The 252,212-nt window shown below is 42.2% G+C and overlaps 5 protein-coding genes across 13 annotated transcripts; 3 read left to right on the plus strand and 2 right to left on the minus strand.

Moving 5' to 3' along the window:
- Nucleotides 1-9,562: 9,562 nt before the first annotated feature.
- Nucleotides 9,563-132,373, plus strand: EVL (Enah/Vasp-like). 7 transcript variants are annotated; one of them, XM_075282518.1, is made up of 15 exons: nucleotides 9,563-9,894; nucleotides 80,423-80,591; nucleotides 85,491-85,668; nucleotides 106,280-106,352; nucleotides 109,887-109,945; nucleotides 116,109-116,996; nucleotides 121,465-121,709; nucleotides 121,837-121,958; nucleotides 122,941-123,001; nucleotides 123,154-123,214; nucleotides 123,770-123,836; nucleotides 123,922-123,984; nucleotides 130,114-130,180; nucleotides 130,835-130,892; nucleotides 131,760-132,373. In XM_075282518.1, exons 1-15 carry the CDS (start codon nucleotides 9,890-9,892, stop codon nucleotides 131,795-131,797), a joined length of 2,154 nt encoding a protein of 717 aa, XP_075138619.1. In that variant the 5' UTR covers nucleotides 9,563-9,889; the 3' UTR covers nucleotides 131,798-132,373. The 7 variants fall into 7 exon arrangements, with proteins under 7 accessions (XP_075138619.1, XP_075138617.1, XP_075138620.1 ...); XM_075282516.1 differs by lacking the exon at nucleotides 9,563-9,894 and adding an exon at nucleotides 9,922-10,487; XM_075282517.1 differs by lacking the exon at nucleotides 9,563-9,894 and adding an exon at nucleotides 27,182-27,397.
- A 3,972-nt stretch (nucleotides 132,374-136,345) lies between these two features.
- On the minus strand, nucleotides 136,346-141,536 carry DEGS2 (delta 4-desaturase, sphingolipid 2). Its single transcript, XM_075282544.1, has 3 exons — nucleotides 141,303-141,536; nucleotides 138,640-139,382; nucleotides 136,346-136,611 (listed from the first exon to the last, which is right to left on the minus strand). Exons 1-3 carry the CDS (start codon nucleotides 141,382-141,384, stop codon nucleotides 136,468-136,470), a joined length of 969 nt encoding a protein of 322 aa, XP_075138645.1. The 5' UTR covers nucleotides 141,385-141,536; the 3' UTR covers nucleotides 136,346-136,467.
- Nucleotides 141,537-156,577: 15,041 nt separating this feature from the next.
- Nucleotides 156,578-173,482, plus strand: YY1 (YY1 transcription factor). Its single transcript, XM_075282541.1, has 5 exons — nucleotides 156,578-157,591; nucleotides 169,880-170,042; nucleotides 170,366-170,426; nucleotides 171,635-171,793; nucleotides 172,528-173,482. The coding sequence occupies exons 1-5, from the start codon at nucleotides 157,021-157,023 to the stop codon at nucleotides 172,708-172,710; spliced, it is 1,137 nt and encodes a 378-aa protein (XP_075138642.1). The 5' UTR covers nucleotides 156,578-157,020; the 3' UTR covers nucleotides 172,711-173,482.
- Nucleotides 173,483-188,437: 14,955 nt separating this feature from the next.
- Nucleotides 188,438-209,719, minus strand: SLC25A29 (solute carrier family 25 member 29). 3 transcript variants are annotated; one of them, XM_075282547.1, is made up of 4 exons: nucleotides 209,332-209,719; nucleotides 199,223-199,266; nucleotides 190,833-190,916; nucleotides 188,438-189,689 (listed from the first exon to the last, which is right to left on the minus strand). In XM_075282547.1, the coding sequence occupies exons 1-4, from the start codon at nucleotides 209,363-209,365 to the stop codon at nucleotides 188,946-188,948; spliced, it is 906 nt and encodes a 301-aa protein (XP_075138648.1). In that variant the 5' UTR covers nucleotides 209,366-209,719; the 3' UTR covers nucleotides 188,438-188,945. The 3 variants fall into 3 exon arrangements, with proteins under 3 accessions (XP_075138648.1, XP_075138650.1, XP_075138649.1); XM_075282549.1 differs by lacking the exons at nucleotides 199,223-199,266; nucleotides 209,332-209,719 and adding an exon at nucleotides 196,771-196,789; XM_075282548.1 differs by lacking the exons at nucleotides 199,223-199,266; nucleotides 209,332-209,719 and adding an exon at nucleotides 196,756-196,774.
- A 2,054-nt stretch (nucleotides 209,720-211,773) lies between these two features.
- SLC25A47 (solute carrier family 25 member 47) lies at nucleotides 211,774-229,621 on the plus strand. The gene is made up of 7 exons (XM_075282550.1): nucleotides 211,774-211,914; nucleotides 219,183-219,333; nucleotides 221,594-221,637; nucleotides 223,432-223,503; nucleotides 223,586-223,768; nucleotides 224,513-224,783; nucleotides 228,497-229,621. Exons 2-7 carry the CDS (start codon nucleotides 219,303-219,305, stop codon nucleotides 228,775-228,777), a joined length of 882 nt encoding a protein of 293 aa, XP_075138651.1. The 5' UTR covers nucleotides 211,774-211,914; nucleotides 219,183-219,302; the 3' UTR covers nucleotides 228,778-229,621.
- Nucleotides 229,622-252,212: the final 22,591 nt, after the last annotated feature.

The raw sequence follows: 252,212 nt of genomic DNA on the forward strand, positions 1-252,212 counted from the left end.
GCCAGTAGCGGCAGCGGCGAAGCGAGGAGCTGACCTGTGTCAGCTCCTCGCTTCGCTGCTGCCGCTGCTACTGGCTTGTAGATGCGATGTGATCACATCGCGTCTACAAGCCAGTAGCAGCGGTGGCGGCAAAGCGAGAAGCTGACACAGGTCAGCTCCTCACTTCAGCCGCATATGTGTCAGCGAGAGAGGCGCGCAGCGGCGAAGCGAGGAGCTGACCTGTATCAGCTCCTTGCTTCAGCCGCGTATGTCTTCAACTCAGATCTGCGTCCTCTGGATGCAGATCTGAATTGAAATAGGACATACAATGACTTCTATGGGCGCCAGGGGGCCGGCACACGGTGGCGGGCCAAAACCGGGCTCCCCCCATTTTTCAATTTGGCCGGGCCCCTGACGCCAGTAGCAGTAGTACTGGCCTATCGGTGGCCCTGCGTTTTCCCTGTAGTGTTTTTCTACCCACAGTTTTATTATATTGAGCTTCTGCAATGAACAGATTCCCTCAGTCATTGTGAAGCAGATGACTGTGGGGAGCAGAAATGCCGGCCCAGTGCAGCCTGTTCCTCTGGCTCAGCAACAATGTGGTTTTCTTTTCCAATATAGAAGACTTGTAATGTATTGTGTAATAATAGAATTATGTTCATGAAATGCTGTGAGAACAAACATTGCAACCATATAATCACAAGTGTGCGCTGCAAATCCCACATTGAGGACTGGCTATGGCTGTCATATTCTTTATCAACCTTTTACAGGTATATACAGTATAACTACTTTACAACTTGATTAAATCTGTAATATTATGCTTCAATGGAGGAATTTAAGACCGCCATTATCTTTGAAAAAGTGGTGAGTGAGTGAGTGAGTGAGTGAGTGAGCGAGCGGCTTACTTCACATTTATGCCAGAATATGTATGACCAGTATGATCAACTGCCCCCATTGATTTATACCGTTTCTAGTTATGTTACATAAGGCTTGGTTCATATCTGTGGTCTCCATAGGGGCATTTTGTTCGCCAGCAAGCAGCGCTTTTCTCTCCGTATTTTTTGCCCTTTTTGTGCAGAAACCGAATGGAAACCACGCAAACCCATTACATTCGATGGGGTCTGTGGGTTTCCAAAGGTAACCACTTTTCTATGTAGATTAGGCTTCCGTTCAGGGGAAGGGGTGACCCCAAGCGAACCCCCTGAACGGAAACCTGTCTGCAGATGTGAACCTGGCCTAATACAGATTTCTCCATTTTTAATCAAATCCTACCCCACCCTTCTGTCAGGCATGTGATCTCTTTGTTTTGGGCGTCCAGAAGATCACACCCTGGGAAATCAGATTTCTGCCTAGGGCTAGGCTATGAAGGGGTGAAGCATAACACAAAGATTCACCTGTCTGGTCTTGCACTAGGCATAACACAGTACAAAACACATAAAAAGTGCTTAACAGACCGACCTTTGCCATAGCAAGCAATCCAAGCTCAGCTTTCTTATACTACTGTGGGAAACGAAAAGCAGCAATAGGTTGCTATGGGCAACAAGGCCGGGCTTTTAACTTGAAATTGTAAACACTTTAGACCATATTCTAGATTTACTAGTATTTGGTGCAACTGCACTTGCAACATACCCATTCTGCCCCCTCCCACCCTCCACTGGATTATTATAGGGGAACATATAGATTTCAAAGTCAGACTGTGACTGCATAGACATAAGCGTTTACTTTAGCAAATCAGAAACCTCCCAAACGTCTTGTTACCTGAAAGAACAACACCATACACCTGTTGTGTGGTTTATATGGGGTTGGCCACAGTATTAATTAACAAGTTTGTAACCAAAACAATAGAAATCTAACCAAACATATTCCATGCCTGTCTTCATCATGTTGCTGCTTCGCCCGACTGCCAAGCTGCTGAGGCTGCAGGCAGGTGAGGCCATCTTGTACCCAGCGTGGACTCTTCTGCCATGCGGTGACATCTGAAAAAGAAAGAAAACCAGGGCCAGCCAGGCTTACCGAAGAAGAACCAGGTAACAACTAGAGCTACCGTCCCATGGCAGGGTGGGCGGGATGTTCCTTTCACCATCCAAAGCTGAAGGAATGCTCGCCTACTTGTCCCAGAGTTTTTATCTTCTGCAGCTCCACCTACTCCAACTTACTTAGAAATGACAGTCCCCTCAAAGTTTAAAAGATTCTCCTTTATGCCGCCTTCCCTGCCATTCAGTCCCTAGTCCTTTCACTATATGTTTTAGGGCCAGTGGCGTAACTAAAGTCTTGTGGGCCCTGGTGTAATCTTATGTCTGGGGCCCCCTACCCCATCCCTGCAGCAAATTCTGGATAGTGATGGTTATAGGTACTAAGGAGCTTAATCAACCTTAAGGGTACATTCACACTGAGTAAACGCTAGCTTATTCTGAACGTAAAACACGTTCAGAATAAGCGGCGTCTAAAGCAGCTCCATTCATTTCTATGGGAGTGGGGATACGAGCGCTCCCCATAGAAATGAATGGTCTGCTTCTTTCACTCCGAACAGTCCCATTGAAGTGAATGGGGAGTGCCGGCGTATACGGCAAGCTCTGCTCATGCCGGAGCGTACACGCCGGCACTCCCCATTCACTTCAATGGGACTGCTCGGAGTGAAAGAAGCAGCCCATTCATTTCTATGGGGAGCGCTCGTATGCCGGCTCCCATAGAGATGAATGGAGCTGCTTTAGACGCCGCTTATTCTGAACGTGTTTTACGTTCAGAATAAGCTAGCTTTTACTCAGTGTGAATGCACCCTTAGAGTGGTTATAGTAATCTGTGGGTCTCCTTGGTTTATGGGCCAGATGGAAGCTGCAACCTTAATACTGATGCCAGTGCTTATGGGCCTCCTAAGGTTCTGGGTCTTGGTGCAACTGCACCCTCTGCACCCCCTCAAGTTATGCCCGTGTTTAGGGCTACCAATATGATAAAGTACTCTGCAGACTGCTGTTATAGAGGACACTTCAGCTGGCACAACCAGACTGCTTTTACAAGGGGCACTGTTAGAGGTAGCTGTCAAAACTACACAGCGAGGTTGCTGTTACAGAGGAACTCCAGACAATACAACTAGGTTGCCGTTAAACAAGCTTGCAACCTGCTTCTTCTATGAGCTGCTGTTCAGGCTTATTCACACTAACAATTTTTCTGTCCAAGTATGGTCTGAAAAAAATGTATAATACACAGACCCATTACAGTGAATGGAACCATTCACTAGCGTGTTTTTTTTCTTCACAAACTGAGAGACATTGAGAAAAAAAATTGTATCATTCTCTATTTTTTTTTCTATTTACTCTGATGCTGAAAAAAAACAAACCCACAGCATGACACACTGAAGTGTAGAGTAGGTTGTACAATGTCTGGTTTTTTTTAGTTATTTTTTTATAGCCTGCAAAATGGATTGTTCGTGTGAAAGAACCACATTAAAACGATAGCACTTACAGCAGGCTGAGGCCGAATAACCTGCTCACAAACTGAGTTAAGGCAAAAGAGGCAATAACAGGTTTCTGCCACTTTCGTGTTTGCATATGTAAGACAACATTTCAGGTCAGTATTTGTTAAACCAAAGCCAGGAGTAGGTCCAAAATACAGAAGTGCAAATCCAAAGCTCGAGCTAGACTTTCTTGCACCCTGGCAAAGGTTAAAGGGGTATTCCCACGTCGCATACTTACCCGTCTTCGTTCCTCTAAAATCTTCTGTCTTCCGGCTTTGTCTCGTCATTGGTGGGCGGGGTCACATATGCAAAGCCAAACGGCGAGATGCCGCCGGCCCTGCGTGCGCGCTCATACACCAGTCTACCCTTCACAATGCGAATACAGACCCGACACCCTGCGGGTCTGTATTAGCATTGTGAAGGCTAGACTGGTGTATGAGCTTGCACGCAGGGCCGGCAGCATCTCTCCGCTTGGCTTTACATATGTGACCCCGAAGCGGAACAGCATCGCTTCTGCCGCTGCTTGCTTCATGCAGGGCAGAAGCATAGCGATGTGCCTGTGCCGGCGTCTAACAGTCCCCAGCATCCGCGTATTACAGCGGATGCCGGGGAGTTAGATGCCGGCACAGGTGCCTGCAACATCGCTATGTGCCTGCCCTGCATGAAGCAAGTAGCGGCAGAAGCGATGCTGTTATTCCGCTCCTCCGCCCCCGCCCCGGAATAGCAGCATCGCTTGCAGGGCAGAAGCATAGCGATGTTGCTGGCTTCACCTGTCCCCCAAAGGGTAAACTACCCCCCCCCTCCAGGCTCACTCCCGTGTACTTAGCCCCTCCTCCCTCCCCCCTGAGAGCAGGCAGACACATCACTTGACTCAGGTCAGGGCTGTGGCCACAAAAAAATGAATAAAGTGAGATAGTGGCCAAACAAAGCAGTTTTCTGAAGCAATGTATTTAGGAAAAGTCTTACATTCACATTTACAAGCATTATAGATAGGATCCTTGTGACGGGACAACCCCTTTAAGCTTGCTGCCCTAGCCCTGTATTTCAGTGCTTGAACCAAGGCAAACTGGCTTGTTAGCACTTTGGGCACATGCGCCCAGCTACACCCCTGGCAAATATGTGTTCTCTCAGAAAATATTGACCAAAATTCTGCTGTGTAAAAATGGCCTTTGGGTAGATTCACACATGGCAGATTTGTTGCAGGAAATTCTCCCACTGTCCCATTCAGCTGAATAGGCCCTGCAGAAATGTGTTTGGTATTACATAACAGGTCAGTTACAGACGTACACCAATAAGAAATCCATAGATGAACAGTAAGGTATACATATTATTATTATTATTATTATTATTATTGTTTATATAGCACTATTATTTCCATGGTGCTTAACATTTGGGGTTTACATATGGTACACAAAATATACTAACAGATATAGATATACAGATATATATATGTACATATATATATATAGATACAGATATATATATATATATATATATATATATATATATATATATATATATATATATATATACTAACAATGACCTACTGGCATAGTGGGATAGAGGGAACTGCATACAATCTATGAGGGATAGAGACAGAAGCAGAGGGGGAGACTGTACAGATGGCAGTGCGGTGATAGTGTTATTGGAGGTTGTAGGCCTTCCTGAATAGGTGAGTCTTCAGGGCCTTCTTGAAGCCTGTGATTGTGGGGATCAGTCTTATGTGTCGTGGTAAGGAGTTCCAGAGTATGGGGGATGCATGGGAGAAATCTTGGAGGTGGTTGTGTGAGGAGCGGATGAGAGCAGAGCAGAGTAGAAGGTCATTGGAGGATCTGAGGTTACGTGTGGGCAGGTAGCGGGAGATTAGTTCAGAGATATATGGAGGGGACAGGTTGTGGATGGCTTTGTATGTTAACGTTAGTAACTTGAACTCAATTTGTTGGGCAATGAGTAGCCAGTGGAGGGACTGGCAGAGGGGAGCAGCCAATGAGGAACGGGGGTAAGGTGAATTAAGCGAGCAGCACAGTTTAAGGTGAACTGGAGCGGGGCGAGGGTGTTTGCTGGGAGTCCATGGAAAAGGGTGTAGCAGTAATCTAAACGACAGATTATGAGAGCCTGGACTAGCGTCTTAGCAGTTTCTGGGGTGAGGAAGGAGTGGATTTGATGGATGTTCTTGAGTTGGAGGTGGCAAGAAGTGTTAAGGGTTTGAATGTGCGACTTGAAGGATAGGTTGGGATCCAGGGTTATCCCAAGGCATCAGACCTGTGGGACAGGGGTAAGTGTGGTTCCATTAAAGGAGTATTCCCACGTCGCATACTCACCAGTCTTCACTGCTGTAAAATCTTTCTTCCTGGTTTCTTGCATCATTTGGTGGGCGGGGTTTCACATGCAACCTGCCGTTTAGCTCCGCCCCAAACAAGCATGTAGCTCCGCCCACCGCATAGTGTGAACCTATGGGGCGGCTGAAGGGCCTGTGATGTCATCAAAGGTCCTTAAACACTATATGCACAATATTGGATTATGAAGTACAAGCAGGAGCAACTCCATTCTGTGTTACATACAGAGACTGCCTGTCTGCCATAATGAACACAATTGAATTAGCTAGCCTGATAACTGGGAGAACAGAAGAAATGAAAGCAGCTCCTCTCCCCTATCTGAGAGCAGGAAGCTAGATCACGTGGTGTAGACACAGGAATAGCTAGAAACACAGGCTCGCTCCCTGCACTTAGCCCCTCCTCCCTCCCCCGTGAGAGCAGGCAGCTACATCACTTGACTTTTGAGCAGATAAGTCAAGGGCTGTGTCAGCAATGAATTGAATAAAGTAAGATAGTGGACAAACAAAGCAGTTTTGCTGAAGCAATGTATTTAGGAAAAGTCTTACATCCACATTAACAAGCAGTATAGATAGGATCCTTGTGATGGGACAACCCCTTTAACTTTGATAGATGGGTCAGGTAGAAGGGCCATACGGGGTGGGGTGAAGATGATGAACTCCATTTTCTCCATGTTGAGTTTGAGAAAGCGGGAGGAGAGAAAGGGGGCTACGGCCGTTAAACAATCTTGAACTCTGGCCAGCAGGGAGGTAATGTCAGGTCCAGAGAGATATATTCGAGTGTCATCAGCATAGCAATGGTATTGAAAACCATGAGATTCTATTAGTTGGCCCAGGCCAAGGGTGTAGATGGAGAACAGGAGGGGTCCTAGGATGGAGCCTTGGGGGACACCTACAGAGAGAGGGCGAGGTGAGGAGGTGAGATACCAAGATATTAGAGTATTTCTAACAAGAGGGAGTGGTCAACTGTGTCAAAGGCAGAGGAGAGGTCAAGTAGGAGGAGGACAGAGTAGTGCCGCTTGGCTTTGGCAGTTAGAAGGTCATTAGTGACTTTGGTTAGGGCAGTTTCTGCGGAGTGACGGGGTCTGAAGCCTGACTGAAGTCTGTCAAAGAGCAGGTTGGACGAGAGATAGGAGGAGAGTTCTGAGTGGACGTGTTGCTCAAGCAGTTTTGAGGCAGTGAGATCGGTCGATAGTTGGCCGGAGAGGACAAGTCGAGGGAAGGTTTCTTTAGTTATTGGTGTGACTGTGGCGTGTTTGAAGGTGGAAGCGAAGGATCCATTGGTTAGGGATAGGTTGAAGAGATGGGTTGGGACTGGGGTGAAAACTTTAGTGAGTTTGGGGATGAGATGTGACTGGTTCGGGTCAAGTGCACAGGAGGTGAGGTAGGATTTAGAGATTAAGGAGGAGAGCTTTTCATACATACAGACTAGTCAGTAAGACATTAACCCTGTCATATAACATCAATAAGGGTTGCATGCACACTACGTAACGCCGGGCGTGTATGAGAGCCGTACACGCCGGCGTTACAGCAGGGCTGCCGAACACTTCCCATTCACTTCAATGGGAGCGCTCGTAAACGCCGCTATTACGAGCGCTCCCATTGAAGTGAATGGGAAGTGTTCGGCAGTCTGCCGTAATGCCGGCGTGTACGGCTCTCATACACGCCCGGCGTTACGTAGTGTGCATGCACCCTAAGTCTGTTTTTTTTTTTTTTGAAAAATATGTCCTATATTAGGGGGCCAGTAACAGGGCATTATATTGTGTGGGGCTATCCTGCGTAAAATATGGAGAGGAGCAGCAAAGGGAGCTTGGCATTTTACTGGACATGACAGGGCTTCAAGCTGTACCATATTGTCCACATTTTTGACCCGTAAATATGAGGTGTTATATGTAAATAGAGGGCATGGCTAGTAACAGTGGTGTAACTAGGAATGGCTGGGCCCCATTTGACCTGACCCCCCCCCCCCCTCCCCCGACCGCAACTGATAATTTCCCTCCCCAATACAAACCGCATTCCTGGATACACTGTTGTGCGCCATAGTAGCCCCTGCACACACTATTATGCACCATAGTAGCCCCTGCACACACTATTATGCACCATAGTGGGCCCTGCACACACTATTATGCACCATAGTGGCCCCTGCACACACTATTATGCCCCATAGTGGCCCCTGCACATACTATTATGCTCCATAGTGGCCCCTGCATACACTATTATGCGCCATACTGGCCCATGCATACACTATTATGCTCCATAGTGGCCCCTGCACATACTATTATGCACCATAGTGGGCCCTGCACACACTATTATGCACCATAGTGGCCCCTGCACACACTATTATGCCCCATAGTGGCCCCTGCACATACTATTATGCTCCATAGTGGCCCCTGCATACACTATTATGCGCCATACTGGCCCATGCATACACTATTATGCACCATAGTGGCCCCTGCACATACTATTATGCTCCATAGTGGCCCCTGCACATACTATTATGCACCATAGTGGCCCCTGCACACACTATTATGCCCCATAGTGGCCCCTGCACATACTATTATGCTCCACAGTGACCCCTGCACACACTATTATGCCCCATAGTTGCCCCTGCATACACTATTATTGCCCAATAGTGGCCCCTGCACACATTATTATGCCCCATAATGGGTCCCTGCATACACTATTATGCCCCATAGTGGCCCCTACACCCACTGTTATGCCCCATAGTGGCCCTTGCACACAGTATTATGCCCCATAGTGGTAGTTATGCCACTGGCTAGTAAATAGCAGTTATGGCCTACATCTTATTGTAGTGTATTATGTACGGCAATAGTTATTCCATTCCTGAAAACTGAATATTCTGAGAGCCCCCACCCAATGCAAGCCGCTCCACCTGACACCACACCCACTGTCGCTCAAACAATTTTCAATCCTTCTCAATTACGGTGTGAGAACCTCCCAACTCTTTACCGATGGGATGATAAGCCATTGCCAGGAGAATCCGGACACAGCTTTCTTCCCTCTCATACAATAAGCCACGCATACATGTTTATAGAGGAGCTGTGTATGATGCTAAACAACAATATTCGACCGTTATTTTTTAAACTAAACTTTCAATGAAAAATGATATTAAAACTCATGCTATTTTATTTTTTGCTGCAATATTTCCAAAATCACAGGAAAGCACTGCTGTTTTGCTGCTTTTTGGAAAAATCCTGACAAGTATAGCATTGCTGTAATATGTGAATAAGCCCCAAGTCTGAATATTTCTGGAGCTGGAAACCGTGGAAAATGCAAAAACTAGTGTGTGATGGCTAGGCAGTCTCTTTAATATGTACATAAATCATGAGAAGTAATTATTGTTATTACTATTTCTAATATCATACAGCGCCCACACCCCAATCCAGTCCTCACCCCTGAATTTCCTGTATTTTTGCTTCTTGTTAATTCCATATGTAATACAATCAGATATAAATGGATATTACATGGCAGTAAGGGTTTCTATATTCTCATAACGTCTCACAGGATTGGTACAATAATTGAGCAGTGAAAAGTGAAACTAATTTGATACTTCTGCAGAACCTTTTGGAATTCTTAAGAGGCTCTGCAGCAGCTGAAGTTGAATTACAAATGTTTGAGAATCCCAGTCCAGTACTCAGGCTAGTTACAGGTGCTTGGATCCCAGGAATGGGTAGTGACAGGAGAAGGGAGGGAGAAGGAACTGGAACCCCAGCTAGAAAGTGGATTCCAGTCCTTGCAGTTCCCAGGGCTGCCACTAGCGGGTAGTAGAGATCAGTTGCCTTTGTATCTTTACTGCTGCAGCAACCTCACCTCAAAAAAAAGATGGCAGGACTTCAGAAACAGCTGTCAGCCGGGAAGGAGCATCTCTGCAGCTAGCCTGGACCCAAACATGAGCTTCAAGGCAGCCTGGAGTGAGAGTATCAGCACATCCAGGCCACTAAGGACAGTCCATGAGCATTCAGCCTCCTGTAGCCAGCAGCAGATGCATGATCAGCAGTCCCCAGCCACACAGGAGATCAGCCACTAATCTCACAGCAAAGCTGTCAGCTCCACATCCACAATAAGAGCCCATCTTAAGGAGCCAGAGCAGACAGGAAGCCTGCAGAATGAGGTAGGAGACCTCCTCCTTTCTATGGGTGCATGTATGAAGGGGGGAGTGGGCTTTGCAACAATATGAATACAATGTAGCAATGTCAGGACAGTGTTGCAGTGCTGGGTTGTCTGACTGTGGATGACATATCCATTCATTGTGCCTGTGGACAGATCATGCACATGAAGGGGGGTTGGCAGAGGGACCCCTAACCACACTGCCCACCTCCTCATTCCCTGTCACTATGCATGGACCCAGCACATACACAATGACACTAACACAGACTGATGGCAAGAAGGGGGGTGGGCTATTGTGCTGCACAGTTTAACCCACTATGTCCATTTCTCTTGCATTAACCCCTGCACTGCCTCAAATTAGCCACATCTATGGACATTATAGTGTAGAGGGGGAGGGGTTGGCTGAGAAATGTAAAATGTAACCATTCACAACCCAGAGCAGAATGCAGGGGGACTGTCATGCCTGGATCTGCATGGCAGAGAAAGGGTTACAACCTTCATTCCAGCAAACCAATGTAAATGTGTCCTCTATAATGACATCATCATTGGATATAGCCTGTGTGTGATGCTGAGGACACCAGCAGATATGCATTTGCAGTAAGTAATAATTTGTGGTTGCCAATTAATGTGTAATCTGTATATATAGTTATTATTATAGTGATTATGATATAGAGTGGGGGTGGGGAGATTGGTGGGTGACACTTAGGTTATATAGATGTGTAATAAATGTATATATAGCCATACAAGTGAGCAACTGCACATATATATGGTGTGTATGTATATATATATATATATATATATATATATATATAGTATGAGCTCATGTATGTGTGTATCTGTATGTACATGGTGACCCTCTAGTAGAATTCTCCTGCCTCTGGATGACAGGCACATAACCACCATGGTCTTAAAGCAGCATCAGACCATTTTTTCTGCACTGGCATGTTCCTCGGCAGCCATACTGGTCCAGGGTCTCTGATATAAAACTGTCTTGTCCGTTTCTCATTATATATTGTGTATCCTATGGAGAATACTATAATATCATATATGTGTGTATACATATAGTATATATGTATGTGTGTGTGTGTGTATATATATATATATATATATATATATATATATATATAAAATTATATGTATGTATTCACAAATATACTTAATGTGACAATGTGACAGTCATTTTCATCGGGCGCCAACATATTATACCATATGTACAGCTGTTCAGTAGGACTGTAGATTGGGGGCCACTGTCACCTTAAATGCATCTTCCTGCTGTCTATTAGATTTCATGTCATGGACTGAGCTCATGACTTTCATGGCTTACAGCTATTGATGCATTATTGTAAAAATATATAGTTTGATGAACTATTGGAGGTTGTACTTGTATGGGCCCTTAGCCTTAGCCCAGGTTTGTCTCATTTCAATAGGAAATTATTGTTGTAAGCTCTCATAGCTAACCGAGTCTCAGTGACTCATTGGTCATGGTGATTAGTATTATAACACTGATGTCCGGTCATTAACCGGTCTTTTAATAATTTCTTGAATTACCGATATATATTGTCCTGGAATCCAGTTATATTGGTTGAAAACAATGTTTGGATATCTGTAACTGGTCATACACAAGTGAATTACACGTAGGTGCTACCATATTACCTCTTAACCTCTCTGCAATGTGGATGGGAAGTAGCGTCCATCCAATATGGTGCCCAGGGTCGGACTGGCCTGCCGGAGCACCGGGGGATCCCCCGGTGGGCCCCAGGCCCCGACTATATTTTTGATCTTTTTATTTTTAATAAAGTATAGGCAGGGGCCCGATCTGCATGATCAAGGGCCGATCGGGATGGTTAGGGGACCGATCGGGGCCCTGACATTGCAATTCGGGCCCCTGCTCAAGTGGAGGCTTAGGTGTCCTGTCACCTACCTACGCAGAGCTACGGCTGCCGGCGTAGCGCTGCGGGGGGCGGGAGAACGTCTGCAGTTGGGCCCGCCCCCATGTATCCTGGAAACGAATTGGCCAATCCAGCCGCAGCTCTTTTCCTGATGCGTCAGAGCAGAGCGCGGCGGCTGGATTGAAGAAGCGGAGGCCAGACCTGCAGACAGCGACAAGGTAAGTGGGAATTTTACAAATAAAAAAAAACTGCTTTTATTGTCCCCTATTTTGCCCCCCAAATCTTTCAATTACTACAACTCCCAGCAGCTCCAGATGTCCTGGAGCTGCTGGGAGTTGTAGTGCACCCACCCCATAGGTAATGTCTCACTGTATTGTTATGCTGGAGCCCTAGAAAAGGACACCAGCATAACAATAGAGTGGGACATTATCTATAGGGTGGGTGGACTACAACTCTCAACAGTTCCAGGGCATCTGGAGCTGCTGGGAGTTGTAGTCCACCCACCCTATAGATAATGTCCCACACTATTGTTATGCTGGTGTCCTTTTCTAGGGCTCCAGCATAACAATACCCAAGTTTCAGAAATCACTGAGGACTTGGGTATATGCCTTTCACTTTGAAAATGGCTGACACCTGGCAGACCTCATTATGTTAATGAGGTCTGCCACTGTCTGGGTGTAACTGCCATTTTGGCAGCCCACCTCTCCATCATTCTGGTCCCATTGTGGACCTGTATGACGGAGAGCTTGCCGCTGTTGTGAACCTAGCATTAGGCTATGGCTGCACTATAACTTTTGTCATACAACCAAAGATGTGTCGCCCTGTGATTCTTTCCCTTATGTTAGTGAATGGAGTCACATTGCAACCTGAGGGACCCAATGCGACTCCATTCACTAATGTGAAAGAGTCCCAAAGTGACACTGTGATCTTTGGTTGCATGACGGAAGTAGTAGTGTAGCCATAGCCTTATGTTACATTCACAACAGCGGCAATCTCTCCGTCATACAGGTTTTTTTATCTTTCAGGTTGTGATGGATCGATTGGATTACATCGGATTCGTTGGACTCCATCGATGATCATCTTTTTTTTTTTTTTTTTTTTTTAATAAAATGGTCAACGAGGGTTGTCTGAGGGAGTTTTTATTTCAGTAAAAAAAAATTCTCTCATGTCTCTTGATTTATTTTTTTTAAAAATATTTCTTACCCCCTTAGTAATGGCGACTGTCTGATAGACAGCATCCATTACTAAGGTGTGGCTTAGTGTTAGCTGGTGAATAGTCTAGCACTAACCCTCCAATTATTACCCCGGTACCCAACACCATCAGGGGTGCCGGGAAGAGCTGGGTATCGTCCAATACCCAGCTGTCTAAAGAGACTGCTGGGGATTGGGGTGGTCGCAGGCTGGTATTATAAGGCTGGGAAGGGCCAAAAACCATGGCTCTTGCCACCCTTGTAATGTCAGGCTGCTGCTGCTTGTTATATCTGGCTGGTTATTAAAAATTGGGGGGACCCTATGTCATTTTTTTTCTAATTATAAAGCAACATAGGGTCCCCCCAATATTTATGAGCCAGTCAGATACAACAAGCAGTATCCTGACATTACAAGGGTGGAAGTGGCATGGTTTTTGGCCCTTCTCAGCCATTATACCAGCCTGTTGTTTTCGGCCTTTTCCAGCCTAAGGGTCAGTGCACACTGAGTTTTTTGGTGCTTATTTTGAGTTCTATTGGGAGGCTTTTTTTGGAGGCTGATTTTGAGGCGGATTTAGCGTCACAGTAAGCACCAAAAAATTCAGTGTGCACTGACCCTAATAATTCCAGCCTGTGACTGCCCCAATCCTCAGCAGTCTCTATTAAACAGCCGGGTATTGGATGATAACCAATTCTCCTCAGCATTAGGTAGCGGGGTAATAATTAGAGGGTTAATGCTAGAATATTCACCACTAATGCTAAGCCACACCTTAGTAATGGATGCCGTCTATCAGTCACCATTACTAAGGGGTAAGAAAGTATTTATAAAAACTCAAGACGTGAAAGAAATGTGTTTTTATTGAAATAGACAAATCGTTGAACGTTTTATTAAAGAATTTTAAAAAAAATAAAACAAAAATGATGATCATCGATGGAATCCAACATAATCCAATGGATTATCGTAACCTGAAAGAGAAAAAAAACACAGCATAAGGGGCCATTCACATGGAGTAACGCCTCGCGTGTATCAGAGGCGTACACGCCGGCGTTACAGCAGGGCTGCTGAGCACTTCCCATTCACTTCAATGGGAGCACTCATAACGCCGCTGTAACGGCGGTGCTACGAGCGCTCCCATTGAAGTGAATGCCCTGCCGTAACGCCGGCGTGTACGCCTCTGATACACATGAGGCGTTACTCCATGTGAATGACCCCTTATAAAGAAAAATTATACTCATGTTACGTCCTCACCCGTTCGAACTCCTGCACCATTCTCTTGCCGCGTTGTACAGTGCAGGAGGCCTGTCTGCTTATGATTACCTGCTCCTGGTCTCTTGTCATTGTGTTGTTATTGTTAGAGTGCATTCACACAGAGGAAAATACCGGTGAATTTGGTGTGGAATCTGCATTAGATTCAGCGCTAAAAAAAGCCTCCCATTGACTTCAATGGGTTGCTTTGCAGAAAAAGGAACCCATTGAAGTCAATGGGAGGCTTTTTTTTCAGCGCTGAATCTGTCACGGATTCCACACCAAATTCAGCCATTTTCCACCGTGTGAATGCACCCTAAGGGGTGTTTGCGTTGTGTTTGAAAGCTTATCTGCCAATCAAGCCTGGGACGGGTTCTGGGCTTCCTGTATTGTGTGTGAAAATGCACTTTAAACGTGCATAATGGCAAAAACTGGACGGGCGATATTTAATATGGCAGGAGGGTGGGCCCCTGGAAATAATCCCACTGGTGGGCCCTAGGCACCCCAGTCCGACCCTGATGGTGCCCCTTCTTTTCATGGAAGACTATGGTGAAATTACAATATTTGATTGTTCCTGCTAACACAGCGGTCCTGTTAACTTACACCTGGCTTTATTAAGTAAGGCTGTGGCAAAAAAAAACAAAAACGCTGTGTTTTACATTAACTGCAAAGTGGATGGGATTCTGGCTAATCCCAACACCACTTCAGAAAAAAATCTGCAGTGGAAATGCTGCGATTTCAGATTTCAGCATTTTAATTTACAGACCATATAGCTATAATATAGGTATAATGGAGGCAGAAAGTCTGCAGAGGATAACTCTATGGACCTTCTGTGAAAAATGCTGCAGAAAAAAAAGCGACACAATTCTGCTGCAGTTTGGTACATGGGGCCTTATCCTAAAGGGGATTTCCTACAAGAAACTGAACTACTACTGATCACAAGGGGTCCTACAGTCTTAGGGTTAGTTCACACGGGGATACCACGTGTGCACATTCTGTCGCGACTGCTGCGACGGGATGCCAGTGCAGTGCACGGCATCCTGTCGTGGCTTTCCTCTCCGGATTAGGCCCAAATGAATGGACTAGTCCAGAGGGTGCTGTCGCGAGGCAGACGCCGCGGCTGAATCAGTGAATAGGTGACCATTGCTACCTCTGTAACCTATGACTACAAGATCAGACTACACAGTCTTTGATTGTAGTCTGTAGCCATGGAGACACATAACTGCATAGAAGCTGTATACATCACTTTTTTTTTTAATGAAGATTTTTTTTAAGGTGCTAGATTTGTTTATGCATTGAATAAACAATATAAAAAACAAAAATGGCTGCTGAGGGTCGTGTGGTGTTGCCACTCTATTCCACAAAAGTGAATGAGGGTGAGCTGCAGTACTAGACATGACCCATGGACTGGCACTGTTCTGGGGGAAAACAGCCACTTTCTTATCCTAATACAACCCTTTATAGCAAGAAGAGTATGTGGTTGTAGAAGTACACATACATTTTACCATGGGTATGTACATGCTTTGTATAGTTACAGTGTGGGCCTCCATTTCCTCTGCTAGCCCCCCAGTCTTACAATGAGACCTGTAGCAGCAGTTTAGCTGCTTCTGTGAGGTGTTCTGGTTGGTCTCATACTCCATGTGTGAAGCACCAGTAAAGGTTATTAATGTAGCAGGACTTGTGGATAAATAGGCCTGAGGTTTATAAAATAGCAGCGTCTTGTGATCTGAAGACCTTGTGTAAATGTTTAGTCTGTTCGGGCGCCTTGCTGTAATTCATTGCGAGTGACATTTCTGTAATAAGAATAGCTGCAAATAGGCAACGTAACAAAATGTCTCACATGACCATCATATTTATCAGGGGGACATGCTGTTCAATTCAGACAGAGAAAGAAGTACACAAGTATTTGGGAAAGTGAGGGGGGAGGGGGTTTGTTTTGTTTTTTTAGTTTTCCGCTAAGTCAAGGTCTAGTTTAGGACTTAGTCTTAAAAAATCCCCATCCCATGAAAATCCCCATCCTCTTTACACTTTCCAGTTTCATATCCCGATCTAGGCCTACGTTCACATCTGTGCTAGAGTTTCCATTGGAGACACTGTCGCAATGTCCGACTTTTCCTCCACTAGTTTCAGTTTTAAAATGATGGACACCATGTAACCGCTATTTTAGCAGACCGCCTCTCTGCTATTCTGGTCCTCGAACAAACCAGAACAACGGACATGCAAAGCTAGTGTGAACCTAGCGTAACCTGTCTAATTCAATAATTTATATGTATGTTTGGATATTGTCCCCATCTCACAAAACTTTGAGACATCTGGCTACTGCTAGAGCTCTGCCCTACGTCTCAGATGAGGTGAGGAGCAATGCTGAACCTTCAATTGTAAGGATGAGGATCCCTGTGCTCAAGTCCCTACCAAGTACAAGAATTTTGGAGTTTTCTTTCTCTTGGTAGCCGTCTACAATGTCTGGCCAGACATTGTATCACTGTGATGGCCATTGACACGTTCAGCATGAAATGCCAGGTCCCCTATGGTCACTCAAAGTCCAAATCCATACAACTGCATGCTTTGTTAATGTGCTAGCCATGTTTTTAATGGTTAGCACACTGACCCATTATTATATGGGGCCTGCGCGCTTGTGATTCCCAGAAAAAAGTCTGTGAGCCTTTGCAAGTTTATATGGAGATTTATAGCATGTTCACAGTAGTATGGTCCTGAAATTGGAGCATCCTTGCAGACATCCATTCTATGGACCAACAGTCTGTGGGAAAAGAATGGAGGCTTGCTTTATTTTGGTCTATTTTTATTAGATGTGAAAAACGGATTAACCATGGACAGCACACGGCCCAAAAAAGAAGGTGATTAAAACTGGTGTGTGTTGAAAAATGGGTTTGTGGGGTTGGAGTAGATTTAAGTGCTGGCACATGGGAAATCCCACCAGAGTCCCTTAATAATTCTGGCACATAGTCCACCAATACACAAATGGATTAAGACTGGCGGAAAGAGCCCTGATTCTAGCAAGTCCCATCCACATATTGAGGAAAACTACGTGCAGCAGACACGCTGCGATTTCCCAAATTTTTGGAAAATCTCAGCATGTTATTTATACCTACGGAAACACTAGCGGTTTTCCTATAGTTATAATGGAAGCAGAAAGACTTGTGAGGCTTTAGCCTAAAGTGGTTTTCCGTGATAAATGAAAACTCACTGGGGGCCAGGGACGATAAGCAAAAAAAAAAAAAAGTTTATTGAATTTTCTTAATCTCATTCATCAATTCTGCATAGCAAGTATCAGATTTCATTGCACTAAACAGGGAGTCTACCACCATAGATGACCATGTCCACACTTTCTTATGCAGTAACTTTTTTTTAGAGGTGGGCAGATTGTCTTGTAACAAGCTCATTCCAAGGATTCCAAATTGGTAATTCTTTTACAAAACTAAAACGGCTGCCACATGAAGCGACCCCAGAGTATAATAGGTGGAGGCCCAGAGAACGTGACAAAAAAACCAAACTCATACTCACCTTCTGTTACCTCTCTTAGGCCTCCTTATGGCATCCAGCAGTCTTCTATGACACCATTCACGCAGGTTCATTGCTGAGGCCTGTGATTGACATCATGACGCTCAGCGTGGCCATATGACCACTGGTGGCCCAATCATGGGCTGATGACGTCAGAGAGAGTGCCGGATGCCTGCCTATAATGTCACTTTTCACTTTGACATAGCTTCAGCTGTGTTTGCCTTAAAGAACTAGAAATTGGATAGATCACTTCCTAGGAGCACTAAGGCCCCGTTCCCACAGAATAACGCGCCGCTCATTTAGACACGTAAACATTTGTCAGAGTGAGGCGCTTGAAAACAGATCCCATTAGCTTCAATGGGTGCTGACTTATGTGTGCTACACATTGAAATCAATGGGAGGCTTTATAACCCATTGATTTCAATGTGCAGCACGAGTAAGCCGGCACCCATTGAAGTCAATGGGATCTGTTTTGAAGCGCCTCGCTCTGACACATGTTTACGTGTCTAAATGAGCGGCGCGTTAGTCCGTGGGAACGAGGCCTTAGTGCTCCTAGGAACTGATCTATCTAACTGATCCCATTGACTTCAATGGGTGCCAGCTTACGCACGCTGCACATTGAAATCAATGGGTTATAAAGCCTCCCATTGATTTCAATGTGTAGCACACATAAACCAGCACCCACTGAAGTCAATGGGATCTGTTTTGAAGCGCCTCGCTCTGACATGTGTTTACGTGTCTAAATGAGTAGCGCGTTACTCCGTGGGAACAGAGCCTAAGAGTATTCTACACGTTTTCTTAAAGAGGACCTTTCACCATATCTGGGCACAGGCAGTTCTATATACTGCCGGAAAGCTGACAGTGCGCTGAGTTCAGCGCACTGTCGGCTTTCCCGATCTGTGCCCGGTGTGAAGAGCTTACGGCCCGGTACCGTAGCTCTTCTATGGTCAGAAGGGCGTTTCTGACCATTAGCCAGGAACGTCCTTCTGCCTCGCGGCGCCTATCGCTCTGTGCTGTGGTGCGAGGAGGAACGCCCCCTCCCTCTGCTCACAGTACTCGTCCATAGACGAGCATTATCAGGAGAGGGAGGGGGCGTTCCTCCCGGCTCCACAGCACAGCGCGATAGGCGCCGTGAGGCAGAAGGACGTTCCTGGCTAATGGTCAGAAACGCCCTTCTGACCATAGAAGAGCTACGGTACCGGACCGTAAGCTCTTCACACCAGGCACAGATCGGGAAAGCCGACAGTTTGGACAGCTTTCCGGCAGTATATAACACTGCATGTGCCCAGATATGGTGAAAGGTCCTCTTTAAGCCAATTTAAGCTAAGTCCCCACAGGTCGTATCCACAGCACTAAAGAGCTGCGGGAAGAACCGCTGCATGAATGCATTGCGGTTCTTTCCGCAGCACTTTTAAGAGAAAGTTCACAGAGTTTTTCTCTGTGGACTTTCTCTTAACATTATATCTATGGGAAAGCCACCAGCTTTTCCTTTAGATATAAGTGACATGTTGCGATTTGGCTTTGCAAATCGCAGCGTGTCCACGCTGCAATCTTTTCCGCAAAGTAGGGATGGGATTCGCATGAATCCCATCCACTTTACCTGCACTGTACAATGTCGCAATTTTTCCCGCAGCGTCTCCGCTGCGAGCAAATCGTGGTGTTTCCGGTCCGTGGGGCCCCGGCCTTAAAGTGTTTTTCTCCCGAAAACAAACCAAGGACCTGAGCCACCTATGAATCTTGATAGGTTTGTCTATCTCTACTTTTGTTCTTTATGCAAATTAGCTATCCAACCAGGGGCATCCAGTGGTAGACTCCCATTAACATTCTGTTCATGAACCAGGAGAATCGACATGTACAAAAACAGAGGTGGGAAAGTTTTATAATACATGACCTTGGAGGGCTGAAGCCGCATGTGGCGGTAAAGTTATTTTTTATTGCATTTTTTGTTTATTCAGAGGTGGCTAATATTGTAGAAATTTCTTCTACCAAAAATCAGTTCTATCCTTCTAGAGCTGCGTTCACACAATTCAGTTTTTGAATAGTCTTTTGCCTTTGTATGCAATGGTAACCAATTAAGGCTAAGAGCACATTCACAAGACAACTCGGTCCACGTGTTGGCCAGATTTACTGGCTTGCACGTTATGCTGGGAGAGGGACTCCTAGCAGTATAGTTATCTATACTGCTAGGAGTCCATGACTAAACTGCTAGGAGTCCCTGCCATTCAGAGACATATTGTCCCATACTGTAATCGGTAGGGGACAGTATGTCGCTGGGAGGCAGGGACTCCTAGCAGCATATATAACTATCATGTGAATGCGCCCTAAAGCTAAATTGGCGAAATTCACCTAAAAAACACTGCAGAGGAAACACAATCTGAAACGTTCTTCATTTTCACTGCATTTTACATTTATGCCTCTCCCCATATAAGTCTATGAGGAAAACATGAAAACAAAGCATTCTCACAAGTAAAATTAACTTGCTGCTACATTTTTCAAAAACTCTTGCTTCTTTAAAAACACAGTTTTTTCTTTTCTGCAGCATTTTTTCCTATAATGTGTGAATGAGATTAAATGAATTCTTATCTCTTTTGCTGCTACATTTCCACAACAGCCAAAAATACTGTATCTCTGTAACATGTCTCCGGCCTAAAAATACAAAACTTGCCACTTTAAAAAAAACCCAAACATGCATTTTTCTTAGGCCCTATTCAAATCTGCGTTCGCGTTTCTGTTCAGGGAGTCCACTTGGGCAAGCAGCACTTTTTTTCTCCGCATGTTTCGTACGGAAACCACACGTACCCCACTATGGGGTCTGCGGTTTTCCTTAGGTAACCACTTTTTATGCGCATAGGTTTCCATTCAGGGGTCCCCAAGCGGTATCTCTGAACAGAAACCCGAACACAGATGTGAATAGGGCCTTATGTGTTTTTCAGTTCTATTGCAAAAAGGTGTTGTGTGATTGGGGTTATTTTGGAAGAAAGTGCTTGGATTTCTGCAAGCTAAATTCAGATGTACAGGACAGTCAAGTAAATCTACCATCTCCACCCTTAGGGTAAGTTCACACAGGGTTTTTTGGTCAGGATTTTGAGGCCATATTCGCCTCAAAATCCTGACCAAAAAGACGGCTGCCATTAAAATCAATGGGAAGCGGTCAGTTCTTTTTTTCCGGGAGCCATTTCTTCCAGCTACCGGAAAAATGAAGCGAGATGCTCAATCTTCAGACCGAGTGGCCTCGCGATTCGGCCTAAAGACACACCCTCCTCCGCACTAGGCCCATTCATTTGGCCTAATCTGGAGCAAAGTGCATGACTGGCTGCCGGTGCAGTGCACCAGCATTCAGTCGCGGCTACCCGTTCTTTGGTCTGGAACCTGAGGTGGAAAAAACCTCTGTGTGAGCTTACCCTTAGAGGTTCCTTTGTATAGTTAGGCAGATTAACAATTGGTTATCATTAAGTGATTTTGGCCTCCATTGCTGCATTTTACAGGAGCTGCTGGAGTAGCTCCACAATATGTTAGAGTTCTATATATCTTGCCTCTTTAAAGGGAATCTGTCAAATCTGTTCAGTCTGACAGAAGCTTGTTATACAGCAGTAGGAGCAGAGCAGATTGAAATATAGTTATGTGGGAAAAGATTCAGTATAACATGGCATTTATCTATTGAAATCTCTGCTCCTTGTTTTTAGAAGTCATGGAGTCTGTCCTATCAGTGATTGACCAAGTCCCCTCTATGACTGTGCATACAGAGAGAACTGTCAATCACTGATAGGACCGCCTACTTGACTTATATGTAGAGATATTAATGAATAAATGACAGGTTATACTGGATCTTTCCCCACAAACCTATATATCAATCTGCTCTGCTCCTCCTGCTCTATAACATGCTGTCTGCAGATTGTCCTATACTTTTCATGTGACAGGTTCCCTTCACCTGCCCACTTTACATAGTTTTTTGTCGCTCAGCACTACCCCCTGTTTTTTCCCTGAATTCATTGCTGTATAGATAGCACTTTCTCTGTTCTTTGTATCTTATATATTAGATATGAGAGCAGCTGCTGCTGACTACAAGCTGAAGATGAAAGCGACACAATGTAAACGGATGAACATCTCTGATATTGTGCTGACACTACACTAACCATTAGACATGGCGTGATCTTTCTAAAATGCTGTGGAACAGATTAATCAGAGATACAATGAAGTAGTCTCCCATCCGCAGCACTATGGAATATGTTTGTGATGTAAAAGCAAGAGGAAACAAATAAAATTCCATTATTATAGTTGCCACCAGCAGGTGGAGCTCCATTGTACTGGTGCAATAGCATTGCTGCCTTTTTGTACTGCTGCACAGCACTACTGCTATTTTCTCCCAGAATGGAAAGAGGGTAATAACAAAACCTTTATAAGTACCCCATATTCTACAAACATTGTAGAACTAATTATATAAAGTTTACACTTATGGCTAGCTTGGTCTGTGGTATAATATTCCATTTTAAGGTGTGCTACGTCTCATTTTAGCCATGTCCCTTCCAAGCAAGTAGTACAGGCTGCAAAACTGAACAAAAAATGTCACAAAGATGTTCATAAGGGTCCATTCACACTGAGTTCTTTGGCGAGAATTTTGGCGCTGAATCCGTGTCAGAATCCACGTGGAAAAAAAAAAGGCCTCACCATAGAGTACTATGGGGTCTGCTTACTTTTTTTTTCCGCTAGTGTAAAAATGCTTCTTTCGGGTGGATTCCGGCTGCAAAAACCAACACAGTCAATGGGAAGTGGAAAATCCACGAGGAATTGGCGTTTTTTTCAAGGTCCATACACTGTGCTGGAGGAAAAACCTTTCCTAATTCTTGAAGCGGATTTTTTCCTTGCCAAAATCCTCACCAAAAAGCTCCGTGTGAATGGACTCTAAGGTCAGGAAGCCTATGACAGTCAACACCAATATGTCCCCCACTGTTCTCTTCTGACTGCAGTCATCATGAATGATTCCGGCTTTCTGTTCCAATCCAGACAGCGCCTCGTTTTTTATCATGATTCATGATTTTTTTTGCTACGAATAAGAATTGGCTCTTGGGTCTTCAGCTCTTGATAAAGCGATACGTTACAGTCATGGGGCACACTTATGTGGTAAAATGTGCCACCCTTTTTAAAGTGTGACAAAGGGGGCTGTTGCTCACGAAGATTTATAGAATGCGTTTAATCCCTTGAGCCGCACGCTAGTGCCAAGAGCCTCCGGGCAACTTTCCAGGTGTTTTAAAATGTTTAAAACTGAAGACCTTGCACAGAGAAGATGCCATCCTGGCACGCTGCAGTATACAAATGAGGTACAGATATGCTGTTGTGAAAGAGATATTCTTTACTCAGCGAGGTCAAGGGGAAAAAGTGGCACATTTCAGCTTCGACAGATGGCTGATGGTTACAAGGGTGTGTATACTTCAGTTTTCATTGCGCCAATGTATCTCAAATGAAAAATAAAGATTTATAAAGTTTTAATAACATTTTTTTTACCATTTTGTGTATAAGCAGAACTATATGTCTCCATAGTTACACATTTTAAGCAAACCCTGTGTAATCTAATTTTGGGATTATATGTTGCACTTTTCCAGTTTTTCCCCCTTGTATGGCTGACTTCACACTACCGCCGCTGTTCGTCCCAGGGTTTCCGTCGTAAACCCCATGGAAAGTGGACAGGGGACGGCTTGCCGGCGGTCAGCTTTAAAACCAATTCATTTGAATGGGTTTTTAAAGGTGCCTGCTGGTGTCCGTATGCAGCCTCTCCTCTTGGAAACTGTTTTTTTGGGGTTTTTTTGCACAGGCACAAAGTCGTGGATGCAGGACTTTGTGTCCGTGCAAAAAAAAAAAAAAAAGGTTTTCAGATGGAGAGGCCGCATATGGACACCGGTGTTTTGCTTTAAAAACCCATTCAAATGAATGGTTTTTAAAGCTGACCACCGGCAAGCCGTCCCCTGTCCAGTTTCCCCGGGGTTTGCATCATAAACCCCGAGTTGGACAGTGGCGGTAGTGTGAACCCAGCCTTAATCTATAGATGTAGAAGAGGGGGCAGAAAGAAGAGAGTATCACATATCTGGAGGGTCAGACTACACCCAGTAGTCTGGCTAGTGCATGTTCCTGTGCGTGAATGAGGTGTTCCCAATTGAGCCAAAATCTCCCTGGATTTTGTTGGCATCTATGCTTTAAACTTGACAAAAGTTTTACACTATCTTTAGTTGTTCTTGGGGTCAGACCCTGCACACAGATTCATGCAGGAGGATCTTCTGGTGAATCCAAACCCAAGTATGACAAATTCCAAACACATTGGGTCACAAAAGCTTCTGAGAAATGTATGATACAATTGTAGGGGAATTGCACCTATTATACAGGGTGACAGGTTGTCAGACTCATCTACTCTAGACTCAGCCTGGATATCACTTCTGTTGTGCAACTGCGAATGGACTGCATGTCCTCTATTCACATTAGTTCAGGTGTGTGCCACTATAAGACCTCATACACGACTGTAGTTTTTATCCACAATAGTGTATAGAAGTACAATCTCCCTCATTTCTATGGGTCTAGGACAGGGGTAGGGAACCTTCGGCTCTCCAGCTGATGTTAAACTACAATTCCCAGCATGCTCCATTCACTTCCATGGGAGTTCCAAGAACAGCAGAGTAAGAATGCATGCTGGGAGTTGTAGTTTTACAACAGCTGGAGAGCCAACGTTCCCTACCCCTGGTCTAGGACATGCAATTTTTGCAGCTGCGTGTCCATGCCATGTTCAAGGACAGTAAATTATGAAGCGTGTCCTATTTTTGGCTGCATTTGCGGTTCAGACCAGTGCAGGGAATTATACAGGATGTGTGATTGTGAATGACATACTGATACAATGTGGACTTGTTTTGTGTGGATGAGTATTTTTGGGCTGTAAATCCAATATGGTCTTGATATAGAAACGTGTGCTTATTATAAGGGGTATACCTGGGTCCTAATGCCTGTGATCATAGCAATATTATAAATGGCTTGTGGTAGTTGAGGAGCCCTAATGTCAGATCTGCAAGGTCCGCACCTGCCCTACTATTTATCAATTTTAATATTGCTGTCCTCACTTGTGGAGACCCTAATATAATATATGCTATAAATTCTGGATATTTGGTCTGATCTTTATCACTGGCAGATGAAGTAGCAGATTTCTCCTGCACACTCATAGACATTTTGTACCCAGACTTTTGTTCTGGCTTCAGACATCTGTGCATCAGATGGACAAAGGACTCAGCACCCAGCAAGGTATTGTGGGTAGTGGTGTAGAATGCATTTGTACCGGGCATACAGGGCATCTAAATAAAACCTACTGTGTGATAACAATGTAATGACTCCTACCGTGCTAAGCGCACAAGCTGTCTGATCTTTATGAAAGTGGAGCACATGGTAACTTGGCACAGACCCTTACATGTGACTGGGATACGTCTATTGTGGCATTCCTTGGCACTTGCTTATGGAAAACTCTTCATGCACTAACCTACTATTTATTACTGCTATTACTATGGTTGGTCTTTTGTCAGGGACATCAGGTTTTTATGGGGTTAACACACATTTTGGGGGCAAACTGTCTTTAATGAAACCTATATTTATAGGAAAGCTAGGGCACAGGTTGTTATCCAGATCTCCTAGAGCTTACACCTATTGCAGAAGTTTTCAGTACTTTTTTCTTTTTGACAATTATTACCTCTGCATGGCCAAAGTAATGCCCAAATAACACTGCCCAATAAATAAACAGGAATTTGACTCCAATTTAGTTTCTGAGTTCACAAGCTTCCAGGGCCAGTGATGCTCCCCTGGGCATCATCCCACGGGTTGTTTACCCCTAAGACGAGCCCTGGTCATGTGTGCCCTCATAGAGTAATTCATTCTGCTCCCACTACAGTGTCACCCACAGTGTGCCCCATACAGTATAATGGGCCTCCATATAGTCACAGAGTGAACTTAAAAACATAGTCAAATACAATGTGTGCCCCAGTGACGTAGCTATAGGAAGTACAGCGGTAGCAACCACCACTGGGCCTTGGAACTTGATAGGGCCCAAAACCCTCTCTACAGTACAAGAAGATGCCATTATGATAGATAGCACATGGTAAATGACTTTGCATTGGGGCCCAGAAGCTTCAAGTCACACCACTGGTGTACCCCAACCAAAGACTGCAGCTCAGCTGTATTCAAGTGAATAGGACGGGACATAATCTTCAGACAAGAGTGGAAGAAAAGTGGACCCAAAACAAACATTTTATCTCATTCTGTTTTCTTTTTAACCTATAGAAGTAAATGACGTATATACTTTTATATTGTTATCCAATAAATCTCTATTTATCTCATTTACATTTACACTTATATACATTTATTTTCTGGATACCAGTGTATGGCATAGCATAGTTTACAATATTATCCCATACCGTTTTTTACCTGTATACCAGCCATCATATATCACAGGCTTGAGGTGAGCATAGCCTAAACCAGTGATGGCGAACCTATGGCACGGGTGCCAGAGGTGGCACTCGGAGCCTTCTCTGTGGGCACCCATCTGTGGAGCAAAATGTACTGTGTAGGGGTCACTGTGGAGCAGATTGTACTCTGTGTGGTCCACTTTGAAGCAGATTGGACCGTGTGGGGGTCACTGTGGGGCAGCTTGTACTGAGTGGGGACCCTTAACTATTTATATCAAACAGTATTGGTTTTATCGCAGACATGTGATATTATTACAGGTCATAATAACATTGCATGGTCACTATAAAGCAGATCTGTGCGATGTAAATAGTGAACATTGATTGTTCAAAATTATACCAAATGCAGTACAAAATTGTTTCTATAATTGAAAGCGATGTAAAGCCCCATTCACACGACTGTATTTTGCGGGTCCGTAATTGTCTGCACTTGTGGATCTGCACAGTATTAAGTGTAAAAATTGATGTGTTGGCACTTTGCAGTTATCTAGTTGGTTTTGGGTTGCAGTTTGGGCGCTCGGTCTCCAAAAGGTTCACCATCACTGGCCTAAACCATAACATAACCAGTTAATAAATACGGAGGTACCGTAGTATTCTCTCTCTCTCTTCAGGCCCATGCACATGCTGTATATTTTTGCTTTTTTATAACACAGAATATCTGTACCATTGTTTAATATAATTCATTGTAGGACTGAGATAGGGAACTAGACTGCTCATCTGGGGACAATGTCTGATGTGAGTGCATAATGTGTACAGTAGCGAAATACTTTATATAAATAATGGCAAATCAGATATGTGGATTTGGCGTGAAGAATTGTAATAGGGATATGCATTATTCCAGGCTGCCGGTTCTAGGACTATTTTTGCTTTTTAGACTCCAGTCTGCTGGCCGCATTATCCGGCAAGACGGCAGCTACTGCATTAATCAGACCTACAGGAATGGTCACGTGGCTCTGGCTCTCTTTTCGCTGCTCTTCTGCAGCTGGGTAGAGCAGAGGCTGCTGGAGTAGTCCGTGTGACTGAATTCTGCGCACCCTTCCTCCCATTTCATGTCACTCCCGAAATGCACAGCATCCTGACAGTGCAGCAGCCCTGGATGTGACCCTCAGATCTGCTGCAAACCTGCATCCTCCTATGTCTGTGGGGTAAGAGCTGCATAGGCCATGAATGCAGTGGACGATTTCAGGTAGGACATCATAGCAGGAGATTTTTTTTTTTTTTGCAGCTATGCCTGGTGTATTCTATTCTGTGTAGTGAGATATGCTTTTATTATATCTTTACGCTTTACCCTTATTGATGTCTATAACCAGATCATATAGATGGCTGCATACAGGGACATAGCTGCTGTGGTTTTTTTTTTTATAAAATAGGGGAGGAAATAGACCAGAAAGAGAAAAATTGACCGAAAAATAACACATTATAAGGTTTATTCTAATAGAATCAATGGATGCCACTCACGTGCGGGATTTATAGTGAATTGGCACGGTTATGGGATGTGGTATTTGCCCACTCAGCTTTTACAGGTGAAATAAAATCACATTGAAAACATTATACCTTTATAATGTGCACAGCAAAACCGGCGTTGTAAAGTTACTGTAATAATGTGCATGGTAAAAAATTTGATATTCGGTCCCGGGAATGCACCCTGAATCCTGTAACTAAAGATGGGCTTGTATTTATTAGAGCATTTGGACATCGTAGAGGAATGTTTCACTGCTAAGGATCCTGTCTATTAAGAAGAGCTGCTAACAAAACTTTTGGCTTTTGCTTTGATGGATTGGGCTCAACCACATATTACCTGGTTGGCCATAATACTAAAATGTTTGGCCTTCTGCAGCTTCTGCTGGCCCAGGCCCGCTTCCATCTAGAAAGTAGTTATCATTATGACAATACTAATAGAGTTAAGTGATACGATGATAACTAGCTATGGATATCATAGACAGAACAGCAGTGGTTTCAGTACAGCTGGAATCTGGGGAACTCAAACATCTAAGAATAGAGCATAACTGCTAACATGAAAGGATAAGTTCACATTTCTGTTATTTAGTCCATTGCTCTGATCCATCATGGGGTCAGAACAATGGACTGAAAAGTAATAGTGACAGATTCAGACATGACTTTAATGTTAAAAACAAAACAGAAGTGTTCTTTTTCTGACTTTATCTTTGGCTTGATTATATCAGCTTAGATGCATAAATCCCAACTTTCAGAGGTGGCGCATGGTGCTCCATGGTAAATTTGGGTATCATAAGAGTACAACCCCAACCCCTTCGGCCCACCAATTCCCACCTTTATAACTGTGCCGTTACACAATATAATGATCCTTTAGTGGCCCACACAGGGTATCATACACCCTTGTGGCCCCCACACAGTATAGTATCCCACTTATTATGGCCCCAACATTATATTGACCCCTTATTGCAGCCTCTACATTATAATGTCCCCCTCATTGTGGCCTCCATACAATAATGTCCTCTATTGTGGCCCTCGTGGTGTAATGTCCTTCTCAATGTGCCTACCACATTATAATGTCCCCCTCCATGTAGCCTCCACAGTATAATGCAGCTCTTTATATGGCCCCCACATTAAAACATCTTCTTCCTTGTGGCCCCCACAGAAAGGCACACAAACAAGAAAAATAAAATGCTCATCTTACCATATTCCCCTGCTTGGTGAAGCAAGTAGAAGATGACTCCTGGTTTCACCAGTGTACTCAACTTATAGCAGACCTGGGCATTGTGCGGCCCACGGGCCACATCCAGCCCTCTGATTGCTTCTGTCCGGCCCGCATAGCGTGTAGAAGTTATTCAAGGACCTGTGATGATGTCATCACAGCCTAGGATGTCATCACCAGGATAGGCTATGACTCGTTAGGCTATGACTCGTTAGTGGACAGAGCCACATGGTACTGTGTGCTTTCCGCAAGCTGCCGGCAAGGGAGGCTGATAAAGAAGAGAGAAGAGACAGCATGTATGAGCAAGAGAAGGGAACTAGGGGCAGATGTAGGGGGGCAGTTAAACTGAATGCACATGGAGGGGGGACATTAAACTAGGGGCAGATAGAGGGTGATATTAAACTGGGGCAGCTGGAGGAGGATATTAACTATCCCCACTGTTTAATGTCCCCCTCCAGCTGCCCCAGTTTAATGTCCCCTCTAGTTTCTGCTAGTTTATACTGGGGCACCAGGAGTGGGACTTAATACTTTGGGACATTTAGAGGGGAACATTATAATGTGGGGACATATAATGTACGGGTGACTGTAGGAGCATTATACTTTGTGGGGGCACATGGAAAGATGATTGAGAATGGGCAGAGTCAGCGTAGAAGTGGGTGGAGCTAAATTTGCCACGGTGCTCATGGTCCTCTAGAACCGTTACAATTTCTCATGTGGCCCCATGGGAAAATTAATTGTCCACCCCTGACTTATAGCCTTCTTCCAAATTCAGAGGAATTAAAGCTGGAAGATATCTGCCACCTCATGGAGCAGTGGGATGGCATCCGAAATCCAGAACAGTCTTGATGATTATAGAATGTTTGTAGGTACGGAATGTGCAGGAAAAGACCGAGCGACCCCTGGAGAGCTTCTAAACGGCCTTTTTGCAGCTAGGGCATAGTGTAATGTGCAGCAGCTATAAAAGGCAAATGAAGCAAGATGTTAATATAAAAAAACCTATTTCATAAGTGTTTTTATCCTAAAAATACATGTAAAAAAGGGCTGCAGAGGTGTACATAACTTTTAAAGTGGTCTTACCATCCCTAACGCTTATGGCTTATTCACAGCCAACCATACTGTCCCTCAGGTGAAACATCCTGCCTCACTAAAGTCAACTTCCATCCAATCCAGTGCCAGCCATACTGTTACTGTAAACTAGTCAGCACCATTGCTCCACAAGAGAGCCAAACACATTGTCCCTGTAATACAACCAACCACAATGTCACCATAACAGTGCTCGCCACAGTGTCAAATTCAATCTCCATGTCTCTACAATTGATCCAGTCACAGTAGTCCTCATATAATTCAGCAACCAAGCATCCATAGCAGAGCTAGTCAGAGTACCCTCTCAACAGCACCATCCACAATGCGGATTCATAAAAACACCCAGTTACTACTTCTCCGTGTAGTTTCCATGTCGCCATCGCAGTGCTAGCCATAATATTACCATAAAGCAGTGAGAACAATAGCTCTACAACAGAGCGCCCAGGTGCCCCCATTATAGTACCAACCATAATGTCACCATAAAAGATTTTCTGTATACAATGCCCCTCTCCAAAATCAGACTCAGCTACCATGCCTCTACAACAGAGCTAGCACCATTGGCCCTCTCATAAAAGCCAGCTACCATTCCCCATTAGAGATTTCAGGGCACATCATAGTGCCTCCATTATAGTAACCCAATAAGAAAGCCAGCCACAATAAGGTCCCCCACTCCAGGGCACACCATAGTGCCTCCATTATAGTAACCCAATAACAGCGCCATCCACAGTAAGTTAGTCAAACTGCCCCCATAACAGTATCAGTATACATAACAGTATCAGCCACTGTGCCCTTCCAGGGATAGTCAGCCATCCTGCACCACTAAAATCAGCTTCCATGTCTCCAATACAGTGCCAACCACAGTACTACCCTAAACTAGTCACCACCAAGACTCCTCTTAATAGTCAGCCACAGTGCTTTCATAGCAAGCCAGGCACAGTTCCTCCATAACAAAGTCAGTTTCCTACAGTTCTCTCGGTGGCTGAACCATATCCTGGGGTCTCTCCTTGCACCCCCTAGATTATAAGCACATATTGTTAGGCACTTGATTGCCTATGGGCATGTTGCAGGGATTCCAGGAGACATGACCCAATTCTGTTCCCACAGACCCACAGCTGATCCCAGAGTGTTAACTCTGATCATGTTACATTCATCCCTGGCGTTCCTAGGCTTTCATTTTCTGAGAAGGCACATACCCTAGTAACCTGATCTGTAACATCCAGGAGGCATTTGCCCGCTCCTAAATTTAGCATTTACTCTCTTCTCAACCTGGGCATAGTTAAAGGGGCTCTGCAAGGTTGGTTGCCGAAGTTATTGAGCTGTACATAAGGATGAGCAAGTTTCACGCCACCTTACTCCCATTTGCTATGATATACAGACACCACGAAAAGTAGGAAAACGCCAATAAATGGTAAATATCGTGTAATTTGACATTCGATAGTCTGGAAATTTTGATAATCCAGTTCTCAGAATTGCAGGGTATTCTGGATTTTCTGAGCACCCGAAGCAAATCATAAGACTCTTAAAGGTTTTCTGCCCTTAATGGTACTGTCTGTAATTCTGTCCAATAATCCAGAATATTTGGCCATTAATTTTAGATTTAAACGATTTTTTTCCATTCACATAAAAGTAAAGGATTTGATAATGAGAGTCACCTCCTATATCCAGTTACAGTTTAATAAGAGCTGAATCTGTTCCTAACCTATGCAGCACCCAGCTCGCTGCATCACTGAATGGATTGTGCTGGAAGGCGGCGGGTGTATGGGAATAATAGCTGATAAATCAGCTTTGTTACAGGATAGAGGCTGCTGACAGATACATGGGAAATTATAATGAGGGAGAGGGGGAGACAGGGACTTGTGATATTTTAGGATGCAGCTAGGAATTCCATAGTGAATGGAAGACAGTTAATTAAGGTAGATAACAGGCTGTATGGGGGAGGGGTGGCATATTATTTTACATTATTTGCATACAGATGCAACTCTGTTGATGACCTTATCCAATCGTATTCATAGAGGATTGTATAAGATAGCATATAACAGGTTGTGCAGAGAAACATTGCTACTTTGTTCCAAAACAGTGCCACACCCATCCTCAGGTTGTGCAAGGCATTACAGCTAAACCTCATTCAGTTCAATGAAGCTGAGCACCAATTCCTGAAACAACCCACTGACAGACAAAACAGTGTTTTGGAACCGTCATGTCTTCTTTCTTTTTGAGTAGAAAAGTCCTGTAAGGAGAACTTTTCTCTCCGCCGGTTTTAGTATAAAATTAGCGGAGATCTGCCAAATCCCTTCTATAGTCTATATGTAACTGCTTTTTAGGCGGATTGTGACCCGAAGTTCGGAAACCCAAACGTTAGTGTGAAGCTAGCATAAGGCTGTATTCACACAAATTACTGAACATGGCTATGTAAATGAAACGCACTGCGTTTGTTATGCGTGAGTTATGATGTGGTGAGTTCCTGACCAGTCAAATCGCTACTGTACTGAACTGACATAAAGCTGTGATTACAGGAGTGCGGCGGCCGGCCAGGAGCTCCCCACATCGTAACTCAATATGTGTCATTGATCTCCATTCACATAGACGTGTTCAGTGCAGAATATACGGCCTACACACGGGCTGTGTGTCCTGGATGGAGCTTGGCCGTGTGAGTATAGCCTGTTATGTGTTTATTTGGCTATGGCCACAAACCAATGAAACAATGCAGAAATGATCAACATTTTATGGATATGCAAATCAGTCTTCAAGTGCACTGGGGGCGGGACGGATTTGCCTACAGACAACAATAATTCCAAAAAGGGGGCACCCCCACTAAATAGGATAAAACGTTTTATCCTATTTAGTGGGGGTGCCCCCTTTTTGGAATTATTGTAAAATTGGCAACCCTTGATCCAGTGTGTTCTAATACAGACAACAATAATGCTGACAACTTTAAAGGGATGTCAATGGACAGTGATTCCTTCTGGAGTATTTGTCGCTATCTGTACGCAAATTTAGCAAATTGGGCTCCGACCCAGTGAACTTGCAAGTTGATTTTCATATAGCTAAAATGATGATTATTTCTGCATTGCTATATCAGTTTATGGCCACAAAGGTATGTTCCTGCTCCTATTAGAGTCCCTTACATTGTATTATTATTGGTTTCCAAAGCATTGTAGACCTCACAGTGTCTCTTAAATGGAATTTTTCTGTAGATATGAAACCGTGGAATCTTCCAGAAGTCTTTGCTGGGGATCTTCTCCCTCCACGGCCACAGAATTGTTATTGTATATTATTACTGACCTCAGAAATTCACAATGCGGTAGCTGAGCTACTTCGCTGTTGTCATGACTTAGAATAGCTGCAGCCATTTTTAATATTTAATCTGCAATTTCCTCTCCTGTACAATGGCTTCATCATGAAAGAGTAGCGAATTCATTTTATATTCTGCTCTTATCTCGACGTACTTGGAGGGAGTCTGTCAGTCGTAAATTGATTGTAAACCTAATCCCGTACCTTGTAGAGGGGATTCTACAGTATATCTTTGTTATTCAGCATTGAAGCCCCATATACATGTAAATCACAGTTTTATTCATATGCAAATGAGGTGTCAAGTGCTTTGGGGGCGTACCTTAGCTTGTCTGGGCTTTAATCTCCGTTTCAGATTCCTGGGCACTGCACTTTTCCCCTCATTTGCATATGAATAAAATAGCGATATATATAAAAATGGGTTTCCGAAGCTGAATAACAGAGACATATTAGGAAACTAGACAAAGAGCTTATTCACACAAAGGGGTAACACAGTGGCTCAGTAGTTAGCACTGTAGCCTTACAGTGCTGGAGTCCTGGGTTTGAATCCCGCAAGGAACAACATCTGCAAGGAGTTTGTATGTTCTTCCTGTGTTTGCGTGGATTTCCTCCCATTCTACAGGGGAAAAAAAATACATTGTGATCCCTATATGGGGCTCACAATCTACCCCCCCAAAAAAGGGCTTATTCACACAATGCCATTTCGCAGCCGTACGTTAGCTGTTCTTTGATACATTGCCACATTTTAAATATAGAATCTATTGACACAACCATTGACCGATCAGTGAAAAAGAAGAACATGCCATTTCCTGGGCCCTTTTCACAAATCACTCAATAGATAAAATTTATGAGGGGTCTGTGAAAACGAGTAATTCTGGGATGTATATTCTTGGCTGTGAATAAAGTGCTGGCACAGTCATATGAATAAGCTCGTACAGTAGTTAGGTATTTAAGTAATGTCCTGCTGACAGAATCCCTTTGACGCTAAGGCAACATGAAGTTTCCATAGGTATAAATCACATCCTGCAATGTACAAAAACACAACAGCCTTTCCTGTTGTGTTTTTGTAAATCGCGGATATGTTTTTACTGTATTCTCCCTGCTTTTTTTCTTCCCTTAGGAAATATATAGGGAAACCACCTGTAATTACGCAGCTAACATTACCATGCTGCGTTTTTCATAAACACACACGTTTTTGTAAATGCTGCTTTTCTGAAGATTTTTTTCCCACTTAGTATGGATTAAACAAAATCTCATTGACTTTGTTGGTACTGTAATATGCTGTATTATTATTAAGCCCTGTTCACACGGGGCAAGAGGGGTCGGATCTTGGTGCAGAATCCACGTCATAATCCGCCCCTCACAGTGGTAGTCTATGTAGAGAGACTAGCTGCCCTATCTTCAGGCGCAATCCGCGGCTGATTCAGCCGCAGCGTCCGCCTCGCGGCAGCACGCTCCGGACTAGGCCCATTCATTTGGGACTACGCCGGACCAGAGTGCCGCGACTGTCAGAAGTCGCGGCAGGCGGATTTTGGCCATATTTTGATGCAGCTGCCCACGTCAGAATCAGGACCAAAATCTGCCAGTACACCCCCCGTGTGAACTAGCCCTTATACTACTTTTCTGCAGCAGCCAGAAACACTGCACTTCCACAATGTGGGGCCTTTGCCATAAAAGATTTATGTATACTCTTCCCTGCTATTTAAAATCTAGGGAAAGATGTGATGGTAGCCATATTGGTTTTACACAACTTTCCTAGCTGTAACTATAGGCCATAAGATTTGTCTAATATTTGGCATAATGACTCATCACTATAATGGGAAAGAGGAACAATATTTTTTCTCTACTAGATACAGAAGGGGAAGACGGAAGACATCCCGTTTCCCATAGTCTTTATTTAGGCGGACTGGTGGCGTCATGTAATAATATCACTGAAAAGAAGTATCAGACTTTCTGGATTATCAGAATTTCACTGTCCCGGGTATTAAATACCTGGAGAGAAGGAGATTTATCATGAGGGGAATTTCTTAAATTAGTTTTGCATTGCTACAAGTTGTTCAAATTTATCAAATGTTGTACAATGCTTGATAAATTTAAGAATTTTTTTTAAAAAAGTGGCATTTAACAAATCTAATATGTATTAGCTTGTCTGCCTAGCCATCTGGACTTTCCCGACCACTCTTTAAAAAGGATGTGTGTGGCCCAAAAGTGTCCTGGGTGGCTGCGTGACTTATGAATGTTAAGTAGGAGAGGGGTGAGAGTATTTGCAGGGAGGCCATGGAGAAGGGTGTTACAGTAGTCTAAGCAGGAGATTATGAGGGCATGGACTAGCATCTTTGTGGGGATGAGGAAGGAGTGGATTCAATGGATGGTCTTGCGTTGGAGGCGGCAGGAGGTGTTGACGGTTTGGCTGTGCAATTTGAAGGCTAGGTATATATAAATAAATAATAATATTAATAATAATAGGTACAAGTTGCAGGATAAGGCTATGGCGCAGACAGTGTGAACTTAGGCAGTCTGAATAGACAGGATTTCTCACAGAAGCAGATGCTGGATGTTCATTGTAGCGTATCTGTAGACCGTCTAGTCTAGGGATACTCAACTGGTGGGCCTCTGACAGAATCGTGGCGGCCAGCTGTCCAAATCCCAGCCTCCTTGCCCTTTCATTATGACAGTAGCTTGGAGAAACATTCATCTCTCGACCGCTGTCCCCTAAGCTCTGGTACATTACAATAGCGGTAACAGGGAACAGCAATGGCCCTGCAGTCTGTACAGGAGTAACATGGCTTAGGAGATAGCAGTCAGGAGATGAGTGTTACGGGTTAGTGTTAATTCTTTGTCCTACTGTGTGGGGGGCACTAATAGTTAATTATACTGTATGGGGGGGGGGGGGGCACTAATAGCAGGGCAGCACCAAAAAAATAACCTGATTCAACTAGTGGGTGCAAAACCTAAAGATCCGGCATATGATCCAAGGTAATTAATGAAAAAAATGTACAGCACTCCAAAAATGTGAATCAAATGGGTGAAGTTATTCCATTGCAACGCTTCGATCCTAACACTACAGGAAGTTCCTCCTCTTTGAGAAAGGCCCTGTAGTCCTAGGACTGAAACGCTGCAATGGAATAAATCTTCACCCATTTGATTCACATTTTTGAAGTGCTGTCCATTTTTTGCATTAATTATAACTATATGTCCCATTATACTGTGTGGAGGCACCAATGGAACATTATACCATGTGGAGGACACCAATGGGGCTTTTTGTCTATCTGCGACTTAACTATTAGCTAATAATCCCCAATGCACATTTTCACCCTTTTATGTAGTTTTCAGATACATTTTCCCCAATGTCTTTAGGTGACAAAGATATCAAGATGTAGGTATTCTTCAGCCCTCCTACTATTTCTGAGTTTCATTAGTGCCTGGAAAAGCTGGGTGACAACCAATATGGCTCTGATGACAGCTCATAGGAAGCTTCTTGGAACTATTCATGCCTAACTCTTGGATGGACAGTTGCATTACTTGGCTGACCTACCATTTTTGCAACCTAGAAAAAACAAAACTACTTGTTATAAAGGCTATATATAGTCACTTGGCTTTCTCCGATTGGATATGCATAAGCAGCACCATAACTAGGTTTATCCACCATCCAGGGACCCTCGAAAGCTAGATTATGCGGGATTTGACCACCATGACAGCTCCCACAGGGCCTCTGACTATTCTTAGACATAGCTGAGTATGCGCCACTGCATAACTGAACTGAGTTACAATTCAGAGACCTGGGAAGGCTGGGTTGGAAGCAATAAGACTATGACATCGTCCACACAGTTGTCAGTTTTCTCAAACTAGTTAATTATTTTGCTTACTTATATACTGCCATCATATTCCGCAGTGCTTTGCACAGATATTGTCCCAAGTACAATGTAAATTCCCTATCACTATGTCTTTGGAGTGTGGGAGGAAACCAGAGTACCCGGAGGAAACCCACGCATACACTGGGAGAACATACACACAAGCAGATGTTGTCCTTGACTATTTATGCAGAGTAGGAGGGAAAGCGCTGTATAACTAGGCTCTGCTGCTAGTCGGGGACCTGGGAAAGCTTAATCAAGTAAGAAGAAAAGACTGAATACAATAGAATAACAAAAGTTTCCTTTTGTTTCTTTAAGGGGAAGTTCTGTATAACGAATTTCTTACATTTTCCGTTCCTATACCTCTGTCACACTCCCCATCCTCATCTGATATAACGCTGTCTTTCAATGATTCATTGAAGCTGCACGGAGAAAAACTGCAGAACAAGGACTTATTTGGGTATGAAGCTTCTCTAGGATCTCCGAAATCTGTAATGTGCTGTGACAAACACATGCTGCAAATTCTTTCCTTGTGAGAATCACAGCCAGCTGTTTACATGTTCAGGAGCCCTTATTAGATCTCTATACCCAAACACATCCAGCTCTGCTACATACTTCCAGTATTCACTATTTTAGGGCACATTCGTCAAGAAAATGTAGAAATGCTGTTAAGAAGGAGTGTGTTTTGGCACATGCCATAATTGTTTTTTGGGTTTTTTATTGTAGATAAGGTTGGATAAAGATACAAGTCCATGGAATCCAGCCTATAAACCTGCCAAGTTGATTCAGGGAGAGGCAATAAACTTTTATGGGGTGGGCACCAATTGCCCCTTTAATGGAAACATTCTTTTCCAAATTCAACTACGGCAATTGAACAGAAGTTCCTCGATCAACATCCTATCCCAAAAATTTCTAGCTCCCATAACCTATAATATTTTTAGGGGGCATTCACACTACCATTGGATGTCCATTAAAAAATAAAAAAAAAATAAAAAGTATTCTATCATAATGGATATTAACAAACACTAACTGATGTTAACATGTTAATGTCCATTTTGGGGGTTCGGGGGTTCTGCGTTTTTTTTTTGGGGGGGGGTATTCTGCTTTCTGAGGATTTGCAAAAAAAAAAATGGACATAAATAACGAATAGAATAACTGATGCCCATCTGTTACCATCCGTCATACGTCCATTAGCCATAAACATTAATGTTAAACAATAACTGACACTTCCCATCTGTCATAAGTCTGTTATGTTCAACAGACCTAAAAGTTCTGCATCCTGGGCTATCCCGTCCGCCAAAATAATGGACCTGTGATGGATTTGCTGAAAATGAACACTAACTGACAACTGATCAAATTTTTAACAGATTGTTGACGGCTCTGTTAGTGTTCCTTGTTAATATTTTATGACAGATGATAACAGACACTAATAACGGCAGTGTGAACGCTCCCCTGCTTTCAAGAAAGTCATCCAGGCCCATTATTTGGCAGTGAGTTCCATAGTCTCACTGCTCTTACTATAAGGAATCCCTGCCTATGACTAGGTGTAGTGGATGCCCCCTTTTCACGGTTACAGCCTTGGTAGTAAGAGATCATTGGAAAGATGTCTGTACTGCCATCTCTGTACTGGTTTTGCCACTCATGCCACTTCCTAAGCAACTAGGCAGGGTTTTAACTGCCCAACACATAAAAAATGATGACTATGTATGCCAGAAAACTGTTAATACCTTAAACTTAAATCTACTCCATAAAGCCGACTACTACTGTACCGATAATACTAGCAAGAGCCCTATGCTTCTGAATAATTGTGGAGCATATAATGCCAGCAAATGCCAACTGGTATATAAAACATGGTCTTAGTAAATGTGCTCCTTTGTGTTTAATCTCTCACCGCCTCTGCTTGCTAATGATAAATAGAAGATTATTATTTCGTGAAAAACCATGCTTGCACTTCTGAGGGTTTGTTCTAATGTAATCTTGTACTGATCCTGAGTTACATCCTGTATAATACTCCAGAGTTGCAATCACAATTCTGCTGATCATTACTGCCACTGATATTTTAGCACCCAGTGGTTTTCTTATGTATTTACTGCACTAGACTAATCTCAATCCGCCATGTCACAGTATTATGTTGGCACTGTATGATAATATTATTTTGGCAACTTATGTCACTATATGTAGGTTATATATAGCAGTATAGTGTTGAATGATGAATCACAGTGGCATTTAGACACTATACAAAAACTGTGTGGGGAAGGTAGCTTGGTAGAAGCAGTGGTGTGAACCCAACCAGTCAGAGACAGGGACACAAATCTTGCAGCAAACCTGTTTATATATATAAAAAAAAACCCAGCAAATTAAATAAACTTTTACATCAGGCACAAAAATGTGCAAAATAAAATACAGCCAAAAGGCAAAACAGTAAGAAACAAAATCCTGCTCGTCTGAGCGACTAACTAAACAGTAATAATAAGCTGACTATACATGTGGCTTACTAACAACCACATGAACAAACAAATATACACAATACAATCTCACCAGACTTAGAGTATCAGGACAGACCCAGATGCCTCATCTCACTCCCTGGATCTGCCCTGAAGTGCAAGTTCTTCAGTCTTTTATGTCCCAGTAATGAGCCTAGTGTCCACAGCTGGTGCTGAGGCCTATTCCAGACCCGCCCTGGACCACACGTAAGTCAGAAACCTGAGGCTGATATAGCGGGACTCCAGCACTCTGCCTGTCATCTTCTCACTTGACATTTAGACACTACATATGACACTGATATGTACAAGATGTTCGCTACATGGCACTATTATGTAGAATGTATGTGGCCTTATGATGTATTCACTGCATGATGCTATATAAATATGTTCCTTATGTGACATTGTATGTATTATGCGTTATTTGTCCCTTGGGGGTATTCTTGAAGGTACAGCATGGTACTATTATTAGGCTAGTATTATAGCAAGTTTACACCATGCATGTTTTGCCCCTGGGCCTCTGCAGACTGTGATCCAGCTCTGCATGTTTCTCTAACTAGTAGGATATATATATATATACCTTTAACAAATCAGGGTCCTACTACTTGTAATGACTTTCACGGCCTCACACGTACAGCCCGTTCACTCCGCTGTCATCAGTTTGCAGCTGCAACAGCTGTGAAACTCCGAACTATAATAAGGAGTCAGAGCCAAGAACGTCACCAGCAGCCGAAAGTTTCTAAGACCTTAATAAGTGAGATTGAAGCATTGGAGCAGTAGTCGGGAAGACCTAAGAGGCTCATTGGGGATGAATCAATGAGGAGTCACCTCTCAGTCCTAAAACTTGGTGGATCCTGACAGAACAGAAGCTCAGTGTAAATTTTTATACTGGAGCAGGGCCAGAGCCGCGGACAGCTCGTCTGTTATTACATTCAGCTGCTCCTGATTAGAATGAGTCTACAATTCTCTCCATAATTTCTGGTAACGCAGAAATCTTGGAGAATATTAAAGGGGAAACATGAGATTTTGGTTTCTAATGTTTAGGTCCACCAGAGCAGTGCATGTTAGAGCAGATGGCTGGAATCCCCATTATTTACCTCAATTTATGTGGGACATTTACTTAGTTTTTTACCTATTTTCTCTTGTTATGACTTAAAGGAGTTTTCCCATGAACATAACCGGAGCTTTGTAGACAATTGAAAATGACACAATGTAGGTAATTAAACTTTTTAAAGATCTTAACAGTCTTTTGTCTTGATTGTTGCCAGTACATATGACCGTGAATGGAGGAAATTTCAATGGTGCGGCATTTCTCCGAAACCTAGTTATGATTTCCTTATTGTTACTGCGTAACTTCTCCTTCATGTAGGGTATCTGCTTGATAACCTGTCCACAATAAGAAAATCATGAGTTTCTCAAAAGTGTCAGTGAATAGAAAATTGCTACATTCATGGCCATATTCATTGACAACCTATCAAAACAAAAGTGTAAAGCTCACTTAGAAAAAATCTTTAAAGAGGATCTTTCACCACCTTAACTAAGTCAAGTTCTTAGAATCTGTTAACAGGCGCCATGTCTCTGATTCCAGCGTAGTTGGGAATTTTTCTCGTAGCCCCTAGCGCAGGCAGTTTTGATACCTGATGTGCTGCATAAGCTCTGTAATGTCAGAAGGGCAGTGTCAGGCAGGGGTGTGATTCAGCACTCCAATCACAGGTAGCCAGTGTCAGAGCTCAGAATCACACCCCTTGTCTGCTCCTGTCTGATACCGCCCACCTGAAAGTACAAAGATTAAGATTGTTCAGAAATGGTGGGGGCTAGAGAAGAAATTCCAACTGTTCCAGAATCAGTGGAGTAGTGCCTATTTATTGCTTTAAATAACTGAAGGTGGTGAAAGTTTCTCTTTAAAATTTTACAAATTTGCTTATATTTGCTAAAATATTTACATGTTTAATTGCCTACCAATTTTAATATGGTTATGTTCTCTATGATAGTTGGAGTGGCTCCACAGTGATGGCCAGAGAGACCCTGTAGGACAACTGTGGCGCCCCCTCTGACAGCTGAAGAGACTCAATAGGAGTCATCAACCTGTTTTTAAAGTGCAGATCTTAAAAAAGTATTGATCCATATTAAAACAAGTTAGAAAAGCAGGACATCATAAGAAGACGTATTGTAATGTGCTTTCAGGATGTCCTCTATTTATAATTTGTTTAATATCGATCAATATTATAAATGTTTCCCTATATGAGTTCTGGATATACATTTGTCTTCTGTCAGCAGGGCATTAGTCTCCTTGCATTCAGCCAAGACTTGTAATTTGGGCTTGGATAATACCACTGGATGATGAGCAGACAGCTTTTTCCTTTTCAGTTTATGAGTGACAGCCACAGAGCCTCTGTATTCACAGCCAGGGTGCCCCCACGGTTCGTGACAGCCAGAGATAACCTTTAACGACAGGCAGAGTGACAGCCAGGGTGTAATCACAGCCAGGGTGCCCCCACATCAGAGAGCTTCTAACGTGACTTGTGGAATTTTCTCACAGGACCCCCATAATAGCAGTCTGCGCCCCCACAAGGATAGTTAAAAAACCCACAATTAGTGACAGTGGCAGTGACAATCAGTGACAAACAGCATATCCTGAATCCTTGTGTTGAGCTCTGTATATTATTTGTCCATCTGACCTGCCTGCTCTGCTAGAGGTACAGGTAGTCTCCCATAATTTTCTGGAATCTCTATAAATTCAAAGAGAGTCACGGTGAAAAAAAAGTACCTAAAAATATTATTTATATAAAGCATTGCATTGTTCTCTTGTATGTTTCTGGGAAAGCTGGGTGACAACCAATATAAAGGCAGACCTAGACAGCTGAGGACCCCTGTGCAATAACAGTCATGGGTCCCTTGTTTTTCAATATCTCAGCACAGAGTACCTGTCTTACGTGTCTCTATTAATCCACCAGTAATAGTTGGCTATGAAGATTATTAATTTAGGTATTTACCTGTAATCCAATAGACAGTAGAAAGATGTTGATAAAGAACTGGGACCCCCCGACCTATTGGGTTCCTGGTGCACCAAGGTTGCACCATTGTTATGTCTGCCTCTGAACCAATAAGTCTCCTATAAAGTGCTTCAACCCACAGACTGCTGAATGGTGAATCCCCTGAGCTGTACAGCTAAGAGAGTGATAGATGGATCTGTATGTAACTGGAGAGACATGATGTTTAGTAATCTAGGAAAGCTGGGTGACAAACTGTGAGAGCTGTATTAGAGTCATAAACACTTTCACATCTGGGGGGTTGCACTTTTAGGCATTGAGACAATAAGTAATCTTGTTTTTCTTCATACAGGAAGCAATCGCTGAGATTAAAGGAAATTACACATGAGATACAATCTGACATTACAATCCGCAGAGGGCAGAATGCATTTATGTCTTTCAATATAATAACTGGCAACTTTCCAGGAGAAAAAGTTTTCCAAGTACAGAAAAATTATGTTCACTATGTTCACGTCTAGTATCCCCCCCCCCATTGCAAATCCATGTACGGCTAAGGCCCAAGTAGCAGGCTGCGGGAAAAAACACAGCGGCAACGTATTGCAGTTTTTTCCCGCAGTGCTTTTCACAGAAAGTCCGCAGAGTTTTCCTCTATGGACTTTCTGCTTCCATTATACCTATAGAGTAACTGTCAGTGTTTCCCTATAATTGAAATGCTTCGATTTAAAAAGCCTCAACAGTTTTGGAGATCATAGCGTGTCCGCTGTGCGTATAATTCTTGGTCCGGTCCTCTGTCCACATGTCTTCAGAGCGTCCTGCTTCCGCCTCCCGACACTAGTATTATGGAGAAGGCGGGGCTTAGGAGAGTGTGGGCATGTACTGGGAGGGGAGACGTGAGTGATGCACTCATGTCTCCCTGCCCACACTCTCCAGCCGCACCAAGCCCCATCTACTCCCTGCATCTCTACAATACTAGTCTAGGGAGGCGGGGCGCAGGGCGCTCTGAAGAGGACAGAGGACCAGACCAAGAAGAGGAGTTGGGAGCTGCAGCTATGCAGGTAAGTGGACACTGGTGGGGGGTTAATCACTACACAGCGTGGGGTCCAAAAATTGAAACAATTTTTGGACTACATGCTGTGTAGTGAATAGGATCGTTTTTAAAATCCAATCTCCGAATAATCGGAAATCGGATTTTAAAAACGATACTGAAATGTCAAGATCGGCTCAACCCTAAGTGCTGGCCGATGTAGCAGTGTCCGATGCAGCAGAGTTGGACCTGCTACACACTCAGCTCTGCTGCATCGGACTGCTACATTGGACACAGCTACATCGGCCAGCACTGCTACATCGGGCCGTGCACTCAGCTAAACTACTCCGGAGATGCAGCCAAGCAGAGCGCACGCCCAGCTCTGCTTCATCTCCTATGTAGCAGTGCTGGGCGTGCGATCTGCTTGGCTGCATCTCCGGAGTAGTTGAGCTGAGCGCTCGGCCTGATGTAGCAGTGCTGGCCGATGTAGCAGTGTCTGATGTAGCAGTCCTATGCAGCAGAACTGAGTGTGTAGCAGGTTCAGCTCTGCATAGGAATGCATTGGCCAGCGTTGATTGGCCGAATGCCGTACTTCTGTATGGCATTCGGCCAATCAACACTGGTCAGTGCATTCCTATGGGAAAAAGTCAGCTTGAGCATATCGCAAGCTGACAGGGATCCCGACATAATAAAGTGACTTGGGCATATTAGATTCCCCCAGACATGTGTCCCCTGCTGTCCCAGTTCCAGGGTGTTAGCATCATTTCCTGGGGTGTCATAGTGGACTTGGCGACTCTCCTGAGTCGAATGGTGGGATCCCCTGAAACGAAGCATTTTTACCCATAGACTATAATAGGGTTCGATATTCATTCGAATAGTCAAATATTGAGTGGCTATTCGAAACAAATATCGAATATCGAACAATTTACTGTTCACTCATCTCTAGTGACAACACATTGGGATGGTCAATGAGTCCAAGAACATTTTGTGACCATCCCAGTGTGTTGTCACCCAGCCTTTTCAAAAGAGGTACCACCAAACAATGACTTAGTATAATTTTTGAGGAATACCCTTTTAATAAGGGTGAATTCACATGTTCAGGTTTTCAGATGCAGTACTTGAAGCCAAATCAGGAGTGGATTGAAAAAAAAGTAGTAGTAGTAATAGTAGTAGTAGTAGTAGTAGTAGTAGTAAAACGAGCAGTATCTATTTCTATACTTTTGCTCATTTATGATCAACACCTGATTTTGGCTTCAAAAACTGCATTTGAAAACCTGAATGTGTGAACTCACTCTACTTGTCACATTGGTTTTCCAGTCTGTGCTGCTAATTGCAGATTTCTTTGGGGCCCCATAATTATGGGTAGCTTATCTTCGTTCCTCTGAGGTAATCACGAAAATAGAGGCGAGAATATCAAGTAGATTGCATGCCGTATATCACATGTCCAGCACATTTATAGCCCTATTAATAGCCACTGCATTACAGCATAATGACTATAAGCAAGTTGTGAAATGAAAAGGAAATGGGTTGTGGTGCAGAGACAAGGAGACCACACTGGGTGTTCTTACTTCTTTCTTCTACAGTTTTACTTTCAGGTTGAATTCTGCTCTCCTGCAGTCTCATCTAGTCTACTCCTGCAGCTGTTGGAGTTTATAGTTTAATTTTAAGGGCCCATGGGCTTCAGTAAATCCAAGACCATAAGCATGGTATACCATCAATGTGTCTCAGATTCAACTTTCTTTTTGATATCGCACATTGCAAGATATCTGCAACAGTAAAACAGATTTACCGGTGTAAAAAAAATTACGTTTGTTGAACATATCATTTGTCTGCTATCGATGTGGGCTGTCATGTGGATGTTTGTGCTGTCATACAACAAGTGATTAGAAGTTACTATCATCTGTGTGTTGTTGGCATCGATGATCCACCTATATTCAGCAAATTGCTGCCGTCGATGGTTTGCCTGCTCCAGTGTTTTGGCAGCTCTTAAGCTGTCCTGCTGCTGAACTTGTTCCTTGCACCATGCTGGTGATTGTTCCTGCATCTCAGCAGCTCTCTGGGACGCCATATAATGAGCGTGTTTTTGGCGTTTATAATCTACTTGCTCCGGTGTTTCGGCAACTCTCAAGCTGGCCTGCCGCTGAACTCGTTCCTAGCGCTGCACCTGTGATTGTTGCGGTATTTCAGCAGCTCGCTGGGAAGCCAAATAATGAGCGTGTTGTTGGCGTTGATGATCCGCCTGCTCTGGTGTTTCGGCAGCTCTCAAGTTGGCCTGGCACTGAAGTTATTCTTCGCACCGTGCTTGTAATTGTTCCGGCATCTCAGCAGCTTGCTGGGATGCCATATAATGAGCTTGTTGTTGGCATGGATGATCTCCCTCAGCTGCACTTGAGGAGAAGTCTGTGACTTCTGACTACCTTCATAGCGCTGGTTGTTTGTGACAAATTAAATTTTCTTTTTCCAGGCATGTTTAAAATTGACAAACTGCCAATTTGGATTAAAAATGTTTGCCCATGGCAGTTTGTCTGCAGTGCCTGGAGCAGATCAGATAATATGCAAATTTGTGTAGACAATCCACTGAGGGTTAAGTGTGTTTACACAGAGAGATAACAGACCTGGGACCTGAGATAAGCTGTTGCAGGAGCAGTGTAATATAGTATGTGAATATAAATTCATAATAGTTGTGAAACCATGTCATTTACTGGGATAAATAGTAGCCTATGTTTTAATCGAGGTTACAAACTATCTAAGTGCCGAATTTCATTGAAATCCGTTCAGACGTTTTCCCGTGATTGAGGAACAAACACACAAACATCCAAACACACAAACATCCAAACTTTCACATTTATAATATTAGTAGTGTAAGCCGATGGCTGGTCAGGTAATGGAGGGGGTGTACATCTCACCCAGACTACTCAGGTGGATGAGATGAGAAAACTTTCGTCTGCTGAGCATTTTGATAAATGCTCAGTACTGGGCTGGATTTTTAGGAATGACAAGTAGGATTGGTAGTGGGACCTGTCATTCCACCCCCCTCCAGTCCACACATTGGGGATGTTCCGGCAGCGACTCAGCTGCAGAGAGTCTCCTCGTCAAGGAGGCATAAGAAGCCAGCTCCAGCAGCAACACTTTGGCAGAGTTTGGCTGGAGAGCTGACAGAGAGGTCATATTTTTTGAGCTGTGTCCTGAATGATTCTACTGGCTTTTTGGATTTCTGTTATTCTAGGTGAGGTAACCTATTATATGTTTAGTTAGAGCCTAGACGGGCAGGGATTTATTTTTGTATTGTTTCCTTTTGTTGCTGCACTACGTTTTTGAGTGAAAATAAACTCTACCTTTGTTTTTGGACTTAAGAATCTGGACTTTTGTGTCTATGCCACCCCACCTAGCAACCCCAGACTCTGACAGTAGGATAAATGTCTAAAGCTGCTATTGACGTAAAATTGTCACCAGATATCAGAAACAAACCATCCAATCCACTCAGGCAAAAAAAAAAAAAAAAAAAATCGAACCATAGATGTCCATAAATTTAAATTATGGAAAAATCCTGACACCAGCTACAATCTATCAGTAATTAGAAAAATAGTGAAAATAGTGAAAAAGAATAGTGATACATGATACTGAAGCATCAGCTGGTTCAACTGAATATTATAAAAAGGTGTCTTATTATTAAGATGCTACACAAGAAACATCTCATGAAGGGTAAAACCAGTGAGTTGTCTCAAGACCTTCGCATCCTTATTGTCGCAAAACATGCTGATGGCATTGGTTACAGAAGAATTTCAAAACTACAGAAGGTTCCAATGAGCACTGTTGGAGTCATAATCCGGAAGAACATCATTTCACCATAAACCATCCACAACCAGGCTCTCCCCATGAGATTTTAGACAGAGGAGTGAAAAGACTTATCAGAAGAGTAGTCCAAGAGCCAAAGATCACCTGTGGAGAGCTACAGAAAGACCTAGAAGCAACAGGTACAATTGTTTCATAAAAAATAAGAAGTTTGCATGTTCACCACGCAAGACTCATAGGCCATAGTTTCTGCAGGTATAATTGACATGCAATTTTCAGAAACACAGCTTTTCTGCGGCAGATATTTTTGCAATATGTGGATGGGATTAGCCAGAATTCTGTCCACTTGATTCGGCCTCAAGCACGTTTAAAGTTTACTCAACAACATTTAGACAATCCTGTGAAATACTGGGAGAATATAGTCTGGTTACATGAGACCAAAATTAAACTTTCTATGCCATAATATACACCATGTTCGGATGCCCAAAGGCACTGAATATCACCCCAAAAATGTCATACCAACAGTGAAGTATGGATATGATAACATCATGGTGTGGGGCTGTCTTCAGTATACAGCACTGACAAACTCCATAATTGAATTAAGAATGAACGAACAAATATACCAAGATATTCTTGATAAAAATCTGCTGACAACTACAAAGATGATGAAGATGAAAGTAGGGTGGACATTTCAGCAAGACAATGATCCCAAACATGCAACCAAGGAAATTCTCAATTGGTTTCAGAGAAAGAAGAGAAAGATGCTAGAATGAACCAGCCAATGTCCGGACCTGAATTCAATCAAAAGTCTATGGAAGGAGCTAAAGCTCAGAGTTCATATAAGGATCCCACCGAAACGTCAGGATGTGAAGAGTTTTTGTGTGTAAGAAAGGGCCAAAATCACACCTGAGTAATGCATGCCACTAGTTTCTTCATACAGGAGGCATCTTGAAGGTGTCATCACCAATAAAGGCTTTTGTACAAAGTATTATGTCATTACAGGTCTGTCCCATTTAGTTCTATTTGAAGAGGATGTAATAACATTCACTATGAATCAGTCATTGTGCAATGTAAAGAGAAGAGGTCACAGCACATGTACAGGCGTCATGGCCCCAACAAACAGTTGTCAGCAGGATACCATACCTACTGATCTCTTATTGATGACTTAAAGTGAGGAAAGGTCAAAATGAATCCAACATATCACTCCAGCACTGCAGATAGATAGGTTAGGGTCAACCGAATAAAAAAAGTTTTCTCCTTGTGAATCTGTGCCTAGTTGCCAAGGGGGCGTTTATGTTACTCCTGAGTATCTTGACAAAAAAACGGAGGTATTCCCGCAATGGAGACACAAAGTGTATATGTACCTTTGCAGCCATTTAGGTTACTGCTGTATATCTAAAATAACACTGGAGCAAATATTCAATTCTCTTGATTAAAAATGTTTTTGTATACAGCACCTACGCAGAGCTATGTGCCTATGTGGTTACATCCTACGAACAAACCAGTCATAGGACACCTTCTTCATACTGGTTTACAATGGACCAGCATACATAAAACAAAGGCTGAGACTGCACATTGCAGAAAAGTTATGTATTTTATTGCAAGTTTAAAAGGAATAGGAAATAAGCACATATACTTCTTCCTTATGCTAAATTCAATCTTGGTTTGGCTCAAAAAAATGCAACAAAATCTACAGCAAAAATGCAACTTTTCGCTAACATGTAGTCTCTGCCAAAAAGAGGTTCTTAATCCAGTGTGTTTGCGAAGCTGCTTTATTCAATTTTTATTTTGGATGCATTGGAGCAATATAGATGGTTGCAAAAGTATGCATAACCTTTAACCCCTTACTGCACTATACTATTATGTCAGACCGATCATATAATTAACGCTCAGCATTGTAATAGTACGGTACATCGCTTCCGAACTTGCTAATAGTTGCAGAACTTGGAAAATACTCTGCCACAACTCAGATGCCGTGATCAATAGAGGGTGGTTAGGGGTCAAGATCATCCTCCCTATCAACCTCTCAGTTCCCCCACAAGATTGTGGGGTCTCAGAGGCCAATCAAGGTTCTCCTGACTGCCTTTCCTTATACCTCAGAGAGAATCTATGGGCAATGTACTGCAATATAGAAGAATTGCAGTACATTGTGATCAAGAGATTTCAGGCTCAAGTTCCCTTGTGGGACAGTAAAATACTTGAAGCAAAAGTTTAAAATAAAAAAAAAGCTTTACAATTTAAAAAATAAAGAAAGGAAACAAATATGTTATGTATGTATATGTATGCACTTACCAAAAATAACATTACCTATCCTGTGTAGTGAACACAGTAAAATACTGCAATGCACAAATTCAGACTTTATGTTAAAAGCGCTGCGAGAAGGAACGCACTGCTTCCGTGGTTTTTCCCACATCACTTTTTTGCTGCGGCCTGCAAGTGGCGCCTTAAATGGTTAATCTATAAGGAAGCAGTCTTGTTGTTAGGTGTATTGGAGCTATAAAAATATTGCTAACAAAAGTATACATATCATTTAGTTACACAAAACTAAGAAAAGAATTCTCCTGTGTGTTCTGTACTGGCTTCTAGAAAATCGTGCTGTAAATTATGGCTCTGCCATCATCCATCAGGACATCTGCTTGTGAATGACACAGTAATCACAGACAGGACAGTCCTCCTCATACGGCCACCCCAAGATTGCTGCTTTATCAGAAACACATCCATTCACTTGCATGTAATTAGCTTTTAATTATAGCAGTGAGAAAGGCGAGAGGATGCCAGCTGCTCTTCTCCGAGATCGCCTCTGGCAGCACATCAGAACTTCAGAACTCCTCCATGGTGTTTTCATTGCACCTTCCCACCAGGCAGATATTATTTTTGTATTATTAATAATTAATATTCTTTATTAAAAAATATATATATATATATATATATATCCCCAGTAAATATAAGTTCTTAAAGGGGTTGTCCAGGAATTACAGCGGGGAAGTTAAAAAAACAAAACAAATAAAAAAAAAACCATACCTGTCCCCAGCTCTCTATCTGGTCCAGTGGTGCCTGGGGGCTTGTTCTGGTGGAAGTCCTCACCTTACGTGACCACTGACCTAAGTGACCGGGTGACACAGGTGACGTATGTGAGTGATGTCCCAGGTCAATTTCTTAGGCCACTGATTGGCCGCATCGGTTACGTATCCGCCGGAACAAGCACCCGGGTGCCACTGGGTGACACAGGTGACGTATGTGAGTGATGTCCCAGGTCAATTTCTTAGGCCACTGATTGGCCGCATCGGTCACGTATCCACCGGAACAAGCACCCGGGTGCCACTGGTTCACCAGCAGTGGATACAGGAGGACATATGTCACTTCTCAACTAAGTAATTTTGCTGTTAGGAAAACTTTGCTGACTTTGTGTGAAAAACACTGGATTTACTTAATGCATTTCCATCACAGGTCTTTTCCAGAGCACTTTTTGGCTGCGGCTCACTACAAGGGGCCTTAGCCTAAAGTATTCATTTTCTCTGAAAATAGACTTATATGAGTGATGGGAAAACGCAGCCGAATTTCCGCAGTGGCAATTGTCAATGTTTCAGTAGACTCAGAGAATAGCATAATAAAAGGCTACAAGAAGCTTTCTTCTCCCGACTCCCCTTTAAATTACACCTGTAGGGGGGCAGAAGCCAGGTACTCTGTATTTATCTTATTTTGGGCTTCCTTTTAATAATTTGGGATTTTCAAGCCATATCCCTTCAAACCATTTGTAATTTTTTTACATTTGATGTGAGTTAACGACAAGCTCAGATAAGATACAAACTCCATGTAGATGGACAGCAGTGGTCCCAGTCTGTTCACTGCCCTTGAAAGAGTTAATACATATTTATATTCCGATGTTTCACATGTGAATGATATACTCGAGCTGTTTCGGTTCTTTCACCATGAGTGAGTGTACTTCCTGCTTGGGCGACTTTTGGTAGAACATCCTTTTCCTGTGTGTTTTCTCATGTACTTCAGTCTATATACGAACAAGTGTTCCCAAAATCAAAGAGTTCAATAACTGCGTCTCTGACATGCAAGCTGAGCAGCAGGTGATCCGGCCATTTCCTAGATTCTGATCGCACCTTTCATTGTTGGCCATCATGGCATCTAGGTAAGCTCATAGTCCTAGAAAGTGCCCTTGTACTTCTGTAACATGTATCAGTTTCACATTGTGTTCTCCAACCTCTGGCAGGCTAACTGCAACCCATAATATGTCTTTACAGCCTCTCGCTTTCAGGATATATTGGATGCTAAAGATTTGCAGCAGCTGGAAAGCCACAGGTTAAGGTTTAGGTGGTGGAGATAAATGCCCACTAAAGGGGTTAGGAAGTTACTTCTAATACCCATATTACAGGTAAAAACTTACTGATAAGAGGGGGTCGGACTTTTAAGACCCCCACCAATCCCAAGAACAGGACCCGTTGTCTCAAATGAATGGAGTGATCCTGAGTTATATCCTGTATTATACTCCAGAGCTGCACTCTGTGTTCTGCTGGTGACTGTATACATTCCATTACTAATCCTGCACTGATCCTGAATTACAGCCTATAACATATGTCAGAGCTGCACAGTATATATTCTCTCATATATACTCTAATAAAATAATCTGCATACCTTTCCATGACTAAAAAGACTAAAATGCTGAAAATCCTAAAAAAATGTATTCTGATTTCTTATCAAATTGAAACCTGTGAAACCAAAACTAATAAAACTGTGTAGACGTGAGAACCTTTTTTTTTGCATTGCATCATTTTAGTATTTTATTTATTAGGAAATATGTTGAGATGAATGTATTATAATTAGGAAATGTCTATAGAATATTGTATATATTACAGGCAACGTGATATAGTAAACTGACGTACTATTAGGTTTTAGATTCCAATGAACCTAACTTATTTCATGGAGTGCCTAAACATGTTAGGTATCTTACAGAATGGCATTTTATACTTTGCTTGTAACATATGTACACAGGTATTATAAGCAGAATACAGAGTGCTTCTCTGAAGTTTTAGTACTCAGGATCAGTGCTGGTTAGCTATTTTAATGTATGTACATAATGACTTCACCAGCAGAATAGTGAGTACAGCTCTGAAGTATAGTACAGACTTCTATCTATGCCAGTTTTTGTCAGTTATATAAAGGGTCTGGCCTCTTGATAACTCATGCATGCTAGAACTGGAATCTATACCAGTTCAGTTATAACTCATGGCAATTTTCTGGCAAGAGTTATAGTAAATCCGAGGCGCCAAGGAGTCCCTGCCTCAACCTGCTTTGATCCCTGTTCTGCTTCAACCATTTTCTTAAAAAGTGCACCGAAAGAACAAAGTGGTGCATATTTGGCACAAATGTGGGCCTTGCAAGCAAGATGCACCATAGTTTGTTGGTGTAGATTATGCACAAGCAGAATAGCAGCTCTGGAGTATAGGATGTATCTCATGCTCCAATCTCAACCTTAATAATTTTGGAGGAATCTCAGGGGGTTCTGTGAGTCTGAACTGAAATCTGTGCCAGGTAGGGGTTGGTTATAGTAAATGTGATGGGCCAAGGCATTCCCCACCCTGGATTGCCTAGATTCCTGTCTAACTCTTCCCACCATCTTAAAAAGTGGAGAGTCGGTTAACAAATTGTTGGTATGGCATACCTTGGTGCATATTGGGGCTGTGTGCTTAAGATATACCCCATCTGCACTGGATTTCTGGAGAAGCAGTGATAGTAAATTCCCCCCAGCGACTCCACCAGCAGAATAGTGAGTGCAGCTCTGGAGTACAATACAGGACTTAAATCAGTTTCAGAAAATATAATGAATGTAATATAATGTCTCAGCTTGATATGTAGATGAATTCTGTACATTATGCGTAAACAAATCAGACATCCCTTCTATGCAGTATTTTAGAAATATCTTCTGAATATATGGATTTTATATTATTTACAAACATTTCAGAAATAAAATCTAAAAGGAGAATGAGAACTGAGATGGAAATTGTCACAATTGTAACGCTTAGGTTTAGGACAGGAACTGTGTGGTTTGTGACTAGCACTGCTGTAAAGGTGCAGAGGTCTTAGTTTGACTGCTGTGTGTCTTGGTTCTTAGTGTCTGACTTAGAATTATACTTGTGGGTTTTACCTAGTTCCTTACAAGTTATTTTCCATTATTTAAAATACCACAGCACATAAATGCGTCTCCTCCTACTAATATGTCTCTCAGTATTATAGTACTTATTATAGCCGTTGTATATGGTAGCAGTTTTCTGGTAGTTATTACTCTTGTACATAGGGGGCAGTAGTGGAGTAGTTATATTTTTAGACATGTTAGGCTGTATTACAGTAGTTATATTGGTGTACATGGGGCAGTATGATGGCTGTCATATTCTTGTACATAGGGGCGGTATTACAGTAGCTATGTTCTTGTACATTTTAGACTGTAGTATGACAGACTATTGTACATTGGGGCGGTGTTATAGCAGTTATATTCTGCAAGTTAATTACCTTGGGAGTGGTCAGGCTTGTTGTACCTTTGTAGGACTAAATTCACATGGAGGGAGGTACTGCGGTAATCTGCTTCAGTTTAGTATTGAAAGTAGCTAACTTTGTGATATCAACTTTAGTTAGAGTTGAGATATTTATTCTTTTATGCTTGTGCAACAGAATAATCTCGAATAAACAAGTGGTTTTTTTTTTTGGTTTTTTTTTTTTTGGTTTTTTTTTTTTACTTCTATCCCTGTCTCTATTTAAAACAAAACTAAGTGAGATCCACAAACTTGCCAGGAAGGGGTTAATGATCAGCTGATGATGTAGAAAGGTTTTGGATCCTCCTAGTTTTAGTCATCTCAGAGTGTATATTAAGTTCACACTGCTTACAATGTTCAGGCTAGTTTTACTATGAGTAAGGGACGCCTCAATAGTCCCGAAACGCGTCAGTTTTCTAGCGGTTTTTAACTCACCATGTCCAGTGTCTACCTTGTCTACACTATGTTTTTTTGTGTTTAAATGTATACTCCAGCCTATGGTGGCAAACAGAAATTTTAAAAGGATGAAATAAAAAGAAAAGTTTTTACAAGCTGTGAGTCGCGGACCCTTATATCGAACCTTCGGTTTGACAAGATTATACTTCCATTTATTTACTCCAATGAGTCAAGGAGAATAGGGTCGTGCACCAACAATCATCATTTGAACGACTACAAGGGTGAGCTACTTTATATCTTTTTCTATTTTTGTATTTTTTGTATTTTTTTGACTCTATAAAGTTTAAGCCCCCTAAGAAGTGAATTTTTATAGTAATTTTTGTATCAAATTATATTACTATTTAAAATGGACAGTACTATAGCCACCAAACGTGAGAAAATTGTAGCAGTGTTTGGCAATACAGCCGGGATAATGAATGATGAATTAAAAGACGTTAAAGATCTGATAAGAAGTAAAGAAAAATTACTTATACAAGAGCTCAAACTTTTCTGGGATAAAATTACCTTAACCCAATACATAGAAAGGGAAATGATCCCAAGGGGACTAAGATTACATAAACTGCCCACTTTTATGTACGATGAAGTATTCTTAAAATCGTGGAACAATATTTTAAGTGATTGTTCGTTAAAATTGATGAAGCTCATCGTACAACATGAAGAGTCTAAATTCATCAAAGTGAAGGAGGAAATAAGCCTATTGCAAGAAAAATTGGATAAGATCAAAATGACAGATAAATTGAAGGAATGGGAAGATAATTTAAACAAAAAACTTGATACCATTGAAAACAAGATCATGGAGATCAAGAAAAAGAAGTTTGAACGTGATGTTCAAGATTATACCTCGGGGTATATTTATAAAAAAGCCCCTAAAACATCTTCACCATTCCCAAGACCTATTTTGAAACAAAACAATCAAAAGGGTGCACGACCTAGAAACAAGAGAAATGTTTCATTCAGCTCAGTGGAACAAACAGATATTTCCTTTTCAACAATGGAAAGGGATTCAGGGGATACCTTTGAAAGTTTTAACAACAGTATGGAGCCCTACAAAAGCAGACGAAGACAACACGGCCAGTCAGTTGGGTCAAAAAACGGGGACGAATCGTCACCAGACGAGGGAAAAGAAAAAACAAACAAAAGACCCCGCTACACCATGAGGGCACGGAATTAGTTAAATCAGAAGAGCTGGAATCCAGCACTACGTGCAGTGTGTTGAACCTCTCCTCAATCAATCTTTCACAGGCTGAATTGACACTGTTGGATCGTGGTCTGAACTTTGTTCCCACTAGGCAATTCAATATGTTTCAGACAGTAATAGACATCAATAAGTTTATCAGAACTTTGACAATAAAAAAACATTTTTTTGAAGACACGGATAGACAGACATCGATTTCTAGCACTTTTGATAACATTATCTGTCATAGAAACTCCTTACCATTAAATGCAACTTTGAAAGATCATGTAGCAGCACAGTGTTTGGTGGATTTAGATTATGAAAATGATATGACAATCAAAACCATTGACAATGTGGGTGTTGATAGAAAAAACCCAGATTTTTACCCTACAAAAACCAGAAATCCTTGCTTCCACCTCTTTCAACAGAAGGTGGAGGAGGAATTGGTTGAGCTGGAAAATAAACTCAAAAAAAGCAGAGCTAAAAGGAATAATAACTTAACTAGAAAAGAAAGAGAGGCCATTAAAAAACTAAAAGAATCCCATAACCTTATTATAAAGAGGGCTGACAAGGGGGGGATGACAATAGTTATGGATTATAAGGATTATGTGGAGGGCTGTCATACTATCCTTGATGATGATAACACCTATTTAAAACTTAAGGAAGATCCAACAACAGCATATAAAAAAACTTTAGAAACCCTTATCAAAGAAGGTGAGGCATTAGGGATCTTTGATAAAATGGATAGCGAATACCTTATTAACCCTACTCCTACCATACCAACTATATACGGTCTCCCAAAAGTCCACAAAAATATCAAACCTGTCCCGTTACGTCCTATAATATCCGGACGTAATTCCCTTAATGAGAGGCCCGGGGCATGGTTGGACAAAATACTTCAGCCTCTTGTTTACCGCACCATGGGTCATATTAAAGACAGCCGAGAAATATTAAAAATATTTGACAACTTTATTTGGGAAGAAAATATGTCCTGGCTTTCTTGTGATGTCAGCTCCCTTTATCCTAGTATCCCCCACGGGGATGCCCTCGTTGCTTTAGCCTACCAGCTTTATAAATATAGCCTATACACCCCAGCAATGTGTGAGTATATTCTATCCATCACTTCATTTTTATTAACACACAATTATTTTGTTTTTTTGGACACTTTTTATTTGCAGATTAAGGGGGCTCCTATGGGAGCCCCCTTCTCACCTTCACTTGCAAATTTATTTTTATCGTTTTGGGAAGAGAAATTCATTTTCTCTCCTGCCAATCCGTTTGTTGATTCTGTTTTCTGGTATGGGCGCTACATCGATGACCTACTCATAGTGTGGGTCGGAGATGTGGCGCCCATACCGGATTTTATTTCTTTTTTGAACAAAAACGAATATGGTTTAGGTTTTACATTTCAACACAGTTTTTCGACAATAAATTTTTTGGATATTACATTGCTGGGGTGTGTGGACTCAAATAGGGTTATCACTAAATTATATCGCAAACCTACGGCTGGTAACGCTATTTTGAAGGCAGATAGCTGCCATCCGGCGGCTACTATTAGAGGGATCCCCGTGGGGGAATTAATCCGAGCAAAACGTGCTTGCAATCATGAGGAGGATTTTGTACAAGAAAGTCAGGAGGTAATCAACAGACTCCAAAGCAGAGGTTACTCTAAGAAAATATTGAATCAGGCATTTGAGAAAGTACAATCGAGGGATAGAGAAAAATTATTGGAGGAAAAAACTGAAATTAATACCAATCTAGAACACGCCACAGTGTTCTCAACAAATTATAGTCCACAGTTCAATTTAATAAAGAAAATAATCAAAAACAATTTACCTATCCTGGAGCTTGATGATACAGTTAAAAAAATCCTTAAAAATGGGTTTCACTTTGTCCCTAGGAGAGGTGTATCTTTGGGGAATGATTTGTCCCCTAGTTTCTTAAAATCCCCCAACATTAGTTTAATACCGGATAGAAAGGGATCGTTTAGGTGTGGCAGACCTAAATGTAAGAGCTGTCCCTTTACTGACAATACGGTAGAATTAAGCAGTTTTAAAACAAATTTCAAAGTAAAGTTTAATTCCAGCATTAACTGCACCACCAGATATACTGTATACTGCATCAAATGTTCAGCTTGTAGAATGGACTATGTAGGCAGTACCACCAGGCCATTGAAGGTAAGAATAGCCGAACATATCAGAGACAGTAAGAAGCAGGGTACGGATGGTATTTCTGGTGCATCAAAACATTTCTTGAGTAAACATGGTGGAGAGACAGATAATTTCTCTTTCTGGGGAATTGAAACAGTCAATGATAACATCAGAGGAGGCAATAAAAAAAAGATCTTACTTAAAAAAGAAGCATTATGGATCCTCCGGTTTGGCTGTCGGCAACCGGAGGGTATGAATGCTAAGTCAGACCTGGCTTTTATTTTTTGACTAACAAACTTTTCATTTCTAACCTTACTAAATTAATGTGTTTTATTTTATATCATTATTTATCTTAGTGTTATATAAAAAACATATAAAAAACTTTTAGATATGTTAAGGGATGTGTTGAAAAGTTTTGAGAATTAAGGTATGTGTATCAGCGAATCTGATGTCTATCTTAGATGCTTGGTTAAAGTTAGTGAGAACAGTGTTACATGTCAGTTTACCTGTTAGATTAGATTTCAGCCCTTAACTCTGCAAGTTAATTACCTTGGGAGTGGTCAGGCTTGTTGTACCTTTGTAGGACTAAATTCACATGGAGGGAGGTACTGCGGTAATCTGCTTCAGTTTAGTATTGAAAGTAGCTAACTTTGTGATATCAACTTTAGTTAGAGTTGAGATATTTATTCTTTTATGCTTGTGCAACAGAATAATCTCGAATAAACAAGTGTTTTTTTTTTTGTTTTTTTTTGTTTTTTACTTCTATCCCTGTCTCTATTTAAAACAAAACTAAGTGAGATCCACAAACTTGCCAGGAAGGGGTTAATGATCAGCTGATGATGTAGAAAGGTTTTGGATCCTCCTAGTTTTAGTCATCTCAGAGTGTATATTAAGTTCACACTGCTTACAATGTTCAGGCTAGTTTTACTATGAGTAAGGGACGCCTCAATAGTCCCGAAACGCGTCAGTTTTCTAGCGGTTTTTAACTCGCCATGTCCAGTGTCTACCTTGTCTACACTATGTTTTTTTGTGTTTAAATGTATACTCCAGCCTATGGTGGCAAACAGAAATTTTAAAAGGATGAAATAAAAAGAAAAGTTTTTACAAGCTGTGAGTCGCGGACCCTTATATCGAACCTTCGGTTTGACAAGATTATACTTCCAGTTATATTCTTGTACATGGTGGGGTAGTATTATGATAATTTATGTATATCGGTGGCAGACTTGTACATTAAGGCAGTAGTACGGTAGTTATTATTTTGTACATAGACTGCTGTATAATATAATGTATTTGTAGTATGTTTTCAGCTCTTGTGACTAATTTGCATTGATAGGAGAACTGCACATGTTCCTAAGGGTGCTGACACACAATGGGGGGGGGGGCAGTTTTTCAGTGTGAGATAGGCCAGTGCCCCATGTGTGCCAATGATGGGAAAAAAGCACTGTGATTTACAGTCACAGCTATAAAAAAAAATGCACTGGGACTCGTGGTGATTCCCAAAATTGTTGCAGTTTTGGAAATTGCAGCATGTCAATTATACCTATGGAAACGCCAATGGTTTTCCTACAGGTATAATTGAAGCAGCAAGTCCACAGAGGAACCCTCTGTGAACTTTCTGTCCAAAGCGTGGCAAGAACCGCAATGTATTGCTGCCGCAGTTTTCCGCGCAGCGCTTTTTTGTTGCGGGATGCCACGTCGAGCCTTAGCCTTAGAATGGCAATCTATGCCAGTTCTTACTGCCTCTTAATAAATCTAACTAAAGTGTCCTGTGCTGGTCAGGCCTTTCATTAACACTAGCATACATCCTAATAAAATTACCCCAAAGTACCTGTATGCAGCTTGTCAGTAAGTGCTAATGAGCAGAGCTATATGGCCAGTAGTCGTGGTATCACTCACACAGAGAAGGACTGTATGTGGCTATAGCTGTGTCCAGTATATTATGTGGCACCACACTTTCTTATCCCTATAATCTTCTTATCTCTCTTCATGGTTATATTTTATATTTTACGATTTATAGTTTTTACAAACCATTTTTGTTAGGTATTTGCTTGTAACCCTTTGAAAGACCTCTATGGTCTCTAGGGGCTGATAACAGGGAATGGTAGCCTGCATTTAAATAATATTGTAACTATTGAACCATTTTACCTTCTCGTTCTAAAGTTCTTCTCCTGCCATTTTTTTATAATAAACTTTTTCGATCAAGTTCTGATATTCTGGATTTATTTATTGTTCACTGGACTATGATCATTTAGTGACTTGCTGATCAATATCTTTATTGAAGATATATTTATCCTATTAATATTATAAATGTGAAAGTTTGTGAGTTTGGATGTTTGTGGGTTTGTGTGTTTGGATGTTTGTTCCTCAGTCACGCAAAACCCGCTCGACCGATTTGGCTGAAAGTTTCCACAAACATAGTTAATACACCCGATTGCGCAATAGGCTACGTTTCGTCACAACAGCGCACATACGTTTGTGCCAGGACCCCCACAAAACCCAAACTCACACCACCATCTCTGCAATCTCACACACTTTGGACCATAGCAAGCCACAAAATTCATATTGCCTTCTGCAGCCTAGCCCCTAACCCCACACAATCACATATACATATACTTTACCACTTTGCCCCTCACCTTAACGATACTCCAGGAGGCTCTCTTTAACGCTCCGGAGCAGCCATGTTTGCCGACCCCCACCGCTCTGACAATCCGCGACACCGCCCACCCATGTCAATACCCCTAGGCGGTCTAATAAATGCAAAAAAAAAGTTTAAAAAAAAATAAAAAACATATAAAAACAAATAAAAAGGATTAAAAATTCAAATCACCCTCCTTTCCCTAGAACACATATAAAAGTAGTTAAAAACTGTGAAACACATACATGTTAGGTATCCCCGCATCCGAAATCGCCCGCTCTACAAAGCTATACAAATATTTTTCCTGTTCGGTAAACGCTGTAGCGGGAAAAATGGTCAAAAGTGCCAAACTGCCGTTTTTTCACTCTTTTGATTCTGATAAAAATTTGAATAAAAAGTGATCAAAGCAATAACATTTCCCTAAAATAGTAGAACTAAAAAGTACACCCGACCCCGTAAAAAACGACGCCCTATACATCCCCGTACACGGACGTATAAAAAAGTTACGGCTGTCGGAATATGATGACTTTTCAAAAAAAAAGTTTTAACACAGTTTTGGATTTTTTTAAGGGGTCAAAATGTAAATAAAACCATATAAATTTGGTATCCCCAGCATCGTAACGAAACACAGACTACAGGGGACATGTCATTTTGGTTGCACAGTGAACGCCGTAAAACCAAAGCCCCTAAGAAAGTCGCAGAAATGCATTTTTTTGTCAAATCCACCCCATTCAGAATATTTTCCCTGCTTCCCAGTACATTATATAGAATAAATAACGGTGGCATCATGAAGAAAAATTTGTCCCAAGAAAAATTAAGACCTCATATGACTCTGGGAGCGGAAAATAAAAAAGTTATGGGGTTTAGAAGGAGGGGAGTCAAAAATGAAAAACCAAAATCAAAAAATGCCATCGACGGGAAAGGGTTAACTTCAAATACTTCTGTCCCAAAGTCACTATGTACAGTTTCTCACAACACAGTATAGCAGCTCTAATACAAAGTAACTTCAACACAAAAGTCTCACGTATTCTCTGAATTACAGCAAAAACAAGATACAAAGTTACATTTCATATCCCACACCTTATACACAGTACGAAAACCTTACCCGCGCCTGTATATACCCACTTCTACAATCACCGCAGACGAAGTTGCGGGTACCAGCTAGTTAAACATAAAAGCAGATTGTGGATATATCTTTCTCTATGACCCCTGCTATAAAGATTATTGTCAATAACTTTATTGTTGCCATCTAGTGGCCATAATTGAAAGTATTCTTTAAGCAATAGTTCCTGTGTCCTACATCTGGTAGGGATTAGAGATGAGCGAACACTAAAATGTTCGAGGTTCGAAATTCGATTCGAACAGCCGCTCACTGTTCGAGTGTTCGAATGGGTTTTGAACCCCATTATAGTCTATGGGGAACATAAACTCGTTAAGGGGGAAACCCAAATTCGTGTCTGGAGGGTCACCAAGTCCACTATGACACCCCAGGAAATGATACCAACACCCTGGAATGACACTGGGACAGCAGGGGAAGCATGTCTGGGGGCATAAAAGTCACTTTATTTCATGGAAATCCCTGTCAGTTTGCGATTTTCGCAAGCTAACTTTTCCCCATAGAAATGCATTGGCCAGTGCTGATTGGCCAGAGTACGGAACTCGACCAATCAGCGCTGGCTCTGCTGGAGGAGGCGGAGTCTAAGATCGCTCCACACCAGTCTCCATTCAGGTCCGACCTTAGACTCCGCCTCCTCCGGCAGAGCCAGCGCTGATTGGCCGTAGGCTGGCCAATGCATTCCTATGCGAATGCAGAGACTTAGCAGTGCTGAGTCAGTTTTGCTCAACTACACATCTGATGCACACTCGGCACTCCTACATCAGATGTAGCAATCTGATGTAGCAGAGCCGAGGGTGCACTAGAACCCCTGTGCAAACTCAGTTCATGCTAATAGAATGCATTGGCCAGCGCTGATTGGCCAATGCATTCTATTAGCCCGATGAAGTAGAGCTGAATGTGTGTGCTAAGCACACACATTCAGCACTGCTTCATCACGCCAATACAATGCATTAGCCAGTGCTGATTGGCCAGAGTACGGAATTCGGCCAATCAGCGCTGGCTCTGCTGGTGGAGGCGGAGTCTAAGGTCGGACCTGAATGGAGACTGGTGTGGAGCGATCTTAGACTCCGCCTCCTCCAGCAGAGCCAGCGCTGATTGGTCGAGTTCCGTACTCTGGCCAATCAGCGCTGGCCAATGCATTCTATTAGCCCGATGAAGTAGAGCTGAATGTGTGTGCTTAGCACACACATTCAGCTCTACTTCATCAGGCTAATAGAATGCATTGGCCAATCAGCGCTGGCCAATGCATTCTATTAGCGTGAACTGAGTTTGCACAGGGGTTCTAGTGCAACCTCGGCTCTGCTACATCAGATTGCTACATCTGATGTAGCAGTGCCGAGTGTGCATCAGATGTGTAGTTGAGCAGAACTGGCTCAGCACTGCTAAGTCTCTGCATTCGCATAGGAATGCATTGGCCAGCCTTCGGCCAATCAGCGCTGGCTCTGCCGGAGGAGGCGGAGTCTAAGGTCGGACCTGAATGGAGACTGGTGTGGAGCGATCTTAGACTCCGCCTCCTCCAGCAGAGCCAGCACTGATTGGCCGAATTCCGTACTCTGGCCAATCAGCGCTGGCCAATGCATTCTATTAGCCCGATGAAGTAGAGCTGAATGTGTGTGCTTAGCACACACATTCAGCTCTACTTCATCGGGCTAATAGAATGCATTGGCCAATCAGCGCTGGCCAATGCATTCTATTAGCTTGATGAAGCAGAGTGTGCACAAGGGTTCAAGCGCACCCTCGGCTCTGATGTAGCAGAGCCGAGGGTGCACAAGGGTTCAAGTGCACCCTCGGCTCTCCTACATCAGAGCCGAGGGTGCGCTTGAACCCTTGTGCAGCCTCGGCTCTGCTACATCAGAGCCGAGGGTGCGCTTGAACCCTTGTGCACACTCTGCTTCATCAAGCTAATAGAATGCATTGGCCAGCACTGATTGGCCAGAGTACGGAATTCGGCCAATCAGCGCTGGCCAATGCATCCCTATGGGAAAAAGTTTATCTCACAAAAATCACAATTACACACCCGATAGAGCCCCAAAAAGTTATTTTTAATAACATTCCCCCCTAAATAAAGGTTATCCCTAGCTATCCCTGCCTGTACAGCTATCCCTGTCTCATAGTCACAAAGTTCACATTCTCATATGACCCGGATTTGAAATCCACTATTCGTCTAAAATGGAGGTCACCTGATTTCGGCAGCCAATGACTTTTTCCAATTTTTTTCAATGCCCCCGGTGTCGTAGTTCCTGTCCCACCTCCCCTGCGCTGTTATTGGTGCAAAAAAGGCGCCAGGGAAGGTGGGAGGGGAATCGAATTTTGGCGCACTTTACCACGCGGTGTTCGATTCGATTCGAACATGGCGAACACCCTGATATCCGATCGAACATGTGTTCGATAGAACACTGTTCGCTCATCTCTAGTAGGGATATATAAAGTCTTATAAAGACTCTCCTACTATTTATGTTCATTATCGTTAGGTCATAAACTATTAGAATAAAAGTGGGTTGTATTTCTTGTATGATACTTGTGTGCATTGGGTTGTAACAAGTAACCCTTATAGTGGGGTTTGCAAAGATAATTTTTTTGTTTGTTTGTTTTACCCCAAGTCTACAGATTGTATGTAATAAAGCTGAGCTCCATTCACTTCAATGGAAATAAGCTGCAATGCCAAATGCAGTCCATGTACAGGTGCTTTTTTTTTTAATGAGAGCAGCCATGGTTTTTATCTCATTTTGGCTAACCCATTTAAAGCTTAAATTTACCTTTCAACAACAATTTATAGAATTAATCTCCTGTGACTGCGTAAGGCTAAGTTCACATCTGCGCCAGAATCTCTGTTGGGTCTGACTATCCATTCTTCTGGTTCTCACGATGGATTGGAAGAATGGATAGGCCGATGCTAGTCTGAACCTAGCCTTATTATGTTACTTATCTGATCCTGAGTTACATCCTGTAGTATCACACAAAATGACATTTCACAGTTGTTCTCGTTGTTATTGGAAACATTCAGCAAAACTGATATCTGACATCCTTAATAGCTCCTATAATGCAGGGACTGTGGTTAGTTTTCCCTTCATCAGATTAGTCTACAATGCCCACAGAAATTGCTTATCGGTGGGGGTCAGAATGCAAAGATCCCACCGATCCTAAAACGGGGTGTGTTTTACTTCCACTGAATATGTAGCTGCAGTGGACACAGACATGACCTTGTTCTATTCATTTCAGTACGAGCCCTGTAAATAGTCTTACTTCTCTGTGCTTCAGCTGTTTACAGTGCTCACTGTGTAATAAATGGAGCTGGGGAGTGTCCATGTCCACCTTAGCTACACTCGCTCTCATGATGGGTGGGTTATGAGCTCTTAAACCCCCACCAATCAGTAATTTATCCTCTATTGTATGGATAGAAGATAAATAATTTTCTTGTTATAATCCCTTTGAGGCAAAGGCCCCACGCAGCATCCCTCAGCAAAAAATTGCTGCGCAATAAACCACAGAGGCAACACATTGTGCTTTTTCCTGCAGCGTTTTTACAGAAAGTCTACAGAGGTTTTCTCTGCGGACTTTCTGCTTCCATTATACCTATAGGGAAACTGACGGTGCTTCCGTAGTTATAATTGACATGCTGCGATTTCCAAAGCCGCAACAGTTTTGGAAATCACAGCGTGTCCGCAGCGCATATTTTTTCGTAATGTGTGGATGAGCCTCACTAGAATCCCGTCCACGTTGCAATGACTGTAAAATGTCGTGTGGGTCCCTGGACTACAGATGAAACGTCCCAGAATGCAAAGCAAACTCTGCGCATACACTTAGCAATATGGAAATGCCGATAGGCGTCAGCTTTGTGATAATGTTTTGTGATTGTCATCATGGATAAAAGACACATCAATATCACTTCTACATATTCACATGATGGTATGGAAGCAGGAGGGGTAGCTTACTGGAAATTTAGTAAAGTATTGATCGTGTCTTTAGGCAGCATTATTATTATCATGCACAGTAACAGAAATGTATTAACCCTTTCTCGCCAGTGTCTAGATGCTGAAGCTGTAGTTACTGGCATTTTCATAAATATGGAAGACGTATAAATTGCCTGCTTGTTGTTCCCCGGGCTGTGATTTCTTATATTCATTCAGATAATCCGCATTGTTAATAGTCATCCTGCACCATGTGTCTAGGACAGCAAGATGAATGTAGATTATCTTCTATTGCTGGCGCTATTTATTATGTGAGTGTAATATCTGTCACTTATAGATGTAGAAGATTGTAATCTATATATAGATAGTGTCCTATCTAGGGAAGACGGGAAGTGTTCCATCTTTCTGAAGACAAATCTGTCTTGAGGGAACCATCTTTGTTGTTATTTTACTATACCATTCTCATTTAAGATAAATAGTGTGTGTGTGTGTGTGTGTGTGGGGGGGGGGGTTCTACTTAGATTCAAGTCTGTCATTGGGAATTTACAGGGATCAGAGGTTCCTTGAGCATGTCTTTGGTCTGTTTTTAGTAGATGGATGTGTGCAACCCGAGATCAGTAAAAGATTAATAGGACTTGGGCTATATGCAACATCCATTTCTTTCATTGGTGTTTTGCATCTGTGGGGCAGACGTTTTCACATATCCTTTAAAGGCTTGAGTTTATTGAAGGGTTCATGAAAATGGAAATAAATAGGACGTCTTCTTTTCTGATGGTCAATTAAAATGTCAAAGGAGTAGACGTGAATAGAGTCAGTGAAACCAATAAAGACAGTCACTTTTCCCGGTCCTGTGCACAAGGACTTCTGTTCAGTGTAAACAATAGAACGTCATAGATCTCCCTTGTTTGTGTGGATTGTTTCCAGGTAAGGGAGTAGAATATAGCCAAGAACCTCGGTCAGTTAGAGTAGGGTGCTACCAATTTGAAGAAGAAAAGTGTCAACTTTTCTGACCACATTTCTGGCATAGAGCAACAGTTTTCACTGTTACTGGTGACATCATCATACCATGTGTTTGTTATTTTTTCTTCTGTTATATCATGTACATCCTTATGGATTTTTAAGAAGATTTATTAAAAGTTTGAATTTTAATTGGACCAAAGTATTGCGGACCTCAACAATTTGTTACCTTCACATCATCATACCATACCAAGTCTTGGCCAATTTTATCTGTTGAATATGACCTAAGTCTTCTAGAAATTCTGGCATTATAAACAATACAGCATCGTAGACGCGACTTTTGAATCATTGGGTGGAGTGTTATTCCTCATCTGCCCTCGAGGGGCACTGCAGGGAAGCTGTGCATAGTAATGTGGGAAACACATGTCTTTCCTGCAACCATTGCATTTGAGAGTCATTCTTACATCTCCAAGTTCTGTTACTTCCTATCAAGGGGTTAATATGACATGCCGTCTGGGAATACGTGCTCTGAGGTCTGTCTGTGGCAGGGATGAATATATTTAATGGGTCATAAACCAGCAGATCAATCAGAGGATGTTCTACCATCTCAGAAATCTTCATGACTTTTTTGCTCCATCTAATGATCTATGAGCAGCTCTGATGCTTGTCGCTTTGTCAGTGCCCGGCTGGTGCCAGTTGTAACATCTGTTATAATGGATGAATAGCGGTTCACAGTTTTTTGTAATCTAATACTGGTCGATGACTTTTGCCAAGTTATAGCGATTCAGTAGCATCTGCCGCCTTGCCAGTGAATTTCCCTGACTACTGTTCCATGTAGGCTGTGAGCCATCCAGTGACTTCATGTTATTTATGCTCTGAGGAGATTCTCAACAGGGGGCGGCGATGAGTCACATGATGCCCTTTAGTCAGGTTACATACATTTCTGGAAAATGAGGTAATCATATAGCCACCAATACATTTTTGTCACCTAGCTTTCCCAAGCTTTCCTAGCTTTCTTCCTAGATGTGTGTTGACATGCAAGCAACAGATAAGGAGACATCCTTGTTATTCAGGAGTCATGGAAAGCTGGGTGACCTAGGCTGGCAGCCATATTGCTTATCACATTAATTATTTTAATAAATGTTTCTGGGGTTTTTTTTTACTCTTTTTGGCAAGTCTGGTAAAACACAATGTAGTTGGTTGTTCCCCATTTTCCCCAATCTCTTACCTTGTATTTAGTGATACATCACGTATGCTTACATTACCACAAAATAGTATAAACCTGCCCTCCTGGGAAAGCTGGGGGGAGAGGGGAATCCTGATGTGAATTGTAATAGCGAGCATACTGGTTTTATTATTGGCACCCAGCTTTCCCAGAAACGGCTGTCCAGGCTGATACCAAACCAGTAAATAAACTGAGAACATGGCTGATTTTATTTAGAGCAGAAAAGGAATCTTTGGGAGAAATTCTGGAAATGGGCAAAGTCTAGCCAAGCCTCCTGGAAATAGACTGGAGACAGTGGTCTGGCCAGGAGCTGGGTACAGATATTTCACTGCTGGCTTTGGCCCATGGAATCGTCAACCTTAGAGTGAATACGAGCACTGCATTACCTGGTCATGTAGGGGTTAACTGGAGAAATAGTGTCTACAGAAGTCTGCGAGCAGAGCAGTCATCACCAAAATAGAGGCGAGCACGAGAGGAAAAGAAACTTGTAATTTTAGCATGTTCGGTAGTGAGAAGCTTGTTTTCTTTCCTTCTCATTTTTTTTCGACACTGAAGTAAACAGAATAGGGCAGGATGTGATGAAACCTAAAACCAGAACAGAATATTTTTGGATCTGAAAATCCTATAATAAGCAGCAATAAATAGTTATATAAAGATGCTTGGGAAGCTGCAGCCTAAAGCTGAGTACTTGATTCTGGCTGTTGCCTCTGTGTTATGGCAGACAGGGGGTGACATCTTGTGCGTCAGTGTCATTTACGGGGGGTAGTTATCTGGTACACAGTGCATTGGAGCCTTCAGTGTTTGCTGAACATGAAAGTATGTCGTCATCATGTTATACTTATATATTTTGCATATTCCATGTCCAGGATCCCTCAGGAATATGGCCTGTTCCATTGTTTCAGAGTGCTCTCTTGTTAAGAGCCATCCATTGTTGTCCAGGTCAGTGTTTTATTGAATGTCTGACCATCTGTATCAGGACTGCAGTAAACACAGGGCAAATGGAGCACCTGCTGCAGGCCCTATAGCAGCTGGGGCCCCGTCAGCTGACCGAGATCCATTGAGAATATCCCGAATTTCAGGGACTGTCCCAGACGGCAAGAACCATTTTCAACTCTATCTATGTAGATAAAGTTGAATGCAGTGGTAGAGCAGAGAGCTGTTAGCTGTGCGCCATGCTGTCTGTGGCTTGGCCTAGGCAGGCATGATATGATGATGTCATTGTGTCTGCTGTGGTGAACTGGAGATAGTACAAGCTGGAAGGAGATGCAGAAATGTCTGTGGGAACGGAAGCTAAGTAGAGTATCTATTACCATCATGACTACTGTGTAAGGACCGCTAAGGGGCCGACACACTGGATTGGGGTGGGGGACAGTAAGGGGAATTATACATGTGGGGGCTACTGAGAGGGTATTTTAGATTTGGGGACACTAATCAGGCATTATACTGTATGGTGGTATCTAAAGTGACATTATAATGTGTGTGGGCCATTAAAGGGACATTATTATTGTGTGAGGGTACAAAGATAAAGGGTTGGAATTGGTGCTTTTCCTCTTTTCCCTTTCTGCATCTATAAGTTGGAAGGAAGGGGGATATCACTTATAAACTGGGCCCCCAATATATTTAAACACCCCGGATCGGTATCATATGTTAAATGTGAGCATGTGTTGTTTTTTTTTTTACTGTACATTCTATTTTTGAGATAGCAGTAGCTGCCCGTGCTAAGCGTGGCTCCATGACGTCGGCAGTCATATATAACAAGGGCCTACATACCGTAGAGGCCGCCCATGCAGCTGCTGGGGATTCATAAAAAGAAGGGCCCAGCTAGGGTTATCACAGCAACATTAGTAAACAAGAGTGGATAAATGGCCATGATTGATGGAAAGGTGGAGCGGGCGGGGGGGCTACAGAGCACCAGGCTATCTTGTAATGGCGCAGTATGATGGTATGAACCAGGAAAATGTTTGTTTTGGTACCGTGTTAGCCAGTGGTTATAAAATATAAAAAACAAAAAAACTTTGCAAGTCTTCAGTAGGTGATACCTTTTTTAATGGCTAACTCATAATGATGACAGAATATAACGTTTTGAAGCTTCCTCTGAGCTTCTTCTTCAGATATAATTAAAAACACTCTGTAGAGGCTGCATATTTATGACTGGACACAGGGGTAGGATTACAGGAGTGAGGGGGGAAGAGGCTTATTACTATATACTTATAACAACAAACAATCAATTGCCAGATCCCCGATTCTTATCTTAATGGCTGTCTTAATGATTTGTATAAAAAGACATAAACCCACGTGAGATGTTCATCCCATTGTCCAGCGTCTGGAATAGGGTCATGACCTTGTACTCATAAATCAGTCGCTGTTTCCTTGATTTAAAGTTCCCTTTTAAGATCAAGATTTTCATGTCATTGATGATGTTGTGGTCTTCCTGGCAAAAATGATTTGGCACGGGAAGATTAGTTCTCTGTTGTTTGATTGTATGGCGATGTGAATTAATTCTCATTCTGAGTTTCTGTCCGGTCTCTCCAACATACAGATTTTCAGTGGAACATTTGGTGCAAATGATCAAATACACCACATTAGGTGTGTTACAGGTGAACACACCTGGGATTTTATATTCCCTGTTAGAGTTTGGGATCTCTATCCTGTCAGTGGTCAGTATGAGCGGGCAGGTCTTGCACCTCTTCTATCCACATGGAAATGTTCCTGTGTTAGTTGGAGGTGACAGTGAGCTGCTGACAACCATATTCCTGAGGTTTGGTGGCTGTCTGTAGCATAGGAGAGGGGGGTCAGAAAATATGGATTTTAGACGGTTGTCTTTTTGCAGTAGTGGATGTAATTTGCGTGTGATTCCTCTCAGCGTCTCCAGGTGTGGGTTATATGTGATGACCAGGGGCACCGGATTGTTTTCCTGTTTGGTATTGTATTTTAATAACTCCGATCTTGGTATTGTGGTGGCTCTGGTGATTTAGTTATCAACTGTTCTTGGATGGTAACCCTGCCTCAAGAATGTGTTTTTGAGGCCCCCAAGGTGTTCGTCCCTAACTGCAGGGTTTGAACCTATGCGATGGTATCTGATGGCCTGGCTGTATACAATGGAGTTCTTTATGTGTTTAGGATGAAAACTATCCCATCTTAGGTACGTAGGGCGGTTAATTGGTTTCTGATACAGCGATGTCTCAATTTTGTTGTCCTGTATCTTGATGACTGCATCCAGGAAGTTTATTTCGGAGAAGGAGTGATTGAGCGTCAGGTTGATGGTGGGATGGAACTGGTTGAACTGTTCATGGAAGGTTTTCAGTTGTTTCTCAGACCCGGTCCAAATGATTAGGATATCGTCAATGAAGCGATAGTAGGCCCGAGGCCTAATGGTGCAGGTGGATAGGAAGTCACTCTCAAGCTTGGCCATGAAGAGATTAGCGTACTGTGGTGCCATTTTGCTCCCCATTGCGGTGCCAGTCCGTTGTAAATAGATGCAGTCACCAAAGGAGAAGTAATTGTGAGTGAGGATGAATTTTGTCAGTTTCACCACCGATTCAGCGTTCATACCTCGCTTTTCCATGAAAAACTGGCAGGCATTTATACCGTCCTGGTGTGGGATGTTGGAGTACAGGGATTCGACATCCATGGTGGCCAGGATGGTTCCATCTGGAAGGGGACCTATAGTGGATAGTTTGTTTAATAGGTCTGTAGTATCCTGTAGGTAGCTGGCTGTATCCTTCACTAGGGGTTTCAGAGTGCCCTCCACCCATCCAGAGATTTGTTCAGTGAGAGTCCCAACACATGAGATGATCGGTCTCCCTGGGTTCCCAGGTTTGTGCAGTTTTGGAAGCATATAAAAAGTCCCTGTCCTAGGGCTTGCTGGTATGAGGCTGCTTAGGCTTATTGCTCCATCAGATAGGCCGGAGATAACCTTTTTTAGTTTTTTGGAGTACTCCACTGTGGGGTCTGAATCCAACTTGGAGTAGTAGTGTGTGTCATTCAGTTGTCTGTGTGCCTCCTGTATGTAGTCTGATGTGTTCATCATGACTATAGCGCCACCCTTGTCCGCTGGTTTAATGATGATGTTGTTATTATTTCTCAGAGATTTTATGGCCCTTCTTTCCTGGGCAGTGATGTTAGATGGCAGTGCTTTATTTGTATCCAGTATAGTTGATTTGACCATGTGTCTGAAACAGTCTATGTAATTATCCAAAACAAAATTTCGTCCAGTTGGAGGTGTCCAATCAGATGTCTCCTTTTTTTGCTAAGATTGGAACCTCTGAAGGGGTAGGTTGGGTCTCCTCTGTGTCATCTGTGTCATGAAAATATTCTCTCAGGTGCAGTCTCCTGAAAAAATCCTCCATGCCGCTGCACAGTTCAATTTTATCCATGGTTTTAGAAGGACAAAATGAGAGTCCCCTGGAGAGTACCCCAAATTCTGCTTTGGTGGGTTCATAGGTGGAGAGATTGATAACACAGTTCTGTGTTTCCAAATCCACGTGTGAGTGGTCCCGGTTGTTGTTAGATATATATTTTGCTTTGTGTGTATTCTTGTAGAATCCTGCAGCAAGTCTCAGTCTGTGGAGTTTCTTTTTTTTGTTGTGGATTAGAGATTTCTGCAGTTTATCATAGTATTGTAGTAATGTTATCCTGGAGCTCTCCTCGATATTGTTCCATTTTGTTTTAATCTCCATTTGGATTTTACTCTTGATGCTGTAGAAGTGATGTATGAGGTGATTCCACAGTCTCTCTGAAGTTCTATAACACAAGTTTTGTGCATAGTGAGTATTGTAGGTAGATGCGATGGGGTTTGTGAGCCTGAGTCCTTTAGGAATTAATTTCTCTTTTCTGCAATTAGATAGGAAAAAGATATCGCTGTCCAGCTGTGCCCGTTTATGAACCAGGAACACCAAGGGGCCCCTCTGTTTCATGTACCACAGTGATGTACAGATAGCACCTTACAAATTGTATACTTTTATATAAATCCAAATATATCCAGTAGTGTTCAAACAAATAGCAATGAGTTTGAAAAAGCAAATAAAGCGCAAAGTTATTCTAAAGACTTTTATTTACATAAATACAAATGCAATGAAAATCTCACACTTCCAAACAATAGCAGCATTTCTACAGTTTGTGTGAATATTTGACAGAAAGTAAAGAAAAAGGAATATTAGGCTATTCCCAAAAAAATAGCAGTGCCAGCATTTTTCTTTAAAATGTCAAAAATTAAAAACAAATAAAATAAAATAAAATAAATTGGCATAAAGGGGTTGTCCAGGCAAAACTTTTAAAGTTTAAATCTGCTGGGCAGTGAAAAAAAAGAAAAGAAAAATGCATATTCACCTGTCTCCGTTGCTCCAATGTCCTCCCGCGTCTCCTGCTTCATTAGCTTTCCTTGGTCTCTTCCGGCGTGTGCTGAAGCCACTGGTTGGCCTCAGCTGTCACATGAGTGAAGAAGCCAATCAGCCGCCTCAGCAGGCCTCAGGAAGAGGCCCCACGGTATCACATGACCATGGCATCTAATGGGGATGCAGATAGGGGGCCTCGGGCATAAAATTGCACCAGGGCCCACAAGACTTTAGTTACGCCACTGCTTCTCTGCCCTGCTGTATTCCCAAACTGCAGTTTATGCCCATATGTATGACACTGGTGTACCCAGCATAATGCAATTAATGTTATATGTAAGGATAAACTGCTGTTTGGGTACAGCCGGGCACAGAATGGAAGGAGCGCCATGTGGTTTTTGGAGCACATGTCGACGGTTTGGTTTTTGGACGTTATAACATGTCAGACTAGTGCAGGCTGTGAACAACAGGTTGGGTGAACAACAAAAAAAAAAGCGCTTAGACATTTAGATTTTTTTTCAGATTTGTGCAGGTGGTATCACCATTTTGCTACTAGAACACCAATTTAAACTCTTGTCCAAAAAATTACTTAACAAAAGATTTGTCATTAATAGGACTGACTGTTAGTAAAAATGATGTTTAAACACAACAGACTTAGACAAAATAGATGAATAGAAATGAAGGAGTTAACTGTCCTATGTTTGTATTAGTGCAGGAATGCTGCTGTCAGATTCAGCACAGATATTCTCCCTCACTCCTATCTATGATTTCTATCACTAATCTGCCTGTAATTGATTAAATCTAATAACATTCTCTAGTTCGCAATTGTAAGCTTTTCTGGAGCGAGTGCTCTGTAAGATGCAGTGAGATGAATCACTGACCTTTCACTATATCCGCTATTACTGTAATGCATTGTGTTCAAGCTTAAAGCATCTTATATAGTGTATATGACATCAGTACTTCAAGGTGTTTGTTTACCGCTGTCTATTGGCTGAGTGGCTGTCTGCTGATGTTAAGTGGAGCCAGAACATCACAGTGATTCACAAGACACATGTCTTTTCTGTATTTTTCCTGCACAATACATGTGGTGACTTCCAGTTTAGAATATTTGGGTCGAATGCAGCTCAAAACTAATCAGGTTGCTGATCACTAGTCCTAACCATTGTCTCTGAGATCTGCTTGACATTTGTGTGTCATGGAGTTGACCAACGGCTTACATTTCAGTACACATATTCCAGAGTTGGAAAATTCGACTACATTCCACAGTTCTCCTGCATTTTTATGTCACCCCACAAGTTCTCTAAGGGTTTAAGGTCAGGGGATTGGACTGGCTACACCATTGCCTCAATCATGTCTATCTGTACCAAAGATGGTGTTCACTTAGTGTTGTGTTTTGGTTCATTGTCATGTTAAAACATCCACGTCAAGGGCATTTCTTCATCATAGGTCAATATGATCTTCTCAACTATTTTAATATATTCAAAATCATCCATGATTCCTCGTATGCAATAAATAAGCCTAAACACCACTGTATGTGAAACGTCCCCATGTCATGACTTTTGCACCACAATGATTTAGTTTCTTCACAATGTACTCTGGCTTGAATTCAGTGCTGTCTGCACCACTAGACCCAAGAAGAAAATGTTGCACCTTTCTTCTTTCAGCCAGTCAATGTGTTCCTTGGAAAATGTTTACGTATTCAGGACATGTCTTTTTTTTCTACATCAGAACTTTGTGGGGAGTTCTTGCTGGTAACTTGGCTTCCCTTAATGGTATTCTGACTGTAGCAGTACTGACTGGGAATTTCAGATCTTTTATCTTTCAGGAGGAGATCATTGGCCTAGCCTTTGCCGTTTTGGCTATTTTTAGATCCATTTGAACAGTAGTTCTCCACTTCTTTCCATGTCTTTCAGGTTTTGGTTGCCACTTCAAGGCACTTGAGATCATTTTAGCTGAGCAGCCTAGAATTTGCTGTATTTCTTTATATCGTTTTCACTCTCCAGTCAAGTTTTTAATCAAAGTACATTTAGCAGTTTCCCAGTATTTCAGAAGGTAATGCAATATTACCAACATTAGGAACATTGGCCACCCTCATACCTTAAATAAGGGCCACAATTGACCTCAGTTTCCCTGCACTCACACATCCTAGTTTCAGCCGTGCTAGGAGGGTATTATTGTTCAGGTCAGTATGTCGCTGGGAGGCACGGACTTCTGGCATCATATATAACTATACTGCCAGGTGTCCCTCTCTCGGCATAATGTTCAGGCCTGTAAATCTGACCATTACACAGGATGCAACTCAGTTATGTGAATGTGGTGTTACCTGCAGGAAGTAGGTAGACTGTGGACCAATCAGAGACAGACTGGATTCTAGAAGGGTCAAGGTTAAAGGGGTTGTCCAGGCAAAATTGGACATCCCCTTTAAATTTTAAATCTGCCGGGGGCGGTGAAAAAAAAAAAAAGCACATTCACCTGCCCCCGATGCTCTAGTCTCCTACTTGCGTGTCTTCCCGCCTCTTGTGCTCTGGCTGCTTCTTCCGGGCCTCTACTGGAGGTCTGCTGAAGCTGGTGATTGGCTTCAGTGGTCACGTGACCGCTGAGGTCAATCAGCAGCCTCAACAGGCCTCAGGAAGAGGACCTGTGATGTGACATTGTATGCCATTCGCTGATTGGCAGCTTCAGCGAAACTCTGGAAGAGACCCATTCAGCAGAAGGACTGGAACGCGCCGGGAGGACACCAAAGCATTGGGAGGACACCGAAGCATCAGGGAAAGGAGAGTATGCTTTTTTTTTTTTTTTTTTTTTTTTTTTTTTTTTTTCAATGCTCCTGGCTAATTTAAAAGTTAAAACGGTTGTCCATTTTGGACAACCCCTGTAAGCTCAGTATGAGCCAGATTCGTGAGGAGAAAGCTCAGTAAAGCATATTGCCCTCAGAAGTTAGTCAGGGTACAAGAAGTGAGGTCATGCCCTGTGTGGGGCTGTTTTGTTCCTGCTATCATCTACAAGCAGAAAAGAGCAATTTCTTTTGGATTGCTGTTACCTGCTCTGCTGTTTATTTGGCACCCAGGCCACAAACACCTCTGTTAAGTGCAGGAAACCGCTACCTTTGATGCTAAACTACCCCCAATTCTCACTACATGTATATATATTTCTGCACTTGAGAAAAGTTCCTGTGAGAACCAATATGTGGTATACTGCTTTTCCAATAAAAGGACATTTTCCATCTACACATGTTGACAGACCAGATTGTTTTATTTATATGTATATATATATATATATATATATATATATATATACACACACACACACACACACACACACACACACACACACACGTATATACACAAAGAGTCACATTTTTATGACGTAGCCCATGAAGAGAGTGACGTGTAGTAGAGTGACGTGTAGTGGAGTGCCTTGGTGGCTATATAAGGTGCATGATAGACAGTCTGTACACATTACTCTTTGTTGCCATGGGTAAAAGGAGCAACTTATCATAGTTGCAAAAAGGGATGATTATGGGCTTTTCAACCAAAGGTGACATTATTACTCAAACAGTGAAATTTGTGACCTGTTCAGTGTTGCTGCAGTGAAAGTGTATCATACGTGGACAAATACACCATTATAACTGACGTGGAAAGGTGAACGTCTGCTATGAAGGTGTGTGAAGGCTTACTGTCATGCTACAGAGGAGCAGCAAATTGTGAAATTGAACCAGAGGGCTGCCAGACATGTCACTAAACAACAGTTCAGTGAACCCTACTGCGTATGGACCTCTAAAGCAGATGGATGGTGAAAAGGCTTCAATTTGCACAGCCATATTGGATTTAGACTACCACTGATTGGCAAAGGGTTGTCTTCTCCACTGATGACATCACCATGTCAGGAGAGAAATAATAGAATGACCATCATGCAACCATTAATGGAAGAACATAAGCTGGTAGCAGTGTTATGATCTGGGATATTTTTTCATGGCATTTTCTGGGCCCACTCATCTTTACAGATCACGTAGTCCCATAGTGAATGTCTTCCCTGGGATAGATGGAATCTTCTAGAAAGACAGAGCGACATATCACATGGCTAGAAAAGTCTGAGAGTGGTTGGAAGAGTACAACCAAGACTTCCAAGTACTTTACTGTCCACCTACTCCCCCAAACTTGTACCCAACTGAGCATCTGTGGGACCATCTCTCCCACATGCACTCTATGGGGTGCAGTGCAGTCTGCATGGCATACATGCCTGAGACAACTTTGACATAAGGAAAATTTTGTAAAGACAGTTTTGCTGAAGTCGTGCATACATAACTTTTTCTGCCATTAGAAAGGTAAACAAACATGATGGAAGAAAGTGTCTGTCTTTTTTTTTTTTTTTTTTTTTTTTACATTGAACTGAATTCAGACAAATGGTGCTCTGACTTTCCAGAGCTGTTTGAGTAATTTATTCTCATTCTATAACATCAGAAATGTGGACACCCTCTTAATGTATTGGGATTGTATCAAATTGTGCAACATTTTCCAACTAGATAAATCTGCTGTACATCAGCTTGACAGACTTTTCACTCCTACTTTCATACTTTCTTTTCAATAAAGGAGTGAGTGGTGTAAAAACCTTTTTGATGAAATAATTTTGGAGTGCGGGGTTTTGTAAAAGTCCCCCTTTGTACTTCAATTACTCAAGATCTCAGTTTGTGGAAAGTCATCACAAACATTATTTTTCTTTACTGGAAACTTATCTTGTTTTCCCAGGTTATAGGTAGTAACAATGTATTGGTGTGGCAAAGAGAGACTTATTCCACTTCTTACACATTCTTACAAGTGATGTGAGAAGTATTAGGGTCAGACTCAGAAGTGCTCATGCTCTTCATGAAAAGTAAATTGTTACCATTTACTGACAGGTAACATATACCCTCAAATGGTAAGAAACTGAAACATAAAATAACATTTCATAACTTTACATTTATTATAGTTTTGATTGTCAGAAAGACTGTACTGTCCCTTTAATTAATATTTGCCTTTAGCTTTGCGATCATGATGTCTATAAATGACAAATCCAGCCATTTGCAATGCGAAACTCTGTGGTTCTTATTTTCCCTGGTTCATACATAAGATCAGCAGCAGTGTGAACAGTGTATACTGGGATACAGTGTATACAGTGGATACTGGGTAGACCACAGTATTGTGAGGGGGAAAGGCATCTGAAAAGCATGATGAGAGGAAGCATAGATATCCCGATATGCATTACAGACATACACATTCCGCACATAACTTCCATATTTCTTTGGTTGTATTGGATAAAGTTCCAAGTCCAGCAATGTATGGCAGTCAACTCTCTGATAATTGTAGCTGTTACTAGTAAAGCTGGATGCCAAACAATGTTTGTAATGGTGACCATGTTGGCTTTCACCCATCTTTCTCAAGAGCAGACACTTAGGCCATTTCCACACATTTGTTTTTTTACTTACATGCGCTGTCAGAATTCCAAGCAGACAGCACACGGATGACACTTGTTTTCATTTATTTTCAGAGGCCTATAGACTTTAAGGGTGTCCGAGATCCAAAAAAATATGGTTCATAAATAAAATCTAACATGTGAAGAATTACATTGAATCAATTGTGTCTGTTTCATCTGTATTTTTTACATACATAAAACGTGGAGGCATGAACAAGGCCTTAGCAAGATAATGTATAAGGCTTATGTTACCTGTGATACATTGGCACGACTAGTAACCTTTGTGTGAAGACAGTAGAGGGCGCTATTGCCTTGTGACTAGATTAGGTTAAGGGACACTGCAAAGTAGTAAATAATTCAGCTGTGACCTCTGCTGGATCTTTGTTTATGTGAGTCACAACAGGTTAAAACCTATCCTTGCTTTTCAATAGATAGAACTAGTGGATACTCATACTATACAATATTGTTATTTATAATATTCAGATAAGAGAAGTTGTACTCAGCAATAATGCTACCTACTGTTGTCCAGTATACTGAGTATAGGAAGTTGTACTGTGCAGTAGTATTGTATACAGAGTAAGGGCATATATTGATAGAAGTAGTTAGGGGACAGAAAATAGAAAGTGATACTGTGAAATAATACTAGATATTGTTGTCTGAAGTAAAGGGCCTTTCATATAGAGTAAGGACATATACTGACAGCTCTAGTTATCATACAGAAGTCAGAAAGTGGTACTGTGCACCAACACTAGATATTGTCCAAATAAAAGCACATAGAGAATTGGACTGTGCAATATTCCTTCATATAGATTAAAGAATGTACATTGGTAGCAATAGCATACAAAAATTAGAACTAATACTTTGCAATAATACTATCTACTGTGTCCAGAATGCAGAGAATGGCAAGCTATACTGTGCAAATAGGCTAGCGGTACCCGGCATCTTTGGCTGCGAAGTACAATGTGTCACCTTGTGACTCTTTCATCAGTCTAAGTGAATGGAGTCAATTTTGAGGGTGCTACAACTGCACAGTCTTATTGACGCTAAAACTCACAGTTGCAGCACCCCCTGGGGCACAATGTGACTCCATTCACTTATATTAGTGAAAAAGTTGTGGGGTGACCTTTGGTCGTGGGAGAACAGTCTCAGCCAAAGCCACAGTGTAGCCATAGCCTTAAAGGGAGTCTGTCACCACGAATGAGTAAAAACAGATAATGGACTGGTAAATGAATCCAGAATGCAGGACGTGGGAAGTTATACTGTGTGTTTCTCTGTATATGTACAGATGTCTAATTGTCGGTGGGATACCTCCATATTTGCAACTACTGGGACACTCTATGGCACCTGGCCATCACATTTGCAGTATTGCTGTCATGTAACTTAATGTTTCTCACAGCTGAAAGCCTGTTACAGTTTCATCCACTCTGAGACTTTGCTACAATGTATCAGTGTTGGTAAAATGTATCAGTCTAGAGTCCAGGGCATTTAGCTCCCTAAAGATTGTTCAGAATGGATTTAATTGTAAGGCTCGGTTCACATCTGCGTTCCGGGATTTCGTCCCTCTGTCCGCATGAAAATGTGGAGAGAAAAGTACTGCAAGCAGGATTTTTCTCTCTGCAACTTTGGAGCGGAAAATCAATCAGAAACGACGCGGACCCCATTTTAGTCTATGGGGTCTGTGGGTTTCCTAAGGTAAACGCTTTATGTGGATTAGGTTTCCGTTTGGGGGGGTGTACAAGTGGACGCCCCGAACGCAGATGTGAATCAAGCCTACCAAACCCTCTGGTGTCAGTAGTATTTGCTTTGAATGTAAACATAAAGGCTTGAATTCAATGACAGGAAGGAGAGATCTTGACAATCAGAGGGAGCACATTCTCAGCAAATTCATAGTGAGCTATAACTGTTGGAGATACAGAATTGATCTTTCAGGACCATTTTTGTGTGAATGGCAGCCAGCTTATGTGTTTGTGTGTTCCTTGTAGATGGAGGGGGGGCACATTTCTTTATCCTGATCGCTGTATTTCAGATTTGTATACATATTGTCCGGCACACTGAAGCAATGGCTAATGTTGTTCTCTCTTTTATGATTTCAGTGAACAGAGTATCTGCCAAGCTCGTGCTTCTGTCATGATCTACGATGACACCAGCAAGAAATGGGTGCCAATCAAACCTGGACAGCAGGGCTTCAGCCGGATTAACATTTACCATAATACTGCCAACAATACCTTCAGAGTAGTTGGAGTGAAACTTCAGGATCAGCAAGTATGTATAGTCCAAAAATAGCTAAATGATGACAAAGGCATATGATTAATACAAATGTATTGTCATTTTGTTTTCTAAGCTCCCCCACCAATAGATAGAACTTTTTGCCTATCGCTTTCATTGAAATGAGTAATAAATCTGTTTTCAGTAGTAATAATAATAATAAAAATAATAATTTTTATTTATATAGCGCCAACATATTCCGCAGCGCTGTACAATTTGTAAGGTTCAAATACAGACAGAAAGATGCATTACAAAGAAAGTCATTTCATACAATAGGACTGAGAGCCCTGCTCGCAAGAGCTTACAATCTATGAGGTAGAGGGGGTGACACAAGAGGTAGCAGGGGCGGCATCGGAGGTAGCATTGCTTATGCAGAGTGCAGACACTTTTGTATTAGAGGTTACTGTCATTACACAAACTTAAAACTTTATGAGCCATCACTAGTGGTGTCCTGTAACATGTGGATGGAGCTTGGACCTATAAAGTTAGCCTGAGATGGCATAATATCATGTGGGGAAATGTGGGAGCGGGGACAGAGGAGGGTTACATTTTGGGGATTCTAATTATAGTACGGAAGGGTTTACGTTGGAAATTGTGATAGGCCTGTCTGAAAAGATGTGTTTTTAGTTTGCGTTTGAAACTGTAGAAATTGGAAGTTAATCTGATTGTCTGGGGTAGAGCATTCCAGAGAAGTGGTGCAGCTCGGGAGAAGTCTTGTATACGAGCGTGGGAGGTTCTGATAATAGAGGATGTAAGTGTTAGGTCATTGAGTGAACAGAGAACACGGGTTGGGCGGTAGACAGAGATGAGGGAGGAAATGTATGGAGGTGCGGCATTATGGAGAGCCTTGTGGATGAAGGTGATAACTTTATATTTTATTCTATAATGAATTCAGTAAGATCAGTGGTGGCAGCAGAATTTTATTATTTTTCTCTATGGATGCCACTTCCCAATTCTCCAGCTTCAAATTCTCAGTAAGAAGCACAACATATCGGTTGTTGCGGGCAAACAGTTGGTATTATCAGGGGACGTTGCAGCCAGCTAGACATTTGCCCCAAATGTAATGTCACATTGTGGCCTTTCTTGTATTTCATGGATAACTTTCACAGTGAATGTGAGCGATCATTCTATAAAATGTTAGAAAATTAGTGATATCTTTTAACTATCTGTATCATTTTATCTATAGGAAGTTACGGCAGTCTTTCAGTTCTACTCACTTCTTCTTTAGTGGTTACCTGGTTCCTGTGTGCAAATATATATATGTACACACACCTTTTCCTTAGAAGGTCCTCAAATTAGTAAATTGCATCCTCAGATGACCAGCAACACACAACAGATTGTACCATTTTATTATTCATTTATTTTCGCAAAAATATAGCCAAAATGGAGAAGCCATATATTTTTTAGGACTTATCAAAGAAATTTTGGCCCACTGTTCTTTACAATGTTGCTTCAGTTCATTGAGGTTTGTGGGTATTCATTTATGCACAGCTGTCTGTCGCTGTCCAGACCTCTTTCATATATACTGCCCTCATATCCCTACAATCCAGAGGAAACCACTGCAGACTTTCTATGAAGAGAAACTGCTATGCGTTTCCACTGCAGCATTTTTTTTGCTTTACCCACTAAATGGGGCCTTAGCCTAAAAGACTATGAGGCAGATTTATGAAGATTGACGTTACTCAAGCCAGTCTTCATAGCCCTTCAGCCAGCAGAGAGTGTAACTAAGACACATGCCTCCTAAATAAATGAAGCGCACCTTCCGCCAGCTTGTGTGCCAATGGGGAAGTGCACGTTAACTCATAGCTGACTTATATTTTCCCCATCAGAAAACTGGCGAAAATGATGACAAATTTGGCAGGGGCAATGTCCCACCCTCTGCACGCCCTCATCATGCACAATTTTAAGTAAAACATTGAAGGCAATGCAGAGGTTTTTTTTTTTTTGTTTTTTTTTAAATGTGGCCTATGTGGCATAATAAATCTGTTCTATCTCCACCATTGAGAGTCTGTATGGTGCAGACCATCATACTGGAAGTCTCTTTTGCTCCTGTATAATTTCATGCACATTTTGTTAGGTCTGAATGAGTGTCATATGACTTAGAAGAAGAGAAGAATTCAAGTAGAAAGGAGCATCTAAAAGTATACTACTATCTGAATTCTATATACTGGGGGACTAGGTACAGTAAGAATAAAAAAAAATATATATATCACAGTAGTTGCTCCTTAAGGTTCAACCACTGCATTTCAGTTGAGGTGAGGTCTGTAGATTTCCCAGTGTGCTTGGAATCATTGTTCATTTGCATGATGCAGTTTTGGCCAAGATTTAGCTGATGGAGAGATAGATGGGCTCACATTTGACTCTAGAATACTTTGGTATACAGAGAAGTTCATGGTCGACTTAATGACACTTATTGTCTCTCTGATTCATTCTTGCCTTGACTACTGTAACTCCTTACTAATCGGTCTTCCCCTTACTAAACTCTCCCCTCTACAATCCATTCTGAATGCAGCGGCCAGGCTCATCTATCAGGCTAGACGCTACCGCGATCCCTCCGGTCTGTGCCAGTCGTTACATTGGCTGCCTATTCATTATAGAATAAAATATAAAGTTATTACTCTCATCCACAAGGCTCTCCATAATGCTGCACCTCCCTACATTTCCTCCGTCATCTCTGTCTACCACCTAACCCGTGCTCTCTGCTCACTCAATGACCTAACACTTACATCCTCTATTATCAGAACCTCCCACGCTCGTATACAAGACTTCTCCCGAGTTGCACCACTTCTCTGCAATACTCTACCCCGGACAATCAGATTAACTCCCAATTTCTACAGCTTCAAGCGCAAACTAAAGACGCATCTTTTCAGACAGGCCTATCACAATTTCTAACGTAAACCCTTCTGTACTATAATTAGAATCCCCCAAATTTAACCCTCCTCTGTCCCCGCTCCCACATTTCCCCACATGATATGATGCCATTTCAGGCTAACTTTATAGGTCCAAGCTCCATCCACATGTTAAAGGACACCACTAGTGACTGTTCATAAAGTTTTATGTTTGTGTAATGACTACAATGCCGCCCCTGCTACCTTTTGTGTCACCACCCCTACCTCATAGATTGTAAGCTCTTGCGAGCAGGGCCCTCAGTCCCATTGTGTGAAATGACTTTCTTGCTGCGGAATATATTGGCGCTATATAAATAAAATTTATTATTATTATTATAATGACTGCAAGGTGCCAAGGTCCCGTGGCTGCAAACCAAGCCCAAAGCATCATCCCTCTTCCACTGTACTGAACAGCTGATAAGAAGTGTTTGTGATGCTATTCATTCTATGGTTTTCACCAAACCTGGCACTGTACATTATAGCCAAACATTTCTACTGGGTTTTTCTGTCCAAGGGACATTGTTCCAAAACTCTTCTGATTTGTTTGTATGCAGCTTTGCGAATTGAAGCAATGTTACTGTGTTCTCTTTAGAAAAAATAGGCTTTCTTCAGGCCACCCTTCCAAACAAACCATACTTTTTCAGTCTTCTTGAATGTGTACTGCCATGAACATGAAGATTTAACATGCTGAGGCCTGTGGAGTCTTAGATGTAGCTTTTTTGCATTATCTCTGAGCATTGCATAACCATTGATTGGACCTCAACTCCATGGAAGGATTGTCAACTGAACAGAAGGTTTTCTACTTGTGAAAATCTTTATCACTGTAGAATTATGGATTTCAAATATATCATACAAATGTAACAAGAAGCGGATTGTGGACCCACTGTGCTATCAAACTGATTTGACTTTGGACAACCCTAAGTTCAGGACTCGTAACAGAGGTGCTAAATAAGGAACAGGATAGAACATCAGATATAAAAAATGGAAACAAAATATTTAAAAAATCTCAATTCATTTAGTGTCATGTACGAGTGCCATGCACAGAAACACACACTTAGGTTATTAATGGTTATCCACACTTAATGCAATGGGCTTCTGGAGTTCCTTTTGCAGTGACCTACCAATGACCTGCCAAATGTGCTCCATGGAAAACAAATCCAAAAACTGTGCAGGCCGTGGTAGCACAATTGTATCACACAAGCTGTTCATAGTAGCAGGAATAACATTTTTATAGAAAAGCGGCTCCCAAGACACTTTGGAGAAATGTTTGGATTACTGTTTCCACAACCAAATTAATGTAACGCTGAGCAGTTAGTGTACCTGACATGAAGAACAGAGGGGTCCACCTACCCGACCGTATATTAGGCCATACCACACCACAATACCAGGTGCTCTCACAATATCCGGCTACCGTTGCATCTGGGACAAAAGTAGGACTCATCACTGAAGAGGATAGACCTCCAACTAGTCTCCATTGCCATCTTACTGTTGATGACCAGGAGACACCGCACAATCATACACTAGACAATCGCACTGGTAATTGTGTATGTGTACCTTCAGTAAAGCCTTCAGTAAATGTCATAACTCCTTATAGAATAGTGTATATATCTAATATGTAAAAAAAAAATGAAGAATTCTGCAAGATTTCATTTACTCCCTGGAAGACACAGTAGCACCATGTCCACTTTTTTGCAAAGGTCGCCATTGACTAACAGTAAGTAGAGATATTGAAAGTGACGATAAATTGACACACAAAGTTACATTTATTAGAATTATAGAAAGTTGTAGACCTTTTTATTAGATAGCTGATCTGTATAATAACAAACACCAGGCAAAACCCATAGACAGGTGGTGGGGTTGTTTTGGGAAGAAAGCAGGCGTGTTTTCCTAATTCTGAGCAGCCCCTTTAATTGTACCTTCTGTCATTAATTAAGTGCTTGCTATTCTGTAACTTTCTCTATTGGGATCTGCAGCTTCCATTGTGTAATATCACATTTCTTCCTTTCAGGTAGTCATAAACTATTCACTTGTGAAAGGTCTGAAATATAACCAGGCCACGCCAACCTTTCACCAATGGAGGGATGCCCGGCAGGTGTATGGCTTGAACTTTGCAAGCAAAGAAGAAGCCACTGCTTTCTCCAATGCCATGCTGTTTGCGCTCAATATCATGAACTCTCAAGATGGAGGTAAAACAATGAAAAGTTGTCTCAAATTACTGTTAAGAGAATCTGTCATGTTATCACAACTACATGATGAATTGTGTCATACGTTTCTGTGCTGTGAGCTATGCAGCTTGTATTCCAGAAAGATATAACTTACCTACACTGATACATTGTAACAAACTGACAAAGGGATTTGTACTGCTGATCAATGTTCTCTCTATGCCTTCATAGCTAGTGAGCGGGGAAGTTAGGAGACAATATCCTTATGAACAACCATTGTTGTCATTCTTCAAAGGATAAGAGCAATGGACAAGGTAGTAGAGTGACTGATGCAGACAGAGCCTTCTCCATCTGTGTCTGTTGTCATTGTGAAAAACATGATGGACGAAAGCTTCTGTCGTGTTTCTTACATGAAAGTGAAAGCAGATGGATACCAGATAGAGGGGGCTCAGCCTCCATCGGTCACTCTACTACTGTCATTAATACCTGTACTGAAAGCCTACTCTTAGTGCTATTAATTCTAAACTGGGCGATCCAAAACAGCGGGTACTATATATTACTATATGGCGCTAAGTAATTTCTTATAGGCTAAGGCCCCATTTTGTGGAACATAACTAGACAAAACGCTGGTTTGGCTCAACTTGGGGCCTTAACCATAAATAGGTTATGGTAATAAAGAAGGAATTAATGTATGAAACCCTGATGGTTTGGGGCATTGCAGATGTATGGCAGAGAAAGGGTTAAAGTCTGCAAACCTGGTGGTCTTGGGCAGTGAAAGCGTTACCACCTGCATCCCTTTTGGCTTTGGGCAATGAAGGGATTTATGGCAGTATTCCCAATAAACTAGAGCAGAAAAAGGGATATGTTACATACCTGGTGTCTAGTAAGCTCCTCACTCCTCCTGGTTCCTTCCTATTGGCTTTAGCTGGAAGGTAGGCCCTCCCCCACTGCTCTTGCCTCCTCTGACACAGACATGCCCCCTCCCACATACAGCTTCTCAAATCCCACCTTGCTATAGACTGTTCTATTCAATATTCCCTCTTTGTTACAAATATTACTCCTCATGCCCAAATCTTTCTCTGAGCAACTTTTGATTTTTTCTGGGAGCTTTTCTGCCATTGATAAATTTTTATAATATATTCTATTAACAAGTTTTGACCCCATTCTGTTAAGTTCTGCACTTCTACACAGGTCAACTCTTTTCCTTGGTTCTCCTTGGTTCCTTGGAGTACTTTTCTTGGTTTTACAATGCCTCAGCCTAAGCTTCCCTGCACAAGAGCTAACCCATGTACAAGTGAAAGCAATATAGAGCTATCAATAGATGGAAAGAATAAAGAAGCACAGAATGTCACAAAAAGGAGCCAAAATGTGTTTGCAAAGTATATTATAGAATGTATTCATGACACAAATACTGCCAGAAACTCAAATCAAAAATTGGTGAAAAGTTTCGTTAAGCATTAATAACATGACAGATACTTTATACTGTTCCACATTATGCAAGGTCATGATCCTTTGTCAAAATTATATATTGTTATGGAAAGTAGCAATATAACTCATATCTCACTGCTGCCTGTATATAAGAACCAAAAAGGCCATATTTTGCCAAAGGTAACCAATCAGGTGTTAATGACAGTTCATTGATCACTGTGGGCAACACCATTGAGCCTCCTGTATTAAACTGTAGTCTCAGTTTGGTCTTGTTGCTCATAGGTTATAGAATGGGTTTGGTGCATGAGCTACATAGCTGACAATTCACTGAACAAGCATTTGCATGAACACCTATTCCCAATTACAGGTCCACAATTAGTCAAGAAACAAACAAAATCTCATTTTTCATATCTTTTATGCGGTCCTAAAAATCGCATCTATCAGCAGCACACCTCCAAGTGTAAGCAAATGATGTGCTGCCAGCAATAAGTTCACTGTATGGGACAAATAATCGCATTAATAACCTTTCCTCCACATGTAGTTTACATCAGGCCCTTTACATGAGCGCTGCTCATCTTGTAAAATCGGTAACGGGCGCTCTTTACATGGAGAGATCTACCCGTGTTTAGTTTTCTTAAACGGTATATAAGCCAAGAAATAGTAGATAGCCTTACTATGAAGTTTCTTATCTGTAAGACAGTGGGGGAGCTTTCTCATCTGCCACATTCCACATTCAGCGCCTTGCTCGCCCCTTTCAGCTCAGCCGGATATATTTATTTTTGCTCATGCCAGAAAACTGGTTTGAGTTATGAAATCTGCACCAACTCCTGACTACTGTAGATTTCCATTCTGGTGCACAGGTTTGCAGGAGTCTATTCATATTTCTGGCACAGTTAGCTCCAGCTGGAGCCTTTATTAAGACTGGCATAGGAAATGCCACTCCGAATAAATTACTCCCATTATACCTGGTATAAAATTGAAGAAAAATATACCGTACTATACCAAACCTTCTTATTGGATACACGGTTCCCATTCCTAATACTCCAGATATTGATGGTGTTAGGGTAATAATCTGTACTGACAAGGTAGTAGTTTATTTATGGGTTTTGTTAGGGGGCGTTCATACTTGCGCCCAGTGTCCGCCTTGTGTCACTCCGCTGGGTTTCCATCCTCGGCCCTGACAAACAGGACAGGGGACGTCTTCCCAGTGGTCAATTTTAAAACCTATTCATTTGAATGGGTTTTAAAAGCAAACCACTGGTGTCCGCCTATGGCCTCTCCGCAGGAAAATGGTTTTAAATAAATTAACTATTATTATACTTGTACCACTTCATACCCTGACCCCTATCCTCCCCATTATTTTTCTTTCCCGTTCCTACCTATCCCATTCCCTATCCCCTTAATAGCCCTGTATAGCCTATCCTTCCCGAACTGTTGGACACATATTTGTATTACATATTTTTTTTAATCTTCTCAATAAAGCAAGTTTGAAAAAATAAATAAATAAAAAGCAGTGAGAAGAAAGTGAGAAATTTAAAAAAAAAAAAGCCTGCAAAATTTACAGTAAAATTAGTTGCAAAAAATAATAAGGATTTAAAAAAATCAAAGTAACAAAACTGTTAAATGAAAGTTATAATCAGGAAAAGCGTGTTATACACACACATAACGATTCCCCCATATATTTCTCCCTAAATCTCATCATACCCCTTCCTTTTCTGCATTTTCCTCTGACAAGTGACATGTGATGCTGGCTATAGGGAGGTTAGTTCTGATCCTGGACAGACAGCTCCTGTTTCAGCCCTTGGAGTCTGCCTATTTGAATACATATATGGTCTAGCTGGACTCCTGTTAGCTTTTCCTGTCACCACTGCCCTGATTGGAGGACTTTCTCTCCAAAATATCTCTGGGAGTCTTTTGAGGGCTTAATTCTTGGCTTCTTTTCAATGGACATTTTATGCTGGTGTCTTCATTTTGTGTACATGGACATTTTTCATTTTTTCGAAATTCTGATATGGGAGGAACTTTATCCCCGATGAGCCCTTTGGATTTATTGTTGGCTGTGTCCTATTTGAATGACTATTCTGCGTGGTCCCACTTGGCTGATAAATTGAGTCATTTAATATGTCAGGTCAACGGGTTCAGCAAGGTCAGCTCAAGCAAATCAGCTTGGCCACTATCAAACTGACCTGTGAGTATGCTTCAGCTTAACCCTTTGGTGTCTTAGTATTATGCCGCATATCTGATGCCTGAAAACCAGAGTGTAAAAAAGGTTCTACTGAGTCATTTATTGAGTTATCTTATTCAGCATAGATGAATGACAAGTGTATGTTAATGAGAACTGCATGCTAATTTTTACTTAACTTTAAGTGGAAGATACATTAAAAAACATGGTAATACTAAATTGTAAACATAAATCCCAAATATATGTATGAGTATGATAAAATATTGAAATTAAAATAATAAAATAGTAACTAGTATGACTAATAATATAGTAATGTTATTAATAAATATTAATGATAATAACAATGATATGTTTTTATCGTTGTGAATTATTATATTATCGTTATCTTGGAAAATGGATTATTATTAACCTATTTACTATTTACTATTTCTTCAAGTGCAAATTCATCAAACATAAAAGCAGTACTACATTTGTATTAAATAAATATGCCATACATTTTACCACACCTACGAGTTATAGTACAAGACTCTATGGTATAGGGGGCCTCACTGTACACCTTTATGTCTTCAATTTCATACAGGGTTTTTTGATTACAGATCCTGTATCAGCTTGGCAAAAAAAAAAATGCCCATACTCAGATATCATGTCATAGAGGTCTGAGGAAGCCTTGTTTCTTGTGGGAAAATAACCGTAATGTGGCGCAATACATCAGCACGCACGTATGAAGTTGTACACTTGTGCACATGACTCTGCCCGTACATGGAGTCTAAATCAAGAGAACACCAGCATATAAATGTGTGCTGTCAATAATCCACAGAGGTAAATGCTATGTAACTGCAACGAGGCCGCTCCATAATGTTACATAACAGACACAAAATGAAGTTTTTGATTAAATGTGACCTGAGGTGTTCTTCACACCAGAGTGCTGAGGCGTAAGCATGTGCTAAAAATATTTCCGAATAAGCTCTGTAAAACAGAAATAGATGGTTGTATTTAGAGCAGTGGAACTCTAGAAGTGAATTCCCGTTTCATTGCAGGCGTGGCGAAAAGGAGTAAATTTCTGTTTATTATGCGAAGATGAAAAATTCAGATGTTATTGGATAGTTTTCACTGTGCTTTCTGCAGTTCAGTTTTTTTTACATCTTTGTGCAAACAACCAAATACACAAATTGCATTGGAGAGTGTCTCCAATTATATGCATCTAAGGCCTGGTTCACATCTGTGTTCAGTATTCCATTCAGGGAGTCCGCTTGAGCACCCCCCGAACGGAAAACTATATGCATTAAAAAGCAGTGAGTAGTGAATCCACACGGACCCCATAGACTATGATGAGGTCCGTGTGGTTTACGTTCCGTTTCCGCACAAAACATGCAGAGAGAAAAGTGCTGCTTGCAAATGACTCGCGTGGACACCAAGCAGAAACCACATGGACCTCATCATAGCTAAGAAACCACACGGACCCCATAGACTAACTGCTTTTTTAATGCGTATAGGTTTCCAGTTGGGGGGTTCCCAAGCGGACTCCCCGACCTGAATACCGAACGCAGATGTGAATCAGGCCTAAAATATGAAGTGACCTACTTTTCAGATAACTTTCTCACTTTCTGTCTGTACAGCTCCAGTGCAGGTTTATGTGTTTCCATGGTTACAGACTACAAACAAACCTTGTGAATAGTCTCATCTCGCAATCTTGTGTCCCACTTTCTTTGGTCAAGAGGTTGAGAATTAAACCCAACAGTCTACAGTAGATGAGAGTGTGGAGGAGAAAATATACATTTCTGTTTATCAAAACGTAGTACAATAATGGGGGACTCCGATTGTTGATTTGATGTCCTCTTTGTCTAGAGAATCAAGTAAATTATGATTGCAGGATCACACTGTACTGTTCACTAGTAGTCTTTTAACATGAGGGCATATAGGTCTACATAGGAGCTGTGTACACAAAGCGTTAGGGTTTTGTTTTTTTTAAATCAAGACATTTTGCAAAGTTTTTTTTCACTTTTGATACACTGGAGCAATAATGAAAAATAATCTCAGATGTTTTTGCTACCAAAGGTTAAAAACTTCTTATGTTTGTGCCGTAATGGAAAATTCCAGGAAGTCTTTACTATAGCATTGGCGACCACATTTGTATTTTAATTCCCATATTGTGGATTTGTCGTGGGACTATAAAGGCCTATTTTTAACAGACTATTTAATTAACAATCCATTGAGCAGCTTCAGTAAGAGGATCTCTTGGCTGGCATTTTCATTGTCCATGCTCCTTTGTCAAGTGATCTGGATACTTCCCTAGAGACCACATTTGCTCTCCAGAAGACTGGATAATGATGGATAAAAGTTATTACAGGGTTTCTCATTTGTTGATTCACTCTTAGTAAATTATTTGCACATTGGAGTTCATTGCGAGTAATGTTATGCAGCAAAAATAGCCTGAATGCCAGATTAGCAGCTGTCAATTTTGTGATCTGGCATGGGTATAATATAATAATATAGTATTATAATGTATATAACTATATAATATAGCACTTTCTCTTCAGCGACTCTGCTAGTGCACTGTTGACCAGTTTGGGTGCAAATATTTGGGGTGTAAAATGTGCTCAAACTTGAAATGCAAGTCAGTAGTTATAACGAAGGAATTACCTTATATATTGTCCTTACATCTTTCTACTTGGCTGCTTTTTAGTTCAAACTTTTTGGTTTTAATTAAATTTTATTGAACTTTTTCAAATTTGAAAACAGAACAAAGCAATGACAAGCAATAGTGTATATAATGGAAGATTATGAATGATAATCTGTTTTCCCTTAGCCCAAACAGCAGCACAACTGGGGTATTTCTGCCCCTGTGAGCTGTTAGGACAGGTGGAACTTTTAATTAACTAACAGCTTTAACCCCCTATAAGAGGCCGCAAGACCTCCTCCCCCCTGTGTTAGTATCAAAGTATACAAATACAATATATACAATGACAAGGATCTGGGAGGGAGCCTTGTGCTGCTGTTTGGGCTAAGGGAAAACAGATTATCATTCATAATCTTCCATTCCCCCTACGCCCAACCAGCAGCACAACTGGGGATTTAGCAAGTATCGCTATTACCCTAGGGTAGGAGATCCTGGCAGGCTGATGCCAAGACAGACTGTCCAAACGCTGTGGAATCCGCTGCACGCCAATCCAGCCTGTAGTGCCTGGCAAAGGTCAGCTGTGAACTCCGGGAAGCAGCAGCACATATCTGTTCCAAGGAAAGGGAACGTCTTTCTGCCCAGGACATTGCCACCGCTCTGGTGGTGTGGGCACGGACAAACTCAGGTACCAGAAGGTCTTGAGCACGCAGGGAGCAGGTGATGGCCTCCTTGATCCATTTTGACAGAGTCACCTTCGATGCTTTGACACCTCTATTGTGGCCAAACACATTGATCAGCAGATTTTCTGATCTCCGGAAGGAGGCTGTGCGGTCCAGGTAGATCCGTAGTGCTCTGACTAAGTCCAGCTTGTGCATCTTCTCCTCCCACTCGGAAGTGGGGGAGGGAAAGAAGGCCGGTAAAGAGATTACCTGGTTGATATTCTGAAGTGAAGGTTCCAAGAATCCTGGAACAAACATCAGCTGTACCCTGTCTGAGAAAAAGGTTATAAAGGGTTCCGAGGCCGCTAAGGCCTGTAGTTCTCCAACCCTTTTGGCGGAGGTTATTGCCAACAGAAAGGTAACCTTGTATGATAGGTACTTCCAATCCACCTCAGATAAAGGTTCGAAGGGGGGAGCACAGAGCCCCTGTAGAACTGCAGCCAGATCCCACCGAGGGACTGGAGGTTGTACCTGGGGTCGGAGCCTGGCAGCCCCTCTTAGGAACTGCTTGATTAGAGGATCTTGTGATAGCCAAGTCTCCAGGAGAGCGGACAGAGCTGAAACTGGAACCTTCAGGGTGGCTGGTGATAGCCCCCTCTCTAGGCCGTCTTGTAGGAATTCCACAATTGAATTTCTGTCGGAGTTGCGCTGGTTCTCCTCACACCAGCCTCGGAATATTCGGGCGATCCTCTGATAGCTCCGATTAGTAGATTCCGCTCTTGAATGGGCTAGTGTCCTTAGTGCTCCCTGGGATAATCCTCTATCTCCACATACGGCGCGGTTAACCTCCAGGCAGTGAGGTTGAACCTGTCCAGGTCCTGGCAGAGCTGTCTGTTTAGAGTTAACAGGTTGTGGACTGATGGAAGCCTCCAGTAGGTCCCTCGACTCATCAGAATGAGGTGGGTAAACCATGCCCTTTTTGGCCAGAACGGCATAATCACTATTGCCGAGGTCTGGTCCTGCCTGAGTTTCGCCAATACCTTCGGAATCATCGGAATGGGAGAAAAAACGTATGCCAGTTTGAACCTCCAAGGTATTGACAGGGCATCCACCGCCAAAGGGTTGTCTTCCCGGTACAGGGAGCAAAACCTTTCTACTTTGGCGTTGTATTGGGTGGCCATCAGATCCACCTCAGGGAGACCCCACATCTCGGTAAGATGGTGAAAGATTTCCGGATCCAGGGACCATTCGCCTGACGTCACCAGGCCTCTGCTGAGCTGATCCGCAAGGATGTTCAAGCGACCTCGGATGTGAACTGCCGACAACTGGGACAGATTCTTTTCTGCCCAGGAAAATATTAGGTTGGTCACCTGCAGGAGAGAGGGGGATCTGGTTCCCCCTTGTTTGTTGATGTAGTGAACTGCTGTTAAGTTGTCCGTCCTTATCTTCACAGCTTGTCCCTGCAGGTGAGGTGCAAACGCCAGAAGTGCACGGTGAACTGCCGTAAGCTCGCGCCAATTGGACGAGCGCGTTTTCTCCAGACGATTCCATGTACCTTGTACTGGGGTCTCCCCTAGATGCGCTCCCCATCCTGTGAGGGAGGCATCTGTAGTCAACAGGATCCAGGAGGTCTGGACCGTGGACTTCCCGTCTTGGAGATGAGACCACCAAGCCAGTGATCGACGGGTACTGATGGATAACTGGATAGGCCTCTGAAGTCCTGAAGGACTGTGGTTCCAGACTCTCAAGATCTCGCTTTGTAATGGGCGCATGTGCCACAGGGCCCAGGGTACTGCCTCGATGGTGGCGGACATGAGACCTAGGACTTTCATGGCCGTCCTGATAGTAACCTTCCGGGTTAGGTGATGAGCCGCTCGACCAATCTTCTCCTTGCGAGGAGAGGGCAGGGAGATCGTCATACTGAGAGAGTCCAAGATGAATCCCAGGAACTGGATCCGGGTTGATGGAACCACTACTGACTTCTGCCAGTTCACTAGCCAGCCCAGCTCGTTTAGTAAAGCCACTGTGGTCTCTAGTTGTGTGGCGAGAACCTCCTTTGACCGGGCTTTTAGGAGCCAGTCGTCTAGATACAGAACTATAAAGATCCCTTGGAGGCGCAGGGCGGCTGCGACCGGAGCCACTACCTTTGTGAAGGTGTGGGGGGCCGAGGATATGCCGAATGGGAGAGCCGTAAACTGGAAATGAGACAACCTTCCGTTTAGGTACACAGCAATCCTTAGGAATCTCCTGTGGGCTGGAAAGATAGGTACGTGGAGGTATGCGTCCCTTAGGTCCAAGGTGACGAAGTGATCTCCGGGCTGCAGGAAGGGGAGCACCGATTTGATGGTTTCCATCCGGAACCGTACCTTGTGGATGAATTGATTCAGGTACCTGAGATCGATGATCATCCGCCATCCGCCTGACGACTTTGGAACTAAGAAGACCGGAGAGTAGACGCCTTGGCCGCGTTCTGTAAGAGGAACCGGTTCCAGCGCAGCTTTGTCCACGTACTCCTGAACGGACTTCTCTAGATGAAGTTGTTTGGTGCCCTGAAAAGGGCGAGTTGTTATAAATTTCTCTGCAGGATGAGAGATGAAGCTTATTCTGTATCCTTCCTGGATCAGTTGTAAGACCCAGGGGTCCTGAATATGAAGAATCCAGGCGGCCGAATGATGGGAAAGCCGGCCGCCTACAGCTGCGGGGGCGGGAGGTCGGATAGTCAGAAGGATGAGCGCTTCTGCTGGTCACGGGAGGCACCACGACCTCTCCCTCTGGCCTGGGGGCCGGAGCGTCTCTGGCCTCGAGAACCTCTTCTGGAAAATCCACGGCCCCGAAAGGAAGGTCTTCCGCTGTTGGAGGGTTGAGGAAGGTTCTTCCCCTTGGAATCCGTGAGGCCTTCCATAATTCAGTCTAATTCCCTACCGAATAGCCTTCCAGGCTCGAAGGGGAGGGCACACAGATTAAATTTGGAGGCATTATCGGCTCTCCATGGCTTCAGCCATAATGGGCGTTTGGCCGCGGTGGAAAGCGCCATAGCCCTAGAAGCCAGCTTCGTTTGGTAAAAGGTAGCCTCTGATAGGTGGTCTACCATCAGATTAATATCTGACATGGCCGATAGCAGGTCATCTCGATGTACTCCGGTGTCAATGTCCCCAGCCAGGGAAGACAACTCAGCCCGAAGGCCTGACACCACCTCGCTGGCGGAGATGCCCACCAAAGCCTGGGCGGAGGAGGCTGCATATATCCGCCTCAGGGAGCCCTCGACGCGGCGGTCCATAGGATCCTGCAGTTTCGATCCGTCTTCCGACGGCACCACCGTGCGCTTAGATAGCTTAGCCACGGCCATATCCACTTTGGGGGGGAACCCCCAGGTTCCCTGCTGGGATTCGGCAATGGGGAACAAGGATCTAAAGCGTTTAGTGGGGTTAAACGCTTTTTCCGGCCGTCTCCATTCAGCCTCCATCTTTCGGACTAAATCCGAATTTGCCCTGAAGGATCTGGATCTTCTGCTGGATCCTTCCCCGCTCTCACGGTCCCTTGACCGGATGGTCTTGAGCAGCCTTGACATCTTTTCCAATGGAAATATAGATTTCTCCGCTTCCTCGGATTCCTCCTCTGAATCCACCTCCCCAATATGGAGATCCTCCAACGGGGGGAGAGAGAGCTCACTGGGCTCTACTCGAGGTCTTTTTGCCATGTGGGAAATGGTATCTTTAACTTCTCTCATAGACTGATGAACGAAGTCTTTTACCCAGCCGACCACATCACGCAGGGGGGTATCCTCTGATGGGGGGCCTCTGCATCCATGGCAATATCTATATTCATATCCGTCGGGTAAGGGAATCCTGCATTTACCGCAGGATAAATGCTTCCTCTTGGAAGTCATCTTACCCCGGGAAGAGAGCACGGAGGATGAAGAGGAGGACATGCTAAGGAGAAAGCAAATACAAAGTTATTCAGGCTCCATATAAGTAACCAGGCTTGCCCGCCACTCCCCCCCCTGCCAAACCTGAAACAATACGGTTAACCACAATGTGCTTGAGGGACAAACCGACAGCTTGAGCACCCAGAGAGTGAGCAAGCAAAGCAGTGATGACAGGGGGGAGTTTAAATAAGCCGGGCAAACCAAGAGGGGCGGGGTTTACGATGAGGCCCCGCCCCCTCACTACAGAGACCCGAATCACGTCCAAACGGGGCCCCTGGAAACTCCACACGACCAGGAGGAGACCTGAATACTTCCCCCCTCACCACCAGCAACGGAGGGGGGAGAAATAGCACAAAAAAAACGCCGTTAGCGGTGACCGACGGCCGGAGAACTGCGCATGCGCGGCAAACCCGGAAGCGGAAGTCCACCGCCCGGGAACACGGCCGTGCACTACAGTTCCCCTTCGCCGCCGGAGAAGAGAAGTTCCTCCCCGCCTCCTGACCCGCCGAAGTGCCGGCAGACGTGCGCCGGCACAGGGGGAAGATGAGAACACCCCGGATGGGAGGAGACAAGGAGAAGAGGTAAGAAGCTGAAAATCGGAGGGAGAGGTGCCCCCTGTAAGAGGTTGCAACACCTCTCCCCCCCGCCACCTGTCCTGTCCGCACAGGACAGAAAAAAACACAGGGGGGAGGAGGTCTTGCGGCCTCTTATAGGGGGTTAAAGCTGTTAGTTAATTAAAAGTTCCACCTGTCCTAACAGCTCACAGGGGCAGAAATACCTCAATTGTGCTGCTGGTTGGGCGTAGGGGGAAAGAAAAGACAAGGCCCGAATGGGCCAGTACATAGGCTTGCACACAAATCGCAATGAGAACTGGCAAGATGTAAACAATGGTGAAAGGGGAACCAACAAAGGTCAGAATGACCAAGGGATAGCCAAAACGTAAGAACAGGAGACACCAGAGAGTCAAGGACACAACAAGTTCATTCTTTTTAGGATAGAGCAGTGAACTATGACTACAGTTATCCTACAGTCAGTTCCACTTTACGTAGGTATTAACCTACACCAAGGGAGGAGGCCTATAACAAAAAATAGTAAGGGACCCCAAAATTTAAGGTTTTTTTTTTCTTAGGGGCAACATGGTGGCTCGGTGGTTAGCACTGGAGTCCTGGGTTCGAATCCCGTCAGGAACAACATCTACAAGGAGTTTGTATGTTCTCCCCGTGTTTGCATCAATTTCCTTCCATTCTACAAAGACATACTGATAGGAAGAAATAAAAAAAAATGTACATTGTGATCCCTATATGGGGCTCAAAAGCTACATAAAAAAAAAAAAAAAAATAAGTTTTTTTTTCCCATCTGAGAACGTTTTCCACAAGATAGCAGATAATGTGTAGATTGTCTGACCCCTCAGACCTCCTGGTGGTCAGGCAACACTCCACTCATTTCAGTGGGAGATAGTGTTTCTGGCAATCCCCTGGTGGCCATTCAGCAATCCTAAGCACCACAGAGGAGGTGGCGATATATGCTGGTGCTTTATACTTGAGAAGTTGAAGGGAGTTGCTGGCACAAGCGTCTTTATAACTTGCCTAGACTTAACTGCTAAGGGCATCACACATATTGAGACATCTCTCCTGTATGTATCTGTGATTTGGGGTTAGAGGTGTTCAGGGTTGCAGAGGATCATCCACCATCAGGGCCACTTTAACAAATTGGTGGGCCCAGCGCAAAGGTTTCATAAGTGCTCCAACCCCCTTCAGCACCACATAGAAATATCTTACCTGCATTTAATTGTAATGCCCCCTCTGTGGCCCCCACATAGTTTAATGCCCCTTAGTGGCCCTTCGACAGTACAGTCCCTCATTAGTGTCCCCGTACAATTTAATGCCCCTCAGTGGCCCTCCATAAAGACATATTCCATTGCAGTGGCATCACACATTAGTCTGTCCCTCTCCAGTGGCACCTTTCCAGTTGTCCTCACAGAATATTGTTCCTCTCCTGGTGCACCCACAGTATAATGTCCCCCTCCAGGTTGCTTCACAGTTTTATATACTCCTTCTGGTTTCCTCCACAATTTAATGTCCCCTACAGTTTCATGTGCCCTTTAGCTTGCCCCCATAGTATACCAAACAAAGAGAAAAAAAAACCTAATACTCACCTTACCCTATCCTCCTGTTTTTTTCTGTCTTTGCTCCAGGAGACTTCAGGGGGCAATAGGCACAATGTAAGTGACATCACCACCTCATGCTTACTGCTCCAAAGACCCTGGGAGCAGAAACAGGGGCCGAATGGGGAAGCAGGCGGCCGTCTGCTTTACCATTGTATTCAACTCACTTGCTTTTAGATATTGGAGTTGTGATGTAGCGGGATGGCCCAGATCAACTGTCTGGAACAAGGGGACAGCACTGTAAATTTTGGACTGTCCCACTGTCCCAAGGGGGCTCCTGTTACCAAACGTCCCTGTGCAAGGCAGGGACACTGCACACATGAGAAGATGACCCAGCTACAATAGGCAAATCATGGCTGGGTTTCAGTTTATAGAAAATTCCTGTATTCATGGTCAAATCCATTGGCAACCGGTCAAGCCAGCAGACTGTCAACAATAAGATGGTTAGAGAAAATCTTTAAAACTCTGCAAAATATAATTATTTTCATAAATATATATGCAAAAATGTTTAACTTTCAATTGTCTATAGTTTTAAATATGGTAAGGGAATACCTCTTTAAAGCATTTACAAGCGTGGAGGAAAATATCTCAATTACGGAATTTTCTCTCACCGCAAGTGATGAAACGCAAAGATAAAAATGGTATCCCCTGCTGCACTCATGTATCGTCACCCTTGTCATTTTTATAGCTATTACAGTTTTTACAGTAAATTTCCTCTAGGTCGCCATTTGATGCTCCAAAATTTATTACAGTATTTATTTCAGTGTTGAGAGGAAGAAATTGAAAAACCAAATTGGTTTACCCTCGATAAACTCTCCCCTCTATAATCTATTCTGAATGCGGCATCCAGGCTCATCCATCAGTCTAAACACTACACCAATGCCTGCAGTCTGTGCCAGTCATTGAATTGAGTGCCTATTCCCTATAGAATACAGTATAAACTTATCACCCCCACCCACAAAACTCTCCATAATACTGCACCTCCCTACATTTCCTCCCTCATCTCTGTCTGTCGTCCAACCTGTGCTCCCTACTTGGCCAATCACCCAAAACTAACATCCTCTATTGTCAGAACCTCCCACTTCTATCAGTGAGTCCAGTCCACAAGTCAGACAGGTAAAGAACCCGTCCTGAGTCTTCTCTTGATCATGCTTCAGCATACACGGGCTGCTGTGATAATAGTTGAACATGTGTATGCAGCCAGAGAAATGAACGAATTACACGGTCATGTGTGCGCACCAACAGTCTGGGCTGCAAAATATAGAACAGGCCCTATTCCTGTCCTATTTTGCATCCCTGCTTCCGTAGCTCCTATTCATTTAATGAAAGTGGCCGTAGCTGGTGCATGGGCACCACATGGGTGAGATCTGTGTGTCCCTCATGCGCCGTCCGTGCCTTTGACTCATGGCCAGCCCAAAGCACACCGGCCTAAGGTGAAGACTCCACATAGTGGGCCACAGTGAAAAAGGAAAGACCGTGGTGGAAACACATTTCTTTTTTTTCCCGCAGCGCTTTTCACAAGCTAAGGCCCAACAGCGACAGCGGTTTTTCCCGCATCGCTTTTTACAGAAAGTCCGCAGAGGTTTTGCAGAAGGAGATTTCGTAGGAGATTTTGTAGAATCTCATCCACTAAACAGTGACTTTAAAAGGCCATGTTTTTTTCCAGGGGTTTACGCAATGTGGGGCCACAAAAAGGTCATAGAAGTTTCCTCTGCAGACTTTTGGCTATCATTATACCAACAGCGTATCCATAGTTATAATTGACATGACAGTTTTGGAAATCGCAGCATTTTTGCTGTGTGATTTTGCTGCAGTTACTGTAAAATGCCACGTTTTTTCAGCAGTTTTTGCACTACATTGGGCACCAGCCTTGTTGTTCAAATTGATTTATTACTCATTTTTTTTCTGTACGTGAACCCAAAATAAATTTTAAAAAATAGTAGTAGTATTATTTTTAAGGAACTTACACAATGTGATATATTACCCTTATTACAATAGTGTACTGCAGTAAAACATCATCACATTGTATAGACATTGCAAGTCCCAGTAATGAATTATCCCTCAGTGCAGACGTATTACAACACAACAGATGTACAATAGCCTAGAACACGTGCTGTATAAATACAAACCCTGCCATCAAATAATAATACCCGAAAAGGAGCGGAGCTCTTATTCCAAAAGATAAGAGGCGGCAAGCTCACTAGAAGAAGAATGAAGAGGAGACAGATGGAAAATTTAGACAATTAATATTTAATTTAGAAAATTCTGTATTTCAGAAGTTGATACCTTATGCTCGATGAAGCAGTTGATAATCTGATGTCAATTGGCTATACTTTTTTCTAATTTTACCCCCTCTTTCTTATATTTTTAGAAATTATGTTATTGGTCATTTTTAGGATATCTTTTAAAAATTTCTACTGCAAAAATGCATGAATAGAAATTGTGATAAAATATTTAAGCAGAGATGCCATCCTGCGCTGTAGTGAAGGATTTGGTTACACCGGTTGTAACTTGGCACTCTATGGGAGGGCAGGTAAGGCAGGCGAATGAATAGAATCCATTGAACATTGCTCAAAGGCCTTGTATAGCATGGTCAGCAAGGAATGGGTCCTTCATTGCTTCTGTCTGTGCCACTGCGACTGCTTCGTCCTTTGCAGAATGTCCTGTAGGTGATGTATTTTTTTTTCTTGACTGTTTTATTACACTGATATGTTGATTTTATTTTGCCTTTTATGTTTTGTTTTTCTTTGTGTTAATTTTTTTAAAAAAATATTTGTTATTTTACTAATTTGCATGTAATTCTGTTAGTTTATGGCTATTTAGAAGCAATTCTTTGATATTATCTTACTAGTAATGCACTTATGATGTCATCCAGTTCATTATAGTTTATAATACTGTCACTTTAAATAACTTAAATTGTACATTAATGGGATCATAACAATGTGATCAAACATGAAACACTGGGGAAGAGACTGATGTCCTATTAGACATTTCTGTCATCACTAGGGCACATAGCACCCTGGAAGATCTCTATCCTTTCAGTGCCTCTTGATGGGGTTTTTGGATTTGGTTTTTGTATGGTGCGGCAGCTCCACATTATGATTTGATATTCAGCAGGAGATGTATCCTAATCCGTATTTATAGAACATTATATATATATCCCCAACCCCTCCTGAACAGGATGCTGTATGTCTTAGCTGTGAGCAGTAATGGATGGTTAATGGATGATAGATCTGCCGGATGTTCCTTCACCTGCAAACATAGCTGCACTCAGTAATAATAGGAACACTGATGTTTTACTGGGGATCTGCATACAAATGCAGCAGGGCCGAATTTGTCCATTAACTGTTTCCTCTGCTGCACTGCGATAACCTGAGGCATCAAGATAACACAGTCATGACATGGCAGGGTTATGATAATAAATTATGTGACCCCATGACACACACAGAGATCATACACATACCTGTATGCACCTATACATGTATGTATCAATTTACAAGCATGCACAAATGTATACGTACACCTTTGCACATGTACACACCTATACAGACACTTAAGAAAAAAAGAAATGAAGAAGTAAAGGAACACTTAAGCATCACAGTATAACCTCAAGTCTGTTAAACTTCATGGTGGATATCAATAAGTCCACTTAGGCTGGGTTCACATGGCACTTTTTTACCGAAGCACTGCACGCAGCTTATAATTGTAGTAATGAGTAGCACATGTTACTATGTATATCATGTATAATAATGGCTAGTAGACCAGAGTGTTTCAGTTCAGTGTACATTAGCATACAGGTGACATGTATAGTCAAATATGCTACTCATTACTGCCGTTAAAAACTGCATGCCATTCTTCAGTAAAGCAGCACTGTGTAAACCTAGTCTTAGGCAGCTTTTGTGCAAATGAAAGTGAGAACTGCACTGGAAAGGCAACAGCAGGACAATGCACAAAAGGGAATGTTTCTACAGGTCCTGGCCACAGAAAGTTACTCTCTCCCTATCCGTTCTGATTGATTCTTCTTCACTTTTGCATTTTGCTTGCTCCCTTGTCACTATTAGTAGTATGTAGTGCTACCTGCAACCCATTCAAGTGCAAAGGTAATTCTGTCCTATAGGATAGCACATCCGTATGTACCATCGCAAGAAGGTTTTCCATATCACTTAGGACACTTTACAGAGCATGGAGCAGATACCAGGACACAAGCTGATACATGAGGAGAGCAGGACAGGGCTTCAACCCAGCAACAGGATTAATATCTGCAGCTCAAGGAGGAACCAGAGGAGCACAGCCAGAGCACTACAAAATGAAATCCAGCAGGATACTACTGTGCATGTTTCCAACCGCATTGTCACAAAAATATACAGCAAGGTCTCACGTTGCAAAAACACAGCATATTGACCGTGGCGAAAATGCTGTGGCAAAAACTGTGGCATTTTACAGTACATACAAAGTGTATTCTGGCTAATCCCATCCACACAATGCAGAAAAAATCTGCAGCAGAGAAGCTGCGATTTCAAAAACGATTGCATGTCAGTTATGGAAATGCTGGTGTTTTTCGTATAGGGTTAATAAGGGCAGAAAGTCCACTGAGGAAAATTCTGCAGAATTTCTGTGAAAAACACTGTGTTCTCGCCGCTGTCTTTTCTGCAGCATTATTTTGCTGTTACTTGCTACGCATGGCTTTAGTCTAAGGGTGGCACGAGAGCTCGATGTCCTGTAGAGGGAGTTGTGCACACAGCACCATGGAGCTTGACTGGTATTCACCAAAGATCACCAGAATTGGCACGTCTTCAATTCTTTTCAAAGATGAGAGCTGGTTCAAATTGAGTACATATGACACATGTGAAAGAGTCTGAAGACACAGTTGTGAATATTACACTGTCCAGTTGTGAACATAATCCAGTATGACGTGTTTGCCAGTGGGTCAGTGATGGACTAAAGACTCATATCTTTTAAGGGTTGCACAAGCCTCCATGAGATAGGTAATGTCATGTACCACAGAATTTAATCCAATTGCAAATCTCTTGAACATTATAAAGTAACCATCCAATACCACCAAGTAGACTATTACAGATTGTGCAGGAGTTCAGTGGTGCCCTGATCCAGGTCTGGGAGGAGAGCTCCCAGAACACTATCTATCATCAGGATGGCATACACGCGTCACGTTTTTTGGCGCGTTTTTTACATGTGTAAAAAATGTTATTGAAGTCAATGGGAGTCTTATTTTTACACGTGTATTTTGCCAAAATGAGCGTGCGTTTACTCCGTGTGAATGGACCCTTACTTTGATTCTTGGGGTTATTTGACAAACATTGTAATTTCCATTGACTATTGATACGCCATTTTGTTCTCAATGAATTTATGAACAATTTATATTTGTAAAGATTTTCAATTTTAACGTTTTGTTCATTGAGATGTTCTGTGTTATATAAGCTTTCCCTTAATCTTTGGCTAGTATATATAGATATATATACAATTACACAGGCAGATACCCATGGGTGTAACAGCCAGAGTAGTAGGGGGCAGATTTCCACTGAGACCTAGGATGCACTTAGTAATACCTATTAATAATGGAAGGAAATTTGGGAAAACCTAATTTGCCTTCATTATTTTACTGCAACATCATGATGCATGCACATAACATCATTATAATGACTTTCTACATATGTTATGATGTCACATTGTACACAGTGATTTCTTTTTTTGTATGTGATCCCTGTTTTATAATGTCATAGAGGGTCTAGTCTAAAATTACATCACTTACTGTATTAGTTTTCTTAAAAAGTCTTGTCGCAATTTTGGTGAACGGTCACGCCCCACAACTTAGGCCACACACCTTTCCCAATAGGCCACACGCCTTTTCATACATCACAGAAGCGACTAAAACGCTTAAAGGGATCCCATCATTGGATACCCTTTTTTTCTCGATAACACATCTGAATAGCCTTAAGAAAGGCTATTCTTTTCCTAGTTTTTGTTGTCTTCTCCACGCCGCCGTTCACCCGAAATCCCAGTTTGGGTCGGTATGCAAATGAGTTTTCTTGCAGCACTGGGGCAGGCCTCAGCGCTCAAACAGCACTGGGTGCATCCCCAATGCGGCGAGAGAACTCTCTCCAGCGACGCCTCCATCTTCTTCAGCAACCGCTTCTTCACTCGTCTTCTTCCGGCTGGGTTTTCAATTTTCTAGGCCTCGGGCAGAGCTGACTGTGCATGCCCGGGCCACAAGAAAATGGCCGCTTACAGACAGATGTAAGCTGTATAAGCGGCCGTTTTCTCGTGACCTGGGCATGCGCAGTCAGCTCTGCCCAAGGCTTGAGGCCTAGATAATTGAAAACCCAGGACGTAAGAAGACGCACAGAGAGGTGGGTTCCTGAAGAAGGGCTGTTTGAGTGCTGGGGCCCGCCCCCAGTGCTGCGAGAGAACTTATTTGCATACCAAAGAAAACCCGGGTTTCTACAGAACGGCGGCGCGGAAAAGACATCTAAAGGTAGGAGACGAATAGCCTTTCTTAAGGCTATTTTGACATATTATCGAGAAAACAAAAGGGTATCCAATGATAGGATCCTTGTAATAAATTTGGTATTTGGCATGTTCGACATCATTGTGGTGCATTTTGATCAATAAGTTTGTGTTTATTATCCCTGTATTGTGACATCACTTTTATCACACCCATGAGAGATAGACTGGGCATTATTTTGGCATGGTATTCACTGCAATTTTTATTGGGATTGTATGGAAATCTGTGTGTGTGTATATATATATATATATATATATATATATATATATATTAATATAGAATACTACTATGATATAAATGATATTCCTTTAGTAGATGACTGAGAACAAGCAGAATTTCCTAGTAGATTGTGTATGTGGTGATTAGTGATAAGACGCCAGGCTAACTAGGGCATCTACTTTATATTCTGCCGCAGCAGCAGAATGGCTGATACTCTGCTGAGTATATGATAACATGTTTATGTCTCATAGAAATACATGTGTATCTGTCTTCATCATAAAGATTCATTTGCATCTACTCGGGGGAAGGGGAATATGTTAATATCATGGAAAACAAGATCTGTATTTGTGTTCTCTGCAAATGTGCAGAATTATCCAGTCTGTCAGTCCTAGCTAATAGGAAATGAGTGAATTACGTAGCAACCTTAAAGGGAACCTGTCACGTTGAAAATGTAGTGCTATCTGCAGGCAGTATGTTACAAAGCAAGGACTGGGCAGATTTGTTATGTAGAATCTTTTTACACAATACTATATATAATATCATACTATGTATAAAGCTATAACATTTTCTCTGCAGACTGGGCTGCAATTTCAGTATGACAGGATGCTTTTAAAGGGGACTTACATTTAAAAAATATTGTCCAGAATTTGGGATTAGTAAAGATATGGTGAAGGATCAAAAAGGTGATTTGTTTATTCTAACAATAACACCACTGTTACTTGCCAGGGTAAACTGCAGCCCAATGTGCACCCTAAGACTAAATCATCCAATGTCAACCATCCATTTGACTGTTTAGTGAAACTGACCTACTGGAGGGTGGACAGATGCAAATTTTGGAAGTTTTGTGGCAGGATCAATGGCAGCCCATAAAAATATTCTCCTTGAGTCCTCTCAATTTAACTTTTTATAAATTTTCTTCAGGTCCTGCAGCTCAGCGCCAAGTCCCGAGCATCCAGAATGGACCCTCACCGGATGAAATGGAGATTCAGAGAAGGTAAGTCAGTAAATGGGAGTATGGCTACATTTTTTCTTATAATATACATGACCCAAGGTGTTACTTATAGCTCCTCGGCTGCAATGCCACAATTTATAATAGGCCGATCTTTAGGCCTCCTCATGCACCAGAGCCTGGTAAGTGGAACCTGCTCCCTCTGCTTCACTTATAGCTACACCATTCCAGATTATAAAGCAGTGCTGTACTCAGTTTATTATATATTCTCTTCATTTGTAAAGACATTGGGGCAAATTTATTATGTTTTGTATTCCAATTTTCTGGTGTATTAAAAAGGTCGCAATTTTTGGCTGAAATCGGGATTAGGGACATACAAAATATAGCAAAAACTTGAAAAGCAAACGTAAATGAGCAGGGTAAGACGCTGTCCATGAATAGCATGGACCTCACATGTCCACATATGGCAGATGTAAGGTCTTTGTCTTGTCTAACAACAACCTTGCTAATTGTTCCCAGCAGCACTGTACAGAATTGTTAATGTAGCTCAGGAATATTATGCAGGATGTTTTACAGAATACAGTACAGTAGATGTTCGTTTGAATGGACCTGAGTTGTTGTAATACCAGACACATCCTTGAGGGGCGCTATTTCTGTAGATGTGCAGTATTAGATGTCCAGTAAGTGACACAATTTACCAGTGAAGTGGATAATCAGTCCGTGCTAATTGTGGCATCTATGTGAGGGCACGCGCTAAGTGAAAACGCTCCTCTGCAGGAGAAATGTTGCAGGGAGAAATTGACGGCTGAAGAAAATGAGCTGTGTCTGCAGACTGTGACTGGAGATGAACAGATGCTAGTCTTGAGCTATTATAGTGTCTTCTGAAGAGCTGTTAACCTTTTCCTGACAGAACACAAAGGAACTTTAAGGATAAAGCCTCGCATTGCAGAAATGCAGCATTTTTGGCTGGTATGAAATGCAGTAGAGCAAAAAGGTTTGTTTTAAAGGACCAGCAAAATGAATTAGATTAATCTCATCCACACATTGCAGAGAAAAAAAAACACTACGGAAAAGCTGTGTTTTTGAAAAATGCAGTATGTCAATTTTAGTTGTGGAAAAGCAAGTGTTTTCTCTATAGATTTAATAAGAGAAGAAAAATTGCAGAGAAAAATACGTGCATCTTCTCTGGATTTTTTTTCATATTCTTTTTTAGCTGTGGTTTTTTACGTGGGGCCTTAGCCTAAAGAAGGTTCACAAAATCCTCTTCAGGCTAAGGCCCCACGTTACAGCTTTGTTTTGTTGCACATTTTGCTGCGTTTTTTTGTAGCCAAAGCCAGAAGTGGAGTGAGCAGAAGGTAGAAGTATAAGTAATTCATATATATTTAAATGCAGCAAAATCTGCAACAAAAAAAGGATGTTTTTCCGCAACATAGAGCCTGAGGCCTGGTTCACATCTGCGTTTGGTAATCAGTTCAGGGAGTCTACATGGGGACTCCCCCTATAATGGGGTCTGTGTGCTTTCCGCACGAGCCATGTGGAGAGGAAAGTAGATCATGAAGTACTTTTCTGTCTGCATATTCAGTGCGGACACCGCGCGGAAAGCACATGGACCCCATTATAGTTTATGGGGTCCATGTGCTTTCACCGCACACCAGTTGCCAATGTGTTCAGTAGTTCGTTTGAGGGGTCCCCATGCGAACTCGCCCAAACGGATTACCGAACGCAGATGTGAACTAGGCTTTAGCCTCACATTGGCTTTTGTCCTGGGACACATCTTGCAGGTTCTGAAGTAGACATCACTGAAACCTTACATAAGTGCCCAGACTCCGTCTTTCTAGCTGTTATAAAACTAAAACTTCCAGCATTCCATGACAGTAAGTGCATGCTGGGATTTGTGGTATTGCAACAACCAGAAAAAATTGGCAAATTTAGTCTAGGTTTACACTTGCTCTGGATTCTCCATTGTTTGGGGCTGCTAGGTATCCGTCAGGTTTCTGCCCTTTTTATACTAAAACTGCCAGAGTTTTGCACATGGCTCTGCCAATATTCAGCGGTTTCAATAGAAATGTGAACTTATCAATGAAAGTGAGTTATTTGCCTGTTATGTAGGTAGAGGTCTACAAGGTAGACACTGTATATTATGCCCTTTACCATGGGGTTTTTGTGCAGTAAGTTGACCACTGCAGAATAAAAAAACAAATCAACAAATGTGTGCTAGTTCCTAACTGGTGTAGATGTCCATTCTGTTGCATAGGTATGCACCGTATGTATGGAGAGGCCAGAGCCTCTTCATAAATCAGCCATGCCCTGCACCTGTCGGGCCTTTATTAAAACTGGCTTATGAAACATCAGTCTTAATAAATATGCCCTAATGTGTTGTCAATATGGCTGTGTAACAGATATTTTTGACCTTTGCGTGAATACAGCATAAGGCTTCTTTTATACTGTGTTTTGCAGTGTCCATTTGCTGTATGTCCCGGTAAAACTCTGTGAAAGCAGCATCTTAATCCAGGAAGCCCCTTTAAGATAACATTGTGGTCTGTAGGTTTGGCAATAAGAACATAATCACCTACAAAGACTGGTGACAATTTCTGCTTAAAATAAATGAGACGCTTTCAGGAAGCCAAATGACTAAATGGGTTCTAACACCTTCAAATTTAGATTCTCCGAAGTTTTAACTATGTGTTTTATTCCACCTACATAGACGCTTTCCTAAAAACAAAGGCTTAGAAGAACATTTAGGGGAAGAGAAGGTCATTTAGAAGGATTTAAAGAGACATTTTCTTTTCATCATCCATTGAGTTATTTTCCAGAAAATCTTGAGACAATTTGAGCTTCTCCACTAGCATTCATTTTACTGCACTGGTAAACCAGGTTGTGCTAAGATGATAATCATTACATTGGTTGTCCTTCAATATACACTTATCCAACAACCACAGGATATGGGATACGTGGGTGGACTCTCTTTGGTCAGACCCCCAGCGATCACGAGAATAGGGACCTGTATATTCCACTGCCACTGCTTCATTCACTTCTGTGAAACTGCCAGTACAATCCCAGTGGTCAGGCCCCCCCAGCCATCAGACAACTATCCCTTTTGCTGTGGATAAGTGTATACAGTGGGACCACCTCTGTAACTGAGCTTGACAGATACACCTCTTCTCTCCGGGCTTTAGCAGTATACTTATGCAGAAAAAGACTAGCAGTGGAGACCATGAGCAGATGTGGCCCACCAATTAGAGGCTTGTATCATATTCTACTGCCCCCAGCTTGTAACCCTTGAGTTGTTGCAAAACTGCAACTACAACTCCCAGCAAGCTCATTTTCTTCTTCACACTATTTATTTCTGGACAAGAATTTTTGTGTTAATTGCCAAGTATACATTACTCTTCATTGCATTTCCCACATCTAAATCCTGTGTTTCTTACTAGAGGAATTATCTCAATAAACCTGTGCAGCAAACTGTAAAATGAGCAGGAGGACATCTAGTGGTAGAATTGGAGTACTGCACAAAACTCATTAAAACAGTTCTTGTCTGATATCGATTAATCGATTTATCATTACTGTATTGTTATTTAGGCAACTAATGGAAGCGCAACAGCGACAAGAGACTTTGGAAAGGAGGACATCAACTACAGGCAAGTGTGATCATGGACCTGTCTGTGTGAGCACGTGTTTTGCGTGTGCTCTGTGCACTAAGTAGATTAATAGAATGTTATTAAGGTGATGTGCCTCTAATCCGCACGAATACTTATCTCATATAATAATGTTTATTAATATTTTCTGTATTGAATGGAATATTAATTGTTCAAGAACAAACAAAATATCTCTGTATCCCATCGTGGCCGTATGAGTCATGTGACATGAATGGATGGAGTCTCTTATTTAGATAATATAAGGTGTGTTTTGAATAAATGTGATGACATCATTATTTTTTCTTCAAACAGACAAAGGTGATGGCATTGATGCTTAGTGCAGTATGTCCACATAGGGATAGAGTTGTACAGACTTCCACTTTTGTGTGTTGCTATAATGCATTCTATGGTAGCCAGTCCATACTGAAACACAGATGACGATCAAATCTACAAGTTGAGCAGCTTTTTAAAAACTTTGCTTTTATAATTTTGTGCAGATTGTACCTTATATCATGTGAAACTTCTCCATTCATATAACATGTTGCTTTCAAAACTCTGCTGGTTGCCCTGGGAAATAGACAGCAATTTCACCTAGCTGACGGATTGTCATGTGACCTAACAGCGGAGCTTCAGCACTCCCACAATGCACTGCTCTTTGCTCCAGGAAACCAGCAGAATTCTGAATTTGGCTTTAGATGTGAGTGGAAGAGAAACCAGAAGTCTATTCTGGACCTTTTATATACAGACCTCATTTTTCTGACACCCCTACCTGAAACACTAGAGGCCATGGGGCAGTTTAGTGGGCAACATGTGACAAGTAATGTAATGTAGGAGATCTGTAAAGTTCCTTGATATAAGGAGATTTCTTAGTAACAAAATAAATCTCTACGTTTATTTCTATCAGAAGACAGGATTATTGGGAGAGTGCCATCCCATTCACACCATAGACTGGAGATTTCTCTATCAGTGCAGTGTCATGTATAGTGATGGCAGGGGTCTCCGTTTGCATATGTCTGAAGCTAGGTACAAGAAAAGCCTTTAAAATGACCTACCACCTGCCTCATCTCTAGCTTAGGCTACTGTTCTGTGCCTCCCCTATGCTTAACACTGCAGCTCTGCTTGGTTTGTTTAGATCTTACGTAAATGGAGAGATTCTTTACTTTACAGGATAGAATGATTATAAACAATAAGAAACAAAATTACTAAGTCTAAGCACATAGAATAAGGCTAAGTTCACATCTGCGTGGAGATTAACATGTCTAACATTGGTGGGCAAAAAAAGACCACATGTTCAGTTTAGAGACAAAGCACAATCAGTGGACCCCATTATGGTCATTGGGATCCATTGGGCTCCATGCATAATGGCTATTTTATCGGTCCGCCTGTCTATTGTTCAGGTCTTCCGACAGAACAGAACAGAACAACGGACAGGCTGGCACTGATATGCACTTAGCCTAAGGTTGGCCATATAAGTTAACATCAGCCAACCATCTAATATCTATGATGTTCACCCAATTTTTTTTCCTGACAGATGGTGTTGAAGGAAAAAAAGGATTGGGCTGTTCAATTTCAACAAGCCTTTAGTTCTCATGGGAGATAAGCAGCAGTTTACTCCCTTCTCCCTATTGAAAATGCATGTTTGCATATCCCTGGAGGTATAGTATTTGGCTGGTGTTGGTGAGTGTTTGGCTATCTGGTGAAGTATATGGCCATCTAAAGGTAATGGCACTTGACCACTGTACAGGGTATGGAGCTCTCTACTTCTGACTTTTTGCACTGTCCACAGACTGGACGCACCTCAGAGTAGCTGATCCTTGAAGGGGGTCAGCTGTCGGCCATAAAAAAAAAAAAAAAATAATATCATCATCAACAACCCCTTTAAGCCTGCAGCCCCATATTACAGCCTGGATTGAGCAGAAGGTAGAAGTATAAGAGCTTTCTATATATTTCCCATTCCTTTTGTAACCATTCCTGACTTTGGCTCAAAAAAACGCAACAAAAAAATCCACAATATGGGGCCTCAGCCTTATGGTAAGTTCACACAGAGTTTATTTTTGAGGCAGATTTTTGAGGAAGAATTAATCTCCTAACTCTACCATTCATCTCAATAAGAGTTAGGGAGATTATATCCTAGAGGAAAAACAAACCATCGATACCTATCAGTAGGTAGATTCCATCTTGCAAACTCCGTTGAAATGAATGGGAGGCAGAAAAAAATAGCATGCTAGCGTTATTTTTTTTTTTTCTGTCTCTCCTTCATTTTAATGGAGTTTGCAAGATGGAACCCGCCTGAAAATAGGTCATGCATGTTCTTTTTTTTTTCTCTAATAGAAAAATAAGCAAGAGGTAAAAATCTGCCCCTGACTCCCATTGAAATGAATGATAGAGTTGAGAAGCTTTTATTGAGGCAGATTCTGTCTAAAAATCCGTCCGCAAAAAATTTGATGTAAACATACCTGACAGGTGAGCAACAATAAGGTGAGAAGTGCTCTGATGTCTATATTATGATAAATTATGCTACCCTAAAGGTGAGGGCTCAAGGGCTATGCTGTCCTAAATATAAGGGCTCAGTTAACTGTTTATTGCACTGTGACTTCATACAGTATTGAGTGTTTCACTTCGGCTGTATCGCACATGAGAAGCTTAGATACAGTGACTTAGAAAATAGTGTCACACATGTGAGGCTTAAATACACTAGTTTAGCAGACAGTATAACCCATGAGAGGCCTAGACACACTGGCGGATATATGGTTTCTGTACTAGAGTAACATTCTTTTCCTTTCTGTATTGTCTTTCTGCCTGATCCCGGTAGACGTATCAAACTGTGAGGCTGGTTTATGTCAGGGCAGTATCATTTCCTTTTCTGTTCTATTGTACGTGACAGGGATTGCTTTATGAACTCTCAGATTTGCAGCAATGCAACAGAAGCAAAGAAAACAATGTGTCACTTTGATAGTCAGGAGACATTCATTTCATTGTCTTTGCAAGGGAAGGGAGATCATTGGAGAACACAGTGTTCCCTCCATTTTACAGGTGGTCTGGGGCCTAAATTGAGAGGGAACCAAGGGTGCAGTTGATCTTGGTCCCAGAAATCGTAGGGGGCCATAAACATTGATGTAACTATAGGGTCGTAGTGGTTTCACTTGTGACCAGTCTTCATAAGTAATGGGGGCCCATAGGTCACCCCCTCCACACTTAGGTTGATTCAACTTTTTTGATCCCCTTTCTGATTTCCTTTGATAGCTGCAGTGTGTGTATCATACATTTCTGGACCCTGTTTGGTGGAGATTTATGATACACAGCCTTCCACTGTCAGAAAGGAGAAAGATAACCCTAATTATTCATAAAAGGACCAGCTGATCAGTATCTAGTCAAGGAGGAAGGCTGTGGAACAAACAGGGGCATGATTACTATGTGGGGGGGGGGGGCACTGCCAGTGGAAGGAGATCTGTGTGTGTAGGCATGTTATGAACAAATCTTCATGGCATCTGGGACCAGATACAGATAGAGGAAGAAAAGGAGATGTAAATGTTTGAAAGTTAGGCAGGGGTACCCAAGCTGAAATTTTGCACCAAGGTTCTCAAACAACTTTAGTAACACCCCTGCAGGTAAGGATAGCTAAAGTAGCTCTTTAATTTTAGGACTCCAAACAGTCCCCCATACCCGAGCTTTCTGACTCCCTGTAACATAATTTCTAGGGTCTTGAGTAGCGTAATACTTTAATTGGCTCTTACAATGTATCTCTATTTGCTTTAGCAGTTACCTGGTTTTGCAGGTTGTGTGTGTCCTTGTAGTGCTTTTGGATATGTATAGTTAACCCTTTCTGTTATAACATGTAGCTGAAAGACTGTTGAGGTGCATGTCAGAGTTTGCATGAGTACATCTTTCATGCATTAAGCCTTAAGTGTCCTTATTTGCCTGTATGAGATGGTGTGAGGTATGTATAGTTAACATTTAAAGAAAACGGCGAGAGGGTACTTCCTCCTTCATTTTGAAGCCTCAATCCTATGCTAATATGGGACCTGCATAAAGATCCTTAAGGTTGTTTCTGGAAATGATACTTCCTATGCTATAATGAAAATACTTAAAAGAAGTCTGTCAGCAGGAAAATCGGTATTTGACTAAAGACATTGCCTTGAAGGGCGGCTTCTATACTTTCCAAAGATGATTTCCTTATTCTCCATTGCAGCCCCTATTTTCATGAAAATCAGTCTTTTTATGCTTCTGAAAATTAACTGAAAAGGAGCTTATGGATGGTTCTGCTACTGCTGGGGCTTTGCTCTCTGCTCTAGATAACTGTTGTTTAGCTCTGCTTCCCATTGCTGGAGTGACATCTTCCTCTGCAGGGAATAATATCACTCCTTAGTGAGTGAGCACCTATACAGGTCTATGGAGACTTATTAGTCATCTTTGCCCCACTGGGGGATTATGGGAAAAATATGCAAATCTGTTTTCCAAGATGTAAATAGGAAAACTGTGCCTCTGTTTGCTGCCTGTATAGGTGCTCACTCACTAAGGAGTGATATTATTCCCGGATCCTGGTCTGTAGTCTCTCATGCTGCCAAACCAGTATACATACGCTGTGCTGAGGAGATCCAACATATGGAATCAGTGCTGTCCACAGTGCTGGGAACTGGTTTGGCTAATCCTTGCATCATAGCATAAAGGCTTGAAAATGTCATGCATGATGTTTAAGAGGGTTACCCCTAGAGGGCAGCAAAGAGAGGCACTGTTTTCCTATTTACATATTGGAAAACAGATTTGCATATTTTTCCCATCTTCCTCTTCATCATACTATGTCTGCAGTTAGGACTAGTTATCTGGAATGGAGAGAGAAGCCCCAGCAGGAAAAGAAACGCCCCTAAAGCCTTTTTCAGCTAATTTGCATAAACATAAAATATAGATTTTCATTAAAATGCATCTGCAACGCAGGATAAGAAAGGCATCTTTGGAAAGTATAAAAGCTGCCCTACAAGGTACTGTCTTTAGTCTGATCATTTTTCTGCTGATAGCCTCCCTTTAAGACGTTTTCTCATTTTTATTTTCTAAAGGGGTTTTCCTTCCAACAGAGATATGATATTCCTTTGTATCAATATTTGGTGAGGTCATTCCTTGAGGACCCTAATTTTCAGTGGTGTACCCACACTGGCAGCAGGGCACACATATGTCAATGGGCAGATCTTAAACTGGTTGGCTCCCTTTCTTGATAGCTACCATTTGCTGTTAGGGGAGCTCACTCTATTCAGATGCATACAACAGTTAGACTTGTCTGCACTTAACTCCCCCTGGTGGTAGCATACATAACATATACCGGTAGGTCGATAAACATAATTACTCATTATTAATAACACTGCAAGCAAAGCCTTACCATAAACTTTCAACATAAACCTGCCCTAATATTTCTATGATGAGGATGGGATAAGAGGTTGCTAAACAAATCTCATGGTGCTTATCTTTAGATGTAAACAGTAGGATCAATCTGATTGTATAATCCTAAATTTACTGAAGGCAGACATTAGGAATGGTCTTCCAGTTACAGTCACTATGGACATACTATTCCATGGAAACCAAAGGATTTACTCTCAGAAAGTGTAGGTCAATTTAGAACTTTTGGTCAGCCTGTAGCTTCAATACATGGTGATTGAAGATCGGCCTTCAATGTCCTCCTCCACCTCATTCTTTATGTTTTAACTAATACCGATATCCATTCATTTATTCTGTGACAGAATTTTTGTATATTTGCATATTTAACTGCCATAGCTGTTCTAGCCAATCGGCACATAACCCTCATAGTATAGGCAGATGAAGAAGAACCCCAGAGGGACCAAAACAGTTTGGGGGCTGCCTCAGTGGCTAAAACTGGGCTTCCTTAGGAAAATGACTCACCAATGCTCCTTAAAAATAGATACAAAAATATTTTCTTTTTGTTGAAAGTGTAAAATCCCTTTAAGTATTTGCTGCTTCTTTTTATTCTCCTCACATATGTGGATCCCTCGTTGTTTTTTGTTATTTGACTTGTAACCATGAAAATCTATGCATGCCACCATCTTTTATTTTTCTGTTTCCATCTGTCTCACACTCCCAGCTTTCCTGATCGCTCTGCCTGATTTGTTACCCTTGATAAATGCCCATTTTGCTCTGTTCATTTTATTTTTTCTTCTTTTAGTTTCCACCCTTCAGATAAACGTATCTTCCTCCCCTACCCACTGCCAGTCTCCTCCTCCTGACTACAATAACTACAGAACATCTCCATCCGCTGGTGCTATCCCACCACCATCTTACGCCAAAGCTATCTCTTCAGCATCTCCTGTCCCTGAACCCAGTAATATATCCTCTCAAAAGTCCTCTAACAGAACCAGCGATTCCCCAGAGTTGTCGTCTAACAGTCTATCTGGATTTGAGTCTTCCACATCCAAAGCTTCTGCCTTTTCTCCAATCTGGCCAAGTAATGGGACCCTATCCCGAAGCGTCAAGCAAATATCCTTATCCCCACCACCAAATCCTTCCAGTTCCCATCCTCCATTAACTTCTCATCAGTCTGTTAAACATCCCTCTGTGTCCTTTTCTTCCCGCTCTACTTCTCCTAGTGTGGCTTCACCAGTGCTTCACCAGAACGTGTCTCCAACACTCCTTATTCCAGCAACTCTTCCCATGATTCCTGCACAGTATGTCAGGAGTAGAGGAGGAGGTCTTGACAAAATGGTCCAAAACCCAAATGTACCTCATCAGATAGGGCCAGATGACCAAGCAGATGAACCACACTCAACTCAGATTCCATTAAGTTCTCAGAAAGCCCAAGTTAAAAGCTCAGACCGTTCCTTTCTGTCCTGCCTAGAAACTGTACCCCTTCCTCAGTTGCCAGTAATTGCCAGCCCAGCTGGGACCCTGACTCATGCTTCTGCTCAATCCTTCCATGCCTCCTGTCAACCTTCTCAACTGTCTTACCAGTCCACATCACATTTTGTTTCATTACCTCCCCCTTATGCTGCTGTATCTGAGCTGAATTTGTCCAAGAGGACTACACATTGTATGACATCCGCCATTTCCCAGTTAAGTAAGTACAAGTCGCTCAATAAGCAGAAAATGTCATGGAGTTTTTGTTGACATCAAGCTACAGGTCACAGAGGATGCATGCACTTCAAAATCACTGAATTTAAGGGAAGTTCCATGAAAGAAACCTGTCTTGAAGTTTCTGTGACATCCTTTACTTACTTATACTGAGCTTTAGTTACATAATATTGTATTCCCTTCACATCCAGGGCTGCAGTCAACATTCTGTTACCTCTCTGAAGTGGTTAATACTGTTCACAGCATAAAGGGGTTACAGCCCCATCAGCCGGATGTTACAATTGAGGAAATGGCATCCAGCTACATTTTTCTCTGCAGTGTCCACTACAGTAAGAATCTATTATTAAAGGGGTTGTTGATTTTCAGATCAATATTGAGAGACAAATGTTATTGTTTCTACAATAAAAGGTTGTACAATTTTCTGATATATTTTCTCTATCAATTCCTCATGTTTTTCTAGATCTCTCCTTGCTGTCATTAATTTTGCTTATTCCCAGCGGATGGAGATCAGTCCATGGTCATGTGATATACAGTCCATGGTCACGTGATATACAGTCCATGGTCATGTGATGGACACAAAGGTGCAAAGCTCATTATAGTCACAGCACAGTAATCAGACATCTGTGTGTATGTGTGTATATATACCTGTGTGTGTATCACATGACCATGGACTGATTGTTATGTCATGTTACTGATTGTTATTCACTAGAAGTAAACAAAGATCTAGAAAACCAGGAATTAATACAAAAGTATATTGAAAAATTGTACAATGTTTTTATTATACAAACAATAACATTGGTCTCTCAATATTCATTTGAAAGTGGACAACCCCTTTAAATGTCTACCATACACGGTCATGACTTAGATAAATGGATAGGGTGGATCCACCAAAAGGGTATATAGAACGGTGTTGTCTCATGGGCATTATACTGTGGTATATAACTATGTAGCAGTAAAAGAAGCTTTGTGATCTTTTACAACACACCACAGGGGATAATGTTCAGAAACTGTTCAAGCAGGGTGCTGCTGTAAGCTGGATGCTGAGGGCTACTAGGCTAGGGGAGCCCATGTTGAGTGCACAGCTGCCAAGTTAAGAAAGCTATAGTCAGAATCTACTTTGACTATGTTGCCCACAGAGCTACTGTTTGTGGTCTTGAGACCTATCTGGGAACCATTAAAATTCTGCAATTGCCTTGTATGTGACTGGAGTATGATATGACAGAGGACTGGTACACTAAATTAAACCCAAATTTATTTTACATGAACGCTTTTATGGGTACCACATTGGAAAATATAGTGTAACACAGTATAGTCATGGAGATAGTTATCTGCTGCATCACATATCTCTTGCAGTGAATTAGAGGTAGGAATATGCTCTTATTGTACCTGTGCTCAGCTTGTATTTGGGGTAACCAAAATAAGTTTTTAGTATATGATATCATAGTTTTATCACTAGAAACCCAAAATGTTTATTGCACGATTAAAGGTTTTTGTTTCAGCATTACCTTCTAGATATTGCTCTTTAGACCAGGTGTCTACCCATGAATAGTAGTAAAATTGTGGGCAAAATTTGTAACAGGGCCCCTATTCTACCATGTGCTATTTATGATACTGGTGTCTTAGGTGACAGGGGGGCTTTACGGGTAGGGAAAAAGAGTAATACAAAGACTTGGCAGGAATAAAAAAAAGAGAGATTGGTCAGTATGATCAAAGGAACACATTCTGCAGACAGAGCCTTCATTGTGATTTATGTGATATATATTGTATATTTTATATGTATATATAATATTTTTGGATTATGACTTGCACATTATTTGTTGTGTCACAGCTAATCGTTGTGTTGTGTCCCATGGGGAATGCCATTTTTGACAGCAAGAACTGTGTAATCTGCTGCGCTATTCTTACCGTCAGAAATACAGCATACCAGATGGACCCCTTTATATGTCAGAGAAATCTGGGAGAGGACTCATCATTCCCGTTGTGTTGAGAATGGATGTTTTGATGTTAGCGTGGACAGAACCTTATGGCCATGAGAAGTGAGCCTATACAGTTTACGTATAACACGTGCAACCCATTGTTCTCTCTGATCAGCTACATGCACACAATAGTAAAAAAAAACAAAACAGGTGAACTTGGTTGCTCTGTTTATTTTCACCCTACCAGCTCATCTGTTTTGATGGACATTAAAAACTGACCCATTGACTTGTATTGGTATATCCACGGAAATGGACAATATGAGACATGTCCTATCTATTAACGGTCTATAAAACAATCAGTTACGTAAAATGTGTATGTCCCCATTGACATTTAAGGAATGTCTGGTACATGTCCGTTTTTCAATGTTGTGTGCATAGAGCCTAGGTTTGGCACGTACTATTGTATTTAAAGGGGTTGTCCAAGATTTAAAAATGTGGTTGCTTCTGTCAGAAACTGCAGTGTTCTTGGTCATGGGTTGTGTTTGATATTGCAGCTGGGCTCACTATGTTCACACTAGCATTTGGTTTTCTGTTCTTCAGGTCTGCATGGGGACCTGAAAGACAGAGATCGTGTCCGCTTAGGCGGTGTTCATACTGCCACTGTTGTCCGCCCCAGGGTGTCCGCTGTAAACCCCGTGGAAACCGGACAGCAGACGCCTTGAGGGCGCTCGGCTTTAAAACCCATTCATTTGAATGGGTTTTAAAAGGTGACCGCCCATAAGCGTTTTCACCCTCTCCGCCTGGAAACTGTTTTTTTTCAGCGGATACAAAGTCCTACATGCAGAACTTTGTGTCCGCTGAAAAAAAAAAAAACGGTTTCCCGGCGAAGAGGGGGAAATCGCTCACAGGCGGTCACCTTTTAAAACCCATTCAAATGAATGGGTTTTATTTTTTTTATTTTTTTATGTAGATTGGGAACCCCATATAGGGATCACAATGTACATTTGTTTCCTATCAGTATGTCTTTGTAGAATGGCAGGAAATCCACACAAACACGGAGAGAACATACAAACTCCTTGCAGATGTTGTTCCTCTGCAAGGAGTATGGTGGCTCAGTGGTTAGCGCTGCAGCCTTGCAGCGCTGAAGTCCTGGGTTCGAATCCTGCCATGAACTACAAATGCATGGATTTTAAAGCCGACTGCTTGCAAGCCGTCTGCTGTCCGGTTTACCCGGGGTATACAGCGGACACCCTGGGGTGGACAGCAGCGGCAGTGTGAACACCGCCTTTCAGACATGGTTTCCGCCAGTTTTATACTGAACCCAGTGGAGAGAAAAGGCCTCCTTACAAGACTTTTCTCTTTCCACTGATTTCCATCAGATTCTGCAATGGAGACTCCAATGTAAGTATAAATCTATCATTAAAGTGAAAATGCTTAGCTGCAAAACCACACAGAACCTGTAGACACTGTTTTTGGAAGAAAGTAGCCATGTTTTTCTAATCTTGGACAGCTTACGCTAGGTTCACACTAGCGCCCGGAGTCCATTCTGAGCTTTCCGTCTTCTGCATGCAGAAGACGGAAAGCTGTCAGACCGGGTCCGACCATGAACGCCGGTGAGCGTTATATGCTCTCCGCTGCGAAACAGTTTTTATTTAAATCGGAAACACAGTCGTACATGCAGTACTCTGTGTCCGATTTTTTAAAAAAAACGGTTTCGCGGCAGGGAGCATAAAACGCTCACTGCCGAACATCTTTCAAAACCATTCAAATGAATGGGTATGAAAGAGTCCTTCAGGTTTCCGTCTCCTGCTCAGTTTTGTGCAGGAAACGGAAACCTGCATGAACGGAGACCGGGCGCAGATGTGAACGAGCCATGACGTATATACACATATGTGTACAGAACAACCGAAGTGTTACTGACACAGGATACGTTCAAGCTTTAGACAGTGGTCGGCGAGGGTAAAGTAATTTTTATATTGAATAGATGTAATTTTTTATTTTTTTTTAACCTACCTGTATACTATTGCAAACAAAAATCCTCCATACTATCATTTACTAACCTGTCTTAAAACATTCACATTCCAGCGTTTAACATTGGCATTAAACTAACCTAACAATATGGTAAAAAGAATATTTGGATTTCCATGTGTTTTTAAGATGAGCTGTAGAGTTTATGGTTGTTTGGAAGATCTTAAAAAAAAGATTACAATAAAGCCATAACAAGATCAGTTACCAGGTCACCCTGCTTGCTGATGGTTTTCAAGGAAACCACAGATTTTTTTTCTACAATACATAGGGTACTGATAAATTTTGTTATATTGCTAAGTTTTTTGCAGAGTAGAGTATTAAAAGTAGAAATCAAATATATGAGGAAAACCTATAGGAACTATAGCGTTATCTCAGTTTGCCACTGATTGTTTAATAAGGCATTGCTGCCACTATGACAAGGTACAAGTAGGGTAGTACATACTGTCCTCATCTATTTACCTGCTACTCTTTCCCTATACCTAATATAAGATATTATTTTTATCTTTGAAGGTCCCATGGTCCCTCCTGGCCATCCCTCTTCTGCATCTATGGTCGCTTCAGTTGGGGTAGTACCTGCTCCAGCCAGTGGACCTCCACCTCCGCCACCACCTGGTCCTCCACCGCCATCAGGAGCTACCCCGCCACCTGCCCCTCCTCTGCCAGCTGGAGGAAGCCAAGGGGTGGTATATGAAGATAGCCCAGCGTCCGGGCTGGCAGCAGCTCTGGCCGGTGCCAAACTGAGGAAAGTACAACGGGTGAGACTATTAATTGTATATTCAATGTCATATTGAGAAATCTCCGTACTCTGTTTCTCTTTACCTAAAAAGAAAAGGGATGGAAACTGCATATTATTCATTGCACATAAATCTTTTCATTTTGAAGCCAGAAGATGGTTCAGGAAGTTCTAGTCCATGCGGAGCTTCCAAAACTGATGCCAATCGAACAAGCAGTGGAGGAGGAGGAGGAGGATTAATGGAGGAAATGAATAAACTGCTGGCAAAAAGGTTCAATTTACTGTAAAAGCCATAATGAATTAATGTTGTGTTAATTATAGACAGTAGAGATGTTAGCAGCACAGAGGGAAGTATTATAACAGTTATAATCCTGTACATAGAAGCCAGTATTATAGTAATTTTATTTTTGTACATAGAAAGCAGTATTATACTAGTTATATTCTTGTACATGAAGGGACTATATTATAGTAATTGTTTTTCTGCACAAACAGTAGTGTTATAGTGTCATAGGGGTAGTGCTATAGTAGATATGCTCTTGTGCATAGGCTGTTGCACTATAATAGTTATATTGTTGTCCATAGGGAGCAGTATTATAATAAGAATATTGTTGTATAAAGAGAAATAGTATTACAGTAATTAGATTCCAGTAGATAGGGAGTAGGTATGTTCTTGTACCTAGAGATACAATATTATAGTAATAATATTCCTGTAGATAGGGAGCAGTATTATAGTAGTTATATTCTTATACTCAGGCAGCATTACAGTAATTCTATTCCTGTAGATAGGAGGCAGTATTATAGTAGTTATATTGTCGTACTTAGACACGCAGTTTTATAAAAGTTATATTCTTGTACAAAAAGATGCAGTATTATAGTAGTTATATTCTTGTAGTATTATAGTAGATACTGTATACTCTTGTACATAGAGATGCAGTATTATAGTAGTTATATTCTTGTACATAGAGACGCAGTATTATAGTAGTTATATTCTTGTACATAGAGATGCAGTATTATACTAGTTATATTCTTGTACATAGAGACACAGTATTATAGCAGTTATATTCTTGTACATAGAGACACAGTTTTATAAAAGCTATATTCTTGTACAAAGAGATGCAGTATTATAGTAGTTATATTCTTGTACATAGAGACGCAGTATTATACTAGTTATATTCTTGTACATAGAGATGCAGTATTATAGTTATATGTATTTGCAACAATCTCAGTATTATTGTTATCATCATTTGTTGCAGAAGAAAAGCAGCCTCACAGACAGAAAAGCCAGGGGACAAAAAAGAAGATGAATGCCAAAATGTGAGTGACTATAAATCATTGTCATACCGTCCAATCAACTAGTTACCAAATTTACCTCACTCTGACGGTCTTGAGTAATTGTAAAGATTGTTATTCTTTCTATCCTGTCATACTATTATATTTTCTGTCACTGTGCTCCTGTATGTTTTTAGGAAGATGCCAGTCTCTCATCTTCTCCCAACACACGGGGTCCCACACCTCAGAACTCTGCAGGTAACAAAAACACTAAGGTGTATTTAATTATGTATTTTATGTATTTATGTTATACAATATATTCAAAATAATGTATTATTTATGTACCTAATTATGTACGAAACACATACTTCATTTGTATAGTACATCTTAAAAGGGTTGAGGTCAGATTAATTTATATATTTTTTCCTTAAACAATGCTACTCTGGCCGGTGCTGTCCGGTTTTGCACCTCTATGTCAGTACTAAGTCTGCTTCTATAGAATCACTGCAGTTCTGTATATTGCAAGCATAATATGAACACTTCAAAGCACCTGTGTTGTGCCAACTACAAACAATCTTAGATATGTCTGTTTCTAGGATAAATGGATATCATCAGAGTGTTATAGTGTTTTATCTTTGGTTCTAACCCATATTTTAAGCTCTACAGCAGACGAGCGAAGCTCCAACTGCTATAATAATATATTATAAATAAACCAACACAATCTTTTACCTACGAATGACATTGTGTTAAAAGGGGAAGGCATTATTCCATCAGGGTCTGTCTAGGTTGTCTAATAGCAAGATCTTATTACAGATTTGGGTAAAAAACCATGGGAGAGAAGTAATTCAGTGGAAAAGCCTGTGCCCTCATTACTGTCAAGGTAAGTGGTCCAAACGCAGTCTTAATGCATGGAATAAATCTTGTAGTGCGCTCTATTCATGTGCTATCTCATTCCATTGCCATAGAACCCCACCAGTGGTGAAGAGTCCTGAAGCTAAGAGCCCCATACAATCTCAGCCACCCTCTAGGTACCAAAGCAAACTGCAGCTCTTTGACTGTATCATCTTGTGCTGTGCCAACCCTTGTCTCCACGTTTCCCGTGCTACATAAGTCAGTGTAGTTGTCGGTGTTGTAGTATCATCACATTTTTTTCCATGTACCCATTGCCTGAACACAGTTTAGTAGCAAACCTTAAGTATATATCCAACAATTAGTACCAGTTTATATATAGAAATAATCTACATAACACTTTATAAATACATTACATATCCTATACTGATCCTAAATTACAATGCAGTGCAAATGTTTAGGCAGATGCGAAAAGTAAGAATTCTCTCAAAAATAGAAGTGTTTATTTTTGTCAATTAATAAAATTACTAAGTGAATGATCAGATGAAAAATCTAAAATCACATTAATATTTGGTGTGACCATCCTTTGCTTTCAGAACAGTATCGATGGTTTAAAAGAATTTGACAGGGATCTTGTTCCAAATATATTGGAGAGCTAAGCACAGACTTTCTGTGAATATAGACTTGCTCAAATCTGTCTCTTCATGTAATCCCAGACAGACTGGATGATGTTAAGACCAGGGCTCTGTGGGGCCATATCCTCTCTTGCAGGACTCCTCCTCAGAAGGGTAGTCACCAAATATTGATGTAATTTACATTTCTCTTTTGTTCATTCACCTAACATTATCAGCTGACAGAAATAAACTCTTAGAGCTATTTTTAAAGCATTCTAAGGGTGAGTTCACACGGGGGTTTTTGGACTGAATTTTGACGCGTAATCCACCTCTGGCTCAAAAAACCGCCTCCCATTGACTTCAATGGGAACCGTTCACTTCCTTTTTCTGCAAGCGGTTTCTTCTTGTTCGCGGAAAAAATAAGTGAGCTGCTCTTTCTTGCCGCGGATTCCACAGCTGAGCAGGTGTACGCAGCACGACACTCCGTCCCAACTAGGACCATTCATTTGGGCCTAATCCGGAGTGGAATGCCGCGACAATTGCAGGTAGCCGTGGGAGGCGTTTTTGGACAGGATTCTGAGGCGGATTCACAATACCGCCGCTGTCCGCTCAGGGGTTTCCGTCCTAAACCCTGAGGAAACCCTGAGGAAACTGGATAGGGGACGGCTTGCTGGTGGCCAGCTTTAAAACCCATTCGTTTGAATGGGTTTTTAAAGCTAGCCACCAGTATCTGTATGCGGCCTCTCCGCATTGACTTTTCTGCAGATGAAGTCACTGTACATATACTTTACATTATTTACATTGTACTGTACCTGAGTTACAGTCTATCTTACATTCCACAGCTGCAGTCACAGATCTGCAGGCTTCAGAGCTGTAGAGCTATCACACTATATTATAGGAGCTCAGCTCTGTCTCACTACAAGTGTACTGACTGTCTCTAGTTAGCACAAATGAATGCAGACGTTACTAAAGTTTTTACATTACGATTATATCTGTATATAAACAGTGAAATCAAAGAGGGATTTTTGATCTATTGCCTGGGGTGGTCTAAGATTAATACACGTAATGAAACACTCAATAAGTTTGTTAGTTTCTCACCATTTTCAGGCTCACTACAGTCAGCGAATGAAAACTTTCCTGTTTATATCCGGAGGCCGACAACCTATTAAGGCCTTGTCATGCTTGCACAGCTGGAGATTGTTTCAATGCTTCATGTGTCCCTATTGGAAAGAACCATCTGACTAGAGTAGGGTCTAAAACACGCAGCCCCTGAGGCTGTAATTGTGGCCTGCTGACTTCTCCCCAGTTTTGCTGATCCACCTAGATTGGTAGAACCAGGGAGAAAAGAACCCCGACCCAACTCTAAAGCTTCCTGAGCTTGTAGCTCTCTTCCCCTGCTCTGGTCACACTACTGTGACGTGTGTGTTCCTAAAAGCAGTGAGATAAGAACTGGGCCCACTTCTAGGGGACTTTAAAATGTGTGGGGCACTGCTGAGGAGACATTAAAATATGTGGGGTAGAAGACAATAAAATGTTTGGGGCCACTTCTGGGGGGACATTAAATTGCAAGGGGCCACTGGTAGGGGGGACAATAGACTGAGGGGCCACTGCCGCTGGGGACAATAGACTGTGAGGGGCCACTACTGAGGAGACATTAAAGGGATCCTATCATTAAAACTCTTTTTTTTTTTTTTTTCTCACTAACACGTTGGAATAGCCTTAAGAAAGGCTATTTTTCTCCTACCTTTAGATGTCTTCTCCGCGCCGCCGTTCGCTTGAAATTCCAGGTTTCGTTGGTATGCAAATGAGTTCTCTCGCAGCACTGGGGGCGGTCCCCAGTGCTCAAACAGCACTGAGGCGTCCCCAATGCTGCAAGAGAACTCTCCAGCGACGCCTCCATTTTCTTCTGGAACGTCCTCTTCACACGATTTCTTCCGGGCGCATGGCTTCAAACTTCTAGGCCTAGGGCAAAGCTGACTGTGCATGGCCGCCGACCACAAGAAAATGACGGCTTACGCAGTATTGTAAGCGGCCATTTTCTTGTGGCCGGTGGGCATACTCAGTCGGCTTTGCCCTAGGCCTGAGGCCTAGAAGTTTGAAGCCTGTGCCCGGAAGAAGACGCGTGAAGAGGACGTTCCTGAAGAAGATGGAGAGCTCTCTCGCAGCATTGGGAATGGCCCCAGTGCTGTTTGAGCGCTGGGGACCTCCCCCAGTGCTGCAAGAGAACTCTTTTGCATACCGACGAAAACTGGGATTTCTAACGAACGGTGGCGCGGAGAAGACATCTAAAGGTAAGAGAAGAATAGCATTTTTTAAGCCGACATGTTAGTGAGAAAAAAAAAGAGTTGTAATGATAGTATCCCTTTAAATTTTTTTTAGACAAAAGCCATAGGGTTGTTTAGAATTGATAATGGTAACAAACTCCAGCCATGTGAGCCAAGACTAAGTAAAAATAGAGTATTCACTCCACAATGTTCCTGGGCCCCAATGCAAAATCTGTTATGGGGCCCATAGCTATGTTGTTCCATTTACAATTGTGATAAAATGTATGTGACAGAGACGCCCCCTCTGGGTCTAAGGCCTGGTAGGAACAGCTACCTCTGGGTTCCCTATAGTTAAGCCTGATCAGTATGTTTCCTTTTACTGTTGATGTTCAGAGATACTGAAAATGGAGGGAAATTAAATAAATGAAATATATAGGACATTTTTCTTCACTTATATAAAACTAGATAAACCTGGCAAGTTGTCCTTGGTTCCTCTTTGAGTTAAAATAAAATAAAATCGGTACACATTTATTACTTCAGACCAAACATGGGTTGCGTTTACTGTGACAGACATTGGGTGCCCTTTGAATTATGTCCTAGTTTTATCATCATGTATGGTGATCATGTTGTTCACAGGTACCTTGTTACCATTGGAATATGCAGCACTATTACCGTTTGGTGTAGCTGTTTTACAGTTTAAATTTGCACAAAATATTGTTTTACTCATTATATGTTGATCTACCGTTATTCTCTAGTCACATCCAAAGCTGCGTTCAAAATTCTGTTTTGTTTTCTATTGTGTCTCAGGTGATCATATCTCATTCTCTGCTGTGGTACTTTTCTCTGCATAGTAGCAGTAAATACATTCACCCCCAGAATACAATGCAGCATATTATGGAATCTTTGGTCATCTTTAGGGTGACAGATTTGTAACAGGAACCAGAATTTTTAAAACTGATGCCTGAAGAATAAGATCAGATAAGATACAACCAGCAAGATATATGTATATAGATATTACCTGTAAAACTATATTTAAAATCCAAGCTACCCACCAGAAGACCCTCCCGAAAACTGTTTGTACATTTTTGTGTGACTTAATGTCTTCAGCTTTTGCAGCTTCTAGGTGCTCCTTCGTACTTCATTGTCTTGAGCAGCTATTGCAAGTGCTCCCCTGTATTTCATTGCCTTGAGCAGCTTTTGCATGTGCCCTGATATGTGAATAGACTAAATCTTAGCAGACGCTTAGGGAAACTGCTAAAGACAAGACATCTAAGTTTCTACTGCTTTAAAGAGAATAGGGCTCATCGAAAGATTAAGATAAGATAATCCTTTAATAGTCCCATAGTGGAGAAATTTCATTATGTTACAGCAGCATAGTAATACAGATACAGGATAATGCACAGTACTATATTACGGAAGTAGACACACATATGCTGAGAAGAGAAGATATACAGTACTAGGAGTCCATAGCAGCTAAGGAACAGAGGAAGAAAGAAGGAAGACTTCATAGTCATAATCATTAGTTTTCTGTACGGAGTGATCTTCGCTTGGTCTGATGTAGATTATACAGCCTGATCACTGTTGGAAGGAAGGACTTGCGATAGCTCCTTCTCACACTTGGGGTGAAAGAGACGGTTACTTACAGTGCTGCCAAGTGTCATCAAGGTCCCATACATGGGGTGGGATTTGTTCTCCCGCATGGAGGTCACCACAGACAGTATCCTTCTGTCACCCACCACCTGTACTGGGTCCAGGGGGCTCCCCAGGACAGAGCTGGCCCTTCTGATCAGCCTGTCAAGTCTATTTCTATTATACAACTTAAGACGTGGCATTGCTGTTGCTGTTCACTGCCTATAGAATCTGTACTATAAAGGAAACTCTTGCATGTCCTAGGAGACCTCTGAAAGGGGGAGCAAGCCCAGGAATTTATGTAAGGCTAAGGCCCCAAGTTTCAGTAACACAGCTATAAAATACTGCAAAAAACACTTTCATTGTTACTACCATTCAGTTGTTTCTTTTTTTCATTTTTGCGTTCCCCACCACATATGCGTTTATGGGAAAAATGCAGCTTTTCTACAGTGTTTTTCTGCATTGTGTGGGTGAGATTAAACAAAATCCCATTCACTTTGCTGGTACTATAAGACACAACGTTTTTTTTCTGCTTTATTTCCATAATGTATAGCCTCAGCCTAAGGGTAGGTTCACAATACGGTTTTTAATGTCTGGTGTCCGACTGCATTCACACTCATGTAAGAACTGATGGAAGAAAAAGTTGTGCATGCAAACAAACATGATGGAAGAAAGCTTCCATTATGTTTTTACATTACAGTCAATGGGAACGGACACAGTCTCTCTACTCTCTTATTTATGACGGATGAGAGAAATTGATTTTCAGACCAGGAAAGGATAAGCAATCCAGGAGTTCTGCACTTACCTTATATAAATAAGTGGGCAAAGAAAAGCCAGAATTTCATAAGTATCACTCCCCCCCCGAAATATAATACAACTATAGGCTGTGGCCCCACTTGGCATTTTACACTAGTTAGTGGAAGAGATTCTAACAAGTCCTTTCCACACATTGCAAAAAAAATACACGCAGCAGAAATTGTGAGAATTCCAAAACAGTCACATTTTTGGAAATCGGAGCATACTAATTATACCTACGGAAACGCTGGCGGTTTTCCTATAGGTATAATGGAAGCAGAAAGTCCACAGAGAAAACCTCTGTGGACTTCCTATGAAAAGTGCTTTTCCAGTGTGGGGCCTTAGCCATAGGGAGCCAGAGAATGCAAAAAATGCACACATAATGTTTGCATACTCTGTACACGTAATACTGCCATAGAGTGCCCCAAAATACTTCCACACAGTGTTCACAAAGGTACCAAATGTATCTAAAATGCCCAAGTAGTACCAAAACATCAAAATTTTAAGTGGTCCAAACAAATGATCACATCAAGGTAGATCGACTTTAGTGTGGGCATCAAGAATCAGGATTTTAGGTGTCCTGTACAACAAAAACCCTTTTCTTCTAGGATGCCAAGTATTTAGGGTCATTATTCTGGAACTTCAGCTTTAGCATTGCACCAGATGGTTTACTCTCAGGTGGACACATAATAAAGAAGTAATAATTCATCCTCATACTTGCTTTTACTAGATAAGTGAGGTCTGGTTATGACTTATGGAAAAAGTTTTATTGCTTTTGTATGGTCTACTTTGTTCCCTTATTGGCAAAAGATTTACGTGGGCTATATAGCCCTAAGGAAATGGAGACCTTTACCTGGGTTATCAAAGATTAGAAAACACTTCTGCTGTCTCTTAAAAACAGTGCCACACTTGTCCACAGGTTTAGTGTGGTATTGCAGCTTAACCCTATGTAACTTCTGTGAAGCTGCAGCACATAATAAGCATTTTACATGTTACATTTGAGCAGGATGAAGCCTGTAAACAGCAGCAATGACGTATCGACGGACGCCTTAGACTTCGACCGAATGAAGCAAGTGAGTACACAGTGAACTGTCCACAATTTTTAATCTGTTTTAGGACATGTTCACATATGCTCTCCATGAGCACTCAGGGATTCTGTTCTCCATTCAGTTTTAAGAATGCAGAGAGAAAAGTCCTGCAAGCAAGGAGGAAACCCGGTGAACCCTATAATAGACTAGGAGGTCAACGGGTAACCGGTTTTTAAGCTGATTAGGTTTCTGTTTCGTTGGTCCAAACAGAAAGCCAAACACAGGTGTGAACCATTGCTGGAGTATTTGAAAATGGTCTATCGCCTACCTTGATATATCCATTTTAGACCTCATTCACACAGCAGTATAGTAGTTTGTATTTGTAACCCAAATTGATGACATCTTTGTGCCGTCTGTCATCCATGGCCTCATTATCTGCTGCATTACCTCCTGGAGCTACAAGTCCTCCTGTTGTGCACTATGGGAAAGGAACGTTTTCCTGCATATTGCACTATTTTACATCTCTCACAATGCAACACACTGGTCCAAGCTATAGTATTATTATACATTATACTACTATATGATCCTGGAACCTGAGACAGCACATATCTGATCAGAACGGATTTCCAAAGAAAATTATTGCCTACTTCAAGTTCTTGGTTTTGTGTTTTAATTTGTACATTTGTATTTCTTCAACAGGAAATACTAGAGGAAGTTGTTAGAGAGTTACATAAAGTCAAAGAAGAGATTATTGATGGTAAGCTTTGTCTACTTCATATCTGACAGCTTTGTTACAGTATTCACATTGACCATTGGCCATTACCAGCAGGTGCAAATAGTTACTAATAAAACAAGATCACTTTTTAAAAAAATAAGTAAAGCTATGTGATTTCTCTCATACTTTGTGAACATGAAGCCCGGGTTATTTCATTATCAATAATAGTCTATAATGGAGGTCCCACCAGGACACTGTTATTGTGGCAGCTCCCGACAAGCTGGTTGCTAGAGATCTGGCTGCTGAAACACTGATAGCAGCAAAGCATTAGTGTCAATGCACAGAGTTTTGGGGTGCGGGTTTTTGATGCAGAATCTGCACGGAAAAAAAGCTTCCCATTGACTTCAAAATCCGCACCCAAAAACTCTTGTGTACATTGACCCTTACACAGTGCCACATGGTTCTCTAGAGGGATTTAGAAGGGACCTCACTTCTGTAGTGTCCATATTTTTGAATAGGACATATAGACCAGGATTAAATAAACGTGGCTATTGGTTTCCACAAACAGCACCACACCTGCCTACTGACCATGAGTGGTATAGCAGCTCAGTCCCAGTCACTTCAGGCACATGGGATGTCACAAGTTGTGCCAGACTTATTAAGAAGCTAGAGCCACTTAATTTCCCTGTTTGCAAGTGATGTGCCAGGATTATTAAGACCTGCATTGTGAACTCCACTCCTAATAAATTCTCCCCAGTAGCCTAAACCTATGAAACTAGCCATATAAACTGGACCTAGTAAGACATATTGATATTGCTGGAGCCAAGATAAGCAGGCTATACACTGCTCGGTTTGCCTTTCTGTAAACCATACTAATCGGCCTATGTTTGTGCTCTGTTTTTTTTTCAGCTATCAGGCAGGAACTGAGCAGAATTAGTACAACATAATAATAGAAAAACTCGTCCGGTTCGGGAATGTACAGTGGAGTCCAAGCAGGGCTGATGATTTGCGTGTTCAAATGGTCACTGAATAAAGGGGACTGCACCTGCACTCTGTTCCTATCCCCGTAGCAGACACACTTTGAAGCTTGCAGCCTTGGATTTTGCTTTAAGTCTTACCATGAAAAGAAAATTATTCAAACATTTTACATTTCTGGATTTTATTTTTAGACTTCATCTGACTTTGCACACCAAGATTCGTCAGCCTTTTTTGTATGATATATTTGCTTATTTAAATGTATTATTTTTCATTTAGTAGTAGTTACAAAAAAATGAGAAATGTGAGCTATTTGCTTTATTAGGATGACTTCAGAGTAATTTAACTGGTAGTCTGCAGTGTTAGGACCCTTTCTTGCCAATGGAATTTTATTGCAGAATCACAAAAGAACCAGACACTTTACAAAAATCGTATGGTGACAAAATAAAAGAATAAAAAAAATTCCACTTCATCACAATATTACAATGGTACATCAGTGCACCACAGTAGCTGTATTCATATTGGTAATAAATTGTTTATTGTCCAGACTGCTGACTTCACACGGATTTTTATTTTATATCAAGACAATCATTGAAGTATGGGGTCTGCAGTTGCCCATAAAGGGGCAGTTTAGGTTAAAAGATGCAGCTTATCACAGATGTTTGATTTTGGCAACCCCTAAGCATGTGAAGATTCCACGGATTACCTGATTTACAAGACAACTGGTTTAATAGTCTTCAGTCCCTCTACAGGTGAAATGGGGTATTACTTGGTGCCAACTTAAACATAGTGAGGTAGATTTATTGAACTAAATGCCAAAAAATTCTAGCTTAACTGTGCAACACATTAAGTGGTCATTCAGACACTGAGTACTTAGAAGCCAAGACTAGGAGTGGAACTCCCCGATTTTGGTTTACAAATACGGATCAGAATACTACTATGTAAATTGGGCTGTATGCGTTTCAGGCCGGGGCACCAGGAGGCATAAACACCATTCTAGCGAATCCCTTCCACACATTACAGAAAAATATGTGCTGCTGGAAATGCTGCAAATTCCAAAATCATCATGTTTTTATGGAAATCACAGCGTGTCCATTACAGGTAGCCCTCGGGTTACGACGTTTCGTGGTTACGACTAGAGATGAGCGAGTAGGTCCTTGCTAGTCGGGAGTGCTGGCAGTTTGCATTTATGCGGGAGCTGACTTTTTCTCATAGGAATGCATTGGCCAATGTACAGCATTCGGCCAATGAACGCTGGTTCTGCCGGAAGCTCATCTGTGGAGGCGGAGTCTAAAATCGGACCACAATGGAAACTGCTGTGGTCCGATCTTAGACTCCGCCTCCTCACAGACGAGCCTCTGGCAGAACCAGCGTTGATTGGCCGAATGCTGTACACAATCAACGCCAATCAACGCTGTTCAATTCATTCCTATGAGAAAAAGTAAGCTCCTCGTAACAGCAAGTTGCCAGCTTTCCCTGTACAATACATGATTTAGTGTGCAGCGGCTCAGAACCGAGGAAGACTGTACTGTACTGTATATGATACAGTCTTCCGCTGCACACTAAATCACGTTGATCCGTTCCTATGCGGCGTCGTATGGTACATGTTTCCGACTTACGTCAAAATTTGGTTTACGATACGCGTAAGAATGGATCAACGTTGTAAGTCGAGGACTACCTGTATATCTAGGGAAATGCCAGCCGTTTCCCTATAGTTATAATTGAAGCAGAAATTCCACAGAGGAAACCTCTGTGGACTTTCTGTGAAAACCGTGCAGGAAAAACGGTCATGCGTTTCTGCCATAGATTTTCCCGTAGTGCTTTTTCACTGCAGCCTTATCCAAAAACATCTGGCAAAGGGGAAGGTTTAGGTGAAAGGGGAGTGCTTACGAAGCAACAGTATGCCAGAATTGCACCAAATGTCTGATGCTAATCTCTTTTTCAAAGTAAGCAGACTAAAGTGTGGTATAAACTTAAACTGTATAATCTAAAGGTGCACGGGATTTACCATCCAGCATCGGCTGACATCAGCACAATTTAAGATGGCTTAGTCTAAGTTTACACTGTTTAAAAATTGGACAGGATTAGTAAGTCTGCCCCACTGTAGTGCCTAAATGAACCAGGTCCTTCAGAGGCAGAGTTTCTCTTGAACTATTACATCCATATAACTTAATAGGGCATACAGAAATGGATATTAAACAGAAATGTAGAACTTGTACTTTGTGTTAAGCCTAGTGAAAGGCTTGAAGGGTTTAAGCATAACATAAGGATACAAAGACTGCCTAGTAAACTAGGCTCAGCATTAGGTATACAAGTATTACTCTTGTTCTCTGCATTTTTAACTTCAGCCCAAAGAGTGCATAAATCTTGAAATGCACCATAGGTCTAGCTAGCCCCATGACCTGGGGTCTTGGGACCATTCATTGGTTACATGTCCATAAAATGTTTCTATGATTTAAATTATACTTGCCAACTCTCCTAGAATGTGTGGGAGCTACTTCGAAAAAAAAGGAATGTCTTTGCAGAGTCCCAGAAGTTCTGCAAATATCCTGGTCCCATCAGAAGAAGGGATGCTTTGTGATTTCATAAGGGATAATTTTACATTCGAGTCTTGTTGCAAAAAAAATGGGCATCACTGGCACACTGCATGTCTAAGTCACAAAAAGAGAAAGAAAGGGGGCAACACGGTGGCAGCGCTGGAGTCCTGGGTTCGAATCTCGCCAGGAACAACATCTGCAAGGAGTTTGTATGTTCTCCCTATGTTTGTGTGGATTTCCTCCCATTCTACTAAGACATACTGATAGGAGAAAAAAATGTACATTGTGATCCCTATATAGGGCTCACAATCTACATAAAAAAAAAAAAAAGAAAGAAAAAATATGCAGATCTCCCAGACAATGACCTGCCAATGGAGGAGATTTAATAAAGATTAATGTTATCAATGCCAAATTTCATAATCCCATCACAGAAGGCAGGTGCACCTCATATGTGACAAGGCACACACCTACTTATAAATGAGGCCTACCCTGTACTGGGCCATGTGCATGGAGGGATATCTGGTCAAATTTCTGGTTTAAAATAATAAATCTAGTGAGGGGCAGTTGCCCACCACACGACCTTTTTGGGAAAGTGGTGAGGGCAGCACCACTGATCAGAGCAGGACAATATTATTCACAAACAGTATGGCTTTTGTAGCCATGGTAGTATCACTTATATTGTATCTAATCTTTTAAAACTTTTTTTTTAATTTAGTAAATACATTTATTTTTCAGTAGTAGTTTGCTTCTAGAGCTTGCCTCTGATGGTACTCGGGTCCTGTCAGTATCTTTCTGCCTGGCTATTTCATTGAACTAGGACCCTCTTAGTTCTAAGAGCCACCGATATGCCCACAACAAGATGACTGACAGTTGGGGCCCCTGCAGTGTGATTGAGAAGATGGGTCCCAGGGAGGGAGGCTACTGGTTGGCCTGACTCTGCACCTAGATATCATCTCACTGTCAATTTTCGTGCTCAGCTTATAAAAAAATAAACTGGGATGGTTCTCAAATAATCTACCGAGTATATTGTACTGAGACGTAGCCTAGTTGAGATGTGGTAATATGAGAATCCGTATGAAGTACAGTGAGTGTACTATGCCATGCTAAGGTGAGCTAGGGACCCACGGGGAGTTTCACCTGTGTGCCAGTCCGAGTCTGCCCTGGTGCAAAGACACCACAAAATAAGGGGACACCAATAAACCTCTACCTGCAGTTTCCAACAGAAGTAGTTCTAGAAAGTTTTAAAGCAAAAGCCACAAGTACAAGTGTAGTTTGTAACTGGAGCAGGATGTAGCGTTGCTGCCATCAAAATTATTACCATTAAACTTAAGAAAAATTCTATTTGTGGACACAAATATACATTACATTTTTAAACATACTGTATATACAAATGTGGAGTAACATAGCAATACTTTATTCATCTTGTAAAGATTCAGGTTTACATAACTCCATTTTAGTCTAAAGTTCAAAATTTTATTGGTTTAATGGTTTCCTATTACCAAAGGCAGTGTATGATGGAGGCAAGATGACATTTCCACAATTAAAGCTTAGCTCATGACTGCCAAGAGGGTAGATACAATCTGCTTTCTGTTCCCTATGGCAAAACAGTTGGGGTCATGTTGCAAGATACGATGGGGAAAGGAAAAATTCAAGAGACTGCTATACTTTACCTCCCCTCTACCTGCTATACATCATTGGGGCTACCAACAGTAACACCTTATTCCTAATCGGGCACTGATAGGATATTCTATGAATATTCCATCAATGTCTAAAATCCCTTCTGAAGAAAAAAGCTGCTCTAAAGTGCAGGTCTAACTTCTGGCGTCCGTAGTGACACATGTAATATTACATGCTGGTCATTTAAGTAAAAGTCTGAATATGTAATACATGGACATGCTTGGATGGGATTGACAAGCTGAATATGTGTGGAAGGCCTCAGGTCCCAAGTGGGGTGCCCACTCCATTATATCCATGTACCCCAAAAAGAAGTTGTGTTGATGGGAGCTTTTGGCTGAGATTAGAATACACACAGACCTCAGATCATTAAAAGACATCAATTATCTTGGTTAACTAGAAGATGTTCTGTAAGTAAATATAGATCACAATTATCTTGTATTTACAAGCTTGCATTTTCTTTTGATCCTTGAATAAGGTCCAATTTCTACATTAAAAATGAAATCCCATAGAACCTGGACCCAAGACTGGTGCTGAGGGAGACCATCATAAAACTCTGAAGCAATCTTCCTTACCTGCAGGACAAAAAGAAATGTTCAGCCTGTGCAATGTGTATGGCAAGTGCCATAATAGGAGAGCTTTCTGTAGCAACATTTGGCTTTGTGAGTGAGACCTCATACTGCCATCAATATTGTAAAGCAGTCCTGAAACTCTTGGGTCAACCATGTAATAGTTGAAGGCTGACAAATGCATACAAAATAAGGAAACATTACCTAAAACCATTATGGGAAACCAAGCGCAGAACTGGGCAAACTAAACATTCTCATCTCTCGGATCTACCCTGTATACTTACATCTTACATCTGTCACCGTCTAACATCAAAGACGGCCTTTCACCACTATAGTTATGTTACAGCAGTGACAGATGGTAGATCTCTACAAGCATGAATTTACAATACTTTAGCCAGCTACATTCAGGGAGCGAATGACCCCAGATAGGAGCAGAGCAAGTCCTCAACTGTAACACCATAGCAAAAATATTTGTCAATGAATGTCATAAAATACCTTTGTTGGAATCAGAGCATGGGTTTCCTGTTACAGAGCTCCAAATTCCCTTGTGCCCACTCACACAGACATAAAATTACGGCTGCCTATGCATTGCTTGCATACAAGTTTATTATTAAATGAATATTCCACTAATTCTATGGGACTGCTGGATAAACACGTGGTGTCCTATAGAGATGAACGGAGATGTAGGGGATATTCATAACCTGACATCCTAATGATATGGAGCACATGGGACCCCTGTTGTTATGATTGGTGGGAGTACAAGCAGGGAGTTACCTGCTATCCAGGGATCCTACTAATATTATAAATCCTATCCTACTAATATTATAAATGTGAAAGTTTGTGTATTTGGAGGTTTGTTCCACAATCACGGCCAAACGGCTGAACGGATTTGGCTGAGATTTGACACATACCTAGATGGTCACCGGGAAGGAAACATAGGCTACTTGATATAACGCAAAATGCCCGAAATCCCAAGCACTAGCAGCAAACATATGCTCCGGCTACGCTGCAGGACTTGAGATGACGTGATCCCAGGTCCTTCAGCTGGGCTCCGATAGGTTGGCAGCATGCTGTGGACGGGCCAATAGACAATGTGTGAGCCGGAGAAAATGGCGGCACGCAGCCTGGCTCTGCAAGGCACAACATGTGGATGGGGTGTGACAGCTGTGTGAGTACCCGGAGGGACTGTAGGGTTCGAGGCCGGGGGGCCAACTGAGGGGGCACAGAAGAGGTGTTTGGGGGAGTGCGCAGGGAGGAGTTTGGGGGCCAGGGGGGCACCGGGGCTGTGAGGGAGGGGTTTGGGGCAGCACACGGGAGGAAGGGGGCACGCGAGAGGGCTTTGGGTGGGCTGGGGGGACCCCGGGGCCACACGGGAGGGGGCCCGCGGGAGAGGAGTTTAGGGTGTGCCGCGCAGCAGTGGTGGGCGCAGAAGAGGGGTTTGGGGGTGGGCAGCGGGGGGACGTGGGCGCAGGCGGATCGCCCCTAACAAAGACATGCGTACGAAGTCGCAGGCAAATGTTAGTAGTAGATAAATCTTCATTACTGGAATACCCCTTTAATGGGAGCTGTATATATCGTCACCAATAGGTTTCCCCTTTTGGTGGCTGCAGGCAGACTGGAGACTGGGAAATTGATGCATTGTTAAAGACAAAAATGTACAGAACAGCTACTGATCATTTGGGAAAATGAATGGCTTAAAGTTGTTTAAATCATATGGGCTAACATTTATCTCATATCTATAACTTTATAACTTTGAAACTAGAAATAAGCAAATCATTTAGGCACAAATTGGATTTGATATGAATTTTCATATAATCCTAGGAGGTGTCATGTATGATTTTTCAGGGCGATCGGGTCACTTTTGATTCAGAGTGGATTTAAAAGTCTAACCAAAATTTGCTCTTTATTTACAGCTAGTGATAAGCCAGTTGTGTTTGCCAATTATAACAGTGGACTATGACTACAACTCTCATCATGATGGGTTTAGACCACTGGTAGAGAACATGACTGGGAAGTGAGAGCACACATACTTACCATGGGCAGCTTGCTTCCAGGAATGCTGGGAAAGTCATGATGCTCCATGTGATAGCCGACATTGAAAGTTATTAAATTCAGAGATCCGTAGTAGGAATAGGTTTCGTATCCTTTCATAAACATGTAATGTTCTGCAATAAAATGTCCAGAGATGGGGTGAAACCCCAAACAAAAAACTGAGCCAGCAAGCAGGTAGACAACAGGCTTCAGGCCACACATGTGATACAGTAAGAAATCTACAGAAAACTGGACAAGGGCATTAAATAGCTCCATCCTGCTGATGGGTTTTGGATTCACATATAATGGCCGTAATACATAGAAAAGTGGCTGTAAGATCAGCCATAAGAATTTACGTAAGGGAGTGCAGAAGAACCATCCTTCAAAATCAGTTGGTATATCCACATCCAGGGAGTCTCCTCCTAGATACCGATGGTGATCGATGTGATACTTTTTAAAGGACGCAGAGTATGGCATGCCAATGGGCAAGTTGGCAATCACTGCAAACCACCTGTTCCACTTAGCCTGCCGGTTACCAAATGCTACATTGTGGGAGATATCGTGGATAGCCAAAGTCAATGAGTGATTCACACACCCGCCAAATGCATATGCCCAAAATAAAACCCATTTCCAAGCCAAGTCTCTGACTAGATGACAGACCAGAAGCTGAGCAGCAACCATCGCCAAGACAACCCATTTTAGGTGGGGGTCCGGTCCCATAAGAGATTTGATTTCTGGATACTTGGCTACAATAAAAAAAGGAAATATTTCAAAACACTGTCTCGAATAAAATGTGTCAATATAGTTCACAAGTGATATTCAGTTGTACAGTTTGCTAGAGAAGCCAAAAGATAAAATTCTGACTCTCCCTGCTTCCGATAAAGGTACTGTACCATAGAAGATTTAAACCTCTATCCACCCCAGGAGATTTCCAGTGCTCCCATTGAATAGAAATGGAGTGAGGGGAGGAGTCGCATCTGCATACAACATGCATGCTCTCGATATGATGCTGCTTTCACCTTTGCCAATGTAAGATCCCTAAGGGCTAGTTCACATGGGGCAAAGCGGTCAGGATTTTGCCGCGGAGTCCACGTCAAAATCCTGCCGCCTCTCAGTGAAATGGGAGCCAGTCATTTCCTTTTTCCGTAAGTGGTTTGTTCCCGCTCACGGAAAAAAGAAGCGACATGCCCTTACTTCAGGCATCCGCCTCGTGACACCACCCTCAGGACTAGGCCCATTCATTTGGGCCTAATCCGGAGTGGAAAGCCGCGACAGCATGCCGGTGCACTGCACTGGCATCCTGTCGCGGCCGCTGCGACGGAATGTGTTCACGCGGAATCCTGTGTGATCTAGCCCTTACTGCTGTCATTTTGGTTTTTACTCCACACTTTCTAAATGCCATAACCTACACATTTTTTTGTTTCAGAACTTAAGATGTTTCTTTGTAGGACAAATTGTACTAAAACTTGATATGTACCATTTTCTTATGGGTTTTGTGTCTACAATATTCGATGTCCAGTAAAAGTGCGATTATCTTGTCAGTGCCATCATGTCAATACCAAATTTATTTCGTTTTTGTTATGCCAAACTGTATGCAAAACGACAACAGTTTTGGAAATCGCTGTATGTATTTTTCCGCAAAGTGGCGATGGGATTCACTTGCATCCTATCCACTTTGCTGTGAATGTAAAATTTGGCTTTTATTTCTGTGACGTTTATGCTACATGGGGCCTAGGCCTTAAAACATTTAAAAGAATAGGTGATAAGTGTATGATAGTTGGAGGTCCAACCACTAGGCTCACCTTTGTAATGCATGCCCAATCCCTCCATAAATTGCTATACAACTAATCTACTCTGCTATCACTGTTAGCTTTGTCAGTCTCATAGGAGTACATGGAGAAGCAGTCAGTAATGCATAATACTGCTATTCACAAAGGGCACTTGTGGACCCCTGTTCTCAAGATCCCAGTGGTCAGAACTCCAGCCACCATACATTCATTATCTATCCTATGGAACGTCCATAAAGTCCAGTTTTCCATTATACACAGGGAAATTACTCAAATAGCAATTCCTGGGTATGAAAATACCAGATATTCATTCAGCCTTCTCATGAACAAGAGCTGCTAGTCACTATATTGGCCTGTAGTAAAGAGCAGAATGATGGATACATTGGAAGCCATTATTAACCTTGATGGGATTTTAGGGAATTACTATTTAACCAATAACCTTACAAAAACAGATAGTCATAATACCAATTTTATGCCATGAGTTACAGCCTTCACCCAAAGGTGTTTTAGTCCTGTAATTAAGTACGCTGACCAAGGCACGGTAGCTTGTTGGTGCCCCAATAAGACATGCCTCACCCCCTCTCTCCTCCCAGTTACACCTCTTTGTAAACGTATAATGGGGAAGATTTATTAAAGAGTCTACGAGCAAAACTGCCTTAGTTGCCCATAGCAACAAATCGCACCGCAGCTTTAATTCTTTAAGAGCAGAATACCAAATGAAATCTGCATTGTGATTGGTTGTTATGAGCAACTAAGACCGCTTTGCTCTTCTACACTTTAAGAACTCTACCCACTGTATACAGTATTAGAAAAGGATCACAACTACCCAAGCAAATTGCTGCACATAGATACACATGTAATAAATCAGAACATATCTACCTAGTATTTCCTTCCTGCGCTCGGTGTGTGGCTGATCTGTGTACACCCATTCAAAGTCTCCTCGAGTCACCTTATTACCCATTGTGGTTCATTTCTTGCACTGCCTAGACATCCAAGACTGAGGAAAGTGGAGTGATCAGCTGGGTCTTATATAACCTTTCCTGCCTGGAGGGGCGGGCTAGACATGCTGGACACTTGCATTGTGAAGTAATTGAAGCCTGCTGCTGTGTGATATCCATCTACTATGAGGTTAGCAACATTAGGGTATATTCATACTTTCAGGTTTTGAACAGATCTGATCAGGTTTTTGAATTGGACAGACACCACTTCTGTAGCTTCCAAACATGCCTCGGAACAAAACCTGAATAAAGCTGAGGGCAGGCATTGTGGAAACACAGGGGGAACTTATTACAATTGGCGATCTTACAGGTGCACGACTTGTTAGAAGTACTAAGAGGCTCTTAGTAATTCCAGCGCCTGTTGCCAGATCTACGCCAGTCAGTGGCTGATGTAGATTTGTGGTGCAAGTTCCCTGCCTCACCCACTGTCTAAAAAAAAGTGGCAAGCGGGGCACAGAAGCGGACATATGCCCCAGTGCACCAAAAATGTGCCAAGTTTAGATGTATTATTGGCCACTTTTGAGGCACATCTGCCTTTTTAAATGTGGACCAAAGCTCTTTTGCATTAATGAAGGGGGGAAAAAAGCACATAAGGGTCCATTCACATGGAGGAAAATGGTGAGGAAATTGGAGTGGAATTTCAGCGCTGAAAAAAAAAAGCCTCCCATTGACTCCAATGGGTTCTGCTAGCAGAAAAAGGAACCCATTGAAGTCAATGGGAGGTTTTTTTTTCAGCACTGAAATTCCACACCAAATTCCTGACCATTTTCCTCCGTGTGAATGGACCCACACAGGATTATTTTAGGACCAGAACCTTCCAGTCCACAATACGGGTAGCTGCGATTAGATGCCGGTCCAGTCACGCACTCCGCTCCAGATTAGGCCCAAATGAATGGGCCTAGTCGGGAGACGAATCCGCCTGAAAGAATGAGCATGTCGCTTCTTTTTCCGGGAGCCGGAATAAACAACTCTCGGAAAAAAATAACTAACCATCTCCCATTGATTTCAATGGGAGCCGTCTATTTGGTTAGGATTTTGAGGCGGATATGGCCTCAAAATCCTGGCCAAAAAACTCCATGTGAATTTACCCTTAGGCTATAATCAAGTGTATTTAGGGACCAGTGAAAATGGACAAATATAGGACAAGTTAAAATCACGATGGAAGCTTTCTTCTGTCATGTTTATTACTTTTCGGACGGAAGAAAGTCATGCATACAGGACTTTTTCCTTCTTTCCAATTACAAAACAAAAATGATGGAAGAAAGTATCAGTCATGTTTTTTACATTAGAGTCAATGGGAACTGTTGCAAATGGACGGGTCTCCATTTTCATTGTCACTCTCCTACCAGTAATGTCCTTTGCTCTCGATCTATGAGAGCAATGGACGTTCATAACGGTAGTGTGAACATCTCCTAACCCGCTGTGATGTAGAGTATGTGAACAAATCCCATTCACACTCTGCAGAAAAAAAAACTGCTGTGCAAAGTGTTTTGTTCTATGGGTTTTGGACCTTCAGTAGTTCAATTATTATTGCATGTTTGCCCACAGTTTTCAACTTTAGCAGTGCAAAACTGAAAGTTGGGTCTGGAAACGGCATTCCAGATGAAAACCAGACAGTTTATTTATTTTTTTTTTTCCTTTTGTGTGTCCAAAGCGGTATGGTCTATGTGGACATCCCACAGCAGATCTGTCCTGTGTGTCCTCCTGGTCAGTATTTTCATACCAAATAACCAGGAACACTAGAATCAATGGAGAGAAAATATAGGGCTATATTCATATGACCATTACCTTATAGTGTCTGTCAAAAACGGATGGATTGGTCTGTTTTGATAGCTGTTTTGCTTGTAGCATCTGCTTTCACCGATTCTCATACACATGAGTCTATTTTTGAAATTGGCCAAAAGGAGGACATAGCCTATTTTGTGATGAACTGTTGTATGAATATATCCATAGGCTTGCGTTGTTTTTAGTGTCGTTAAAATAAAAAATAAAAAAACGCCTTCACACGGTAATCCATGTTCGTGTGAATAACTCTATTACAAATATTTTTATGTCTTCTGTGTTTTGGACCCACTTCTGTTTTTGGCTTGCAAATACTGATGGAAATTACTGAGCAGAATTATTCCATGGGAATGAGATCTAAAGCTGGGTTCACACACAGGGATTTTTTGGACCAGATTTTGAGGCAGAGGCCGCCTCAGAATAAGGTCCAAAAAACAGCTAGCCACGATTGGATGTCAATGCAGTGCACTGGCATCCAGTCGTGGCATTCCGCTCCGGATTAGGCCCAAATGAATGGGCCTAGTCGAAAGGGAGGTGTCGCACCACGGACGTCCACGGCTGATTCAGCTGCAGAACCGCCTGAACAAAGGGCATGTCGCTTCTTTTATCCACGAGCGGGAACAAACCGCTTGCTGAGAAACTAACCCATTGAATTCAACGGGAGGCGGGTTTTTTAGCTGGATTTTGACGTGGATTCCACTTCAAAATCCGGACCAAAAACCCCCGTGTGAACCCAGCTTAAGAATCTCTTTACACAGCATTGTTTCTGCAATTTTTCTGAAAAATGATGTATATACATTAATGATCAGGCCATGATAACAGTAAGAACAGTAGGAAGGTACACAAAGTAGAAAAATAAGTTGCCCTCCATGCACAGGGCCATAATATTGGTATGTACAACCTCTCATTTGGTTATGTAATTCAACATAGAAGTCCTATAGACTTGTACGTATGGTATGGACTTGTACGTATGTCCCACTGGTGTAGATGTATTTAATAACCAGAAAACTGGTGTGAGTTATGATGAATATGCCTTGGCCCATTCAATTTACATTTGCAAAGTGCATGGGGCACAACGGGGTTGTAGCGCACATTTGGGGCAAGAAAGGGCCTTGAGCTAGATGTGCACCATATCATCATACCGCTATGCCTTAAAACTGGCATAGTAGGATTGATAAATTTCCCCCATTATATATACAATATGGTAAAAAAAAATTATGTTTAACTCATGTATATCACATAAATAAAATGAACAACTCTGCTTGCAGTCAGCTATTGGAATATATTGTGACAGAAATCTGTTCATGGTCATGTGGCACTCATAAAAGGTACTTGGTTTGTTTTACTTTAATAAATCTTGACCTGCAGAGACTTTTCAATACATAGTACTTCATCTTTCCTCGGTTCTACAGAACAGCACTTGGATCCCCAATAGTAAACTCAGTCCAGCAGGATGAAGCCACAGGAGTATTGTAGCAGCCCTGTGTTATGCCCTGCCATCTTCGGTTTGCATTAGGTGTAACACATGGTACTACTCTTTTATGGAATAGACTTTTAATAAGAGACCCACCTATCAGTAACAGTTGGTGATTTCCGTAACTTTCTTCACTCATTTTTGTATTGTAAATATTATTTCCCACTTCATTGTTCATTTGGCTCAGCCATTGTATGATTTTCCAGTTCTCTGCAGGATTTGTTATTCTTGCCAGAGTTCCTCAGCAGCCCGAGGTCACAGACTTTAAGGCACCTTGCTCCTCAGGTATGTAGCTCAGATCTTTGATTCCTGAGCCAATGAGAATGAACACTGTTCATGGTTCCCCTTATTTAAAGGGGTTTTCCCATCTCCCTGTTTCAGCAGCTTTGTCTGCTGTCTCTTTTTTCTCACCCCCCACTCCTAACGAGATAGCAGACATGGTTTTATAAGCAAACTGCAATTACCTGTATGGCAGAGCTGTAGATAACAGTACGAGTAGTGAGTGACATCATCTGTCCTGTCTTATCACACAGGTCCAGCTCTATGAAAATGCTGTGTAAACAATGGGAGAACTAATTTCACATAACAGGAAAATAAAGCAGCATTGCTGAAGCAACATATTTAGGAAAAGTCTTCAATTTAAATAAGCTACTGTGTTTCTCTGAAAATAAGACCTACCCTGAAAATAATCCCTAGTATGATTTTTCAAGATTGTTTGAGTATGTTTAAAATATAAACCCTACTCTGAAAATAAGCCCTAGCTCTAGTTCAGTAAAAAAAAAAAAAAAAAAAAAAAAAAAAAAAAAGACCAGGCAGCTATACATGTAAAGAAGGTAAATAGAATACAGTAGAACTGATACAGTAGAACTTTCATCAAGGAAAGCAGACACCCCCAAAACAATTGGATGTTGACTTTAAGTGAGCAACTGTACAAGATGGCACTAGTGTGATAGTTCTCCACAACAATAGGGGTTGTACACCGCTAGTGCTGGGCTCTCCAACAGAGGCAGGCCGGTTAGTCCTGCTGGCATCACTCTGTTGTGGCTGCTTCCAGTGACTAGGGGTAGCCAATCGCTACACTTGGTTGCAATGGATTGATGATGCAATGGCAAGGGGCCTGACAGTGACACACCTTTGACAGATCTGCATGTGAGAGCCCATCCACCATTGGTATTTACAAACTCTAATTGTTTTGGGTGTAAGGGGATCTGGTGCTTGGATTGTTGTTTATGGAAAAAAATAAGACATCCCCTGAAAATAAGCCCTAATCCATCTTTTGAAGCAGAAAATGATATAAGACCCTGTGTTATTTTTTGAGAAACAGGGTAGCAGTATAGATACGATCCTTGTGATAGGAATACCCCTTTAACTGCTGTCATATAAACCTCATGTAAAAATATCTTGTAGCTACCAGTCAAATAGGCAGTGTTGTTTCAACGAACTTTGTATAAGTGAAACTTGTAATATATCTTAACAGATGGAAATACCTATCATCCCCCCATCCCTCCACTATATAACGTTCACTGTGAAAATCACTGCTATATCTGTCTAAAGAGAGACTGTGGGTCACATGATGGCTCATCTCTATACAACTCTATGGGAGGTGGGCAATGTCTAGAGATAGAGTTATAGTGTTAGGAGTAGGGCTGGAGCCTCCGCAGTGTTATGTGGAGGTTGCCGGCCCTCTCCTTCCTGCACTCCCAAGTCCCCTGCTTCCAGGTCTCAGGAGGCAGGCCGGAACCTCCGCAGGGCTGTGTGAGGGTTGCCAGTCTCCTCCTGAGCCAGATGGGGAACTTCTGCTATTTGGCCTAACAGCAGCCTATTTAAGGAGGGCTCTGTCTCTGGACCGCCGCTGGCTATTCAGTTGTACTTAAATGTCCCGGTAATAAGCGTTTCTCCTGTCCTGTTTGCCTGTGCTCTGAACCTCTTGCCTTGACCTCTGACCCTGCCTTTGCCTCTTGATTTTTTTTTTTACTATGCCTGCTCCTATTTATGACCCTGGCTTGCCTTTAGACCTCTACCTGAATACCGATTTTGTACTGCCCCACTGCTCCTGTTACTGTCTCTGCCTGCCTGACTTTCCCTTTGGACTACCCACTGTACTGCGTTGCCCTCTTGTTGACGACTCGGACCGTACGACTACATTTTGATTCTCTGCTGCCACCTGCTGACCATCTGCCACAGCCTTCTGGATCCTTGTACCTGCACCGCTACATCTGCTAACAAGAGTTCCCAGTGTCTGATTCTACAGTGATTTGTGGTGCACTGTGTGTTTGGTGTTTCCCGACCCGTTCCGCTCTGCCCAGCAGTGCCGCCAAGTCCATCCCCAGCATCTGAGGCTCTGGTGAACACCATTGTGGGGTTGGAGTTGGTGCGGCCCGGGGGGGGGGGGTTGTTGGACACACAGCGCCGTATTAACCATTTTGATCAGTGTGTCTAATAATGGTTCTCACTATTGGCTCAGATCTGTACCTGTTATGGTAACAAATAGCATACCTTCCAACTTTCCAAGGGCTGAAAGAGCGATAAAATTTTACATATTGTAAGCTACACCTCCAACCTTGCCATGTCTCTATGTGGTCCCCACACAGTATAATATTCCCTTGTAGCCCTTACAGTATAACGTATTCCCTTTGTGGCCTTCACAGTGTAATATCCTACTCAGTGTAGCCCCCACTCCACAGTATAATGCCCCTTTTAATTGTGGCCCCCGCAGTATAATGCACAAAGAAACAACAACAAAAAAAGTAAATGCCTTGTCCTGTTTCCCTGCAGTCCTCTTCTGCTATCAGTGGCTTGAAAGCAGCAGGTGATCATGTCAAATCATTGCCTATGCCATCTTCCAAGCTTCCACCGGTAGATGGGGTCTGAAGCAAGGATATACCTCCTGCTGGGTACCTATAGAGCATGGGTACTCAGTGTTTATCAGGATCTTGAGATAGCAGGGTGACAACCGTAAATACACACTATAATGGCTGTTAAAGGAGCTTTTTCACTAACACTAAGTTCACACTAGCGTTTGAGTCTCTGTATGGGACTTCATCCTACATTCTGTTTAAAGGGGTTGTCCCAGCTCAAGGATGCTAGCTATACTGGTAGCTTAAGTAAATTGAAGACTTTTCCTAAATATATTGCTTTTGCTTGCCTGCTATGTGAAATTATTCCTCTCATTGTTTACACAGTGTTGCTATAACCACATACCTATAAGACACGTGACGACACTTACTCACTGCTGTTGCCAGCAGGACAATCATTCAGCTAATTGCTGATAAAGCCCTGTCTGTTATCTCTCTATGACACACAGATAACATGGAGTCCATTCTGTACATTCTGATCTGCAGAAGTATTGTGATCTTTCTCAAGCCCGTTCAGCAAGAGGGAGGAGGAGGGAGAGAAATTCAGGAAGTGAGAAGAGGAGACTGCAGGCAAATCTGCTGAAACACTGAGATGGGAAAAACCCTTTAAAATCGGTAGAAAGGTCCTTTTCTCTCCACCGTTTTTGCTGGAAATCGGGTGGACCCCATTATAGTCTGCGTCTAATAGTTTTTGAAGTGGATAGAGTTTCCATCTTGTTCGGGTCCCAAAGCGGATCTAAAGGAAGGAAACTCGACCGCTCGTGTGAACCTAATACAAAACTATCCAGAAGAAAGGATGTAAATTTCTGATTGATGGGGTTTCTAGCCCCTGAGACCCCCAGCAATCATGATCACAAGAGCAATGGTCTCAGAAACCATTAGTATGCATGCACGACCACCGCTTCATTTGATTCTATGGGACCAATGAAGCACTTATACTATCTCTGTGAGTCCCATAGAAATGAATAGAATCACACAAGGAACTTGGGGACTCCTGAGTTTGTGATCAGTGGGTTATAGAATAGCACAGGGAGCCCATTATGGAGGGGAGAAATGTGGACAGCCCTTCCCGTTTCTGCTGACTGAGTTGTTAAATTTACCACAAGATATCAGATTCAGGGACAACAGTGCCCCAAACAGGAAAATCAATTTTCCACAAAATTATTTTGCGGAAGCCAACTACTTACACAGGCAGTAATGCTCATTCCAAGGGGTTTCCTTCTGGGTTCCACCTACTTCTCTAGCTCCAGACTGGCCCATCCTGGAGACTGTTCACAGTGAAAGTGTTGCATGTACACTGGCATTGTCTGAATGAAATAATTGCGGGCCATTAACACATACCCAGGAACTGCTGCTTGACATTCCTCCTCTACCTCAGCCATAATGAGCCAGTCAGGGCGCCCACACTCCTCTAGGGAGGGGAGGAGGAATTTTACAGAATTTAATTTACAATAATTTCTTTCTGTTGTCTCCTCCTCTTCAGTTCTGGGTGCTTAGAGGTACTGTGGAGGAGAGGGTGATATGCTGTGCATCCCTGGCACCATAAGGGGGTGTAACTTTGCTTAAAAAAAAAAAAAAAAGGGGTGTGGATGCACAAGATATCAACAGAGGACCCCCAGCATAGGGGCTACGCTGGGAAATGAAAAACTTTACTTGTCCCATAAACTGTTTTTAATTTTTAGATTAAAAAAAAAATTCAGGAGGCTTGAATTAGTGATCATCCGTTCAGATCCGATAATATCGCTATGTTGTTATTATTAACCCAAGGCCTTGGAGCATTTAGAGGGCTTCTGGGTGCCATAGCAGCTGAACTCCCATGGCCTTGCTGGGAAGTGGGGAAATCTTTAGTCTGCCAAAAGCCTGACCATAGTATCTGAGAGTGCCTTTGACTGGAGTTGTCTCTGATCATGGACAAAGCTGCCCTCGTCTCTGCTATATAAAACAGCAGAGAACCGGCGGTGAAGGAAGGATATATTTAAAGTTCGAGGACCCTAACACCACTTGTCCGTTCTTGAATGACTATTAGTATGCATGCTAGGTGATCATACGCATATACCATATATCAATACAATTTATATGGGTTACTTTAGGCTGGATTTACACAGCGGTATTATATGGACAGTGTTACAGATGCAAATTTGAGCCACAGGTTTAATGACCTAAATAACCAGTATCTGAAGGAACTATGGTCCGGTTCACATCTGCTCATGGGTTTCTGTTCAGGGGTCCGCATAATCTGCATAAATAGTAGTTACCTTAGGAAACCCTCGGATCCAATAATGGGGTCCGTATGGTTTCTGCACAAAAAAAAAAAAAGTGGAGAGAGAACGGAACAAAATGACCCGAACGCAGATGTGAACCGGGCCTAAGACACTGTAAATTCAGGTCATTAACCCTTGAACAGTAGTTAGGGCTGTAATATGGTCCATATCACATGGAAATATTCTCGACTTATCAGTCTAGCCTTAGATGTTTATAAATCAAATACAAAAAACACCAGTATATAATTATAATATTGTAAAAGCCCACGCTATTCAAAACATAAATCCTACATTTTTTTGGTGTACTGGCCTGGATTGAAAACAATTACCAAACATTATTTTAGAAAAAAGGTTTTTATTTAATACATAATATTTCAAAAACATATAAAAGAGATGGATCAAAATGTTAGCAATGGGTCTGGCCCTTGAATATACAGAAATAAGTATTTATCAAATAGACACATATCCATGTAAATATTGTTGTTGCTAAATAGGGAAAGCTAAAATACATGCATGCATGTAAACAATTAAACATTGTGCCTACGGACAATGAGTAACTAGTTCTCTACGTATAAAGACCTATCTAAAAAACCTAAAAAGTCATCAACACATAGAGCTGTGTATCACTGCCACATACATTACAATAAGCAGTGTGCACACAGGCCAAGCTTCATCTCTGTATATGTTTTGTGATTACTTCCTTAGGAGGTGAGGTTATACTGGAGGAAAGACGTCATACCCCATCAACCACAAATCTAAATGTATTTTAATGAGATTTTTAGTGATAGACCAACACAAGGTAGCAGATAATTGTGAAGTGGAAAGAAAGTGATACATGGTTCTCAAAATTACAATCAAATAAAAATCTGAAAAGTGTGACATGCAAAAGTATTAAGCCCCCTGTACTCTGATACCGTTAAATAAAATCCAGAGCAATGTAACCAAGCCATATAGGGGACACAGCAAACATGGAAGAAGGTGTGTGGTCAGAAGAGACCAAAGTTGAACTTCCTGGCCTAAATGCAAAGCGCTATGTGTGGTGGAAATGTAACACTGCTCATCACCCTGAACACACCATCCCCACTGTGATACATGGTGGTGGCAGCATCATGCTGGGGGGAGGCTTTTCTTCAGAAGGGACAGGAAAGCTGCTTAGAGTTGATGGGAAGATGGATGGAGCTAAATACAAGACAATCCTGCAAGAAAACCTGTTGGAGGCTGCTAAAGACTTGAGACTGGGATGAAGATTCACCTTCCAGCAAGACAATCACCCTAAACATACAGCCAGAGTTACAGTGGAATTGATTAGATCATGTGTTAGAATAGCCCAAAGTCAGACCTAAATCCCTTTGAGCATCTGTAGCAAGACATGAAAGTTGTAGTTCACAGACGCTCTCCATCCAGTCTGGCTGAGCTTGATCTATTTTGTAAAGAATGGGCACAAATCTCAGTCTCTAGATGTGGAGAAATGGTAGAGACATCCCCCAAAAGACTTGGAGCTGTAGCTTCAGCGAAAGGTGGCTATACAAAGTATTGATAGAGGGGAGCTGAATACTTTTGCACATCACACTTTTCAGATTTTTATTTGATTACAATTTTGAACACTACGTAACATTTTCCATTCACTTCATAACTATCTGCTACTTTGTGTTGTTCTATCACTTAACATCTCAAAATACATTTAAGGGCTCGTTCACATCTGTGCCCGGGGTCTCCGCTTTCAGGTTTCTGTTTCCTGCTCGAAACTGGGCAGGAGACTGAAACCTGCAGGCATTTTTCAAACCCATTCAAATGAATGGGTTTGAAAAGTGCCCGGGCGTGAGTGCCGGTGAGTGTTTTGTGCTCTCTGCGGCAAAACTGGTTTTTTTTTTAACTGGACACAAAGTCGGACATGCAGTACTCTGTGTCTGGTTTTTTAAAAAAACGGTTTTGCCGCGGAGAGCACAAAACACTCCCCGGCGCTCACAGCCGGACAAGGTCTGACAGGTTTCCGTCTTTTGCAGGCAGAAGACGGAAACCTGAGAACGGAGACTGGACACTGGTGTGAACCCAGCGTAAGTTTGTGGTTGCAAGGTGACAAAATGTGAAAAAGTTCAAGGGGTATGAACACTTTTGCAATTCACGGTATAATAGACAGATGGGCCAGTTCATCCTCTTTCTAAAGCAGCACATATGCGGTTAATCAAATGCCAAGTCAATTTGTGCCAATCATGCCAGCCAATTCTGCACACGAGTATGTGCAAAAGCAGCCATTGAGGCCCCCTCGAGAAAGAGTCGCGTACATAAGGAACACACGCATGTGCACTGAGGAAATATAACAATATAACAAGGATAGCCAGTAACTATATGTGGTGTCAATTTAAAAACCACAAACAAAACATTTAAAATAAATAAAATTTAAGCAAATGTGAAGCAATAATGAAATGCAATAATGTGAAAGGGAAATAAATAAAAAAATGGGAAAAAGTAATATAATGAAATGTGATTAAATAAACACATAAAACAACGTAAAACTACTAGAATAAAATACTCAATGTATGTAATGAGATCTATAAAAGAAACGTGTAAAATTGAGCCGTGTGAAAGTAAGTATATGTGAACGCTTTATGCAGGGTTGAGGAAATAAATTGAGGAAATAGATGTGTGGAATAGGTGAAAATACATAAATGTGTTAAAGTGTAGTAGAAAGATGATATAGATATATTAGATGTTTATAAAGTAAAATTCTTTTAGGCTTAGGCCACTCATTGCAGAAACACAATGGAAAAGTATACTGATTTTGACAGAACCACGAAAGTGAACATAATGTATTTTTTCGCCACACTGCAAAAAAAACACTATGGAAAATGCAGGGTTTAAAAAATAAATAAAATAAAAAAAATTAAATACAGCCTCTTTGACCTTTGAATATGCAGTTTTTTCCCATAGATTTATGCAAGCGTTTTTGGGATTGCAATTTTTTTAGATGAGTTTTGTTTCTTGTAGTCTTAGCCTAAGGGCTTATTCACACAACAATGAAAAACTAACATGTGAAAGCCATTTTTGCAACATCTGTGACATGTTATGAGAACACATTGAATCAAGTGTGTCTATCACCATGTCTGTTTTTTGACAGTCCGTGTTTCATGGCTATCAAAAAAACAGACATGTGCTAACTTTGTTCATCAGAGTAAACATTGATAGTGCCATTACAATAGACCCATTGAAACGCATGGCTTGTATAATAGCCATGTGATAGCATTTCAAAAAGGGTTGTAGCATGGTCATTATTCAGGTGACAAAGTTCCATCAGCACACTTGTACAGACAGACATTAGGTCATGTAAATCAGCCTTAACCTCTTCCCGCCGATGGCATTTTTTGATTTTCGTTTTTCATTTTTGACTCCCCTCCTTCTAAACTCCATAACTTTTTTTATTTCTCCACTCCCAGAGTCATATGAGGTCTTAATTTTTGCGGGACAATTTTTTCTTTATGATGCCACCATTAATTATTCTATATAATGTACTGGGAAGCAGGAAAAAAATTCAGAACGGGGTGGATTTGAAGAAAAAATGCATTTCTGCGACTTTCTTACGGGCTTTGGTTTTACGGCGTTCACTGTGCAGCCAAAATGACATGTCCCCTGTATTCTGTGTTTCGGTACGGTTCCAGGGATACCAAATTTATATGGTTTTATTTACATTTTGACCCCTAAAAAAAATTCCAAAACGGTGTTAAAAATTTTTTTTTCTAAAAGTCGCCATATTCCGACGCCGTAACTTTTTTATACATAGGTGTACGGGGATGCATAGGGTGTTTTTTTTTGCGGGGCCGGGTGTACTTTTTAGTTCTACCATTTTCGGGAAATGTTATTGCTTTGATCACTTTTTATTCAAATTTTTATCAGAATTAAAACAGTGAAAAAACGGCGGTTTGGCACTTTTGACTATTTTTCCTGCTACGGCGTTTACCGAACAGGAAAAATATTTTTATAGATTTGTAGAGCGGGCGATTTCGGACGCGGGGATACCTAACATGTATATGTTTCACAGTTTTTAACTACTTTTATATTTGTTCTAGGGAAAGGGGGGTGATTTGAACTTTTAATACTTTTTATATTTTTTTTTTATTTTTTTTTTATTTTTTTTTGCATTTATTAGACCCCCTAGGGGTGTTGAACCCCAGGGGGTCTGATCACTAATGCAATGCATTACAATGCTAATGCATTGCAAAAAATCATCATCTCTTTTGCAGGCTGTATACACCAGCCTGCAAAAGAGAGAATTTGCAGACTGGCTGGGAGCCCTTAACAAGGCTCCCGGCTGTCATGGCAACGGATAGTCGGCCCTGGAGCATGCTCCAGGAGCCGGCGATCCCTGCCAAAATGGAGGCGCCCATGCGCCGCCGGGAAGATGGTGCCTCCGGCGCCTTTGACAACAGCGCCGGAGGGGTTAATGCCCCCGATCGGTCCGGGGACCGATCGGAGGCATTAGAGCCGGTTGTCTACTGCTTAAAGCAGTAGACACCCGGCGGCTATGACGGCCGCCCGGCTCCTGGGCGGTCGCCATAGTTACAGACCCGACACGCGCCGTACTATTACGGCGCATGTCGGGAAGGGGTTAAAGAGAATCTGGATATTAATCTAATAACAATAACTTGTAGGGCGGCTTCTACACTTTCCAAAGATGCCTTTTTTTTTTATTCTGGATTGCAGCTCCATCGCTATGAAAATTAGCATTTTATTTTTCTGCAAATGAGCTAACTAGGGCTTTAACTCTCCGCTATAGATTACCACCCTTGAAGAGGACCTTTCATGGTTTGGGCACAGGCAGTTCTATATACTGCTGGAAAGCCAACAGTGCGCTGAATTCAGCGCACTGTCGGCTTTCCCATTCTGTGCCCCGGGTAAAGCACTATCGGTCCCGGGACCGTAGCTCTTTACAGTCAGAAGGGCGTTCCTGACAGTCAGTCAGATACGTCCTTCTCCACAGCAGCGCCTATCACGCTGTACTGTGTGAGCGGGGAGAAACACCTCCGCCCCCTCCTGATAATACTCGTCTATGGACGAGCACTGTAAGCAGAGGGAGGGGCGTTCCTCTCCGCACGCACTGCACAGCGCGATAGGCGCTGCTTTGAAGAAGGACGTTCCTGACTGACTGTCAGAAACGCCTTTCTGACTATGAAGAGCTACAGTACCAGAACCAAAAGCTCTTTACCCAGGGCACAGATCGGGAAAGCTGATGGGGCGCTAAATTCAGTGCACCGTCGGCTTTTCGGCAGTATATAGAACTGCCTGTGCATCAAACCATGAAAGGTCCTCTTTAACTGCCGACAAAGTGTGACATATGACAAATGTTACTCACACAATGGAGGGTGGAGCTGGGCAGCAGTTAGAGGCGGTTATCTAGAGCTGAGAATGAAGCCCCAGCACATGCCGATTTAGTTCCCCATTCCGATTTAAAAATTCAGAGAGAAAAGTCCTGCAAGCAGAGCTTAACTCCGCATTTTTCATTTTACTTTTTCATTTCTGGGGTCCCCAAGCGGACCCCATGAACAGAAACCCGAATGCAGGTGTGAACCTATCATGAGCCTGCCTAGACTGGATGTATATTAGAGTACATGCTCATGTAGTGGTTGGTGTCTGCCGCTGACACTCCACCTAAATACAACGGCCAATGATTGCACTATTATACTATAGAACTGAACAATCATTAATGCACCCTAAAGGGACGTTCACATTACTGTTATAAATGCCCATTGCTCTAAGCCATCATTAATGTTAGTAGTGACTGATGCAGTGAGGTAAAAAACATGATGAGGAAAGCTTCTGTCATGTTTATTTATTTGCATTGGAGTTAATGAGAATGAATACCATACGGAGAGGGTTCTGTCTGCATCAGTCACTCTATTGCCCCATGACGGATGAGAGCAACGGACATTAAAGGATTGCCCAGGAATTACAACTTTTTGCTAGGAGGCTGGGGAAGGTGAAACATAAATAAAAATCCATACTGACCTATCTCCGGCATCAGAGGCTGCTATCTAGCGGTGTCTCAGGGCTTGTTCCAGTAGTAGTCCTACTATATGACTACTGAGGACAATCAGCGGCCTAAGGAAAGGAACCAGGATGTCACATGTGGCATATGTGAGTGACAACCCAGGTCCTTTCCTTAGGCCATTGATTGGCCTCAATGGTCAAGTGTGGAAAGGACTTCTGCAGCAGAGGACAGGTGAGTATGGATAATTTTTTTCTCAGCTTCCTGGCAAAACGTTGCAATTCCTGGACAACCCCTTTAATAACCGTAATATGAAACCACCCTTAGGGCTAGTTCACATGGGCACAGAGGGGGTGGATTATGGTGCGGAATCCACATCATAGTCTGCCCCCTCATAATGGTGGACTATGAAGACCTCTGGAGTCGGCCCATTCATTTGAGCCTACTCTGGAGGGAGAAGCCGCAACAGTCGGATTTTGGCCCAATGACAAAATCCGCGCTTCCACTCCCTGTGTGAACTAACCCTTAGCATACTTCCCCTCAGTGATAGCAAATAGATGTGGAAAATGGTGATAAACAGAAACAAGCGGGGGAGTTTTTTGAAAATGAGGTCAAAGTAAAAATTGTAACGTTTCCCATAGCAAGCATTTAGCACTTTCTTGGTTGTAAGAGTAACTGTGATTTCCCCTGTGCTCTAGCTACTAGAATTTTCTTATAACTATTATATAAAACGACAGCGTGTATTATGGAATAAATCAGGAGCTCCTCCTTTAAGGGGCTATACAGGTTATCACAGCCGTCTGAGCGGTAATAGACTGCTGTCAAATGTGACATTCCCACGACCACCGCTGAGGTATTCCCCTCCCTCTCCTGCTCGTCCCGCGTACTGACAACCTGTGACGTAGCACAACAACCTCGCCCCCTAGCACGTGACACTCCTGCCGCTGCTGGCGGCCCCGCCCCATTCCCGACCACGTGACGACCCTGCGGCTGACAGCCCCGCCTCCTCCTCCCCCCGCAGCCAGGATGCCGCCCGCCGCCTCCTCCCAACAGCAGCGCGGCCGTTGAAATGTCTGCTCTCGCGAGATGATGCCGGAGCGGACGGCGGCGACGAGATTTGCAGGCTGGAGTTGCTATTTGTGTTGAAGAAGGAGGAGGAAAAAAAAATAATAATAAATTCCAAAAAAAAAAAAAAAACGGAGAAAGCGGGCGGGGGGGGCTGACGAGAGAAGACCGAGGGGCTCGCCACGATGGCGTCGGGCGACACGCTGTACATCGCCGCCGACGGCTCCGAGATGCCGGCCGAACTGGTGGAGCTGCACGAGATTGAGGTGGAATCTATACCCGTGGAAACTATCGAGACGACCGTGGTCGGTGGCGACGACGACGAGGATGACGATGATGACCCCCATCATCACCACCACCATCACCAGCCCATGATCGCCCTGCAGCCGCTGGATACTGACGACCCGAGCCACGTCCACCACCACCAGGAGGTGATCCTGGTGCAAACCCGGGAAGAAGTGGTGGGTGGCGATGACTCGGACCTGCGGGCGGACGGCGGCTACGACGATGACCAGATCCTCATCCCAGTGCCCAACCCGGCCGGGGAGGACGAGTACATCGAGCAGACTCTGGTGACGGTGGCCGGGAAGAGCTCCGGAGGTGGCAGCCGGGGCATGAAGAAAGGTGGCAGCGGCAAGAAGAGCAGCAAGAAGAGCTACCTGAGCGGCGCCGAGCCCAGCGCCCGGAAATGGGAGCAGAAACAGGTCCAAATCAAGACCCTGGAGGGCGAGTTCTCCGTCACCATGTGGGCCTCGGGTGAGTGAGCGCCGCGCCCGGGGACGCCCGGCTTTTATTCTCTGTAGCGGGAGCCATGTTTTGATGTGTTGCTGGGCGCCGCCATGTTCGCTGGACAGTATGGCGGACCCGAAAAAACATGGCCGTTTGTGTGTAAGTGTGAGGGCCGGGGAAGATGGCGGCTGAACATGGCGGCGGCCGAGCGGGAACGAGCGCTGCTGCTGAGGGCCCGGGGACTAGGCCGCAATGGCGCACTTCATGGAGAGCTGAGGAGAGAGGGGGAGGGGCGGTGGCCGCCATGTCTCGCTCTCCGCGCCCTGCTCCTCCGTTTCCCGAGCTCTTGTGCCGGGGTATTGTTCTCTGTGCCCGCGGACCCGGGAACCCCCCATGGCTGCTGCGCCTGTGTGTACACCTGCCTCCTCCTATACTATACATAGCTACGAGGTGTGTATACTCTACATACATGTACATGTGGGTGTGTATATTTATACAAGTCTTCTAGGATGACCTTAGCCTGCGGTAATAAGGTTACATGTGACGGGCCGTGTGTGCTCTCCATGTACTGAACGTACAGAATGGCTACAAATAAAGGGACTGCACATCTCCATTATTTCCAGTGTGACAGTGCAGTCACTATGGCATGTTGCTGCCGGCTTGAGAAGTTGAACATTGTTTAAGTGGCGTTGTGTAGATCTGGTTGGCGGATTAGTGACTGGTTCTATGAGTGGGTACAATCCACATGGAGGTCTGAAGCAAATGTAATCGTTTCCTTATTAAAGTGGATATCCTCTTGCCATATAATGTGTGTTGGTGGGTTTAGGTGCCGAACTGGTGCCCCAATAACGTATGTAACAGCGCTGCTGTACCACAACCTGCTGCTACAACACGTAAATCGCCTGGCCCCAACATGTGTACCAAAACCAACTGCTACACACCATACAAGTAAATGGCGTGGCCCCAACGTGTGTACCAAAACCTACTGCTACACACCATACAACAAGTAAATTGCGTGGCCCCAACATGTGTACCAAAACCTACTGCGACACACCATATGACAAGTAAATAGTGTTCCCCCAACATGTGTACCAAAACCTACTGCTACACACCATACAACAAGTAAATTGCGTGGCCCCAACATGTGTACCAAAACCTACTGCAACACACCATATGACAAGTAAATAGTGTTCCCCCAACATGTGTACCAAAACCAACTGCTACACACCATACAAGTAAATGGCGTGGCCCCAACGTGTGTACCAAAACCAACTGCTACACACCATACAAGTAAATGGCGTGGCCCCAACGTGTGTACCAAAACCTACTGCTACACACCATACAAGTAAATGGCGTGGCCCCAACATGTGTACCAAAACCTACTGCGACACACCATATGACAAGTAAATAGTGTTCCCCCAACATGTGTACCAAAACCTACTGCTACACACCATACAACAAGTAAATCACATGGCCCCTAACATGTAAACCATGAGCCTCACTATCCACAGATCTAATATTGATGACCTAAACAGTAGGCCATTTATATTAGAAAGTGGGTAACATAAGGGTGTAATGATTCTTTAAAGAGGACTTTTCATGTCCCCCGGCGCATGCAGTTTTATATACGGCTAGAAAGCAGACAGTGCACTGTAACTGGCACACTGTCGGCTTTCCTGTTATGTGCCCCGGGGCTGGAGATATCGGTGCCATTAGTGATCTCTACCCACTGTCAGGTGGGGTGTTCCTGACAGTCTAGCTGGGCTGTGGAGAACGCCCCACCTGACAGTACTCTTCTATAGCCCTGTATTGTCAGAGGGAGTGTTCCTCACAGCTCAGCGTCATGGCAGGTTGGTAAGGAATGCCCCCTCAGACAGTTTAGAGCTATGGACAGTACTGTCAGTAGGGGCGTTCCCAGCTAGACTGTCAGGAGTGCCCTTCTGACAGTGGGCAGAGATTGGTAACGGGAAAGTTGACAGTGCGCTGAATTCTGCTCACTGTTGTCATTCTAGCGGTATATAAAACCACATGTCTCGGAGGATATGAAAGGTCCCCTTTAAAAACCAAAATTTGCAGGCAGCAAAAGTCACATATTGACCTGGTACTGTGGTCTTATGGACGCCATACTGCCTAGGAGCCCATTGTCTCTGAAGATCCGCTTTATACTTGCTACATATTTTGATATGGCACATATTATACATCTGTCCCATCTTCAGGTGCTGTGCCTGTCCAGGGTTTGCCAACTGTTGGGAAAGCATAGAGGAATTATTGGCTGTCATACAGGTGCTCATCCTCAACACCCACAGGGGTCCGATGTTTTACAGGAACACAATTTACCTATTGGTATATATTTAGCAGGTGAGCGGTAACTGGAGTACCCAGATGAAACACAAGCAAAAATAGAGACCACCTCCAGTCCCATGCAGAACCCCCAGGCCACAGAGCTAACCACTGAGCCCCCCGCGCTGCCCACAAAACTCCATACATCTCAGCATGTGCTGTGTCTGCTGAGGACTCTAGTTTTACAAAAGGCACATGACTGTGATGCTTCTTAGAGGCGCTTTCATAAAAGATTTTTTTAATTTTTTCTACAAAACAGGATTGGATCCTTGTAAAAGGAGGAAGAGCGTCTTTCCTGTGGGAATGGTCTTTATTCTTCCTACGGGGATGAAGTACTGGGCACAATACCAAGATATACATACATGCGTGTATATATCTGCCAGGTCCTTCCTTACTTGTTGTAGTGGGGCTGTTTGGGGTACTTGTGGTCTCTGTACATGTTATAGGCATGTCTGGGGTATAACTTCTGTGAGGTATATAGGTGTCCTGGTACACTATTACAAAGATACTCTGTATACCAGTGTTACCAAGCTGTAGAGGTCTGGCTGTTGTGGCACTACAACTGACAGCATGCCAAACAGGTAACAGGCCACACATAATGATCTGTAACCTAGTTCTGTATGTACAAAGATTTTGTCACTGGTGATATCTCTGAACATGGTACTAGTTTCATTTCAGTAAATCTCTGATCATATCATGTTGTTTTAAGTGGCTGCAAAATAACGCGGCGTATACGCTAACTCCCATTGAAATGAATGGGATCTTTTTGAGTGCTCAAACTCTGAAACGCCGTATACATGCCAGATCACTCTACACGTTACATCGTGTGAATGCACCCTAAGGGCTCGTTCACATCTGCGTTGTAGGGTCCTTATTGCAGGTTTCCGTTTCCTGCATAAAACAGATGCAGGAGACGGAAGCCTGCAGGAGACTTTCTCACCCATTCATTTGAATGGGTGAGAAAGCTGTCCGGCCGTGCGCGGCAGTGAGCGTTTTGCGCTCTCCGCCGCGAAACCGGGTTTTATAATCCGGAGACAGTCGGACATGCACTACTGTGTGTCCGGATAAAAAAAATCTGGTTTCGCGGCGGAGAGCCTAAAACGCTCACCGCCGCGCACGGCCGGACCCGGTCTATGGTTTCCGTCTTCCGCCATGCAGAAGACGGAAACCATAGTACGGAGACCCTGAACGCAGGTGTGAACCCAGCGTTAGGGTGCATTCACACTGAGTAAACGCGCGTGTATTTTTTGCAAAATACACGTGTAAAAATAAGACTCCCATTGACTTCAATGATATTTTTTACACGTGTAAAAATACGCCTGTAAAATGTCATTGAAGTCAATGGGAGTCTTATTTTTACACGTGTATTTTGCAAAAATACACGTGCATTTACTCAGCGTGAATGCACCCTAAAGGTTTGGCAATCTGTAGCATGCATATTATGTTGTGAAAAGGTTGCAGAATTTCACATCACGTTTCACCCTTTCATTGTTCAGGGTGAATTCACAGTAAGACAACAGCAACAGGCATTAACTGTAGCAGATTAATGGATACTGGTGGAGCCCCCCCTCCATTTGTGTTCGCTTACATTAACTGTAATGTAACAACGTGATGGGTGCTGGTTTCCAGACTAACACAAACTGGAGGGGCGCCATCTGCATTTGTTATTTTCCGGAGGGCAGTGGAGAGTAAATAACAGTAGTCTGTTTCTGATGTTGTATTGCATTCTTTTCTATGGGGGCTTCCAATTCATTCTGTTCCGATGACATGGATGATTGTAGAGCCGGACCTATCCTGCTCTGTCATGGGAACAGAATGAATCCAATGAATGAGTAATAGAATGCAGTTTGATGTCACTCCAAGTGTCATCCGAATGCATTCTGCTGCAGCCTCAGCCCCACATTGGATGTACACTCATGTGCATGGGGTCTAAGAATGTGCCCACCCACATTGGAGAGGAAGTAATAATCTGTATATATAAAACATGCAAAGTACACAACTGCAACACAATTGAAGTATCTAGGCTGATGCCACACTTTGTGGGAAAACCTTTTTTTTTTTTTTTTTTTTTCCTTCTTTCTTTTTTTTTTTTTTTTGTGTGTATGTGGAATAGTTCAGATTTTGCTGTGTTCCCACTTCTCAAGCGGACAGAAGAACCCGACATGCAGGGTTCTTCTGTCCGCTTGAGAAGTCGGACATCTTCACTTGCGGACAGGGAAGGACAGGCACGGAGTACAAAAGAATGCACCCGATTCCCATTTAAATAAATGACAGGTGTCACAGACACAGCTAGTGTCCGCTCCTAATGTCCATGCCAGAATTTTAGCGGACACTACCTGTCAGACACCGACGGTAGTGTGAACACCCCCTAATTGCAAATGAGGTAAAGTGGTGAATGAATCTCTATTTGTTGTAATTGCTTGGCTCTACCACAAGTCACCGTGTAAACTTCACAGCCTGTCTGAGCTTAGATAAACATGGCTGCTTTATTCCACCACTCTTGGCTGGTATTGCAGCTGAGCTCTATTGAAATAAATGATGGTTCTCTTTCCATGACTTTTGGATACTGACACAATACAGGATTGTCAGACTGCATTGACACCTAGACCAGCCATGTGTGTAGTAATTCAGATTATGTATGGCCGTGACGTTATGCACAACCATGAGAATAGCTGAAAAGGCCGTCATTGGCTCTGTAGTTTTTGCAACTTTTCTGAAGAGATTTTTAATTTATGTGATGGCCTGTGTATGTGTGTGTATGCCGTCCAAGTCATAGTGACTTCACAGGATGAGACTGAAGCAGTAGTGTGTGTAAAAATATATATATATATATATATATATATATATATATATATACAGTGCCTACAAGTAGTATTCAACCCCCTGCAGATTTAGCAGGTTTACACATTCGGAATTAACTTGGCATTGTGACATTTGGACTGTAGATCAGCCTGGAAGTGTGAAATGCACTGCAGCAAAAAAGAATGTTATTTCTTTGTTTAATTTTTTTTTAAATTGTGAAAAGTTTATTCAGAGGGTCATTTATTATTCAACCCCTCAAACCACTAGAATTCTGTTTGGTTCCCCTAAAGTATTAAGAAGTAGTTCAGGCACAAAGAACAATGAGCTTCACATGTTTGGATTAATTATCTCTTTTTCCAGCCTTTTCTGACTATTTAAGACCCTCCCCAAACTTGTGAACAGCACTCATACATGGTCAACATGGGAAAGACAAAGGAGCATTCCAAGGCCATCAGAGACAAGATCGTGGAGGGTCACAAGGCTGGCAAGGGGTACAAAACCCTTTCCAAGGAGTTGGGCCTACCTGTCTCCACTGTTGGGAGCATCATCCGGAAGTGGAAGGCTTATGGAACTACTGTTAGCCTTCCACGGCCTGGACAGCCTTTGAAAGTTTCCTCCCGTGCCGAGGCCAGGCTTGTCCGAAGAGTCAAGGCGAACTCAAGGACAACAAGGAAGGAGCTCCGGGAAGATCTCGTGGCAGTGGGGACATTGGTTTCAGTCAATACCATAAGTAACATACTCCGCCGCAATGGTCTCCGTTCCAGACGAGCCCGTAAGGTACCTTTACTTTCAAAGTGTCATGTCAAGGCTCGTCTACAGTTTGCTCATGATCACTTGGAGGACTCTGAGACAGACTGGTTCAAGGTTCTCTGGTCTAATGAGACCAAGATCGAGATCTTTGGTGTCAACCACACACGTGACGTTTGGAGACTGGATGGCACTGCATACGACCCCAAGAATACCATCCCTACAGTCAAGCATGGTGGTGGCAGCATCATGCTGTGGGGCTGCTTCTCAGCCAAGGGGCCTGGCCATCTGGTCCGCATCCATGGGAAGATGGATAGCACGGCCTACCTGGAGATTTTGGCCAAGAACCTCCGCTCCTCCATCAAGGATCTTAAGATGGGTCGTCATTTCATCTTCCAACAAGACAACGACCCAAAGCACACAGCCAAGAAAACCAAGGCCTGGTTCAAGAGGGAAAAAATCAAGGTGTTGCAGTGGCCTAGTCAGTCTCCTGACCTTAACCCAATTGAAAACATGTGGAAGGAGCTCAAGATTAAAGTCCACATGAGACACCCAAAGAACCTAGATAACTTGGAGAAGATCTGCATGGAGGAGTGGGCCAAGATAACTCCAGAGACCTGTGCCGGCCTGATCAGGTCTTATTATTCCACAAAATATTAAACCTAGGGGTTGAATAATAATTGACCCACACTTTTATGTTTAAAATTTATTAAAATTTAACTGAGCAACATAACTTTTTGGTTTGTAACATTTATGCATCTGTTAATAAATCCTGCTCTTGTTTGAAGATTGAAGGCTCTAACTTATTTGCATCTTATCAAACCTGCTAAATCTGCAGGGGGTTGAATACTACTTGTAGGCACTGTATGTGTGTGTGTGTATATATGTATATATATATATATATATATATATATATATATATATAGTGTGTGTGTATGGCCTATGGTCGTTCTGTATCGGGAAATGACAGGGCTGACTTGTTCAGTGACTGGCAGCTGTTCATCCATGTATTGTCATTACATAGTCAGGATGTGAGGGTCTCCTTGTCAGTGGCAGAGCGTTCTTCTGGAAGTAGTGGATATTATACACCAGGGCATTGGGCATGCACCACATAAATAGCGCTCTCTTTGTAACCAAAGCCCCTAATCTGTCTTCTCGCAGTGAGATGAACACCAGGCTTTCCTGTCTTTAGTCCTCAATCGTCGTAACAGGAAGTCTGCTGCACATTCAGAGAGAATCTTACATAACATTCAGACTTCATGAACTACATGTAAATTAATAGATATGAGTTTTTATTATTGTGCATCTACAATACTGAACTGGTCTAAAACTCTCCATTATACATTACAAGGATTTGTGAACAAGGCATTAGATAGCCACCATGATCTACTATAGGACCTAGCCATTGGAGAGATGAGTATTGCTAATTTTGAAAAATTAAGTGTGTTTTGCCTGCAGAACAATCTATTTAGGGTCACCACCCTTTTAATATTGCCCAGCTATTTTAGGTTAGTGTGGTATGTTAGGAAACCCCCTGGCACTAGTGTACCATACAAACTGGTTTACTGACTAGGAAATATTTGTAGACCTGTTAGGGCTAGTTCACACGGGGCAAGAGGGGGCAGATTTTGACGCCGAATTCACCTCAAAATCCGCCTCCTCACAATAGAGGTCTATGTAGACCGCTAGTGTCCTTTTTTCCGTGAGTGGTTTGTTCTCGCTCACGGAAAAAAGAAGTGGGCTGCCCTTTCTTCAGGCGGATTCCGCAGTTGATTCAGCTGCGGCATCCGCCTCGCGACAGCACCCTCTGGACTAGGCCAATTCGTTTGGGCCTACTCTGGACCGGAAAGCCGCAACAAGATGCCGATGCACTGCATGTGAACAAGCCCTTAGGGCTAGTTCACACGTAAATTGTGTGGCTTATTTTGGACTGGAAAAAAACGCTTTCTAATTAGGAAGCGGTTTTTGGACCTTGCCGCGGTTTTTGGTTAAAAAAAAAAAAAAACACCAGGCGGTTTTCTCCTCCCCTAAAGTGGCCACAAAAAAAGCCTTACTGTTTCGGGTTGCTTTTTTTTTTTTTTTGCAAAAAAAAAAAAAGCTTAGCGTTTTCCGCCTCCCGTTCACTTCTATTGCCTTTCCTCAGGTGGAATATGCCTGAAGAAAGGTCATGTCGCTTTTTTTTTTTCTGATGACAGAAAAAATAGCGGAATCTGCCGTCAAAATCAGCCTCCATAGCCCCGGAAGGCATTGGAAGCACATGGGGTAGATCTGTAACCAATGTGACAGATGGGGTAAAGCTACATGACAAACTTTATTTAAATGCCTACTAAACAAAGTAAAATCGCACAAGGAAGAATATTATTATCTGCCACATACACTTAGATGTACATGCTATGAAATTGTATGTCATCTCATTGCCATTACCCAGGCTGAATGCCCTTCATATGAAACAAAGGCCTCATCTCTGTGGAATTTGTTGACTGAAAAGTGTCTGAAGTCATGTTTGTCCTCCACATGTGACTTCACTCTGCTCCTTATTTTTTGTGCTTGGTTACAGACAGTCGCCTCGGGTCACATAATCCTATGAGCTCACGTTTCAGTTGGCAATTTTGCTTCCATGTTTCAAGAGGTGTTTTTGGGACTGTGATGCTGAGCTCAGCCAACATCCATAGCACTTTGCCTTGCATGGGAAGCAGTTCAGCCGATGACTACTCTGTGTGGAGTTCTTTATTAGGCCTTCATCAGTCTGACCTTGATGACTTCTATGCAGTTTCCATAACGGTCACAGAACAGCTGGGTTAGTTTCTAACTTCTGACCACCTCATGGTGGAGACGGAGCTTTTCCTTTCTCAGCCATGAAAATGGGATACTCCATGCAAAAATTAAACTCTCCTATGTGCTCCCAGTCTGTTGCTTATCAACATTGAGCTTCAGAATTTCTTGACATGCTTTGTGTACTTAGGCCTGTGAAGAGCTGTGTGTCACCTATTGCAGGTACCAGAACTTCTTGTATGATGGACGGCAGAGAGCAGAAGCTCCTATCACAGCTGTTTCCGATGGTCTGTCATCTTATGTGATATAGTTCTAATTAAAGGGAACATCTGTATAAAACTATTGATAGTACCTTGTATTACTGCTTCACTTTCTAAAGATGCCTTTCTTGTTCTGAATTGTAGCTCCATTTTCATGAAAATCAGTCATTTTATTTTTTACACATTTTCTGAAAAGGTCTTTAGGGGTGTTTGTTCTTTGGCTAGGGTTTCACACTCTCTAATCTAATCTAGATAATCACTCCTAACTTGTCTCGTGAAAATGTAGCTGCAATGCAGAAGAAGGACATCATTGGAAAGTGTAGAAGCCACCCAACAAGGTAATGTCATTACTTTGTCAGCATAAAAATACCCTGATTCTCCAAAAATAAGCACTAGCGTTTACAGTTAGTTTTTGGAGTAGGAATGAACTATAAGTGCTTTCTTACTAGGTTATGTTACAGGACATCACAGAGATGGAGAATGGGCATACTGTAACTCCCAACCATCCTGGATAAGTGCCCAGCTATCTCCTGCCACAACAGGCCAAAATCCACGCACATGGTCCTGAGTCCACCTTCCAAGTGCCACCTCCTGGGTCATACTTCCCGGTCACTACTATGCTGTGGGCTTGGATACCTGCGTGACCAGATGTCAGCTTCCACCCTTGCTCCTTCCCACAGATGCAGTCACTCCACTACAGCATTTACCCTTAACATAAAGGATAGGAGATGATGGGGGCACTGCCACACAAAGTGTTTAGAGAAAGTCAGTAAGTTTAAGATCCACTGCCCCTGCACCATGAATTGTGATGGAAGTTAGGGGTAGCGTTACAAACCCTAACTATTTTACAGGATTCCGGAGTAAGATTCTGATTCACTCTGGTGCCTGAAAAATAAGACCTACCCCGAAAATAAGCCCTAGACCTTTTTTTTTTTTTTTTTTTTGAGAAAAATAAGACCCGGTGTTATTTTTGGAGAAACTTGGTATGTATCAGACTCTCTTTAAGCAGATGACAATGCTGCTTCCCTGGCTGTATACTTATGGTCTCTTACCGGAGAGTTACAGTGTACACCTCGGAAATGGTATTGGCTCTTTTTCCCATGGGATTGATGGCAAAGCTTAGAGAAACTAGGCTAAGGAAATCTAAACCAAAAACAAGATGGAGCCTTTGTTGCATGGGGCTACAATGCGGTTATATGTACAACCGCTGACATATGGATCCTTCATCTTGGCATGGCCTAACAAATGTGCAGAGTTGTGCTATATTTCTTTTCCACCCTGGTCTCTGTAGTGTAACAGGGCTGCTACATGTGAGGTATAGTCTGATAGCTGCTAGGATTTTTTTGAGCAGGGGACTTGTACTTCCCTTTCACTGGCTTTCTTTTTTATATTCCCATTTTGGTTATTTATAGCACATCCACAGGATATGATAGAATTAGCCAGTAGGTGTGGGTCCTAGGGCTTTGACCCTCATCTGTCTCCAGAAAAGGGATCTAGTAAGGCCTGTTTCACAGGAGTGGTGGTCATGTATACCTTTCTATTCTCTTGTATTGGCGTTCCAAAAATATCTGTTCAGATTCTTTTAGCTTGGGAGTTTTTTTTTTTTTACGTATACCTCCTACAGAAGTCTCTGATGTGCCAGTGTTTAGGCAGTCACTGGCATATGTCTCGTAGGAAGTACAATGCAGTATTTTTTTTATTATTTTTTTGCATATAGTGTATTCATCTACATCAGAAATTGTAGCAGACTATGCTTTCCAATACAGTTACCCTCCACCCCTAGTGTATGATACACGGGCACTTTATTGGCATGTGATAGGTGAGCTTTTCATGTACGCTGTGTTCTTTTCTGGTGCGTATGCTAAAGTTATGTTAACAGAACATCACACAGTACAGGTAGATCTGTGTAGTTGGTAGGCCGACTCTGATTCCTTTATAAATGGACAGCCATGGTCAGACAGAAGCGATAAAAATGCTAAAATTCATTAAATCTAGGGATTGTTGAATTACACTGAATGTAAATATGCAAACAATACATCCAGCTAATTTTACAATTGTAATTACTATAAAATTAATAATTATATTTTGATCCAAAATTTTGTCCAGACTCTACAGTCCTTAGTAGAAGTGTCCCTTGCACTCGGTGCACGTTGCTCTTGCATTTTAAAGGGGTTCTATCAGCAAAATTATGCTAATAGAGCCCCACATATGTGTGAATAGCCTTTAAAAAGGCTATTCAGGCACCGTAAATGTTAGCTTCAGGCACGCCTACCTCGTCTTCTGTCTTCTTCTTGTCTTCAAATCCCGTGCCTCCGGAGGAAGGCGATACTACACAGGGGCGGGATTTGAAGACAAGAAGACGGAAGAAGACACGGAACCAGAGGGCGTCACTAAAAGAAGACAGAAGAGGCAGGCGTGCCCGAAGCTGACGTCGCACTGTGCATCCCCGCCCATGGTGCACGTTCAGGTACGATTAGCATATATGTTTTAATGCTTTTATTTAAAAACGGGATCGGGGTTTAATATAACATTTACGGTGCCTGAATAGCCTTTTTAAAGGCTATTCACACATATGTGGGGCTCTATTAGCATAATTTTGCTGACAGAATCCCTTTAACATTTTATTTTTATTTTTTAAATGTAGATTGTGAGCCCCACATAGGGCTCACAATGTACATTTTTCCCTATCAGTATGTCTTTGGAATATGGGATGGAAATCCATGCAAACACGGGGAGAACATACAAACTCCTTGCAGATGGTTTTCTGCCCTTGGCGGGATTTGAACACCAGGACTCCAGCGCTGCAAGGCTGCAGTGCTAACCACTGAGCCACCGTGTGGCCCCAGAATCCCTTTAACATTTATTCTGGGAAAATCTCCTGGTGTACCTACAGGCCTCTATTACCTGAAGGAAGCCAAAAATTGTCCATTGCTCCCATTTGCCAGTGCTTATATGCGCTACTCCAGTGTCCTAGTGACCATCCATAGCATGGGCAGGACGTGTTGGTGTAATTGAAGCAGCTTTGCTGTATGCCTTAGCCTTGGATCTTTAAAGGAGTTTTAGCTAAATACATAATTGCATCATATTAACTATAAATGTGTGAAAGTTGCTTTAGAACTTGAGAAAAGGGTTCGTTTTGGTTCCAGATGGGGAAGAGTGTTAAATGTTGGCTAGCTGACAGCCTGAATGTTTATTGTTGATGGCATGTGGTGTCCAGCGTTATCTGTATGTGAGAGCACATTACATCAGGCAGAAGGTTTCTTCCCACGGCTCTGTCCCTCATAAGCTGTAGAACGTGTTAACAGGTGACTCCTCCAGTTGTGTGGTTTTGCTATTAATTTGCACATTGTTTGAGACCTTGGAATAATACGGCTCATCATCTTCTGCCTTACAGATGATAAGAAGGATATTGACCATGAAACTGTGGTGGAAGAACAAATTATTGGTGAAAACTCTCCACCCGATTACTCTGAATACATGACAGGAAAGAAACTCCCACCTGGTGGAATACCAGGCATTGACCTATCTGATCCCAAACAGTTGGCTGAATTTGCAAGGTATGTGCTCTCTCTTTAAATCCTTATCTTCTACATGACGAAAAAAATTGAAAAACTTTGGTAATGTTTTCAGAAGTAGAATACGATTTGGTGTATGGTAGTGGATTAATTTTTGCTACTTAATAGGAGTGCAAAAATTGGCAAAGAGCAACTGATGCAAGAAACAAATAGTAGCAGACTCTGACTCATATATACATATATATATATATATATATATATATATACATACATATATATATATATATATATATTTTATTATTATTATTTATTTTTTTTTTTGAATCCCTGCTTTGATCATGTACAATGCACTTTTTCCTTTCAAGAATGAAGCCAAGGAAAATTAAAGAAGATGATGCACCAAGGACGATTGCCTGCCCCCATAAGGTGAGTTGCAGTTGGGGGGGGAGTGAATTTCACAGATTCCTCTAAACTGAAAGTCCTCTAGAATTATAGAATACCTTTTCAAAATCCAGGCTATTAGATGGGGTAGACTTCAGCCGATGTGCAGGTTTGTTGCTGAAATTTTTATGACAGAAAATGTAGTTTTATTCATTTGAAGAGACGTCTTTTGCAGTGAGCAGATTAAAGGGGTATTCCCATCTCGCTTGTTCACCAATCTGCAGGCTGTGTGCTCTCTTTACGTCCTGGTTTTCTCGGCACATTTTTGAGCAGGGTTTCACTTGCTCTGCTATGTTTGCAGTCAGTAATAACGGATTGGTTGTAAATGCATTATCACAGTATGAAGCTGATGTAACAGAGCTGGATTTGAGTCAGTTTGTAATACATACAGAGGTACCGGACTCCCTATCTCAGCCCTTTTCAGCCAAATTCAATTAAACCGGCTGATAAGTGGAAGAGCCGAAGGTAGAGTTCTAAAATCTCTGAGCTCTAACCACCCCCTCCCCTATATGATAAGCTCCATTACTTGTCAGACGTACACAGCTCAGAGCTGCTTCCAGCACTCAGCCACTCTCTTCCCCCTCCTGAGAGCAGGCAGCTACTCACTGAGGGACTGAGCAGATAAGCCTGTGGTCCAGGGCCCGTGGTCATAGAAACGCATGTAAACAATAAAGTGAATAAATTAAAATAGTGGCCAAACAAAGCCGTTTTGATAAAGCATTATGTTTAGGAAAAGTCTTATATCCACAAAAACTAGCAGTATAGATAGGATCCTTGCTATGGGACAACCCCTTTAAGTCTAAGGCCCCATGTTGTGTAAAACCTGCTTTTTCTGTTTGCTGCATTTTTTTCACAAATCCAGGAGTGGCTGCATAAAGAATGGAAAATATATAGGAAGTTCTTATACTTCTCTATTCTGCTCAATCCACCCCTGACTTTGGCTCGAAAAACAACAGCAAAATCTACAACCAAAAGGCAGCTTTTCCACAATGTGGGGTCTCAGCCTAAGACAGTCACAGAAATTTCTGGCATACATCTGCAGTGTATAAATGCACTTTAAATATCTGGATTCCTCTATGTGTTATTTAGTACTTCAGTGTGGTGCGTGACCAGCACTACGCAGTACTGTACTTATTATTCTTCGTCTCCTTCCCCTATTTGACTTACTAAGCCACTGTGTGTTTCTTTTCCAGGGATGTACAAAGATGTTCAGGGATAACTCTGCAATGAGGAAACACTTACACACACATGGTCCACGGGTACACGTCTGTGCGGAATGTGGAAAAGCCTTTGTTGAAAGTTCGAAACTTAAGAGACACCAGCTGGTTCATACCGGCGAGAAGCCATTTCAGGTATACATCTTGTCTGATTTCTGCATATTACAGTAAAGTGATTGAAAATAAGCTTATCCCATTGCTGAAACCTCTATTGCTACCAGTTTCCCTGCATATCAAAGCTTCTTTATCATGAAGCACCACCGCAGGACAACTGAAATGTGGGGACGGTCTTTGTAACTGCTCTCTTCTATGATGTTTTAACCTTAGGATAGGACCGCAAAATCAACGAGTTGGCTAGTGATGGCTGCCTGTGAGGGATGATAAGTCTGTCCACTGTGTAGCATCCATTCAGGTGAAGGGGAGCTGAGCTTGTAGTAGCCCAGCACAGCCATTGTACAGTGCACAGAGCTGTCTGCTTTCTGCTCTAATACTTGAGTGCTGATATTGATGAGTGAATTTAGGATTGCCTGGGAAACTTTCAGCACTTCTGAAAATTGTTTTCCGGCCAAATTCTGAAGACAGAACAGCAAGCCATAGCCAACAGAAAGGTATTAATACATAATCATTAATAAGAAACATGAAGTAAACAGAGGATAAGCAGTGATCAATGTAGAGAGCAGTGCTGACTCCCCAACCGAGCTTGTATTTAGAAAATGAGAAATTCCCAACAGCATAAGAGTAGGTGGTTAGAGATCTTTGTCTTGGATTGTTATTACTGTCTGCATCTTTTCTGCGGTGCTATAAACTCAAGTGTTTGGATGTTTTTATCTCCATAACAATATGTAATTGTTTCTCTATACTTTTTCCAGTGCACATTTGAAGGCTGTGGAAAACGATTCTCATTGGACTTCAATTTGCGCACTCATGTGCGGATTCACACCGGCGATCGACCCTATGTGTGTCCATTTGACGGCTGCAACAAGAAATTTGCTCAGTCGACCAATCTGAAATCTCATATTTTAACACACGCCAAAGCCAAAAATAACCAGTAACACTTCACAAATGGAAAGACGTCTTAGCGTACGCAGCATCAGGTGTATGACAGAAATACGCCTTCCCTTTGTACATGAATTCCAGGGATACGTTTTAAAGGAAGCCTACTCATCACCTGAGACAGTTTTGATAATAGTACTGTAGGTGACTTAAATGGAAACAACTCTACAATCCAGTGCTTATGATGCTCTGTTACCCCTGCTTTCCAGTTTTCAAGTGTATTTTGTAAAGTGCCCCTCCCTCACCCCTCTCTTTTGTCCCACTTTACAGGGCAGACGTGTCCTGTACTTACATCCAGACTTTTCACCACAATGTTAAAATTTGGACATTTCACCTCTACATAGACACTCACCTGTTCCTGAATTTTATTTTTTTTTATTTTCTAATTTTATTTTGTATTTTTTCCAAGTGTGCATATTGTACACTTTTGGGGGATATGCTTAGTAATGCTATGTGATTTAATTCTGGAGGTTGATAACTTTTTTTTTTGCTTGCAGTAGATTTTCTTTAAAAGAATGGACAGTTACTGTACTAAATGCATACTTCAAAAGTATTTTTTTTCCTGTAAAATCAAAAAACCTGAAAAAATAGAAAGGAAAAAAACAGTCTTTATAATAGGTTTTGTTTGCTATCTTTATTTTTGGTTGTATTTTTTAGATGTTAACACCTTTTTGTATAATTGTACCGTATATAGCTGTATTGAGATCATGTAGCATCAAATAGTAGATGTGATTTAAGCTAGTGTTAATTAAATCCATTTTAGTCACTTTTTTTTTTTGGGAGGGTGGGGGAGGGGTGGGATGGCAGGGGGTTATACTGCCACAGGCTGATGCTCATTGTTTTTATTTGTTAGGATATAAACTGGTGCTCAGTTGTAGAATGTAATGTATAGACCTTCCCCCACAATGTTTTTAACAGCTTGTCATGAGCCAAGAGCCGATATCTGAACAGAATTGACCTGGACAGCAAGTAGCAGCCCTTCATATGGAACCCACCCCTTCCTAAAGAAAGAAGAAAAAGAGCAATTTGGGAAAAATCCAGTATGTTAACATTCTCCCAATTTTTTTTTCGTGCCCTCCCTCTAAATAAATTAATTCCTTTTATGAAAAGGATCTTAATTGAAGTGTCCAAATTTCCCGGCACTGCTTGTACTTCACAATATCGTAGCTGTTGATGAGTAGTAGGTTTATAACACAGAGATCGCTGTCTATCCACTATTAACCTGATGTACAGACAATAAGCAGCAAAAATGGCGATACCTGACCCTAGTGTTATTCAGGAAGCAACTGCATGGAGATCTCCGCATGAAGTTGTGCCTCTCCCCCTCCTCTATTATCTCTTGCTACATGTGGGAGGACGGTCTATCCCACGCACCTCCTGATGACTGGATACTTGGGTTGATCTGAATTGTTGGTCACAAGAGTTTCCTACCTGTGTTAACTACCACCAGGCGTACTTTTTGTATTTTAATACTGTAAATACATTTATTTCCCAAAAATAACTTCAGTTTCTATTTTTTTACTCCAGCACTTGCTGAGTGTGGGTTATAGTACAATGTTGTTGTTGCTTTCGGCTTCTTTTTAGGGTTTGCAGCAGAACTGTGAATATTATTGAAATAGATCACCTGCGTCAGCTCCAGCTATTGCTTATGCCATTTTGTCTGTACAGAGACTTATTGCTCACTACTTCACTCTACAGATAACTTGATTAAAGGAACATCATGAAATTGTGTAAGTACAAGGATTGACTGGGAATAGTAAAAGGGAACAAACTTATTAAACAGCTGCCAATGTGTTCAGATCAGATTCTTACGTAGCTCCATTTAGTATACTTTGAGAGAAACAACTTTGATACCATATATAGATACGTATAGTTGGTACGCTGGGGATGTTCCTTCCAAGCCTGGAGTACTGCTTTTACAGCTTGGCTTGGGTTGTTTTGGCTGACAGGTCTATATTACAGCAGTGGGAGGATCAATTCCCACTGCACTGTTTTCACAGGCATCTTTTCTTATGGGGAACCAATTTCCCCATCTCTATATTTTTGCCGTGTGGGAGAAAATCCAAGTGCCTGAAGGAAACTCATGCAAACATGGAGAACTTACAGACTCCATGCAAATAGATTTGAACCAAGGACCCCTGTGCTGCCATCTTGTTTTCCATAAGATATAATGAACAGACCTACATGATAAAGATATATCGGTTATCAGTGTAAGGCTAAATTCACACTGGGTTTTTTTGGTCAGGATTTTGAAGCCGTATCTGCCTCAATTCTGAGCAAAAAGACGGCTCCCATTGAAATCAATGGGAGCCGGTCAGTTCTTTTTTTTTTTTTTCTAGGAGCGGTTTGTTCTGGCTCTCAGGAAAAAGAAGCGATATGCTCATTCGCCTCGCGACATCCGCCTGAAGACACTCCCTCCCGACTAAGCCCATTCATTTGGGCCTATTCTGGCACTGGCATCCAGTCGCAGCTACCCGTATTTTGGACCGGAACCTGAGGCGGCCTCCAAAAAAAACCTAGTGTGAGCTTACCCTAATGGGATCTGTAAATGGCCTGAGGCAGTTTTATAAGCTTTGGGGAGGTTCAGCTCAGCTCCCTTTAAAACCTTGTTAAAATATTTTTTGCTATTTAACAAACATATAGTTTCACACGCTATCAATTCTTGTGGTTTTCAAGATCCAGTAGTAACTTTTTTTTTTTTTTAATTTAAAAAAAATCCTTTTTGCTCTTGACCACCCCACCTGCCTTCCATATCCTTTTTTTTTTTTTTTTTTTTTTTCCATTCATAGAGCCATGTGGGCTTAATGTTTGCAGGTCAAATTGTTCTTCATAGTTGTACCATTTATTCTGTACAATGTACTAGGAAACAAAAAAAAAAAGGAATACCAAAAAAATCATAATGTGGTGGAATTGCAGAAAAAATGCATTTGAGCGACTTTTTTTTTTTTTTTTTTTTTTTACAGGCCTCGTTGTTACAGTGTTAACTGTGCAGCCAAAATAACATATCTCTGTTCTGTGTTTGGGTACGTTTCTGAGGATACCATATTTATATAGTTTGTCACATTTTAACCCATTAACAAAAATCTAATTTTTTTTTTCTAAGTGTTGCCATATTTTGACAAACATAACTATTTGTTTTTTTTTTTTAAAAGATTTCCATGTACAGGGATGCGAGAGGTGCCCTTTTTGTTTTTTTTTCTGGGCCAAGTGTACTTTTTAGATTAGTTTATACCATTTCAGTTATACTACTGTTTATTAAGAAAAAATTTGTTAAGGGAAAAACACAATGCAAAATATTGCCATTTGTATGACAGGCTGCCTAAAGCAAATCATAGCCTGATAACCCTGGGATCCTTCAATCGGCTCCCGACTGTCATGGCAATGGAGCACCAGCCCCAGACGCTGTTCCAGGTGCCAGCGATCCTTGCCAAAATGGCAGCACCGAGGCGGCAGGGACCTTAATACCAGCTGTATAATATAGCAGAGACCCAGCAGCTATGACAGACACTCAGTTCCAGCATACAAGGCATGATAAAGTTGCATGTTTTTTGGGCTTGGCATCTTTTACTCTGACCTCACCACTTTTCTGAATAGTGGCACAGGTGTCTGCCAACCCCCTCGGGTCTGTAATTTATTCTAGTTTACTGGCATTAAAATTTGTTTGAAGCCTACACCAGCAATGACCCTAGTGCGTGGCCCTGAAGGAGGATGGGCATGATTTATGATGAGGCTTATCCTCCTCTGGCCCAGTGATTATCTAGATTGATGTGCTAAATGCTGCGCTTCATAAAGTGCAGCATTTAGCAGCTAGAAGAAGTGTTTTTTGCACATTTGACCACTTTGAATGGGTTTGTCACTTTATGGTCTTCTTGTAAACTGTATTTATTAAACAATAACAGCATTTAACATACAACCCAGGGAACGTAATTCCCCCTGATACAGTTTACACTAGCGGCTGGGTATCTGTTGTTCTGGCCTGTTGCTCTCATTGACTAATGTGTTGTCTGGTGTCTTCTTTCTAATTGAAACCACTGGACTGCAACGGTGTCTGAAACGCAAGTGAGTAAACATTATAGAAACGGCACCGTAAGGAGACTGAGACGGTGTATGTGAACAGGCACATCTGAGAATCATTTGCTGCCTCCAGCAAGTTCATCTTTACATCAAGTGCTGCTCCACTGGTTCTAGAACAGTTGGATCTTTTTTTTGTCCTCTATCGCCCACCATTCCTGAGCAATCAATGCTGTTTTGTTTTGGTGCCTGATATATTATTAAGACTTGGTGTCAGGCTGGAGCAGGCAGAGTTTGATCCTTAGCTCTGACAATGGCTGGAGCTTAGACTCATGATCTCCCTGCCCAACATCACCCTTCTGACAGGTCAGACTTTAAATAGCACATTAGACATCAAAACTCCCAGTGATTGTTGATGGAATGGGCTAGAAAAAAATTCCAACTTTGCAGGAATCTTTGGATCGATCAGTGGTAGAGATGAGCGAACAGTGTTCTATCGAACACATGTTCGATCGGATATCAGGGTGTTCGCCATGTTCGAATCGAATCGAACACCACGTGGTAAAGTGCGCCAAAATTCGATTCCCCTCCCACCTTCCCTGGCGCCTTTTTTGCACCAATAACAGCGCAGGGGAGGTGGGACAGGAACTACGACACTGGGGGCATTGAAAAAAATTGGAAAAAGTCATTGGCTGCCGAAATCAGGTGACCTCCATTTTAGACGAATAGTGGATTTCAAATCCGGGTCATATGAGAATGTGAACTTTGTGACTATGAGACAGGGATAGCTGTACAGGCAGGGATAGCTAGGGATAACCTTTATTTAGGGGGGAATGTTATTAAAAATAACTTTTTGGGGCTCTATCGGGTGTGTAATTGTGATTTTTGTGAGATAAACTTTTTCCCATAGGGATGCATTGGCCAGCGCTGATTGGCCGAATTCCGTACTCTGGCCAATCAGTGCTGGCCAATGCATTCTATTAGCTTGATGAAGCAGAGTGTGCACAAGGGTTCAAGCGCACCCTCGGCTCTGATGTAGCAGAGCCGAGGCTGCACAAGGGTTCAAGCGCACCCTCGGCTCTGATGTAGGAGAGCCGAGGGTGCACTTGAACCCTTGTGCACCCTCAGCTCTGCTACATCAGAGCCGAGGGTGCGCTTGAACCCTTGTGCACACTCTGCTTCATCAAGCTAATAGAATGCATTGGCCAGCGCTGATTGGCCAATGTATTCTATTAGCCTGATGAAGTAGAGCTGAATGTGTGTGCTAAGCACACACATTCAGCTCTACTTCATCGGGCTAATAGAATGCATTGGCCAGCGCTGATTGGCCAGAGTACGGAACTCGACCAATCAGCGCTGGCTCTGCTGGAGGAGGCGGAGTCTAAGATCGCTCCACACCAGTCTCCATTCAGGTCCGACCTTAGACTCCGCCTCCTCCGGCAGAGCCAGCGCTGATTGGTCGAGTTCCGTACTCTGGCCAATCAGCGCTGGCCAATGCATTCTATTAGCCCGATGAAGTAGAGCTGAATGTGTGTGCTTAGCACACACATTCAGCTCTACTTCATCGGGCTAATAGAATGCATTGGCCAGCGCTGATTGGCCGAATTCCGTACTCTGGCCAATCAGCACTGGCTAATGCATTGTATTGGCTTGATGAAGCAGTGCTGAATGTGTGTGCTTAGCACACACATTCAGCTCTACTTCATCGGGCTAATAGAATGCATTGGCCAATCAGCGCTGGCCAATGCATTCTATTAGCGTGAACTGAGTTTGCACAGGGGTTCTAGTGCACCCTCGGCTCTGCTACATCAGATTGCTACATCTGATGTAGCAGTGCCGAGTGTGCATCAGATGTGTAGTTGAGCAAAACTGACTCAGCACTGCTAAGTCTGCATTCGCATAGGAATGCATTGGCCAGCCTTCGGCCAATCAGCGCTGGCTCTGCCGGAGGAGGCGGAGTCTAAGGTCGGACCTGAATGGAGACTGGTGTGGAGCGACCTTAGACTCCGCCTCCTCCAGCAGAGCCAGCGCTGATTGGCCGAATTCCGTACTCTGGCCAATCAGCACTGGCTAATGCATTGTATTGGCTTGATGAAGCAGTGCTGAATGTGTGTGCTTAGCACACACATTCAGCTCTACTTCATCGGGCTAATAGAATGCATTGGCCAGCGCTGATTGGCCGAATTCCGTACTCTGGCCAATCAGCACTGGCTAATGCATTGTATTGGCTTGATGAAGCAGTGCTGAATGTGTGTGCTTAGCACACACATTCAGCTCTACTTCATCGGGCTAATAGAATGCATTGGCCAATCAGCGCTGGCCAATGCATTCTATTAGCGTGAACTGAGTTTGCACAGGGGTTCTAGTGCACCCTCGGCTCTGCTACATCAGATTGCTACATCTGATGTAGCAGTGCCGAGTGTGCATCAGATGTGTAGTTGAGCAAAACTGACTCAGCACTGCTAAGTCTGCATTCGCATAGGAATGCATTGGCCAGCCTTCGGCCAATCAGCGCTGGCTCTGCCGGAGGAGGCGGAGTCTAAGGTCGGACCTGAATGGAGACTGGTGTGGAGCTATCTTAGACTCCGCCTCCTCCAGCAGAGCCAGCGCTGATTGGTCGAGTTCCGTACTCTGGCCAATCAGCACTGGCCAATGCATTTCTATGGGGAAAAGTTAGCTTGCGAAAATCGCAAACTGACAGGGATTTCCATGAAATAAAGTGACTTTTATGCCCCCAGACATGCTTCCCCTGCTGTCCCAGTGTCATTCCAGGGTGTTGGTATCATTTCCTGGGGTGTCATAGTGGACTTGGTGACCCTCCAGACACGAATTTGGGTTTCCCCCTTAACGAGTTTATGTTCCCCATAGACTATAATGGGGTTCGAAACCCATTCGAACACTCGAACAGTGAGCGGCTGTTCGAATCGAATTTCGAACCTCGAACATTTTAGTGTTCGCTCATCTCTAATCAGTGGGTTTAGCGAAGTCTATTAATAGATGCCAAGAACTTGAATTGGTGAAGGTGGTAAAAGGTCCTCTTTAAGTTGATGAATGGATTGAATTTGGAATTCGGTCCCTTTTTGGGCTTAGTGGCAAGTGTCAAAATTGCAGTTTTATCAATTTTAACTAGAAAATTTTTAATAATTAGTGGTCTAAGGCCTCATTCACACCTGCGTTCATAATCCATTTGGGAGAGTCCACATGGAGACACCCCTGCATGGACTACCAAACGCATTGACAAGCAGTGTACAGTGAAAGCACATGGACCCATAGACTATAATGGGGTCCGTGTGATTTCTGAACGGTCTCAGCAGAGATCGTGAACTACTTTTCTGTCTGCATGTTCCATGCGGACAGAAAAGTAGTTCACGATCTCTGTGGAGACCGTGTGGAAAGCATACAGACCCCATTATAGTCTATGGGGTCAGTTTGCTTTCACTGTACACTGCTTGTCAATGCGTTTGGTAGTCCGTTCGGATTACCGATGCAGATGTAAACAAGGCCTAAGGCTACAATAGTGAGCTGCAGCCATAAAAACGCTGCAGACAAGAACATGGTTGAAACGCTTTATTTTTTTTTTTGTCCACCATTTTTCATAGAAAGTCCGCATAGTTTTCCTATGCACCAGCGTTTCTGTAGTTAAACAAAAACAATTGTTTTTTTTTTTTTTTAAATCACAGATTTTCCACTGAGGATTTTTTTTCTGCAATGTGTGGATGGTGTTCGCCAGAATGCTGCGTTTTCACAACATGGGGACCTGACCTCAATACATTAACCACAGTAACACTAGTTGGTAACACCAGTCTTCATAAATCTCCCCCAAATACTTTTTACTTTGTGTTTTCTGAGGTGTTACATAAATCCGTCTGCAGGTAACTTTACTAATTTTTTTTCTATACTGAAAAGATTTTGACTGTGTTATGTGTAGGCTGTACATTATTTATTTGTCCTCAGTGATCACATAGGCCTGTAAGTAACATGTACTGTGTAAAGCCATTGCAAAAAGAGGAGCAAATACGTCTTTTATCAAGGGCAGGTTTTATCACACTTCAACTGCTATGTGTGAATATACCTTTACATTAATGTGAGAAGTGACGCAGCATTTTTCTTGCTATTTTTATTTGAGTGAAATTAGTCTTTTTTTTTTCTCTCTCCCCATAGACATTTGACGGATTGTTTTTGTATGGCAAGTTATATTTTTAATGCTGTTTTGTTATTTATTGTCTCAGCTAATGTACTGAGAAATGCAGAGAGATTATTATTTATGGATGGGAATGGAAAATACTCCATTTCGCCACAGTTTCTTGGGTTTTGATTTTACAGTGTTCACTATGTAGTAAAATGCTATTTTGGTGTTTATTTGCAGGTCAATAAGGATTATGGTGATTTCCTATAATGCACTGGCTTTTTGGTAGATGCACTAATATTCCTGTTAGGTTTTCTGGGTGTCCGCCTTTGATAGGATGTTGCCCAGCTCCCTAAAGAGTCTGCTCAACAGCTGCAGAGGCTTATGCTCTGTTCACACCAGCGTCCAGTCTCCATTCTCAGGTTTCCGTCTTCTGCAGGCAGAAGACTGTAACCTGTCCGGCCGTGAGCGCCTGTGAGCGTTTTGTGCTCTTCGCGGCGAAACCGTTTTTTTTTTTTTACACCGAACACAGTCCTGCATGTCCAACTTTGTGTCCGGTTAAAAAATAAAACGCAAAACGCTCACCGGCGCTCACGGCCAGACACTTTTCAAACCCATTCATTTAAATGGGTTTGAAAAATGCCTGCAGGTTTCCGTCTCCTGCCCAGTTTCAGGCAGTAAACGGAAACCTGAAAGCGGAGACCCCGGACGCAGATGTGAACGAGCCCTTAGAGGTGGCATTTTATTTTGTCCTGCAAAAAGATACCCGCCAAAACTCCATCCATGATTTTAAAAAAAAAAAAAGTTACAGGTGGTACAAAAGTGACATTTTTTCAATTTAAAAAAATTAAATTTGGTTCTGCAACATTTTTTTTCTGACACTAAAAATATGGGGAATATGTAACTTTGAATGCATGATGATCTTGGTAAAAACTGAATCTGAAAGAAAAGGCCTTTTTTTTTCCCCCCTCCAGCACATTACATAGAGTATACTTTTGGAAGACAAAGGGGTTAAACAGACATTGTTTCCAGGTCTGTGGCATGAGCATGAAGCGTCTGGGTTCACACTACTGCCACTGTCTGCCTCGGGGATTCTGACGTAAACCTTGGGGAAAATGAACAGGAGACAGCTTCATTTGATATGTATTTATATATTCACAATACCTGTTCATTGTAGGACTTTGTGTCCATGCAAAAAAAAAAAACGGTTTTCAGGCAGAGAGGCCGCATATGGACACTGGCAGTCGCCTTTGGTATTAAGGCTGACCGCTGGCAAGCCGTCCCCTGTCCAGTTTCCCCGGGGTTTACAACGGAAAGTGGTAGTGTGAACGCCGCTTAAGAGAAGAAAATACTTGCTAAAGGCCTTTGCATTTTACAGTACCAACAAAGTAGATGAGATTTCATTAATCTCACACACATTATAGAAAGGAAAAGTATGTTCATTTTAGTTGAAGACTTGCATATATATATATATATATATATATATATATATATTCAATAAGGGATGGAAAAGGAAAAATATGCGGCAAAGAGTCAATTTAATAGATACAGAAAAACACTATTTAGCTAAGACTAGAGATGAGCGAACGCTATTCGAAACTGCCATTTCGAATAGCACGCTCCCATAGGAATGAATGGAAGCCGCCGGCACGCAGACTTTGCTGGCCGCTTAACCCCTTGTGTGCCGACTGCGTCTATTCATTAATAAGGTTGCGTGCTATGCGAAACAGCAGTTTCGAATAGTGTTTGCTTATCTCTAGCTAAGACCCCACGTGGTGTACTGAAGCAAAAAAAGCGCAGCGGGAGTAAAAAAAAAAAAATCATGGTGGCAATGCTTTGCACGCACTTGAATTATACCTATAAGGGAACTGCCGGCGTTTCCATACTTGTTATTGACATGCTGCAATTTCCAAAACTGCCACGGTTTTGGAAATTGCAGTGTGTTTTCTACCACAAAGTGGGGATGGGATTCGCTAGAATTCACTTTACTGTAAAATGCTGCGTTTTTTTTAAGCCAAGTGGGGCCCCAGGTTTTTAGTTTTGTTTTTAGCAGTGATTTATTACAGTGGCCAATTTTACATAGTAAGTTATGGGCTGGGATACTTTGTGTACTGAATGCAACCCAGCTGAACTGAGCTCTGAATGGCCAGTTTGTTCAGCTGAGCTTTGTTCTGACCGCTGAATCTGGCCAATACAAGCACCAAATTTCCAGCCTAAACGCTGCCGTGTGAAATAGGACTTAGAGCTATAGTAGAGCAGAAAAGAAACAACAGGTATGCTTTAGGAGCCACAGTTTTAAATCATACTCCTTCATATATTGCAAGTCAGTGCTGGAGAGGAATTGAGTTGCATATGTCAACAGTGCTATTTTCAATGTGTATGCCAAGGTCTTGTAGTGGTATATGTGCCAGTACCTTTACTATGCAGGCTGCATTAGAGCACAGGATTGTGTGCAAACAATCTCTTTCTTTAGGAAACTCCTTTCTCATCAGCTCTGGGACTTTATCCCCTTGCAGGAGAGGTTCAGTATTGTTTTGTTGTAGCTTATGTCATTGCGGTCATGAAAATAGTCTGTACACGGACTCCTCCTTGAGATTCTTAACTTCTACACTGCAGTCAATCTGAACAAGCATAGTTGCAATGTAAAGCTTGGAGGAGGGACATAACCTCTGATAAACCATTCAGCAAAGCTGGAGTCAATTATATCTTTAGCATCCCTGAAGACAAAATAATGGTAAGTATTAGCCCAGTGACTTATGTATTATTTTTATACTTTAACTGGAGTCTCACAACAATGATGTTTATATGAATTGTTCTACACCAATAAATAGAATATACAGCTTGTTTTGTGAAGTTATTGCTTGTGTGAAGTGTATTTATTCCATCTTGCTACTCTCCTTCTGAGATCTAATGTAAACCTAACAGAATAGCTAATGTTATGCTTTGAGTCAGCAGCTCCTAGCCATATCTTAAAAGGGTTGTCCCATATCAAGGATCCTATCTATACTGCTAGTCTATGTGGATGTAAGACTTTTCCTAAAAACATTAAGCAAAACTGCTTTGTTTGGCTACAATCTGAGATTATGCACTTCATTGTTTACATGGTGTTTCCATAACCACCAACCTGGGGATGATCTTATCTCTCCGCCCAGGACAAGTGATGTAGCTAACTGCTCTCAGAAGGGGAGGGGAATCTGAGTGCTCTGAGCCAGCTTGTATTTCTGAGCTGTTTATCTCCGGCTCTTCTAGTTATCAGGTCTGCTAATAGAATTTTCCTGATAAGGGCTGAGACAGGTAATCTGTTACCTCTGTATGTAAACACAGACCTAAAAGTGAGTATATTGCAAGCTGACTCAGTGCTGTAGCATGTACCTTTGGGATTCTCATCACCTATCAAATCCAGCTCTGCTACATCAGCTTCATATTGTGCATCTTCCAGTGCTACTGTGCCAGTTTATTTACAACCATCCCTCATTACTGACAGTGCAAACATGTACTGCCATGAAGAGAGATAGCAGGGCTGGCTTTGTCTGTGACACAGCAAGTGACTCCACCCACCAATTCACCGAGGCAACCAGGAAGTGCACAGAGCATACAGCCTGCAGGTTGGTGAACAGGCAAGTTGGGAATACCCCTTTAAAAGCTGCACTTACTGCTCCTACTTGGTGTTTCCTAAGTTGAAAAGACACTGTTTGCCTCAAAGATTTCACTATATTAGTTGATCCTGCAAACGCCCAAAATTGGACTGGAAAGTAGTCTATAAGGAGAGTCTTCATAGGTGAAACTGGTGTACCAGACAAAATTGGGAGGAGAAATAAATGGTTATGGCTGAGGTCCCAAGTTGCAGAAATGCTTTTTTTTTCTCCCAGAAAACGATTGCAATTACATGTTTATTTCCTTTGTGTGTACTAAAAAAAAAAAAAAAAAAGGCAAATTGGAAATTATTTCACACTAAATTGTTGCCACCTTTTCAAAATTGTGGTTATACAACTTTATTTCAAGCATGCAATACTTGTTCAAACTGACCTGTCGAAAGCAACAAGTGTAGGCGGTATAAAATTCCACCTGAAGCCAGTTAAAAAGGTGAGAAGTTAACTCAGTCTTTGCATTGTGTGTGGGCCACACTAAGCACAGAGAAGAGAACTGCCTGAGGACTTGAAAACCAAGAAGGTTACAGGTCCATCTTCAGAGGTCTTGTTGTTTCTTTGTCCTCAGTGCACAACATAATCAAGACGTTTGTAACCCTTGACACTGTAGCTAGTCTCCCCGGGCATGGAGACAAGAGAATAATTAATGAAAGGTTGCAATGCAGGATAGTCCGGATGGAGGATAAGCAGCCCCAAAGAAGTTTCAAAAGAAAATGAAGCTGTTCGGCAGGCTCAGGACATGCATTAGTGTCATGCCCCGACTATCCGTCGACATTTGAATGTTTGCCGACACAAACCATATAAATATATATATCACAACAAAACCACACACAACACTAGACCATTGATTGCCTATGTATGTATGCCTGCCAGAATACTTATGGAAAAACCTCACTGATAGAGGAGACCAGTATAGAGATTTTTGTTGCTTTATTGTTAGCTGAAAACAGAATGAAAGGAAACAGTACCAGAGGTTCAAAGATTTTTTTGGGTTGTTTTCCCCATCTCTGGTACTGGAATCTTGGACTATGCAAGGCATCAAGACATTGCCAAAATCTTGCACACAATCATCAAAACAGCATTTGAGTCCTAGGTCTGGGTCTTACTGAAGGACAATGACCCCAAACAGCCTTCAAAAACCACCTAGATATAGATGGAAGCAAAGCACTGGAGAGTTCTGAAGTGGCCAATAAGGAGACTGGATCTAATACCCATTGAACACCTGTGGAGAAGTCTTAAACTTACTGTTGGGCGAAGCCTTCAAATATGAGACCTGGAGCAGTTTTCAAAAGAAGAGAGGTCCAAAATTCCAGATGAGAGGTGCAAGAAGCTTGTTGATTATAGCAAGCGACTGATTATGCTGTAATTGCTGCAAGAAGCTCATTTGCATATGGATTAAACATTCACTATACCACTGACCAGTCATCACAAGATGATACAACTTCTTAGCAGATATTGGTGCTGGTAGACCCTCTCCAATGGCCATGGTGCCAGAATTTCATATAGCTCTGGTTTAATGCTAAAATACACCTGGCCATGTTTGTACCTGCTCAATATTCACCCAGGAACTGGTTATTGTATGTGTAAGAGTCCCCTTAAAGGGAAAGCTTTCCTGTATTCACCATGGTCAGTGTAGCCAGCCAGTGTTTCTAAGGACATGCTGCAGCCATACCACAACCCTGATCACTGGCGATGCTTCATATCAGTGATGGACATATACAGGTCATTGCTCTTAAAGTTTTCATTCCACACCCATTATGGGCATGCTTGGCAGTATGGCAGATGGAGCTTAAGTCCAGCTTATTGATACTCATTTCACATGACAAAAATGGAGGAATCCACTGAAAACCACTGAATTTCAGAAAAAGCAGCAAACTTTCTGGAAAAAGAGACCTTTTATTTCTCATATCTACTTGTACATACAATAATCTTATTTCATAGACAGCAATTCTTTCAGACTTAAGATGCACACCGTTTCAAGCTGGAAGAAAGTCATCAAAATAGAAGTTACCACCTTTATGTAGAACAAAAGATATACAATAAGCAAAATTAAATATGTATTGCACCCTCCCTACATCCAGAGAACTCTTGCACTATACACTCATTTCTATAAAAACACAGATAACAGCAGGGAAAAATTATATATTAAAGATGGGTCAAGTGTGCACCCCATTTTCTTTTTGGTTACAATGTTTCTGGTTATCGCAGCATGTCCAAAAGTGCCTTCTGTGAGTTACCCCCTATAAATAGAAGTGCCATGTTCAGTCTCTGGTTACATGCCAGGACAGCACAGAATTTGCCATTTAACACTGGGACTCAGATGGTTTATAATCTCACTGAATATATGAATTGCGCACCCTGTGGTCAGGTGTAGCATTGCATGTGTGATTTATGGTGAGGGGGTGCCACTGATTCAGGTGACCCTAACCCATCTATCTGGGTTATGGTGAAAGACTCGATTTGAAACCGCACCTTACAGGGCAAAGTGCCAAAGGCAAATAAATACAATGCAAGTTTACTCTTCTGCCCCATTATTTACAGAAGGGATATCAAAGAACGAAGCTAGAATACAGGGTGCACCGTTTTATCAGGATATGTATTAGATGCCCTACTTTAAAAAGAGGAAGGTCTCATGTAAGTGGGGCTCAGCTGCAATACCAGGCACAGCCTATAGACACCTGTGGTGCCATTTCATGGAAGGATTCATAATCTAGCTCTGGGTAACCACTGCCTACTGAAGTTTCACATGCAATACTGCTCCTGACCATATGGTGTGATGTGGTAGGTATGTCAATCCATAAATACAAAGCTTCTATTCCGGCACAAGAAAAAGTACAAGTGACCGTACAGTACAGCACCATCTACTGGTTGAAAAGTTTAGTGCAGTAAGTTAGTGTAGATTTTCTGTTCTGCTAAATGCTAGTTACATTTCATTATGCAAGAGTATGAAAAAATATACAAAGTCATTTATGTTAAAAGAATCAAATTCCAGGGTATGTTATTCCTCAAGCAGGGCTGATAGGATTGTGTGACACCTTGTGAATAAAGTAATTCTACATAAGAACCAATGTTAAAGTGTTAGTGCATGTTACAGCTGTACAAAAACCCTATATATAAATATACAGACTGTACGTTATCCAGAAGATAGTAATGTCATCTTGTATTTTATTAGTTTACTGAACCTTGACATTTACTGAAAATTGTAGTACTGCAAGTCACTCAGTAGATGGCGCCAGGCACCAGCATTCCCCATGTCACAAGTTTCCTTATAGTACCAGGATACGCTGTGGCCTATAAGACCTGATCAGCCAATATGTTCAAGTTTATAAAACTCATCTTATGACAACATTTATTTAACCTGTTCAGTCTCACACAGAAGTGAGCAGTCAGCCATTATATATGTTATCGAACACACCAATCGTCACCATCTTTCACCTATCACATTGGACATGAAATATCTTTAGCATTTAAACAATACAAGGGTAATATGGGTGGAGATACATCATTTAAGTTGCGCAGTAAACAAGTTCTAATTGTAACTGAGTGAAATAAAATATTGTATATAAAAATAAATATTTGACATTAAAAGCCTTTCACTATGTTAAAACAATATTCACATTATCCACAAAGCCTGACCTATACTCCATTCATTCTGTTCTTACTCAGTGTAATAAAAGCAGCCTGATCCATAGCTATACCTTATACCAACAATGGTAATGAAGAGGAATGGAAAAAACAAAAAAACAACTAGCAGCCAGAGATTCAGTCATTGCATTATGGCTTACTATTTGGAGAATTGCAGCAGTGCCACCTGTAGGTAACACAGAGGTACTGAACACTAACAGGGCAGACAAACTCCATACATTATAATTAATGACTAGAGTCTTCAAGATCATTCCAAATCTGCGCCCCCCCCCCCCCCCAATATGGTGATCACTCCAAATCTCAATAGAGACCAGCATAGTCACCTTCTACATTACAAGAGGGCAGGTAGCACCACAACCGAATCTGCCCTCCAAGATGGCCACCAATTCCAAGTAAACCGTTTGTCTTGCAATGCACTGGGAAGGGGGAGAGCTAGAGGGGACAAGTTCTCAACCATAATGGCAGTAGCTGCTGCTTTATTCTGTAATACATCTGGTATGGACACAGAACTCAACCAATTGTTTCAAATGAACATATTGGTAGCTGTCTCTCCCCCCAATTCACAATCTCTAAACGTGACCTATCTTACTATTGTTACCTTAGATGCAGAAGTAGAACCCCACACCATCAGCAGCTGTGAGGCAACGTATCCAAATAAGGCCACATTGTAATATACAACTGAGATGAGTGCCTATCTAAAAATGCCTAAAAACCAATTATACATATTACTTATATACATCCAATTTATACAACTTATATAAAAATAACTCTACACCCAGACTGTTCAGCTATCCTGTAACAGACTCTACATGCTGCTTGGCTGCTGTATTGCTGGGCCAGTGTCACATTCCTTAATGGTATTTTCTGACCTCATGTACATAAGGAACAGAGTGACAGTAGCAAACGTGGCAGCATTGACAGGAAAGGCTCTGAGCAACGTTGACGTCAGCCCCCTGGTAAATACTCTCCAACCTTCCACTTGGTAGCTCTTTCTGACACAGTCAAGAATACCATTGTAGTTAGTGACTCCTCCAATACCATCTGCTTGCATTCTTGATTTGATAACATCAATAGGGTAAGTTGACAGCCACGACACAATACCTGACATGCCACCAGCAAACAGCAGTTTGGGGATGATGTAATTGTCATTGATTTCACAGCCAAGATACCTGGTGAGATAGTCATAGGTTAAAAAGTAAAAGCCAAAGCTTGGGGTCTCCCTGAGGAATGTGGTAACCATGCCTCTGTTGATTCCCCTCAGTCCTTCTTTGCGGTGAATCTTGACCAAACAGTCCAAAGAATTCTTGTAGTTCTTGGATTTTGATTTGTATTCGCCGGTTCCTTGGAGCTGCATCCTGGTCTTTGCCAGTTCCATCGGACAGCAGATTACACACTGTATGGAGCCAGCGGCTGCTCCAGCCAGAAACTGGTTTAATGGAGTGTCGGAACCGAGGTATCTGATAGCGTTTCCTTGGACTCCAAACACAAGTGCATTGATAAAGGTCAGACCCATCATTGGTGAACCGACGCCTTTGTAGAGTCCCCATGCCTACAACACACAAATATCAGACTGTAGACAAACAATGGGCAAAGTCTAGGTAAATTGCAACCATGTCTAACATTAACAGAAGATTTGGATGATTTTATTACTATGCATGGCTAGATTGTAGTGCACATGCAGCAGAGGAGCTAACATCAAAACTAAGAATCCATTGCAAGCAGAGGCGTAGCTGGGGAAAGTGTGTAGGAAAGGGGGAGGGGCGCAGAATGGGTTCGCAACAGACCCACTGACTGTGTGGAGCCCTGCCTGGAATCACTGCAAACAGAGGCAGACATTTAAACTAAATCAGCATCTACAAAGAACACATACAGTTGTTAGAGCAGGAAGCCATGAGATTTCTTCTTTATCCTGTAGAACATGCTCTTACTTGTAGGCCTCAATCCTCTTTAGGCCTGTGACCTACAAGGTGCCCTAACCACAACAAAGACACTTGCGTCCTGGCACAGGCACGATGACATCCCTGCATTTTGCCTCCTATGCTGGGTCAAAGAGGTTTTAAGGTCTCGGTGCCTTTTAGGTCTCAGGCCTTAAGGGTAAGAGGAATGAAGACGTACACCAATATGGTGTACAGCGCCATCTGGTTCTGGCTCTAGCTCTGTATAGTACAGGGACCAGCCAGCTATTTGGCCATAAGGGAGATTATAGGGGTATCATTCATTTTATAGGGCATTTTTATATATATATTTTTTTTTTTTTATAACTGGAGTAGTAGCAGGGTGAGGACAACGTGGGTCAGGTGCTTGGAAAAGTGAGGGGGCCAAAGATGTCCAAGTTGCAAACTGGTGGTTTTGTCCAGATGGAACTGTGTACTCATTTGAATAGTCTGCAGAGCCCTGTGTAGAACTGGTATCTATTGCCACTATACTGTACAGTGACCATATAGTTGTAATATTGGTATATCTGGTTAGGGGGCCCATTCAAATACATTTGACTCTGTGCTTAACCCTTAGCTACGCCTCTGATTTCAAAGTATTGTTATGATTTACAGTCGCCATTTTCATCCAGGCTGTGTAAGTCACATTTTGATCAGCATGCAAACCGTGTAGCTGCATACAAACATGTGGCAATATAAATGGCCACCTCCAACAAGTTTGCATTGCACAAGTAATTTAGAATAGCGACAACACTTACCGATTCCTGTTTGATAATGGATTGGAAGCAATGAATGGTCCCTCGATAAAGGGGTTTGGACACACTCTGAACCTGGAGTCGTACCTACAAGAGAAGATAAGTGGTCATGAAAAGGGCCCTTTAAGAGCAGTGATTCAAGGAGGAGCAAGAATGTATCATACAGTTTCACAATTCATAATTCATTTGTCAGTACATTTCCTCTAGGTGAAAGAAGAAAAAAAATAGCAATGAATGTGACACAGGTATGTGATGAACCACATGGACATGAGCAAGCGACAGGATTTACAACAGCAAGACTGGGAGTACAAGGACTAAGGGAAGAAAACGCTCAATTTTTTCCCCATTTGATTTAAGCTATGTCCACCATTGTCCAATCTCGCCGTTTTCCTGTTCACCTCACCACTTTCGTTTCCTTGACCACAAAGCAAATCCTATAATCAGGGCCCTGTGACTTATCACCAGTATGATGCCATAATATTATGTGCCTAAGGCTCCGTTCCCACGGAGTAGCGCGCCACTCATTCTGACATGTAAACACGTGTCCGAGTGAGGAGCTTCAAAACAGATCCCATTGACTTCAATGGGTGCAGTCTTACACGCACTATACAGTGAAATCAATGGGAGGCTTTTTAACCCATTGGTTTCAATGTGTAGCGTGCGTAAGCCGGCACCCATTGAAGTCAATGGGATCTGTTTCGAAGCGCCTCACTTGGACACATTTACGTGTCAGAATGAGTGGCGTGTTACTCCGTGGGAACAGAGCCATACCGTCGATTTGTTGGGTCTCTGGGAACAGCATGATGGAAATACATTTCTAACACCATCCCAGACAAATAATATGTGAACAAGTCTTCCTTGATGGATAAAAGAAAACTTGCTTTATTGCCTGGTTTTCCAGAAAGCTAGTGAAAAGATCTGTGAATAACTCCTCAAAAAGAAAATAAACTCCTCTGCAAACAGTGTTTGCAAACTACTTGCTCAGTGCAAAGGCCTGAACATTCTTCAAGTTTCAACTCACAAGGTAAGAAATTTCTTCTATGTACATGTATGAACTTCTTCCCACCCCACTATTTTTAGCTGCTTGTCTGCAGGTCTTCCTGCAACTCCTATATTATGGTCACTTTTTCTCAGCTATGTGTTTGCTACTGTACAATTACTCAGGGAGATCGGGCAGACTACATTTGTCTTTGATAATGTATGATAAGGAACAAAGTGTGCTGCAGCCATAGTGATTATTAGCAGCAGAAAAACTGACAGGAAGCCATGTATGAAGGCTTTACAATTAAATAACAGACTGCTCAGCAAGAACCTGCAATATTTTTACTTTGTATTTAAAGCTCATTATTCTTGCTTCTTTGCAAACAGTGGTTGACAGCTCCTCTTTTGAGATTTTGTATACAATGAAAACCTTCCTTGGTGTGTGGCCCTTCCATGACTAAGGTCCCACTGGGGAAATCAGACCTCTGATCGGATTGGGGACAATTTTACAGGTGATTGTTCTATGGTCTGTCCACCAAAGCCGCTGAACAGTGCTAACAGCAAGTGCCAAATAAAAGAAACCCAAGTCAGTGAAGTTGTCCTTTGAAAGCTGTACAAGACCTAGTGTTATGTCTGAGCTCATAACCAGCATGTCCTGATAGAAGTCTATGGAAACGCCTGTACCACTCCCTAAGCCAATCAGCAGCCGTGTACAGGGCAAGAGAAGCAACAAATGACGGAAATCCCTCCAGGGAACAAAGAGTTTCATAGTTATGTAATATCAAAGTTTCCGCTCAATAGTTATCAGCCAGCTGCAGCTAGGCATCTACACTGTCTACAATAGTTAACTTCCTGTCACACAAGGGCAGTCATCTACAGGGGGAAGTTAGACAGGTTTTACCCATTCCCATAAACTACATAACTTGTCAGTAGCAAAATAAGATAAAAATTCAATAGCGACTGCCTTCCTCTGCAACTCCTCCTATTAGGTTTTTGTGGATTACAGTGCAGCATGTGAATCGGAGCATTTGTTGCTAACTGAACCCATTTCCAAGGTCACAGAAGCCGATCCTGCCTCCTTTGTAGTCATGAATAAGGGTGCATTCACACAGAGGAAGTTGATGCCTCAGATTTAGCGCTAAAGAAAAAAAAAAAAAAAAAAAAAAAAAAAAAAAAAACTTCCCATTGACTTCACTCGGTTCTTTTTTCTGCTATCAATGGGAGGCTTTTTTCCCCTGAACTGAATCTGAGGCGGATTCCACACCAAATTCAGCGGCCATTTTCCTCCGTATGAATGTACCCTAAGGGCCCAAATTGTGAAAAACCTACTTTTTTGCAGATTTTGGTGCATTTTTTTTTTTTTGCACAGTCCACTTTTTTTGTGTTTTTTTTGGGGGGAAGAGGGGGAGGGGAAAGCTGCTTTTCGGCAATGTGGGGCATTAAGTCAAGTTTTAACTCCTTAGGTTATCCATAGGCTTCTGATGCCAGTTTTTACCCTCAAGTGGTGTGAGTAGTAAGGAGGCTGTAGCCCATGTTTCTACAATGTATGTATAGTATAAAATACAGGTGCCAACTATAAAGCCCAGAAGTGCTGTGAACAGAGACTGAGCAATCCAAAACAGATAATATCAATTGTACAGAACCATTACAGTCAGCAACTTCTTTACAACTTATGGGCAGCATGAAACTCACATGATGTTACATGACATACTAAATGAGGACCTCTCACCACCTCAAGTTCTTAGCATGTTAATAGGCGCCACTTCACCGATTCCAGTACAGCTGGAATGTTCTCTCTAGTCCCCACTAAGTGCAGATAGTTTTGATGCCTGAAGTGCTATTAGACTGTCAGAAGGGCAGGAGGTGCGATTCATCCAATCAAAAGCAGCCATTATCAGGGCTCAGAATCCCACCCCTTGTCTGCTCCTGCCTGACACTGCCTTCCTGACAGTACAGAGCCTAAATAGCATATCAGGCACCTAAACTTAGGGGGTGGGGAGCGTTCACACTACTGTTAGGCATCTGTGTGAAAATGTTAGCAACGAATACTATCAGAACAGACATCCAATGGTAATGGGAATGCCCTCTTACAGTACAGTATTGGGGCTAGAGAAAAAAAAAAAAAAAAAAGAAGGATTCTAACTGCAGTGTCGTCTTAAAGGGGTTGTCCCATCACAAGGATCCTATCTATACTGCTTGTTAATGTGGATGTAAGACTTTTCCTAAATACATTGCTTCAGCAAAACTGCTTTGTTTGTCCACTATCTTACTTTATTCAATTCTTTGTGGCCACAGCCCTGACTTAGCTGCTCATGAGTCAAGTGATGTATCTGCTGCTCTCAGGGGGGAGGGAGGAGGGGCTAAGTGCAGGGAGCGAGCCTGTGTTTCTATCTATTCCTGTGTCTACACCACGTGACCTAGCTTCCTGTTAGCAGATATGAAAGCAGCTCCTCTCCCCTTTCTTCTGTTCTCCCAGTTATCAGGCTAGCTAATTCAATTGTGTTCATTATGGCAGAGACAGAGTCTCTGTATGTAACACAGAATGGAGTTGCTCCTGCCTGTACGTCATAGTCCAATATGGGTGGGTGGAGCTACACAAATTTGGGGGTGGAGCTAAACGGCAGGTTGCCTGTGAAACCCCGCCCACCAAATGATGCAAGAAACCAGGAAGAAAGAAGATTTTACAGCAGTAAAGACTGATGAGTATGCGACATGGGAATACCCCTTTAAGGATACTGGTTCTGTGAACAGTATGGTAACCAAGTAATAATAATGCAGCTCTTACCAATAGAAATATAAAGTATCCTGGAGAGCTGCCTGCAGCCAGACATGTATGTATCTATAGGTGCAGCAGAAGGTCACTGCCCCATACAGAGCCCAGATATCTGCAGAACATTCCGAAGCCTGACCAAAGAATAAACAACATAACAAATGCAAGGACAGGAAGCCAAGGACACACACGGTTACATTTAGCTCACAAATTAAATATCTCCCCTTAAAGGAGCACTCCATGTCCTGGTGCCACAGACAATGATCATCATTAACAACGCAGTTTCAAATCTTATACTGGTTTATGTGGCATGCCATCATTTGCAAATATGTTACTGAAACAGAAGGAAGGACCCAAGTGCAGACGTCAGAATCAGGGCCTCCTATGCTGCAGACTCACACCCCCATGTTGGGAATGAAGAGTCCAGTTTTTCAAGACATTGAACTTGCTCAAATCAATTATTTCCCATCCATGTCATCCTATCTTAGGCTTGGTCTTACACGGCCGTAATGATTTTACGGTCCGCAAGTTGCTGATCAGCAACATAGACCCCACAGATGCCCATGAACTGACGCACTTACCCATAGAGTTCTATGGGCGAGTCCATGAATTCACAGCCTTTGCGGACCTGCTCTATTCAGTGCGGAGACCTGGCACACCACGGATAAAATATCCAGTGGTGTAAGAGGCCGCACTGAATATAATGTGTCCGCAATTGAAAACCCTCAATTGCGGACTTACATTACGGCCCGTGTAAGACCAGCCTTACACTGCCATTTACCATAGGTTATGTCAAAAACTGTATACTAGCAGATCAGGATTACTGATATGTGAATAATGGAAACCAGGAGTCATGGACATAGTGTGGTATATAAATAGGGGCATGGCATGTAAAAAGGGGCGTATAAACTAAAATAATGGTTTATTATTCGTCAGAGATAAAATGTTCAAATAGTAATTTTGATTTGGGTCACAATGGTCCACTCCTATTATTAGCCTCTGTCTGGTTCTGCACCCACTGATCAGGGGCATAGCAGTAGCTGCCCCCCAAAGGTCCCATAAGGGAGGTAGGGACCCCCATTTCGAGTTTTTCACTAAGATCTAGTAGCTTCAAGTTATTCCTCTGGTTGGACCCTAGTCATTTGAACACTGAGATATACCATACATGTCTATACTAAGGTTTGTTTTATTTGCATTTTTTATTTTAGAACATATACAACTTTTTATTTAATTAAATACCTATAAAAGAGATCGCATAGTAGGTGGGGAGTAAGGAATCATGCTGTGTTTTATAGGAAAAGTCCTATACCTGTGTTTTATGGCCCATGCTCACTGAGGAAAGTGAAGTCTATGGAAGCATCATCCATGTGCCATTCAACCAAGGAACTGGCACATGCGTATGCTGGTGTGCATGTGGCCTTAGTCACACGTCAGTGTTTTGCATCATAGGTTGCAAGCCAAAACCAGGAGCAGATCAGAAACACAACAGGTGTAAACCTTTCCAGGAAGTCTTATCGCTGGGTAGTCTCAAAAGCAACATTGATTGATGTGTGAATAAAACTTTTCCAAAAGGTGTTAAGACACATATGGGAAGAAGAGGGTATGCAGCTGAAGAAAATAAAATCAATAAATGAGACTTGACCTTCTTGAGTCTGGGAAAAGCTGGGTGTCTATTCCCACTGGAATGGCTATTGCCGTTTTGAAAGTCAGTGTGAAGATTATACCATAGAGAATATATTCATGGACTGTCTTTTAGGGTACAAATTAGGTGGATATATAAAGGACACTTACGTTCCATTTACTGACCTTCCCAAAAGGGAAATCGGTGTCTGATTAAGCATGGGGAACATGCAGGAAAGCAGGCGAGGAGGATCATAAGAGACACAGGGACACAATGGAAAGTTGCAATAAAACATAAGCAGGAGAATGGGGATCCATACTTAACAGTATAAAGCAGCATCCAATGAAAAGTTAAAAATCTTTAATTTATTCTAGTGTTGGAAAGATTTATCAAAACTTGCTGGAGCAATATAAATAGTTGCTATGGCAACTGCACCTCATTTCCTTTGCGCCAACTTTGATAAATCTAGTCCCCTCCCAAACCCCACCCGCCCAAGCTGCTCCAGAAAATACATGATTTCAGAAAGAATCAGTTGGAGAGAAACGAGAATTCACCTGGGAAATACTTACTGGCAGGGAACGCTCTGCGAAACGGGTTCATCTACAACAAAGTAACACTTTTAAGGCGCCCCCTAGCTTGGAGAGCAGAGGAAATTAAAAGCAACAAGGCAATATATCACAATACATAAACTTGTATGAGGAGGTAATGGCATTAGGAAAGCATGATAGACTTGAACATTTGCATAAACAGTAATTTCCTAATACACCACCATTACCAGATCCACATCCTTGAATTGTAGGAGTGATCAGATACCACCGACCCAGCTGCAAAAGTTAAAAGTCTCCATGCAGCCTATTCTTAAAGGGGTATTCCAGCAGATAGCATATACCTATCCAATGATCTGACCACTGAGACACCCACCAATTGCTAGAACTTGGCATCTATACCCACAGCATTGTATGGAGCATAAGTGTACATGTTCAACCTCAACTTCATACAAACTCTTCTTTACCTAGGTCCTACTGACAAGAGGAAATTAACTGGGGTTTCCTAGTCCAGCATTGGCGGTGGGGTCACCATATTCAGCCCCCCACTAATTTAACATGTATCACCTGGAATACCGCTTCAATAATAGCTATGCATGTTGGTAACTTTCTTTATATTTCCATTTCTCTCCATATAAGACCTCAATGTGAACAATCACTTACAGCAAACATTTGCTAAAAATAAGTTGCTAAAATAGCTCAATTACTAAAAAATTACTACAGTCATCCCTAAATGTCCATGGGAGGAAAAATCAGTCCAAGAGCATTAATATGGTGGTGTGGGGACAGTAGGGAACATACTTATGCGGTGTCAAAGTGCCATCTAAAGAATGATAAAAACAACTTTTACTTCATGTTCAAATTAGTTTGTAAGTACATCCAGGAGTGTCCCCTCAACACAAGCAATGGCTTTTAGTTCAGAATAGCTGCCCAGTATTGCTCATCCCTGCTCAGCCCTGTCCCCTAGCTCTCTGATTGGATTCTTGGAGGATTGGAGTCTTTGCTATCTTGCATATATGCTGATTGATGATTCATGTGTGATCGTAGTAATGTGCAAGGCCACATCATCCACTACAGGAATGTAAAAGATGACACTCTGGTACATAGACCGTACTGTGCATGTACATACCCTCGAGCAATCAGTGAATCAGGCCAAAAAAAAATAAAAATTAGAATAAGCACCATATTTGACAAGATCGGAGAAGAGATTGAAGGATCTAATTGATGAGTTAGTGGGCGGCAACAGCAACTTATTTTGTATATGGATTATTATTATTTATATAGCACCATTAATTCCATGGTGCTTTACATTTGAAGGTTTACATAAGGAACACAAAATGTACAAACAAATATAATACTAACAATGACGGACTGGCACAGTGGGATAGAGGGACCTGCCTGTGAGGGCTTACAATCTATGAGGGAAGAGGGATAGAGACAGAAGGAGAGGGGGGGGAGACAGTTCAGATGGCAGTGCGGTGATAGTGTTTTTGGAGGTTGGAGGTCTTCCTGAATAGGAGAGTCTTCAGGGCCTTCTTGAAGCTTGTGATTGTGGGGGTCAGTCTTATGTGTCTTACTAAGGCATTCCAGAGTACGGGGAACGCACGAGAGAAATCTTGGAGACTTGTGTGTGAAGAGTGGATAAGAACAGAGCGGAGTAGGAGGTCATTGGAGGATTGAGGTTGTGTGTGGGCAGGTAGCAGATTAGGTCAGAGATATATGGAAGGGACAGCTTGTGGATGGAATTGTATGTTAGCATTAGTAACTTGAACTCAATTTGCTGGCCAACGAAGGGATTGGCAGAGGGGAGTGGTCGTTGAAGATGAAGGGAGATGTGTATTAAGCGAGCAGCATGGGGCAGGGGTAAGTGTGGCTCCATTAAATTTGATAGTTGGATCAGGTAGAGCGGCCGTACAAGGTGGAGCAAAGATGATGAACTCTGTTTTCTCCACATGGAGTTTGAGAAAGCAGGAGGAGAGAGGGGAGGCTACAGCCACTAGACACTCTTGAACTCCGGACAACAGAGAGGTAATGTCTGGTCCAGAGAGAATAAAACTTGCATTCATTTGCACCTACACAGCACTTATGTTAACTCTTCTGTGGTGACCCTACAAAACCAGATTAGTACTTCTGGACTGATCTGTCTGTCCCTTTAAAGGAGCGTCCGATTTCCACACAACTTACATATAGTTGAATAAGTGAATAAGTCGTTCTGCAGGCTTGTCTTGAATCCATTTACAGGTGTTTTTCTTGGGACACAAAACCAACCTTCTGGATATAGTCTAACCAGAAAGTGTGGCAGGTTGCACCATACTACAGGCGAGCAGAAGTCAGCCCCAAACATTGCTGTTATAATGATGGAACTGCTTGACGAATTCTAAAATCTTTACATAAATAGATGATACTTGCTTTCACAGCTCATAGCTATGCATGCAAGTAGATCATAAATACATGTATAATTGTAAATGTAACCCACCTTTACTGTGTCAAATGGGTGTCCAACTAACACACCAGCAGCACCTAAAGAAAGAAAAAAATAAAATTGTAATTTAATGTAAAAAAGTTGCTGCACGCAGACAATATAAAATTATCAGTGATGTAACCCATTTGCTGATCATCTACTACATCTTCCGATAGCTATAAGGGGTACATGGATGATGTATGGACTATTAGAATATGCAGCAGTGGGCAGGCAAAATCTTTTTAAAAACTCTTATGGGTAAATTGATTTATTGTGTTTATACTCTTGGACAGACTCCCCCTTGGACAGACTCCCCCTTTATAATATTTATAAGTTTCTGTATATATAGGACAGATGTATTGTATCAGTATGTATACATGAACATTAACTCCAGCACAAATACATTGTAATCACTAGTCACGGTCATTCTCGCATAATACATTCCTGCTTCGCAGAAAGAGTTCACAAGGTTTAGCCCTTCACAGATAACTCCCTTATCTTCTGTGCAAGGTTCACTAAACCATATTCTGAGAATAAAGCTGGGCTTACAGGTCTCACACAGAGAACTCATCACACGCAAAATGATGTAAAAAAATAAAAAATATATGGGTCACTGCACCAGAGTTGGCATAGGTATGGAATAACTTTTTGGAAAAAGGTTACTACAACAATGAAAGTGGCCACCAAATACATTTGATGACACCCATTTTCATAAATATGACGAAAAGACCACAAAAGTTGCTTCTGTACAATGTAGGCGTTCTCTAGTGAAACGTGTCAAATAAGGAACTACCAACCTACAAAGATAGGAACAGTAGTGGATATTGGGGATAGCAGTAGAGTCTTTATGCAGACAGACCCAAAACTACCCCTGGGCTTATCAAGGCAACCACAATCCTTTGAGTAAAGGGCACTCTTGACATTCTACCTGGTCATTCATGGTCTGTCATCCACAGCTCTGGAGTCAGTAGGCCAAATCAGACTCCTTCATAAATGGTTGACAGCCATGGTCAGTCAGAAGTGGTAAAAATTCATCAAATTCATTAAAAAGCTAGTGATTAAAGTGCTAAAGCAACAAACTATGTCTAATTATACAATATTCATAATTCATTTTATAGCCGGAGTGGGTAACCTCCTTTGACAGTCTATGCCATGAAGAAACATGGAGGACAGATGAGCCCTTTTACCCAATTTTGTTGATGAAACAATCTCAGTCTGCTCACGCAAACCTACAACGATTATTGCAAATATCCCTTGTGTGCTGATTCCATGTAAACTTGACCACTGACTCCATAGCATAGGACAATGGACTACACAGAAAAGATGAGAGCAAAGTTTAATCCTATGTAAATCTCAGGGCTACTTTTAAAGATTATAGATAAGATAGGTCCACTACAGTGAATGTACAGTGTACTATACAGACATATCCCTGATCTGAAAGTCTGTTGGCTCATACAGCTTGTGGCAGAGGTGACGCCATATCTAGCTGACAACGATTTGCTTCTGGCCAGGAGAAGATGATCACTTAGAAAAAAAACAAAAAAAAAAAAACATTCAGTTCTTTGGAGATCTTCTGATTGGGTGTCAACAGTCTGATCATCCATATCAAAAGAGTAGCTTTACTATTAATAGCAATAACGTATTAATAAAAGTAGTAGCAGCAATAACAGTAGTAATGAGTAGCTTAAAAACATTGCCTACACTGTTCATATGCCAATCAACATTTTATTGAGCCAATGCTGAGGCAACTGGGCATCTAACCATCTAGAAGGAGACAAATTTGGGCTGAACTTAGTCACATTTAGTAGCATTACCTTACTTCTCCACTGTCCCAGATCCTGAGTAGTGTCCCACGGTGCCAGTTGGCAGGAGGTATGTCCTGGATACAACTCATCTGCACCCGGAGAGGACGCAGATGAGTTGAATACAACGGTGAAGCAGAAGCGAACAACCCCTGCCTCACCACTGTGTCCCCTATGTGCTCTGGCTTCGGGAGCTGTAAGTGTGATGTGATGACATCACTCACATCGTGCCTGCAACTCTTGGGAGTTTTTTGTTAAGTGTTAAACGTTTGTAGCTCAAGAACATCAAACTGTGGGGGAAGATGGGGGGGGCAAATAATGTCCACCTCTAGTTGCCCCCACAGTTTAATGTCCCTCTCCAGCTGCCCCCACAGTTTAATGTCCCCATTTAGTTGCCCCCAGTTTAAACTGGGGCATCTGGAGAGATATTTTATACTGTTGAGTCAATTTGAGGAGAACATTATAATGTGAGGGCAATATTACATTAGGGTGACTGTAGGAGCATTATACTGTGTGGGGAGAGGCAAAGTCAATTTAGAAGTGGATTGAGCTAAATTTGCAGTGCCACACATTTTGTCCCTCTTTCTGTCCTTTGAAAGCTGGGAGGTACGGCATTACAGTCAGTTCTCTGGGTTTTTATGATCCTTCCAAGTGCATGGGGTAAAGTATGACTTGGGGTAGAAAACCATTTTATTGCAAGTTCTGTTACCCCAATATCCCTTTAAAGGAACTATCGCTAGAATACACTTTTTAAACTAAATACATATAGGAATAGCCTTAAGAAAGGCTATTCTTCTCTTACCCTTATTATTCAGAGCCGCGCCGCCATTCTTTAGAAATATCTTCTTTTTTTCCTTATTTAAAGGAGTTCTCACAGCACTGCTGTTTACGTGCTGGGTAACACCCGCAGTGCTGCAAGAAAACTCATTTAAGTAAGAAAAAAAAAAAAAGATGTTATTTCTAAGAAACGGCAGAGCAGAATAATAAAGGTAAGAGAAGAATAGCCTTTAAGGCTATTCCTACATATATTTAGTTTAAAAAGTGTATTCTAATGATAGAATATTGGTTCCATGAATATTAATACAGAATCAAATGTGTTAAGTGAAAACATGACCGTGTGAAAATCGATCCGGCTGAATTGAAGCTGCTATTTATACACAGTGATACCTTGTAAGTGGAAAAAAAAAGTCGTGACTGCCAGGCTCTGTAGTGTGTCAGTGACGTTAACAGTTTGTGCACTGGATCATGTAACAATAAGTACTAAAGGAAAAGACAAACAACGTAGTATGACTGTATACCAAACAAACGGAATAGAATTATACTTTAAGCTATACAATGACGAAGGCTACACCCAACCACCTCCAACATGACCCAATGACTGGCTTCAACCATAATAAGGGCTAAAAAGGTTTATAAGCAGGGCAATGAGGAAGTATTCCAGGTTGCAGCAGCATATATAGTCCAGCATTCTACCTACACCAGTCTTTTCTATGCAGATTCTGGAACGCAACAGAAGGCCACTGGAAATATCCATTGTCAGATTTTAAACTAGTCTACTGAACCGCCATCAACCCTCTAGGAATAGTAGTCTCACTAGTGCTAGCAACAGAACTTCCAAGTCTGCTCCAAGACTCAGATGTTATCACAAGACGCATGACCTTTGGAGTATAGGAAGTGTCTGAGGGTCTCTCATCCACTTCGCTCATTCATGGTACTGAAACACATACTGCCAAACTGAATGGGCAACTATGGTCTGAAGTCACACTTACTTTGTGTTAGTTTTTTCATGGGAATGGGACATATAAAAACCATGGACAGACTCCCGTTTCTCCAACCTGCTGGATCTACAGTACTTTAGGCTGAAGACCCATGTTGCAGAACACTTTTTTTGCTGCAGATTTTGCGCCAAAGACAGGAATGGCTACAAAAGGAATAGCAAATCTATAGAAAGTACTTCTACTTCTCACTTGTGTTCCCGCAACGTGGTGCTTCAGCCTTAAGCTTTGTTTGCAGAAATACAGTCTCAAAAAATAGATCTCAATCTGGATGCGAGCTTCCAGCCTCATAAGAGAAAATCATTGTTGGCCAATATACCCACAGGCAGCAGTAATAAGAGATATGAAGCACGCAACTCCTCAGCAGTGGGGCCATGAGATTGAGTGACTCAAAATCCCACATACTTGATTGATCGATCGATTTCTCCAACTATTCTACCAGTCAGAGAATTCATCCCATCAGCCATCGCCTTATATGTCCTATCTTAGGCATGAAATATTCTATGAAATCAAGTTCTGTTAAAGCATGATATAGAATACCAAGAAAGTAAAGGCATGCACAGACATTACGCTGCGACCTTAAATACTCTCATAGCTATGCCTAAATAGGCACGTGGTGTGTGTTCCATATGTCATTTGAGATCTACCCTGGAGAAGGTGATTGGTCTCTTTGGGGGTGTGAGCGAAATGCAAGTTCCAGGGATCTCCTGCACATTCATCCCAAGGCCTAGCAGAGCGTAAACAAACTGGTTCTACAAGTCATGAGCTCTTTACTGGAAAAGAAGCTGACTTCTCATGTTAATAGATATTTGTTGATAGAGTGTGCTCAGAGCAATGCTGAATTATAAAAATTCCTTCAACCACACAACTGAAATATCTTAGCGCGAGTCTGCTAGAAAACATCAGATCTACAGACAAGTCTACACTCACAATAATAGATCAAAGTTGACAAGATCTGCAGTTACTTTGTGCAGTGCTCCAATAACCTCTAGTATAGGAAACCTGATTGCTTGAAGGTGTGACCCATTATTTGCAAACGCTTTTTGTTAGAAGGTTCCCCTGACAAAGGGAATTCCAGGTAATTTATGTGATTTATCGTATAAACAGATGGATCCTACTGTAGACGTTTCCATTAAAAAGCAGAAGTCACAAAATTTTGTGGCTTAGATTGCACAACACTCATTCCTGACAGTGTGTTGCTCTACACAAATATACCCACTGACATTACCAATTCCATTTAAGGGAAAAAAAACAAACCACAATCATTAAACATTTAGGGTAAGTTCACATTGGGTTTTTGGTCAGGATTTTGAGGCCGTATCCGCCTCAAAATCCTGACCACAAAGACAGCTCCCATTGAAATCAATGGGAGCCGGTTAGTTCATTTTTCCAGGAGCCATTTGTTCCCAGAAAAAAGAAGAGACATTCTCATTCTTTCAGGCGGATTTGCCTCGCGATTCGGCCTGAAGACACTCCCTCCTCCCGACTAGGCCCATTCATTTGGACCTAATCCGGAGCGGAGTGCGTCGCAGCTACCCATATTTTGGTCCAGAACTTGAGGTGGCCTCTGCCTCATGTTCCGGACCAAAAAACCCAGTGTGAACTTACCCTAATGTGGATTTATTTTTATTTTTAAGAAAGTGGGAGGGGTCTTTACAGTCCCAAAACTGGCTTAACACCTGAAATTTACACCAACTCCTAGCTGGCATATATTTCAGTATTGGGTGTATGGACCTCCTGAGATGCCCCAATGTTAAAAGGCATATACCTCTCACATCAACATTGATTATTAAGACTGGTGCACTACCTGTAAATCTTAATTTGGCCTTGTGGTCTTTGCACTACATAGGAAGCCGTGTTGAAGAATGGTTACTGTACAAGAAGGATGCAGGCGCTGTCAGTCTACAACCATCTGTTCATCTGCTTAACTTAAATGATTAGCGAGCATGTGACCATGAGGGATTCAATGCCTAGGACCTAAGAGAGGAGCTCCAAGCAGATTAAGCTCCTCTAAATGCTAAAAACAAGCTCGCTACAAAATCGAGATCTTCTTTCATTATTTCCCACTCGCCTTCAAAGATGTAGTGCTCACCTCTAGTCATCAAGGAAATGGTAGCCACACAAGCTTTAGTGGCAGGTAGGCACTAGGAGGAGACTACTCAAGAAGCGCAGGCTCAGTTTGCGCACAGCTTGCATCAAGGTAGAATGTATGGTGTGACCAGGAAGCTAGGCCTGAGGTATGCCCTGTTCGAACTTCGATGGGCAAGAGTACTGGATCTTGGCCAGAGAACCAGGTGTGGTTGTAGTAGTACTGACTGTGGAGACAAGTGTCACAAGCAGTGAGGGGTCATCAACAGGATCCCAATGGAAGGAGGCCTTCATGGGAGCTTTGAAGACAAGGAGTGCCACAGATGATCTATGGCATCAGCTCCTCCGTCAGAGTGAGGGAATCACACAGAGAATGGAGGACCTGACTCACAGGTCAGGTGGCCGAACACAGGGCACCTTGTTAATGAACGGGACACCTTCCCTCCACATGTGCTACGGTCAAGACTGTGAGGTCTTGCTGAATTTGGTCTTTTAACTTCTGTTTTGAAAGGTAAAAGCAAGACCTCCTGTACATAAATATACCCCTGCGTGAGGGTCTAATTCTGCTGGAATTCTTCCCATTTCCAAAAGAACAAATATACTGGTTTCAAGCCTGGATGTACCCAGGTCATAGTTTAATTTACGAACTGCTGGGACAAGTTTCAGTGGGAAAGTGCTATAACATCATGCTAGTGATACCCTCTTATTAAACCTGCATATTATGGAGAAAGATTATTAAAAGGTAGTGCAAAGACAGCCATAAAATAAATAGGAGCTAACTGTGCTATGAGATTTTATTTGAACATATTTGGTCAAGAAGCTCTCATATAGGACAATGAAGGGTTTTAGAGATTGTAGGAAAGGGATTAGAACCATAAACACCTTCTTGCCTCAGTTTTAGACACAGACTAGTAAAATCGCTTCCTCCTCTAAGCAAAGACTTCTCACCCTGAAATCTTAGAGAAAATCCCATCTACCCTTTGTATACCTGTGGGTTTTTTTTTTGTTTTTTGTTTTTTTAACTATATATACACTTCTCATTTTGTTTTCATGACATCTGCATACATATTGCATCAAGCACAAATTGTGCAGATTCCCAACATCTCCTCTTGTGTCTTCATGCTACTTGAATCAATACAGACACTGTTACCAGCCCCAATGCTTCGGAGATGTGGTTTACTGCAAACACAGACCCAGAGGGTGAAAATAAAGTAGCCAATGTCTATAAGCAGAACACAACTAAATACTTCATAAGTTTATTCAACAGATGTGGGTTTAAACAATACCGTACTTAGAGTGAAATAGCTAAATGGAGTCTATCAGGTCCAAAATGCCTTCCAAACCGATAACAGTGCTGTGTAGGGTCTGTAATAGCAATGGAAACATACCACTGACCACAAACTGATGAAGCAATACAGAAATTATTATTTTATAGATATACAAGTCAACCTGCAAGTGCTTTGGGGATGGGTCCAATTTACCAAACATGTCGAAGCTAAAAATGGCATTTACACAATTCTGGTAAGTCAGGCTTTCCCCACTACACGTGCAGGCTGATCTGCACATCCATAAAACAGTGTAGTGTTTCGTGCAGTAGAGATTCTCATTTTTCATATTACATCAGAACTACTGCTGTACTATAAAACTGGAGATACTGTTATCCAAATTTGAAGTGACCGTCAACTTTGCAACTGCTACAGATCTATATATACTGGCAATACACTGTGTAAAGATTCTCCTCTGCAACACTTACATAGGCTTTAACATTTTTTCCTAGGAACTGCTCTATTTTATACTAAAAGGAAGTAAAATAAGTTAAAGTATAATTACAAAATATTTTGCAGATATCCCCCTACACATTAGTTAAAAATAAACATGAAAGGCACTTACACTTTAAGACTGTACATTTCCTTTTTCCTGCCTTTTGCAGCACAGGCCAGATATTTTCAGTAGCTATACAGTCATTATTCACACAAAGTTTTGACAATCTGATTTCTTTGTGGGACACTAGCATGTGGTTTGTCCTACTTTTTTTTGTTATAGAGTAACTTAACGGATCCCTTTAACTTGATCAGTTAAGTTGTTGCTTGTATGTTTTATAGTATTATTTAGTCCCTGATCACCTTTCCTACCAATCAATTTAGTCTAACTTTCTGCAGACATCGGATCTTTGGTGAAAGTGACTACTATAGACCTTGGGTATACTGGATATGGAAAAACTATTCCAATGATATGGTAGCTCTAATTACTCTTGCATGATCCACCAATACCATAGCATACTCAATACAAAGACAGGAGAGGCTTCTCTTGACAAATCCTGGGCATCAATGCAAAATCTGTACTGAACCCCCCTCTTATAGTATGCCAGTAATACTGGAGTCTTTGAGCACCAGGCCCAGGTACAACTGCTACCCCTTCACTCTCTATATCTATGCTAGGTGGCTATAACCTCAACCTACAGAATCAAATTCTTAAATCTGACTCATTCTTGATGAAGTTAGACTCAGCAACTGCCTGCTCCCACCCACTTCTATTGGACTTGTACAATATAAATTAATGGCTTGATCTGTACACCAAAATCCCACAACTGCATTGAGAATTGGTATAATTGTACTCTGTGCCAAGCTAAAGACATCAATTCAGAGAGATCTGTAATAAAACAGGTGAATCGCCTTGGTATCTAACTTTAATAACCTGTTTTTATTGTGCTCTGCCCATTCGCCACTTCCTCAAAACATAGTATAATCTCATGACTCAGACAATTCATAATGAAAGAGTCAATTGCAAAACTCTTCACACCCAAGGGGGATATCATGCACTTCATTATATACAATGTCAGTGCTCTGCACGTGAACCCAAAATACAGACGCACAGGTAAAAGCCTACTGCGGATACCACTATGTGGTGTCCATCTGATGCAATCAGTACAAGCACATTCATACAGAACTGCAAAGGAGCCAGCCCCATGAGATGTGAGGACACAAATCTGCTGCAATCCTTCTCATAATCTTAAAAAGGAACTCATGAGGACTCCAAATCCTTCAGTCCTGAGTATACGATGAATTTTTTTAATGGATGTGACGTTCTTGCTGCTAGTACAAAGTCTTTTGCCTCATTGTGTATAGTGGAAGCAGCGAGGCAAGGCAACTAACATGCCCATTGTTCACATGTAATAAAGCATTTTACAAATCCACATTGCTAGTCTACAGTGCAGCAGATTGCAGAGGGAAGAAAATGTGAGTAACATACAGGGCAGCATACATAATCCTATATACTATACATTAAGATGGATGTATACAACATGGGGCCTACTTGTGAGTGAATCCTTTGCTAGACATAAAGAAATCCATCAAAGAGCCCTATATGATACAGCATAAGTGGCCAAGCTTTTGCACACTGTAACAGACATTTAACTTTGACCTGCACTTCATGGTCACATTCAACGGGGAAAAAAAAAAAAAAAAAAAAAGTGTATATTATGAAACAGCAAACCTTTGCAGCTACTTTTACTATAATTCTATTATACAATCAAAAGTGGTACTGCTAAGAGGTTCAGGTTTATATTCAATATTGCCAGTATTTATGGCCTAGTGTAAACATTTGTTGGCAGAGTCACACTGGTGCGTATCTTTAGCCACATTTGCATCCTAAACTACTGGTTATAGACTACTGCAATACTGAATAATCCAGATCAGGCCCATGTCTCTGTACACCTGCAGAGTATACAGCTGTCTCCAATCTCCGGACACACAGTCTGTATACTGAGGAACACACAAGCCTACCTGCTATTCTGACCACATTATGCATCTCTGTAGAGTCAATACAGACTCCTGCAGGTCCTTGGTTCGGATTCTATGCCATGTATTAATGCCATGCATTGGCCCTGTATTACCATAACCTAAGGTGCTCCCCTGACATTCTTTATGGCTAGTATGCGCTTATCTTACAATAACATTTCTGTATTTCTTACAAAACACATCAATATTTATGCTAAACAAAGAATAAACGTGCAATATAACACCACCACATCTAACATATGATACAATCTATCCACATTGGTCAGAACAATTATTGGACATGTTTTACATTTCATATTCATTTTTCACCAGTGCAAAGATATATTGATTTTTGCTACAATGAAATACACTTTCCCGGCAAGTCTAAAGAAGATGGTAGCAAGAATGCAAATCTGGTCTTATGTGCATCTAAGGAATGCTGAAGTATTAGCCTCCAGATAAAGGGGCTAGTGCTTGCACAATCAGCTGGATGCCTGCAGTACAAAGCTGCTGTATGATGTATGTATTACCCTATATGCATTATTTATCACCATGTATGATGTATGTATCACCCTGTATGATGTGTGCATCACCCTGCTGATCAATGCAAGTGCTTCCTTCAGGCTATGGCATATTGAGGTCATCAAGACAGACTGCAATGACTGATCAGATGCAAATCTCACCTCCTGCGCATCCAGCCAGGAAATCCAACGCCATTCCTCCCAGGACGGATGCCAATGATACCAAGTGTTCACCTCAGTGTGCTCCACAGTGCCAGCTCCTAGTGCCCTCTGCTGCTACAGGGGAGGGGAAGGACAAGGAATCTCTGCTGCTGTGGGGAGTAGTAGTGACGGCAGAGGGGGTTGTAGTAATGAGGTGAGGGCTCCTACAGGGGGTAGCAGTGAGGCCCAGGTCAATAGTAATGCTAATAACGTTGCTTATGATGATTATAGTGAGGAGCCTCCTGCGCCCCCTCCCCGATGGTTGCACGATCTGCGCCAACCTCACTCTAGTCTTTTCTATCTCTGACACCGCCCAACAAGGTGCAAATGTCCTTATTTAGGAGCCGCATCCTGTCCAATCAGCACTGAAGGAAGGGACAACACCCCCAACCCTCAGCTTCTTGCCCCGCCCACCCGAGGAGGAGGGGGAAGAAACGAGGGCTCAGCATCCTCCACATGAAAGAGACTCTGCTAGGCCCATCAATACTAGGGAGGGCGGGATGGCGGTGCGAGGCCTGTGTGCGTAATGATAGGCTCAGCTGCTGCTGCCGGCTCATGGCTGGAGGAAGCTGGGAAACAGAACGCATTAGATTAGCAGACGTGGAAGGGTTAAACTGTTTGGTAAAACGTTTGCCAATCCTCATGACACCCTAAATTCATACATATGGGCACCCCGTGTGTAAACCACAGATACCCCCATAATAGTGTAGAGCTCTCCTCCTAATGTGTCAGCCACAAATACCCCCATAATAGTGTACAGGTACAGCTGTCCCTCTAACGTACCAGTGTGTAAGCCACAGATACCCACATAATAGTGTACAGGTACAGCTCTCCTCCTAATATTGTGTCAGCCACAAATACCCCCTAACATTGCATCAGTCATGGATACCCCTCCCCACCAAACAATGTTTCAAGGACAACCCAGAGAACACTGTATCATCCACAGATACCCCAAAAAGTGTGTCAGTTACAGATACCCCTATAACAGTGTGACATCCACACATACCCCATAACTGCATATCAGCCACATATACCCCCATAACACTGTCAGCCATAGCTGTCCTCATAATGGTGTGTCAGCCACACATACCCCTTCACAGTGTATGTCATGGATACCCCCCAACAATATTCCAGCTACAGATACCCCCTAGCTGTTAGTTATCCCATAGCTGCGTGTCAGCCACAGATACCTCCATAAGGCTGTGCCAACTACAGTTACAGTTACATTGTGTCATCCACTTATACATAACTGTGCGGCAACTACAAATCCCCAATAATAATGTGCCCCCATTGATGTGTCAGTCACAGATGCCCCTGGTCAGAATGTCAGACTGTTCTATAAGAATATATTAGGCACAGATACGCACCCCCATAACTGTATTTCACAGTAATGTGTCAATCACAGATATGACCATAACAGTGTGTCACCCATAGATGTCCCTAGAGCCACAGATCCCCATAACAGTGTGTCACCCATAGATGTCCCTATAGTCGTAGATCCCAGCGTGTCACCCATAGATGTCCCTAGAGCCACAGATCCTCATAACAGTGTGTCAGAGATATACCTATAACAATGTTACATTACAGATATACCCACAACACAGATACCCTAAAACAATGTCAGCCACAGATGTCCCTACAGTCACAGATCCCAGTATGTTACCCATAGATGTCCCTACAGTCACAGATCCCCATAACAGTGTGTCACCCATAGATGTCCCTAGAGCCACAGATCCTCATAACAGTGTGTCAGAGATATACCTATAACAATGTTACAGTACAGATATATCCACAACAGTGTGCTATCCATGGTGGCTGCATACTGTGTCAGTTATAGATAAAAATGTGACAGCCACAGATACCCTTAAACAATGTCAGCCACATTTAAAAAGGTGTCACTCATAGTTGTCCCCATAATAATATGTCCACTGTAGATGTCCAATAACAGTGTGTAAGCTGCAGATGCCCCCAAAGCAGTATTAGTTCCAGGTACCCCCTATAACTGTGTCACCCATAGATACCCCCCATAAATATGTGTCAGGTGTCCCTATAACAGTGCAACAGCTACAAATGTCTCCGAAAAATATGTTAGGCACAAATGTCCCCATAGTAGTCAGCAAGCTGTGATCCGTTATTCTAGTCTGTTATTCCCTGTTGCAGATCGGCAGGAGGCTGAATGTAGAGGTCTTCAGTGGGATGAATGTCGTCACGTTCACCTCTGTCTATTAATAAATGTGGCATAAAGCTGGGATAATGGGATTTTCATTGCAGGCGATTATTTGGGTTGAGATTACAGGGATGTGACGTGACAGGACAGTAGGTCAATGCAAATAGATGAGTCAGAGGAGGTCTGAGAGCAGCCACCAGAGATGATCCGTGCTATAGGCTAAAACTGAGAGGAGTGAGGGGGGTGGGTGTCATGTGCACCTATAGATGTGAAGTACAAAAGGGCTGGGAAAGCATGTCACACTCTACAGAGGGAGGGGGTGCAAGAAAGTGGATGGCAGAAGATTAATGTGCCCATTGAAGGAAGAGGATTACTAGGTAAGAAGAATTGTGAAGGTTGTCTAGGATATAGCACGGATGAATTTATCATTGAGAATTCATTGTGATGTCTTTCTGTGTTATGGTAGTGGAGTGGATTAATCTGCAGGGGTGCTTTGTAAAATTAAATGACTATATTTCTCTAAGACCTATACCCACTGTTTGTATCTCCTGTACATTCCTGTTGAGGGCACACTTAACTAGACGGTAGGTTCCTAGAAGATGTAACCTAAGAGCAAATTCTTATTTCTACATGGGTTAGGGGGATGCATTGCTCCACCTGTGCTGGACTATGAGCAGCAGAGACAGGAAGAGGACCTACCATAGCTGTAAGTTGGGACCGTCTGGTTAGATTAGTTTCAGGGTTTTTGTATTTTTATTGGTGAAAATGGTACATTTATTAGTTTGGGTGGAAGGGTATTGTTCTTTCTGTTGTCATCTGTTAATCCAAAATATGTGATATAAGAACACAAGTCAGGTCCAGTTGATACCAGATTAAAGGACTTTATTGTATTTTAGTTGGACGGCCAACTAGTATCGGCCCCACTTAGCATTTTTGAGTCAAAACCAAGAATGGCTACAAAAGGAATGGGAAATATATAGGAAGTTCTTATACTTCTACCTTCTGCTCAATCCACTCCTGGCTTTGACTCAAAAAATCGCAGCAAAATCTGCAACAACAAAAAAGCTGCATTTCCGCAATGTGAAGCCCAGGGGTGTAACTAGCAAAGGCTGGGCCCTACAGCAAACTTTTGACTTGCCCCCCCCCCCCTTCCCACGGTATAGCCCTTCCTTTCCTGACCCCCACAAAGTATAACGCCCCATTTAGATACACTATAATGTCCCAAAGTATAATTGGGATTGATAAGTAAGTAGGATTTGTTACCTGCTGGGATTACTCCTGCAGGTAATGGCCAATTAAAAAAATAAAAGCAGAAGGGCCCCACTGGGCCCCCTAAGGTTGCAGGCCCTGTGGCAGCAGCTACAGCTGATATGGCGGTACTTACACATAGTACAATGAATACACAGACCCTATACCCCTAATGACGCCCATGTTAGTGTGAAACACCTGACAAATCATGACAATGGAATGTTAATCTGCTAATGTCAACAAGGCACGCAGGCACTCCGCCCTCACACCCCTGGCATGCAGTAACTTAAACTCTAATAACCTTTTGACTGTTTCCCAAGGTGCATACTACTTATTTCCCAATCAGATCTTAAGTAGATAAGTGTGTTTCTACATCTGTTGCAAAACTACAACCACCAGCAGTTCCTGACAGCCTGTGGTAGGCCAATCTTTGGGTTTTCTCAGGCTCAGCGCGTGGGTGCTCCCGCAACCTCTGTAGAACCATATAGTTGTGCCCCATTGTGGTGCTGAAAGTGTTATGTGGGGGTTGGCTGGGGACCAGTGGGAACATGCCAATAACCCAAAGAGTAGGATGGCAGAATGGTACTTATGTGGCTAGCAACAATTCTCTTTTCCACTGCAGACCACTTTTCCATCTTGCATGTGTGGAGCCACAACAAAGACACTCCACAACCTGCAGGTATCCTGAAGCTCCATATATCCAAATAATGGAGACCTTCCAGATATCTGGATATACACTGATTTCAATATTAAAAACCATATAAGTCTTTGGTATGGCAAAAAAATCAAAAAACAGATGAAGGCCGTGATATGATTGTAGGGTTATAGGTTGGACTTGATGGACTAATGTTTTTATCCAACCTCATCAACTATGTAACTATGTATGTAGCTATGATCGTGGGTGCAGAAGTATTGTCATGGTGACTGAGGGCCTACTGCTGACCCCCACATCACTCTTGAAAGTACCTGTAAAAGACTTTGCTAGAGGCATTCATATAGAAATACTTTCACTCTAATTTCGGAAACTACAGTACATTGCAATGTAGAAGCATTGCAATGTACTATAGTAGTAATCGCACCACCTAGTGCGATTATAGTCCAAGTATAGATTTAAAGCAAAAAAATAAGTTTTGTACAGTATGAAATAAAAAAGTTAAATAAAAAAGCAAAATAAATAGATATTTTTTACAGAAAAATAAAAATAATAATAAAAAATAGCCATATTACAACCCATACTATAAAAATAGAACCTATCCCATATGGTGATGTTTACCCCTTTAATGGGTTAAAAATGTGATGTGAACCTAGCCTAAGTAGTGTGTGTATAATAGCTACAAGAAAAAAGGTATTTTGGGTAGCAATAAATTGTCTCCCACACTCCTGGGGATTCACCATACAATGCCATTGTTGGTCTCTACACTGTTTGTATTTGGGAGTGGGATTAAGACAGATAGACCTCGAGGACCACTATTTTTTCCAGTATTTTGCTAGGTATGTTGCACCACCTTTAGAAACCAAATCCTGCAGTGTAGCCATATGTGTTGTAAACCTGATTTTGGCTCACAAATACTGATGCAAATTGTGGACCAGAATACTGCCATCTGAATGCATTCTGTAGGCTCTGACCTCTCTTCTGCTCATGCATCCCAATAATGCTTGGCTATAGTGGTATATATAAAGGTTGCGAACCCTTGTCAGATTATAATCTAGAGTAGGAGAGTCATTGCCTAATACAGGATCGTTAAAATTAGTTAGGTTCATTTTAACGACCCTGTATTAAGCAGTGACTCTCCTACTCTAGATTAACATGCATCCCAATAACCTAATATTTAGACATTATACCCCAGAGCTGTATTCCCAACTCTGCAAACTTTAGCATTCCCTGCTAGTTTAATGTATTCACAAAGCTTCCTCTAGTGAGCACTTGTGGTTACGTGGTGAATTTTTATTATTATTTATTTATCTGGGAAATATGGTGGCTCAGTGGTTAGCCTTGCAGAACTGGAGTCCTGTGTTCAAATCCCACCAGGAACAACATCTGCAAGGAGTTTGTATGTTCTCCATGTGTTTGTGTGGATTTCCTCCCGTACCCCAAAGACATACTGATCGGAAAAATGTACATTGTGAGCCCTATATGGGGCTCACAATCTGCACAATATTATATATATATATATATATATATATATATATATATATATATATATATATATATCTTTAGACCTATGTCAGATCCAGCTAAATGTGGTGAAAGTTGCTGATGATCTGATGTCTATGGTGGTCTTGCACATAGGATAAAAGCAGATGCTACTAAAGTAAGCTGAATCTACCAGAGACCTGCGAGTAAATATGTTGTGTGTATGGCTTTAGTCAGAGTAGTTCGAAATAGCATCATTATAATTTGCAGAGATTGATTTGTGCAATTTAAGTAATTGCAGTGATTTCCCACCAGGGGGCAGTGAGAGTTATAAATACAGCTATCACATACCAGACCTTTCCCATTATAGACAAATAGTAACATGGATAAACCAGCTACAAAAGAGCTGGTGCCAAGAGATAAGATACTTGGCTTCTAATCGTGTTGATGTGGACATATTCAGTCTGGAGATTGTGTTAGAAAATATTAGGGATGTCAGCTCCCACCTACTTCAACCAGCATTTTTCTGTCCTCATGATTCGTGCAGAAACAGTAAAATTGTCTTAAAAACACTGCCGTTACCCCTCTCCCCCAAGGCTGCGGGACTGCTGAAGCTATGCAGGGCATCCAAACCCCTCATTGCTGCAATTGGATAGCTGAGGGGCAGGAAAGGACAGCGGTATCCCACTTTAACAATCCCTGGAAAAGCAATCATACTTTAAGGTGGTGTGAACACACATCCTAAATAGTTAGCTGTTCTCTCCTTGGCCCACACGAACAGTGGACAGGGAAAGTACTCAGCCACTGTTCACATTCACCTGTGGTTTGGCATAGAAGCGGCCTCAGTACGGTGTGCCGCAGCGTAGTTCATTCTAAGCTCTTGTTGCATAGGTTGCATTTTCTATTGTATTTGCGTGTGACTTGCACTGTGTAATGTATTGACTAGTTTATGTCATTGTAGCTGGTGCAAAGTTATTGCAGGGTCATTGCAGAACAGAGGTACACCTAAGAGTCGCACTGTGGGAGATGTCTGTTGCTCTTCCATGATGCAAAGCATTGATGACAGAGGATGCCCAGACTACAGTTGGGGGAAAGGGGAATACTATTTAAGGGCCTATTCCTGCAGTGGGGAAGTGACAGGTTGCTGACCTGTGTACGCAGAGCCTGGTCAACTTTAGATGAGGAGGAACATTAATGAACCTAAAACATCAGATGGTTTCAGAAACTAAGACAACAAGTACACTCTACTTACATGGCCTCACAAGAGGCGGCATCGCTAGCTAATTTGATACTATAACCATCACGTGCCGCTCAGCTGCTGTATTGTCTTGTTTGCTGTGAAACCCAGTAAAGTACCCTGCAGTGAAGTCCCTGGTGTCTATAGTATTCATCTTCCATCCTTTACAACAGAAGTGGTTCTGATAACTGGCAAGCAAGGAAGGGGTTGGTGTGGTTGGGTGTTGGCCCCTGAGGACTGCAGTTCTGGTCAGTCACGTGAGCACCATATTGTGCACCACCCCACCCCTGAGGAAGACAGATTGCTATGTGCATCGGTAACAACACAAGTTGAAGGTAAAGGCATGCCGAACAACAGGGACATTGATAGATTGGAGGAGCTCAGCAAACAAAACCTGACCATAAAATACAATATTCTCAATTTGTAAGCTGGTTCTGTATACCTCCTGTCTTATCTTTGTACCAGGGTGCTGTTCTACCCCTTTCCCCATCGTTCTCTTTCTATAGTTTGAATTTGTATACAGACACAAGTCTAACACGGGTTCAACCAAAAGTTAGCATATATTAAGCTTATCTCTTATATCAGGGGTAAAAATAATTGCAGAATAAAGCAAGTAAAGCAGCCACCCCAAGACTAATATGATATGGTGCTGGAGAGTCGTATTGCCACCCAAATCTTCACATTACCATTGCTCTTTTAATGTTTTACTGACATATAAAGTTCTGTTTTAAGCTGTTGAAGGTTAAAGGGCAATGGGCTATTGACCAGAATAGACTTTGATTACTAAACATGAAACTACTGGGAAAGTTTACAAAAATGTTCTATTACTAATAAGTGTAGGCAGGAATACTGGGAAATCACCCCCAACGTGTGTATAAGTGTAGGGAACATCCATAATTCTGTGCATAGCATTATGATATTTTTATTTTAGTAAAGGGGGGCAGTCATATAGCAGTTATATTCTTCTAAATGGGAATATTAATATTGGAGTTATTGTCTTGTACATAGAGAACAGTACTATAGATCTATTCTTGTACATAGGACATAGATAAGTAGTTATATATTCTTCTACAGTAGTTATATTCTTAGATATCGAAGGCAAGAAAAAAAGGGGGGGGGGGTAATTATTCTAGAGTTCCCCCTACAAAAATTTTCCCAATTGAAGCACTGTGCTTGGCATGAGAGGCCAAAAGTGACCGATCGTCAGCCAATTCGAGTAGACAAACCAGGCAGTTTTTTGGTAATGTTGGTGGTGGGATTGTTCATACAAATGATGTTATCATTGCTTGGACAGCCCCATAGTGACTAGATAAAATGATATATGTTTTGTCAGCTTTACAGATAGTCAGATAGTGAATGCAGCTAGTTAGAATCATTGGTCATGGCTGGGGTACAGCTATAAATGAGCCAATAGTGAAGTTGATAAATAATAACCCAGAGTTAATGAATGATATAAAAATCTTTGCTTAGTCATTTCTTTGTAACTACACATGTTAACTTTGTGATTCTGCAAATTAATGTGTAAAGATGGGAGTCCATAATAAAATGAAGTGAAGATAGTGGTCAGTTTGGTTAAGAGAAGAGCAAATTCCACTTGGATGTTGCCCGGGTCCTTGTGTCCCTTTGGAAAGCAACTCTATGACCTTATAATTCGCTCACAAATATCCAACTAGGGCAAAGTGGAACCATGGTACAGGGAGGATTTAGGTTGTAGGATTATTTTAGATTTATTTGTACAGAGCGATTGAAAAAAAAAATCCAGGTAAAGCATTGTTTGTATCTGCTTATGGACACTTAAAATGAATCTTCACTTCTTAACATCACAATAGTTGTAGACTAAACAGTGTGTGCTTCTTGTTATGGTTCCCAACTCTACAACCTCTGCAGAGATGAAGTCATGGAATTCTGTCCATCAGCAGTCACCACTAGGTGGGGCTTAGGAGCTTACTGCATACTGTTTATCCATTGAGCTCAGGAAAAAAGTATGCAGTTTGTTCCAAAAGGGTTTCTTTCTTCTATAGGAGTTTTCAGGATTAAAAAACATCTTTGTTTTTCATTCAAAATAGAGCCACAGGTTGTGTGTGGTTTTTCAGCTCAGCCCTATTCACGCTAAAGGGAGTCTATAAATGTGCGGGACTGGGGCAACGCACAGTGGTAACCCGCTTCTCAAAGACATTTGTGTTCAGCTCCTGTTGGTCTCACTTTTCAGACCCACTCTAGGATGCCACCCAGTGCCATCTCCAAAACACAAAGACATGTCTCATGGACAGCGATTTACAGCAACCACTTAAGAATGGCACTGCAGCAGGCGTGGCCCTTCCTAGAATTCACAGAACAGTGCATTAACATAGGGAAGAAAAGTTGAATTTCTTAGTAACAAGATTGCTCTTTGACGTGAAAAAAGGTATGTGCAGTAATGTGAGTAACCGGCCCTAGAACAGCATATAAGTGGTTTGAAACCAGTTTGGTGGTGGTAGATTTCCTGTAAAGGAGCTGATTTGCATAACCATACACAACCCATAGATAGGAATGCAGCTGTGCCAGAAAAAAATCCACCATGTTTTTGGAATCCTGGACATTGCCTTTAACATAGCTCACTAGATGAATTCGGGAGGAACTAGATGAACTGGAGGAAACCTACCAATAAGTAAAGCTGAAAAGGCTAAAGGTATCGCCTACATCATGTGTAATATCGCACAGCATCACTTTGTCCCCGCTGTTCTCATTCTAATTTTGGATCTGGGGACATGAGACACAATGACTCCCACAAGGTCAGATTATAGCAGAAGGACTGGAGCAGTCTGCAGTGTAGTCGGTGCTCTTAACTACTGAGCTCACCTTGCAGATTTTTTTATGTAGACTGTGTAGCTGAACTCATTACACAGTGTGTCACCTTTATCACACTGAGCAGGACTGTTTGTCACCTGACGTGTGACATGGGTGGCAGGAACTATTAGTCCTGACAGGGTCTATGTATTTAGCCTCCTCACTGCTTGACTTTTCACCTCGCTCTGTCTTTATTCCAGGAAAGCTGGGTATATAAAAGCAGCAATAGATTGGCTAGCACTAAGGCTATTATAACAGGCAGCAGCTGCACAGTGTGACGGAGACTGCAGGACGGGTGACAGACAGAAATACAGCGGCAGATGGCTGACTTCATTGCAGGAGCTCTGGGAGGTACATTGCCTGTGAATGAATGATAATATATGTATAGAATGGTGTCTGTATTATTATGTGGCATCAGGATGATTTGTCTTCTGTATTATCCTGTTTAGTGTTTCTTCTGTCTGTTCTGTTCTCTCTATTGTCTTCAGGCTTCTTACAGGCATATTCTCCTATTTACTCTACCTTAAGTCTTACATAGACACAGTAAAGGTCATTGTCATTTATACTCATTGATCTGTGAGAGGTTAATGTTGGCTACAAGACGTATCTATAGGATAAATTATATAAATGGGAACACAGTAGTTTTCCACCCGAATGCTACTCATGGTTTTATAATAGATCCTAAAAGACCCATCCTCATCATTATTATTATTACTCTTCATATTATTACTATTATTATTCTTACATCTACTACTAATATTACTATTACAAGTATTATTACTGATACAAATGTGATCACTGTCGTACAACTATTACTACTACCAATATTAATTTCTCTTTCCTCATTAGTATTTTTTTGACTATTACTCTTATAATGATTAATATTCTATAATATTATTAATATTACTACTAATATGACTCCTTTTCTTCATATTATTATCATTACTGCTACAGTATCATAACTACTATTACTATAATAGCACTATTATTATTATTATTTATTTATTTAATTTTATTTTTCTCTTATTTCTATTCATTCTACTACCGTTCCCACTCTTGTTATGTTGGGTCAACGGTACATTATATGAGGGCACTGCATGGAGACTTAAGGGGCCATTAAATGGGCGACACTGTACTGTATGGGGGCATTATATGGGCGTGGGCATTAGGGGTTAGTGTATTGTATGGGGACATAAGGGATCATTATACAGTATGGGGCATGAGGAGGTCATGATACTGTGTGGGGAATAAGAAGGCAGTTATACCATGTGGGACATAATATAAGGGCCATTATACTGTGTGGGGACATAATATGGGGGCATTTATACAGTGTGGAGGAATAAGGGGGCCATTATACTGTATGGCAGTATAATATGGGGCCATTATGCTGTGTAGGGGCATAAGAGGATTATAAAGACTATTATATGTGTGGGGATATGCCAGTCATAGCTGCAGATCTCACTTATGGTTTTAAACCTTTACAATGCAAAAATTAAAAGTAATGGAAGAACTACAGCCATTCCAGCAGGTGCATTTTGCTGCAGCAGCTTTTAGAGAGCACCACAAAAGGACCCACTAAGGTTCTGTTGCCAAAGGGTTGATACAAACCTGAAGCCAGTCCTGGTTATAGTTATTATTATTATTATTAAAACTGTAGTTGTAGGGGTGCAAAGGTAGCAGTCACACCTGAAGCCTAGTGCTTGATAGGGGCTAAAGACCCCTTTGCCACATAAGAAGACATTGGCACTTGGGTCCTTGCATAGAGCACCCACTTTTATCTCTCTAACAATCTAATCTCTACAATCTGATAGACAGTAGAAAGCTACTGTTCAGATTATAGGAAACTTTGACCTACTGGGTCCCTGTTCAGCTGCATAGGTATGTTCACCCCTGGGCCTTGTTACATATTTTGTATTCAAGCCTATAAGCTTTCTTTACATTACACCTAGGAATATTACTTCTATTACTATTTTTTAAAATCTTTATTGATATAGCACAAATAAATTTCATAGCCCTTAGCCATTTCTTGCTTCTCATGATAATACAGCAACCATGATGTTAAATATTGTTATCAATAATAATATTTCAGCATGCAGAGTCGTGAATACTACCTGTGACTCTGCATCTATTGGGAAACTACAGATACCAGTATAACCGGACATAGGTTACAGTTATGGATATTATGGGTTTACTGCCCCTTGTATTAGCTACTGGAAAGAGCAAGTTCTGCAGCCTGCTGTTTGGAGAATCTGTCCAGCTGGAATTTCATATTATTACAATAATATAATAAATAGTTTTATGTCCCAGTCTGGAGGGGAAAGCGTTACCATTTGACCTTCTTATGTCCAGCTACTTACATGTCAGCAGTAGGCATTAGTGCATAACACCAGTGGTGGCTGCAGTCCAGTAAGGACAAGCTGATTGTATAAATCTCCATGACATCACGGGAACAGAGTCCATTCATGTCCATACACAAAGAACATCTCCAAGAGTGTACAATGCATACAAATATATAACCTGCAGCAGTGTTAGCAAGTGATCAATCAATAAATCTATAAACTCTATTGTTTAATCCCGCCATATTTCATGGCCATCTATGTTTGTAATGCAGGGGCTTGTGGAGTTATGGTCGGATACCCTCTCGACACAGTGAAGGTATGTAGAATGTGTTTTTTTATGTATGTTTACAGTTTAGTATTTGGATTTGTGCTTACCTTTTCTGGACTGACATATCTATACAGTGGGAAGCAGTGAGCAGTACCCTTATGTTGGTCTATTACTTGATACATCTGCCATATGAGCGAAAGCAATTTTGGTAATGAGAAGAGCAGAGGCATCAATTTCAAGGTAGATGCTCTCTCCAATGGTGTCATCATAATGCACAATCTCAATATAGAAAGAAGAGAAGCTGATATGATCTGTTGATAACATTGAATACCGCCAAATAGTGGTGCTGATGCAATAACTACAGCTATCCTCCCTATTGCTTTCTCTCATGGTGTGGGTGGATCAGGTAATAGAGTATATTAAGGGAACTGCTGTAACATGGGCAGAGGATCCTCCATGTGCAATCAATATATGTAAAACAGCTCCAGTCTTGTTTATGGATTACATATTAGCTCTGAGGTGAGTAAAGCCAGTACATTAGCATCGTAATGTTCGCTATTCTACTGCCAGAAACTGAACACTTTCCATCATTATTGAGTATATTAATTATTTACTTAGCTTACTTGTATATTGGCAACATATTCCACCGTGCTTTACAGCCACCATGCTGCCCAAGTAAAAATGGTTGCTTGTGACAACATGCTATCCTTTTTATGGAATGGAAAGCTGACAGAAAGGGCCTTCCATTTTTAATTTAACATCTCAATTTCTGATTGATACAAATGGAAAGTGTTTTATTTTTATCCATCAATTGTTTGCTATTCCAATCTTCTGATGGATCAGAACAATGGATATTACAACTGCAACTGTATTGCAATTGCATTACAATGCTTGTTAGAAACTTGTCCACTTGGTTGACTAAGGTTATGTTCACATCTACGTCAGTGTCCAGCTAGTGCTAAGTCCATCTGAGATCGCAGATGTAAAAGTCTTGCAAGCCTGACTTTTTCATCTGCCAATGTTGATGAGAAAATAACAGATAATGGGTTAATAGAATGCAGCCCGTTCTAGTCAGTGGCGTCCCTGGGGTTCCATAGCTGTCCGTTATTAGACTGACTATCTTTATTGTTTGAATTTGTTGGCTCACCAAGGCCCAGGCATTTCCTCTCACTCACATGATCTGCCCTGAAGTGCAGGCTCTGCTGCCTTTTGTGGTTCAGTAATGAGCCTATGACCCACACCTGGGCTGATGCCTACTCTAGACCCGTCCTGGACCACACATAGGTCAGAAGCCTGGGGTAGATAAGCAAAATCACAGCCGCAAAATAGCGCCGCGGCACGTAACTCCGTGTGAACCCTCCCTAAAGGAACCGCTACATAGGCAGCCCATTTATTTCAGAGGAAACTGTATAATGCTTCATTTTTCCTGTGGAGGTGCTGCAAGGAAATTAAAGTTTTAGTTCTGGGCTGCCTTTTAGTTTACAGTTGATCACTGGGGTCCTAAAAAATGGGGAACGGGTAATATACAAACTCCTTTAATAAGCATTCGGAAGAAAATAGTCCATAGTGTAAAAAAATTTCTAGGAGTGTACTGCAGATATTCCTAACTTTCTAGTTTGTATCATCTATCACTGACAAGTTCCCCCAGAGATTACAACTGATCACTGGCAGTCAGTCCCAGTAGCGTGACAATAAGATTATTGCAGGGGACCTCTCAGCTATGAGAGGTCTGTCATATCCTTTATCAGTTAACTGCAGGATGATAACCCGGGGCTTTTACCCTACCTTGGCTTATACGGTATCTATTCATAAGCTAATACTGTTCAATGTTTCTCAACCCAGGTACGAATTCAGACACAGAGATACTACACTGGAATATGGCACTGCATTTGTTCTACTTACAAAGTGGAAAAAGTAAGTACCCCCCCCCTCCCCCATATGATCAATCGGACACCTCTGAATTGCATTGCTCTCAACTTACTTTTATCTTCTATAGGTATCTGGGTTCTTCAAAGGGATGTCAATGCCTATTTCCACCGTGTCTGTTAGCTCATCTATTGTATTTGGCGTGTATAGAAATTGTTTGTACAATCTCTGCAAACTGAAATATGGGACGCCACATGTTAAACCATCCAAACTGGATATTTTCCTGTCTGGCTATGCAGCTGGAGGAGTACAGGTACATTAGTCCTTGCATAATAAATTGTTTTGGTAAAAATTAATTGAAAAAAGGTTATTGAATAGTACTAGCCTGTAGCCCAGTAATAACCAGTTCTTAGTATACCCGACACAGGAGTCTAGTTACAGTATGTCAGAGTATGCTTGGCCTTATGAATCTCTGTACGCTGCAAAGCGACCTCTTTGAGTCGACGTCTCCCTTAAAGAGACATACCAACCCTTCCAACCCATGTCTAGGACATATCACCAAGTCAGCCAGTACCCTTCTTTGCGCCGATAAAAGGCAATCTTGACAAAGCTGCCTGCTTCCTTTTGGAGGAGTTATTCTGGTTTGGCTTTATTCCCAAGTTATGTTTTCAGAGTTTAGCAAAACCAGGCATTGATCTATAGAGAGCTACCTTCCAATAGGTGGAGCTAGAGCAAGTTCTCACTTTTTTCCACCAAGGATGACTTATTTACATTCTTCTTTTTTATCAGGGCATCCATAGTCTAATAAATCCCTTTACACTGCAAAACAACCTCTTTTTGTCAATGTTTCCTTAATGAGACCCTTAATGAGCCTCTTCAGAGCTCTCTTGTAACAAGTTTTACACTTGTGTCAGTAGGACCTGGTTTTTAATTTCTGGTTGTAAACAGGTATGTTACTATTCACTGACAACAAGCAAGATCTTGCAATGCAGACAAATTGAAACAGAAAATTTCTACTATCTTTGGACTTTCTTACATATAAACTTGCTTTTTGTAGGTCTTGGTCTCATCACCTGCGGACATGGCAAAAGTTCGACTCCAGACGCAGGTGTCTCCTCACCGTTCTAACATGTGCTCCCTCCTGACCCAACCAAAGTACACCGGTCCTGTCAACTGTCTCTTGACTATAGTGAAGGAAGAAGGATTTTTTGGATTGTACAAAGGCTGCTTTGCTCTTATGTTCAGAGACTGCCATTCATTTGCTACTTACTTCCTGTCATATGCCGTCTTTCGGGAATGGTTTGTGCCAGTGCAGCAGAGTAATTCAGGTACGTTGTGGCGATATAGCTCTAACTAAAGGGATCAGCATTTGTAAATTGTGATAAACTGTATCCAGGTTCATTTTTCAGATTATTTTATTACAGTCTGATCTTGTATTATTAATTTAATTTCTCTGTGAATCCTCAAGTGTACAAAAACATATAAACATCAAAAATGGTAGCACAATGCTACCAGTATACCTACAGAAACCAAATAATATCACTAAACAGTGCCAAAATAATACTCCAATAAAGCTCCTAACCCCTTAAAGGGATTCTACCATTAAACTACCTTTTTTTCTAATGAACAGGAAAGAAAGGCTATTTGTCTCCTACCTTTAGACGTGGTCTTCGCCGCGCCGTTCCATAGAAATACCGGTTTTAACCAGTATGCAAATGAGCTCTCCGCAGCAATGAGGATGGGCCACAAAATGGCCGCGGGCCAGCTCCTGTATTGAACTGCAAGAGTGGCTACCCCAAAATGGCCGGCGGTGGCCATTTTTGGGTAGCCGCTCTTGCAGTTCAATACAGGAGCCGGCCGTCGGCCATTTTGGGGTGACCTCTCTATGCTCCTGTATAGAACTACAAGAGCAAGAGAAGCCAGAAGAGGCGGAGTTGCTGCAGAAGAAGGAGGCGGTGCAGGAAAGAGCTCTCGGGCACCAATGGGGATGCGCTCATCGGCCTTTCAGCGCTGGGGCCCACCCTCATTGCTGCGGAGAGCTCATTTGCATACCGGTTAAAACCGGTATTTCTACGGAACGGCGCGGCTGAGACCACGTCTAAAGATAGGAGACCAATAGCCTTTCTTAAGGCTATTCCAACGTAGTAATTAGAAAAAAAAGTAGTTTAATGGTAGAATCCCTTTAAGGACATTCATCATACTTGCAGAGAATAGTAGGGCTTTTACCCCTTAAGGACGCAGGTTAGTTTGTATGTTAATGCTCAGTGACTTTATTCATAGGTTAATTATGGTGCCCATTTAGGCACTGAGCGAGCACCATAGCCGATAGGTCTCTCTGATCACTCAAAGCCATCATTAGATACGACCAATGCATCTCGGTGGTTACTTTCAATTTCATTTGTAAGTTCGGTGTTGGAACGGCTCGCCTACATTTGCTGTGGTAGTGATCATACTGGGCCACAGAATATAGGAAATTTGTCATTTTACCACACGGTGAACGCTGTAAAAATAACAATTGAAGAAAATGTCCTAACTGCAGTTTTTTTTTCACTCCACCCCATTCCGAATTGATTTAAAGCTTACCAGTACACTGTGTGGGATATTTAATGTTATCATTATGAAATACAATTTGTTCTAAATTAAGCCCCCTACTGACTCTGTGAAAAGGAAATAATCAAGTTATGGTTTTTGGAAGGCATGGAGAAAAAAAAACAGAACATCATGCATCCTCAAGAGGCTAAATAATATTGCTATACATTGTAAGCGTACAGGTACAGTGCCTATATAGTATCTCCATATATCCCCATTCTTTCCTGGAATTATGCAGTTGTAATATAATGCTATAGTGTGGTTACACAGTGCTCTAATACAGATATACAGATATACAGAAATACAGATTGCTCAAATTATTCACTATACGGTAAGGCAGTGTTATTACCCCTGCTGGGTATCACTAAGAGAATTGGTTGAGATATCCAGATGATGGAGTTCTTAGGGCATTTGCCTTTGTTTCTATAATCCATCCGAAATAATGGTAGCCAGTCAGATTTTCAGATTATATGGTGGGGTAGGAAATAAAAACAATTGCCTTACTGGTTGTCATAAGTAACTGCACAAGCTCCCATCTACACAATTTTTTATTTTACCTTGACTCTTCTGCTATCCTTTCTCTAATAAAGTAACTTACTATTGCCTGTGGTATTCTGGGGTAAACACGGCTCAGATGTTCTATGTAGGAAGGCAGGGATCATTGACTGTAACTGTATCCTCATGAATCGCTGAACAGTAAGGAATGGAAAACTACCAACTGTTCTCCATTGTACTTTATGTTCCTAGAAGCAGCACTTCTGGATAAAGCAGGGACATCCATGCAGCCTGTGTTGCTAAATTTAACCTACATACAAATAGATGCACTGCCCTGTCTACATTGGAGCTGAGTTTAAAGGGCTTGGCCACTTTCAGACCAATATTGACAAACAAATGTACAATAGAAAGATATACAATTTTCCAATATACTTTCTGTATAAATTCTTTACAGTTTTCTAGATCTCTGCTTGCTGTCATTCATTCTGTTACTTCTAGAGGATAAAACTCTGACCATGGTCATGTGATTTACGGTCCATGGTCATGTGATGAGGACACAGGTGCACAGCTGATTACCAGGCAGCTGTCTGATTACTGTGCTGTGACTGTAACGAGCAGCACCTGTGTGCTTATCACATGACCATGGACCGTAAATCACATGACCATGGTCAGACTTTTATCCTCTAGAAGTAACAGAATGAATGACAGTAAGCCGAAATCTAGAAAACGTGAGGAATTGATACAGAAAGTATATTGGGAAATTGTATATCTTGTTATTGTACATTTGTTTGTCAATATTGGTCTGAAATTGGCCAACTCCTTTAACTTTCATGTTGTAGACTTGGCAACTACACAACTACTAATGGCCATGGCAATGCTTGTAGGAATTGTCCTTATCTCGCAACTTTTTTCTTGTGCTATAGTAGTTATATTTATACCCATTTAGAAATATTAGGCTTAAATATCGGGGGGGGGGGGGGGAGTAAATTGAACTCATAATGTCTATAGAATGATTAGTTATGAGGTGCATGACAGTAGGATGCTCAGTACTGAAATGCTTCTACTGTTTGCTGTGATACTGTCATAGTGGCTGCTAGAGGAAGCTGATGGCACAATGATTTATAAATCTCCTATTGAGGTTAAAACTAGCCATTGCATTTAGATCCCTGTAGTGGTGGCTGCAGGCAGCTGGAATGATCAGTTACCCTGTACATATGTATTACGAATTAAAGCGATGTGCTGGCCTATTGTTTTTAAGATGTCATGGCTCAGGTGAGAGCTGTGGCCTATGTATGCTTTACACATACATGTACACATTAAGATCTGCGGTCTCTTTATTTTTTACATATACATTTACACGGTGAGAGCTGTGATCTCTTTATGCTTTACACATACATGTACACAATGAGATCTGCGGTCTCTTTATGTTTTACATATACATTTACACGGTGAGAGCTGTGGCCTCTTTATGCTTAACACATACATGTACTTGGTACTTCAGCTTTGTCTAATTCAAATGAAACAATAATGGTTAACAATGAAGAGGACGCAGTGCTTATCTGAGAGTTACATCTGTTCTAAAGAGCTGACCGCAGTAGGCGCCATAAGTTGAACTCCCACTGGTCTGATATTGATCATCTTTGATATGGACCTTGTGCCAATATGATGAAACCTAACAAAGTTGGTTTCAGCTTCCGATGATGTCAAAGATGGCTTCCTTTGGCAATGTTAGAAGAAGCCGACAGTTGTTTAGCAAGCCTGCAGATACAGGTTTTCAGCCTCTAGACTTAAACAAGAATGTTCCTATTCACCAACCATAAAAAGATGGAGAAATTGAGATAGAAAGTTGACTGTATTTTTGTAATTTTTATCTTAAACAACAAATATTCTCCCAGCCAAAAATATTATGATAAATAATAAAATGATACCATCCTCTTCCTGTTTATTTTTCTTTCAGAATTAATGGGTATTCTCCTTGCTGGTGGGCTTGCTGGAGTGGTGGCATGGAGCATTGCCACACCTATGGATGTCATTAAGTCTCGACTGCAGGTAGATGGTGTCACACAGCAGAGATACAGAGGGGTTATCCATTGCATCACTGACAGCGTGCGACAGGAGGGGGTCACGGTCCTCTTTAAAGGATTGTCACTGAACTGTCTCAGAGCCTTCCCCGTCAACATGGTGGTCTTCCTGACCTATGAAGCCATACTGAAGCAAATCAAACCTTTCTCCATATGAAAGTAAAAAGAACCCATGAGTACAGTGATTGTTAAAAAACCACGGAAGCTTCGGTTTAAAAGACATTATCATCTCATAGATGGCATGTGCCATGGGCTACAACCTCACTGACACCAAGTACATGCAAATGACCAGACCAGAGGTTGTAGCTTGGAAGGTGTCAACACCTTCCATACAGGGATCATTATTCTAGAGATCCTGGGACTTTCTGTAGGTGATAGAGGTCCCCATGGACATCCGGAAGATGGCTGCTGCATTCACTAATGTGTGTCAAGAATGTTATATAATGTTCTAAAATGTATCATTTTGAATTTTTATCCTTATAATGACTCGACCAACATTTAAGATTGATAGGATCTTTTCTCTGCTGTATGGACTTTTAAAGACCTAGATGCTGTTTTAAAGGGGTTGGTTGTGAACAACTTCTTTGCATAAGCCCTGGAAAGCAGCCTTTGGGCACCTTAGACACCAAAGCTCGTGTGTGATAACTACCTCTAGACTTTCTATAGCTACTCATCTGTATCCAATGTGGTGGATGATAAATTAAGGTATAGTACATTTGGGGGTGCTCTTAATAGGGAATGGAACCAACTGATTTTAGTTATGAGATATTGCGGCTTCTGTGATTTGGAGACTCCTCTGTTTTATCTCCATATGTTCTAAAAGTGAATATGGCACGGAGCAAGCGGACAACCACCCTAATGTTCAGATTGTTGAGAACAGACCAGCTATATATGTTGTATATATCTGTATATTAAATGTTCTATATTTGTAGTATACTGAATATAATCTGTATAGTGTAAGAGTTTATTTATTCTTCACATATAAAGGTTTATTCTTGAAACTTGGTAAAATGTTATTATATTTGGGACACATAAATGTTTGGTTATGTTACAGTGAAACTGATATATAAATAATGGGGCAGATTTAGAAACCAATCACAGCACAGCTTTCATTTTTTTTGGAGCTGAATGTAAAATGAAAGCTGCACTGTAATTGGTTACTATGGGCAACAAGACTTTTACACTGTTCTAATAAATCTGCCTCATTATTACCACTGGAACACCTATACTCCAGCGTCGATATATAATTCATAGCCTATACAAAGATTATTAGTCAATATAGAAGGTTCTGTTTATGGTGCTGGGATAGAAGGGCCTCATCTTTCCTTCCTCCTCCTCCATGTTTCGTGAGTCAATTGCTCACTCCTTGATAACAAGGCAGTTCCTTTGGTGAGAGGTGTCTTACACAGGCTCTTTATACATAATAACGAAGGGGTTGGGACCAACAAGACTGGGTCCTATACTCAGGAGCATAGACTATGATTTACACCATCCCCTTGCTTGACCCTGATCCAAGAGACTTGTGACTTGGTAATTGGTGGGCACTTTCACCAGTCGTGATAGAAACACTTATTCCAGCGGCCATTAACAATAGGATTATTCCAACCAGTGGCGTAACTACCACCATAGCAGCAGAGGCAGCTGCCACAGGGCCCGGGACATTAGGGACCGGGTGACAGCTGCTACCGCTGCTATCATTATTCTCGGAGGTCTTTTCGGACCCCCGAGTATAATGATCGGGGTCCCCTGTTGGTGGAATACTTTCCACCAACAGGGGGCCCTGAAGCTGCAGCAACGGCTGACACACAGGAGCTGCAGGTCTGGCTCCTCTCAGCGCTTCAGGACGCTCTCCCTCCCCCTCTCTCCCCCCCTTCCTTTCTCTGCCTGTCCTCTGCCCACCAATGAGAGGGCTGAGGAGAGCCCAGGAGGCGGGGCTTATCCCTGCCGAGCTCCTGCCGTCCTGCACTCAAGAGGAGAAGAGGAAGAAGAAGCTGCTCCAGGAAAATGAAACTAAAGATACACAGGTACATACTGGGGTTACTTATTAATATCAGGCATTTGGGGTGATTACTTTTGTTTTAGTAACTGCATGTGCCTCATATTAATAGCAGTTAACCCTATCATGTCCCTCACATTAACCCCTGTGTGTCTCACCATAAGAGTTACTAATATGTGAGACATATGGGGGTAATAATAATGAAGATACTTTATTATTACCTCCATGTCTCTCACATATCAGTAACTCTTATGGTGAGGCACACAGGGGTTAATGTGAGGGACATGATGGGGTTAACTACTATTAATATGAGGCACATGGAGTTACTAAATTGTAATGCACATGACCAGATTTTTTTTATCCACAATTGTCCTGGTATAGCGGTCAGCGGGTGACGTGACAGTATTTAGTCCTGTAGGGGCCACTATGGGACATAATACTGTGTACAGGGGCCACTATTGGGTATAATACTGTCTGCAGGGGCCACTATGGGGAATAATACTGTGTGCAGGGGCCACTATTGGGTATAATACTGTGTGCAGGGGACTCTAAGGGACATAATACTGTGTGCAGGGACCACTATGGGGCATAATACTGTGTGCAGGGGACACTATGGGACATAATACTGTGTGCAGGGGCCACTATTGGTCATAATAGAGCGCGCAGGAATGCGTAGGAGGGACTTGGTCGAGATCTTCGGTGTCGGGGGGGCCCCATGTCAAAAGTTCGCCATGAGGCCCCGCCATTCCTAGTTACGCCACTGATTCCAACTGTATGCAATACTCAACCGATCCCTGCTCTTATCCAGTCCTGCCTCTGCTTTGACCTCCAGGGGGCGCTGTGCATTTGTTCCTGACGCTGAACAATATCCGGACGCCACATCCTAATGTTGTTCAGCGCCCAGATATAATATGTAACAGCAGGCTGGAGGCACAGTGGTGGTAAGACTAGACACAAGCAGGAATAGGTGAGTGGGGGCAAATAAAAGGAGCAATAAAATGTGTGGAGGCTAATAAAGGGGTTGTTTTTTTCAGGCGGAATCCGTCTGAAGAAAGGTCAGCTTGCTTCTTTTTTCTGCTAGCAGAAAAAAACGCTAGTGGAAAAAAAAGCTATCATGTAATCAACGGTCCTTTAGCCCACTATGATTTAGCATCTGCCATTTACCCTACCCTAACAAAGTTTAACAGCAAAACACTTCAGGGGCATAGCGGGAGTTCAGGGGAATAGTGGGACAAACTGTAAACTGTCCGGGATGGCGGCACAGTCCCGCCGGATCCGGGACTGTTGGAAACTATGTAAATGCAGATCAGATAATATGCACATGCTTCTAGAGACCAACTCAGTGTTATCTGTTTGTTTAAATAGAGAGATAACACACAGGACTTTATCAAGAATCTGCAATTAGCTTAACTGATTGTCCTGCCAGCAGAGCTGTACATAACAGTGAGAGCAGTGAGTGAGGTCACTTGTCCTGTCACACAAGTCTGGCGCTATGGAAACGCTGTGTAAAGAATGGGAGGAATGAGTTCACACAGCAGGCAAACAGCAGCATTTCTAAAGCAATATATTATAGGAAAAGACTTCAATTTACATAAGCTACCGGTATAGATAGGATCCTTGAGATAGGAATACCCCTTTAAGCTTTATTAATAGGTTAATATCAGACTTTCAGGCCTCTGATTATCTCTTGCTTTAGTCGTTTAGTATTGATGTGTAGATATGTCCTATGAGTCATCTTCACAGCAGGGTCAGGAATGAACCATGTAAGAGACTCTCTCCTTCGCATATTTCTGAACATGGCAACAATCCATGGGAATACAGAAAACCTACAAAATGTATTATGTAGCATATTATGTATGCTAGACTAGCTAACATTCTGGACTACTAAAACAGTATAAAAGGTAGATTAAGTAGAAAATCCCTCCACACACAATAAAAACAAATTCTGTACAGTAGCTGAAGGATGGTCACAATTAATGTTGAGCTTCCTGGGGTCTTCTTCCTAAAATCATACATGGTAGCATCTGTAAATGTAATATATTCTTAGCCATTCTTAATCCTGAGGAAGTTCTTTTTAGCACTGCCCCATTACTCAGCTGAATAGTGGACCCAATGGTCAGATGTCACAGTTACTGAGTCGTGTGGGTCCTCTTTCAAGTGTCACTCCAAGTTAAATCTAAAAATGATAGAAATTTGGCCTATGATCCATTGTTTTAAATACTTAGAGCCTAATATAATATATATATATACAGTCCTATGAAAAAGTTTGGGCACCCCTAATAATCTTAATCATTTTTAGTTCTAAATATTTTGGTATTTGCAACAGCCATTTCAGTTTGATATATCTAATAACTGATGGACACAGTAATATTTCAGGATTGAAATGAGGTTTATTGTACTAACAGAAAATGCGTAATATGCATTAAACCAAAATTTGACCGGTGCAAAAGTATGGGCACCTCAACAGAAAAGTGACATTAATATTTTATTTTAATATTAATCTTTTGCAAAGATAACAGCCTCTAGTCGCTTCCTGTAGCTTTTAATCAGTTCCTGGATCCTGGATGAAGGGATTTTGGACAAACAATTCAAGTTCAGTTAAGTTAGATGGTCGCCGAGCATGGACAGCCCGCTTCAAATCATCCCACAGATGTTCAATGATATTCAGGTCTGGGGACTGGGATGGCCATTCCAGAACATTGTAATTGTTCCTCTGCATGAATGCCTGAGGATTTGGAGCGGTGTTTTGGATCATTGTCTTGCTGAAATATCCATCCCCGGCGTAACTTCAACTTCGTCACTGATTCTTGAACATTATTCTCAAGAATCTGCTGATACTGAGTGGAATCCATGCGACTCTCAACTTTAACAAGATTCCCGATGCCGGCATTGGCCACACAGCCCCAAAGCATGATGGAACCTCCACCAAATCTTACAGTGGGTAGCATGTGTTTTTCTTGGAATGCTGTTTCTTTTTGGACGCCATGCATAACGCCTTTTTTTATAACCAAACAACTCAATTTTTGTTTCCAAAATGAAGCTGCCTTGTCCAAATGTGCTTTTTCATACCTCAGGCAACTCTATTTGTGGCGTACGTGCAGAAACGGCTTCTTTCTCATCACTCTCCCATACAGCTTCTATTTGTGCAAAGTGCGCTGTATAGTTGACCGATGCACAGTGACACCATCTGCAGCAAGATGATGCTGCAGCTCTTTGGAGGTGGTCTGTGGATTGTCCTTGACTGTTCTCACCATTCTTCTTCTCTGCCTTTCTGATATTTTTCTTGGCCTGCAACTTCTGGGCTTAACAAGAACTGTCCCTGTGGTCTTCCATTTCCTTACTATGTTCCTCACAGTGGAAACTGACAGGTTAAATCTCTGAGACAGCTTTTTGTATCCTTCCGCTGAACAACTATGTTGAACAATCTTTGTTTTCAGATCATTTGAGAGTTGTTTTGAGTAGCCCATGATGCCACTCTTCAGAGGAGATTCAAATAGTAGAACAACTTGCAATTGGCCACCTTAAATACCTTTTCTCATGATTGGATACACCTGGCTATGAAGTTCAAAGCTCACTGAGGTTACAAAACCAATTTTGTGCTTCAGTAAGTCAGTAAAAAGTAGTTAGGAGTATTCAAATCAATAAAATGATAAGGGTGCCCATACTTTTGCACCGGTCAAATTTTGGTTTAAGGGTGCATTCACACTGAGTAAACGCTAGCTTATTTTGTAGAGTAAAATTACACTTGTAAATTTTGCTATCCCATTGACTTCAATGACATTTTACAGGCGTATTTTTACAGGCGTATTTTTTACAGGCGTATTTTTTACAGGCGTATTTTTACACTTGTAAAAAAATATCATTGAAGTCAATGGGATAGCAAAATTTACAAGTGTAATTTTACTCTACAAAATAAGCTAGCGTTTACTCAGTGTGAATGCACCCTAATGCATATTGCGCATTTTCTGTTAGTACAATAAACCTCATTTCAATCCTGAAATATTACTGTGTCCATCAGTTATTAGATATATCATACTGAAATGGCTGTTGCAAACACCAAAATATTTAGAACTAAAAATGATTAAGATTAATAGGGGTGCCCAAACTTTTTCATAGGACTGTATATATATATATATTGTACATATATAAATTCTACATCTATACTTGCCATTGGAATACTCGCACGCCACCTGGATACATTGCTCCTGCGACTGGCATGTGACTGGCATGCGGCTGATCAGATGCGGCACCTGCACTGACTGTTATGACTTGTTATGATTTGAATTCTCGGCTCACTTGTTACTGAGCTGTCAGACAGAGCTGTAGCAGGATCTTTGCGTCTCGTATTATACGAGGAGCGATTTGGATTATTTGGATTGCGGAACCGCCTAGGCACTTTATTGTTCTCTGTATTGTATTGTCTGCTGTTCTGTGTGTGTCTGTGAGTTGTTTTGTGTCTTTCTGTTATTTTCTTTGCAGGTACCATCTTCACCACCAAATGGTAAGTCCTAATCCTCACACTATTTTTAAAAGGCCATTCAGGTGCTGCTATTAGTGTGTAAAAAGACCCCCCCCCCCCCCCCGTTTTTGTTAATTACCTTGGTAATCCAGCTTCATCGTGCACAGTGGGCGTGTTGTGCACCCCTTAGTGTCATAGCTCCTGCATGCCCACCGCTGCCTCCAAGCCCCCCTCTTACTACTACTTATTCACAGCGGTTTCTATTGAAAGCACCATGCTACAGCTCGCAATGTTCTCTATGGGAAAATGGCGCAGGAGTGAGCGAAATAGTGAGCCGGAGGGGGTGCTACTGCGCACCTGTGTGCTTTTAATAGAAACCGCTGTGAATAGGCAGGAGGAGGAGGACTTGGAGGCAGCAGTGGGCGTACAGAAGCTATGACTCTAAGGGGTGCGCGACACGCTCACCGTGCACGATCAAGCTTATTTACATATTGATTACCAAAGTAATTAACAAAAACAGGGGGGTCTTTTTACAAACTAAAAGCAGCACCTGAATAGCCTTTTTAAAGGCTATTCAGGCATATCTTTAGCTCATAACCCGTAAATCTGCTGATAGAGCTCCTTTAAACCGGTATGCAAATGAGCTCTCTGGCAGCACTGGGGGCGGCCCAGCACTGGGGGCGTCCCCAATACTGCGAGAGAACTCTCCAGCACTGCCTCCATCTTCTTCAGGAATGGGGTCTTCACCGCATCTTCTTCCGGGGATTGGCTTCAAACTTCTAGGCCTCGGGCCTAGAGCAAAGCCAACTGCGCATGCCCGCCGGCCACAAGAAAATGACCGCTTACACAAGCTGTTTGAGAGCTTGAGAGAATCCCTTTAACCCCTTAAGGACGCAGGGTACTTTGGGCCTTAAGGCTCAGACCCTGTTTTTCAAATATGACAAATATGACTTTTACTTTATGCGAGGATAGCTTCATATTGCATTAACCTATCCAGGTGATTCCAAGATTGTTTTTTTGTGACACCTTCTACTTTATGTTGGTGGTAAATTTTGGTCATTATACTTTGTGTTTGTTTGTTAAAAAAAGGACAATGTACTGAAAATTTCATAAAATTATCAATTTTGAAAGTTTCTGATATTCTTGTAAAAAAACAGACAGTCAGATCACACAAAAGACTTCCTAATTAACATTTCCCATATGACTACTTTATATTGGCATTGTTTCTTCAATGTCCTTTTACTTTTCTAGGAAGTTAGAAGGCTTGTAACTTTAGTAGCAAATTTTCAAAAAATTTCAAAGATTGTGTTTTCTAGGGACCTATTTAGTTGTGAAGTGACTTTGAGGGGCCTATATAATAGAAAACACCAATAAATGACCCCATTTTACAAAGTATAGCCTTCAAACTATTCAAAATTGTATATAGGAACTTTGTTAACCCTTTAGGTGATCCACAGGAATTAATGCAAAATGGAGATGAAATTTCCATAAGCCACTTTTTTATGCACATTTTCCATTTCAAACTAGATTTTCCAGTAACAGACAGGGTTAATAGCAAAACATGCCATAATATTTATTACTCTGATTCTGAAGTTTGTAGAAATATCCCATATGTGGCCCTACTGTGTAAGTTGACTCAAAAACAGCCCTCAGAAATGAAAAAGCACCTTTGAGGATTTTGGTGCAGCAATTTCATTAGGATAGTTTTTAGACACCATGTTGCATTTGCAGAGCCCTAGAGGTACCATAACAGTGGAAAACCCCCAAAAGTGACCCCATTTTGGAAACTAGACCCCTTAAGGAATTCATCTAGGGGTCATATGACCATTTTGAACGGCCAGAATTTTCACTGAACTTCTTTGAATTTGGCCGTCAGTTTAAAAAAATGATAATTTCTACAGTTATATGCACTTTTTCATATTTTCTTTCCCTTTTACCAGGGAATAAAGTAGCCCATCTTGTTACCCAATTTCTCTCGAACACAGAAATGCCCCATTTGTGGTCAAAAACCGCTGTTTGGGCACAGAGGAGGGCTCAGAAGCAAAGGAGTGTTATTTCTCTTTTGGAGCTCTGATTTCACACAAATGATTTATAGGTGCCATGTTGCATTTGCAGAGCCCTAGAGGTACCACAACAGTGGAAAACCCCCAAAAGTGACCCGATTTTGGAAACTAGACCCCTTAGGGAATTCATCTAGGGGTATAGTGAGCATATTGACCCCACAGGCCTTTCCAAATGATACTGCATAGCAGACGGTGCAGAGTGAGAATTGCAATTTTCAAACCAAATATGCCATTTCAGTGCCCTATATATAGTGCCCAGTACATGCCACAGGAGACATTGACCCCATAAAATGTAACGTAGGTTCTGCTGGATATGGCAATACCCTACATGTGGCAGTTGTATAATGCCTGATGACACGGCAGGGCTCAGAATGGGAAAGGACCCTGGATTTGGTAGCAGAAAGATATATTAGCTAAGGCATTTACATAAGGCCCCTGAGGTACCAGTACAGTTGAGACCCCCAAGAAGTGACTCCATTTTAAAAGCATAACCCCTTTAGGTACTCATCTAGGGGTATAGTGAGCATATTGACCCCACAGTCTTTTCCAAATGATACTGCATAACAGGCGGTGCAGAGTGAGAATTGCAATTTTCAAACCATATATGCCATTTCAGTGCCCGATATATTGTGCCCAGCACATGCCACAGGAGACTTTGACCCCATAAAATGTAACGTAGGTTCTGCTGGATATGGCAATACCCTATATGTGGCAGTTGTATAATGTCTGACGACACGGCAGGGTTCAGAATGGAAGGGCCACTATTTAGACTACTGGAGCATGGACGTATTTTCAAAAGGTATTGTGCAGCAACTGGTGCACAGTGAGAATTGTAATTTTTGAATCATAAATGCCATTTCAGTGCTTGATATATTATGGCCAGCTTTTATTACCATAGATTTTCCTGGAAATGGCAATCCCCCATGGCTGCTATGTGATACCTGGGCACACAAAGGAAAGAGAAGGGAAAGAGGCAGCATGCGGCAAGGGGATAAGCTGTGCGGAGTGCATCAGGGTAAAATTAAATATCAAGGGATGTATGATAAATGCGAAAACATTCTTTCATACAGAGCCCTGGTTTCTCAGGACACGTATCACACTGGTATATAGTGTCCTTCCTTATCCCCCTCTTTGCACAGACTCGGCACCTCTTTTGATTCTTTCCCTTCTTGGAAGTTTGAGGAACTTCTCCTGGAAAGTGTTGTCCTGGAACTATGCGTGGGGCCTCGCTTCCAGATGTACTGGGTACCGTCCCTTCCTGGTCTCTAAACAGGAGGTTCTTGATAACCACCTCTTGAAAATCCAGGAAAGTTCCCCTCTGGCCTGCACATCGAAATAGCACGTACGCATTGTACATTGCCATCTGTACAATGTGCACAGCCAGTTTTTTATACCACACCCTTGATTTGCGCATGGCGCTGTAGGGCTTCAGGACTTGATCTGACAAGTCTACCCCTCCCATGTACCTATTGTAGTCCAGGATGCAATCTGGTTTGGGAGTCTCTGTACTGGTACCTTGTACTGGTACATGGGTGCTGGTGTGGCCATGTATTGTTGTCAATACAAGGACTTCTCTCTTGTCCTTGTACTTGACACACAATACATTGCTGGTACATTGAGCCCTGCTCTCACCCATTCTGAGCGTTTGCCCAAGCAGGGTCTTAGGGAGGCCTCTCTGATTTTTTCGGACGGTGCCGCATGCTGCAGTATTTCTGGAGGCGAGGCTATTGAAGAGTGCCACGCTGGTATAAAAATTATCCAGGTAAAGGTGGTAACCCTGGTCCAGCAGTGGGTGTAGCAAATCCCACACAATTTTGGCACTAACTCTCAGGAAGGAGGGGCATTCTGGAGGATCAATTTTGGTGTCCTTCCCTTGGTATATCCTAAATCTGTAGGTATACCCTGATGCACTCTCGCACAGCTTATACATCTTCACGCCATACCTTGCCCTCTTGCTTGGCAGATATTGGCGGAATTTAAGCCTCCCTTTAAAATGAACCAGCGATTCATCAATAGAAATATACTTCTCTGTGGTGTATACTTGGACAAACCGGGCACTGAAATGGTCTACTATGGGTCTCAATTTATATAAGCGATCAAAACTGGGGTCATCACAGGGTGGGCACTGTTCATTGTCTGAATAGTGCAGGAATCGAAGTATAGCCTCATAGCGCATCCTGGACATTCTAGTGCGATATAATGGGGTGTAGTATAATATGTCCGTGCTCCAGTAGTCTCTAAGGGACGGCTTTTTTACAAGCCCCATGTTTAACAAGAGTCCCCAGAATATGTACATTTCATTTACTGTTACAGGGGTCCACCTGTGGGGTTGCGAAAGAAATGCACCAGGGTTTTTGGTTTTGTACTGTTCGGCGTACAAATTCGTCTGCACCACCATGAGCTCTATGAGGTCCTCAGAGAAAAAAAAATTAAAGAAATCAAATTCTCTGAGCCCTGCCGTGTCAAATTTAATCCCTGGGGTGCCTGTGTACTCGGGGATCTGGGGAACATAGTTCTCAGGAACCGAAGTCCAAATGGGGCAACTTTCCTCTGGGCTTTGTATAGTGCTGTCACTCCTTTCTGGGGTCTCAAGTGCAGTGGGTCTAGGGCGTCTTCTTGGGGTCCCTCATCATCATCATCTTCATGACTTGATGAGCATGATGATAAATAAAACAGTGTGGCACCATCAGAAGATTCGCTTTCAGAGGCGAGAAATTGATACGCCTCTTCAGCAGTAAAGGAGCGCTTGGACATTTTTGTACGTCATGTGTGTTCACAGTTTATTATATTTGTGTGTTCACAGTATACAGTATATTGGTGTGTTCACAGTAAACTGTATATACAGTAAAAACTGTATAAAGAAAAAAAATAATATACCCAAAAAAATCAGGTATATAAATGAAGTTTGGACATCCCTACACTACACTAAGGATTCCCTAAACTACACTACACTACACTACACCTAATTTTATTTATTCCCTGATGCTAAACCTAACTAAATTTTTTGCAAATTCCCTGACACTGACTATAATAATAAAAAAAAGACAGACAGACAAGACGCAGGGGGTAGACAGACGGTAAACGCACCTAACTAACACTGAACTAATCCCTATTACTAAAACTAAGGTGACGGGTTCCTAACACTAATCTACTATTATTATTATATTAAAAAAAAACACAAAAAAACAAGGACAAACAGACAAAGATGGGACACAGGTAAGGAGGTGGACGGACGGGGAAATGCAGGTGGTGCAATAAGGTGGTGGGCAGAGGGGGTAATTCAGGTGGTGCAATAAGGAGATGGGCAGAGGGAGAAATTCAGATGGAAAACAGTGGGCACAAACACACAGGAACAGAGTTTTGAATATATCTCAAAATAGCACAGCACAGCAACCACTAGCAACCTCTCTCAACGACTGACTAAACCCAACAGAGAAGATGGAGGAGGGTGCAAGATGTAATAGTGGCGATCAGGAGGCAGGACTACTACTACAGTAGCCAATCACAGCATGGACGCCAATGCACATCTGGATAGATGCAAGCAGCAGCATATCGCTCACATATGCAATGGCGTTGATTCACAGCAGGATAAACATGCAGAGCGTTTGCATATTGGCGATTGCTGCCATTGCTCAGATGTCTGCAATGGCGGCGATCGCCAATATGTTCACGATCCTAACAGGCGACCGCCGCCACTTTTCTCTGGCGCCTCATGCCTCATGCTGGCGTCTCATACCGGGTTTGGTGCATCATACTGGGGCCTCATCTTGCATGCTGTGATGACTGCTGTCCCTTACAGCAGCTATCACAGCAGGAATTTTATTTATTTGCAGCGACGAGACTCACATGGCAGGGGTCGTACTTCCGCGGTCGCCGCCATTACCCACGTGACTAATGGCGGCGATCGCCGAAGTGGGACCACTGCCATTTGTCACCTGGCAGTTAGCTGGGATGGTCTGCTGTCTCAGACAGCAGGCCATCCCAGCTTGTACGCATAATGAAACAAAATAGCAGCGATCCAACTTCGGCGATCGCCGCCATTAGTATTCTTTCAGTCAGTGACTAATAGCGGCGATCACTAATGTGAGACCTCCACCATTTGTCTTTTTTTACTTGCCTGTGATGGTCTGCTGTAGGGAACAGCAGCCATCACAACTTTTTTTCGGTGAAACGGAGGCAGGAGGGTGAGGGGAAGCTGGTCAGTAATATTACTGACCTGAGCGTTAACGTAGTACATGCGAGGACGTACTATTACTGACCAGAACGTTAAGGGATTAAACATGTTAGTGAATAGGATTTCATGTATTCCCATTCACAGCTTCCAAGTGCAGCAGAATTATATATATATATGACACTACATGAACACGACATATCTTGTATCACATCTTCTATCCCTTTTATATCCTTATACAATATATTTCTGTTCAGGAGCTAAGCCGAAGAGACATGGAGTGCCTTCCCGAGGATGAGGAGACCTACAATGCCCCCACCATGATGGCAATGACACTGCTGGCTGGATTCACCATCAATGTCGGTGTCCGGGTCTTTTATCTATAGTTGTTACTTTGTCTTTATTGTAATATTGAACACATATAACATGTCTACACTACATGCAAATGTTACATGCAAATGTAACTCAGGGCAACTAAACATAAGTAATTTTCTTGCAGCATTACCAGGTTTTTGTCGGAGTGAACATCGTGAGGAGAGGCGAGGAATATGAAAGTGACACCAGCGGACACAACACTACACTAGAGACACGTGACCACATTATCATCACACATAGACAATCTGAGAAGAGGAGAGAAAAAACTATGTAAAACAACACTTTATACATCCATATTATATAATCCTACTCTCTAAGGGTGCATTCGCACTACGGAACGCCAGCGTGTATCAGAGCCGTACACGCCGGCATTACAGCAGGGCTGCCGGACACTTCCCATTCATTTTTATGGGAGCCGGCATGCGAGCACTCCCCATAGAAATGAATGGACTGCTTTTTTCCATTCATTTCTATGGGGAGCGCTCGCATGCCGGCTCCCATAGAAATGAATGGGAAGTGTCCGGCAGCCCTGCTGTAACGCCGGCGTGTACGGCTGTGATACACGCTGGCGTTCCGTAGTGTGAATGCACCCTAAGGGTGCATTCAGACTACGTAACGCCGGGCGTGTATGAGAGCCGTACACGCCGGCATTACGGCAGACTGCCGAACACTTCCCATTCACTTCAATGGGAGCGCTCGTAACAGCGGCGTTTACGAGCGCTCCCATTGAAGTGAATGGGAAGTGTTCGGCAGTCTGCCGTAATGCCGGCGTGTACGGCTCTCATACACGCCCGGCGTTACGTAGTCTGAATGCACCCTAACACTGCAATGTCATTTACTTCCAAAGTGATCAGCAAAGGGAAATGATGGGTTAAGACTCTGTTCACATTGGAAGTAAATGACCTCGTCAGTGTCTCATGTTATTTTCATTTCTATATTTTTCCAGGCAATGCTCATCGGAATCCGGATCTTCGAGAACTACGTAAGTGATATCAGCAAATCATTATAACATAGGAAATAATATGATATAATATATTTAATAAGATATTTTATCTCTTTACTTCTCCAAGGATGAAGATGATGAAGATGAAGACTGCGAGAACGAGGTAAGAGTCTTGTCACAAATGCACAAGAAAAAACACAGTCCACAGCTCACCATAAATCTTAAAGAGAATCAGCTAGACCAAGAGTGCACGAAAAAATACACCCCCGGCTGGGGTGGAACAATGCAAGAACCCAGTAGAAAAATATTCCTTCAGCACAAGAGGTCTATAGTAAAACTTGACTTTTATTGGAAAAATATAAAAAATAGGTACCAGACATAGGAAAAAAGATGTAGAAAAACTTACATGGTCAATTCCAAGTATGCATGTATGGTTGAAGACAGACAAGCCTACGCGTTTCGGGACATCCGTCCCTTACTCATGGCAATACTACTGCGTCTGTTACACTGGAGCTATAAATAGGTAAGCTCACAGGTGTGAAATTAGCATACAGCTGGCATATAATTAAAAACAAATGTTGACTAAAACAAAAACATGCAGAATAAATATACACACATACAATACACGGAGGACAATCCTAAGCGAAGAGACAAGAAATGGCAACACATCAACATAATGACATAAGGCAAAGATTAATATGGACAAAAAGCCGTATTTAAATGGACACAAGCAATGGATTAGATTATAAAAACCACCCCTAACTAAACGTCAAGAGCACTCACCAAAAAGAAAAGATCCACCTGCAGGATCATATAACATCATTGCATGGTGATGAAGAAGTCTTTGTGATCAAAAATCCCAAGGAATATACATATAACCACAGGTTTCTATATGGTGAGAGGAAGGCGTCTCAGTAACTATGGCATCCAAAGAAGACACATGATCCTCCAGTCACATGATGCGAGTCACATGATCGGGATTCTTAGCCAGAATGTTCCACATAGAAAAATATACATGGCTTGTGAACACTTGGTCTGTGGTTGCATGCCACAGACCAAAGGATCAAAATGCTGTACAAAGAATAATGGTAATTAGCAAGTAAGTATAAAAAATACACATGTATATATATATATATATATATATATATATATATATATATATATATAAAACAGAACAAAAAAAAAAAAAAAAATAAGAGTCTTGTCAGGGCTCGTTCACATCTGCGCCCGGTCTCCGTTCATGCAGGCTTCCGTTTCCTGCACAAAACTGGGCAGGAGACGGAAACCTGCAGGACTCTTTCAAACCCATTCATTTGAATGGGTTTGAAAGATGTCCGGAGGTGAGCGCTGGTGAGTGTTTTATGCTCTCTGCCGCGAAACCGATTTTTTTAAGTCGGACATGCAGTACTCTGTGTCCGGTATAAAAAAAACGGTTTCGCGTCGGAGAGCATAAAACGCTCACCGGCGCACACGGCCGGACCCGGTCTGACAGCTTTCCGTCTTCTGCATGCAGAAGACGGAAAGCTCAGAACGGACTCCAGGCGCTAGTGTGAACCTTACGTCAAGAATACACTGTAATACATACATGTGATCACAGCCCAGAAGATCTCAGAGTAAAACTGGCTGGCTGGATTCTTCTGCAGATTCTTCTTATTCTGTGATTCCACATGTTACTGACTGATCACATCCAGATCCTGACACATAACATGTCATTCCATGACACCAGCACCAGAGATCCTCTATAGAGCGGGATCTTCTCACCAACATGGTAATAATATTACATAACACAGAAAACTAACCAATACCTGATCTATTGCAGTGGATCTACGTGAATGAGGACGACGGCCTTAGGATCCCGGAGGACTATGTAAGTGATGTCACCACATAGTCATTATATCATAGAGATCCATATCTTATCCTTACATTCATCTGAAATAAAAGGATTTATATTCATTTGTGACTTCATCTTATTTATAGGAACCAAAGACATCAGAAGAAGAAGAAACCTCAGAGTCAACGGAATATACAGAGGAAGAAGAGGCCTCACAGTCAATGGAATATACAGAGGAAGAAGAGGCCTCAGAAGAGGAGGAGGAGGTGGTGGAGGAGGAGATGACATCTTGCTGCTCCTGGTCCTGCATCCCAATAAGACAGCTCCTCCGCAGAGTCAGGGCCAGGATCTCCTCCTTCATGCGCAGAATTTAGGTAAGTATAGGTAAGTATAGTCACAATAAAAAAATAAATAAAAAAAAAGTCAGCTAGAACATAATTATAATATAGGGTGATAGTGGTCATACATGATATAAATTAGACAAGGTAGGAATAATTATAAATATAAAGTTATAGTAAAAAAAATCTGAAACAAAAAACCACACTTATAATATAGAATATTATTTCAAAATGTAAGTTAAAGAGGTTGTCCAGGAATTGGAACAACCTCAATGCCCAGCACTTTGAATGCCCAGCGCTCTGTTATCCACCGCCCGTGTCTGTTCAGGCTTGTGCTGGTACCTGGATGCTGTAAGTCCTGCGTCCCACGTGACTGGTGACATCACTCACACCATCACCGGGACCAGTGACTGCTGCGGCTACTGATTGATCTCAGCGGTCACGTGGGACGCAGGACTTACAGTATCCAGGTACCAGCAAAGACTGAACAGACACGGGCGGTGGGTAACAGTGCACCAGGGATAGGTGCGGGGGCTTTTCTTTTTCATTTCCCCCGGCCTTTACAAGAGTTGGTCCAATTCCTAGACAACCTCTTTAAGATAACAGTAAAATAATAAAAGTAGTAGAAAAAACCTAACATAGAAATAGACATAAAATATCATAAGTATATGTATACAAGCTATAAATTTTAGGCTAAGACATAAATAAGATAAAAAATATCATAGGTAGGCTAATAGTAGAAAAAAGTAAAAGAAATATATATATATATATATATATATATATATATATAGCAAGAAAATAAATAAATATAAAATATATAGATTAGAATAACTGAGATTATATATTAGATAAGATATATACTATAGGAATAAGATTAGTTTAAGTATAATAATACAATATAGTATAAAAATGAAAAAAGTATGAAAAAAAAATTGTGTATTATAAGATTATATATAGAATGATAGTTTAATGTAAGTGTAGCATAATAAGATAAGTGTAATAATATAGTATAAAAATAAAAATAATATACAAAAAAGAAAAAAAAATAAGTGTATAAGATGCTATATAGAATAATAATTTAATGTAAGTGTAGTATAATAAGCTAAGTGTAATAATACAATATAGTATAAAAAAGCAAAAAAGCAAAAAAAAAATAAGTGTATAAGATGATATATAGAATGATAGTTTAGTCTAAGGGTAGTTTGAAAAAATAATTGAAAAAAAACTAAAACTCTAGGTGTATAATATAAAATGTTAGACTTTATATATAGGAATAGTATTGAAAAATAGTATTAAAATTGAAAAAAAAAAATAGAATGATAGAGATTATATATAGAATAGGATTATATTTCGAGGAATAGGATTAGCATAGGTATAATAAGGACAAATAGTATTAAAATAAAAATGCAAAAAAATGTGTAAGCTTAGTATAATATAGATTTCTATAGAGTGCATAAGTTATAGGTACACTAAATAGTATAAGTCATATATTATATACTTATTCCATATACATAATATATAAGTGTGACAGGGCTCCATCCAGTCTCATCACTGCAGTGAACCAGGGAGTAGCCGATCGCCAGGACTTGGGGTCAGGAAGGAATTTTTTCCCCCTTATATGGGGGTTCTTTTCGCCTTCCTCTGGTTCACACTATTTTATGCAGTAAATCCTATAAATTATACTGGATGGTTTCTAATTATTATAGACTTATTATAGTAATAAAACTTAGATTAATTTAATTTATTCATTGTGTCTGTGGCTTCTTTGTTGTGTGGTGTCGCCTTTTATAAAATCCCCTGAATACTCTGATGGTTTGGATCCAGAAAAAGGGGGGGGGGGGGGGGGGTCAGGGGTCAGGTATCACGTTGTGGTGAAAAAAAAAGGGGTTGCTATCATTCTGGACACACATACAGGGCAGCAGTCCTGGCTCTTACCACCACCAAGCCTGGCTGAGCCACAGAGCCCTGAGAAGAACTGATACCCCCCAACCAAGCATCAGCCATCTGCCAGGCGAAAACCCCCAACATGCCCTGAACAAGGCTCAAATAAAAGGAGTCATTGAGAGAGACAAAGAGCGGTACATCGAGGAATGGAGAAGCACAATAAACAACTCTAAGAAACTCACTGTGTACTAGTCACTGCAAAGGGACTACACCATGGCCACCTACCTGGAGAGAATACGCCACCCCAAGCACAGACAGACCCTGAGCCGGTATAGACTGAGCGCCCACAACCTAGAGATAGAGACGGGGTGACACAGGCAAACGTACAAGCCGCGGGTGAACAGACTGTGCCAGCACTGTGACCAGGGGGCCATAGAAGATGAGACTCACTTCCTGCTACACTGCACCAAATACTCAGCTGTGAGGGCCATCTACTACCAAAGACTCTGCCCACATCCCAGACTTCATATCTGCAGATGAGAAGAGGAAACTCTACATCCTACTGGGAGAAGAAGAGGCCACTGTGGAGATCGCTGCCCAATACGTGTCCAGCTGTCACCAAACCAGAGGAAGATGAGACTCCATGGACTGTTATACCCTAAACCACCCACCCCACAACCACCCCACCCCACCTCCCCATATAGCGGTCACCAACTAAGAGGAAGATGAGACTCCACGGACTGTTATACCCCAAATCACCCACCCCACCTCCCCATATAGCTGTCACCAACTAAGAAGATGAGACTCCATGGACTGTTATACCCCAAATTATCCACCCCACCCCACCCATACTCTCCCCTTCGACTCCAAATCCCCACCCACACTTTACTAGCTTTGGCAATGCCAAATATCCATTCGGACGTGCCAATAAAGCCTATTTGATTTGTATATTGTGTGTGGGCCAAATAAAGAAGGTGTTATACTACGTGGGGGCCAAATAAGGGGATTTGATGATCTGCCAGTGGGGGGGGGGGGTCCTAGGGAGGGCTCCATCACAATGCTAAAGATAGCCGGGTGGCTATTTCTTTTTTATATTTTTTGGGGGGTGTCTTTCTATGGTTCGCCTCAGGCAGCAGAGAGGATAGGGTCACCCCTCTCTTTGGATCATGCCATTTGGGGCAGGGTCAAACTAAGACTGTTATACTGGAGAGATATCGGTGGGTACCGAGGCAGAGGAGGTAAAGACGAGTCATCTGTAATAGGCATCCAGGAGGGAACAACAATGGGATCAAGCCCAAGAATATCCCAAGCACCGATGGGGATTCTTTGACCATTTTTCATTATTGAGAGGCCAAAGGGGAAGAGCCAGGTGTAGGGTAAGTTGTGGGTGTATAGTCCCTCCAATAAAGGGTGCATCATGTGACATTTTGCAAAGAGAATGGTACTGTGTCCCCTGACGAAGCCCACTTGTGGGTGAAACGCGCGTCGGGCATTCCTGATACTGCTTAGGTATGTGTGGGAGATATTAACAATATAAGTGCAGGTTATTGTGGTGACAACACTCTCTGTGTTATTGTAAGCCGTGTACCGAGGTGGGCTCCCCAGGATACAGCGAAGTCACGAACAAAGGAAGTGAGTCCAATTCAATTTAACCAAGATAGGACTTTACTTAGTTTAGATAACCTCTTTTGTCCAAAAGAACACTCCCAGGTATTACATTTACACAGCCTAGAGGCTGGGACCCTGGTGTTATACAGCACGGTGCCCACTAGTGTGGCCTTCAATATACTCCAAGCTTTTACCTACCTGCAAGCTGCGCCTATGCAGCTGCCTGTTACCTGTTATTACCCTATTACACAGGAACAATTCAGTGTGTGTGACACAGGCACCGGCGGTGTAACACCAGGGTTTACAATCTTATCACAATACTACTAAATTCCCCCCAAACCAAGTACAACTAAGCAAGTATAATGGTTAGTTAGCTTGCAAGCCAAACAGTGTAAAGTTAAACTAAATGTTGCTCCCAGACTTCCTTACAAGTCCCTCTCTGGGAGATATAACTCTGTAGAAATCCTCTGTGACTTAGTCCTTTTACCAGACAGGTAGATAGTTCACCAGTATTGCAGCCTGGGGTGATGATTATACCTAACTAACTAACTACAGGCTTTTTACTCAGTCCCAGCAATATGGTGCAAAACTTGCAGTGTGGTGCGTGCACGCTTACTTCTGTTGGGTACCTTTTAGTCTCTGTTAGCATCAGGGTGAAGAGGAGCTCCTCGGACAGCATGCGGTCTCACTGGCAGTCTCACTTCTCAGCCAAGTCTCTGACAGTAATCTTCTCCTTAGGATGGTGTCTGGACAGACTCTGAAAGTCTCAAATCCTCAGCTATTCTTGCTGTGGCTTCTCCCTCCAAGGACCCTCTCTGCACAGTGATGTCTCCACAGCTCTCTCTTCTCCTCTAGAGTCCAGCACACTCTGACTCAAAATGGCTCCTAGAACCTTCCTCCAACGATCAGGGTCTCCACATCAATCTTCCAGGGGCATGCAGCCTTTTTCCTTTTACTTGTTATCTCGCAACAGCGACCTCTTGTGGTCAAACAACAAAATGTCAGGTTATGAAAACACCAACTCAATTACACATTGCACATTCACTACACAGGGGCTGTTTCACCCTCTTACATGCCACCCCACTAGAGGTTGACGTCCCTGGCAACCTTTCCCATATAAACTCATCTTGTGCATAGCGCTGTGGGGGTACCCCAGCATTGGACCTGGCTGTCCTACGCAGAGTCACAGAATCAGGGGCACCCGGCACACCCAATGATGGCTGTTCTGCAGGTTGTACAACTCCCTCCCTGGGCGGCAAACTAGACTCGACTTGGTTCCCTGGATCGGCTGGGGCAGGGACAACCCACCACTCATCGTCTAAGGGGGTTTCCCTGGTAGCAATGCTAGGAGCCTGTACCACCTCGTCGGCCACCGAGTGTTCAAAATTGCAGCGTCTTAACATGTTACGGTGAAGGTTCCTTGAGGGTCCTCCAGTCCCTACTGGCTGTACCTCATACACTGGAATATCAGGGTCTACCTTTCGCTTCACAACATATGGTACCGCCTCCCACCGCCCATCCAATTTTCCCATTGGCCTCTTGGCCCTGACAATCACACGATCACCTGGGGCGTATTCATCCCTCTGCACCGGCCCTGGGTTGGGGTGTACTATTTGTCTCAAGCGTTCGCCCACAACCTTATGTACTGCTCTCAGTCGGCGACGGTGTTCTTGCGCCCATGCGGTAGTGCTCCTTGGAGGAGGCTGCATTGGATCTGGCATGTGGAGATCCTCAATCTCTTGACCTGCCCTCCCAAACATCAACATGTGTGGAGAGTAACCAGTGGTGTTGTGTACTCTATTGTTATAGGCCCACATCAGTTCAGGTAGATACTCTGGCCACCGAGCTTTTTGACTATGCTCTAGCGTCCGCAACATCTGTATCAAGGTGCGGTTGAACCGCTCGCATGCCCCGTTCCCCTGCGGATGATATGGGGTCGTGCGAGAACGTTCGATCCCATAGAGTTGATACAATTCACTCATCAAAGCCCCCTGAAAGCACGCCCCCTGATCTGAATGGATTTTCTGTGGACACCCAAACACTTGTATAAAGTGTTTGCAGACCGCTTCGGCAGCGGATTCAGCCGTCTGATCTCTGGTGGGTACAGCTACTGCATACTTTGTAAAATGGTCCGTCATAACCAAACAGTAAGAATGTCCTGAGGTAGAGTACCCAATCTGTACATAATCAATCATTAGAATTTGCAGGGGGGCAGATGTTTGAATAGTTTGTACAGGGGCACGTTGTTCGGGACTTTTACTCAGCCCGCAGGACCGACATTGAAGACATGCCTTGGTCACCATCTTTCCCAAATCTGGACAATACACAAATCGTTGGAGCCATTGGTACGTTTTGGCACTCCCAAAATGGGCCCCACTCTCATGGGCTTCCTGAGCGGCTACTGGTCCCAATGACATCGGGATGACAATCTGTTGCCGGTGCTGCAGCTCTGACTGTATGTATATGGTCCGACATAGGAGTCCTTGGATGACAACCAGCTTATCCCACTGTCTCAGTAACTTCTGACCCTCTTGGGTTAAGCTAGCCCGCTCATTCGGCCGTGGCCAGATCTTAGTCCGGATCCACTCTTTCACTTTACATAGGTCCGGACAGCTATTTTGAACCCTTTCCCAATCTTCCAATGTCTTCCCCAGCACCATCGGCATCCCTGAAGCCACCCCACTTGAATGGGTTATGTTCTGGAATGGCGGTATTCTGCCGAGGTGTGGGATTTCACTGTCTTCTAGCCCTTCCTCTCCACTCTTGGTTGGCAACCCCACAGGGACTCGGGAGAGGGCATCAGCGTTGCCATTCTCTCTCCCTGATCGGAACTGGATACGGTATTGATACTTGGAAAGGCGGGACATCCACCTCTGCTCAAGGGCACCTAACTTAGCGTTCTCTAAGTGTGCTAAAGGGTTATTGTCCGTCATCACAATCACTTCTGCACCCGTCAGATACTCTGTGAATCTTTCAGTCATGGCCCATACAAGTGCCAAAAGCTCCAACTTAAAGGAGCTGTAGTTGTCGGGGTTACGCTCTGACTCCCTTAAGGACCAGCTGCCATAGGCAATCACCCTCTCACGTCCATCTTGAACTTGAGATAGCACAGCTCCCAGACCATGTAGACTTCCATCGGTGTACAACAGGAATGGCTTATCAAACTGTGCATAGGCCAGGATCGGGGTACTGGTCAGAGCTTTCTTTAACCCCTCAAAGGCTTCTTGCTGTCGTGGCCCCCACTCAATGGGGCGATTCTTGGGTCCACCAGCTGTGCCTCTCAGTAGTTCATTTAGGGGGCCAGCCCGATGAGAGAACTTGGGTATGAATCTCCTGTAATAACCGGCCAACCCTAGAAAGGCTTGTACTTCACGCAGGGTTCTTGGTTGGGGCCACTTCTGGACGGCCTCCACCTTGCTGGGCGCAGGTTGTACCCCTTCCGGAGTGACTACATGTCCCAAGTACTCTATTCGCTGCTGGAATAGTTGACACTTCTTGGGCTTGATTTTTAGCCCATGATCACGCAATCGCCCTAGGACCTGCCGCAGCTTTTCGAGATGATCTTCAAATGAGGACCCAAACACTACAACGTCATCCAAATATATCAATACCGACTCAAAGTTTAGGTCACCCAAACAGAGCTCCATCAACCGCTGAAATGTCCCTGGGGCATTGGACAGACCGAAAGGCATTCTGTTAAACTCATAGAGTCCCATGGGTAAGATAAACGCTGTCTTGGCCTTGTCCTTCTCGGCCACTGGCACTTGCCAATATCCACTGGCCAAGTCAAGCGTTGAGAAATACTTGGCATGACCGAGGGAGGATAGTGACTCTTCAATCCGTGGAAGGGGGTATGCATCACGGACGGTCTTAGCATTTAGTTTCCGGTAATCTACGCAGAAACGGAGACTTCCGTCTTTCTTC

This window comes from Leptodactylus fuscus, chromosome 7 (assembly GCF_031893055.1).
Source record: "Leptodactylus fuscus isolate aLepFus1 chromosome 7, aLepFus1.hap2, whole genome shotgun sequence".
NCBI lineage: Eukaryota > Metazoa > Chordata > Amphibia > Anura > Leptodactylidae > Leptodactylus > Leptodactylus fuscus.

What these genes read in the sequence shown, in the direction of transcription:
- EVL (XM_075282516.1), top strand. Translation starts at nt 10,456, where the DNA reads ATGCTGAGGACACCAGCAGATATGCATTTGCA. An exon ending in TGAAACTTCAGGATCAGCAA is followed by an intron (nt 80,592 to 85,490) that starts GTATGTATAGTC and finishes TCTTCCTTTCAG; the next exon opens with GTAGTCATAAACTATTCACT. An exon ending in CAAAGAAGAGATTATTGATG is followed by an intron (nt 130,893 to 131,759) that starts GTAAGCTTTGTC and finishes TTTTTTTTTCAG; the next exon opens with CTATCAGGCAGGAACTGAGC.
- DEGS2 (XM_075282544.1), bottom strand. Translation starts at nt 141,384, where the DNA reads ATGGGTAATAAGGTGACTCGAGGAGACTTTGAATGGGTGTACACAGAT. An exon ending in GCGCAGGAAGGAAATACTAG is followed by an intron (nt 139,383 to 141,302) that starts GTAGATATGTTC and finishes TTTTTATTGTAG; the next exon opens with CCAAGTATCCAGAAATCAAA. An exon ending in CTGGAAGCAAGCTGCCCATG is followed by an intron (nt 136,612 to 138,639) that starts GTAAGTATGTGT and finishes TTTGTCCTGCAG; the next exon opens with GTAAGGAAGATTGCTTCAGA.
- YY1 (XM_075282541.1), top strand. Translation starts at nt 157,021, where the DNA reads ATGGCGTCGGGCGACACGCTGTACATCGCCGCCGACGGCTCCGAGATG. An exon ending in CGTCACCATGTGGGCCTCGG is followed by an intron (nt 157,592 to 169,879) that starts GTGAGTGAGCGC and finishes TCTGCCTTACAG; the next exon opens with ATGATAAGAAGGATATTGAC. An exon ending in CGATTGCCTGCCCCCATAAG is followed by an intron (nt 170,427 to 171,634) that starts GTGAGTTGCAGT and finishes TTTCTTTTCCAG; the next exon opens with GGATGTACAAAGATGTTCAG.
- SLC25A29 (XM_075282547.1), bottom strand. Translation starts at nt 209,365, where the DNA reads ATGGCGTTGGATTTCCTGGCTGGATGCGCAGGAG. An exon ending in ACCCATTTGACACAGTAAAG is followed by an intron (nt 190,917 to 199,222) that starts GTGGGTTACATT and finishes CTTCTCTTGTAG; the next exon opens with GTACGACTCCAGGTTCAGAG. An exon ending in CCATTATCAAACAGGAATCG is followed by an intron (nt 189,690 to 190,832) that starts GTAAGTGTTGTC and finishes TGTGTGTTGTAG; the next exon opens with GCATGGGGACTCTACAAAGG.
- SLC25A47 (XM_075282550.1), top strand. Translation starts at nt 219,303, where the DNA reads ATGGCTGACTTCATTGCAGGAGCTCTGGGAG. An exon ending in CATTGCAGGAGCTCTGGGAG is followed by an intron (nt 219,334 to 221,593) that starts GTACATTGCCTG and finishes TTTGTAATGCAG; the next exon opens with GGGCTTGTGGAGTTATGGTC. An exon ending in ACCCTCTCGACACAGTGAAG is followed by an intron (nt 221,638 to 223,431) that starts GTATGTAGAATG and finishes TTCTCAACCCAG; the next exon opens with GTACGAATTCAGACACAGAG.